Genomic DNA, 231,428 nt, shown 5'->3' on the forward strand with positions numbered 1-231,428 from the left:
ACTGTATATGGCTAAGTGCAAAATAAACATGTGCCTTAGACAATTTATACATACATATATACAAATGCCATCTGCTTCAAATTGTCATTTATTTTCCCAACCAGCTAGCTCTTTTTTGATAAAGTTATAATTATTCTTCCAGTCTGATCTACTTTTTTACAACTAGTACAATGTCCCTATTCATCATGGACACTTTTAGTCAATCATGAATAAATCTTTATGTGCATCCATTGAGTCATAGTATATAATGAGTAATATTTATAGTATAATGTGTGCCTATTATTGTCAATGAATCCTAAATTCATTTTCACCTTCCCTGTGTGCTATTTCTATACAGCAGTATCAGTGCTTATAGGCTCAATACTTATACGTTCAATACTGAATCAAGTCAAACGATAAGATTGTTTCTGAAAAGAATTCCTCTTTTATGATGTTCAAATTCCATACAAATCTTCTGCCATGTCTTTGAAGAAGGAATACACATGGAATAACTGTTGTCAGCTAGTAAGGTTGTATTGGGTGCAGTAACTGGCTATAATAACTACGTGTGTAGCTACTGTACTACTACAGGTATATAACCTTAATTCCACTAGGTTGCTTGTTAAATTACCCAATAGAGTTCATGATCGCATGAATACCAGTTTGGTTGGGTTGTAATATAAAAAAAGTAAGGCTTGGCTGTATGCAAGTTTAGCTGTACATGAATACACACACACACACACACACACACACACACACACACACACACACACACACACACACATACACTATAGCCAATCATGGCCCAGCACATACTCCTTTGATGAAGGGATGGGGATCAGATCATCTTCATTATCTCTGCTCCAGCCTGCCATATATACAATGAAGTCTTGTCACCCATGCCTTACCAATTTTGTAAAAGGGTCTGTTGAACATCTGCATTCTAGTATGTACAAGTTGAGCTGGATCCTGAAAAAAAAACAGCTAAAAATGAGAAGTGAATTTTTTCTCAAAAAAGTTAACATTTCAGCCAACCAGATGGTAAGTGGTAACAGCAAAGGTATCAACAACAGACATGCAGGAAAAGGCTGCAATGGACACTGTACTTTTATGATTTCCCTAAGGAAACATGTATGGCAAAAAATTTCATTGGCTGTACCAGACATTTGAATGAAAAAAATTTGAAATATTTTTAACAGGGCAAGCAGTGCTACAAATGAGCCGAATTTCAAGATCGTGTGTCTGTGAGTTATTAAACGTTTTGAGGATCCAGCTCAATGTGTACATACTATAGCCAATCCTGGGAGTGTTAGTTGGTGGTGAACAACTATACAAGAGGCAAAGATTATGCCATTATGTTACACTGAGACAGAAGTAGCCTCCACTTATATTGGTATCATCTTCCATGATTTTAGGTATCATCTTCCATGATTTTAGGTATCATAAAAATTTATACTTTCTCACAAAAAAATACTGACCAGAAACCAGCTTCACAATTCTTCAATGGCGCCTTGGCAGCCCAAAAGTGCCTTCAGTAGTACAAACTGAAACACTTCCAATAAGTTGCTGTGAATTAAATATATATATATATATATTCAGTGGAATTTTCTACTGCCTGATGCCTGGCAGACAAGCATAGCTCAGACTCCAGGCTCACTGTTAGACATCGCTTCAACCCAACTCTTAGTATACCATATATTATAGTACATAATTTATCATGAACTCACCTTTGTCCTCCATTTTTCTCTTTGCTGACAGCTCTACATATGGTAGTACTTGTTGGCTTCCCTACATTTGTAATGGTTATTTGGTTATGCAAAAAATCTCAGTGATAACTATAAGATAGCTGGCCAGTTATTCAGTTTACTCAGTAATGTTTCAGATGATCAAATATCGTATGTGTACAAATTTTTGAGTGATGTACTTTTGCAGATTTTGCTGTTGCTAGGTGTCTGCAAATTTTTCATCCTTGAAATTTAACAATCATCATGATTGGTTCATTGCCAAAAAACGAGTGAACATTGTCAAATTTATATAACTCATCAAAAATGTGACCGGATTTGTGAAAAGGGGTCTTCCACACACATCCAATTCTATGAATTCAGAAGACCATAACTATGTGCTCATGCAATGGATTAATGAGAAAATTTCTCCATCAACTAAGCTATGATGGTGCTCACTACTGACCAAATGTTAAGGCAATAGCATTTTCCAATCTGTAGTTATGAGTCATCAAAGTTGGTAAATTGGATGTGTGTGGAAGACCCCTTTTCGCAAATCCGGTCACAAATATGCATACCCAGCATTGCATGCAAACTTGCCTGAAACCAAAGTCAAACTATCAAAGCAACTGTCAAATTGTCACCCAGTACCTCTGTACGTACTAAGTGTCTATTGTCATGTTGCTGGTGTTTAAGACATTTATAGCACCTTCAAACAGCTTTTAAGACTTAACAGCCATCTGCAAAGGCCAAAATGGAAAATTTCAACAGTGAGACACAACTAAGAGGTGATTATATTTTCTGCTTCAAAAATAACAAGTGAATGTGCCCTCCCTAGCCACCCACAACTAAATCCGTTTGTGCGCCTCCCCTTGCCAGCTCCTGGATTTGTCCCTGAGAACAGTATAAGAAGTGCCTCTGCAATCAATACAGAGATATCATTTAAAAGGTATCGTACTTTGGGTACTCTTCACATGCTCAGCTTAACATTGATATCACACTATAATAGTAGGATTCTGCTTCACTTGGTACCTATCACTTTGGCTAGTATAAAGACAATCTGACAAATTGTACTACTAATTTTAAGGTATACACATAGCTTACATACTAGGTACAGCATAAAATTAGGCAAATGTTATTTAATTCAGCTAACCGGATAACTAATCTGCTCATTAACTGGTTATGATATTCTGTCCAGTTTCACAGCTCTATCTTCACCTCTTGTCATAATCTAAAATCAATGAGTGGGTGACCAGATTACTCGCCTGGCCTAGGATGCTGAATAAAAGCCATTTTGCGGGTAAGAAACCACGTGGATAGCCTAGACTTGACAAGCACGCTACAATTATAGGAATGCAGTACACCTGTTGTTGGCTTGTAACGCAATGGAATCCTGAACCTGTTGCCTCTGCCATTTTACTCCTACTCCTATGAACCTTATCCGCAATTAAGTCACACAGCAAAAATGGCAACAAGAGTGGGAGTATTTTGTACAGAGAGCCATGCGCCATTGGAAGGGATAACGTTTTGAGATATTCTATGTGAAGAAAGCATGAGAAAACTCTGGTGAGACTAATTTACTATCTTCTGATGTAGGGGCACACATTTTTGTGCCGTTCGAAACTTCCTAGGTCTTTCAAAAGCAGACCTAGCTAGCATGCCCCTACATAAGAAGAGAGTTAACAAGTCTCACCATGCAGAGTTTTCTCCTTGTTTCTTCATCACAAAGTAACCCCACTCTTGTTGCCATTTTTGTGTTGTGGACAATTAAGGCTTATTCCACCAGCTGCAGGAGTGCTAGCACATGTTAACAACAAGTGGTGTGAAACACACACACCCAGCTGGGCACACAGATCAGACTATATTTGTATTGCTGACAACAACAGAAAACACATATACACACACAAGTGCCAATACACACCCTAACACAAGTGAAAACACACACACAAACATAGACACGCGCGCGACACACACACACACAGAGGTGACCCGGCTATACTGTAGAGGATTGCGGCCGGCGGAATCTTTGCAATACAGGAAGTCAACAGAAACGTGACCTATCAAAGTTTGTGGTGACGCATTTCAAAAAGTTGATGGATTACGTTGTTCGGTTGGCGCTTTACGATTTTGTTGCAAACATTCCACATACCTCTGTAGTCTCGCGTGGCCAGACCGCTTTTTTCCGTATATTGAGTGGGGAAAAAGGGTCTGGTGCAACGATCAAATCTAATCTTTCGTCACAATCCCAAAGAGTTTTAGACCTGAACAGTGAACCGGGTGCTTCTGCCTGGCTGACAGCATTGCCTTTAACTGAGCAGGGATTCCACCTGATGAAGCAAGAATTTTGGGATGCCTTGCATCTTAGATACGGCTGGAAGCTCCTGAACATACCCAGTCACTGTGTTTGTGGGGTCCCATTTTCTGCGGATCATGCTATGATTTGCAGACATGGAGGCCTCACATTTGTTCGCCACAATGCTTTGCAAAACATCACTGCAGAGTGGCTTTCCAAGACATGTCATGGTGTGGCCCTTGAGCCACCTTTACAGCCACTTACTGGGGAGATCATTGCACCTAAGACTGCCAACCGTCAGGATGAGGCTAGGGCAGACATACATGCTAGGGGATTCTGGGGGCAGCGGCAAAGTGCCTTTTTTGACATAAGGGTGTTTCATCCTAATGCACCGAGCTACTGCAATACCAGTGTCCCCTCTTTGTATCGACGTCACGAGGCACAGAAGAAACGTGAGTATGGTGACCGTGTCAGAGAGGTTGAGCAGGCCTCCTTCACTCCCCTTGTGTTTGCGACCACTGGAGGTATGGGAAGGGAGACAATAGTTTTCTACTGTCGTTTGGCTGACCATCTATCTCGCCGTGGCTCTACTAGTTACAGTCAGACTCTGGCTTTTATCCGATGCACATTGTCTTTTTCTCTACTTCGGTCAGCTACAATGTGCATACGTGGAAGTAGGTCCATCTCGCATCGCTCCTCTGATGCCTCTCCTGAGATGGGCCGCATTGATGAGCACAGGGACTTTTAAACTTTTAGAAATCTGGTCCTTTTTATTCAGTTGTCCAGCACGTGTTTTCTTTGTGCTGGGGGTGGTAGGCAAGGGCAGTCCATCCAGCCCGGGAAAAAAAAAAAGAAAAAAAGAAAACTCCAATAGCTGTTTACTTCTGAGCCGTCCCCACATTCCGGGGACGCTAATTGAATAACATTGGTCACAAAGGAGTGCCATGACGTCAGTAAAACTATGAAGTATTTCTACACTCCTGCTCCGGTTGTGAGTCTTGTTACACGATGAGGATTAACTTTCAAGACGCTATAAAAGAGACATCGGAGCAAATTAAGATTCGTTTAAAGGATAAACAGATCTCTAGTTAACTTACTGACGTCATGGCACCTCCTTTGTGACCAATGTTATTCAATTAGCGTCCCCGGAATGTGGGGACGGCTCAGAAGTAAACAGCTATTGGAGTTGCACCAGACCCTTTTTTCCCCACCCAATATACGGAAAAAAGCGGTCTGGCCACGCGAGACTAATACCGTGTTTTTCAGGTTTCTTGCGAAAATCAAAGCATAAACGTGATCAAACACGTGATCTGTAATTCAAATATCTCGAACTTGCAAGGCATTTAAAGTGAATATTCGCACCTTTTGCCGATCATTGTACATGTTCAAGTATTGCTAGTATGCTGCAAGTTATGTAAGCCTTGCTAGTTCGAAGCATGGATCACGTGTTTGATCACGTTAATGCTTTGATTTTCGCCAGAAACCTGAAAAACACGGTACCTCTGTACACTGTACCACAAGCAAAGCAGGTGACGCCAACAGTGTTAAGAACTATCGTCCTATCTCATTGTTATCCATTGTATCAAAAGTTCTTGAAAGGTTAATCTTCAGTAAGATCATTACTCACATCAACAAATCCATTAGTCCATCTCAGTTTGGCTTCACAAAGGGTTGTTCCACACTTCAACAGATGTTAATTCTAACTGACTTCATCACTAACACTTCTTTGCAAACTGATGTTATCTACCTTGACATCAGCAAGGCCTTTGACACAGTATCACACGCGATTTTACTTCAAAAGCTATGGTCAATTGGAATAACAGGCCCATTATGGTCCTGGTTCAAGATCTACCTGACTAACCGTTATCAAAGAGTCTCTATTAACAATGTCTACTCTGACTTGTTACCAGTAGTTTCAGGTGTTCCACAGGGGAGCATCCTCGGTCCGTTATTGTTTCTAGTATATATCAATGATATGTCTGCATATATCCATCAATGCCAGCTTCTAAAGTTTGCAGACAATGCCAAATGTTTTAATCACATTAAATCGGTTTCTGACAAGGAAGACCTTCAAGATAACATTACTGCTCTTTTCGCCTGGTCACAGGACAATGACGTAAATTTCAATATAAAGAAATTTATTCACTTATCATTCAAACGCAAATTCCACACAACATACTCAATGTCTGATTCCATTATACCTCATGTAGATTCTCACAAGGATCTTGGCGTGATACTATCTGAAGATCTGAGCTGGGAGAAACATCATAAAACCATCATTGCCCGTGCTTACAGAACACTTGGTCTAATTCGACGGACATTTGTCTGCAATCATTCACCTACTACCTTGGTTAGATTGTACGTATCCTTGGTAAGATCACAATTACTTTACTGTACTCAGATCTGGCGACCACATTTGATGAAAGACATTGTTAACCTTGAGAGAATCCAACGCCGAGCCACTAAACACATCCTCAATGACTACACCAGCTGCTACAAAGATCGTCTAATTAACCTGAAGCTCCTTCCCCTCATATACATATTTGAACTGCAGGACATACTGTTTGCTATCAAGTCACTAAAGTCACCAACCTACCAGTTCAACATCAACAACTTTATCAGTTTCAACTCTTCTACTACTAGGGCTGGAGCAAGCAATAAACTCTTGATACCTCATCACCTTAACAACACAGCTCGACATTCTTATTTCCATCGGTTACCATCTTTGTGGAATGCCATGCCAATAATGGATATAAACACATCATATTTTACTCTCAAATCTAAGCTTAAATCATTCTTATGGAATCACTTTCTAATGAATTTTGACGAGAGCAACAACTGTACCTTTCACTTCCTTTGTCCTTGCAGAACCTGTCATCAATCCAGACCTCCAGTCACAAACTTCAAACATTTATAATTAATCAACATAACATTGTATAATTGTAGATAATTTTGTACTTAGGCAGGCTGATGGTGCAAGTTACCATCAGACCTTTGGTGTCACTTTTCACCATAAAGCATTAAATAAAAATAAATAAATAAAAAGCCTCGTCACCGCGCTCGTGATTAAGCTCACGTGAACGCTCACTCACAAAGAGCTGAGGACAAGGATGAGGTGCTTTGGAGTATTACTAGTTCTGGCTGGTTTGTGTTGTTTCACTAGTACTGAGGATTGCGATAAGAACGATATTGGTTGCCACCTTAAGAAATTTGAAAGTGAGTTACTATTACTGGCGCTCTATGCTAGTGATCGATACTTCGTTCTAATTCGGTGTACACTCTATTCTATAGTTTCGCAGTCCATTACACACTGAATATACGATAAGCTCAAGTGACTGGAACAGTACACCATTCACTGAAAACTATGTCACAGATAAACACGAAGGCGTACATGCATGTCACTACGTACCCAGACCGGGTAGTCGTCTCGCGTGGCCAGACCGCTGTCTAGCCTCCTCTTTCTTTGTGACGTCATTAATCGGTGAGAATGGGTCTGGTCTATTATTTATGGCCTGGTGAATTACTGTGACAAAGTTGGTGGATTCAAATGGTTTCATTGGCCAGCTGTACGTTGGCATGGTAGACCATAAACTTTACTGCAAAACTTTGAACAGGGTTGATACTGTAGCATTTTCTTGCAAGAGCAGCAAGAAACTATGGTAAATGTTTACCCACAAGCGCAACTTTGTCAACACTACTTCACCAGACCCTATTTTGCCTACCAGGAACTTGTAAGTGCCAAAGGTGTGACTTGCGACGTTTATGAGCTCCTGTGCTGACCAATGACATCACAAATTTACAAAGAAAAAGACGAGGTGAGATAGTGGCGAGACTAGTTGGGGTTTTGTAGGGGATTTCATGGATTTTTCACCTCAGGGATAGGGGTAATAAACAGAAGATTTGTAACTCTCGTTCACTTTTTCCTGCCCACACACACAAAGAAAAAGTAGTGGTCTGGCTACATGAGACTACATACATATTGTGACACCAGTTTATAGAGCAGAGGTTGGCCAAGTTTACATGATGGACAGCAGTTGAGTTGTTTTCCCAGCACAGTCAAAACTAAGTAGTATACGAAAATATAGCGAGAATAAACTGAACCAGGTCAATGGACAAGACGATTTTTTGGCAAAAATTAATAGTCAAAATTGAAATCAATTTTGACCAGCTTTGACTGCGGTCGCAGATTATAGTACAGTGCCTATTGGAGTGACACCTTGTTGGGTAGAGCAAATTATATTGTAGACACGTTATTGTATAAGAATTTTTTTAAATGCTATTGTGAGGAAATCTTAAAACTTTCGTGAAGAGTGATTTAAATATTCATATTGAGTCTGCTTAAAACACGTACGTTTTCCCCTCACAAAATGGCGTCTTCTTATAGGGTGCCACACCCTAGATCACACAGCACCTTTATACTAGTGGACATTTAATACTTCAGTAGTATAGCTGCTGGTGATGATGACTGTTGAGGGGGGCAGTGATGAGTATAAGGCTTGAGAGCGGACATGCGGTGAGATCAAGCCAACGTTCGTGTATACTACTCTGCTGCCATATTAACTTATCTCTGACTCTAACTGCACACACGTGATACATTACATCATAGCAATAATAACTACTAACAGTCACTATAACTATTTACAGTCAATTCCTGACATCCAAGGTCTCTAATTCATGTCAAGATCTGTTGTTCAGCCTTCTTCTTGGATGCTCGTTGAGGTTGGGTAAGCCTGACTTCTGTAGTGTCTGCGGCTGGACTCTCCACATCAGTTGGGACTAGCCGATCTGTACTCACTTCTGAAGTGTTATCTGTTTGTGTCTCAGTGGTGCACACTTCTAGAGGACACAACTTGGAGATGGGTCTGTTTGTTCTACTGTTTACAGTTCTGATGTGAGCAGCTCTCACCAAGCCATCACGTCCTACTATCAACTCTTCTACGACAGCAAGCCTCCAGTTGATTCAGGGTCCATCATCTTGAACCAAAACCACATCTCCAACAGTAACTCTCTGTTTGGTTGTACCATAGCCAGTAGTCTTCTTGTGGTACTCTCGCAAAGAGGTGAGGTATTCATCCCTCCACCTGGACTTGAAGTGTTGTAGTGTCAGTGCCTGTCGTTTAGCTAATCTTCTTACACTTGACTCGTCACCAAAGGTTGGATCGTCCACTTCATCATCTTCAACAAATTCATAGGGGAGAGAGGTTATTCTTCTGCCATAGAGCACGTGTGCTGGGGTCAAAGGATCCATATCATCACACTTTGATGGTGTGTATGTCAAGGGCCTATCATTAAGGACCGCTTCTACTTCCACAACTAGCGTTTCCAGCACTATCAATGAAACATTAGCTCTGCCCAGTGTTTTCTTCAACGCAGTCTTGGTTAACTCGATCAAGCGTTCCCACCAACCTCCGTACCAAGGTGCATGTTTCGGTATGAATTTCCACACTATTCCACGTTTACCTAATGACTCTGCTAGTCTCCTTGGTGACAGTAATTCTCTTAATTTCTCTGCTGCTGAGAGGTAAGTAGAACCATTATCCGATACAATAACCTGTGGCAGTGACTTTCTACTAGCAAATCTTCTAAGGGCTAAGAGGAAGGTATCAGTGGTGAGGTCCATCACGATCTCCAGGTGCACTCCTCTTGTTGTGGCACATGTAAATAGACAGATGTAGACTTTACTCTCCACGCCATTCATCTGTACATAAAGAGCACCCGTAAAGTCGATTCCAGTCACAGTAAACGGTGCCACATCACGCATCCTCATTTCTGGAAGTGGTGGGGAATCAGGGAGTGAATAAGGTCTTCCACAATGTCTCTTGCAGATAGTATAACCTCGTAAAAGTGACCTGACACGCTGTCTTACTTTACAGCGAATGAAGTCATCTTCATCAATAAAAAGATGAAGTTGTATCACAAGAGGTAGCCGTTTGGATGCTGATGAATGAGAACACATATTGGTAAACTCATTATAGTATACCTGTTGCTGGCTGTCTTTGACCCACTTCATCTTGGCTGCATGTAGCTCAACTGCTGTGAGTGGCCCAGTCTGCTTGGTATCCTTCAACTTCAGGTTGGCAACAAATCGTAACACAATGGCTGTAACTTTCACAACTCTTTCAAGGGTACTATAGTTATCCAAATCTATGATCTTGTGTAGACCATTACAGTGAGGTGAGGACATGGCTGGAACAAACCAGAGGAGGTACAACACGCACACCTGAGCACATATGTTTTGTACAGGGAAGTTATTTCGTGGGGTTATCAATGAAAAATACGTGCCAATCGAACTCTTCTTAATTCAAAGGTGCAGTCTACCCCATTCAACCCCAGTGGTTCAGTTTCGATATACACAGCCTATTGGAAGAACCGTCACGTGATGAGTAACTAACCGTACGAAATAAGGCCAAGCAACAAGTTGGGAAGAGAAAACCAGTGAAAGTCAACTGCACAAATGTCTAAGTAGCTTTGCAGTTCATCAAATCTTGTCTACGGATTGGTTTTCACGATTTAACCATTTGAAGAATGCAATTACTGCGAATTATTTTCAATAGTACTTAATTCGTGTCGTACCTCCTCTGGGAACAAACTCTGAAGTTGTTACTGCTGCTTGCAAGTGAAGCGTTGCTGCTGGTTGCCACACAGGCCAGTTATTGCAATTAGTTAGCCACTGTGGTCCATGATGCCAAAGTAGGGATGACTGCATCTGTACTGCGGTGATGCCCCGGTTAGTAAGTCTGCAGGGTTTTCTTCTGAGGGCAATACTTCCATGTCGCAGTAGAAGTAAGCTGACGGATTCTGTCACCCGATGTGATACAAATTGATGCAGTTTCTTCTCACTCTTTAGCCAATAAAGGACTATTTGGCTGTCGGACCACAAATGCACAGTTGACGGTGGTAAGCCTAATGCCTGGGAGATGAAGTAGCTTAGTCTGGCACCAGTAAGTGCACCCATGAGTTCTAGTTTGGACAGTGTCAATTGCTTCAGTGGTGCTACTCTTGCCTTGGACATTACAAAACTGGTGCTGGACTCATTACAAAGAAAGGCTACTGCACCGTAAGCCTTCATGCTGGCATCTGTGAACACGTGAAGCTGATGAGATGATTGGGCGTTCTCAATAAAATATTGTCTATCGATGGAAGTAGAAGTGGCTTCTCCTATCTCCTTGGTGATGGTCAACCACTGGTCTTCATCATCCTGCTGTAAAGGTTCATCCCATTGCAGTTGTTGTTGCCACAGATTCTGGATGAAATTCTGGCCTTAATGGTGACTGGAGATATTAATTCCAAAGGATCAAATATAGCAGATGATTCACGCAGGACCTCGCACTTTGTGACTAAGTTGTTGTGGTTAGATAAGGGGGGTCTTGGAGTCAAGGAGAGGGTGTCAGTTAGGACGTTCCATTTCATACCCAATACACTGACATCAGTAGAGTCAGCTGCTACCTTATCCTGTGAAGCCTTAGCTGTAAGCAATTCACTGTTGGACGACCAGCGTCTGAGATTGAACTTGGCCTCCTTCATGATATTCCATGAAGTTGTGTAGTACCTAATGACATCTTCTTCTGTATCACAGCCTGACATAATATTATCCACATACAGACTATAGAGCATGTCTTGTGCTATGGGGGAAGTGTAATGTGATAAGTGATGGTGAATAACTGAGTTCAAAATGAACGGTGAGCACATAGCACCAAACAGTACAACACAAAATCGATATACAACCAGCTCACTTTCTGGGTCTGAGGGATCGGACAGCCACAGAAATCTAGTAAAATCCCGATCATCTTCATGAAGGCGGATGTGTAAAAATGTCTTCTCAATATCGGTAGATATTGCAAACTTGTGAAGTCGGAATCGTAAGATGATTGAACTCAAATCTTGAAGATATGGGGCACCAACTTGAAGACAGTCGTTAAGACTGGGTGAGATGTTAGACTGGTGACAGCTACATTCATATACGATTCTGATTGGGGTGGTTGGCGAGTCCTTCTTAACCGCATGATGTGGGATGTAGTGGCATCTGGAAGTGACTGGTGGTAAGTTGATCTCTATGAACCCCCGTCTTTCTTGGTCATTAAGTTTTGTGTTGTATGCATTGAGCAAATCTGGTGACATTACGAGCCAGTGCTCGTTTGCACAATGTGTGATTGGTAGGCAAGGGAGGGTGGTTTAGCTTCCAGGGAAGCCGTGCCATATAGGAACCATCTGCCTGACGACTTATACAAGTACTCTGGTACTCAGTCATGAACGCCTTATCTGAGTCAACTGAGGTAGGTGAAGTAGCTGTGGATTCCACATTCCAAAATAGATTAGAGTCTTGCATAGATTGTGTGGAGATGTGAAGGACACTGGCTGCATAATTCTCAGACTGCTTGGTTGACGGTGTCAATGGTCCTTATAACAAGTAGCCAAGCTTTGATTTCATTGCTATGGGACCTTGTCCTCTGACTGTCTGATCCTCTACCACCTTCCAGTAATAATCAGCACCAATCAAGAGTGTGATATTGAATTGAAGGGGTCAGTGGAAAAGGGGACATGTGCCATTTTAAATTTTCCATTTTCTAAAAATTAGAATTGTCTGTTTTAGCCATATGGACAATCTTGTCACTAAGTAAACAACAGAATTTAAAAGTTCATGGCAGTCTCAAATTAGTTTTTAGCAAATACCATAATAATTCATTTGTGTCCCTAAAGTCTGTTTAATGCCCACTATGTGGTCACCCAAATTTTCAAATGGCACTTGTCCCCTTTTGTCGCTGACCCCTTCAATTGCTCTCCAGCTGTTAATGGGTTAGCAAGTTTGAGTCCCTTCAGGTAAGGTAGGTTGGCAATGGCGAAGCGTGAAGTGTTCTGTATGGGGGCTACAATGGCAGGTACCAAAAGAACAGATAGTGGCAGCTTGTCCCCTGTGATGGTTTCCAAGAAAATTGTAGCAACATTTAACCTCCTTACTAAACCAGTCAAAGATCCAAATGAGGCTAGACAGACGTCTTCTGTGTGATCAGGTTGTAACTGCAAGCTTCTAGCCAAGCCTTCTGTTAAAAACGATCTTTGGGACCTTCATCAAGGAGTATGTTGGCTTCAATTCCTGTGTTGTTAGCATAAACATTGGCAACAGCAGTTTTCAATAAACAAACATTGTCTCCAGCTACGTGTAGGGATGACGAAGCACTGGTAGGAATGGTGGTCATGCCTGCAGTTGTGGTTGGAGTGGCAACTGTGTCAGGTGTATTACTGCTGTTCTGGTGATCACTAGCATTGCTAGAGTTGTTACTTCCACCTTGTTGGTTGCATAGGCTGGTATGGTGCTTTCTAGAACACTTGAGGCATCGGTGTCTGGAAGTGCATTGTGACACTTTGTGTCGGGCAAGGTAGTTAAAGCACAAGTTGTGTTGACGAACTATCTCCAGCCTCTTCGATGGTTGAGGAACAACTTCACAGTCTATAGAGGCATGGGGGCCCTTGCAGTATATGCAGACTCTCTTCTTGAAGTCTCCTGCAGCTTGTTGAGTAGTGATCCTTCTGGTCCCAGCATGGAATGATGCTGTGGGTGTGTGAGATGGCGGGGAAGGCATGTTCAACACAGATTCAAACACACGGATTTCCTTAAGGACCGCATCTTGTTAACTCTGAAAGGTCCACTCACCATCAGTACGTTCTCTGGCAAGGTGTTTCCTAGTTCCACCAAGGTAGTTTCTCTAGAATTACTGATAGCAGCATGTCTGCATAGGAGTCAAATGGTTTGCCAAGCGAGGTGAGACTTCTGACATGTCCCTCAACAGAATCATGGAACAACTGTAAGCTTGCAAGTGTGTTAGAAGGCTTCAGTAAGTGTAATAGTGCTTGCATGTGTGTAGCAATCAGCTTGTGCGGCTGGCCAAACCTGTTCTTAAGTAGTGTCACTGACTGGTTGTAGCTTGTATGGGTCAATGGAAACCCAGCTACTACTCTGGAGGCATCCCCTTGCAGTTGCACATGAAGATAACTTAATTTCTGAACCTCTGAGAGAGTTGTACTAGAGTTTACAGTGGAGTCAAAACAGTCTGAGAATGATTGCCAGGTCAGGGGGTCTCCAGCAAATGTAGGGATACTCAGCTTTGGGAGACGACTTGTGGAGTGACTAGCTGTACTAACTACAGTAGCATGCTCACTCTGCTTCACTGCTAATTGGAATGCTAGCTGCTGCCTCTAATGTGGGACTGGTGTGACTGGTTGTGACACTGACTGTGTGTAGGGTACTTGAATCACTTGTGTTACTTACCACTGGTGGAGAATGCATAAGGGGGGTGCCATCAGCTGTGGAGGGTTGAGTTCTCTAAATGGTCTTCGGTACTGGTGGTGGCTCAGTAAATTCTGTGTGTACTGAGTTTAGCTTAACTTTCAGACGTGCAACACCATGAAGAATCTTAGTTCTGGTATCTTCAGCTTCCATTATCTCTTCTTCAAGCTCTGTCTCCTCTGTAATGAGAGGTGCAATCTTGGCGTCCAGTTGTTTTAAAATTGTTTGCTTCCGTTGTAACTGTTCGAGGATGAGTTCTATAGTTGAAACTGCTTCTTCAGTAATGTCTGCAGTAAGTAAGTCTTAGATTCCGGAAAGCAACTTCGTTGTGTGAGACCACAGCGGGAAGTCCAAAAATACTTCAGCTCATCCATCACTCCAATTAACGCCAACCCTATTACAAAACAGCACAACTACACTTGGAACACACGAGTGCTTGCCTTCTGGGGTACCGTTAGAGACTGCCACAGTGCAACGACATTTAGGTGATGGGTTACAATGGAAGAAGGCATACACAACGTGTGAGACTGGATGATGGATGAATCAGGATCGTTGGCATCCAAACTGCAGTAGACTGTTCACAGCACCAAATGTTGAGGGGGGCGGTAATGAGTATAAAGCTCGAGAACGGACATGCGGTGAGATCAAGCCAATGCTCGTGGATACTACTACTCTGCCGCCATATTAACTTTTCTCTGACTCTAACTGCACACACGTGATACATTACATCATAACAATAATAACTACTAACAGTCACTATAATTAATTACAGTCAATTCCTGACAATGACCTCCCTTGTTTCCTTGCTTTGATCATTACTCAAATATAAATTTCTCATACATACAAAACTTATGTTACATAAATGTTACATATGGCTGAAAACATAAAATTTTAATGTCTCATAGCTTCATCTTTACCAATTAGTGTGGGAAGATTATCATTCCTGACACACTAGCGAATAGACCTAGAGTAATTATTTGTGTGAATATGTCTGCAAAATTATGCCTTTTCCAATAGCGGTAAGTGGATTTCTCAATAGACCATTGTACAGCTGGTGTAATATGCCATAATACCATAATATCAATGGCCATGGCAGCACTATCAAAATAATTCAGGTGGCATTAGAAAGAAAATTAAAAGAGCTTCATATATCATACTGTACGGTAATACTGTATATTAAAGATCATGGGGTTTTGGGTTTCTTTCTCTTCAAAATCACCTAAACAACAGCCCTGTTTTCCTTCAAACAGTTTGGTAGTATTGGTTAAGTGTAACCACCTGAGCCCAAAAATGCCTTTAGAGCGATCCAGAATCTATCCAACAAGTTTTTTTTCTACTAACTGACTAAATAACTAGCTGATGCCTTCAGATAAGTGTAACTCAACAATGCATAAGGCTACAGGCTTGATTTTTGCACTGCTCAACATTGCTTTGTCCCAATATACTGTAGATATACAGACAAGTACCCGGAATTAGAGTCATCTCACATAAGCCCATTGACTTCTATACAGACGCATTTGCCAGATCCCCCTTTGCAAATGCAAGATAGTAAAGTGTGCCACTCACAACGCGTTTCTGTAGAATGTCAGTGTTTATTTTAGTTGTAGGTAAACCTTCCTGACGAAAGGGGTGGTTAATAATTAGCAGCAAGGCCTGGTTTGTGGGTGTGTCTCTTGATGCGACTAGCCGAAGCAGAGGCACTATTATTGGAGAATATGCATGGAAACTCAATTCTTAATGTTTTAGGAAGTAGTCACAAGAGGAGAACTAGTCTTCTATGTGATAAAATACTTCCAGTAACAACAAGAGGGGTCCAGATAAAATGGCACTAAATGGACTTTTCTTCCTATAGTACATTATATGGGAAAGAGTTATATATCTTCCCTATAATACTTGTGGGATGGTGCACTATATTCAAATATTATTTCTTCCCCTTATATATAGGAAAGATTTAGTGCTAAGGTGCACTAAATATTCCCTACAGTATAGTAGGCAAAATATTATTCAAAGAAGAACTAAATATATCCTACATAATTGTAGGTACAAAATATTTCTGTGTCACTGTTAACACTTTATCTTGTCCTTTAGCTACATGTAGTTGACATGTCTGGCAAAGGAAGGTACTGGTATGTAACAACAGAGACAGGCTGAGGCAGAACAACAGGTGGTGTAGTGCTCCAACTCTGACCAGTGTACAAGTAAGAGTGGAACGGTAAAATTGTTGTCTGTGAATGCAGCAGGGGCGTATCATGCAGATGGATTAGTAGCTGGAGTTAATATATCTTTCATGTTGGACACACTGGAGAGCATCGGTTAGCCTGTTGCGATCTGATATATGGGAAAGAATTTCTTCAGACCAAGCTTTGCTAGCATAAGCAACCAATTATCAACATATAGATTACGGAGTGCTGTAACTTTGGAAGCGAACGTCGCACAGATCTCCGACTTGGACCAAAAATAATGTTGTAGGCTCTTCTTACTACGTGTAGTTTTGTAGGCGCCTAGCATATTTTGTTTAGAAACCAGGGGTGTTTCATTGCAAATTGAGATTTGCCTATTATCATCAGGCGAAACGTAATATTGTCACTGCAATCAGTATACTGTATCAATTATCATCAGTTACCAGTTCAGCACTCTATATCTTGCTTACAGTGAGTGATAAAATTATTCAAAAATATCCTCATATTCTGTATGCATTCTAAAGCTTTTATCTGTAATTTGAAAGCATTAGCACCAATTACCAAGTAAGCGTCATGTTTCAAGTGAAACTGTTACATATGCACATACACACTACATACATTTAATGGGTACAACAGTTCCCTGAACTTGACTAGCTACCATTTCAGCTGCAATTTAATAATGTTAGTGTAGTACAGTGCTCATGAGCCCATTGCTTGCACACACACATAGCTAGGATTCGCTCCATATTTTGTTCATACAAATCAAACATCACTACTTTTTCAGCAAACGGTGAATTGTTCTAGCAGCACTTGAAGTAGATTTAAACAAAGGCTGGATCTTTTATGGATTGAGAGCAGTTCTGTGGTATTGCTACTCTACTACTTTACCTCGTAACTGCTGGATTGTGGTAATGCAAATCAAAAGAATTAATCGGCTGTCGGCTGGTAACTGCAGTGACTCTCTACTAGATTATTCTTCGCCCATTAAATTAATATGCATCCACCCACCATGTTACTTATGTCATGCAGGTACTTCTACTATCTTTTTCTTTGGCTGGTAGCTAACAAGCTTGTTTCTTTTGCAGATCTCTCCATCCGAGAAGTACAACCAGCTTTTGGCTCCTACTGTGGTTGTTTCCACTAAAATATTGCTCTTCTCAGGTTGATTCAAGTTAGGGCTGGGACGAACCTTCGAATGCTTCATGGGTTCGAAGGTTAAATAAACTTCAAATTATAAAAGTATCCTTTGAAGTTTTGTAATGCACTCATAGTCTACGAAATAAACGTGGTTATCTTTATTGCAACTGCTTATTCCTCTTGCGTGATCAATGTTCGTCTCTTCGCAATCAATCTTCGTGTGCCATGCCCACTTTTAAACCATCGCAGTTCAGCTTGCTACCATAGTTGCAGCCTTAAAACACCTTATAAAGTGATAGATAATGTATGGAAAACGTACTTTTAGCCATTTCTCGGTGTTTACCTGTGCATGATTGCAGTATAGCGGACACGCCCATTTGCAATTGATCAATTGCATCATTCACTACTGCTGCTATGCACTTTCCAAATGCTTACAAACTTATTAAATAGGTTTAGAAAGATAAGGCCTAAGAAGGATGTGCATAAATATAAGAAAACCTACAACTTGAAAGCTAACACCGAAGCTTCGAAGCTTCGAATGTTCGAATATTTTACAAGCAAATATTCAAAGGTAAATTTCAATATTCGTCCCAGCCCTAATTCAACTATGGCTGGGGTCCAGGATTACTGCCATGCCTCACTACTAGGGCTGAGCAATACTGCCATTTTAGTATCACGATCGATACTAAAGCCACTATTCACGATACTGAATAGTTCACAATACTTAAAGATAAGTCAATCATAGCTGGTGCTACATAGTGTATTGCTCATTATTCCTGCAGGAGGTCTTTAATGATAACATCAAACTAGCCACTATCATCTTTGTTTACAGTAACAGTTATTGTAACATATGCTTTGAGGTTATGTTATGATGTTCACACCTCTTTGCAGGGGTAACCAGGTTAAGACTTACAAGGATTCTTAGCCTAGTACTGCATAACAAATAGATTTTTAATGACAATAATGTACACACAATAGTTAATAATAAAATATCATGATATTGATACTTTTAAAATATCACGATATATCGCTAAAACAATAATATTGCTCAGCCCTACTCTATACCCTTCCAAAATTCCATCTTGCAGTGTCATTCTTGACACAACACAGTCAGGTGCAGTACTAAATCCATTCCTACTACCCTCCACGACTTTATAGGTGGAGCTAACTTGCTTTTCTGTCCGTATCATTTGATTCTTTGAAGGATTGGTGACTATCAGTGCCAATGAGGATCTGATTCGAGGCTTCCCACGTGGCCTTCTTTCTGTTTGTTCAAACCATCTAAACTTTCGTCTCTATAAGGTCGCTTCACAGTATCAGCCCACGTACTTCACCTATAGGGACAAAAAGGAGACATATACATAGAAAAAGAATGGAAAATAACCTAGATTCACCTTGCTTTGTCTAGGCAAGATATCTGAATTCCGAGATATTATCGTAAACTAGGGGTGTGCGATAACATAATTTTTTAATATCACGATAATGTACCTTATTATCACGATAACTTTTTATGCATATAAATATAAATTTAATACTTATATGTCTATACATTTATCATTGTGCGACTTGTCTGCTAACTAAACAATAAATTATACCTAAAGCATTTTGTGAGAGTTTTCCCTGGCCACTTGTAGTTTACAGTAATATCCGGAATTTATCATTGTCACGATAATGGGATTTTCACGATTTCGATTATCACGATAATGAGTTTTCGCGATAATCAATTTATCACGATTATCGCACAGCACTACCGTAAACACAACTGGTTTTATTTTTTAAAGTTTTGTGACGATAATAGGCGACTGACGATAATTGGTTGTTTATGCTACAATGGAATGGTTCCTAGTTAGTAGGAGTAGAAGGTAGCTCCACTGAAGTATTGGTCATGGCTTCCTGCATTGTCAGCCTTGCTGGGATCACAGTAATTTTCTTGTTGCAAGGCCACTTCAACTTGGTTAATTGTTTCATGGGTGAAAATTTCAAGAGTATAGGCTCAGTAGGTTGGCATATAAATAAATATTAACAAAAACCAGGACAAAAGGAGTACAAAAATACCCTAAACACAAGTGGGGGGTGGTGATGGTGGTCTCAATGAAGCGGCCAGCTTGTTTGCAGCCATGTTGTACTTTTTAATGAGGTTTTGAAGCCACCACTAAGGGAAATAGAAGTTATAGCTGCTGCATTCATTCTGGATAGCCGGAATACCTACTGTACCTAGTTGAGGAGGCAAGGTGTTGATCACAGTTGCTAATGCTATGGTTGTGCCCAATTAAGTGAGATGAATAACCAGCATTACTGTTTACCAATAAGAATTATTAACCCAACATTGGTAAATGTTACACTGCACAAGGACATGAGAGTGACAAGGCTAGAACTAGTCCAGGACCTTGATTGTGTTGCTGGAATGAGAGAAACAAATGAAGATGATGAACCAACCACCTCAGTGTCTACTGAGATAGAAGAGCTACTGTGGACCCTGATGGACAAACACTTGACAACAGGCAACAGGACTAGCTATACAGACTTTTGCTTGGATTCTCAGATGTGTTCTCTCTCACAAGCAAATACATGGAAGAACTAACAGATTGCAGCATACCGTTCCAACAACCACAGAATACCATGTCAGTAGATGGCTCCCCAGCGAGGAGCCATCTACTGACATTTTAACTTGTGTTTGGGCGACAAGCAAGGATCCCTTTGGATGTAATATACAAGACCCCGTACCAGAACCAGAAATTGCTCCACAGTAAATAGTACAACTGTGGGAATCTCTGGAAAAGTCATATTAGCTAGCTAGGCAGGACCTGAAAATAGCTGTTGGTAGGCAGAAAGAAAAGTATGATGGCAAGGCACATGATGAACCCGATAAAGTTAGTGACAAGGTGTGGCTGCATAGCACAGTAATACTGAGAGGGAGAGCTAAGAAGCTACACTGTCCATGGAGTGGACCATTCACGTAATCAAATGCACATCTGGTGCAGTTTACCAGGTGCAAGATAGTAGAGCTAGGAGATGTAGGCACGATCATATATTTTGCATTGCACTACACTAGGTTCTACTCTTCTTACAACAGGATACAAATTGTGCCACATAAATACAATAAACCACTTACGATTTTATGGAATTTAATGCCCAAACACACTACAGTTTCTACATTAAGGCAGGAAAAATTTAGTTCCTGGGTCAATACAGTTCCTACATTACTTTATGGAAGATTTAGTGCTTGTGGCACTAATCTTCCCTATAGTAGTGTAGGAGCCAAAGCCCTTTTAGTGCCATTTTGTACGGAACCGCCCCAGTTCTTTTTGCTGACAATGCAAGATGGTAATTGGCTGTAGCACAATATGGTTTCCCTGTAGCTGTGGCGGTAGCTATTATACTTATCACCCATATTTCCATAATGATTGCAGAGACACTTCTTGTACTGTCCTTTTTTTGTATTGTGTAACAGATGGAACATACGAATCGTATTGGCTTATCAGTAATTTTAATTTTTGGCATGCACCTTCAGATGTAAACTTAATTTTATGGCATGCCTGATGCATTCTTTCTTTTGATGCAGTATGCATAAAGAAGGCTGAAAGTCTGTTGTAAAGTTCTGTACAATTGAGATACTCTATTAGAGCGGTCATTTCACTGTGTAATATAGCACATAATTAATTGCCAGTAACAGTTTGGCTATCTCCATCCTAAAATTAATGTTGCAAAGTACTAAAGTATGTAGCTAAGCTATGTGTGTCCAGCTTGCAAATCGATATACTCTAATGAAGTAGTCACTTACTTTAATATAGCAGTCACTTACTTTAATATAGCAGTCGGTATTGTTACGTATGTATTATTTCTTGAATATAGTGTGGTGGCTACATACTGTATATGCTTTGCTGGGTTGACACGTTGGTACATGTACTTAGTTGTATGTGACAATATTATTAAATGAATTAATACAATTATTAATGTTAGATAAAACTAAAAACTTAGGACTACACAGTCACACTCACTGGGTCCTTTTGCTAAAACGATTGAAACACAATAAAGCAGTCACCTGCATTAAAAATTAATACTCTAATAGAGCAGTCAAGAATGTTTGTTAACTATCCCACCAGGGATCCACATTGATGGCCTGTGAATTAACGAGCTATAGCTGTCATAGATTAGGTATATAGACTAACTAAGTCATCAATATTGAAAGTTAGCTACTCTATAAACATTTTAAAACATTCAACTGTCTATTAAACACATTAAATTATTGATAAAAACTGAGATCCACAAACTACTCTAGTTAACTGACAGTGCCTATAATAGGCTTCGAGATAAGAAGTCATATGATGCAGCACTACATGTTTGTCAAGTTCATTCGACTCCAAGAGTTGTCCCCATGACTACTCATATTGTCCTTATTCTCCTCATTGGACCACAACACCTACACTTACTGCAGCTACCATAATATACCCATTATGTGACTTTTTCCTGAGGTTGTAGGTATAAATTCCCACATCTTGTATAAGTGTCAGTTAATATAATGGTTTAAATTTTATGGCTTCAACTTTCAATGTTGATCTAGTCTATATACCTAATCTATGACAGCTATAGCCCATCAATTCACAGGTCATCAATGTGGGTTCCTGTTGGGATAGTTTACAAAGCATTCTTGACTGCTCTATTAGAGTATTTTATGCTGGTGACTGCTCTATTAGGGTGTTCTGAGTGAAACAATGCTGCAAACAAGCATTGTGCTGTAAAATCCAACTTATCCAATTTGTATATTGCATGATCACTTTTATCCAAGGGTTGTTCCTGTTTCCATCCCATTCCTTTTTTCCTTGAATTTTAGCAGTTTGTGACTTTGTGTAACAGCACTCAGGGAACTTGCCAGCACAACAGGCAAAGTGCAGTACATTTGTCTATATACAGTGTTGTACGACCAATTGCAAGTTTGTCAAAAAAATTTGTCCTGACACCATAAGCCCTGCTACTTTTGCCCTGTAGTTTGGGTAGGGAAAGAGGTATGCCATATATGAACATTGCATTTTGTTTTGTGTAACACTGCATAAAATTTCATTGTAAGCCTACTCAGCAAGTCAAGTCTCTTGGCTTCCTGATGCAATATCTAGATTGAGGTTTATTTACATCTTTGTTATATTTCATGTAGCTGAATTATTTAAAAGGTTAGATGATAAAACTGAGGAAATAAAAAAGGACCTGAATAAAACACTAGGTTGCCAAGTCAGTGATACACTAGAAAAGAATACTCAACTGTTTGCTGACTTGCGTCCGGCATTGGAACAAATAACTGCAACATGCTTATCTGAAAATAATGGACGAAAATGTAATGTAGGAGACATTAACTGCACTGAGATCAACTTGTTGGATAAAAAAGTTGATTGTATAAAATGTGTGGATGGTGCACTGACACCTGATACTGATAACGGGACTAAGGATTATTGTTCTCATAATGTGTCTGTAAAGACAGCACATCTTAATATTACTGTGCACCACAAAGACGAGGGACTATCTTTCACAACTATAAATGGTGCAATTTCAGGGTTTTCAGCAAACACAACTCATAATGTTCAGGGTAATCAAGATTGTAAATGTTCGCAGGCATTTTATACCCACACAAACTTCGGTAATTTTCCCATCACTGCCCCTATCAGCAATAGACTGTTGCTTTGTAGCAATGATGCCTGTAATCTTACAAAATGGTTCTGCCTTGCAACTGAAAAAGAAAATGAGGGAATTTGTGATGTGCCCATTGCTACTTGTGATCTAAAAATTGGCACAATTCCAGCGTGTTCACTGAATGGTCCCTTACAAAATGAAACGGAAGTACAGTTTACAAACACTTGTACATCAGAAGAAAGTCCAGGTATTGTGTGCAAATTTTTATTGCACTTTGACCGAAACTCAGTCATCAACAAAGGTAGGAATGTCTATTTTAATATTGAATGGAGCAAGAACCTTAATATTACAGACTTTAGTTGCATTGGTGCAGAACATTGTCATGATATCTCCTCTATTTGCATTTTTGAACTTGAAAACAAAATATATCGATATAATTTTTTTACTTGTGAATTAAATAAAACAAAGAAACCAAATTTAACTGCAAGTCCAACTCCAAGTCCAAGTCCAACTCTTACTCCGGATGATAATGCAAAGCCAACCACATGGCTGATACTAATCATAGTGATTTTGGCTATTGTGTTCCTTTTGTATGTAGGATACCAAAACTATCAAAAGGTGAGTTTTCATGTGTAGTTGTAAACATGATGTCTAGTGTCCTTGTACACAATGTACAATAGCTTCTCAGCTGAATGACTAAGATGACTTGATCTCCATGCAGCAAAATGCAATCAAATTAGCATTAAACCAGTATGGGTAAGGTAGGGACTAAATTGGTACTTCAGGGGTTAATTTCTCTTGTTTAATCCTTACACCCGCATAATCCAGATAACTGGGTTTATATACTTAATGATATGCACAAAGTTTTATGATATGCACAAAATTTTGTACCTTTTGAAGTGCCTATTTACATCATTCTACTTGTGATGTAACAAGGATTAAAATGATACTTAGGGTGTTACCCTAGTGCTAAACGGTGAGGTTAAAATCAGCCGTATAAGTAATTTTTCAGTAAGGAAACTTGCAACCCTTTACATACCTTTATAAAGTGTTCCATAACTCAATGGTGGTTGCTCCTATCATCTTGTAACAAATTTCATTTGATTCACCATTAAACTTCCCATCCATATACAGTACGTGAATAAACCCACAATTGAAATTAAACACATTGCTAGAATTTTGAAACACGAAGACGTGACTCACTGTTGTTCATCACTTCATAGCTGTAGTTACAGTGTTCGTTTAACCTTCTCCAAGTAGCCCAGTCAATAGACTGTTAATCAATGTGTTGTAAGCTATAAGATTTAAGTTACCCCACCTAGTGTCACCATGTGTGCCCATATTCTGTAGACATGTATTTCCCAAAAATTCTCTGGGTTTAAGGGATGTTTAGCCTGTTACAACAACCTACATACAATAAAGTGATACCTGAAGCTAGCGTAGAATCAGTTTGCTTACTTCAAGTGTTGGAAGCATGGTGCATGATTTTATTCTTATGCAATGGACCATGAAGCCACCAACATGCTGCTGTAAATTAACACCTTCGCACTGCAAGCAAAAAAGAAATGAAAGTCCATGAGATGCATGTATTGTACTTGCACCTTTTGGGCTGAAGTGATATCTATCTGTGAAAAGGCTTTAGCTATGATCAACTTACACTTGTGTGAAGGCATTATTCAGTATTAGAAAATGCTATGCATAGTATATTTTGATCTTTGGCAGATAATGAGGTCTTTAAAAACCATGAAGAAAATCTGCTAGTAGGTTTCTAAAATGGTTAGAAACCTGCTGGCAGGTGTCTAACTAACTTAGTTAGAAACCTGCTAGCAGATAGACCTCAGCATTGCAAATCTCACTTTTGATCATTGATTTGCTATGCATGCTCTGCAAAGCATATACAGGCTAAGAGCCCATATACCAACAGAGCTTGACCTACTCCATTCCTTTTATAAGCACACCTATGCCAATTCGATTATGGGAGCTAGACTATAACGTTGTAGGTACATTTGCTATCATAAGCGGAGAATTCCAGAAATATAATGGAGTTCTATTTAATGCCCGTCAGTGTTCAAGCCTGTTTAATATGTACTTTAAGGGGACTCCCTATTAAAAGAACTAAATAGGTAAGCTTTCTTGTAGAATGTTTATTTGTTTCTTGTAAAAAGTTATGTAGGTGTGAAATCGTGTATATACTGGCTTAGTCACAGAAGGCCTAGCGCCAGACCAAGTATTATTAACCATTGACAACAATGTTACCACTTACTTTAAACCCTTGGTAGTGCTGGCTTTAACTTTATTGTCACAGTAGCTATCACTCTTTGTTTGATCCACCAGCTAACAGAAGCGTATATAGGCTAGTTACAAGCGTTAATTCGAAAACACGTTCAATCTTCTCTACTGGCCATGGTCGCATGACTTGTTTTCACACTGTGACGATTTTGAAATGACATATAACTCAATCCCACAATGGTTCCACCTACATAGCGATATATATAACGTCCGCATTTTCTAAGTTGGTTAGGAACCTAGACCGAGGCTCTTTGTGGTTTCTAAAACATGAAGAGCCAAGGGCGTGTTTCCTAACCGACTTAGAAAATGCGGGCTATGCAAACAGTTTGTCATTCAGTAAAAAAATCCAGTAAATAAAATTGTAGCAACTTCATGGGTCACACTGAAGGCAATTTTTGGTCTGATGATATATACGTAGCCAATACTACCAAGGCACTGTGAATGTATTGTGAGGCTGGTTTATATGTTTAACAACTTTAAGAAGGCCTCTTAAGCTACCATAGGTAGTGTATCCTTCGAGTTGAAAAGGGGGCATTACCTGTACTTACGTGAACGAAAATGAAGGACAGCCTTGAGACTTTCTCTATACAATTTGCACATGAAAACATGATAGATACACTGTAAAACCAGGAGCTTATAGGAGCGTGAAACTAATACAGGACTTCTATAGTGAAAAATTGCCTTATTTGGAACACCACAATCCACAGGCCACCTGTTGGTGGTTTTGTTACATAAGCAATTAGTAAGAAGCATATGCAATGCAGCAGTTCTTTATATTGATAACTATAGCGATGAGAGACAGCGATGGAATTATAGTATGTGAGACAGCAACAAGAGGAGAAGTGTTGCTAACCAACCTAACAAACGGGCTAAAACTGTTGATCGACGACTTGTACTGCTCATCTCGTGCTGCACAGCTACTAGTGAATTTGTTTAATAAGTGTAACAATGACAGAAACCCACTAAGCAGGCATGTAGGGTGGCCTGTGTGGTTGGTGAGGCTTCAACACTATTAGTGGTGTTCCATATAAGGTAATTTTGAATTTCAGCACTGTCACCACACAACCTCATGGATTTCACACTCCTTTATGCCTTTGGCACTTATGAGCTCCTGGTAAAACAGTTGAGAAGATAACTTCTGTGTGTAATTTGCAGTTTAAAGTGGTAGATAGCTACGCTTCCTTAGCAGTGCATAGCAATGTAATTACCGAATTACAAAATAATTCATGAATTATGAAATATGGTAAATTACAGCATTTACAAATCTAATTATCTGGCTGAACTAATAATAACAGTAGCATGAATCAAGACACACGGTAGTGTGTTGTGCGGCCCAAGAAGCCGGCGCGCCACACCGTGAGTATATTAACAGAAAGAAAGAAAACGCTATTTTCACACCTATGTAGCTCTGTGATCCCTAATCCGATTGGAACCACATTTGCTACAAAAGTGCCGGCTAGTTAGGGGAGTCTACATGCCAAATTTGAAAAAAAAATTGCTCCAGCTGTTTCCGAGATACGAGCGAACAAAATTTCGTTTTTAATTTCTTTTTTTTTTTCTTCACCTTCATTTCGCACATTTTGCAAAATCCGCCATAAAACATGAATGCGTGCTCGGATTGGGCTGAAATTTGGCACACTTAAAGGGCCCATTAAGGCGGATCGCCGTACCAACTTTGGTAGGAATCCGATGAACATTCACAGAGTTATGACCAATTATTTGCTTAAAATAAGGTCGAAGGTCTGTCACGCCTACAGGGTAAGCCCCTTTGAGGAATGAGTTGAAAATTGATATGTAGATGGAGTAACCATTGTAGGAGTGCCTTTTTGTGGTTTGAAAGGAATCGAGATAAAGACCATGGAGATATGACACAAAACCCTACCTGTGTCAAAATTACACGATTGATTTTTATGAATAAAAAACTATTAGTTTTGTCTACCAGGCAAACCACTTAGAGCAACGAGCTGAAAATCAGTATGTAGCTGGAATAATCATCATAGAAAGTCCTTGAAGTAGTACAGAAGAATCGGAGTACAAAACACTGAGCTATGATTCGAAATGCAACTACGTGTAGCAAATGCGAGATTGATATACTCTAATAGAACAATCACCCTAATAAAGCATTCAGCTATGTTTATAACTTACTCCATTATAGAGTTATATTACATTGTAAGTTATTCTGTGGGGAATTTAGCTACAAACAGTTAATCTGATAGACACTTCAGCTACAAGCAAGTCACCCTGTAGAGAGTTCATCTAGAAACAAATCACCCTGTAGAGAGATCAGCTGGAAGAAGTCACCTTGTAGAGAGTTCAGCTACAAAGAAACCCATCATGTAGAGAGTTCAGCTGCAAACAAATCACCCTATAGAGAGTTCAGCTACGAACAGATCACCCTGTAGAGAATTCAGCTACAAACAAATCACCCTATATAGAGATCAGCTAGAAGAAGTTACCTTGTAGAGATAGTTCAGCTACAAAGAAACTACCATGTAGAGAATTCAGCTGCAAACAAATCACCCTGTACAGAGTTAAGCTACGAACAGATCACCCTGTAGAGAGTTCAGCTAGAAACAAGTCATCCTGTATAGAGTTCAGTTACAAAGAAACCACCATGTAGAGAGTTCAGCTACGAAAATATCACCCTATGGAGAGTTCAGCTAGAAGAAGTCACCTTGTAGAGAGAATCCTGTAGAGAGCTCATCTACAAGCAAATCACCCTGTATAGAGTTCAGCTACATTTCAAGTTACCCAGTAGAGAGATCAGCTGCAAACAAGTTATCCATAGGGAATAATTGACATGTAATAACTGTATATATTGTATGTATAATTTGTACATTTACTGATAAAATGTGAAGTATTTAAAATCTGCTTCATCTTTTTCCTGTGGTAAAGAAAAAAAGATAGGTTTAAAAAGCCCCAAAGCTGGCCTATGGCCAGCTTTGGGGTATACAAATGCAAAAAGAAGTGAAATCTAATCCAAAACAGCCAAGCTGTAACAAAAAGAGTGCGGCCCTCAGAAAGGCTATGATGAAAAAATATGTGAAATCCAAGGTGGCGGCCAAGAAATGGCTGTGATGGTAGGTTAATGGTAAAAATTTTAATAACGACAATTCAGGTGATTTTGGTGCCGCTTGGTCTTGGCACAAAATTCACCTGAATTGTCATTATTAAAATTTTTACCATTAACCTACCGTCACAGCCATTTCTTGGCCGTCACCTTGGATTTCACATCTTTTTTCACCATAGCCTTTCTGAGGGCCGCACTCTTTTTTACAACTTGGCTGTTTTGGATTAGATATATATACATGGTTGATTAAAGTGCCTATTTAGTTAGAATGGGATAGTATTAATTGCACGGGCTCCTGGTTTTTAGAAGTACATAGCATATTATTAACTTGTTCTCTTTTTTTTGTAAATAATCATAAACACAAGCACATTAAAGTATCTGATCAAGCTGAAGTTTGGCACACTTAAAGCAGTAATACCAGTGCCGTTTATCATGCAAATCTGATGAACATTCACGGAGTTATGGCTAATTATTCAATCTTCTGTCATGCCTACAGGGTAAACCCACTTCAAGGAATGAGTTTAAAATTTGTTTGTATAGGTTAATTATCGTAGGTGTGCCTTTTAGTGGTTTGAAACAAATAGAGGTGAACATCATGACAGGCCTTAATTTAAGTGTTTAGCTGCTTAGGACAAATGTCCCTTCATGTTAGCAGTTGTAAGGACATTAGACCAAGTTGTACGGACATAGGTAAGCATAAAAGGGGTGGTTTCATGAAACATGTCCAGCTAAGGGGTCTGGGGGCATGCTCTCCCAGAAATTTATTGAGAAATACCTATCACCAGTTAGAATCTGGAAGCAAACAATCAACTTTAATGAAGAAAAATACAGCTATCACATCTATTATCATTAACTGTATCTGAGATCACATTTAAATGGAAAATTGTGGTAGTACTTTTACGTTACTAAGTGGAGTGTAACACATGCTACTATCTGCATATATACATTACATTACTTCAATATCAAAACATACGGTAGTGCCACACAGTAGTGTGTTGTGTGGCCTAAGAAGCTGGCACGCTATATTAACAGGAAGAAAGAAAACGCAATTTTCACACCTATGTAGCTCTGTGATCCCTTATTTGATTGGGACCAAATTTGCTTCAGAAGTGCTGGTCAAGTAGGGGAGTCTACATACCAAATTGAAGAAATTTCTCCAGACATTTCCAAGATACAAGTGACCAAAATTTCATTTTATTTTCTTCATTTTTTACTTCTTCAATTCACATACTTTGCAAAATCCACCATAAAACACGAATGCGTTCCCCAATCGGGATGAAATTTGGTGCACGTAAAGGGCTCATTACAGCGAATCTCAGTACCAAGTTTGGTAGAATCTGATGAACATTCATGAATTATTTACATAAAATAAGGTCAAACTCCTGTCACGCCCACATGGTAAACCCCTTGAAGGAATGAGCTGAAAATTGCTTATTAGATGGAGTAACTGTTCCGACAGTCATTACCAGACAACAATTTCCAATTGAGTGCACCACTAAATTGAGTGTTTACAAGGAAGATCGAGCCCAACCTAATAGATTACTGATACTCCTTTACTAAAGCCACCATATTAATTTCACACACGTGACTAATCTAATTATTTAAACGGCGCACGCAATATTCACTACACACTCCCCCAGGTTGAACACCTTGGGGCCAACTATACAACTAAATACAACAATAAAATGATGCAATAGTCAACTGTTCCTACAACGCTGTTCTCCGGCTATGGCAGCTTGCCTGCGTGACCTTGTTACTTGTGGAGTTGAATCTGAAGTTGAACTGTTAGTTTGTCCACTGTCTCTTGATCTGGTAAGTGTATCATCAGGTGAAGCTTCCTGTCACACCTCAATCGGAAATAGGTGCTTGACACTCCTTCGTAACAACTTGTTGTTCCTTTGAGATTCTGGAACTCTGACGATAGCTGCTCTAACATTACCATTCTTGCCTGTCAAAAGCTTGTTGATAATACCCAACTTCCAGAATGACCGTCTACATGTGTCACTCTTCACAATTACAACATTGCCTATTTGGATTAATGGTTTACCATGCTTCTTGCATTTAAGTTGTGATTCTCCCTGAGATTGAGGAGGTAGTCTCGCCTCCACTGGTTCAAGAATTGGTTCAACAGATGTCGGTGATGTTTCAGCTTTATTGACGATCTCAAAGTGTTCATTGTTCACTGCAGTAGTTAATCTCCTTCCATTAATAAGATGCGAAGGACATAAGCTTCCCTTAATTCTGTCTTGATCATCCAACAAGTAAGTTAGAGGACGAGAATTAATGATGCCTTCAATCTCTATTAACAAAGTACCAAGCTGGTCGTAAGTTACATGGCTTTTTCCTATACTCTTCTTCAGGCTACGTTTGACACTTCTCACAAGTCGCTCATAAAACCCACCCCATCAAGGAGCTCTCTCAACAATAAACTTCCAGGCAACCTTTGTAGTGCTCAAATAATCATTGACTTTCTGTGACTGAGCAATTTTCAAAATCTCTTTCGACAAGCTTTGGAAGGTTTTAGCATTATCAGAAACCAAAGTTATAGGTAAGCCCCTTCGGCCTACAAACCTGTGAAAGGAAAGAAGAAATGAGTCTACTGACATGTCTGGCATTAATTCCAAGTGAATCGCTCTAGTTGAACAGCAGGTAAACAAACAGACATATGCTTTCTCTGAACTGGATTTGGATTTCACAAATATTGGACCCGCAAAATCAATGCCTGTGTGACAGAATGGGGGGTCTTCAGATGTACGAAAATCTGGTAGGTCTGGTGGAACTGAGGAAGAATACAATGTTCCTTCTAATTTGTTCAACATTTAACAAGGCATTGTTGATTCTTCCTTGGCACCGAAGCAAACCATGATCATCGATGAACAGTCCAAACTGGCTAACTCGTAGAGGAGCCACATGGTTTTCATTTGTTTGACTGTATGTTAATTCAACACCGAATGACTCAGATTGCACTGACCTTATCCAGAGTTCTTCAGCCGCTTTCACATCGGTTGCAGTAATGAAAGGTGAAGTCTGAGCAGTTTCGCTGTATTGGCCCTGTCGTCTCGATAGGTTTACAAATCTTTGCACATATACTGTTACACGCAACAATTTATTAAGAGAACTGAACCTAGTATAATCAATTATTGTGTGCACACATACCTTAAGCCCATTGGAACTCAGCAAACATGAATAGTACACATTGGATACTAGATTACTTCAGCTTCAGTGATTTCATCAGGTGGAAAGGCGTCGGCCCTTGGCCATTGTTGCTCCGGTTTTCTCAGGAAATCTGGGCCATTCCACCACAAGAAACAGTTTGCAAGTTTGGTCCCACTTATTTCCCTAGAAGGGATGTCAGCTGGGTTCAGATTGCCTGGACAAAACTGCCACTTCTCATGATCAGAGAGATTACATATTTCAACAACATGATGGTTGATGTACTGCTTCCAGGGCTTCACAGTTTGTATCCGATGCAAGGCTGTCATAGAATCAATCCAGTAAAATGTGATGAAGTTCTCAGATAAGGAAGTAACAATGCTGACCATAAGATGACTAAGAATAACTGCACCCATCAACTCCAGACGAGGAATGGCCAACCTCTTCAGAGGTGACACACAGGTCTTACAAGCCACTAAGGAAGGACACCTCAACCCTCCATCACTGTAAGCACATCTTAAGTAAACGACAGCTGCAAAAGCATGTTTAGAGGCATCACAGAATCTGTGTAATTGAACTGATCTAGTAGGACTTCTGAAACTGAAAACATGTACCTACATAGATCTTATTAATGTTACTTATCTCAGACATTATGGCTGTCCATTTCAGTAACAACTCAACTGAAAGTTGTGTGTCCTAATCTAGCTTGTCTTGACACAAAGACTGAAAAAGAATCTTGAGCTGTATCACAAATGGACTGACGAATCCCAACGGGTCAAATATCTTGGCTGTTAACCTTAAAATCACTCCCTTAGTCACTGACTCAGAACTTACATGGGATGCCAAGTGAGTCAAATCAAACCTGAAGGTATCAGTAGTGTGGTCCCATATCACTCCAAGAATTCTGGAGGGTTGATTCATTGTTGCAACACAGTGACCAGTGACTGTTCCAGCATAGCTTCATCATCTTCTACGTTTGGTCCCAACAAATGAAGTCCCCTTTGATCTTCCAATGGCATAATAAAGTGTTCAATTTGCTTCTTCAATTCGGGAGAATTGGATTTCCACTTTCTCAAATTCATTCCTCCTGCAGCCATAACTTCTCTGGATTTCTTGAATAATTCCGTAGCCTCATTGATGTCAGAAGCTCCTGTCACTAGATCATCTACATAGAAAGATTTCTTGAGTCGTTTTGTTAATTCAGGAAGCTCTGATTGGTATTTATCAATGTGGTGCATAAGCACCTCCCCCAGGATGGCTGGTGAAGGTCGCAACCCAAAAACTAATTGTGTGAATCATAAGTGTAATAGTTCATAAGGTGACTTCAGTGGATCCTCAGCCCACTAAAAGCACAGAAAATCTCTATCCTTGTCATCAACAGCTACCATCAAAAAGCCTTTTCAATGTCGATAGTAATCGCAATCTTGTGCCAACGAAATCGAACTAAAATGTCAAACAATTTTGGAATATGGTTTGGGCCAGTCTCTAAACAGTCGTTTAAGGACGGTTCATTGTTGAAAGCTCTGGCAGAGCCATTATAGACAATACGCAACTTGGTAGTCTGACTAGCTTGACAAAACACACCATGGTGAGGTAAATAATGTACATTTTGGTGAGTCATACCTGGTCGACCTGGCTCAACTACCTCAACCACACCACAATCTAATTGATCCTTGATGATCTTGTTATACTCGAGTAGCAAGTCTGGAGTATGTTGTAACCTGCGTAGTAAGTCTCTGAGTCGACTTTCACATAGAGTAAGGTGATCAGGAATTTCAGCATGGTCATCCTTCCAAGGAAGGCTAATACTGTAACGATTATCATTAAATGAAATGGAGGGTACAAACGAAGTAGAAATCATTGATTTCACTGGCATGTCTACAATACCAAGGGACTCCAATTCCCAGAAATCATACAAGGAGTTGTGCAGTACATCATTCCTGTTATCACAAATTGTACTAGTAGAGGCTCCCGAGATCACTACATTCATGTGGTTAAAAGGACCGACATACTGTGAGTCAATGGGTCCTGATAAAAGCCACCCTAGTTTACTATTGACTGCTGCCAAACCTCCCTCCTCTCTTACAACCTCTCCTGTCACAATGCTCCAGTAAAAGTTGGAACCAATCAAAATGTCGATCTCTCCCTTAGGCTTAGCACACTGATTTGCCAATGGAAGGTCACAGAGTTGGGGATGATTGTCTATCTTGATAGCAGAAGGAAGTGGTGAACAGATAGCTGGAGAAGTCAACGCAGATATAGAAACTGTTTCATCTTGATCTAGTCCTCTTAGATAGAGTTTTACCACAGCACAAGATTGAGTCTTATACCCATTGTTTCCAAAAGTGTTCAATGAAGCTTCTCAATTCTAGTTTGCCTCAGACCCAGTTTGGTTTGCAACTTCTCAGTTACATACGATGATACGACAGCTGACTGCCACTATCAAACAATATACGCACACATACCGATGCATCACCAGGATTAGCCGAGGCCAAGGCATAGGCGGTCTGCAAGAGCACAGTCTGTTGGTTCTTTGCAACGCTAGCAGAACTGGTGGAGATGGTTCCTTCACTTTGTCCATTATTCACATTCCCAGCACCAGATTGGTGAACAACTCCACTATTGGGTCTGTCTTGTATTGCCTGATTCTTTTGCACGCTCACATATGGACTGGTGATGCTTTCTTCCACAGTTCTGACAGGTTCTGGTGGAGCTACACTCTCTTGACTTGTGACTGGTTTTAAGGCAGTTAAAACATCTCCCTGGTCATAACAATATTGACTTGCGTTCTTGTGGGGATTTAACCTTTGGACAGGAGGCAGAGTAGTGCGGGTCATTACAGTAGGCACACTTAACTGCAGAGTTGCTTAGCAATAGAGCAGAAGCTGATGGAGGCAACGAAGGAGGTGGCTTAGGATTTTGGACCACAGGATTTTACAAGATCAGCAGACTCTGTTGCTTTGACTTCCTTCTTCAACACTCCCATCAGCTCATCAATCTCCCACACTTCCTTGGTTGTGTCACAAATGAAACTCTGACGTAGTTCTGGAGGTAATTTAGTCATTACAATAGGTACTAGTAAACTGCCATATTGATCTGATTTAATTCCCAATGCTTCAAGCCCTCTAATGTGAACAGTTACCTTATCATAAACAAATCTCATGGAGGACAATTTTTCAATAGTACAAGTAGTTAATTTGATTAGCTCTTCCATATGTGCATTTATTATGTGCTTGAGTTTGCCAAAATGCTCTTGTAACAATTGTACAGCAGTTACATAATTGTCTTCATTCAGAGTTAGCCCTTGGATAGTTCAGTGAGCGGTGCTCTCAAGTAGGGTACTTAAGTAGTTGAACTTATCCACCACAGCTATGGCATTGTTATCATGCACAGCAGAGTTGTGAGAATCCCAGAATACACTCCAGGTAGTGATGTCCCCACGAACTTTCTGCTAAGTGAGCTTAAGTAGTCGAGGTTTCACAGCTACAGCTTCTTCTGACATTAAGGGCCTTGTTGGGGATCCATGTGAATTCTCTCTTTTGAGAGCCTCGTCTATCTTCCGCTTTGCCCCAATTATCTTAGTGGTTATTGATTCCGTGTCTTCTATCTCGTGCTCTACATCTTCCTCAGGACACAAGGCCACGATTTCACCATCAAGATTACTGAATACCTCCATTTTCCATCGAGCTGCTCAGAAATTATCCTTAATCGATCTGTTTCTGGTTCCTCAGGTTCAACTAGTGTATCGATTTCCTTGATTAGTTTAGTCAGAACACCCCGATGACCTCAACGAATTAGTCTCACTCTCTCTAGCTTCTTCTGCTCTTCTTCGGTGGCCATACAACAGTCTGGTGACGGATATATCGAGCAACTAAAGAAGACAAAACAAACAATGGCGTCAACAATTGGATCACTCCACCTTATTGGGTACCGTTCATGGTAAAGAGAAGGGTGTACCGCACCACGGTACCAGGTAATTCGCTTCTGGTTAGAAAATCACTCAGCACGTGTAGGTGGATCAGTAGAATCGGGCCCCACGTTGGGCGCCAGATGTTCCGACGGTCGTTACCAAACGACAATTTCCAATTGAGTGGACCACTAAATTGAGTGTTTACAAGGAGGATTGAGCCCAGCCTAATAGATTACTGATACACCTTTACTAAAGCCACCATGTTAACTTCACACACGTGACTAATCTGTAATTATTTAAACGGTGTACGCAATATTCACTACAGTAACCATCGTAGGAGTGCCTCTTTGTGGTTTGAAAGGAATCCAGATAAAGGCCATCGAGATATGACAAAGCTCAACCTGTGTCACAATTACACGATTGAGTTTTATGAATAAAAAAATTATTAGTTTTCATGCCTACCAAGCAACTGCTTAGAGCAATGAGCTGAAAATTGGTATGTAGCTGGAATAATCATCATAGAAAATCCTTGCAGTAGTACAGAACAATCAGAGTACAAACCACTTAGTTAGTGAAGTACATGTGGCAAAAGTGAGATCGAGATGCTCTAATAGAACAGTCACCCTAATAGAGCATTCAACTACCAGGATACTCTAACAGAACAGTCACCATGCAGCTACAAATAAATCACTCTAGCAATTCAGACCATTGCAAGTCACTATGTAGGAAGATTAACTTGAAACCAATTCACCCTGTAGAATTCAGCCACAAACAAATCACATTGTATAGAGTTCAGCTACAAGCAATTAAGTCACGCTGTATAGAGAGCTCAGCTAGAAACAAGTCACCCTGTAGAGAGATCAGCTAAAATCAAGTTACTCTGTAGAATTCAGCTACCACCACCCAGTGGCGTAGCTAGACTTTCAGTGATGGTAGGGCCTAGGTAGGGCACACCTTCGCATCGAGTCCGCCCATGCAATTATAAATACACGACATACAAATCTATCTCACTGTGGACTCTTACACATTTATATGGAAATCTTATTAAAATGCATGGTTGTGCGCTAGCTAAATATACTGCTATACTACTGTTTCTGCAGCTAATTGACACTAAAATTTACACTATTGCTCAATCAGCATGCAATTTTACCTAATTTCTCTTTCCAAAGCTCTCACGGATTAAGTTTTGATCCAACTTTTAATTGGCTAGCAACATGTCACACATCAGCACTGCAGTGTTGGAAATCCGCTAAACCATAGCGGGCATTAAAGGAATGTGTAGTAGCATATGCCGCATCACCTTGACAATCTCCTTAGTATCATAGGTCCAATCTCCAATCACTATTAGCATCACAGGTCCAATCTCTAATCACTATTAGCATCACTATCAGCTCACTATTTACAACCTTTTGCAGTGGGCATTAAAAGGAATACTTCATTTATTAAACCTCTTACACGTCTTCTATCAAGAACACCTCACTCAACACCTGTCATAGAGTGATATGTTATCACCTTGACTTGATATACATCATGATGTGTTAAATCCTCATTTTACTTACACCTTCCCTCCAACTTGCCCACATTTAAACTAGTGATCAAGATAGTGGGAATTAAATAGAATTTTATTATTTTTTTGTTTGTTGATGTTAGTAATATCGAAATAACAAGGAATTGTACCTGCAGCGATGATTTTTATATAAAAAGCTGCATGTTAGTGTTGTGAGAAATCGTCGCTCGTCAAATCACGTGACTTACAACTTTTACTGACGGTGTGGCCTGGAAAGCTGATGGTGGGGCACAGGCCCCAGTGGGCCCCAGTGTAGCTATGCCACTGCCACCACCCTATAGAGACCAGCTACAAACAAGTCACACTGTAGAGAGATCAACTATAAAAAGTTACCCTGTAGAGACATCGGCTAGAAATAAGTCACCCTATAAAAGGATCAGCTAGAACCAAGTCACCATATGTGACCGGATTTCACATAACAAGGCTTCCACACACACAAAATCAAACTTATGTTTTTACCAGAAATGGATTGCTGGCCTAATACACTATCATATTCCACACTGTACTTCCTTCAGGACTGGCAAGTCTGGTTTCTGTGGCAGCTTTCTTCCGACCCTGTCAAAGCCACGAGTGGGAGATTGATGCCATTGAATGGCCATGGCTTTGTGATAATGGTGTGTAGTGAGCTGGGACTTCACAGAGAGCTCGCCAATAGTGTTCTCAGTCAATTTGGAGTGATTTGAGGGCCATGGAGAGCCCAAACTTGGCCTCTGGATTCCAACTGTCCACTTGCTTCATTTTATACCCCTATATTAAGCCCACCCACCACCCCCCACCCTCCCACCCTATTACTACCACTTGTGATATTATTACCCGCTCGAGAAAAGCTGCCCAAAACAGGGCAAATTTTGGGTATCAGAAATGTATACACCCACTCAGTGATAGCTATTAAATAGATGCATACTTAGTGCAAATTTTGTTTGCACAGCTGTAGGCACTGGGAAGTTATTACACAATGATTACTTAAAATCGCCATATCTCCTAACGAAGCTTTGTGTGTCGAAGCCAGGTTTTGTCAAATTCAGTCACATATAGAGAATTCAGCTAGAAACAAATCACCCCGTGGAGATCAGCTAGAAGAAGTCACCTTGTAGAGAGTTCAGCTACAAAGAAACCACCCTGTAGAGAGTTCAGCTGCAAACAAATCACCCTGTAGAGAGTTCAGCTATGAACAGATCACCGTGTAGAGAGTTCAGCTAGATACAAGTCATCCTGTAGAGAGATCAGCTAAAATAAAACTACCCTGTAGAGATAAGTTACAAACAATTAACCCTGTAGACTACAAACAAGTCACCCTGTAAAAGAGTTCAGCTACAAACAAATCACATTGCAGTGAGTTCAGCTACCAACAAATCACCCTGTAGAGAGTTTAACTAGAAACAAGTTACTCTATAGAGAGATCAACTAGAAACAAGTTACCCTGTAGAGAGTAAATCACCCTGTAACAAATCACCCTGTAGAGAGATAAGCTAGAAGAAGTCACTTTGTATAGAGTTCAGCAACAAAGAAGCCACCCTGTAGAGAGTTCAGCTACAAACAGGTTACTTCAAGAGATTTCTGCTGCAAGCCAGCCAACCTGTAGGTAGTGATGTCAAAACCCTCGAAAATTGTAGAATTTTTTGCATAGTAAGAGTGGCACAATGGTTGAACATCCTGTAGACAGGTTAGGCAGTAGGAGCATTGGTTTAATAGTGTTGACTTAGTAAAGATGGTGCTCTTCTCAGAGCAGAAAAGCATTTGGTTAAGCTACAATGTAAGTTCTTTCTATACAAAACATATGGGATATGTTTTCTATGTGGAGAAGTGGTCAGCTTGTTTTTGTTTTGTGCCATGGCTAACAATGGTGCTCAATAGAGGTGTTTGGAGAACCACCTACTTGTTATTTAATGGGTACTAGCTATTACAAAAGCAAATGTAGCAAACTATATCAATCTGCAGTATTTTTCATGGTTTACAAGGTGCTGTAACTAAAAATTGAGACTTTTAAAAATCATGTGACCTCACAACTGTAGGAGAGTTTGTGTGAGGGATCATAGGAAAAAGTAAGGAAACAAGGGAGTTCACCTACACCTGCAGATGTACTAGTGGACTTACGTAGGGATTGAATGTCTATAGTATATCCGCAGGTGTATGTAGGTGACCTCCTTACATTTTTCTATGATCCCTAAAATTCTTAATTATTCCTTATATGCACTTGTTTGTTTCCTTTTTTGTAATTTGTAATATTGTGACTGGTGAATCCATGCATAATGCATCAAAAGAAAGGATGAGGTAATGTTTTCTACTGAATGTTGGGGTGCGCATTCAAGCAATAACATTACCTCTGGCGCCATCCTTTCTTTTGATGCAGTATGTGTGGGCTCACCAGTCATAATGATGTTACAAAAAAGTAAACAATCAAGTATATAAGGAAACTTAGGAATTTCAAGTTCGATGAAAAAAGTAGGGAAACAAGGAAGGGTCCCCTGCAAATATACTAGTGGACATTTAATCCCTAATTCACTCCCAAGTTTCCCTACTTTTTCTCTATGATCTCGAAAGTCCTATTTTTCATACTTGTTATTTGTATTGGAATAGAGGATAATATATAGGGGGGTTGGCTTATAGAAGACTCTGGGGACATGCCCCCTCCCACCAACTCAAACATTGAACCTGAGAGTGATTTTAACAGCTACTGTTAATATTTGTGACCGTTTCAGCAAAACCAAGTTAACTTCTTGAGATCCGGACCCCACTTATCCAGATTCTTGGTAGTGATGTGCGATATATCGAAAAAATATCGATTTCGCGATAATTTTGTCGATATCGTTATCGTATCGATTTTCGATACTGCTTTAGCAGATTTCGACATTTATCGAAGGTAATATTTTTCGATAAATCTACAGCATTTAGTGTGTGATTGCGCAATCACGCTAGAAATGAAAGTTGGTTCTGTACTATCTAGCCACTTTAAAAACTTGTCTGCCAGTTTTCTAGGCTTATTATTAGTTTTATGCAATAGTTTGTGTGCAAATTGCATATTTATAAATATCGGCCGCCCACGCAATTACACCACCCACACAATTAAAAATTATCGAAAATCGTATCGAAATTTCGATATTTACCCCAATATCGTATCGATATAATATTGAAATAAAAATCCTGATATCGCACACCACTAATTCTTGGTTAACCAAACTACAGAAATGACTGCTCTACTAGAGTAGTGACTGTTACATTAAGGTAGCTGAGAATACTGATATTTTAAAGATTTTCTTCGTGTTTTAAGGTTATTTATACACAGTTTCAAAGATGCGGACTTTTCAGACTAAGGACCACTCCTGGTCCTAAGGGGTTCAGATAACTGAGGTTCCATATTGTATGCCTTGATGATCCCCAGTTTAACATTACTCACTACATATTTGTTGATATTGCATTATATATTTTAGATTAATGATTGTGTTAATGGTGTTGAGAGTACACCTCCTGCTAGTAGAGATAGAGGTAGGGGAAGGATTAAAGCAAAATATGGACCAATTCCAATGGAAGAAGTTGTCACACGTCATGATGACTAGCAGCATCCATTACATGACAGTCAGAAATTTGCACTGCTGATCAATAGACACTTTTTGCACTATATATGTTTCTTACATTGTATATTCATAGCCATGTATGTTTATCATTCATCATGTACATACAGTATAGATGCACTTGAGAATCATTCATGAATATTTAGTTAAGCATTATAAATTTCCTGAATGTGTGCGGTTTTGCTAGAATTAATGTGCTGCACTATATTGCTAAATATATGATGTGCATGGACTCAGTGATTATAGGAACTAGTATTTTGTGGCTTTTTAACCCTTGAATGTTGGATATACGTGTTACCAATATAACTATTAAAATTGCGATACTGTGAACTGTATTGCAACTATATATTCACAAAATGCTGCACACTTTAGTGACACACAGAATGATGCATGCATGGTGTACGAAGTGAAGTGATTATCTCTTATTGTAACTGGATGTTAAATTTGTGATGAGTTCACAAATATAAATAGTTCAGGTAAGACAGGACTGGTATTGGAGGCCCTTTCATATAAAGAAGTTGGGAAACATACCTGGAGGGCATAGTCCAGCATGTCTAGCTTAATGCTTGTAGACATGGATTGTGCCTTTTATACTGATTGAGGAGTTTCTACACTAGTTTTTGCATTCAGCAGAAGATTCTGACTACTCACAGATCCCTGATTGGAAAGCAATGTTTTACAGTATGGAATTTCAAGTTTCATTAGGAATTACAAAAGCAAAAAGTAGTGAAACAAGGGAGGTTGTAGATATACTAGTGGACATTTAACCCCTATACTTCAGTCTATACCCATAACTGAATTAGGGATGAAATTTATATCTGTAGATTTAAGTGATCTCCCACGTTTCATTACTATGATCCCTATAGTATGTACAAGTTCTCAAAAGCACAACTTATGGATTTAATTACGCTGGTTCTTGAGATTTGTAGTATATACTGCTTGGCTATTTTACATTCAAGATTATTTTGTGACCAATCATAATTATACATTTCCTATGTGGAAGCCATAAAGGTGCATGGTATGTTATGGCCATTTCCCAAGGAGCCAAACCATACTTGTCTGCTCTTGGCAAAGTTCACTGTCACCACTAATCTGGTTGGCTTTTTCTTGATGGGGATCAATGAGATATCACACTACACTTAACTGAAATGCAGTGGATTGGGTGAATTTAAGCCTGCATATCTATGGCCAGTCATCATTAGGCCATCCCATTATGTTTGTTTTAACTAGTGTAAAACTGCTTCTTTTTTAAATTAAAATAATTGCTGAAAAATGAAAGAAATGTTAAACAAGAGTCAAACAAGCCAGCTTGTTAAACACAAAAATCCACTGCACTTTTCTTTTTCTCATTTACTTGTACATAATATAATTGAACTTGAAATCCCTAACTTTACTTGTTTGCTTTTTTGTAATGTAATACAATTGGTAACCTACACATACACTGTGAAAAAAGAGGAATATAAGATGGTATATCTAATGGCTTAAACTATACAAATAATCTCAGTATAGCCTTGCATTATACTAACTATCTTATACTTTAGTATAAACCCCATCTTATATTATGGGAAACAGATTATACTTTAGTTTAATACACATTCTTTGTATGGCTTTGTTTACTTAACAAATGTGATAACTTTTTAGCTTCACCATCAGATCTCATTATTGTCTCATTTTTAGCTTCACCATCTCATGTGACTTAAGATTTTTTTACTGTACCAAAGTCATGATGATTTTACAATAAGTAGCTACACTTCTGTTAATCACTGTAGCTAGTTAACTAGCTTCAGTTTGTTGTGATAATTTCATACGCACACATTTTCATACGGTAAAGCATATAATACCAGTAAAATTAATTATTCAAATCTAAGAGTCATACAAATCTAGATTTTCTTGCACAGTTAGCACACCTGCAAAAGTTCGTAGTAATGCTTGTTTAAAATTGAAGGGGTCAGTGGTGTGCGCATGCGTATCAGATGCAATTAAGTCGCCATCTTTGTCACTATTGTTGTATCAGAGGTTGTAAATGTGAGTGATACGAGGGCGTATCTCGCGGAGAGAGTGCGCGCGATCGGCGCCATCGTCCAATGAGCCACGATGATAGTTATGGACCACAACTGTACATCCCTGCTGAAGTGGCGAAGTGGCGCGGCCAAGTGGACAATTCCTTCGATGGCAGCAATCAAAAACAGCTCTAGATGAGTAAGTATTAGACTAAAATGATAGCTCGTACGATAGGTTTAGCCGTATTGAATTGTTTATTGTGTATTGTATGACAATGGCCTGCAAATGATTCAACTTTGGTGTTGCTGTGTACGTAGTTATTACATGTTTTATATCCTGTTATCTCAGATGACGAGTGGACACAGTTCATCAGCCATCAACAGTAAGAGTATGCATGGTCTGCTCTTACGATTTTGTATATTATCTTTTCAGAGGTACAGTTTCTTGTCGAACCTCTTAGTTCTACAGGCTGTCTGTATGACATCTGCAGTATTAGTTTCTTTCAATGACAGCTGCTTCCTTTAAAGAATCTGGTAGTGACCATATGTGGACAGTTTGGTTCTTTTTTCACGGAGTTGTTCAACGTCATCTAATTACTTACAGCTGTAAGTGCATTAAGCCTGATTGTGTTTTTATTCATTTTCTTTTCAATAGGGTAGGAATTACAGACTTGGTCTCAGTTCTAGGAGATTCTTCTTATTGCTAACATCTGTAAGTAAGTACACTGAGAGTGTCCAACATACAATTTATATTTACCTTCGTTTAGGTTTGTGGAAACTGGTCTCATTTCTTCATGTTTTTCATCAACAGCTGACGGCTGCTACCTCGTCTGGCACTGTAAATGAGTTGAGTGCTTTCAAGAACCTGTTCCGTCTTGTTTGTCCTTATTTCACTGACCATGCTCGTATTGCTAACAAAAGTAAGTTCACTGAGAGTATGCAAATTATATTATATTTAGTCTTGTTTCAGTTGTACTTAGTGATTACAAGATTCTTGGACTTGGTTATGAGTGTATCAGATGCTTCTTGTGAGCTTACGTAACACGTTAGCCCAACAAAGTCACATACTAAGTGGCTGTTTTATGTCTGGTTAGACTCACTGATAACACCTGTAAGTACACCAAATAATCCAGAATATGAATTATGTTTGCCTCTGTTTAGGGTTGTGAGACCTGGTCTTATCAGACTTGTCTTAGATGTACATGGATTGTCGGTCTCAGTTTTAAAAGATTGTTACAAACTGTAAGTATAATGATTGTTCAGTATACGCATTATATTTACCGTCTTTAATAGAGTTGTGGGACCTAGCCGCCGTTCTACTTGGTAATACTAGGTTTCCAGACAAGGGCGTGGTTTTATGAGATTCTTATTGTTACAAACTGTAAGTCCAACGATTATCCAGAATACACATTATATTTACCATCTTTGTATTAGAGCTGTGGGACAGTTCTACCAGACGACTAACAGATTGTCACAGAGTTCTACATAGTGATGATAATACAGGTAATTTGTAATGGAATTTGTGAATTGTATTTACTGTCTTACCTGCTGCAGTTGGATAAAGACTGATAAATGACAAAATTGATTTGATACTGTCATGGCCAGCCAAGGAGACATTGATTTACTAGCTGTACCTATTGTGGTTTTAGCATATTTACAGAATTAAATTCATTACAAATATAATTATAGAAATTATTTAATTAAGGTAGCCACAGATTATAGGAAAGTAAAAAAGTACAGTAGTATAGTAGCCAATATATGGCTGAAATAGGCTTAGTATAGTCTGATAATACACTGCACTATACTAGTGATTTAATCTCTAATATATGACTCTTAAATGTATTCAATAAGCTTGTTATAGTAAAGTCCTAATCTAATAATATATGCTGTACTATTTCATTCCAATACTAACATAATAAGACTGTTATATACCTTATTATTCTGAGCTTTTTTCACAGTGATACTGCATCAAAAGGAAAAATAGTTCCAGACATTATTAAATATCACAAAAGCAACTATCATAACTATTAAGTACTGAAAGCAATGTTACAACTAAAACTACAATAACTACTTGTTCACAAGCAACAAAACCTACAGAACAAGCAACTATATATGTGACTCAATTTGACAAAACAAGGCTTCAACGTACAAAACTTCGTTAGGAGATATGGCAATCATTGTGTGATAACTTCCCAGTGCCTACAGCTGTGCAAACAAAATTTGCACCAATTATTCATCTATTTACTAGCTATCAGTGAGTGGGTGTATTAATTTCTGATACCCAAAATTTGCCCTGTTTTTGGGCAGCTTTTTTCGAGTGGATTATAATATCACAGGTGGCACTGAGTAATAGGGTGGGGGGTGGTGGGTGGGCTTAATGTAGGGGTATAAAATGAAGTAAGAAGACGAATGGATTCCAGAGGCCAAGTTTGGGCCCTCCATGGCCCCCCATGGCCCTAAAATCTCTCCAAATTGACTGAGAACACTATTGGCGAGCTCTCTGTGAAGTCCCAGCTCGCCACACACCATTATCACAAAGCCATGGCCATTTAATGGTGCCAATCTCCCACTCGTGGCTTTGACAGGGTCGGAAGAAAGCTGCTAAAGAAACCAGACTTGCCAGTCCTGAAGGGAGTACAGTGTGGAATATGATAGTGTGTTAGACCAGCAATCCATTTCTGGTAAAAGCGTAAGTTTTATTTTGTGTGTGTGGAAGCCTTGTTATATGAAATCCGGTCACATGTTATTATCTAATCAAAAACAGCCAAGCTGTAAAAAAAGGAGTGCGGCCCTTGAAAAGGCTATAGTGAAAAAAGATGTGAAATCCAAGGTGGCGGCCAAGAAATGGCTGTGATGGTAGGTTAATGGTAAAAATTTTAATAATGACAATTCAGGTGAATTTGGTGCCGCTTGGTCAATTGGAACAAAATTCACCTGAATTGTCGTTATTAAAATTTTTACCATTAACCTACCATCACAGCCATTTCTTGGCCGCCACCTTGGATTTCACATCTTTTTTCACCATAGCCTTTTCAAGGGCCGCACTCCTTTTTTTACAGCTTGGCTGTTTTTGATTAGATTTCACTTCTTTTTGTATTTGTATACCCCAAAGCCAGCCTATGGCCAGCTTTGGGGCTTTTTAACCTATATAATTTTCTTTACCACAGGAAGAAGAAAAAGATGAAGCAGATTTTATAAATACTTTAATTCATTCTGATTTTATCAGTAAATGTACAAATTATATATATATAATGCAAATATCAAGAGTTCATTATATTATGAACTCTTGCATATATTTATTACATGTCAATTAATCTCCACAGGATAATTTGCAGCTGATCTCTCTACTGGGTGACTTGAAATGTAGCTGAACTCTCTACAGGGTGATCTGCTTGTACGTAGATGAACTCTTTACAGGATTCTCTCTACAGGGTGACTTGACTCTAGCTGAACTCTCTGCAGGGTTATCTGTTTGTAGTTGAATTCTCTACGGGGTGATTTCTTTGTAGCTGAACTCTCTACAAGGTAACTTCTTCTAGCTGAACTCTCTACAGGGTGACTTGGTTCTATCTGATCTCTCTACAGGGTGATCTGTTCATAGCTGAACTTTCTACAGGGTGATTTGTTTGCAGCTGAACTCTCTGCATGGTAGTTTCTTTGTAGCTGAACTCTCTACAATGTGACTTCTTCTAGCTGAACTCTCTACAGGGTGACTTGTTTCTAGCTGAACTCTCTACAGGTGATTTGTTTGCAGCTGAACTCTCTACATGGTGGTTTCTTTGTAGCTGAACTCTCTACAAAGTAACTTCTTCTAGCTGATACTTTTACAGGGCATATTTGTTTGTAGCTGAGTTCTCTACAGGGTGATTTGTTTGCCGCTGAACTCTACATGGGAGTTTCATTGTAGCTGAACTCTCTACAGTGTGACTTCTTCTAGCTGAACTCTCTACAGGGTGACTTGTTTCTAGCTGATCTCTCTACAGGTGATTTGTTTGCAGCTGAACTCTCTACATGATGGTTTCTTTGTAGCTGAACTCTCTACAAGGTAACTTCTTCTAGCTGATCTTTCTACAGGGTGATTTGTTTGTAGCTGGATTCTCTACAGGGTGATTTATTTGCAGCTGAACTCTCTACAAGGTGACTTCTTCTAGCTGAACTCTCTACAGAGTGATTGATTTTTTTTTGCAGCTGAACTCTCTACATGGTGGTTGCTTTGTAGCTGAACTCTCTAAAAGGTGACTTCTTCTAGCTGAACTCTCTACAGGGTGATCTTTTCATAGCTGAATTCTCTACAGGATGATTTGTTTGCAGTTGAACTCTCTACATGATGATTTCTTTGTAGCTGAACTCTCTACAGGGTGATTTGTTTGTAGCTGAACTCCCTACAAGGTAACTTCTTCTAGCTAATCTTTCTACAGGCGATTTGTTTGTACATGAGTTCTCTACAGGGTGTTTGTTTGCAGCTGAACTCTCTACATGGTAGTTTCTTTGTAGCTGAGCTCTCTCCGATGTGACTTCTTCTAGCTGAACTCTCTACAGGGTGACTTGTCTGTAGCTGATCTCTCTACAGGGTGACTTGTTTCTAGCTGAACTCTCTACAGATTATTTGTTTGCAGCTGAACTCTCTACATGGTGGTTTCTTTGTAGCTGAATTCTCTACAAGGTAACTTCTTCTAGCTGATCCTCCAGGGTGATTTGTTTGTAGCTGAATTCTCTACAAGGTAACTTCTTCTAGCTGATCCTCCAGGGTGATTTGTTTGTAGCTGAATTCTCTACAAGGTGATTTATTTGCAGCTGAACTCTCTACAAGGTGACTTCTTCTAGCTGAACTCTCTACAGAGTGATTGATTTTTTTACAGCTGAACTCTCTACGTGGTGATTTGTTTGTAGCTGAACTCTCTACAGGGTGATCTGTTCGTAGCTGAACTCCCTACAAGGTAACTCTTCTAGCTGATCTTTCTACATGGAGTATTTGTTTGTAGCTGAGTTCTCTACAGGGTGATTTGTTTGCAGCTGAACTCTCTACATGGTAGTTTCTTTGTTGCTGAACTCTCTACAATGTGACTTCTTCTAGCTGATCTCTCTACAAGATGACTTGTTTCTAACTGAACTCTCTACAGTGTGATTTGTTTGTAGCTGAACTCTCTACAGGGTGATTTGTTTGTAGCTGAACTTTCTACAGGGTGATCTGTTCGTAGCTGAACTCCCTACAAGGTAACTTCATCTAGCTGATCTGTCTACAAGATGACTTGTTTCTAACTGAACTCTCTACAGTGTGATCTGTTCATAGCGGAACTTTCTACTGGGTGATTTGTTTGCAGCTGAACTCTTTGCATGATTGTTTCTTTGTAACTGAACTCTCTACAAGGTAACTTCTTCTAGCTGATCTCTCTACAGGGCAATTTGTTTGAGCTGAACTCTCTACATGATGGTTTCTTTGTAGCTGAACTCTCTATTAGGTACCTTCTTCTGGCTGATCTGACTACAGGGTGACTTGTTTGTAGCTGAATTCCCTACAGAATAACTTGCAATGTAATATAATTGAGTAAATTATAAATGCAGCTGAATGCTTTATTAGGGTGACTGTTCTATAAGAGTATCTCGATCTCGCATTTGTTACACGTAGTTGTCTTTCGAATCATAACTCAGTGGTTTGTAATCCAATTCTTCTGTACTACTGCAAGGACTTTCTATGATGATTATTCCAGCTACATACTGATTTTCAGCTCGTTGCTCTAAGCGGTTTGCCTGGTAGGCATGAAAACTAATAGTTTTTTATTCATAAAAATCGATCGCGTAATTTTGACACAGGTCGGGTTTTGTGTCATATCTCCATGGTCTTTATCCCGATTCCTTTCAAACCACAAAAAGGCACTCCTACGATGGTTGCTCCATCTACATATCAATTTTCAACTGATTCTTCAAAGGAGTTTACCCTGTAGGCGTGACAGACCTTCGACCTTATTTTACGCAAATAATCGGCCATAACTCTGTGAATGTTCATCGCATTCCTACCAAAGGTGGTACACAGATCCGCCCTAATGAGCCCTTTAAGTGTGCCAAATTTCAGCCCGATCCGAGCACGCATTCGTGTTTTATGGCGGATTTTGCGAAGTGTGCGAAATGAAGAAGTAGAAGTAGCGACCTCGGACCAATTTTAATTATTGCATATTTTACATTTTTTACATTACAGGTGTGTAAAGAAATTATTGAGGATACCAGATCTGAAAACAGATTTTCAATATTTTATTTCATTGTCTTTTTATGGCTAGTAATGTCTGCCAGTGTAAGGCTTTTTTTGTACACAGTTTCTCCATAGGGAAAATGGCATCACTACTGGCACCAAATTTTCTACAACTCATAACTTCAGTAAACGTGAGAATTTTTCCACCAAATTTGGTCCCAATAATGTAAACATGTATAGAAACAAATTGCACACTTAACTAGCCACACCCACTTTAGGTTTCACAGAATTTGTCAAATTCATAACTAGAACACACTAAAATCACATACACTATATACAAAAACGAAGATAAAAAACTTAATCCACAAATTCCAAATCACCTTGTTCAATGTCCAAAAGCAAGTTTAATGACAGAACTTGGTTTTCGTTGTCATATTGGACATTATACCAGTCATCTGTACCAGGGACAACATCTAGAATCATTCCAGAGTACCATTGCTCTTCTCCATCAACCATCCATCTGTGCTTAATTCTTTGGCCGATTAGTCCTTCTTGGTCTTCACTAGAAGGTGGCAAAAAAAGTTTGTGCAGGTTGCTGCAAACTTCTTCTACAGACAGCTTTTTTTTATTCTTCGAGAGGTGGAATATACTTTTATCTGCAGGGCATTGCTCCAAAACTTTCTGTCTGAAATCCAATTGAACTTTCAAAGCATGCAAATTGCTAGTTTTCGATTTTAGTTTTGCAAGACCATCCACTACATGCTGTTCATTCTGCCATAACCCAAACTTCGTGACTGCCTTGGTAAGGTTTTCTTTCTCTCGTACCTTCTTTTCTCGCATACGGAGCAAAGAAGCCTGTTTTGCCTGTAGAAGTTTAGCACGGTCTTCAATCAGCTTCTTTCTCCGAACTTGATACTGTCGCTTTAAACCGGAGGAACTACTTCTTGCTTTGTGTAGCAACTCACAGCGCTCAGCAGGAGATTTATCATTCAACCAACTAGCAGTTTTGTTGTTGCAGAACAAGATCAAAGCTTCTAGTGATAAAATGGATGCATTTGGTTTTTCCCTGAGGAAGCGATCCAGTTGTGCAAAATCCCTCTCACTGATAGTGTTGGTCTTCGGAACAGACTTTTTTTCTGCAACCAAAGATACATTTGTAGCATCATATTTCCCATCAGGTAGATGCTCACCAACAAGTCGAGTCAATAAAGATGAAAATGCACCAAACAACACAGTAAGAATCTCCTCTACAATATTATCATACTCATTTGGTGCAAATAAGCATTCATAGATTGCATCAACAGTTGGAGGGAAATCTTCAAAGACAATGGCATTACCAGAAACCACAGTGGAAGCATCAATAGCCCACTTATCTAAGCAAGACAATAAATTCTTAAATCGTCCATTCATATCAAGGATAGATATATCTTTGTCTTCTAGTACCCTCCAAAGGGGTCCAGTGATCACTTTATTGATTATCCCCAATGCTTTGCACCCAGCTAAATGCTCAGGAACTGCCAAGTCTGCAGAAACAGCCTTGAGTAGCTGATTTGGAGTTTGCCACACATTCTTAAAAAAATCATTGACTAATGGAGCAATGAAGAAAAGAGCACCAGCATCATAGAAGACAATGTTGAAGCGATCTCCTCGAAATGTTGCTAATGGATTATGAGGTACACCATTTTGCTTCAAATAAGCGGTGAAGTGTTGGTATACACCGCTTTTCTCGCAGCCATGTCTGCTAAGAGCCTTACAAGCCGTTCGAATTAATCGAACAATTCCAGGTTCTGTTTTGCGAGCTAAAACATGTCTTGATGGGACTTCATCAAAGTAAGCATTTTCCCATTCAAGCAAAGTGGATAATACAGTCAGCCATGCCAACTGTTAGGTGCATTCCACAAAAAAAATTGTTCAAAGATGACAAATTCAGCTGTTCTTCCTCAGAGAGAGCATCCCATCCAGCTACAACTGATGGCAAGATTTCCTGCCTGTAGTCTTCTAGCAAACCATTGAACTTCTTTTCAACTATATGCCAATCAGACATTGTATTCTTAATATTTGCCAATATTTTATCACCTATTCCATCACCTGCAACAGCTTCAATATCTGCAAGGATCATTTGTAGTGATTTGAGGGTCAGATCAGCAGATCCAGTAAGCATTTCACATAAGCCCAAAGAATATGAGCTTTCTGGTAATGAAACTTGAAATCCGCCATAGTGTTGCCCAAATTTAGAAGTTCCATCATTGTGAAGCGTCAAATCCTTTGTTCTATAACTGTTCTGCAAGCTGTTGGCACGCAAGTCCCTTCATTTCAGATGTCATCTCAATCAAGGTACTTGGCTTTTATAGGTTTTCAACATTCATACCAGCAATATGTTGCAATACAGATCTAATCACTTTCTCAACATTCTGTGTGCTCACATTTAAACTCATTAGCTCCATGCAGCACTGTCGGACAATGTCAAGATACAACTGTTTATGTTTTTTTGTCTTCAATGTTTGTGATTCAAATTCTGTCAAACGTTCTTGAAGTTGATCTCTTTCATTTCTAACAATTTCTACCTCACACATCAAATCCTCTATTCTTTTTTCCAGCAACTCCATGCGTGCATCAAAGCAATTTTCCAATTTCAATAGCTGAGAATCCTTTTCTATAATAACATTCTCCTGCTTCTTATTCAACCGACTAAGAGCAACCCGATTCTTTTCACTTGCTCTTTGAGCTGTAGCTAAGCAACTGAAGTCCGTGGTTTTCTTTAGACAATGCAGAAACTTCAGATTTAAATTCTTTGATTTTTTCATCCTTGCGTTTTAATTTCTTGTTGACATTTTTTACACAGAGCTTTGGCTTTGCACTTACAACCTTTTGCTGTACTTCTGCACTAACACTACTTGGTTGTGTATGTTCTACTGCAGGTATACTCTGCTGTGCAAAAAAAGGCTCCTGAAATAGTAGGACAATCTGGTCACTATGTTTGTTACGTGAGAGCTCTGAGCGTTTCTTGTTCAGTCTGAATACAAGTGATTTAATAGCCATCAGTGTTAATGGTAATACATCATCAACCATCAATGTCAGCCACTCATAAAAGCAATTCCATGAAAAATTACAGTTAACTCGAAATGCATTTAGTTCAAAAACCACTCCTTTAGTAATCGAAGATATCGGTAAGGCTGGTAAAATGTGGTTAACAATGCCTTGAGCAGAGATTCCAACTCGCTCACAGTTTTCACCAAGGTAAGGCAGTGACAAGGCCATCTCCAACCAACAATTAACACTATCAATTCTACACAATAGACACATAATCATAATAATATGACCCCACAACTACAATACTGGCATTCCACGAAATTCCGCTAAAAATAAGCTACCGAAAACTGACCTAAAACAATCAATATCGAGGCTACTTCACGAGACAAAGTGTTACCTACACGAATTCTACACTACACCATATTTAGCTCACCTAAATCAACGTAAAAGAGTGTGTTTCACCTCAAAATGTGTCCAGAATCGAACGCAGCACCTTCACTTTGCCCAGGGAAGTCTCAAACAACTCTGAAAACCATCAGCAAATTCACCCGCACTCAAACAAGGTCGGTGCCATAATTGCAATACAAATATCCGTACGAACTTTTTTCTACAGAAAGTATGCGGACCTAAAAATGTTCCGTACTGTTTCTCCGGAAATGCTTAATCCCAGTACACCAAACTTCAGCGCTATAATGCATCGTTATTATAGATTGTTTGCTGAATGAGGGAGAGAATAAGGCTTCCCTGTTTTAAAGATACGAAGAAAACATTGCAGGTAGTGGAAATTTTGGCCAGTCTAAGGTCGCTAGTAGAAGAAAAAAACGAAGAAATTAAAACGAAATTTTGTTCGCTCGTATCTCGGAAATGGCTGGAGCGATTTTCTTCAAATTTGGTGTGTAGACTTCCCTAGCTGGCCGGCACGTCTGTAACAAATTTGGTTCCAATCGGATAAGGGATCACAGAGCTACATAGGTGTGAAAATTGCGTTTTCTTTCTTCCTGTTAATATACTCACGGGTGGCACGCCGGCTTCTTGGGCCGCACGACACACTACCGTGTGTCTTGATTATTATTATAATACTTGCAGGACTCTGAAAGAGTATACGTGCAATATAGTATGTAGTTAAGTTAAACAGTTAAGTAGTTAATTAAGTATAAAAAGAATTATAAATTATAATTTGTTTAAGAAATCAGTAGCAGATCTACGGAATGCTTCAAAGGAATCCAAATTAACAACTGAGTCAGGTGAACTATTCCACAATCTGACAGTAGCTGGGAAGAAACTGAATTTGTGTATATCAATTCTTGAAAAAGGTGTTTGATATCTTCTATTGTGCCCTCTAGTAACAGTGTCGATGAGAGATATCTCATAGGGTAGTTCTAGTGCGACAGAACCTTGCAATATCTTATAAAACATCATCAGTCTACCTACTTGTCTTCTAACCTCCAAGCATATAACTAAAATATCTGTGACAAACACTAACTACAAAACTTAACCATAGCCTATGCCATCCTGGACACGAGTGAATAGTACCAAAGAACTATTCTTGTATCATACAGTATGTTAGTACTGTATATGGAGGTTTCACTATCTCACAAAACAGAAACCACTCTCACATGGTGCCACTGTGAAAAAAGAGGGATATAAGATGGTATTTCCAGTGGCTTATTGAATACAAAAAAGTTTGGTATAACCTGTATTATACTAACAATCCCACATAAGGCTTTAGTTAATGTGTTAAACATACTGAAACCATATATGTGATGGTATAGTGTGGGCATTATATCAGCTTCAAGTATTGTGGTAATTAAACTGAAACCATACATGCAATAGTATAGTATGTATTATACTAAAGTATAAGATGAGTATAATACAGGATTTATATTAAGGCTTATTTGTATTCAATAAGCCACTGGAAATACCATATTATATCCCACCTTTTTCACAGTGTGCATTGACAGTATTGGTCAAGCCCAAAAGTACCTTCAATGCGATCTGACATGCTTCCTACTAAACTTTCTTTTAAAAATTATTCAGTGGAATTTTCTATTGAATGACTGGCTTCCCAAGGTCCTTCTCATAGTGTTATTTGTTTGTAACACTGTAATGGGCTGAACACAGCTGAAAATGAAGCCCTGTGCACTTTGCTTTCAGTAAGTGATAGGTGGGGTGCACGTTTAAATTAAAACAATAAGCCTGTGAGAATAAGTAAAAAGTACACGGAAAAATTAGGGATTTAAATACGTTTGGGATCAAAGTATATAGTAAAACAAGGGAGGTTGCCTACACTTGAAGATATACTATATAATGGATATTTAATCTGTGCTTGCATTCTATACACTGAATTAGAGATTAAATGTCTACTAGTATTATCTTCAGGTGTAGGTGACCTCCCTTGTTTCACTACTTTGATTCCTGATTGACCTTATTTTTCCTAGTAATTGTTATATTTCCACAGAGTATTTGACAAACATTGCACAGTGGCCCCTCTGCAGTCAATCCAGTTACTATAAAAAGTACAGACACGAATCTTAGAGAAGCTGAACAGTACAAAGATGCTTGAATCAGGAAAGAAAATCCATACATCAAAAAAGGCATCCTGGTGAGCCATCCAGAAACCCCTTGCCTTAACATCGGCATGAGCACCATCCTAAACATTGGCAGTACAGTGGGAAAAATTCTCACCATTCAAAGGTTGCAAGCAAGGTTAAATAGCACAAACTTCACTGCAGTGAGGTCACGAATTTCGTTGTGACGGATAGTTGGAAACCCTCCAGTTGGACATATCATTGCATAATCAACAGTAAATATCTTTCCACAATGACAATGATGAGGAACATTTGGCAAAGACCAGTCATATCTCTGTATAAACTCTCTCATTATGGCATAAATAGCCCCTTATTTAACTGGAAGAAGAAGAAGAAGAAGCAGTTCCTCACAGGTTTTATCAGCAGTTCTGTTAGGACCCCTACTCTTTTTGCTTTATATCAATAAGCAAAATATCCTATACGATTACACTTTATGCTGATGATGTCATCATCTATAGATATAGATATATATATTAATTCTAATAAAGATGTACTTAAATTGCAAGAAGATCTGGTAAAATTAACTCATGCATCAGTGGGCCAAAGATTGGCTAATGCGCTTTAATTTATCAAAATGTGAACATTTAACTATACTAGTCAACAAACAGCTACCTATTTTATCAAACTACATCGTTAACAATTGTGTTAGTAATAAAGTTAACTCTAGTAATTACCTTGGTGTCACAATAATTTATTACAGACAATCTCAGTTAGAGTAAACACACCTCTATTATTACAAACAAGGCACATTTGGTTTGTGGGTTTTTTATAAAGAAATTTAAAGCAATGTTTCACTACTGTGAAATCAAAGGCTTATCTAGATTTTGTCAGACCTATAGTCGAGTATGCTTCAGTTATCTGGTCCCCACATACGAACTCTGATACAATAAATACTTTAGCATTGGTACAGAAAAAAAGGCCCAATTTGTTTTTAATGACTTCTCATCTTATTCAAGTGTTACAGCCATGCTTCAGGAGCTGGAATGGAACTGACTACAAGACAGAACAATTCAGTCCAGATTGATCATGTTCTACAAAATCCTTAATAATTTTAGTGGAAGTTGACTTCAACTCTCATTTGTTCCCTTCTGAAACACCGACTAGAGGAAATCAATCAAACATAATTGTAAAGGACTATATACGTTAAAGGTCAGTCTGTGTGAAAGAGACATCTTCCTGTTTTGTGGATACTGACAGTCACTACAGTACAGCTGATTGTATATTAGAGACCAAGTAGAATTGACTGCTTTATTAGAGTATCTGATCTAAATTGCCAATCACGAAAAGTCCATGTAGGTATATAAAAAGTATATGGGCAATGACACAAAACTGCTAATCAAATTTTCATTGGCCTGTAAGGCCAGGCAAAGTTTATTTACAGTTTATCATCAAAGGTTTCTCAGAAAAAGCATGATCAATGCCATTTTTTGTTTTTCATTACAAAAATTGAAATGTGGTACACTTCAGAAGCCATTGCTGAGTTTCATTTCAGTAAAAATGATAAAAGTTATGCCACTGCCATGTAGTTACATATTGCATTGTGTGCATGCAATGCGGCATCACTGCTACTTGACTGTTTGTGATATATATATTTCACAGTTTCTTAAAAGTCTGGTAGCTACTAGCTATAAGCCTAAATACATGGCATGTAGTGTTGTTCCAGTATCACCTAGTTATTACAGTTCTAGTTCCAGTTTTGGAACCATAATCTTTAAAATTACAGGTTCTGGAACCATAGCCTTTAGAATTAAAGTTTTAGTTCCAGTTCAGGAACCATGACGTTCAGAATTTTCTTCAATTTCTAAAACAACACTTATTTTAACTAAAGTATTACCAAAATCCCATAATGAATTATGGACACTCACCGTTAAGTTGTGTATGTTAGTCTTGCCAGGTTTAATTGTTTCATGTATGCAGCTAACTATAACACTAACACTATATAGGGTGGTACTAAAAGACCTGTAGCTAATTAAACACTGAACCAGACATAACAATGTGACTGAGCCAGCATTGCATTTGGCATTCTCTTCTGATACCATAGCTAATCAGTTGTTTCAAGCAGTGTTTTAGCACACTGATGCATACATGGTTGTAATACATACAGCTGTTATACACTACATTAAGTGCTTTTGTCTGCAGATAAATTTTAGTCTTGTAAGAGCATAAAATCTCATTGGCAAAAGCTGTATGGTTACGACCAATTCCAGTTCCAGTATTAGTTCCAGTACTTGATAAATTTTCTTTATAGTTCTAGTTCCAGTTTTGAGGATATCAAAATTATAGTTCTAGTTCCAGTTCCAGTCTTAAGGAAAGCAAAATTATTGTTCCAGTTCTAGAACTGGAACTGGAATAAAAACTGCTGGAACTGGAATTATTTTAGTTCCAGTACTGAGAACTGGAACAACACTAATGGCATGGCACTTTACTCAAGACTAGACCGTCTGTGCGATACATGTATAGGTGGAGATACAAACATCATAGACATACCTATAGGTGAGGTATTCTAGAATAATACTTATTCATGTAAGAAAGGTATAGCTAAAATTAATGTCTTACAGTCTGCCTGACTCAGCTACGCTCAACTGTTTTATTAGATAGAGTATTTGACTGATGTATTAGAGAGTATCTCACTCTTACAAAGTGAAATAGCTAAGAAGCCAAAATTTTGTGTGAGCTTCACCTGTGTATAATCAAGACACACGGTAGTGCAGGACCGGAGGAGGGAAAATTGGGTTGGTCAGGCCATTGTATATGTTGAAATTGCTACTATATACATGGTGTTGCCAATGAGAGGAGTTGCTGCACAGTGTGCAAAGCATGAGCATTCTAGGGGGGTCTGGGGACATGCCCCCACAGGAAATATTTGAAAATTAGACACTCAAATATGCATATTTCACTGCTAGTTAGAAATATAAATCTCAAGCCTATCTGCTCTTCAGACTTTCTATATCATGTATAATAGGTAGGTAATTGTAGACCTGACGTACAGGGGACACAGCATGAAATTTGCTATATATGGCTCAGCTATAGTATACAGTCAGTAGCAATTATAGAAGTTCAATGGGGTCTGGGGGTGCAACCCCCAGGAGCTGCAGAATTTTTGGAATTTACAGGCTTGAAAATGCCTTGAAATAATTAATTGATGCTAAATTTTAAAGTAAAACTATAGCTAGCAATTTACAACTTTCCCCCATCAGCATGGCAGAACAATGTTGATTAATTAGTTATGTTTGTAGTATTTACGACTAGGCAGCTAACTGCACACAGTGAATTCACACAGCTACAATAAAAAGGACAGCTACAAAAATGCAGTATACTAGACCGTCTACTATATAGTCTGGCGGCGCCTGCCCCTTCGCATAGAGTAAGGGTCTGGTATGCTTAGTATCACCGAGTTGTTCTGGAGGAATTTAATTTGAATGTAATGACGTAACGAAAATGGTCTTAACGGAAGTGCCTCACCCAAAACTGTGGCAGTGATATTGAACTTTCTTCACCTTTACACAGGCGAAAGTGGATTGATTGGTCTGCTTTTATAGAATACACATGTCTCCCTACCTAGGAAATCAGAGCTTAACCCGGGTTTTTCGCGCATCAAACAAGGCGAAAAGCCCTTCCCGAAATAACACTTTCTTCTCTTTGTTCTTTATTAGCTAACTCCTAGTTTGTTTCAGTACTGTTAGGCGAGCTGTTAGGGCATTTGATTCATTCTTTTGACGTAACATAAACAAAAATGCGTTGATTAAACGCGGAGCGTTCTGATTGGTTGCACCAGTTTTTGGTAATCCGGTACAACTCTACTATACTAAGCATACCAGACCCTTACTCTATGCGAAGGGGCAGGCACCGCCAGACTATCTACTATACTGGTTTGTATGCAATGAAGTGAACGGATCATCACATAAATATACTTGTGGATAATCACGAGATAATAATAATCTATTAAATCCAAAACAGCCAAGCTGTAAAAAAAGTGTGCGGCCCTCAGAAAGGCTATGGTGAAAAAAGATGTGAAATCCAAGGTGGCGGCCAAGAAATGGCTGTGATGGTAGGTTAATGGTAAAAATTTTAATAATGACAATTCAGGTAAATTTTGTGAAGCAGCACAAAAATTCACCTGAATTGTCGTTATTAAAATTTTTACCATTAACCTACCATCACAGCCATTTCTTGGCCGCCACCTTGGATTTCACATCTTTTTTCACCATAGCCTTTCTGAGGGCCGCACACTTTTTTTACAGCTTGGCTGTTTTGGATTAGATTTCATTTCTTTTTGTATTTGTATACCCCAAAGCCGGCCTATGGCCAGCTTTGGGACTTTTTTAACCTATGTTTTTTTTCTTTACTACAGGAAGAAGAAAAGATGAAGTAGATGTACTTTAAATATTTTATCAGTAAATGTACAAATTATATATATGTGGCCGGATTTGCGAAAAGGGGTCTTCCACACACATCCAATTTACGAACTTTGGCAGTTCATAATGTCAGATAGGAAAATAGTATTGCCTTGAAATTTGGACAGTGATGAGTAACAACATAGGTTAATACATGAACAAAATTTCAGGTTAGTGTCTTCTTTGAGAACAAAGGTATGGTCATTCAAGTTCATAGAATTGGATGTGTGTGGAAGACCCTTTTTCGTAAATCCGGTCACATATAATACATATGTGACCGGATTTGCGAAAAGGGGCCTTCCACACATCCAATTTGCCAACTTTGACAATTGATAACTTCAGATTGGAAAGAGCTATTGCCTTGAAATTTGGGCAGTGGTGATTTCTTTGCAGCTGAACTCTCTACATGATGGTTTCTTTGTAGCTGAACTCTCTACAAGGTAACTTCTTCTAGCTGATCTCTCTACAGGGTAATTTGTTTGTAGCTGAATTCTCTACAAGGTGACTTCTTCTAGCTGATCTCTCTACAGGGTGATTTGTTTGTAGCTAAATTCTGTACAGGTGATTTGTTTGCAGCTGAGCTCTTTACAGAATGGTTACTTTGTAGCTGAACTCTCTAAAAGGTAACTTCATCTAACTGATCTTTCTACAGGGTGATTTGTTTGATTTCTTCTAGCTGATCTCTCTACAGGGAGATTTGTTTGTAGCTGAACTCTCTACAGGGTGATTTGTTTGTAGCTGAATTCTGTATAGGTGATTTGTTTGCAGCTGAGCTCTTTACAGAATGGTTTCTTTGTAGCTGAACTCTCTAAAAGGTAACTTCTTCTAACTGATCTTTCTACAGGGTGATTTGTTTGTAGCTGAACTATCTACAAGGTAATATCTTCTAGCTGATCTTTCTACAGGGTGATTTGTTTGAAGTTGAATTCTGTACAGGTGATTTGTTTGCAGCTGAGCTATTTACAGAATGGTTTCTTTGTAGCTGAACTCTCTACAAGGTAATTTCTTCTAGCTGATCTCTCTACAGGGAGATTTGTTTGTAGCTGAACTCTCTACAAGGTAACTTTTCTAGCTGATGTCTCTACAAGGTGGCTAGTTTGTAGCTGAACTCTCTACATGGTGGCCCGTTTCTTTGTAACTGAACTTTCTACAAGGTGACTTCTTCTAGCTGATCTTTCAATAGGATGATTTGTTTGTAGCTTCACTGTCTACAAGGTAACTTCTTCTAGCTGATCTCTCTACAGGGAGATTTGTTTGTAGCTGAACTATCTACAAGGTAACTTCTTCTAGCTGATCTCTCTACAGGGTGGTTTGTTCGTAGCTGAATTCTGTACAGGTGATTTGTTTGCAGCTGAGCTCTTTACAAAATGGTTTCTTTGTAGCTGAACTCTCTACAAGGTAACTTCTTCTAACTGATCTTTCTACAGGGCAATTTGTTTGTGGCAGAATTTTATACAGGGTGATTTCTTTGCAGCTGAACTCTCTACATGGTGGTTTCTTTGTAGCTGAACTCTCTACAAGGTAACTTCTTCTAGCTGATCTCTCTACAGGGTGGTTTCTTTGTAGCTGAACTATCTACAAGGTAACTTCTTCTAACTGATCTTTCTACAGGGCAATTTGCTTGTGGCAGAATTTTATACAGGGTAATTTCTTTGCAGCTGAACTCTCTACATGGTGGTTTCTTTGTAGCTGAACTCTCTACAAAGTAATTTCTTCTAGCTGATCTCTCTACAGGGTGATTTGTTTGTAGCTGAATTCTGTACAGGTGATTTGTTTGCAGCTGAGCTCTTTACAGAATGGTTTCTTTGTAGCTGAACTCTCTAAAAGGTAACTTCTTCTAACTGATCTTTCTACAGGGCAATTTGTTTGTGGCTGCATTTTCTACAGGGTGATTTCTTTGCAGCTGAACTCTCTACATGGTGGTTTCTTTGTAGCTGAACTCTCTACAAAGTAATTTCTTCTAGCTGATCTCTCTACAGGGTGATTTGTTTGTAGCTGAATTCTGTACAGGTGATTTGTTTGCAGCTGAGCTCTTTACAGAATGGTTTCTTTGTAGCTGAACTCTCTACAAGGTAACTTCTTCTAACTGATCTTTCTACAGGGCAATTTGTTTGTGGCAGAATTTTATACAGGGTGATTTCTTTGCAGCTGAACTCTCTACATGGTGGTTTCTTTGTAGCTGAACTCTCTACAAGGTAACTTCTTCTAGCTGATCTCTCTACAGGGTGGTTTCTTTGTAGCTGAACTATCTACAAGGTAACTTCTTCTAACTGATCTTTCTACAGGGCAATTTGCTTGTGGCAGAATTTTATACAGGGTAATTTCTTTGCAGCTGAACTCTCTACATGGTGGTTTCTTTGTAGCTGAACTCTCTACAAAGTAATTTCTTCTAGCTGATCTCTCTACAGGGTGATTTGTTTGTAGCTGAATTCTGTACAGGTGATTTGTTTGCAGCTGAGCTCTTTACAGAATGGTTTCTTTGTAGCTGAACTCTCTACAAGGTAACTTCTTCTAACTGATCTTTCTACAGGGCAATTTGTTCGTGGCAGAATTTTATACAGGGTGATTTCTTTGCAGCTGAACTCTCTACATGGTGGTTTCTTTATAGCTGAACTCTCTACAAGGTAACTTCTTCTAGCTGATCTCTCTACAGGGTGATTTGTTTGTAGCTGAACGATCTACAAGGTAACTTCTTCTAGCTGATCTCTCTACAGGGTGGTTTGTTTGTAGCTGAATTCTCTACAAGGTGACTTCTTCTAGCTGATCTCTCTACAGGGTGATTTGTTTGTAGCTGAATTCTGTACAGGTGATTTGTTTGCAGCTGAGCTCTTTACAGAATGGTTACTTTGTAGCTGAACTCTCTAAAAGGTAACTTCATCTAACTGATCTTTCTACAGGGTGATTTGTTTGTAGCTGAACTATCTACAAGGTAATATCTTCTAGCTGATCTCTCTACAGGGTGATTTGTTTGAAGCTGAATTCTGTACAGGTGATTTGTTTGCAGCTGAGCTCTTTACAGAATGGTTTCTTTGTAGCTGAACTCTCTAAAAGGTAACTTCTTCTAACTGATCTTTCTACAGGGTGATTTGTTTGTAGCTGAACTATCTACAAGGTAATATCTTCTAGCTGATCTCTCTACAGGGTGATTTGTTTGAAGCTGAATTCTGTACAGGTGATTTGTTTGCAGCTGAGCTCTTTACAGAATGGTTTCTTTGTAGCTGAACTCTCTACAAGGTAATTTCTTCTAGCTGATCTCTCTACAGGGAGATTTGTTTGTAGCTGAACTCTCTACAAGGTAACTTTTCTAGCTGATGTCTCTACAAGGTGGCTAGTTTGTAGCTGAACTCTCTACATGGTGGCCTGTTTCTTTGTAACTGAACTTTCTACAAGGTGACTTCTTCTAGCTGATCTTTCAATAGGATGATTTGTTTGTAGCTTCACTGTCTACAAGGTAACTTCTTCTAGCTGATCTCTCTACAGGGAGATTTGTTTGCAGCTGAACTATCTACAAGGTAACTTCTTCTAGCTGATCTCTCTACAGGGTGGTTTGTTTGTAGCTGAATTCTGTACAGGTGATTTGTTTGCAGCTGAGCTCTTTACAGAATGGTTTCTTTGTAGCTGAACTCTCTAAAAGGTAACTTCTTCTAACTGATCTTTCTACAGGGCAATTTGTTTGTAGCAGAATTTTATACAGGGTGATTTCTTTGCAGCTGAACTCTCTACTTGGTGGTTTCTTTGTAGCTGAACTATGTACAAGGTAATTTCTTCTAGCTGACCTCTCTACATGGTGATTTGTTTGTAGCTGAATTCTATATAGGTGATTTGTTTGCAGCTGAGCTCTTTAAATAATGGTTTCTTTGTAGCTGAACTCTCTCAAGATAACTTCTTCTAGCTGATGTCTTTACAGGGTCACTAGTTTGTAGCTGAATTCTCTACATGGTGGTTTCTTTGTAACTGAACTCTCTACAAGGTAACTTTTTCTAGCTCATCTTTCTACAGGGTGATTTATTTGTAGCTGAATTCTGTACAGGTGATTTGTCTGCAGCTGAGCTCTTTAAAGAATGGTTTCTTTGTAACTGAACTCTCTACAAGGTGACCTCTTCTAGCTGATCTTTCTACAGGGTGATTTGTTTGAAGCTGAACTCTCTACAAGGTAACTTCTTCTAGCTGATCTCTCTACAGGGAGATTTGTTTGTAGCTGAACTCTCTACATGATGGTTTCTATGTAGCTGAACTCTCTACAAGGTAACTTCTTCTAGCTAATCTCTCTACAGGGAGATTTGTTTGTAGCTGAACTCTCTACATGATGGTTTCGTTGTAGCTGAACTCTCTGCAAGGTAACTTCTTCTATTGATCTCTCCACAGGGCGATTTGTTTGTAGCTGAACTCTCTACATGGTGGTTTCTTTGTAGCTGAACTCTACAAGGTGATTTTTTTCTAGCTGAACTATCCCTTTCCATAGTTGCATGAACTCCCTACAAGGTAACTTCTTCTAGCTGATCTCTCTACAGGGTGACTTGTGTGTAGCTGATCTCTATACAAGTTTCTTGTTTCTAGCTGATCTCTTGAATTCTCTTCAGGGTGACTGCTCTATTAGGATGACTGCTCTATTAGAGTATCTCAATCTCGCACTTGCTGCACCAAGTTGGATTTCGTGTTATAACTCCGTGGCTTTAAGTCTGATTCTTCTACACCATTGATGAGCCTTTCTAAGATGATTACTCCATCTGTACAACGATTTTCAAAGCATTACCCCAAGCGGTTTATCAGGTAGGCGTGGCAAGCAGTCGTTTTTTTTATTAGCTAATCTCGATTGCATAATTGTTACACACTGTTGGTTTTTTCGTTGTATCTTCCTGTTTTTTAGCTCGATTACTTTCAAACCACAAAAGGGTTAAGTTCAATAGTTAACCTATTCACCCACTAATTTTCAGCTTCTTCCCATACGCGGTTTACCCTGTAGGCATGACAACATATTGGTGTTATTTTTCGTGAATAATCACTCATAACTCTTTGCCTGTTTATCGTATTCCAGCCAAAATTGGTACCGAGATGCACCTTTATACCCCCTTTCTGTGTGCCAAATTTCAAGGCAATCGGATATGGCGTTCGAGTTTTATAGCAGTTTTTGTAAGTGTGCGACAAGAAAAAGAAAAATAAGAAGAAAAAAAACGGAGAAACTGAGCCAATTTTTGAAGTCGCATATCTCGGGAACGCGCTAAGCAATTTCGCTCAAATTTGGAATGTGGAGTGCTGCAGTTGGAGGGCATGTCCACAGCAAAAATCGTCTTGTTTCATCAAGGAAGCACAGAGCTACGGAGGTGCGAAAATTGCGTTTTCTTTCTTCCTGTCAATATACTCACGGGTGTTACGCGCCGGCTTCTTGGGCCGCACGACACACTACCGTGTGTCTTGATAATAATCAATCACTATTCGAAAATAGCGCGATGTGGGGTGAGATTGAGTTTGCTCAGTATCTCGACAGGACGAGTGGGTAGTTGAAGAGGAGTGATTTCTACTCAAAATCTCATCCAGATGGCAATGTATGGGTGTACAGCTTCCTGCCGCGGAATGAGGCGCCTTGTTTGTCACTTCCAGCCCTCCGCCCAGTAAAAGAAGCCAAGAGTGACAAGCCAAGAAATGCTAATGATTATTATGAAGGTTGAATTGTGATGTAGCTAAGTATACTGGTTTAGAATCAAAGGCACTTGCCGTACACGTGATAAATGCCAACTGTCAGCACACGTGATATGTAGAACCCACAATCATTTCTGTACAAAATGATGCGAGTGCTGTGCTGTACTGTAAGGTAATTGGAAGTACTGTACGAGTAGCTTTGTGCTTTAATTAGGCCACTGAGAAACTATAGGTAACTATTCGTGCCATGCATTTTCAATAACATCTGTGAAATGTACGTGTAAATATGATCGTCCAGAGATTGCATGAAGTAGCTAGTATAGTTCGAACTGGTCAGCTAGTTGGTCCAACTCCAGATTATTGGTCCGGCTCAGGCCTGACCAACCGGACCGTCTCCTCCGGCCTTGTAGTGTGTCGTGCGGCCCAAGAAGCCGGCGCGCAACACCCGTGAGTATTGACAGAAAGAAAGAAAACGCAATTTTCGCACCTCCATAGCTCTGTGCTGCCTTGATGAAACAAGACGATTTTTGCTGTGTACACTCCCTCCACCTTCAGCACTCCACATTCCACATTAGAGCGAAATTGCTTCAAGCTTTCCCGAGATATGCGACTTCAAAAATTGGCTTAGTTTCTTGGTTTTTTTTCTTCCTCTTTTTGCACACTTACAAAAACGCGAACGCCATATCCGATTGCCTTGAAATTTGGCACACAGAAGGGGGGTATAAAGGCACATCTCTGTACCAACTTTGGCTAGGATACGATAAACAGGAAAAGAGTTATGAGCGATTATTCACGAAAAATAACACCAATATGTTGTCACGCCTACAGGGTAAACCGCGTATGGGAAGAAGCTGATAATCGGTGGGTGAATAGGTTAACTATTGTCGTATTGAACCTCAAACCTTTTGTGGTTTGAAAGAAATCGAGCTAAAAACCAGGAAGATACAACGAAAAAACCAACAGTGTGTAACAATTACGCAATCGAGATTAGCTAATAAAAACGCCTACCAGATAAACCTCTTGGGGTAATGCTTTGAAAATCGCTGTATAGTTGGAGTAATCATCTTAGAAAGGCTCTTCGATGGTGTAGGAAAATCAGACTTAAAGCCACGGAGTTATAACACGAAATCCAACTTGGTGCAGTGAGATCGAGATACTCTAATCATATTAGTAGAGCAGTCACCCAGAAGAGAATTCAAGAGATCAGCTAGAAACAAATAACCTGTATAGAGATCAGCTAGAAACAAGTCACCCTGTAGAGAGATCAGCTACAAACAATTTGTCTTAGATTGACTGACACTTAATACTGTTACTATTATTAGCTATTGTAATTACTGCACATGTGTGACTCTAATATATTAGGTTGGTATTAGGCGCGAACACGTGTTGTAGCTTGTAGTTTCGTCTCCTCTATCTGGGGCCAGAATCGGTCGTTCTACCCTATCAAACCACTATACATCACATTGGTGCTGTGACGAAACATCGAGATGGAAAACATCCAACGTCTCCGGACCAGACGACGCGCTACCAAATCCAGTGTGACTAAACTTCTAGGGAAAGTTGATGGCATCCTTTCCGCCGATCTTGAAGGCGTCAACTCACAATCGGTCAAGGAAGCAGCGAAGCTGATGGCCGATACTACACTTTGCCAACTCAAGGCTAAGCAAGGCCTGCTGGTCGAGCTGAACAATGCAATCGCCGAAAAGATTGATGACGAGACAGAGTTGGAAGAGGACATTTCGAAAGCTGATGCTTACCAATTTGATTTAGACAAGCGTATAGCCTTTCTCACCGAGTTTCTACGGAAAGCTAGCCAAGCGCCACCTGCTAAGCCTACTGATGCTCATACCATACTACCAACCTCACCGCCGCCCACGGACTCCTCAGCTGTGCATTCTGATACTCATCTCCCAGTGACAACTGATTCACTAACCTCATCGCCAGTTGTAAAGCCGACAGAGGATACCGTGAGTAAATCACCTATGCCATTAATAGTTGCAGACACACACCATAACGTCAGCCGACTCCCAAAACTGATCCTGCCTACCTTTAGTGGGGATCCAATTCAATGGCAGACGTTTTGGGATTCGTTTGACGCTGCTGTACACTCGAATGTTGGTCTTAATGATGTGCAAAAATTTAATTACTTGCGAGCACAACTACATGGGGATGCTGCTCGTGTTATTGCTGGGTTTACCCTCACTGAAAGGAATTACACACAATCACTTGAGTTGTTGAAGGATAGATTTGGGCAGCCATATAAGATTATCAATGCCCACATGGAGGCGTTACTCAACCTCACAAAGCCATCTAACAACTTGGCTAGTTTACAGGGCTTTCATGATACCATAGAAAGGCACATGAGGTCACTATCAGCACTTGGCAAGTCTCCTGAATCTTATGGTATGCTATTGACCTCATCCATACTTAGTAAACTACCTGTTGAAACCAAACAGCATATGGCACGTGAGCACTATGAGACAGAATGGTCCATTAAGGATGTGATGGCTGCCATTCGCAAGGAAGTCCAAATTTTTGAAATGAGTTATCAACATGGCGGTAAACCCGGCAATTACGACAGCTTCCCACCATCCACCAGTTCCTTCCACACAGCTACACACAAGGGCCACCACCATCGTGATGGTCAACAGAGGAAGGAACCTGTATGTGTCTTCTGTAAGGGAGGCCACAAGGCTGGTGTATGTAACAGTGTAACAGACCCTAAGGAGAGGTTATCAATTGTGAAGCGAGACAATTTGTGCTTCAACTGTCTTGCCAGGCACAAGGTGACACAATGCACCTCTAAGTTCACATGTAGAGAGTGCAAGAAGCGACACCACACCAGTCTTTGCCACGCCTTCCTTACAGAAACCACACAATCACAACCTGACCAACAGACCTCAGCATTACCCAATGCACAAGCACCTGCAACTGACAATGCTGCATTTACCACAATGACACCTGCTCCTCTCTCAGCATTATATACCAATGTATGCTTATTGAAGACAGCCATTGCTGAAGTGTCATCAGCAACCACCACTACAGAAGGCAACATTCTGTTTGATGAGGGAGCGCAGCGCTCTTTCATCACACAAGCACTGGCTGATGAACTGTGTCTTCATCCAACCCATCGTGAGACTATCTCAGTATCATCCTTTGGAGGGCAGGTGTCCTCGTCCAGAAGCCTTGAGGTAGCAACACTCTTTGTACACACCCTGAACTCTGCTCGTATCCCAATTTCGGTCCTCATTGTTCAGCAGTTGGCAGCCCCCATCCGAAACTCAGTGCGTACCCACCTGAGTGAAGTTCCATATCTGAAGGGCCTCACATTGGCTCATCCAGTAACCGGGGATGAGAACTTCCAAATCTCAATTCTCATTGGGGCTGACCACTACTGGCGTTTCGTGCAAGATGAGGTAATTCGGGGTGATGGTCCCACAGCAGTTCAATCACGACTAGGCTACCTATTGTCTGGCCCACTTCCCTTACCTCAACCCATTAATTCAACTAACTTACACATAGCTATACTATCGTGTACCACAGAAACCAGTGACCTATTCCAATTCTGGAATTCAGAGTCTGCAAGCTTGTCACCCACTGCAGACACTCCAGATAACAATGTGTTCCTCCAGCAATACATGAAAAGCCATATCACTATACGATCAGATGGTGCCTATAGCTTGCGCTTTCCCTGGAGAGAGGATCACCCTCCTCTCCCATCTAATTATTTTATCTGCTCGAAACGAACTAGGTCCCTAGCATATCGATTGTCCAAAACACCAGAGCTACTGAAAACATATGGAACCATCATTAAAGATCAAGAACAAAAAGGCTTCATAGAAAGAGTAGAGAGTGGCAGTCACACACATAATGTACACTACATTCCCCATCACCCAGTCAGAAAAGACTCTGCCACCACACCTATCCGAATAGTGTACGACTGCAGTTGCAAACAGTCTCGCAACAATCCTAGCCTTAATGACTGCCTTTCAGCAGGCCCCCCGTTCCTCACAGATCTTTGCACCATTCTTCTCCGTTTCCGGCTACATACAATTGCGCTTTCAGCTGACATCGAGAAAGCCTTTCTCCATGTGTATTTAGATGAATCAGACAGGGACAGTACACGTTTTTTATGGCTGTCAGATCCCACTGATGAGAACAGCCCCTTTGTGATCTATAGATTCCGAGTTGTGCTATTTGGAGCTACTAGTTCTCCTTTCATGCTGTATGCAGCACTTAGCTTCCACCTAATTCGGAATTCCTCAGCAATATCACAGGATCTACTTCACAATCTTTACGTAGACAATGTTGTGTCTGGTTGCCATAGTGTGGAAGCTGCACACAAATATTTCATTGAGTCTCGTTCAGTACTTGGTAGTGCAGGTTTCAACCTACGCTCCTGGTCCTCGAACTGTGATTGCCTTCAGCAGGTAGCATCACAGCACAAGGTTGCTGAACCAAGCAACCCAGTCAAAGTACTAGGAATGTACTGGAACACTGAGAGTGATATGCTCTATGTCTCCCCCAACCTAGACACAAAATTTCCACCTACAATGACTAAGCGAGAGGTTCTCAAGTGGTCATCAAGCATTTTTGATCCATTGGGACTACTATCACCTGTCACGATCTCCGCAAAGCTCTTCCTACAACAGCTATGGCAAGAGCATTTAGAGTGGGACACTACACTTGACCCCAATCTATGCACTCAATGGATCACCATTGCTGCGAACATTGCACAAGCCACAACTCTGTCCTTCTCCCGCAAGTACAATATTATTTTTCCAGTACCTCAGGGTGTTTCCACTAGTCTGCATGTGTTTGCTGACGCAAGCTTAAAGGCCTACGGCGCAGTTGCCTTTATCCAACAAGGGCAAGGACCAGCCTCAATACTGATGTCCAAGACTAGAGCTGCACCATTGAAGCAGCTAACCCTGCCCAAATTGGAATTAAATGCAGCTGTACTTGCGGCCAGGCTAGCTCACTTTATTATGAAATCCCTGACAATCAATGTGACTGTTCATTTGTGGTCAGATAGTCAGATAGTTCTGCATTGGATTAATAGCCAGAAAACATTGAAGCCATATGTAAGTCATAGGGTTGCTGAGATTCACTCTGTTTCCAATAGGTGGAAGTACTGTCCGTCTGCAGAAAATCCAGCAGATCTCCTAACAAGAGGGATAACCTTTCAACAGCTCAGCTCATCTACCATGTGGCTACAGGGACCACCATGGTTGTCATCTCAACAACGTTGGCCAGTCTGGGACCCTACAGGAGTGTTCCTATCACAATCAGAAATTGACTTAGAAGAAGCAGATCAAAGCTCGCACACCGAACAAGATGAAAGCAACCCATCAGTTACCCTCCTGAACATCATAGATATCAAGAGGTACAGTAGCTTAAAGAGATTGCTTGCAGTAACTGCCTATGTGTTGCGCTTTGTCAACAATACAAGACATCTCCTAACTGTCAGCACAAGGTATCTAACCCCAGCAGAGATGTCTACGGCAAACCTGAAGGTCCTTGAAGCTGTTCAACATGCAGAATTTCCCAGAGAGATCTCTAACTTGACTTCAAAATCTCGACGGCTCCCACTGGTAAGACAGCTCAGGCTATTCTTGGATCAGAACCAGCTGATTAGATGTGGTGGGCGCATCCACAATGCCCCACTTTCAGAGCTTACAAGGTTTCCCTACTTGCTGCCATCTAAACACCATTACACAAACCTTGTAATCATACAAGCACACATAACACAACGTCACGGTGGCGTGAACTCCACCCTGACGGTTATCCGGCAGCAGTACTGGATACCATCAGGAAGACAGCGCATCCGCTCACTGCTCCGGAAGTGTGTAATCTGCAGAAAGGTTTCATGCAGACCATATTCAGTGCCAGACCCTCCACCACTTGTGAAATGCCGAGTCAATATGGCTAATCCGTTCGAAGTCACCGGAGTGGATTTCACTGGTGCACTGTACGTCCGGAGCAGTGAAGGTGAATGCAAGGCCTACATTTGCCTCTTCACCTGCGCTGTTTCCAGAGCAATCCATCTGGAAATAGTTGTTGATCTAACTGTTGCGTGTTTCTTACAGGCATTCCGTCGCTTCGCCAGCAGAAGATCCCTGCCAAGATTAATGCTCTCTGACAATGCCTCCACATACTTGGCTGCGGCCGAGGAGCTCAAGAGCCTATTATCATCTGAGGAACTAGCTGAGAGTCTTTCAAGGAGAGGTGTTGATTGGCGTTTTATCCCCAAACGTGCCCCCTGGTTTGGGGGATTTTGGGAAAGACTCGTTGGGCTCACGAAGTCAGTTCTGAAGAAGATATTGGGCCGCAGTCATGTCACATTGGACAGTCTCCAGACCATAGTGGTGGAGGTAGAAGCTGTGCTGAACAACCGTCCGCTAACCCATGTTTCTGCTGATGTCAATGACATAGACCCCATAACACCATCCCACCTCCTATATGGCCGACCCATTATCTCCCTGCCTTATCAGAGAGTAGAAGATGATGAGATAGATGACCCAACATACGGTGATGATGCAGACATTAGGAAGAGGACTAAGGCTCAAGCACTGCTCTTCAAGCATTTTTGGACCAGATGGCAGAAGGAGTATCTGACCTCGCTTCGAGAATTCAATCGCTCAACAGGCAATAACACACAGATGATAGGAGTTGGTGATGTTGTCCTCATCCACGATGATGCTCCCCGGATTCAGTGGAGACTAGGTGTTGTTGAACATCTTAACAAGGGAAACGATGGATTTGCTCGTTCTGCAAATGTCAGGACATCCACTGGTCAGACAAATCGACCAATAACTAAGCTCTATCCTCTTGAGGTCACAGCAGCAGAGTTGCCACGATCAACACGTCAGGATAATGTTCAAAACAAACAGCCCACTGTAGAAGAGATGTCAAGACCAGTTCGTCAAGCAGCAATGAAGGGACGCCAGAGGGTACAGCAATGGACTGGTGCTCTTTGTGCCCCCCCGGAGGATGTCTTAGATTGACTGACACTTAATACTGTTACTATTATTAGCTATTGTAATTACTGCACATGTGTGACTCTAATATATTAGGTTGGTATTAGGCGCGAACACGTGTTGTAGCTTGTAGTTTCGTCTCCTCTATCTGGGGCCAGAATCGGTCGTTCTACCCTATCAAACCACTATACATCACACAATTCACTCTGTAGAGAGATCAGCTAGAAGAAGTTACCTTGTAGGGAGTTCATACAACTATGGAAAGGGATAGTCACCTTGTAGAGTTCAGCTACAAAGAAACTACCATGTAGAGAGTTCAACTACAAACAAATCACCCTGTAGAGAGATCAATAGAAGAAGTTACCTTGTAGAGAGTTCAGCTACAAAGAAACCATCATGTAGAGAGTTCAGCTGCAAACAAATCACCTGTAGAGAGTTCAGCTACAAACAAATCTCCCTGTGGAGAGATCAGCCAGAAGAAGTTTCCTTGTAGAGAGTTCAGCTACAAACAAATCACCCTGTAGAGAGATCAGCTAGAAGAAGTCACCTTGCAGAGAGTTCAGTTACAAAGAAACCATCATGTAGAAAGTTCAGCTACGAACTAGTGACCTTGTAGAGACATCAGCTAAAAGAAGTTACCTTATAGAGAGTTCAGCTACAAAGAAACCATCATGTAGAGAGTTCAGCTGCAAACAAATCACCTGTAGAGAGTTCAGCTACAAACAAATCTCCCTGTAGAGAGATCAGCTAGAAGAAGTTTCCTTGTAGAGAGTTCAGCTACAAACAAATCATCCTGTAGAAAGATCAGCTAGAAGAAGTTACCTTGTAGATTGTTCAGCTACAAACAATTCACCCTGTAGACAGAGCAGCAAGAAGAAGTCACCTTGTAGAGTGTTCAGTTACAAAGAAACCACCATGGAGAGTTCTGTAATAAATATATGTATTATATATATAATTTGTACATGTACTGATAAAATCAGAAATATTTAAAGTACATCTGCTTCATCTTTTCTTCTTCCTGTGGTAAAGAAAAAAAAGACAGGTTAAAAAAGTCCCAAAGCCGGCCATAGGCTGGCTTTGGGGTATACAAATACAAAAAGAAAAGAAATCTAATCCAAAACAGCCAAGCTGTAAAAAAAACAGTGCGGCCCTCAAAAAGGCTATGGTGACCAAGCGGCACAAAAATTCACCTGAATTGTTGTTATTAAAATTTTTACCATTAACCTACCACCACAGCCATTTCTTGGCCGCCACCTTGGATTTCACATCTTTTTTTCACCATAGCCTTTTTGAGGGCCGCACTGTTTTTTTTACAGCTTGGCTGTTTTGGATTAGATTATCTTTTCTTCTAAATCATATGCTAGCTTGGCTGTTTTGGATTAGATCATCTTTTCTTCTAAACCATATGCTAGCCTTATTTTTGTAGAAATGTGTAGACTATGTGATAAGAAATGAATAAAATAGCTAACATATGCAGGTGGTGACAATAGAAAACCTAATAATAGCATGGATGCAACACGTTATGATCAGCACAAGACCAGACTTTTGCAACTACCTCATCAGATTTCCTCTGAATCCTAGGGACATAAATAATTGGGCATAATTTGAGCATAATGGGTAAGTATTGAGCATATATTTAAGCATAACAGGTAAATTTTTGAGCAGTGCAGCATAGCATAATAGGTAAGATTATGAGCATAATCGGCGGGTCCCTATTGAATCCCCTAGGCCTAATCTTGTTAAAGTACTTTCATCAAACTATTCATTTCTAACTGCTTTCACATCACAACAAATGACACTTCCAGTTACTTCCTTGCTGTGCCACCCATTATCCCTATCTTCACTTTCAATAACTGGCTACAATTTATTGTTTTGTTGTGATTATAAATTTTGATTCAAATTCGATATTAATTTTATTCAAAAATTGTTTATATCTAGCTTTTACAATCCTGTATTAAATACATAAATATATATGTGACTGTCTCTGGGAAAACCGGTCTTATCGCCCATTTAAAAGTATCGAGAAACGTCGGTTTTAAATATTCTGTGTGTTGTAGCTGGCCAATGGTGGTAGCTACGCATACCAAATTTTCACACGTTTCACAACAATTTCTTACCTTCCTGATCATCCACTGAAGAAGTAGTCAACAGCTAAGTTTCCCGCCATTTTAGATAGTTTTTAAACCGAGGTTGTCTGTATCAGGCGAGCTCCAGAAGGGGTGGGAGGCGGGGGGCCTGGAAGGCGAGCAAGATGGTGTTCAAAAATTGAAAAGAGACGTGCTAGGATGAATTAGGCCAAGTTATAGGCCAAGTTATAGGCCAAGTTATAGGCCAAGTTATAGGCCAAGTTATAGGCCAAGTTATAGGCCAAGTTATAGGCCAAGTTATAGGCCAAGTTATAGGCCAAGTTATAGGCCAAGTTATAGGCCAAGTTATAGGCCAAGTTATAGGCCAAGTTATAGGCCAAGTTATAGGCCAAGTTATAGGCCAAGTTATAGGCCAAGTTATAGGCCAAGTTATAGGCCAAGTTATAGGCCAAGTTATAGGCCAAGTTATAGGCCATTCAGGGCTCAGAACTGGCTAAAATGAAAGGAAATTTACAGCACAGGTCATTGTCCAACACCACAGAGCTGTACGGCCACACACAGCCATCTCCTGGTCGGCCAGGGCTCCATCAAGACCCCAGACCACTCGTACGGCTCGCCACTGTGCTCTAGAAAAGCAGCCAGCAAAAGCAGACCACTTTACTCTGGTCGACTGTGGCAGTGAAACTTGATAGTGCATTCATTAAGCTTTGTGTTTGTGTGAAAAAATCAAACTTCCTGTCTTGGGCGATAAGAACGGTTTTCGTAGATCCAGTCACATATATCCAGTGTTCTTATTATTCATTATTGTGCTTTTCAGGTGTTAACAACACTCAGGTCAAAATACTCTAATAGAATAGTCACATCATATATGTAGTAGAGTACTATTAGGGATCATGGGATTTGCACTTTCTCATAAAGATATTGACCAGAAACCAGCCTCATAATACCTTCACAGAGCCTTGCCAGTATTGGTGAGGTAGTTAAAGTGTACTTCAGAAGAGCCACAAATGCCTCTGATAAGTTTCTAAGAAATTATTTAAACAGAACTTTCTGCTAAAAAATTAGCCTACCATCACAACCATTTCTTGGCCTCCACCTTGGATTTCACATCTTTTTTCACCATAGCCTTTTTGAGGGCCGCACTCTTTTTTTACAGCTTGGCTGTTTTGGATTAGATATATATATCGGAAGAACGTAACCTAAAGGTGAAGAAGAAACCAAAGCTGAACTATAACCCTAACACTACTTGTTGCGTCCCCTAAAGTCGACTACCTGTGGCAACTACTAGACGCATCCTCTAAAGCAGACATGCCAACTCTCATGCATTAGGCGTGAGTCTCACTCTTTGGCTAGTAATCTCACGCTCTCACACCTAACCCTCTGTTTCTCACTCTTTCAGCTTAGTTCTCACGCATTTCTCACGCCTTATCTGCTTCATAGTTTTTATCCTAGAACTGTTAAAGACTGGAATGAGTTGCCAATTAATATAATAGAATCAAGAAACTTGGATGAATTTATTTACATACTTAACCTTCACTACTGTAATTAATTATCAAATTGTATGTATGTATGTATTTGATTGCACTATTTGGGGTTTTCACCCCCTGGACAAACCAGCTGAGCTGACTGCCCAGTACCTAATCTTAAATCATAATTAGCCCTGTGCTTAAAATTGGACAGACCTGAGCTTATTTTTGTACTTTGAGCATGTAGCTAGCGACCTTTTTTTTTTTTTTGGTCTTCACTACCAAAAATCCTGGAGCTGCACTTGAGTCTAGTCCACATTGCTGGTAGTGTTTGAGGTCTCACTCCTAAAATTGTTCAGAGGTTGGCATCTTTGCCTAAAGTCGACTACTCGTGGCAACTACTAGACCGACGCGTCCCCTATGAAGTCGAAGAGAGAGAACAACAACTACAGTAGGAAGTCTGGATGCTTTTGAGCTTAATATTACGTAAGGGTTATGAAAGGTGGTGAAAAGAGTAAAAACCTAAAGTCAAATGCTTGGGGCAACTACTAGACGCGATAATAAAAACCTATCGATTCAGTAACCCGGGGCACTTCCTAATAATTAATTAATTAATGTCGCTTGCATGAGGTTTAAATAACTTGTAATAAGGCCAGGCAAACTTGAGTAATTGTTTCTCATCCCCGTCCACATCCCTTTTTACCCCACCGCCTCTAATTTCATTATTGCTGTTATCAATCATGTGTACACGTATTTTGAAGGCTGTATCAAGACACACGGTAGTGTGTCATGCGGCCCAAGAAGCCCGGCGGCGCACAACATCCGTGAGTATATTGACAGGAAGAAAGAAAATGCAATTTTCGCACCTTTGGCACCTCTTCTAAGGTTTGTAATGACGTTGCCATCGAACCACCTCTTCAATCTCTCAGTGGAGAAGTAATTACTCTCAGTCTGCCAACCAACAAATGATGCCAGAGCCGATATTCACGCTCGTGGATTTTGGGGGCGGCGGCAAAGTGCCTTTTTTGACATATTGTATAAAGGGTGTTTCATCCAATGCACAGAGCTACCGCAATACTTCTATTCCATCTGTATATAGACGTCATGAGCAACAGAAGAAGAGGGAGTATGGTAACCGTGTCCGTGAGGTGGAGTTAGCATCTTTCCGAGGGGTCGCCAACGTCTTGGGACTCTCGTACACTATCTGAGAAATCCAATTATAAATACATATAAATACATGAAATAATAGAGAAATACTTAAATATTGGGACTCTCGTACACAATTTAGTAGTATGCGTGGGCGTTGTCGACCCCCGCATCTTTCACTCTCGTAAAGTTTAGTTTTCTCAACAAATGGGGGTATGGGCAGGGAACCAGTCACTTTTTATCACCGTTTAGCCGAATTACTTTCCAAACGTAACACCATGACCTACAGCAGCACTCTTGCGTAGCTTCGTCGTTTGTTGTCCTTTTCTCTTTTAAGATCTGCAACTATGTGCATCCGGGGAAGCCGCGTTCCATCTCTTACAGATCATCTGATGCTTCCCCGGAACTGGGCCTTGTAAGTGGCCCTAGGGACTTTTAATTGTCTCCATTATTGTTGTTTCAGTTGTGTCCAGCACACATGCCTTTTGTGTTGGGGGTGCACGGTAGGCGGGAATAAAAAGTAACAATAAAAATATATATATATATAAATAAATAAATAAATAAATTTTTCACACCTCCGTAGCCCTGTGCCGCTTTGATGGAACAAGACGATTTTTGCTGTGGACACGCCCTCCAACTTCAGCACTCCACATTCCAAATTTGTGCGAAATCGCTTCAAGCGTTCCCGAGATATGCAAAAATTGGCGTTCTTTCTTCTTATTTTTCTTCCTCTTGTCGCACACTTACAAAAACTGCTATAAAACGCGAACGCCATATCCGATTGCCTTGAAATTTGGCACACAGAAGGGGGGGTATAATGGTGCATCTCGGTACCAACTTTGGCTGGAATACGATAAACAGGAAAAGATTTATGAGTGATTATTCACGAAAAATAACACCAATATGTTGTCACGCCTACAGGGTAAACCGCGTATGGGAAGAAGCTGAAAATTAGTGGGTGAATAGGTTACCTATTGAACCTCAAACCTTTTGTGGTTTGAAAGAAATCGAGCTAAACACCAGGAAGATACAACGAAAAAACCAACAGTGTGTAACAATTACGCAATCGAGATTAGCTAATAAAAAACGACTACTTGTCACGCCTACCAGAAAAACCGCTTGGAGTAATGCTTTGAAAATCACTGTACAGATGGAGTAATCATCTTGGAAAGGCTCTTCAATGGTGTAGAAGAATCAGACTTAAAGCCACGGAGTTATAACACGAAATCCAACTTGGTGTAGCAAGTGCGAGATCGAGATACTCTAATAGAGCAGTCACCCTAATAGAGCAGTCACCCTGAAAAGAATTCAAGAGATCAGCTAGAAACAAGTAACCTGTATAGAGATCAGCTACAAACAAGTCACCTTGTAGAGAGATCAGCTACAAACAATCCACCCTGTAGAAAGATCAGCTAGAAGAAGTTACCTTGTAGGGAGTTCAACTACGGAAAGAGATAGTTCAGCTAGAAGAAATCGCCTTGTAGAGTTCAGCTACAAAGAAACCACCATGTAGAGAGTTCAGCTACAAACAAATCACCCTGTAGAGAGATCAGCTAGAAGAAGTTACCTTGTAGAGAGTTCAGCTACAAAGAAACCATCATGTAGAGAGTTCAGCTACAAACAAATCGCCCTGTAGAGAGATCAGCTCGAAGAAATCACCTTGTAGAGAGTTCAGCTACAAAGAAACCATCATGTAGAGAGTTCAACTACAAACTAGTGACCTTGTAGAGACATCAGCTAGTAGAAGTTACCTTGTAGAGAGTTCAGTTACAAAGAAACCACCATGTAGAGAATTCAGCTACAAACTAGTGACCCTGTAGAGACATCAGCTAGAAGAAGTCACCTTGTAGAAAATTCAGCTACAAACAAATCGCCCTGTAGAGAGATCAGCTAGAAGAAGTTTTATTATTATTATTATTAGCGCTTTACAGTGACCAGCACTGAAGGTCTGACAGCAACATGTGCTGCAGCCTTAGGATTACCTAACCTACAAGGACTTAGACCTAGTGACTTGACTTACTGACTGAATAAGGTGTAGCAGAAAAGGGGCCAAAGTAAGGAAAAAATCCCTCCAACCCCAGGATTCGAACTGCATGCAGGTCACCCAATGTCTAGTCGGGGCCACACTCAGTCTTCCTCCAGGAGGGATGGATTTTCTTCCTTAAACCTAATGTATTTATTATTAGCGCTTTAAATAGAGTTCAGCTACAAAGAAACCACCATGTAGAGAGTTCAGCTACAAACTAGTGACCTTGTAGAGACATCAGCTAGTAGAAGTTACCTTGTAGAGAGTTCAGTTACAAAGAAACCACCATGTAGAGAATTCAGCTACAAACTAGTGACCCTGTAGAGACGTCAGCTAGAAGAAGTCACCTTGTAGAAAATTCAGCTACAAAGAAACCATTCTGTAAAGAGCTCAGCTGCAAACAAATCACCTATACAGAATTCAGCTACAAACAAATCACCCTGTAGAGAGATCAGCTAGAAGAAGTTACCTTGTAGAGAGTTCAGCTACAAAGAAACCATCATGTAGAGAGTTCAGCTGCAAACAAATCACCTGTAGAGAGTTCAGCTACAAACAAATCTCCCTGTAGAGAGATCAGCTAGAAGAAGTTTCCTCAGCTACAAACAAATCACCCTGTAGAAAGGTCAGCTAGAAGAAGTAACCTTGTAGAGAGTTCAGTTACAAAGAAACCACCATGTAGAGAGTTCAGCTACAAACTAGTGACCTTGTAGAGACATCAGCTAGTAGAAGTTACCTTGTAGAGAGTTCAGCTACAAACAATTCACCCTGTTCAGAGATCAGTTAGAAGAAGTTTTCTTGTAGAGAGTTCAGCTACGAACAGACCACCCTGTAGAAAGATCAGCTAGAAGAAGTTACCTTGTAGAGAGTTCAGTTACAAAGAAACCACCATGTAGAGAATTCAGCTACAAACTAGTGATCCTGTAGAGACATCAGCTAGAAGAAGTTACCTTATAGAAAATTCAGCTACAAAGAAACCATTCTGTAAAGAGCTCAGCTGCAAACAAATCACCTATAAAGAATTCAGCTACAAACAAATCACCCTGTAGAGAGATCAGCTAGAAGAAATTACCTTGTATATAGTTCAGCTGCAAACAAATCACCCTGTAGAGAGATCAGCTAGAAGAAGTTACCTAGTAGATAGTTCAGCTACAAACAAATCACCCTGTAGAAAGATCAGCTAGAAGAAGTCACTTTGTAGAGAGTTCAGCTACAAAGAAACCATCATGTAGAGAGTTTAGCCACGAACAAATCACCTGTAGAGAGTTCAGCTACAAACAAATTACAGAGATCAGCTAGAAGAAGTTACCTTGTAGAGAGTTCAGCTACAAACAAATCACCCTGTAGAGAGATCAGCTAGAAGAAGTCACCTTGTAGAGAGTTCAGTTACAAAGAAACCACCATGTAGAGAGTTCAGCTGCAAACAAACCACCCTGTAGAGAGTTCAGCTAGAAACAATTTACCCCAGGCCCGTAGCCAGGGGGGGTTCGGGGGGTTCTGAAGAACTGCCCTCTTGGAAAAAAGGTCCACAATTTCAGTAAAAGGTCCACAATTTTAGCAAAAAGGTCCACAATTTTAGTATACAAGTCCAAATTTTCAGGAGCAAAAGTCCATTAGCTACAGTTTACTAGATACCACTATAATAAGAAGCTAAAATAAGTGCTCCGAGTAACTCATTCAGTGCTTGCATTAAATGCAATGCAAGATCGAGATACTCTAATAGAGCAGTCAACCACTCTAATAGAACAATCACTCTAATAGAACAGTCACAATTACATTTTCTTTTAAAAGCTACTTAATTTACATGTAGATTGTCTAAACCGAGCTTTCATTAAAATATAAGATTTTGGTGGACAAGCCCCTCCATGCAGACCCCACGAATAGCATCCATGCTTCAATTCCATGCAATGTGTAAATTTCATTGTTTAAGACACCCTTTGTTCTGCTACACTGCCCCTGTTGATCATGGCAGAGTGCTCAATCTTTCCCATTCTTATTCATTGTGACATTCCAATATATTATATTTAGACACATGCATGTGCAGATGGTATAATTACAGTAGCTGTAGAGATATTTTTCCAGATATCATTCATACAGCTGGTCTTCAGCTTACCTAAAAAGATTGTTATTTTTATTATTATTATTTATTATTAGCACTCTACAGTATTGACTGAAATGCCACTAAATTCAACCTTTTAGTATCTGTTTTCAAAAAATTTTCTGGGGGGGGCATGCCCCCAGACCCCCCTAGATTGGGTGTGCTTCGCACACCCAGTCTCAGTACCTTTATTAATCATCATGCAAGTAAAGGTCCACTTTTGGTCAAAAAGAACCCCCCTTTCAAAATTCCTGGCTACGGGCCTGTACCCTGTAGAGAGATCAGCTAGAAACAGTGATCCTGTAGAGAGATCAGCTAAAAGAAGTTACCTCATACAGAGTTCAGCTGCAAACAAATCACCCTGTAGAAAGATCAGCTAGAAAAAGTTACCTTGTAGATAGTTCAGCTACAAGCAAATCACCCTGTAGAGAGATCAGCTAGAAGGAGTTACCTTGTAGATCGTTCAGGTATAAACAATTCACCCTGTAGAGAGAGCAGCTAGAAGAAGTTACCTTGTAGAAAATTCAGCTACAAAGAAACCATTCTGTAAAGAGCTCAGCTGCAAACAAATCACCTGCACAGAATTCAGCTACAAATTAATAAATCACCCTGTAGAGAGATCAGCTAGAAGAAGTTACCTTGTAGATAGTTCAGCTACAAACAAATCACCCTGTAGAGAGATCAGCTAGAAGAAGTTACCTTGTAGACCGTTCAGGTACAAACAATTCACCCTGTAGAGAGAGCAGCTAGAAGAAGTCACCTTGTAGAGTGTTCAGTTACAAAGAAACAACCATGTAGAGTTCTGTAATAAATATATGTATTATATATATAATTTGTACATTTATTGATAAAATCAGAAATATTTAAAGTATTCATCTGCTTCATCTTTTCTTCTTCCTGTGGAAAAGAAAAAAAGATAGGTTTAAAAAACCCCAAAGCTGGCCATAGGTCGGCTTTATGGGGTGCCATTTGTGCCAAAATAGTACAAAAATACCTTATTTATAAATTATAACCATACTTTATAAATCAATACACTACTTTATAAAGTATAGACATATACTTTATAAATCATACACATACTTTATAAATCATAGATATATACTTTATAAATCATACTTGTACTTTACAAATCATGCATATACTTTATAAATCATACATATACTTTATAAATCATACACGTAGTTTGTAAATTATTAACATACTTTATAAACATGATTTATTAATCATTTAGTATTTCGTACTTTGTAAACGAACAATCACGAACACATGATATTATCGTTTGGTAATGATTGCCAATAATCGATAAAGTAATTTTGCGCACGTGTAGAATAAATCCTCGCACGTGCAGCTTTTAAATCGGGATGGCGGATGGTCGTACTCCGGGTAGCACAAGCTTTGGAACAAGCGCTTTGCACGACTGGATCCAGCGTCCGACAGTCGGCCTCAGCCATAGTTGCGTCCGATGCTTCCACAGCCACTTTCTCTCAGGAACCGCTTACTTCGTCAACAAGGTATTTAACCAAGTTGCCAGTAAGCTAGATGTGTTACTTTCGAGATTGCCTGCTGAGGCAGGTTAATTAGTAGCCCAAATTGGGCTGAATGGAACAGAACTGTTATTCATTATTGTCAATTTCTCCGCGAAGAACATATACAGTAGTATACGCACATGCAGTTTATATTATATGTAGCTAGCTGTTCAGTATGATCAGTTTAACTGAGCATGCACAGTAACAAATAAGTAGTGAATACTGTGGCAAATAGTGAACGTCACTAAGAATTTCCAGTGACGTTCACTATTTGCCACAGTATTCACTATAGAGTAAAGTATCAATTATCGGACAATATGATGTTCGGACAGCTGCCACTCACTTCCTGGAAATCCTGCAGCTTAGGTTATTGTACCGAAAGGTAGGCTACAATAAGCAATAATTATCTTCCAACAATCAGCTTTGTGTGATTAAAAGCTTAAGAGTTACAGCCAATAGTATGCTTAGTCCGATAAAATCTATGCTCGGATAAAACTATCAGTTGTCGGACTTTGATTTTCACTACCAGTAAATAATGTCCAATTTATTTCAAATTTGTATGCAATATACCTGTACTTATTAGCTATTAATGGCCAAAAAATGATTTCGCTATCTTTAGCATAGAGGGAGTACGAGCCTCCCAATTTTTAGCGGTATTGTCGGACGCCCTCCGCTTTAATTTAGCCATGCCCACCAACAGAGTTTGTATGCTTTTGCAACAAATGCACCAGTGCTAAACCACAGAAGAAGGTAAATAAATATCTTTCAAGAGTAGAGGTGTGCTTTAAAGTTGATATTCAGGATATTTCCATTGGAACGCAGTATTTTTAGCTCCTAAATGAAGTAGGTGCGCGCAAGGTGGAAAAATGAAGTTATGCAAAACCACCTTCTGACCATCTACATATGCTAGTCTTGGTGTCCTATCACAAATACTGTCACGAAAATTGAAAGGCTTTTCTTTCTCTACCTTATATGGGTGAAACAAAAACGACGAAAATGTTGCTTTGTGCATCCATAGAAGGTAGAAAATGGAGCATCTTTTCATTTCTAGGTGGTATTCGCGATTGAGGCACCAAGACTAACAAATGTGGTTGGTCAGAAAGTTGTGCCTCGTAATTTCATTTTTCCACCTAGCGTGCATCTCCTTCATTTAGGAGCCAAAATACTGCGTTCCAATAGAAATATCCTGAACATCAACTTTAAAACACACCTCTACTCTTGAAAGATATTTATTTACCTTCTTCTGTGGTTTAGCACTGGTGCATTTGTTGCAAAAAGCATGAACTCTGTTGGTGGGCATGGCTAAATTAAAGCGGAGGGCGTCCGACAATACCGCTAAAAATTGGGAGGCTCGTACTCCCTCTATGCTAAAGATAGCGAAATCATTTTTTGGCCATTAATAGCTAATGAGTACAGGTATATTGCATACAAATTTGAAATAAATTGGACATTGTTTACTGGTAGTAAAAATCAAAGTCCGACAACTGATAGTTTTATCCGAGCATAGATTTTATCGGACTAAGCATACTATTGGCTGTAACTCTTAAGCTTTTAATCATGCAAAGCTGATTATTGGAGGATAATTATTGTTTGGTGTAGCCTACCTTTTGGTACAATAACCAAAGCTGCAGGATTCCCAGGAAGTGAATGGCAGCTGTCCGAACATCATATTGTCCGATAATTGATACTTTACTCTACTTGTTGTGTGCCCGGATTAAAAAAGGAAATTACGGTAGCTATCATAATTATATAACAAAATAGTAAATACAAAACAGGCAGGAGCTGGCAAGGGAAGGGGCACAGACAGGCTAAGTTGTAAGTGGTTGTGGAGAGCCAGATTCTCTACTTCAGTGCATGCTGCATTTTTGAAACAGTAAATAATCACCTCTTAGTAGGCATTCCAGTATCCGAGATTTTTTAATTAAAAAATTCTCCGTATATTCCCCAATAGAACCCTGGCACAAAACAACAACTCGTGTTTAACTTGGGATTGCTCCGTCATCCGAGCTCCAATGAGGATGAAAATCGCTGTGGGGTTTGTCCACACGATGATCATCATGAAAATCTTAGTTTTATAGTGCACGTTACATATAAGTAAGTTTTGTGTTGTTTTTTAATCTTTTCAAGCCATGCAATGTATGTAGAATACTTTAAAACTTTTAAAAACATACTGTTGGGTGGAAGGTAGTCACTGGTGCTTACTTTAAAGTGCGTAGTTACTTCGCTTGGGTTAGCGATTTTCAGCTCCAGAGCAATTTTCTGATGGCTGTGTCATCAGCTCAAAAGTATAAACCACTTCAAAGTCGGCATAACAATGCCATAATTGAAATCACAACTCCACCTTAGGTATTGTTGCATCATTGTGGTACCTCCACTTTAGTTGTTTACCTTTATAAGTTGTTAACTTGATGTTTTTACTTACTTGAGATAGCCACTTGCCTATGGGTATACACCATTGTATTGAGAAGTGTGCAGTGGGTGAGACATATTTGCTCACCACAAAGCATACAAAGATCACTGAGATTCGATACGGTCTGAAGTTACTTTCATTACATGTACAAACTTGCAGCTAGAAGCAACTGCAGTTTCAAGATAGTCCAGATTGCTAGATGGCTTCCTGATTCAATTGTGCCATTTTTCCCTTTAAAATGTATGGGGAGCCCAGGAGAAAAAATGTACCTTTTTTCAGTTTTTAAGCACTGTGCATGCCAAAGTAGCTAATTCCAACCCAACAAACTATATATTTCTGAGATCAGCAATCAATACTCTATCTATTGAGCATATAAAAATCCTATTTTTCCAAAATTTAAAAACCGGGCTGGAATGCCTACTCTTAGTAGTGTCTCACTGTAGATTTTTGCCATTTTGGCCTTTTCAGATGGTTGTGAAGTGTAAAAACTGTTTTAAAGGTTCTGAATGTCTCAAACAACAGCAATACGATACTTACTTTTAGAGGCGCTTAATACGTACGAAGGTGTTGGGTGAAATTTTCACAGCTAGTGTGACTGGTTCGCTTCAGTTTCATGAAATTGCTAGTTTCTTTGCCTGACAAAGTTTAGTAGCTATTTTAATCAGAAATATGGTTGACTCCTAGCTCCACAAGGTAAGGGAGGGGGTAGTACTTCGGGAGTTGGCATATTAGGTTCCCTAGTGTAATAGGATACCACACTGTCTAGGGTGGATCTAATGTAGGATTTTTAGGTAGGGCACACTGATAAAACCACTCTGCTAATTGCAAAGCATGAGATTTAAAACGGGTCTAAATTCCTTCTAGAAAAGTTTCCTAACTTCCTGTTATTGCTTGACTGATATTTAGTAATTGCTATCTTAATTGGATTTTGACTGTTCTAATAGGGTATTTGGGCAGGAAAACTCCAGCCCTCCTAATTAATTAAAGTGTATTTGCAAATGAAACAGTATAAACTGTGAAGCCTGGCCAGTGGTCAGTGACTATTTAATAGTTATACCATGGCCAAGAGGGATTTGCCTGATATATATATGCCCAAGCCCGAGGGCCACAGGCCCAAGGGCACGGGCATATATATCAGGCAAATCCAGAGTGGCCATGGTATAAGTAATATATACCACTCTGGCATGCTCACCTAATAGGTGAAGGAAGACAAACCTGCATTCACCACATTACTTTTATACAGAGGTTTGCAAAAATCGATTGTGGGTTTAAATTGTGGGCACAAAAAAGAAATGATTGTGGGTTTCACTGGTTGTAGTGATACCATTTTAAACCAAATAATCACTTTGTGGATGAATAAAGTTACCTAAGGTGCTAAAATAAACACTTAGACATATAGGTTGTGAATGTTTGAGGCATCTTTTCGTACAGTTGAAAGTACTCTGTTGAAAAACAATCCACATTGCAAAAATGATTATTTAGTGATGCTTAGTAACTGAACTATGCAATGCTGACTCACTCATTTCTTTTTACTTCACAACAATGCCCCTGACTAAATCAACATGTTTAATTCAAACCCACAATGCAAAACTTTAAGCAGCTCTAATTCAAACCCACAATGCAAAACTTTAAGCATCTCTATATAAATAATCAAAGGGAACTGATGCTTTGTAGCTGCCTCAGCATCAAAGGCAGTTGTGGTCAGGGCTATATCATGATATTGCCCTAACCACAGGGCAATATCTAGATATTGCCCTGTGGTCAGGGAAATATGTGATATATAACCCTGTGATTTCCTTTGATCTGAGGTGTCAAAGTGGTATATATGCATATGTAGCACTCTGCGTGGGCAGTTCAAAGGCACCACAAGTGCTATAATTCGTATATAGCACTGCTGCACTAACCGCAGCAAGTGCATTATAACTTATAATGCACTGACCGCAGTGCAATATATTTATATTGCACTGGCTGCAGTTTTATGCTACATTGCACAAGTGCCGGCAGCTAAGGCCGCTACGACACCTCACCTAATAGGTGGCAAGACACTACACTCTTTACTCAAATTCTTATATAGCCTAACATGTAAAATTCGATTGTGGGACCATACAGGGAACGTCACTACTACGTTATACATGCGATCTAAAAGCAGCCAATTGCAATCAAAGAGGCAAACACGGCAGGTAAAACTCAATTTACATATATATATATAAATGTAGTTACATACCTTACTAGTTTGATCGAAGCTTCCACCTTAACTAATTGCTTTTTAAAATAATATTGTTCTAATTGATACTCACCATAACAATCGATTGTGGTGTTGCCATATGACTGTATGTTCAAGACCATGCTTGATACGTAATATAATGTTGTTAGTTTTAGAGCGCCACAATCGATATCGGCTTTCTACCTTATAAAGAAATGTAGCTGCAGCGTTAGATCTTTCCACCTATTAGGTGAGTGGTACATAGCAGTTATACAATGTGCACTTGTGCTCTGCCTGTATAAATGCACTCGCCTTCAGGCCTAACGGCTCTCAGGCTTGTGTGTTTATATCAGGCAGAGCACTCGTGCCCGTTGTATAACTATATAATATATTCTAGTACTCACTTTATATCCCATTCTGCTCTAATATAGCGTCTTGTAATTAGACAACTTTTCCAAGGTTACAGTCACTTAATGTCAGCTTTATTGACTTAGATCTGTTTCCAGCATTGAGATAGCCTTTTATAAAATCTTGTGTAGCATTGACATAAACGTGAGTTGTTTTATACACTGTGTAATGATATACTTATACTTAACAGGGAACCAGAGAAGGGCTTATTGATAGTGCTGTTATAAAGCATGTGATTCAGCAGCATCAGTTACGTACAATAAAATCTTCAAATGACGATGGGGATGTTCAAAGGATCAATATCAGATCACAAGTGTACTCTGATGCCCTGTGACATTTTTCAAGATGTTTAATGTAGAGAAATTACTGAAAGTGCACTTTCATAAGAGCAGTTGATCTGGGAATCCTTTTTCATGATGTCATGGCTGCTGTTAACAACACTTAATTACTATACTATTGGAAAAAATGCTTTCAACATCTTGAACTACATGGATATGCCAGAGAAGTTAAATTTAACAGAAATACTCTACATTTTTTGATGGTGTTCAGTACATAAAATTGTACACAGTGTTATGACATTTATACATAGTACAATATCAATTATAGGTGACATGTATTACAGTTGATTTGTAAGTGTTGTCCTAGTACTTGTATACATTGCTCGTAAAATTGTTTTCCAAAATCTGTACACCTTGTTCCAGGGTTAATTGCATTAAGCTCATTAACAACCTGCTGGCATGGTATGAATTTATTTGTTGGAATCTCTACAAGGTCTATCTCTTCTGGCATCAAATCTTGTAGTCTGCTTGGTAATCCAGATGACTCTTGAGGCATGACACTGCACTCAGTGGCCAGTAAACCATCTACGTACAATTGCATGGGAGTCATGTTGCCCTCAGTTGACAGAGAGTGGGAGTTCCACCCACCTTGAAAGTCAGCTAATGCTTTGTTTATCTGAGGAATAAACACAAAATGCACACAAAACAAATCTACTTCATTTAAAGGGTCCAGCAGGCCTTCTGCCTCCAGTGCAGTAAAAACAGTAATGAAGGAGCTTGACACACATCGAGTTATGTCACGCCACATCCTTTCAATTCTCTCATTATGAACAGAACTTCCTGTGATAACAGATGAGGGATTATTAGATGATGACAACATGTATTCCCAGACTCGCACATTTTCACCACCATGATCTGAGCGGATACACAGTGGCATACCAAACACGGAAGTTCCCTCCAAGAATGCTTCAAGGACTATATCTGCACAATTATTATTGCTACACTTGACAAATGTGACACAGCGAGAAAATCCATCGATACCAGCATGGATGATTAAGTGCCACCTTATCATTTTGTGATTGGCATCTATGTGCCATACTGAATTAGGATGCGGTGCACAATATATCCGCCGATTTACCACAGAACTCCGCCTTTCAGCAGTTTTCTCATGATCCACCCTATGAATAGCTGCACGAAGCACTTCCCTGGTAACCTTAATGCCTCTGTTCATAAGTATACCTTTAACTATTACCTCTCCAGCATTAGGGTTAGTACACTTGACATCCCTAAGTAACTCATCCAACCGGTTAGGTATCTTACCTCTAATGTATATGCTCGATCTCTATGATATTATGTTCCTTGTCAAAGCTTTACAACAGCCATCTTCTCAATTTAACATATACAACTACATATCATTTAGCTCTTCCAACACCAGGTCTTCGTCTACTAACAAACTAAATCATGTCCGCACTAATAGTAACTATGCCAGAAACTTTTACTTTAATAGAATTCCCAGGATATGGAACCAATTACCTTGCATTGACATCAACCAGTCCCTACCAGTCATCAAAGCTACTATTCAGAACTATTTATGGCAACACTTCACCACAAATTTCTCTCCTGACAATCCCTGCACCTATCATTACTGCTGTAGATGCAGCAAGTGCTATGATTCTGGACTGACAATTAACTTTACTACATAAGTTTAATTAACTCCCGGCTGCCAGCACAGGTTGCTGGCAGACCATCAATGCAACTTTTTCTTCATCTATACCCACCTACACATGTATAATTGTAATTGTATGTTGCATTGTAAAGCATTAATAATAATAATAATAAATAACAACTGTGACTCTGTTATATCTGTGTAGGCGTTCGAGTCAATGTTAAACTCCTCCAGTCTACGATATAGTGTACTACGAGAAATCCCAAGAATGCTAGCAATTTTCGTCCATGAGTAGTCTAATCCTTTTAAAAACAGAATATCATCCTTGCTGATCTCAATAGATGGTCTTCCAGCACTAGTGCCCATGGTGCTGATCTCGGACAGGAGATCCTCTGAGCTTGCCGCCATCTCAGTGGACTATATATCTTACATTTGTTGTCACGAGAGCTGTGATAATAATTATATAACGGTACAGCGTTCTAATAGATCTTGGGCAACAATAACAAATGACATTACGTGCACTAGATTTCGACCAATCAAAAGTGCCGACACTGAGTCACGTGCATTAAAAACCTTAGACAGGTTCTTATTGATTGCAGGGGCGGATCCAGGGTCTGGAAAGAGGGGGGGCACCTTGCTGAAAAAAAGTTGAAGAGCAAAAAAAAAAAAAAAAAAAAAAAAAAAGGTCACAACAATAATAGCTAGTTATCCTTTACCAAATATATTATATCACGTATGTTATGTAAAATAAAATCCTATTTATAGCTTCCTAAGTAAGCTACACTTCCCCATGAACACTGTGACTGCTTTATTAGAGTGATTGGTGATTGACTGCTCTATTAGAGTATCTCGATCTTGTATACATTTTTTTAAGGGAGGGGGGGCACGTGCCCCCCGTGCCCCCCCCTGGATCCGCCCCTGGATTGTTTGTATGCATTTGCAGGGGGCGTAGGCAGGATTTCCAAAAGGGGGGTTCTAGTTTGGAAAGAGGGGGGGCACCTTTCTGAAAAACAGTTGAAGACCAAAAAAAACTTGCTGAAAACCAGTTGAAGACCAAAAAAAAAAAAAAAAAAAAAGGTCACGACAATAATAGCTAGTTATCCTTACCAACTATATCACGTCTGTTATGTAAAATAAAATCCTATTTATAGCTTCATAGGTAAGCTACACTGCCTCATGAACATTGTGACTGCTTTATTAGAGTAATTGACTGCTCTATTAGAGTATCTCTTAACTCTGAAAAGGGGGTTCGTCCGAACCCTTTGAACCCCCCCTGGCTACGCCCCTGATTTGCTGACAAGAATCCGCACTTAACGTTAGTTACTTCACTAGTTGGCAATTTAGAAAGTGAGCTACTACTTCACGGAAAATAGTTCTATAATTTACAGTGGAACCTGTCTCGGATAGCCACATGAACAGAAAGACCAATTTCAGATCCCTTTCTAAAAATACCAATTCTAGCTTAGGCCACTCCAAACAAATTCCATTTCCCGCCTGCATGGTCATTCATTATTGCTGTCAACTGAACATTTAGTTGTCTTTTGTTTTGCTTGTTTTTACTGTTCAGATCAGGTTCTTAGTTTAAACATTTCTACAGTATTCTTACCTGTAAGTAGTTATTACGTAAAATAATCGGAATGTGTAAATAAAATAAGTAGAAATATCTAATGAACCTCCCACCCATATGCATTTTTGAGGTCAATGAAATCTTATGCTAATCAACCATATTAGGACAAGGCCATGTGACTTAGGTTTGAATATTACATAATCATTATATAACATGCAGGTCTTATTTAATTATGTTTCAATTTATAATGCTAATAGCCAAACAAAAATTTTGATACCTACTACCCACAATACTATACATCATGCATGTCCTTGCCAGCATGCAGCACATATATTAACCTACATACATCTATACTAAATGGTTTGGGAATAAATATATCATAACCAACATGCTAAACCACCCTTAACAACAAAAAATGTGACCAGATTTTACAAAACCGATCCAAATCGCACATCAGGCAAAAATCAAACTAACCCCTCCAGTGGATAGCTACACTATCGTACTAGTAGTTTTGACACTCAGTACTACTCAAGGCTGGTTTCAACAGACATCTTTTCTGGGGGATATGTAGAGCTCAAATGGTGGTTTTAGGCCTTGTGAAGGACCTGGCTTGGCAAGAATCAGTGGTTTACTGGTGGACAACCTGACAATGTTGGCCTGACATTTTTTCTGTGCATTTTGCTTCATATCAACCACTAAGGAGCCATCACAGTCCTGTAATCTCGTCTCTGGACTCCAATCGTGGTCTGCCTCCATTTTGAGGTCTAACCCTTGCCCACGCCACCACCCCTTTGTGAGCACTCATGATACTACTTTGCTCATCCAACAACTCAGATTTTCTATTTTATTTGGTGGGAAACTCTACAAGCAGCTACATGTACTGGGAGTGGTCTGAAAGGTAAGAGATTGATGCTTCTTTAGTGTAAATTTCATACATGTGCTCGCTATCCTTGGAGAGTTATGCTGGCTTGAATTCTTTAAAACCGTTAATCTCGAAACTTCTAATGTGTGATTTGGATCGTTTTTCCAAAATCCAGTCACAAATTATCTTTTGTATCAGATTATAACAATAATTAAGATCAGAATAATAGCATAAAATCAAAAGGTAACACCTAGTCAACAAACATCATGTGTCTATGGAACACCAAACCCCATACTATTGGCTATGCCATAGGTGACATTATAGGCAAAATCCTCATAATCTTTGAACTGCCTGGGAATACTGATCTCGTTGCTACAAGTGTTTGCCCTTGCATATGGTATATCATTATGAAATCTAAGCGATGGCTTAGGGTCAAACCCCATTGGTGGTTCTTCAGCCATTCCAGTAGCAAATATCATGATCAACTTCAATGAAACCTGGAAAGTATTCTTCATTAGAGTTTGTGAATCAGTCACCTCAAGTATTTGTTTGCCATCTATTCAGTAGAAATAATCAATATACAAAATTAATATTTTCATTATGTGTAGAGATAGCAGGGATCATTGCAAAGATTATCTATCACCCAAAGCACGGTACCGGTCAAATGCAGTGTTGTCTCACGAGAGTGCAAGTGATTAAAAAACTTGCTAATTAAAGGGTGTGGCAGCTGTTTTGCTCATGAGTATTCATCCCAAACAAAACAGGATGAATACTCGTGAGCAAAACAGCTACCACGCCCTTTAATTAGCTAGTTTTTTAATCACTCGCACTCGACGTTGCATTTGAGCGGTACTGTACAAATTTATTAGTCATTTTATTACAGTTACATAAATATTATGTATATATGAGAAACATTTCAGATCACACTGAAGGCATACTTGGGATTGAACCAATACTGCCAAGTCATCCCAAGTCATCATGAAAGAATAAGTGCTGGTTTCTGGTTGATACATATGTTTTGGCAAACTTACCACAGCCTGGTTCACACTATGTATTTTAAAAAGTTAGAAATGCATGCTAGCATGCTATCAGATAGCATTAGTGGGTAATGAAAATTAACTGTAGAACATTCGTGATTACTCCCTAATAAACAAGCTGCCAAATAAGTTTACAGCAATATAGTGGAAGCTCCCTTATTGGGGACAATTGGAAACAGTGGAACCAGAAACAGAAATCGTTATATAGAGTAAAAACCTCACTTGGTGGTCACCTCTTAAGGCCGCCTTTTAATAAAGACCACCTCAGTACAAAGACCACATTGTAATTAGGTTCTAAGACATACTTGATGATCTAATTGATTCAGACCCACTTCATGGTTACCTTTTATAAAGACCAGCCTTTACTGTACATGGTAACATTTGATAAGCTTTAAATATGCATTTCAATAGTCATAGAAAGGGGTCAATGTCATCTAACACACTTTGGTCCACATCTTAGTCAAGTCATCTGGCTATCTGTATCGCTTAAGTTTGTACAGAATGCATACAAGTGAAGTGTAGCTAGTATACACTGTTAACCTACTGTACCAAAGGTCAAAGGTCTCATAAGGACATAACTAGCCTTTTAGCTGACCTATAGCTGTTTTAATAAAATCATGAAATACATTGTTTGGAACTTAGCTATTACATTGTTACAGTAGTCTTTGTAAAGAGGGTAGTCCTATAAAAAGTGACCATAAAGTACTCTTATTTATGGGGTCATTAAGTATGCCTTAGCCATCTTTGAGAATGTGGTCTTTGTACATAGATGGTCTTTTTAAGAAGGTGGTCTTAAAGAGGTGGCCACTATACAAACATTTTACTCTATATGATTTAACCATTTCCAGTTTCCATTTCCACTGTTTCCAATTGCCCCTTATCCAGACCTCTGACCTCGAAACAACCCAAATTAGTCATGTGGCTTGTAGTCTATTGACCATAATGATGTTTCGTTTAGATGAAAGCACAAGGAAGGAGCCAAAGGTTGCTTTTTACCTGTTTGGTGCCTTGTTGATTCTACTAATAACTAAGACTTGGTTGCTAGGTGATAATACATTTTTTACAGCCCAGGGGAGTGACCATAAATGCTCTGTAGTGACTTCCTCCTCTGCCACTAAACTGCATAGCACTAACTGACAGCAATAACAATGTACCATTACTTGTCAGTTGCTTTTACATAATAGCATGCAATTCTTAGTTATGGACATTTCTGAGATATGGACAGTAGTATGTACCAGACCACCTGGATAAGAGAGGTTCCACTGTAGAGTGGTCACATGTCTAAGCATTAGAAAAGTTTACATAATTTTCCTTTGATGTCTGAGGTTACTAAATCAAATAGAAACCTGTGGAGGGGTTACTAAATAGATAGTAACCTGTGGTCTCACCAGTGGTTGTTTACTACATTCATCAAATGAAAATTGGCAAAGCCAATACAAAATGTCCTTATCAAGTAGTTAGTAGAAAGACAATTGTCTTTCTACTAACTACTTGATACTGGCACTATAGTCATGCAGTGGTTATGAATGTCACACTAGTGTAGTGGCATTGACACGATTAACCCAACTCAAGGATAAATCCCAATGCTAGCAAGCAAAGTTTACTGCTTTTCCTCTAACTCTTTCTTAACCTATATATGCCATGGACCTTATGCACAATGCCATCATAATTGACAAAATGGCTGTGTTTAGTGTGGGCACTTCGTATGTAATCACTAAAATGAGCTTTGTTTGCGGATTTCACTACATGGAACTATTGGATACTAAGGTAAGAGGCTAGTTAGCGTGATGTGGTGATGCGAAATAGTCCCACCAGACAAAACCAGACTTAAGTTTTGGTATTGATGCAAAACCATGTGCATTTGTCTTGTAAGTAAGCATATATGGCTCACCTTGCCCCTCACTGCATTATGTAAACATTAACATAGCGAACTGCCATCTCTCCCAATCCCCTCTGTACAAAAGTGTCTATACTATTGGCCACCATTTTGCACTTTGATGTCATTGTGGATAAAGTCCATTTAGAAACTGGAGTATGATGTGGATGAGGCTATGTACTACTTAATTACCAAGGCCACAGACCAAGGTAATTACCATAATTGTGGGTAGCCAAGCCCACATCACCTGAGGGACTTTTAAGTACTTTCCACTAACTATTTAGTAACCCTGCCACAGGTTTCTATTGCATTTAGTAACCTAAGAAAATATTGCATAAAATTTTCTAGAACAGATTGTATACAGTACTACCACACTGTATATTACAGGTTCAATTAGTCAGTAAATCCACAAATTGAATTTATCACCAACAAGATTGCAGGTGAAAAACATGATAATAAGATGCAGCAGATCTTGTAAACTCTTAATGTTATTTAATGTTATAAGGCCAATGTGACAACTTCAATATAAAAGGGTGACAAAGTGATAAATTCAATTGCCAAAACCTGTATAACCATGGCCAGAAGAAGCATTATGCAAAACTGTACACTTCTAATTAATCTCAATATATCCCAACCAACTATTAAACAGCCTTTCTCTTCAAACTGTATACCTTGCACATCTCGAGTATAGTATACCCAGTGCATTAATGCAGCTTCCTCCTCATTCCTGATGTTTGAACCAGATGAAGATAGTTGAGGAGCAAACATATCATACAGTGTGTCTGATGTAAGAGGTAACTGTCTATAATGAACAAACAACTGTCGCAATACTTCTGAGTTATTTCGTGCCAATTCCCCTAGTCCGTAATCATTAAGGCCAGCAATCATTTGATCCATTTCTGCCTTTATAGAGAATACCGTCTGCATAGCTAATGCACTGACTATATCATCCCGATCATTAATGGTCATCATGGTAGTTGGCTGACGAACTCCACAGTCATACCGAAAGTCGTAGTCATCTGAATCAAGCAATGTAATAAATGAATCCTCATCAGGTGCATTTAAAAGCTACATATAAAAAAAAATAAGCAAACACAATATATTATAATAACAGTGAATATTAGTTCACAAGTACTATGCATGCACTATAGAACTTTAAAGTACCCCTATTATTATTGCACATGTACAGTTTAAGCACTGTTATTATTTACTATATTTTATCAATTTTAAATGTACCCCAAGTGGCTAAAAATAAATAGAGGGGCAAGCTAAAATCTACCAAATGTATGTTTACATTAACAACTAACATATGCTACAGTGGAAACTCTTTATAATGGACACTTTGGGACCCAGAAGTTTAGGCCTAGTTAGCTGTAATATAGAGGTTTTCCTCTTTCAGAGGTAAAAATGTATTGACCAGACCAGTTGGGAGCAAAATTTTTGTCCTTATCATAGGATTTTTTTATTGTGTCCTTAATTCAGGGAATTTCATAAGAGAGGTTCCACTGTATACAGTTTAGCATGCAAAGCAATTAAATCAGTTAACACATTTGTTTGTTCATTACTTGATTACTAGACAAATATAGGTATACTGATAAATTAATTCACAAAAAAGTTTATTTACACACCTCGGTTAATTTGGATTTCATCTTTGGATCAACCACATCTTGAACTCTGACTTGAACCTTTTCAATTCCAAACACAATGTAATCGGCAATAAAATCAGCAAAAAAGCCAGGAGAAGGACCACCGTTCAGCAAAGATGATCCTATTATTTGACCAACATATCTGAAGGTTTGCTTTGATAATTCTAAAATATTATGTATAGGAACTCGTGCCGTTTCTTCTCCACAAAACAGCATGTTGTTGTTGGATATTTCTCCAAGTAGTAAACGAAAAAATTCTCTAAGGGGACCACCTGCATCAACAGCAGGTTCACCTAAGAATGTCACACGTAAATGTTTAGAGACTGGAATTCCTCGCTTGAAGTACTGCAAAGAATCCTCCATAATATGTCTTCTGCGGACCTTGAGTCTGAACACATCATCTTTATCATCTGATAGCACTTCACTTCCATGTTTCTTCAGTAGTACTTCAACTGAATGATAATCAATGCTGTAATACAACCAACAAGGAAAAAAACAACAGAGTTTAAAAGTATTATTATCAAACAAATTGTAACATATATACAAAACCTTGCTGCTTGCACTCACAATGTCGTTTCGGGTGGTGTTAACAAGGAATACTCTGGAGATATTGGGCTGAAAATCAACTCCTCATCACTTGATAAAAGGTTTACATAATTGCTACAGTTAAATCAGGAAGTAACAAAGGCCAATAACTCTATCTACTCTTACTTATACAATCCATCAGTGTTCTTTTCATCTGTCTTCTGGATGATGTCCTGACTCACTCCACTTTGAGCTGGTGGATTAGTATTCGAGGGTCCCGGTACCATGCTTTCATCAACCATTTCAACTTCTGTGGTAGATTTTCTCCCACTTAATTGGACAGGACCAACAGGGAACTGGTCATCATCGTCTGAAGACTCATTATTATTAAGCTACATAACGTTACCGTCAAGCTTTATATTACATGCAATTGAAAGTTCAAACCATAGTGATTAGGCCTGATGCTGAAACTTGTATAATTATACAAAGACCTATAGATACAAACTTAAAATACCTACACAAGTAATACAATAACAGAGTGGTCTATGCCCTAAGCCAACACTTGTAAAACAATTAACCTGTTTACATTAGAATTAAAACAAAAATGAAACTACAGTATGAGCAAAAGGAAGCAAGCAAATGAGTCAAGCTACATCACAACAAACAGCTTTATTTAAATTCATTAATACTTTGTAAATTCTAATTTACAAACGCGATCAGCTCAGATAATATACAAACTGAATACAATGATTTTAAATTACCGGTAAACTCTGTCTTCGGCTACCCATTACAGGAATAGGGGCATCATGGATATCACCTCCTAATTCATCATTGCTACTGTCATCTTCCTAAGTATGTGGATACAACATTATGCTTGCTACAATATGGCTGCAAACATTACTAATCATACAGTATATACAGTATGGTAGTACTGTATATTAGGGATCATGCAATTTTGGGCTTTTTTGCCCAAAATTATCACCTTTAAAAACCAGCCTCAAATTTCCTTCATAACAGCTTGGCAGTATTGGTTAGACATGCATAGCCAAGCCCAAAATTACCTTCAGAGCGACCCCAAACCCTTCCAACAAGTTTCTATGAAATTTAAAAAAAAAATTATTTAACAGAATTTTATTCTGACTGATCATGACTAACTAACTAACGAACCAACTAACTAACTAACTAACTGATGCCTTCAGCCAAGCATGGATAAGGCTACGGGCTTGATTTTTTCACTGTTCAACGTCACTTCATCCCCAGGCGTGCCTTTTCGCCAACCACAGTACGTAAAACGCATGTATCATGGACTTACCTTTGTCCTCCTTTGTGTTCCTGTTCTTTCATATCAAAACTACATATTGGCATTTGTAAAATAAAAGGTCAACAATAAAAATTTTACATAACATTGAATTTACCATCAATTCTTAGAAATTACACCTTAAAACAATCTAAAATGTAATAAAACACAATTTGTGAGCCTTAACCTGGTATTATTAAAGGCTCATTGAAAAACTTTATCGACAGCCATATGTTCCCTTTCCCAATACAAGATACATGTATTTTAGATCAATTTTATACAAACTGCAAAATATCAAGCACTAGCACTCAAAATCTCTGCAGCATACTAGACATCAAAAGAAAGCTCTTGAACTGCTCTACACAATTCCACGTGTAACTATATTGTAATGTTACCATAGCGACAGTTATTCACTGTTGATAATTACAACACAAAATGCGCTCCATACAAAACTCCATAGAAAAAAGTTACTTGGGTAGGCAAATCTTGAAATTTCAACTTGTTAATCTCAACCAAATTAGTTAAAGGGACAATACTCCAAGCCATACAAGTACTATTTTCACATTCCGTAAATATGTTCATGACATGATAATCTGTTGTGCTTTATTACATCACGCCACGAAATGGCAAACTTGTAGTGATCTCTAATGGGATGAATTGTAAACAAAGCGATTGTAATAGTATAAATTTGTACTGTTTTACTCGTAAGGTATATCCCTACAGTTCACATAGTTGTTTGGTAGTGAATAGAACTGCTCTGTACAGCCACTTCCGCCAGGCTGTTGCCGGAATGCGTAAAAATGTAAATTAAACTAACATTTCGGTATGTTTGCTGACAATGCAAGGTGTCAATATGCAATAGCGTGATATGGCTTCCCTCTGGCTGTGTCATGCTTTTTGCTTGTATTTTCTGTGACTGGATCCATTGCAGAGAATTTTCTTGTACCGTTCTTCGTTTGTAATGCTGTGTAACGAGCATAACATAACTACAAACGAAGCGTACTGGCCACCTCACTTTTCAGTGTGTAATTGATTATTAGGGCGCACGTTCAGACGCAAAATTATTTTATGGAATGCCTGGCGTCAGTCTTTCTTTTAATGTGGTACACGTGGATTCAGTAGTCATAATTGTGCTATAAAAAGTAAACAAACAACTAGAAGGAAAACCAGGGATCAGATGTCCACTAGTATATCTCCAGGTATAGGCAACCTCCCTTGTTTCACAACTTTTTAGCTGTTCACTTGTTTCCCTGCTTTTTTGTTCTTTGATCCCTTATCCAGCTTAAAATTCCTAATTTTTCCTTCTACTTGTTAATAAACATCCCAATACATAAATGAAACATACGCTCAAGTCCAAGTCTTCCTGGGCTAAGATGTAGATAGTGCCAGCCTGCCCAGCAAGGCGAGCCACTTGCTGGGCTGTCCATTTAAACGATGAACTTTGTGCAGGTATTGCTAAGCATTTTGTGCCTCCTCCGGTAGGTTGAAGATACTGGAATTGAAAATATGCATTGTTTTTCATCGGGGCCTTAAATATTGAACAAATTTCAGTGGCAACTTCTTCCTCACTCATTTCAGAAGTCATGTGTAATTTTCCAATAAGTCCACACTTGGCCAAGTATGATCTGTAGCTACCTCTAGGAAAAGCAAAATTACCTCCACCTGTCCTTGGAGGTAAGCAAACCACATCCCGATCCCATTGTTTGATTACTTTTGGCTTCTTGGATTTAGCATTTTCTCTAGTTCCTTTCCGTTTAAGAAAAGAAGGAAGGATGTGAACAGCACTGTACTCCCTAACGAAAAAAACATTGATCATAACATTTACCAATCTCAGCACTTATCTATAGCATTTTGTGGAAGTTCAAACACTATCACAGAAAGCATTTCGGAGCCATTAAATAATTTTAAGATTTCAAGTGAGTAGATAGTTCCCAGAGCCTGTATTCCGATCATTAATCCTGAAGAGTAGCAATGACATTTTGAACTTACAAGTGAAGTGAGTCCACTCTACATGGATACATGGAATATTAGCAATGCTCTATTTTTGCAAAGACCACTAACTTTGACACTCTAATCTAAGAGTTCATCCGTATATGTTTATGTACATTACAACATTTTACAACCCACAGTTAAATCACTTTTATATACCACCTATTGTTTTTGCACAAACTATTGATTGATCTATACTTAAGACTTAGGTATCTAAGTATGGAAGACAGGTATTAGTGGACAAAACAGCTGACCTGTAAGCATTTACTATGTACTTCTGTGTGGCTATATATTACAGTTGAAGGATTACTGGACAACTTGCTTGCCAAGAATGAAATACACTGCAGAAGCTCCCATTACAATACATAATATCACATTAACCCATATAATGGATTTATATTTCTTGTAACTACATATAGGGATAGGGTGGGGGTATGGTCTTACATGGTAGCTAATTAGCCACTAACATGAACAACCCACCCCCAAAGTTGTTGTGGTTGTTTACTCCTCTGTTCTGTGGTCAAATGCTATGCTTTTTATGATTTTCCTCTAATGCTGCAATGAAATTTAGCACTGTAAACTCAGCATAACAGGTAACCAAATGGCAAAATATGGTAGCTGAAGGGATGGAATTGCAATACATCCTGTCTAGATCAAAAATCAAAAGCTTTTGTACACTTGACTTCTACTTTAAAAAATGTCACTGACCAACTTCTCAATCACATCACAATTGAATACAGTCAACCTCAGGTTGCTTGCGAATGCATTTGCCCAAACACACGAGCTGCTTCCTTACAATCAAGCTCCTTGTTTACACAACTACATTATTCGCCTCCTTAGATTGCTAGACAATGCCAGGGATACACTGAGCGGGAAGGTAGTCAACACATTTAAGCACTGTACATGCATATAAGTATTCATATGATTATTTTGAATATCACCGATGTGTGCATTCACAAGGAACCAGAAATTGACTGCATCAATTGTTGTCTTGATTTTACAATTAACTACCAACAATATTTGTCCCATTACAATTCCTTGGTTGGTTGAATTAACATTCCCCTTTGACCAAGGACAAAGATTATACTTATATATACAGTACAGGTGGATACACTGATTGGAATAGCCGCCATCATCTTCAGTGCAAGCATCTGTAGTTCTAACATCTATAAAATTTCTTCTGGTAGGGGGAGCAGAGAATTATGGGGTGCCATTTGTGCCAAAATAGTACAAAAACACCTTATTTATAAACTATAACCATACTTTATAAATCAATACACTACTTTATAAAGTATAGACATATACTTTATAAATCATACACATACTTTATAAATCACAGACATATACTTTATAAATCATACTTATACTTTACAAATCATGCATATACTTTACAAATCATGCATATACTTTATAAACCATACACGTAATTTGTAAACTATTAACATACTTTATAAACATGATTTATTAGGCATTTAGTATTTCCAAAAACACATGATATTATCGTTTGGTAATGATTGTCAATAATCGATACCTTTGTGCACGTGTAGAATAAACCCTCGCACGTGCAACCGAAAGCAGGATGGTGGATGTCGTACCGGGTTATCACAAGCTTTGGAACAAGCGTTTTTAACATTTGCTGGGGCAATAGCACAGAACCAAGTACAAAACGTACGGATCTAGCATACAACAGTGTAGCTTCCTCCGTAAGCATCCATGATGTGATGCCACCAGTTGTCTTGGCTCCGGCTCCTCAAAGCGAGACTTGAACATCTCAACAAGGCATCTAGCTACGTTATTGCCTGTGGTGTAGTATTGATGTTTAATTTCAACTCAAATAAACGAAGCATTGGCTGACTTTCAAGGTGGCTGGAACTCTGCGGTCAACTGAGGGTGACATGACTCCCATGCAACTGTACCTAGATGATTTACAGGCCACCGAGTGCAGTATCATGCCTCAAAAAGTAATCTGGATTAACAAGCAGACTACAAGATTGTTGGCATGGTTTTTAATCCAGAGGAGACGGACCTTGTAGAGATTGTTGGCATGGTTTTTTGTATGTCCTTTTAGCCACCAATACAACTGCACTGTAAGAAAAATGCAAACAGGTTGTTAATGAGCTTATTACCCTGGAACAGGTTGTACAGATTTTGAAAACAATTTTATGAGCAATGTAAATACTAGGACAACACTAATTTTACAAATCAACAGTAACACATGTCACCTATAATTGATATTGTATTATAGCTATGTCGTAACAATGTGTACAATTTTATATACTTAACACCTAATTTCTATTAAGAAATGTAACTTGTCTTAGAGTATTTCTGTTAAACTTCTCCATACCCCTGTGAGTTGAAAATGTTGAAAGCATTTTTCCAACAGTACAGTAAGTGTCATTAGCAACAGCCATGACATCATGTAATAGGATTCCCAGATCAACTACTTCTTGTCTTATGAAGCACGCTTTCAATAATTTCTCTACATCAAACACCTTCTTTGAAAAATGTCACAGGGCATCAGAATATACTTGTGATCTTCTGATATTGATCCTCTGAACATCCTCATTGTTTGAAAATTTTATTGAACGTAACTGATGTTGCTGAATCACATGCTTTATAACAGCACTATCAATAGGCCCTTCTCTGGTTCCCTGATAAGCATATCATTGTATCGGTAGCTATAGAGGTGGCAGCAGTGGTACTGGTGAAAAAGGCGCAAATGGTAACATAGAGGTTGCATTGGTATTGGAGATTGTGGTATTTGTGATGGGGATTGTGTTGATGCAGAGTAAGTTTCCACAGGACTGTTCACTTCAATATCCCCTTGATCACCCTACATGAAGAATTAATTATGTAATTAGTCTGCAAATTAAATTATATGTGTACACCTCTACCCCTCTTCAGTGGTGTAGTGAAGGTCAGCTTGTGCCCGTATATAAATAATATTGTGCCCAAGTGGCTAGAGAAGCGAGCCACCTGCTGTGGAGTCCATTAAAAGATGAGCTTTGCGATGGTATAGTTAATGATTTTGCACCAGCACCTGTCACTTGCAGGTACAGAAATGAAAAATTGGAATCATTTTGCATTGTTCCTTGAAAAATTGACCAAATTTCACATTCAACATCATTGTCCATCATCTCTGATGTGAGGTGTAGCTTATACCAATTAGACCATTGTTTGCCAAAATAAAGCATAAAGAGGTAAAAGCATATTAATAATGTATTCAAGTTTGGCTCAGGCTAGTTGTAGACAGTACGTGCATACTCCAAACTACTAATAATGTATGTTACTACTTAGGGCCATTGCAGAAAGACTTGAAAAGTAGTCAAATGTTTGTGTACAAGAACTCCACAATCAGCCATGCCAAAATGGTCCATATCTTCTATTGCAAACTGCGATGGCCCTTGCCCAAAGCTCATCGAAAATTATCTATTTGGATACTCTACTACATCTTTCATAAGAGAACAGCTATTGATTTTTAAAAATATTTTCAATTCCGAGTCAATATGTTAGCCACAAGGTCACATTCTTTGACTTTGAACCTAGTGCCATTAACTATTAACGCATTTAGGCCACACACTCTTTTTTTGTGGTTGCACCAATGTTATGGAACTCTACACTATTGGCAGTTTTGTCTCAGCTAACTGCAGGAAGTTTTACGTATAGGCTTAAGTATTTAGTTTGTAATTGTGTGGTCATTTGTGTGATTGTTAAATATAGCTAATCAGCGTAAGTAGTTTAATTTTGTTTTGTATTTGTGTCTAATAATAATAATTACATAATTGTACCTAATACTGTAGTTTCCTTTTTTCTTGGGCACATCATCTGTGCTGATTGCCCAGTAACAGGGATGTATCGAGGGGGTTTCAGGAAACCCCTTTGGATTTTACACAGTACTTGAAAAATAAAAGAAATTGAAACTTCAGGTTTCCAGAATGTGGAATCTATCATGGAACAGGACTTTTACATAGTTAAATAATAGTTTCTAACATGATGGCAACACCTGCAGCATTGTTCTGAATTATGATTTTGGTGAAAAGATTGAGATACTCTAATAAAGCAGTCAGATAATATAAACTACTCTAATGTAACAGTCACTTAGCTGTAGGGGAAACCCTTTTCAAAATTACTGCGTACGCCCCTGCAGTAATCATAAACAGATAAACTGTATGTGTGTATGTATGTTCTGTGTTGGGGACCACCTTGTACAGGCTAGCCTTTTGTGTTAGCTACCCTTCTTCAGAGAAATAGAGCACGCTTCTTTTACCCCTACTACTGGGGAATGGGAAAAGAAGCCATAGTTTTCTATAGATGTTTGGCTGACCTACTGTTTCATTGAGATTCAACTGCATACAGCTGTACTCTGGCCTGCACACTGTCCTTTTCTCTGTTGCCCTCAACAACAGTGTGTATCAGTGGTAGTAGGTCCATCTTGCTACGATCTGCTAACATCTCTCCAGAGATGGGCCACTGTGATGAAAACAGGGACTACTGAGTCCAACCTTCTGTCTCTTAGTTGTCCAGCACATGCCAACTAGTGCTGGGGATGGTGGCAAGGGCAGTCCATCTAGCCCAGAAATAACAATAAAAAACAATAATACTATAAGCAAGAGTTAACTCTTGCTATAAGTAACACTTTATATTCCATTCACCCCAATTCGGGTTAGTTAATTAACTTGCCTCAAGCAGGCAACTTCGAAAGTAGCTAACACATGTAACAACTTGGTTAAATACCTTGTTGAAGAAGCAATAAGAGCCGGAGAGAAAGTGGTTGTCACGAGCAACTCAGCATGGCCGAGTGAGGTGGCTGACCTCAGAGCCGAGATCGACTGTTGGACCATGGATCCAGTCTGTGGTACACATTGCTGTGACGTAGTTGGTTCTGCGCTATATAGCCCCAGTGAATGGTAAAAACACTTGTTCCAAAACTTGTGTGACCCGGTAAGACCCGCTTTAAAAGCTGCACGTGCGAAGTACACGTGCGCAAAATTTACTTTATCGATTACTGACAATCGTTACCAAATGATAATATCGTGTGTTCGTGATTGCTTATTGAAATGCTAAATGCATAATAAATCATGCTTATAAAGTATGTTAATAATTTACAAATTACGTGTATGGTTTATAAAGTATATGTATGATTTATAAAATATATGCATGATTTGTAAAGTATAAGTAGAGTAAAGTATCAATTATCGGACAATATGATGTTCGGACAGCTGCCATTCACTTCCTGGGAATCCAGCAGCTTTGGTTATTGTACCAAAAGGTAGGCTACAATAAGCAATAATTATCCTCCAATAATCAGCTTTGCATGATTAAAAGTTTAAGAGTTACAGCCAATAGTATGCTTAGTCCGATAAAATCTATGCTCGGATAAAACTATCAGTTGTCGGACTTTGATTTTTACTACCAGTAAACAATGTCCAATTTATTTCAAATTTGTATGCAATATACCTGTACTCATTAGCTATTAATGACCAAAAAATGGTTTCGTTATCTTTAGCATAGAGGGAGTACGAGCCCCCCAATTTTTAGCGGTATTGTCGGACTCCCTCCGCTTTAATTTAGCCATGCCCACCAACAGAGTTCATGCTTTTTGCAACAAATGCACCAGTGCTAAACCACAGAAGAAGGTAAATAAATATCTTTCAAGAGTAGAGGTGTGTTTTAAAGTTGATATTCAGGATATTTCTATTGGAACGCAGTATTTTTGGCTCCTAAATTAAGGAGATGCACGCTAGGTGGAAAAATGAAATTACGAGGCACAACTTTCTGACCAACCACATTTGTTAGTCTTGGTGCCTCAGTCGCGAATACCACCTAGAAATGAAAAGATATTCCATTTTCTACCTTCTATGGATGCACAAAGCAACATTTTCGTCCTTTTTGTTTCACCCATATAAGATAGAGAAAGAAAAGCCTTTCAATTTTCGTGACAGTATTTGTGATAGGACACCAAGACTAGCATATGTAGGTGGTCAGAAGGTGGTTTTGCATAACTTCATTTTTCCACCTTGCGCGCATCTCCTTCATTTAGGAGTCAAAAATACTGCGTTCCAATAGAAATATCCTGAATATCAACTTTAAAGCACACCTCTACTCTTGAGAGATATTTATTTACCTTTTTCTGTGGTTTAGCAATGGTGCATTTGTTACAAAAGCATACAAACTCTGTTGGTGGGCATGATTAAATTAAAGCGGAGGGAGTCCGACAATATCGCTAAAAATTGGGGGGCTCGTACTCCCTCTATGCTAAAGATAACGAAACCATTTTTTGGCCATTAATAGCTAATGAGTACAGGTATATTGCATACAAATTTGAAATAAATTGGACATTGTTTACTGGTAGTAAAAATCAAAGTCCGACAACTGATAGTTTTATCCGAGCATAGATTTTATCGGACTAAGCATACTATTGGCTGTAACTCTTAAGCTTTTAATCACACAAAGCTGATTGTTGGAGGATAATTATTGCTTATTGTAGCCTACTTTTTGGTACAATAACCTAAGCTGCAGGATTTCCAGGAAGTGGGTGGCAGCTGTCCGAACATCATATTGTCCGATAATTGATACTTTACTCTATGATTTATAAAGTATATGTCTATGATTTATAAAGTATGTGTATGATTTATAAAGTATATGTCTATACTTTATAAAGTAGCGTATTGATTTATAAAGTATGGTTATAGTTTATAAATAAGGTGTTTTTGTACTATTTTGGCACAAATGGCACCCCATATATTTTACAAACCATCATCACGAGTGACTTAGTTTGGTTATTGTTGCATTTTATAAATCACTGTCGTACTTTATAAATTTAACACATACTTTACAAATCACATGTACAATTTACTTTTGTAAACTGTGACTAATACTATGATATATAAATCAATAGTGTAATTTAGTAGCCATATGTTGTTGTTTAGTATCAATAGTTAGAATTCATATCAATATTGCTTAGATGTGCATCAAATGGAAAGCATTTGTGGCATGTGATCCAGCACAGGATTCGGCAAACTTAGTACAAGCTTTGGTAGCTGTTGTGAGCACTTGCACTAATGAGAACAACCCGGCAAAGTGGAGTATCACCATTACCAATGCCCCTGTCATCGTCGTGGGTAACTCCCCTGCCAGTAATTCCACTAATTATGCCACTCTTGCTGGCTACTCTTACACGGTGTAGGATTTGGGCTCAAGCCAGTCAGTGACAACAGTGGCATAATTGGTGACAACAGTGGCATAGTTGGTGGAACCACTGGCAGGGGCATTGGTAATGGTGATATACTCCACTTCGCTGGGTTGCTCTCATTAGTGCAAGTGCTCACAACAGCTGCCAAAGCTTGTACTAAGTTTGCCGAATCCTGTACTGGATCACATGCCACAAATGCTTTACATTTGATACACATCTAAGCAATATTGATATGAATTCTAACTATTGATACTAAACAACAACATATGGCTACTAAATTACACTATTGATTTATATATCATAGTATTAGTTTACAAAAGTAAATTGTACATGTGATTTGTAAAGTATGTGTTAAATTTATAAAGTAGGACAATGATTTATAAAATACAACAATAACCAAACTAAAGTCACTCGTGATGATGCATGGTTTGTAAAATATACTTATGATTTATTAATCTGTCATGTGCAATTTATAAATCATAATGATGATTTATAAATTATAAATGTATGGTTAATAAATTATGTTATTGATTTATAAATCATGTGTATGATTTATAAACTATACACATGATTTATAAAGTAGTACATTGATATATAAATTAATATTATAATTTATAAATCAGTGTTTATACTTTACAAATAAGTGTTATAGTTTACAAATCACATGTATAATTTATATATATCAATGTTATAGTTTATAAAGTATGTCAATGATTTATAAATCAGGTATACGGTTTATAAATCATGCATATGGTTTATAAATCATGCATATGATTTATAAAGTATATGTTCATGATTTATAAAGTAGTGCATTGATTTATAAAGTATGTTTATAGTTTATAAATAAGGCATTTTTGTACAATTTTGGTACAGACGGCACCCCATAAGTAGGTAAGCTATTCCAATCATTGGTGATCCTATTAATAAAGTAATTTGATCTACACAACAATCTTGACCGTTCCTTAAACAACTTGAATTGATGCCCCCTGCAGGGGCGGATCCAGGGGGGGGGGGGGGGGGGGGGCTTTGGGGGCTGAAGCCCCCCCCCTTCATATTTAGGCTTTACTTGATCAATATGCTGAGTATTATAATGAAATTTTGTCTTAGCATAATTATATGATCACTAATAATACAAATACTCATAAAACCACCTTATAAACATCTTTCCAAGGTATTATCAGTGGATTTATGCTAACGTTTATGCAACAAGGACTCGAATCAGCATTGGAGGTGTACAAGATCGAGATACTCTAATAGAGCAGTCAGCTAACTACTCTAATAGAACATTCACTGGAAACATGTAGTTGGTTCTGTTATGGAATTTTTCCAAATCTGCCTGCACCTATGCATACAATGAAGTGCATTGGTTTGTTTAAAGGGCTTCATTCATCTACTTGTGTAGTTAATATGTATGGCAATACTTAATTCAGGTACACAATTTCCATTGAAAATGTTCTCAGATTCAATCTTGTATTGTTCAAATTTCAAAATTTTCCGCCTTCAACATTATTATTCTAACATGCACCTATTCAGTGTTGTGCAGTTGTGAGAGGGGTGCATCATGTACTTGGTTGTCTGTACCTACCCAAACTTTTCCTTAGCAAAATGCTTCAGAGAGCCATACCTATAATCTAAAGGCAGTATATAAAATATCTACAGGCAGAAAATATTATGAATTTTACGTGGAAATGTCTCCAAATTGCAGTATTTTAGCATCTATTTTTCAAAATTTTCCTGGGGGGGTATGCCCCCAGACCCCCCTAGTTCTAGCATGCTTTGCACACTTCTACCCAAGAGATTAGTACCTTGAGTTAGCCCCCCCCTTTTATAAATCCTAGATCCGCCCCTGCCCTGGTGGTAGTATTTGAGAAAGTATATAAATTTGTAAAATCTGTGTTGAAGTAGTTATTAAGAATTTTATAAAGGAAAATTAGGTCATCTCTCAGACGTCTGTGTTGGAGTGATGGTAATGATAATAATATCAACCTCTCAGAATAGGATTTATCCTGTAGTTGTGGGAGAAGACGGGTAGCTCTTCGTTTGCACCTTCTCTATCTTTCTCTGATCAAGAGTGTAATGATTGAGGTCCCCAAATAGCATTGTTATATTCTAAGATGGGACGAACTAACGTACTGAACAATTGTGTTAGCATGATAGGGTCAAGATAATCAAAAGATTTTTTAATCAATCCAAGTACTCGGTTAGCTTTGGTGGTGACTTGAACAGTGTGGTCATGAAATTTTAGTTGGCTGTCAAAAAGAATACCAAGGTCACTGTGTGATGTATCGAGTTCAATTATAGTGTTCCATTGAGATGGTAAGGGCCATGGTGGTGAGCTGGGCCAAAGTGAAAATGCTTGCATTTGGAAACATTAAATTTCAATTGCCACTGTTGTGACCATCTGTGGAGTAGATCCAAGTCATTCTGTAACATGATGTAGTCATCTTTATTTCTAATGACATGAAAAATTTTCATGTCATCAGCAAACATTAGAACAGGGCTTGACACAATTGATGGTATCTCATTCACAAACATTGTAAATAGTAGAGGCCCCAGCACAGAGCCTTGGGGCACACCACTAGTAACTGGTATGGAACAAGACTGATGACCATTTAGTACAACTCGTTGTTTTCTATTAGACAAAAAGCTTTCAATCCATTTCAAGATATTACCATGAATACCAAATGATGTTAATTTTTGTAATAAACGTTGGTGCGGAACAGTGTCAAAGGCATTTTGAAAGTCCAAATAGATTACATCAATAGATTAGAAACAAGTAATCAAGTTTGCCTGGCCTAATTAACTATTGCGATCCCTAGTTGTTGTTGATAAAGTTGCAATAGTAAACAAATCTGATGTATCTAGATTGAAATGGCTGTGTCATAGCTGGTAACATTATCATAACAAGACCTGGTAGTCAAATTGAAGTTAATGACGTTCACCAGGATGTTTTTACAGCATGTGTAGCCATAGCTACCTATAATATGTAATTGCTGATGGCAAAGTTTTCAAATGTTATTATTATTAATCGAGTAACATGATGTATAAGATTATCCACCATATGGTAGCCTTAAAACTACCAAACTAATAGTATGTTAGTTACAATCATGGAATTACTAGAGGCCATTATTTCAAACTTATATTGTTCCTTTTACACGGACTGATGCATACAAAGTTAGTTTTTTCCCAGCTACCATTATGTCATGGAACGAATTACCTAATGAAATAGTTAACGCTACTTCAATTGACACTTTTGTTGACTTACTTAGTGATTTTAATTTTGATCAACTTTTTGTACTTATAATTGCATTTTATATACTCGCTTGCGAGGTTTCACAATCATAATAATAATACTTTTCACAACCTGCATATGAAGCAGGTCTAAATTAAGTTTGCTCCTCCCAGCTGCACTCTTCCGGGGGTCTCTTCATCCTCATTTAGAGGATGATTGGTTGGAGGGTTGCTTGGTCAAGAGGACAATTCCTTTGATGATCATTGCAATGAGAGTCCCAGAAGCCAGATTTGTGTTACTGATGGTGAGGAGGTCTTGCAGGATGTTTGTAGTGAACTGGTAGTTAAAGAAGCCTCTGATTCCAAGTTAGAAGATAATGATTGTGACAGTAGTGATTCTCTTTCTGCTGATTGTAGTGTTTGTTTTGCTGTTCCTGTTACAAACAGGTTTTCTTCACTTGCTATGGAGGAGGTTTCTCAGAATCCTCAATACTTAGAGCCTCTGGACCCAGTTCATTTGGTGCCTTCTCCACAGCTTCAGGGAACTATTGGGAAGAAAAAGGGTGCCGGACAAGCTGCTTCATCAGGGTTACCTAATGCACCTATCAATGTAATGCCCGACTACCACTAATACGGGCTGAGGGTGGGGAAAGGTCGGGGATGGTGGGGAAATTGATCGCTAAATTTCCCCGACGTAGTGGGGATTTGTCTTCACTACAGAAATTCACTCAGACAGCAAAGGTATGTGCTTTGAGTTTAGGAAGGAGTGTCTCAAGTGCTAGCTTTTTTTTTTTTTTTGAGCCAGCAGCAATGGCGGATCCAGCATTTTTTTCAATTAATGACATAAAATAAAACAGTACATAATGAACAAAAAAAAATTATCTTACATATGGGCCTCAGCGACCTGTACAGCAATTGGTGCCTCAGCAATGGGACAGTGCAAACTGGACCTGGCACCGCGAATGCACATAATTGCAGACCTCAACAAAGAGAAGCTTAATTTACATCTCAGCCATCCCATCACTATTCCATAAGAAATTAAAGACTGTGCTTTGCACTCAAAAAGTTGGCCAATCTCTTATAAAACTGAGTAGCAGCATCACCCATTCCACCAGTAGTAGTAAAAATTAAGGGAGTAGCTAAATGAGGCATTCTCTACTTTATGAACCCGTTGTTGGTATTCACGTCTCTTTTCCTTGTCATGACGTCGGTATGCAGAGTGTATGGGGTTGATTTGAGGGTGCACTAGGGTGCTAGCTATTACGTTCATACTAGAATCCACTCGCACTAACTCATCACTAGACCAACACCACACAACCGTACAAATCCCCTCCTAGCCCCAGTATTCCCGGGGTTTGCAGGTCGAGACTTGGTCAGGGTTTGCATCGCCAGTACTCCCCCAGTAGGTGGGGAATTGTAATTTTCAGTTTTGCAAATCCCCACCTTCCCCCACCTCAGCCTGTATTAGTGGTAGTCGGGGATTACATTGATAGGTGCATAATATGGCCATTTACCCTGCTTCTGTGGTGTTACATGAGAGGGCTGCTCCTCCATCCTTGGCTCAGTATAGAGCATTTACAGTGAAACCAGATTCCAGTTTACCTTTAACAACACCTTCACCTCCCAAACCTCGTTCATCGAGAGCCAGCGCCGGTCCAATCAACTAGCTCAATGGAGACCACGTCCTGACTTTTCTCCATCTGTTTCTACCATCTTTCTGCCCAACACTGCTATCGTCCTAACTACCTTCAGCAGCGAGCAGAATCTATTTGGATGCTATCTTTCACTCATTCTAGCAATGCATTCAGTGACTATCCCCACCACACCCCTCCCTGCTGCACTATTCCCTTTCCCTACCGCTTCTGGTAGACTGTGTTAATGTAGTGTACTATTGTTTGCATATTATGTTTACTTAAGTTCACGTGATGTAGTGTTTACATTGTTAGCCGTACACGCGCTAGCGCTTGATGCGGTAGGCCCGACCACAGATTGATTGAAGTGTGCCACACCCAAGTGCCACAGTATAGCAGGATTATTTTTGCTGCCAACGAGCGTCGAATTCTGGGTCGTTTAGTATTCTCACTAGTAGATATAACCAGTAAGAAGGAGAAAACGTGCATCGCGGCAACTCAGCGGTCAGCGGCATGATGGTACTGAATATCGGCATTCAAATGAAAACGGAGAGTCTGTTATTAGTAATTGGCCTACTGTGCAGTGTTGTCATCAAATCTCTTGCGGAACCCGATGAACTAAAAAGCGAGCCTGAACCGTCTCTGATTGCGCTCCAGGGGGTTCCGGTCAAAATTTCTCCGATTCTGGATCCAGTTAATAAAAGATTGGATATATTAGAAGGTTAGTGAATGTAAACACCTGCATGGGTCGACACCAGTTTCCAGTGTTGGGCAAGTTACTTTGTAAAAGTAACTAGTTACATATTACATATTACTTGCAACTGAACTATTTAGTTACAGTTACATATTACCCATAAAATAAAGTAACTGTAATAATATTACATATTATATTACTTTGTGTCCACAGCCTTAAGTTGTCACGTGTGAAACTACCACTTTATCACGTGACATGATTGCGTTGTTGGACAATATGCAAATTTTGGTTATAAGTAAGAAGCTGGTGAATAAGCTTCATTCAGTAGGCCTCGTTACTTCGTTGTGGCTAGGCGTTACTCAGAGGATAACTAACGAGATTAGTAACTTCGTTACTTGTAGTAATAATATTACGTAATATTAGACTCGTTACAGTAACTATATTACTTATGTAACGCGTTACATTTGTAAGTAAAGTAGCTTGCGTTATATTACCTGTTTTTATAGCGTATTTCGTTATATTACTTTGTTACCACAAAAGTAATAATATTACGTAACGCGTTACATAAGTAACGCGTTACTCCCAACACTGCCAGTTTCCTTACGCACCAGCTATAGAGTGGTTGTGGTAATTCAAGGACTTACCGGCCCGGGCCAGCTAGCGGCAACTCGGGGGGGTGTCACGTAGCTAGGTACTAGCATAGATATTATATACTACGTACTATCTATGGTACTAGTCTCGCGTTGCCAGACCCTATTTTTCCGCACGACGCTTATCGATTGGAAATTATAAGCGCCTACTCCGAAAACACTTTCTTTCGGAGCAGGCGCTTATAATTTCCAATCGATACCTTACGCAAGGAAATTTTGTCGTCAAAAAAATTTGACGAATTCAGACTTCAGCAGATTTGACGAATAAAATGTTGACGAAAATGAAGAAATTGTACAGAAAACCTGTACTTTTAAGGGCGCTTATAAACATTTGACGAATTTAAATTTGACGAATTAAACTGATTTGTCAAATTTTTTTGACGTCAAAATTTCCTTGCATACGGTAACTTTCTTTCGGAGCAGGCGCTTATAATTTCCAATCGATAAGCACCGTGCGGAGAAATAGGGTCTGGCAACGCGACACTAGCTGTAGGTTTTTTTTTTGTTTTTTTTTTGGGAGATATAAAGAAAATAAGATTAGAACATACAAATAAACAGTTAAACAATTAAATCAAAAACTGAGTCTCTGATTGCACCAAGGCCACAGGAGCACTTTTGATGAAATGACCTTGTGAAGATTGCGCTCCTCTAATGCACTGGATTGCTGAACGCAGCAAACAGACAATAAACTCGCCAATCTCTTGTAAAATACACTGGCTTCATGGCCCATTCCTCCGGAAGCAGAGAACACTAGAGGGGTAAAAGAACAGTGTTCCACTTCACGGATTCGTAACTCATAAGCTCTCTTCTTTGTTATTTCGTGTTTCCTGTAACATGACTGAAGGGTGGTTCCACTGTTGGATGGTGCAAGTGGGTTAAAAACTCTGACGTCCGTATACCATTTTTCATAACGACTACCCCAAAATCCATTCATGGCAATGTCCAAGCATGCGCCATCCTGAGTGTTGGCAGTCTTCTGTTGAAACTGCCAATACTAGCTGTAGGTGGGTGGCCGCAGTCAGTCTTGACCTTCCAAAATTTTGCTTTGACCTGTGACTAAGAAAGAGCCTTTTTCAATCTTTGACTTTTTGATTGTGGGCTGGAAATTTTACCTGGCCTTGACCATTGACTTGGCACGAATATGGTACCTTTGACTTAGACTTTGGCCATGATCACAGATCTAACTACAGTGAGTGCCTGTATGCCACCCCCTTGCTACTGCCTAATGCCTCTAATAGCTATACTCTAATACTGTGACCCTGATATATTTCACACTATACGCCAGTACTTGTAGGGAAAGGCGTACTGAAAAATAAATAGCTAGCTATGTACACGTGGTATAGTGGTTTGATTCCTGCTGTAGGCAAATTTTTCTTGTTTTTATCCTACTTTTAGGAACATGTTGAAAGGCTTCGACTGCTCTATTAGCATTCTATTAAAGTATATCAATCTTTTTCACTGTTTTTGGCTCCACTCCAAGTAGGATAATTTTGGCAATATATCATTACCCCCCTCAGCAGACCAAAAAGGGCTTCAGCCTCCCCCCCTTTCCACCACCTATACAACAGGGTACCACAGGAGCCTTGGCAGAAGCACAAGTGTCATCTGCATTGTCAAGACCATTGTCGTTATGAATTTGGTTGCCACAAGTCATTATATAAATACAATGCACAAGTCATTATATAAACATAATGACGATAATACTGTAACTCTTTACTTTTGCACCCATCATAGTTAGACATAAATGCAAATATCTGTTGTAAATGATTCCAGATTTTAGGATTAGTAATATTTGATGGATTTCTAATTGGGTTTCTCAGTTAGTGTATGAGAGTTCTAAATTGTTGGAAACTTCTTAGATTATTCTCAGCTGGGGTGTCTGAAAATATTCTTGTTGAAAAGGATTCACCAAGGTTTTGTTGAGTACATGGAGTATGCTGGCGTACATGTATTAAAGGCTTAAGCATTCAGTAGAATCTGGGATTGTATCCCTAAAGCTGTAGAGTTTTACATACTTTAAAAATAGCTTAATTAAAGCCAACAAATAGGCAACTGCTTATACTTCAACTGTTGGAGGCATTGCATAATGTTTTAAATTTTAGGCACACTTGCCAAAGCATTGCTCTTGGGATACTAACTAATCTCTTGGTTAGCATATAGGGAAATTTGTGAATTACGCATATTTACAGATTTTTCATGTGTCACAAAAATTTACAACACTGGACGTATAAAACTTGGCAGTCAATAGACAAAATGTGAAAAAGCAGCTCTGTCAGACACTCTTATATATTAAAGAAGGTTTAGAATCGGTTGCTAATAATTTTAAAAGCTTTCTAGCAAGATATTTAGTGAGAAAAGTTACTAAGATGTGTGTTTTGCTCGTGCCCATGCCTGATATGGACATTGACACAACAGCCTTACTGTTAAAGCTTCGGAGCTCAAACTCTCGACACAACATTGCTGTGAACTGGTTGACAACAAGACGTGTTCAATTACAAAATCGGGCCGCTTGTTCAGTAGAAACCTTTACTTCAATTTCGCCATTGGAATTGTATGGTGATATAGAGGTCGAGATTACCACTACACAAGCAACCGGATTTTGTAATTGAACATGACTCGTTGTTAACCAGTTCACAGCAATGTTGTGTCAGGAGTTTAAGCTCTGAAGCTTTAACAGTAAGGCTGTTATGCCAATGTCTGTATCAGGCACAGGCACGAGCAAAATTGCCCTCTTAATGAATTTTCTCTCTAAATATCTCACTAGAAAGCTTTCAAAAACATTAGCAACCAATTCTGAACATTTGTTAATACATGAGAGTACTTCATAGGGCTGCTTTTTCATGTTTTGTCCAGTAGCCTCGTGAATTTATACGTCCAGTTTTGGTCGGTTTTATTTATGCTCCATATACTTCGAGTATGCACTAATCACAACTTCCCTTGTTGCATTGTATATTGGTATGTAAGTCAAGAAATCTTATTACTATTGACACTGTGATGTTATATGCGCCAGTGGTAGGACTATACATAGCCTATATACTCACTTAAATATTACACATGTGTTTTTTTGTTAATCGGACAAGTGAATGTGTTACAGTATATAGTACCTTGATGTATTATTTTGAAACACATCAAGCGATTAGCCAATAGAATTAGTGTTACACTTGTTTGTCTAGGTCTCTTGACAAAAATCTGTAATACTAATTAGATTGGCTAAAATAGTGTGGTATGTTTAGTAAATGTCCGACTTGATAACTAGTGTTACCATAGTGATAGAAGTCCCATAGCATAGCAACAATATGGTTGCTTGGAAATTATGGTCGCTTGGCAATGGTTGCTAGGTAACTGTTGCTAAGGTAAACATCATTGAAACCATAGCAATGGTTGCTAGGCAATGCAACAGCTGCTAAGTGTGATTAGCCTTTTGCTGTAGTTATTTTTGAATTTCTGTTGCCTAGAAACAGTTGCTATGGTTGTCAGATTAATTTGCAATAGGACAGATGGCTGTGGTATTCGGGAGTAATAGTTCTCGCATTGTAAACAGGAAGGAAATAGTGCTTGGCTTCGCCTCACACTATTTTACTCCTTCCTGTTTACAATGCTCGCACTATTAATCCCGAATACCACAACCATCCATCCATCCTATTATTATTATTATTAAGTTTAATATGCAAACCTCCATTAAGGAGTATGACGCATATATCTTATATCTTACAAAATTATTCAAGAGTTTCTGATCAAGTTCATCACAATACTTGCTTGAGACACTGCATCGCTAAAATCTGTTCTGTAGCTATTTTGATCTTGATATTATATGGCTTGATATGATGGAGTTGGTCTAAATTAGGAAGCTTCTCTTAGAACTATTTTACCATTCTTAATCCGATACAATTTATCCTGCTTGTTGAGCTCACTTAGCCAGGCATGTAGTTGTTTGTTCCGTATATGCTCTTGTGGGGTTAAGTCAGGTGTTATAAATACTTTAGTGACATAAGTCGGGTGCTCCTTCTTACGCAAGTTCAACCTGTTGTGGAGAATTTTAAACTTTTCCTCTCTTGTTGACAAAGTAACTTTCGTGAGTCTGGGCCTTCCAGTCTGTTTACCAATCCGTGTTACATTACTGATGTGAGCATTAACTCCAATGTATTTGTTAAACAAGGATGTGACATTCTGAGTATCTTCGCTCTTCCGAATACTGGCTTCCGCTGATGTGGATTCTGGAAGGTTGTGCACAATCAAATTCAGTTTCCGTTTCTCCCGTTCCTTTTCTTCAGATATGATTGCTGCAGTCATTGATGCTATTGATTCAACAGTTACCTCATTGGTATGGATCACTTGTTCAGATGGCTCAGTGTTTTCTACTACAGCGGTATCAGGCTCTTGTTCACTGTAACTAACTAAATTATTTACTTTCTCTGTCAAGTCCTCAAATCTGTTTAATAAATCCATTTGCACAGAGTTCAGCTTAGTTTCTATTACATCACAAACTTCCTTAGTGTTGTCATAAGCCATTAGGGCATTGGGCAATTTGTAAAAACAATGAGAACAGAAAAATACAATATTGTTTGGTAAATCAGAAAGAGCGCCATATTTCCCAACACTTAAATTAATGCAAACTCTGTGCTGCCACTTTCTGCACCAAACGCACTCAAAAGCATCACCAGTTATTAACTTGTTACAGGTGATACATGTGTCGCTCTCCTCTTTATCCAATGAGAACGCTGGTGAAGTCGAATTTCCACTAGATGGCTTGACTCCCCTGATTTTTGGCATGGTAAATAGTTTCTCTATATGTTACAATGAACAGCAATACTTGTATGCCTGTAGAACCTAGAGAAAGGGCGTTTCAGCGGAGACAAATATTCAGTACTCCAACTCCCGTGTCATACAGATGGATTCGTATTACATATACATTCAACCGTCTCATTCACAACTAACCCTTGCTCATCCAAACAAGTACATACTGCAATCCTAATATATTTGCAGGAGCTTTTGTCACATTTAACTGTGTATGGGACTCCAACACTTAGTTTTCTTCCTGTACACTGGATATATATACAGTAAATTAAAATGGATAGCAACTTTGGTAATAAGGCCACATATGTGTAGAGTGGTCACCTATATGCTATAGACCTCAAACAAGGCTAGTAAAACCATGCACCTAAACTTGACCACAAAATAATAGTGACCACTATATCAAGACACACGGTAGTGTGTCATGTGGCCCAAGAAGCCGGCGCGCCACACCGTGAGTATATTAACAGGAAGAAAGTAAATGCGATTTGCACACATTTGTAACTCCGTGATTCCTTATCTGATTGAAACCAAAGTTGCTACAGAAGTGCCGGCTAGGTAGGGGAGTCCACATTCCAAATTTGAAGAAAATCGCTCCGGCAATTTCCGAGATACTAGCAGCCAAAGTTTGGGTTTTTCTTCTACTTCTTTTCACACACTTTGCAAAATCCGCCATAAAACAGGAACATGCTCCAATCAGACTGAAATTTGGCACACTTAAAGGGTGTATTAAGGCGAATTTCAGTACCAAGTTTGGTAGGAATCCGATGAATATTCACAGAGTTATGACCGATTATTCGCATAAAATAAGGTCGAAGGTCTGTCACGCCCACAGGGTAAACCGCTTGAAGGAATGAGCTGAAAATTGCTATGTAGATGGAGTAACTATCATAGGAGTGCCTTTTTGTGGTTTGAAAGGAATCCAGTTAAAGGCCATCGAGATATGACACAAAACCCAACCTGTGTCACAATTACGCGATCGATTTTTATGAATAAAAAACTATTAGTTTTCATGCCTACCAGGCAAACCGCTTAGAGCAGTGAGCTGAAAATCAGTGTGTAGCTGGAATAATTATCATAGTAAGTCCTTGCAGTAGTACAGAAGAATCGGAATACAAACCACTAAGTATGATTCCAAAGCCAACTACATGTAGCATATGCGAGATCCAGATGCTCTAATAGAACAGTCACCCTAATAGAGCATTCAGCTACGTTTATAACTTACTCCATTATAGAATTATATTACATTGCAAGTTATTCTGTAGGGAGTTCAGCTACAACAGTTAATCTTATAGACAATTCAGCTACAAGCAAGTCACTCTGTAGAGAGTTCAGCTACAAATATGTTGTTGTAGAGATTCAGAACATTATATAAGTCACACTGAAGAAAATTCAGCTATAAACAAGTCACCTTGTAGAGAGTTCAGCTACAACCAGTCACTCTGTAGAGAATTCAGCTACAAACAAATCACTGCATAGAGGGTTCACTGAGCTACAAAAAAAAGCTACCCAGTAGAGAGTTCATCTAGATCAGCTACAAACAAGTTACTTTATGCAATGTTCAGCTACAAGTAAGTCACTCTGTAGAGAGTTCAGTTACAAACAAGTCACCCATGTACGTAGCTGGAGAGTTCAAAAAAACCACTCTGTAAAGCGTTCAGCTATACAAACATGTTATAACTCTATAGAGAAAGTTATACTTCTATAGAGAGATCAGCTAGAAACAATTAGTCATCCAGTAGAGAGATCAGCTAGAAGACATCACCTTATACAGAGTTCAGTTACAAAGAAACCACCATGTAGAGAGTTCAGCTGCAAACAAATCACCCTGTAGAGAGTTCAGCTATGAACAGTTCGCCCTGTAGAGAGTTCAGCTAGAAAAAATCATCCTTTAGAGAGATCAGCTAGAAGGATCACCTTGTAGAGAGTTCAACTACAAACAAATCACCCTGCAGATAGTTCAGCTACAAACAAGTCACCCTGTAGAGAGATCAGTTAGAAGAAGTTACCTTGTACAGAGTTCAGCTACAAAGAAACCATCATATAAAGAGTTCAGCTGCAAACAAATCACCCTGTAGAGAGTTCAGCTACGAACAGATCACCCTGTAGAGAGATCAGCTAGAAGAAATCACCTTGTAGAGAGTTCAGCTACAAAGAAACCACCATGTAGAGAGTTCAGCTGCAAACAAATCATCTGTAGAGAGTTCAGCAAGAAACAGGTTCACCCTGTAGAGAGATCAGCTAGAAACAAGTCACCCCATAGAGAGAGTAGCTACAAAGAAACTATCCTGTAGAAAGTTCAATTACAAACAGATAACCCTATAGAGAGTTCAGCTAGAAACAAGTCACCATGTAAAGAGATCAGCTAGAAAAAAGTCACCCTGTAGAGAGATCAGCTAGAAACAAGTCACCCTGTAGAGAGATCAGCTACAAAAGAAACCATCCTGTAGAGAGTTCAATTGCAAACAGAAAACCCTATAGAGAGTTCAGCTATATAGAAACAAGTCACCGTGTAGAGAGATCAGCTAGAAACAAGTCACCCTGTAGAGAGATCAGCTACAAAGAAACCAGAGTTCAGCTACAATCAAGTTACACTATAGAGAGATCAGATCATCTTGTAGAGAGTTCAGTTGCAAATAAATCACCCTGTAGAGAATTCAACCACCCTGTAGAGAGTTCAGCTAGAACAAGTCACCTTATAGAGAGTTCAGCTACAAAGAAATCACCCTGTAGAGAATTCAGCTAGAAACAAATCATCCTGTAGAGAGTTCAGCTAGAAACAAATCACCCTGAAAAGAGTTCAGCTACAAACAACGAGAGTTTCAGCTACAGTTCAGTTATGTAAGAAGTCGCCTTATTAACTACAGTATGTGATAATCATCATTCAATGTTATATTTTATCAGACAAAAACTGTACACACAATTACTTCTTTGTTCCACAATTCCTGCAGTAAAGAAAGAAAAGAAAGAAAAAAAAATTAAAGCCAAGGTGAAAAAAGATGTGAAATCCAAGGTGGCATCCAAGAAGTGGCTGTGATGGTAGGTTAATGGCAAAAATTTTAATTACAACAATTCAGGTGAATTTGGTGCCGAATCCTAGTGGAGGAGGTAACACAAATTCACCTGAATTGTTATAATTAAAATTTTTTCCATTAACCTACCATCACAGCCATTTCTTGGCCACCACCTTGGATTTCACATCTTTTTTCACCTTGGCTTTTAGGGGGGGCTGCACTCTTTTTTACAGCTTGGCTGTTTTGGTTTAGATAATTATTAACTCTTTGTTGGTCCTTTCAACATCAAACAACTCTTGCTTTATCATGGTGGATCTCTTATCGGCAAGTTCCAGTTTGTATGGTCAAAAGTGTAATCATAAGTTGTAGTAATAAACTTTGAAATTACCACAACATTTTTAAGATCCTGCATGCACATCCATGTTCTCATATTGAAAAATGAAATGAATAGCTAAACTACAGATTGTACCTGGAGGTATAGTGAAAACTCACTACACTGGCAGTGGTAGGGGGGGCACCATGGGCGGATCTAGAGTTTGGAAAGAGGGGTGCACTTTGCTGAAACGTTGAAGAGTAGAAAAAAAAGTGTCACAGCAATAATGGTTGTCCTTTGCCAAAATTAATGTATTATACTACAAGTACACAGAAGAAGTTTGAGTTTTCAACTAGAGTAGGGACCATAGTACATCGATAAAAAGTACTGAAACAAGTTGGAGTAGTGCACAATATTAAATCACAGTAAAACAATAAGAAGTGTTATATCCCTACTGTGCATTTCCATTATGGTATCTTGAGCACAGTAGGGATATAGCACTTCTTATTGTTTTACTGTGATTTAATATCGTGCACTAGTCCAGTTTGTTTCAGTACTTTTTATCAATGTGCTATATGGTCCCTACTCTAGTTGAAAATTCCAAACTTTTCCGTGTACTTGTTTGTTAACTTTAATAATTATTATGACTGGTGAACCCACGCATACCGCATCTGAAAAGGCGCCGTGCGCCCCAATTATCATCCGAAAAGTGAAGTATCCACTATGCTTCATTGTCAGCTATGTTCAATACGTTTTGCAGCATTTCAAATCAAGAACTGTTCAAAAGCACCTCTGCAATCCATGCATACCAAAAGAAAGAAATGGTGCTGTGCCCCAGTTATATCAATTATTGTCTGAAAAGTGAAGTATCCATAATGCTTCATTGTCGGCTTGTTCAACCCATTACACAGCAGTTTTTTAATTTATTATTATTATTATTAGCAACACTTTACAGTGACCTGTACTGAAGGTCTGACAGCAACATGTGCTGCAGCCTTAGGATTACCTAACCTAATTTCAAGGACTTAGACTTATTGACTTGACTTGGTGACTTGACTTAATGACTGAAAAAGTGTAACAGAAAAGGGGCGAAAGTAAGGTAAAAATCCCTCCAACCCCAGCTATGTTCAACCTGTTACACAGCAATACGAATCAAGAACTGTTTGAAAAGCACCTCTGCTATAATAATAGCCACTATGAAATATACACACAATTTTTGTTATGAAGGGAAGCCATCATGTGCTACAGCCAAATCGATACTTTTTGCTGTCAGCAAAGATGAATGGGACACAAAGGAGGACACTGGGTAAGTCCATAAAGAATGCACTGTACGTACTGCGGTATGCCAAAAGGCACCTGTCGGGTCGAAGCGACATTGAACAGTGAAAAAATCAAGCCCGTAGCCTTAGCCGTTATCGAATTACGCTTGTCTGAAGGCATCAGTCAATCAGTTACTCAGTCAGTCAGTTACTCAGTCAGTCAGCTACTCAGTCAGTCAGCAGAAAATTCCATTAAATATTTTTTTTTTAAATTCTGTAGCAACTTGTTGAAAATGTTTGGGGTCGATCTGAAAACACTTGTTTGGGCTTACTTTTACCTAACCACTACTGCCTCATCATTGTCAGGGAAAATTGAGGCTGCTGTTTGGGTGATGTTATCCTGTGGGCCACGCCTACTCCTTTGTGGTCCCTACTATACGGTCCTATCGTACTGTATGATAAAGTATATAAAGATTCTTAGCTTCATAGTTAAGCTACACTGTACTGCTTCATGACACCAATCCCCACCTCTTCCTGACCTGGGGTAGGTGGGGCTTGACAATGATAGGTGCATTACTCAGTCAGTCAGTTACTCAGTCAGTAGAAAATTCCAAACACTGTGACTGCTTTATTAGAGTGATTTAGAGTATCTAGATCTTGTATGCAATTTTTTAAAGGAAGGGAGGGAGGGGAATGCCCTCTCCCCCCCCCAGATCCGCCACTGGGCACAGCATAAATGTTGGAGTTTGGCTTTAACACATCAAAACACAGATCAAATATTTTTAGGATTCTAATTTTAATGTTTATGTACAATTATTTGCAATTGTCATCACTGTTAAAAATTAAACTGCTACTTTGTTTGTGTAGCTAAATTGGATACTGAACAGAAAAGACTTGATGGTGTGATACTTCAGCTGCTGCCACTACTAGAACAAGTTTATAACATCTGTTTATCTGACAGTTTCTTTGGAAAGGGAAAATGTGATGTTGGAGACATCAGGTGCACTGAGATAAATCTGTTGGACAACACATTCAATTGTTTAGAGTGTGTAAATGGTACAGATGTACCTGTTACTGATGATGGATCCTTGGACCACTGTACTCATTTTGTTTCCTTGGAGAAGGCGGGTATTGAGATAAGAGTAGAGCAGGATGAACTAGAGTTTCATACTGTTAATGGCACCTTAGAAGGTATTTCACCAAAACTCAGTCATTCTGTGGAAGGTATTCCAAACTGTAACTGCTCATGGGCATTTTACAACTACACGAGCCTCAGTAACACCCAAAAAATTTCAAATTTGAATAGACTGTTGAAGTGTAGTACTGGTAACTGTAATGATACAAAAGGATGGCTCTGCCTTGCTGATAGTGACCAAGTAGGAAAATGTTATAACCCTACAGCACCTTGTCATATACAGCATGGTGTGATCCCAACTTGCTCTCTTCCTGAAGAGGTTGAACTGAAGCTTCAGGTGGAAACGAATTGCAGCAAGAATTTAAACCTTACATCTGATGGTACTATTGATAATTGTGAATTTGAATGGAACCTTGATCCAAGAGAATTGCATTGGAGAGACAAATTGTTTATAATAGAGTGGAAGAATGAAAATAAAAACAAAATTCAAAATTTTAAATGCAAAAGTGGTGATGGTAAAGAGTTTACATGCTCTACTGGTAATGATATTTTCTCCTGCAAAAAGCAAAATACAGCTGCAGTTTACAAGTATGATTTCTCCACTTGTCGGCTAATTAATCCTAACAATGAAATTACTTCAAAGCCTCCAGGACCTGACAACTCCTCAGAACCAGATTCAGGCAGTGGTGCAACAACTTGGCTTGTTTTAATTATTGTTATTATTCTGGTTGTGTTCTTGTCCTATGTGGTATATCAAAACTATCAAAAGGTATGCTTTGTTGTGTAAATGTTGCAATCCTTGCCATAACCAATCTAGGTAATGTAGTTATATTGAGAGGTAGATCCGATTAATAATGTGCAAAACATTGCTAATGTTTATAGCACTACATACCATAAATGTTGTAGCATTCAGATCCTCGTAAATATTTTAAAGCTGTTTTATAGCTGTACACACATATATCTTGCCCGTTTGGCAAGTTGAGTTGTTACCATGTATGTAGTGGCTACAGTTTGGGCATCAGCAGTCAAACATCTCTTAATAAAATTAATTACAGTTGAAAAATTTCATATATTATATTCTTTATAGTAATGCATCTTTGGTCAATGCATGCAGTGTATGCGCTATTGGAGTATCTTTCAGTTTGAACATAATAGGCTAGCAAAAGCATCAAGCATGAATCATGCCAGCGTATTACAATTATTTTCAAGATACATGTATTATAATGTGGAATGTATGTGTGCCTAAAAGAGGCAATAGTGAAAACACACTCATTTTATTACTACAGTTCAAATACAAACTTGTACAACATTTACTGTTTCTTGATGGCATGGTTACCTGTATTGATAACTGAGGTATTCTAGTAGAGCAGTCACTTACTCTAATACTACAGTCAAGAAATAGTGATACACTCTAATAAAACAGTCTTCATGATCTTGAGCATATCAATCTTGATTTGGAGCACTGCTCGAAGGCATAATAGGACCATTATTGGTACCCAGCCAGCCTGTTACATGTATTAATTTATCTAAGTACAACTACGTAGTTACATGAAGTCTCCAAGAACATACCATTGTACTATACCAGCATTCATAATAAATTTTATTCATAGCAGCTTGTCCATTGTGCATATAACTATAGAATGCATGTTTTCCATTTAACATGCATGCTTCATGCATTCTCTCTTCAAAGTGTGAATCGTGTACTACACTTGTGTATTAATGACACCTTGTGACCAAACAAAGTGTCCAGGTGTTCTGATTTTCCAAGTCAATTTGCATGCTGAGGAATGCTTTGGGACCATTACCTTATATATGCAGGTGTCCTTTAAGTGTCCTGATTAACAGGCTCCACTGTATATCGTTCTGAAATGCATACATGATCAGCCACAGGTATATGGTGGTAGCAGCAGCAGCAGCAGCAGCAATCACTATAACAAACAGTGCATAATGGTTCTACCATAGTACCATCTCTAGAGGTATAATTATTATCTATGATTGTACCTCTAATCCTTGTAGGGCAAAGTACAATGTATACACATAGCTGCAACCACCATTGTTGCAAGCATTGCATGTGATTGATGTACAATAATTATTGCATTTGCATGTATAGAAACTTGTCTCATAATTTCAGATCAGCGATTGTGTTAATGGAATCGAGAGTGGAGGAAGGCCACCCCCTACCAGTAGGGGTAGAGGTAGGGGAAGAATAAAAGGAAAATATGGACCAATTCCAATGGAGGAAGTTGTCACACGTCACGATGAGTAACATACCATATACAACTGTTAAGAATTACTAATAATTATTTGCAACGTTTATGTTAGTTCAATGACATTATATACCCTTTATGTATTGCAGCTGCTTTCTATGTTGCATACATGTATTTTTTTGTTACATGTGCAGAGCATCTTTTTAATAATTGGTTTATAATGTAGTTAGTAGTCTATGTGTTTAAAGTATATGTATACGTATATAATGTCAGGCTAGCTGTGCCTGCATAATATGGCTCTTCCATGCAACTTCAGTGCATGCATGTATTTCTTGTCTATATAGCTACTATGAGGCTGGTCAACACTATGGACCTTGATTAGTTCATAGAATATGCATTTATCTCAGTCTTCAGTGAACTTCATCACTCTCCCATTCAGTATAGCTAGCTACATACAGGTACTATAGTTTCCATGTATATATCTACAAACATTATGATACCGCTACTGACCTTGACTGCTTTATTTCAGCTGGTGGGTGCTGTATCACCATTTAGATACAACTAGCTAAGTACATTTGATATAACCTTATGTTGTCTTTCAGTTCCTAGCTGAGGTAGCTAGCTATGTAGAGCAGCTAGCGATAGAATTGTTCACTTTTTGATAAAAGCACCAAACTTGGTGCAATATTTGCCTGGTTCAATATACTATTTCATATTAGATATGGTGCCATTAAAATTACCAATCATAGTATGCTCAAAGAACCTAACAAATAAAACCAATAAGAAAATAGTGCTCAATATATGGGCATCTGCTGTATAGACAAGCAAAGGATGGTCATATCCAAAAGCTGATCAATGGAGGTGTCCATCCAGGTAGTATACCTTAATCAACTTCCACAGAAAATTTGGTGCTTTTATCACAAAGCACAAAGTGAACAATTTCATCAAAATTTGTTGCTTAGCTGTTCTACTAATGTAAGATGTCTGTCTTATATATAGCTCTGCATGCATCGAGAGTCATGCAGTATTCCACAGAAGTATAGCTATACTAGGGCTGAGCGATAGTGAAATTTTCACTGTCCGAACGATATCAAGACACTGTTCACGATAGACGATAGTAAAACGATAGTGATAATTCACTTATTTCCTATTAGTTGCCTTCAAAGAGAGTTGTGAGGAGGGATGTACCCATGCATGTATTTTACATAAGATATTATACACCCTTTTAGGCTGATTCTTGTTCCAAAAAGTTATTATTTTACAGTATTTTGCAGATATTTCTTCGTATTTTACTTGTTAATTACTGTCCGATAGTAAATTTTCAAGCGATATAGGCGATACCGATAGTGATACTATCCCGATATTCCGATATGCACATACTATCCCCCAGCCCTAAGCTATACATGGCAAAGATTCAGTTGTTTGGTGCAAATTGAATAATTTTGGAGTCAGATTGTCAATGGTCCGCACAGTCTTGTATAAGCCAGTTGCACCTCTGCACTATGTTACTATGCACTCACTAGCTAGACTACATAGCTTTAGTGCCTGGGTGGATTTAGGGTTTGGAAAGAAATTAAAGCTAAGGAGGAAAAGGGAATTGAGTACTGTATACTACATAATTGTTTGTGCAAGGATAACTCACAGGTCACATGAGTTTGACCATATACTATATTATGACCAAATCATGGCACACAAAGAAGAACTAATGCTCAGTATAGCATCAAAATTGACATAATAATTATACTGGTAGTGTTTAGTATACGTATTCCGGATACCTCTTTGCTTGAATGCGCGAAATTTTTAGGGCGTAGTCTTGTCAATGGCTTCTCAACGAGGTAAGATTCATTTTAGTGATAGTGTTCGTGTTACAGTGGTTTAGAGATAACTGATTGTGTTAGTGTTGTGGTGCGTGCTTAGATAATCTTGTTTCTAGAAGTGATTAACTTACTATCATTCAATATCGATTGAATTGCCATAGTAATTCTATTCATTGATACAGTGCTCTGAGAAAGTCGTAAACTTTGTAGCTCGCTGTTGTTGACAATTCCCTAATAACTTTGCGAGCCTGGTTTCTATATGGTGCCCACTTAGAAGCGAATTAACTTTATATCATAAATAGCGAACTATTATGATAAGGTCGTCTTATAATTATGTTGACTTTGATACGGTCTTTTTCGTAGGAGCACTAGGAATAGAAAGCACCACTACTATCAAGAAACCTGGTCATAACGCCAAGTACAGTCCTCGACACAACCAACCGTCTATTAACGCGGTCAAGTCGGATGTAAGAACCTTTTTCGCTACAAGTGGCAGCAGTGAAGGTGACAACGAAATGAGCAGTTCAAGTGATGCTACGGTAGCAGTGACTATGCGCGGCAGTTTGGCTGCCTACCAACCGGTAGATGCTAAGAAGAGACTAAGCAAGATTCCTGTTCCAGGTGCCTTAGGGCCACCCAAAACTTTGGGACTTCACAGAGCTAATTCCCTGGGTAGTAGATCTGCCCCATCCTCAGGGAGCACAACTCCAGTACCCCCTGAACACAACAAAGTTGTGTACAGGAATAAGGCTAGTGGGCAAGGTAGGGTTAAAGAGGATACATCTACCTACCGACACTCAATGAATGAGCAGAACTTTAGGAGTTTACCGTCTTCAACATCTACTTCTCCTGCTAACAAACGCAAAAGTGGAGCCTTGTCATCAAATTCTTCATCAAATTCTCTGACTTCTGGTTCAGGAGCAGCAAGGCCACATTCTAATGTTGGAACCAAGAAGGCTCATAATGGACGGGTTCCAATTTCCAAGACAAGTTCTGCTTCAACTCCAGAAGAAGTGAAAAAAGCATTTGAGAAGGATAGACAAGCTGAGATCTTCTCCAAGCCTTCAGGAAACAGACAAACCTATGGTATGCAGAAAAGTTCTTCTACATCTTCTCGGTCACAGAGCCAGAGTAGTTCAAGATCAGTAAGTCCTAATGAGCCAAGTTCATACACTTTTATTCGTAGATCAACTATGCCTAGCAAACGCCCACAAACAAAACAAGTTTCAAAAGAGACCAGTGCATTAGCACGACTAGCGTCAAGAATTACGCAGTGGGCCCAGAGGTCTCAAAATGATCCAGAGCCTCGTACCAATATTAAACGGCCACAGACCAACAAGCCATCTACAAGGACTCAAGAAATACCTGCAAGAAAGACTCCATCTCCATATGACAGGACCAGCAAGTCTAATGTCCCTGTGAGAAGATCTTCATTCAAACTCAAAGGTAGCAGAGGCAGTATTAGTTCAACTGGTTCTGTTAGTCCTATTGACATACGTACTGATGATACCACTTCATACCAGCACTCTGACAGGGACACGGAGAGTCCATTGTTTGACACAGAGACTCCCATGGCACCAACTAGTCCTTTATCAATAGAAACACCAGTAAGAGGTGATGAAGCAAGCAGCTTTGAGTCTAGTACAGCATATGTTGAAACAAGTAGTAGTAGCATGAACAGTAATACTGCTACACCTATTGTAACTAAGAGAACTCCTAAGGAAGGTGGCAGTAATCGCCATTCACCATACTATATAAGAATGGCTGGAACTTCTAACAAGACTTCTGAGTTGGGTCAACTTATAGGTGAATTGAATTTAGAGGAAATTGAAGGAGCTGTGTCAATGGAGGCAGACGAATACAGACGGATGGCTCAGGAGGTAAAAGCCCTAAAAACTGTACTACTAAAATTAAAGAGAGAACTACAGGCTGATGTAAGTTGATGGTCTATAGGTATATTTTGTTTACTGACAGTGTGTTTTACAGCATCAAGGTATTAGCCCAGTATCAAGTACTGCTGGGGGGAAAGTGGTAAGTGGAATGCTATTTAATTTTTGTGTTGGCTTCTGAAATACCATCTGTGCACATGAGTGCATTCATGTAGTGAATGATTTGTGCATTCCTTGTACAAATTGTTGTAACTGTGGCCACTTAGTTATGATACTGAAACCTCAGTTGACTTCATGACTGTTAATGTGTATAACATAATCAAAAAGCAAATTATCACTTGTACAGTGATGTGTATGTCTTTAGCTACTACTAGTCAGTAGTGTTGTATGGGTAGGTCTGGCTAGTTTTGGGATGGTTACATGTTTTAGTGATGGTCTATGTCCTCTGTGTTTGTACACAGGTAAGGGCTCGACGATTATCACCTACACCACCAGACTTGACAGCTAAGGTTGATCACCTCACACAGGTGTGTAGTGTAGTGAAGAGTAGTGCAACTTAGCGTGCAACTCCCTCTGTGTGTGTGTGTGTGTGTGTGTGTGTGTGTGTGTGTGTGTGTGTGTGTGTGTGTGCATGCGTGTGTGTTTGTGTATCGTGTGTGTGTATGCATTCCCTACTCTGTATGCCTCTCATCTGCATGGTGCATGTCTTTTCCAGGAAGTAGTCTTAACTATTCATTTTATTCATTCACAACACTATATTTATCTTGTATACCTGATCTTCACATGTTAAGAAGCTAGGAAACCCTCCATTACTTCCTACCACTGACATACTTGTAACTATAGTGAATCTTCCTTTTAGCAACAGTTCCTATGGTAAACAGAACCCCCACTGTGATGTGAATACTATCAGTGTCTTCAGATGCCATCTGAGCTTCTCAGATTTCTCATAGACTTACAATTTACTTTGCCATAACAACTTTTTAAAGTTTTCATTTGTTGTTTTTTGTAGGAAAAACGTCAACTCAACAGCAAACTTGAGAAGGCACAGAAGGACCTGTCATCTCGTGATACCAAGGTTGAAGAGCTAGAGAAACAATTGAAGGGCCAGCAAGAAGAAACTAAGCAGCTGAAAGAGAAGTTATCTTCCTTGGAGAAGCACAGAGAATATCTCCTGGACAAAGTAGAGAGACTACATGCTGATAAGCACAAGCTAGAATACAGGCTATCTATGGTAGAAAATGATCCAGTAAGTTTCATATAATGTTCATGTACCAGTAAAGTATGTGTCATACTCTATTTAATGCACATCCTGAAACAGATATGTCAAGCATATTATTTCTCATACATTCAGTTTTAACACTGATTTTTTTGACTGACTTTAATAGCATGTTGTTTGATGTTTTACTAAAGCTGTAGACTTGCCAACTGAACTACAGCATACTGTGTATAGTGTATAGTTTGCTGTGAATAAAGATAAATTGAAAATATACATATCTGGTGAACAAACACTCTTCCCTTTATTGATCAATGCTAACTATTGTGTGGTTCTTCAATAGAATATTATTTATTCAGTACAATAACAAACAGATAGTATAATGAAAAGAAAACAGTACTACACAAACTACACAATCATCCGTCTATGTGTTTATATGTGTACAAATTTTGGATGTGATATTGTTGCAGTCAGTATCACTGGCACGCAATAAATCCTAAAATGTTTTAGTACAGAATGAACAAGATGAGCACACAAGTCATAATTAAATGTGAAATGCTAATAAATATTCTTGTTACAGGTATTTGCTTTACTAATGTTTTACATATAGTGTAGCGTCACAATGCAAAATCGTGCACCTTTTCATGAAGGCATGAAGCTTTCCACATACATGTAAGTAGTACTCCTTATGACATAATTTTTTTATATATAGTGCCATCGCAGATTTGACCTTTGGTGACTTTTATGGCCATTTTTGTCCAGAAATTTCATAATTTTTGTCTTTATCTCCCTGAGGCATTAATTAACTCGCTAAAACATGGTACCAACAATATAAAGTTCTTTTTGAACAAAACAACTTAGTTTGATTTGAAGTTAATAGGTGATTTTATTCCAAAGTTATGATCATTTATATTTATATTACCCATGGATTTTGAGATAATTTACCTCTCCATGGGTAATTTACATCCCAAGGGCAGGTAAACTCAGAGAATTTTGGAGACGATAAAAATAATCATAACTTCAAAATGGAATTACCTATTAACTACCAAGTTGTTTCATTCAACAAGATCTTTACTTTGGTACCATGTTTTAGTATGTCAAGTAATGCCTCAGGGAGATAAAGACAGAAATTATCAAATTTCTGGGCAAAAAAGGCCGTAAAGGTCACCAAAGGTCAAATCTACGATGGCACTATATCAAAAATACATGTCATGAGGAATACTATTTATGTGGAAAGTTTCATGCTTTTATGAAAAAGATTTGGCTAATTTTGGGGCTACGACTAATAGGTTTTGCTCTATAATAGCACTTGGTTAAAAAATGTGCATGTTTTGGAATTTTTAGATGGTTATCAAGTAGTGCTGCACATCACTATTCGAAAATAAATGTTCATGGTGGGGAGGAGGGCTTTTTGGACTAGACATTAGAATGATGATATATTGTATGGCCATATGTTACTGGTCAGAGTGTATAACTATTCAACCTACAGTGTAACAATTGGTATTTGTAGGAGTGTTGCAGCCAGGGTTTTGTGTCTACTGAGTCTGTACAGTGTATCTTGTTTTTTGTAGGATATTGGTGAGGTATTATCTGATCTTGAAATCAGTGACGATGAAGAAATGGAACATTTAAAACATCTTCAGTCTGAGTCATATGATATGGTGAGTGTGTAATCATCTGTTAAGCTATGTGTGTGTTGGGTCTGCTGTTAGTGACTAGTGAAATATTTAGCAAGCAGAATCTTCTATGGCTTTGTTAAAACTCTCTATTGTAAACTCTTGGTATTAGCAGTCTGTGTTATTTGCTTGTGCTCATAATAATAATAATAATGTAGTAGAATGGTAGACCATCAATTTTGCAGAGGCACGCGAGTGGTTTGTGCATAATTCCAGCATATTCCATCAATTGGTGCTTAGAGAAATTACTGTACACAATCTGTAATAGAGTTAGGCTTTGGTCATTTAAAAAATGTCCTTGCTACCCAATGGTAGTCTTTTTACAAGTGACCTTTCTGTAATGCTCAGCTGATGGTCAGGAAGTTTATTTAGAACCTGTAGGCTTCGCTGTGTGCATACAACATGTTGAAATCACTTTCCCTAGTAGTCAAAGCATAATAACCATTCTGATTTATTCTTGGCTATGTGAGTGTGTGTAGCTGTTGCGTGGCCTCTCTGTGTGAGACCTGGACTATCCTGCTGTGGGTTACTAGTCCTGTCCCAGGAGTATTTTTCTGAGTGGTAGGTACATAGGTATCCTGGTGCTGGTTCACTGGGTGGCAGTAGCTGTCAGTTACTGGAGGCTTTGCTTGTGTTTTGTGTCAGTTATCACCCATGTGTTGAAAATACTTGTTTTATGATTTTGAACATAGTCTGCACTTCTTAAATAAGTCGATGTTCTCTTTTTACGTGCTAGTCCATATGCATGCATGTGGTTTGGTTTAGGGCTGTAGTGTTATTGTGTTTGGTTCTGTATCATAGTGGAAGTGTCTTAGCAGTATCTAGTATGAAATAGTCTGAAGTGACATGAAATCAACACATAGTTTGAGTGAGTGAATCTGGAGTTTCATCTTGCTTTTGAAGTATCAGATTGTTTTGGTTTAAAACAGTACCATTCTATTGACCATGATACTGAAATAGAAGATTGCTTTTAACATGTTTATAATGTTCCCTGACCTATTTATTTGTGTTTATGAATAACTTTATCATCAACACCTTTGTGGTATTGTCATGCATTATATTGTTAACACTTCTTCTAGTATTGTACAGATTTAGAAGCATCATTTTTAAAAAGTAAATTGGGTCAACACAGGTTGCTCTTATGATACAGGTTTGTTTGTGTCACGGAGTTGTTCATAAAGAAGCTGTTGGTGTAAAGCCTTGTAGTGGTTGAGCTAGCATGGCTGTGTACATTCCAGCCAATCAGTGATAATAAGTTGTTGATTTGGATAAATTGTGGTTACATTATGACCTTGTGAAAGTGTTGTTACAAGTCCCTGTATAAGGATGGAGTGTTAGACAAAGGCACAATGGTGTAATATTAGTGCTTCACTGTAACTGTGTGGTTGTGGAAGCTTTAGTAAAGCATGTCTGTCTAGTAGCTCTACTTGTTTAGGTAGTGTACTGTAACAGGTAGGAGTGTGGTATGTGATTCCTGCTAAAATTTCTCTAGCATGTTTGTCACTACCTCATTGTTAACCACAAATATTTATTTGTGGTTATCACCTGTGGTAGGTCATTAACTGTGTGTCACACATGAGTAACAGCATCTACTGCTTGGCATTACAATTGAATAAAAAAGATTTGGCCCAAATGCTCCATACTTTTACTAAAGTTGAACTCGTATGTCATAACTGTGACAAAGTACCATGTGTAATTGCACAACCTAACAATTGGCAAACAATGTTAGGAATTGGTGTAGTTATTTGAAATCCTTTGTAGAATACTTTATACAGGTGTTAGGATAAGATCACATGACAAGTAACAAACCTCCTCTGTGGTTGAAACCTTTTATCACACATAAAATGAATTGAAGTCTATTTGCCCTGTTGTGTCGGGAGTATGGAAAACCCGGATCAGCCAGAACAACCCGGATCAGCCGGAACAGTGTTATTTTTGCAATTGGATCACATGCAAGTACTATAGTATACCACAGATTATAAAGATTCCATTGACGAATATACAAAATTTGTCAACTACAATATTATCCTTACTTGTAACAAATCTAAAGGATTCACCACGAAGAACATGGGAGTAAGCAATAATTCGGATACGCGTAAAATCATTAATCTTAGAACAATATTTCTCAGCCACAACTTTATCTTACCATTCCTAGTATACAATCGCTACTATCCCAAGACATAGTTTGCTACACTTATACAAGCTAGCTAGCCTACTCATGGTCAGTGACCGAATTTATTAGAGTCAGGCTTACTGGTACAAGGAATACAAACGCATTGTACAACAGTGCCATGTGGCAAGTTAGCATAGTACTAGCTAGAAGTTGGTTTTTAAATCCTTTAGTTAAGGGTATGGAGTGTAGCTGAGATAGTTAGGTTGTTTTAGGATGCATTTACATGCATCCCAATTAATGCTCGCTCTCCTGTTGATTTATCGTGTACCCTGTAAAGTTGTTACATGAAGTAAGGATTATATAGAGCACATTAGCATACAAATTTTGTTTATTCCACGATGGAGTATTTATAATCTGTGGCATGCTAGTGTTTGCACGTGATTCCAATTGCAAAAATAACACTGTTCCGGCTGATCCGACATTCCGGGTTTTCATACTCCCCTGTTGTGTCCATAAAAGAAAGATTCTTTACTGTAAACGAGGAGACATTTCTTGTAGAACTGTGAAGCATTTTTGCAAGTGTAGTTTTTCACTGATTTGATATCATTAGACATTGTAGACTTACAGTTGAAGTTGTAATGTCTCAGTACTTGCAGCACAGGGTATTTTTGTCCCACTCTTTACATGTTACTATATAGGTGATATACTGGGATAGGCATGTGAGTTGATTATATACCATATAGCATACTACATAATCATGTACCACAAAATTTACTTCCTTTATTTGGTTGCGGTGCTGTAGTACATTAAATAGTAGATGTGAGTAATAATTTGTGTAAACCAATCTACCTTTTGAACTAGAAGTAAAGCAGAATGACCAATAACTGAGTGTACCTGATTGATCTCACATTGTGTTAACTGATGTTGCCCCATCCAAAATGTTAATGCTCTTTCCTGTCTAATCTTATGTTAATGCTATGGAGGACAAATATGTTAGTTTGGTAGTAGTCTCATTTGTAGGCTAGCTATGTACATGTGGACTGTCTGGTAACCTTCTGTTGGCCCTGGTAGAGCTAGCTATGAATAATGTGCACACTATGTATGAGAACTGACTGTTTAGTGTACTTCAATTCTGTGTCATGTTGTATTAACATTGTACACTGGTGTTATAAAATGGAGTAGACAATTGTCAGGTGCTTATCCATCGCACGGGTGTGTGTGTGTGGGTGTGTGGGTGTGTGTGTGTGCATGTATGTGTGTGCATTGCTGTTGTCTTGTTGAGCAAGAAACTCTACTCACATTGCTCTAGTCTATCCATCTGTAGGGAGGTGTCAACAAATGCCCAACTGTCCTTGTTGCATTATTGAGGTTGTGGTGGAACATAGCCTCTCTCTATAAAACTTGGCCTGCAGATTAATAGTCCTGCTGCAGGAGGATTTACCTGCACAAGATTTGAGTGGTATACAGGCACTCATTCACTGAGCAGCAATAGCTGTGTTTTGCATTGCTTTGTGGGTGTGGGTGTGTGTGCATGCACGCATATGTGTGTGCGCATGCATGTATGCGTGCTCATGCATGTATGCGTGCTCATGCATGTATGCGTGCTCATGCATGTGTGTGGGTGTGTGTGCATGCATGTGTATGTATGCGTGTGTGTGTGCGTGCGTGCGTGCGTGTGTGTGTGCTGTAGGTAACATGAAAGAAGTAACAATTCACTCATCACAATCTATCACAATAGTGAACCTTCTATTGAGCAGGGACATGTGAATATAGTAAGGTCACCTGTCCAAACTGGCCATTGTAAAGTCTGCACAAATGTGTACAAAATGGTCTGCCTAATGGAGCCACCTGTTTAAGTTTAGTTCAGGACAGTTTGGCCCCAAGGCAAATTATTGTTGTATTGTCATCAAATTATATGTGGTATTTTAATATATACACCTTGGGACCAAAAGACACCTTGGGACTAATATGTAACAATGATGATGCTACCATTTCTCCGATACAGAGTGATGGGTGTGTGGAGGAGAACTCTGATCCTGAAAGTCAAGCTGCCATGACTGGAAGTTTACAATGAATTAACATGTGAAAATTGAAATAATTCTGTTTTATACTGTAAACAAATTGTATATTGTACATAGACTTATTTTACAATAGTTCTGCACTATTCAATGTAAGTGCAGAGCAAAGTGTAATTGTAAAGGAATTATGTACGTATTTTGAACTAATATATTTGTAAGTAAGATACAAAGTATTACGTAAAATAGTTTTCTTTGTATTTTCTATTCTGTCATGTTTGGTTGTACATATGTACACAACATTTAATTAACTGCTCAATTAGGCTAATTAAAAGACATGTACAGGTATATTTGCAGTGTAGCATGTTAATGTGGCCACTAAAATGAGGACACTTGGTAATGGTCCCAAAGTACCTTAAATAATTAATAAATTGTTATGTGCATTGGATAATAATGACTGTTCTATTGGAATAGTTAATCAAAATAATGTGCTTTCCATGAACTCTTAATATATGTTGAGAAGTTGGTGCAAGTTTGATGAAAGTTACCAGAAGCAATGTTGATATATAATTTTTGTACTGTATAAAGGTCAGAGCTATTACCAACTGATTCTGACATGCACATTTTTTAGTCTGACAAGATCAGGCTGTGGTTATGACAACAGTACTAATGTGTACCTATAGTATTTTGTAGCACTGTATGTTTACAAGCAATTATCACACATGTACATACAGCTCCTCAGAGACACCCTGAAAAGCTCATACCTTGATAACCATGCCAACTGGCCATTACCAGTGTATACATTTAAATCCTGACACCTCATGTACTTTGGCATAGTCCTAAGGTGCCTGCTGGAATGTAGAGAGTCACCATAACCATTATTATGTACACCTTGTATATCAAGCAAAGAAATTATAATTACACTGTAAGTATAATGGATTCTTGAACTTGAATAGATATATGATAAGTGTAACTACAAGCTTATTATATTTCGATAGTAGTCATAAAAATTTATGCAACAAAATTATTGAGATAGGTATAGATAATGTATTGAGATAGGAGACAATGTATAATATTTTCCATTGCACAGTTGTTTCACTCTTAAAATTATATAACTAAAATTTGATTGGCATGCAATTTTACCAAAAAAAGTTAGTGGCGTGTTGATTAATTAATATAGGCTACTTCTGCTGACACAGTATCACCGTTTATGCTATTTTACTGTATTATACAGGTGAAATGTGACTGTTCTATTAGGGTAGTTGACTGCTCCATTATAGTATTTTGATATGAACCTTTTTCTTTTTTCCCCTGGCTAGATGGACTGCCCTTGTCGCCACCCCCAGCACTTGGTGTATGAACCTTTGATACCTTTGCAAATCAATGGAAACTCAATTTTAATTGCCTGACCAATTGATGGAACCCTTAACCCCCTGAATCTTCCCCTACCATTACAATTGGTACAACTAGACAAATCATTACGTGACATGTGAAAAAGGCAACATATTGCTAGACAGCCTAAAGCTGTTACAGGTACAATGATGCGGCAAAGTGTCAAGTAGATTCATTAAAGATACGAAAAGTGAGGTATCAAACTGGGATATCTGGAAAAGAATGAATGGATGCTCTATTAGAGAATTTCACTACAAGTGACTGTTCTATTAGAGAGTAACAATCTTAGGAGCTATCTCTATTGCAGTTTCCACCAACTGTTCCATTAGGAGTATATCGATCTATTTTCATGGAATGTAGCTCCACAGTTTGAAATATCCCCTACTAAATATGCTAGCATTATGTTGGCATAGCACTCCAGCCTAGTATGCTTTATTATAAGTAGCTAAGCAAACAAAAATACATCAATATTATTTATGATATTTAATTTGATCACATAATATTATACTTACAACTAGCTACCACAATATTCAACTACATTAATACATGTATGGTACAATCTCTGATATAGACAACACATCTACTAAATATATCCTAGCAAGTGCACCATTCATTATGAAACACATTATCATTAGCCGAACAAAATGATCATGGTGTTTCTTTGACGTACCCACCATTGGGTGTACAAACCCTTCATAACAGATATATACAATTCCTGTTAATAACATAGTTATCACAATCCATACTATAGCTCCTAAGATACTTCCTATAATAACAATTCCACCTGCACATACAGCAATTGGAGAAGAAATGAAATCTTTCTTTAGTACCCATATGACCATATTAAACACCACTGATATTGTTAAATAACCAACCACAGTCCAACTGATGTCCCCAATGATATGAGACCACAATATGCTTGATAGATGTTCATAAGAAACTCTGAAATATACAGAATCATTCACAATATACTGAGCAATAGTATCACAAGATATACTCCAAGATGATCTATCACAATAAAGAGAAAGAAGACTAACAAAAGCTGCAATGTTAGTGTGATGATCAGTATCACTCCATTGGTTGAGTAGCTCTAATGTAAAAACTCCTCTCAAAGAATATTTTTCTAACAGGTCAGTATCATAAGGACCATCTACCTTGTGAAGGCTAACAATAACATGACCGTTATTGCTGTTGTTATAACTGGCTATATCAACTCTTATGCATATTTTAAATCCACCAGGAAAAGCAAAGAATTCACTACTGTACCATTGTTTTTTAGCCTTCATTGTTAATCCAAAGTTTGACATCTTTAGGATAACTGGTGCTACCTGATCACCATGAAATGACAATTGGCTGGACCAGGATAGTCTCAAAGACCATGGTGTTGGATTTGGGGTACCTAACTTGTTTGTAAACTCCTCTAAAAACTGCCACAATTCTCTGTGCATGTAGTTTGCTTTTTGTCCCTGCATAAAATGCCATGAACCTACCAATACAAGGATCAATGCCATAAGAGTTACAAGAAGAATTACAAACAGTAATAGACAATTTTTGCATTGATGGGTACACGCTCTCATAGTGGAAGTGACTCTTTCTAGATGTTGCGGGGTGAGTACTTGTGATGATTCTTGTTGTGGTTGTCAACTCCTATGAATAATAATATTAGGGTGAATACATGCATGTACACACATTAACTAGATGTACGTTTCCTGTGAGAGCATGCACCCCCCAATACTTCCTGAGAGCATGGCTTTCCCCTACCCCTCCACTTTTAAGAACTGTTCTCTGCCCCAGCAATAATCTTTAGTTCAAAATTAGAGTATTCGCTACACACTGATTGTTTTATTAGAAAATATCAATCTTGTGCAATGCACTGAGTGTTGCATCACCACACTTTTATTATCTCACAGAATTTTTTTCATGGAATTACCTAAAGGGAAATAGGAGGCTGAAAGCCGCTGAATGCAAATATCACTGGATATACAGGCAATTGGGTGCTTCACTAGTGTATTAATATAAGTTGAGTAAATGAGTAGTATATGATAGCTAAACAGGAAAGTTTTATGCATACAATTACAATCAGTCAATGGGCACAAATTCCACGCAAGTTTACAAACAGCAAAACATGTTTCCTATAACTGGGTGTGGCTTCATGGATACTTACAAACTTCAGTACACCTTGCTAAAAAATTAGTGTGGCTCCACATATGCCACACATTTCCAATAAGTGGGCATGGCTCCGTATAAGACTGCAGACAGCAATGGACAAGGATTCATTCATGCCTACAGACTGCAATACACCCATTGATAAATGAGCTAGTCTCCAAATATGTGTACAGACAGTAACACATAATCCTGCCTGGACTGTATGTAGCCTGACCTGACTAGACTATTAACATGTCCACATTGTCAAACTGATTAATCCATTTCACATTTGATCCAATCCAGATCAGATCCCTGGACAAAATGTGACCCAGGTGATAAGACCAGTTTTCCCAGACTAGGTCACAGTATAGTAGTGATGATGCAAATGCTTTTTTTGTTTGGTGGGGACAAAGAGAAAAAAAAGCAGTCTGGTCACATGAGACTAAGGCTGCATCTGAATACTTAGCTGGTAGGGCTGTGCGATAATGGTAAAACCTATATCTTGCAATTGACTATAGAGACAATCATCTTATCTCAATAAACGATATTATCTTAATAATAATGTGACATAGGACTGTTTTGTAAACACAGTTTTACATATGTACTTGTTGACATAAAGTCAAGTAATTTTATGACTTCCCCAACTTGTTTGACACCTTTCCACAAGTTTTTCCATTTTACAAAGAGTTGCTATTATGTTGATAAGCAAATTTGTTATCTTATTTACAATAAGTGATTTAGGTATCTAGATCTTAATTATCTCCCAGCTCTATTAGCTAATGTACATGCATGTGTGAAAGCATATGCAGTATATAAAAAGGAACCTGTTAATCAGGACTCTTGAAAATGAGGACACCTGGACACTTTGTAAGGCCAAGTAAACTTATCTCATCCTCAATGCGGGCAGGAGGGGAGGGTGAAGATTTTTATATTTGTTTTTATCAATCAAATACCTGAATTAGACAGCTCACATATTTTCATCTAATTTATTTAGTCAAAGAAAATAGCATCAGTCAAAAATTTAAGCGGTGCCCTGAATACATACAAGATGATGTACATGCATACATACACAAAACAAAATAACAATTACATTGCACAATAGCTAACAGTTTTAGCATCACCATAGTGTTCTAGGCAATCTGTTCCAAATGGCCACGTCCCTATGTTTACCAAAATTATTTCTCACACTGGGAACATGCCATCTATGTAATTAAGTTTCTACCAGAGCAACCAACAGCATAAGAAAATTTCCATGTAAATGGTTACGAGGTGATCTTGTTGACTATATATCCTGAAAACCTGCAGCCTTCAGTCAGAGATAATTTGAAGGAGTCAATGATCATTTTGTGGCACTTACAGTATGAGCTCCTGACGACGAGTACAAGTAGAATTTCATGATGACCAAACAGAACTACAGTAATCTGGACCCAGTAAAGTATAAGCTTAATATAGCAACTGAAGTACTCCAGGCTTAACGTGATTAACAGTAAAAAATTTCCAACAAAGGACATAATTCACGTGAGCTTGCCAAGTGAGATGTTGATTGAAATATACTCCTAAATACTTAGTAGTACAGACCTGCTTTAAAATAGATGTCAATGTAAGATTCTTTCCACCAGTTCTCTGACACAAGCAACTTGTTAACAACCAGCTCAGTAGAGACATTCGCTACATCAGTTTGAATAGTATGCTTAACCACAGAAAGGTCACTATAGCAACTCAGTATGATCTGCAAACATAATACAATGCAACTTTCTTAGTTCACTCTAACCTCTAGAAATGAAATATAACTTGAAATGCGACTTTCTTAGCTACTAGTTGCTAACTAGAAAAGTTGCTTAATGGCTGCATTCAGTCATCAGTAGTACAAAAAGTTGCTGATGAGGTAAGGAAAACAATGATGCATGCGAGCAGAAATGAGAAACTAATAATTAAGTTTATGCGGCCTATAGTGGTCCCAAAGTACCCCTTAGCATGTAAACTGACTTGGACACCTTGAGTCAGTCCCAAGGTCAGGTCACCCGTATCAACTATTCAAAAGTATCAAGAAGTGTCGGTTTTACATAATTGTGTTGTATAGCTTTCTGCTATACCAGTTGACTCTCATGGCTTTTATTTGAATAAGGAGAATTTAGAGATGCTCTTTGTCTTAGGTATGGTTGGGCCTTGCCTAGTGTACCTGGTAAGCGTCATTGCGGAAAGCCATTCTTGGTGGAGTATTCTATGATTTGTTCTGCAGGTGGCTTTCCAACCATCATCATAATGAGGTGAGAGATCTCACTGCGCAGCTTCTCACTGAGGTGTGTTCCTTTGCAACCTTTGAGTGGGAAAACTTTTACTCATCAAAGTGCAAATGTGACAACTTGCTACACACTGGTGTAGTGTTTAAAGTCGTTACACACTTTCTGTAACAACTTTAAACAGGCTGTAGGACCAGGTGTCCTACAGACCTTCAGCACTTGTGCTGTAAAGCCTTAATAAATAAATTTTAAAAAATAAATAAATAAAAATGTGGAGGATTTTGCTAGGGTTGATTTAAAAGCACAGGGTTTTTGGTCTCGACAACAGAACCATCCGGGAATGGAATTCACTGCCACTATACAATTAATTGAACCGAACACTTTAGCTACATTTTCAGACTTGATTGTACAGCACTTATAATTGTTTGGGCTTAATCAGCTTTGCTGTCTGCCCTTCCCCCCCAAATAATAAATAAAATATAACAGGATGCCTTTTTTGATACAAGGGTGTTCTATCTGAATGCATCCAGCAATTGAGCTTCTTCCCTGTCTGCTGTGTATTGAAAGCATGAAGCAAATAAGAAGAGGGAGTATGCTGAGAGAAGTGAAGTATGCTGTTTTCACCCCCCTGATTTTTTGTGCCTCTGGTGGGATGGCTCATGAAGCCACTATTTTTTATAAGAGACTTGCAGAGCAGCTCAGTATTAAATGAGAGGAACATTGTTCAGTGGTTATGGATTGGTTGAGATGTTGTTTGTCATTTGTGCTACTTTGCAGTGTGATTTTATGTATTCAACATTTCAAGGCAGCCGGTCATCCAGTAAAAGATGATGTTTCCCTTACAGTAGCTGAGGGAGTCCTGCAGCTGGACTTTGACTAATTGATTTTGTTTTTGTTCTTATCATTAATCATCATTTCTTTAAAAAATTAATTAACTGGGGCAGAGTCTTGCCCAAGGTTCTGATTTTCTCACCAAACTGGCGCCATGCAAACATATACATTCCTACTAAAGTACGCACATAGGGTAGTTATAACATATTAGCTAACCTTTGAAGAGTATAGAACCGAGAGTCGGGCTCGCCGAGAGTAGAACCACGAAAGCGTGCCGCGAGTGACTGAAGTCGCGCTTAGTTGTTAGGCGCAATCTGTGAATTTGCGCAGTTTATAAATTGCGCTGCGCATTTTGTGAATTCATAAAATGCGCAACAATTTTTGCGCAGTTTGTGAACTATACCGTAAGAGCTGCGCATTTTATGAACTGGGTACCGCTGTTACGTTCTTGGCCGATTCAAGTACGTATCACAGGGAGGAATGACAGGCTTCTCATTTTACCCCCTTTATACTAGCTGAAGGAACATGGATAAACTGAACCGGCTGAAGACGCATTCTACCCGACTATCTCTCCCTCCAAGGTTCCTTTGCGTACTCTGCAGCTGGCCTGGATAAGGTGCACTGTCTTTCTCTCTCAGTATTGCCGCTACGTATACTACAGCATTTGTGGTAGGCTAAGCCATTCGTTTTGATCAGCTGATATTGGTGGGCACAGTCCAGCCTGCATGTTTTACTTTTCCTAGCAGTTGTCCAGCACATGCAAGTACTGCACAAGCAATGAAATGAATATCAGCACATAAGGTTTGGTACATTGTAACCCAAGTCCAACATCATATCTTTAATGTCCAGCCTTAAATGGTACACGTAGTTAGTTTCACTCTCACATTATTCCATGCATTCAGATGTAACACAACACGTGGTTAGCTACATAATGTCACCTCTGTGTGATACAGTTATTAGTGCAAACATATAGTGTTTGGAATCAGGTATGCTATGTTACACATATAGCTAAGTATGCTCCAATACTTGAGTTATAAAGGTACAGCTCCATTTGATGAACAGCAAGACCCAGAAAAGTTGCATTCATTTTCATCTTGCCTGGCTATAGCCACATGTCTTCCTAAACACAGTTCATGGTACCCCCATGAGCAACTATTGCACCTGACCTATGGAATCCATACATTAATTTGTATGCATAACTAGACCTCACCATGTCAGTTGTATCATCATTCAAACTAATCATTCCACAAGATTGACAATAGTCATCCAATGATTCTAAATAAACAAACATTATAATTCATGTGACACAGTCATCATAACTCGTCGGTATAATACAACAGATGATGAAAAGAAATTTGCTGGTTCACAAAGAAATCCAACTATTCATCAAGAAGGTTATTTAAGCTAATATAGATACATTTTACCATAACATGAACAAACACGTACATGTTTACTTAATGGTACAAATGACACAATGTGATGATGTATATCGAACTGATTGCTGAAGCAATTAATAGGTGTATAATTATAATAATTTTGAGGGAAGCCATTACATGGTGCTAGCTACCACAAATCAACACCTTCCACTGTCAGCAAAGATACATAAAGGAAGACTCAAGTAGGTCCATGGTGTTCTCATTATACGTACTGCAGTATGCCAAATTAAGGTACCAAGCAACGTTGAACGGTGAAGACATCAAGCCCGTAGCAGGGGGTCTGTTCCAGGTAGTTGTAAAGCTGAGTACCGTGTGCAAAATACACACATGGTCTTACTAGGGGGTCTGGAGGCATGCCCCTACAGATTCCTTCTGAGATCACTTACTGACTGCTCTATTAGAACAAATGACTGTTCTATTAGAATGTCGTAATCTTTTTGCAAACTAATATATCAGAAAATTGATAGGTGGGCTCCATAAATTGATAGGTCGATGGGGACCAGAAAGGTTTGGTCTCTTGCAAAAATATCAGCTAAAATCCAGCCTGACTTGTCCTTCACAACTTGGCATTATTATAAACTTGGGAACCGAACTACTTGTTCAGTACAGAATATTGGTATCACCCATCTCCACAACGTATGACTAGTGGCTATAAATTTTTGTGATGCTTGAGAATATGATAGCATACATAATTCACTATACTTCCATATCTCTGCTAGTATTTTCTTGTAGTCTACATGTCCATTTTCAGTTGAATACACACGTTCTACTAAGTCATAAAATCTCTTAACTGTTGCAACTAAATGATGGTCATTCTCATTCTGTAATTTATGAAGGACAGGCACAAAGTTTCTTACCCTTTGTTTGTTCCAACTTCAGCTCTGGGTAGTTTAACAAAACAAACTTCTTTGTTGTAGTAATGAAAGGCAGGGCTAATTAGAGCATAACTTCTTTCCACTCCATTCAAAACGGTCTGATATCAAACATGATCTTCTGCACCTTCTCCTCCGTTACTGTTTTGTTTTGATTTTTGGAGGTATGGTTGGGACCAAGATATCTTCTCTACAGAACCTTTCGAATAGCCGGTTCTCTGCAACCCTCTTTTGACCTCGCTTTTGACGTACCTCACAAACTCATAGCCGGTGAAACTCCACACCTCGCATACATTGCCCCGAGGAAATCTCGTGATCCAACACTTGGAATGACAGAAAGTCGGAAACCGATACAACAGGCTGTACGTGTCGCATCTCGCCTTGCCATATGGCAGCGCGACACCTGCATAAATTGTTACGCATTTTATGAATTCACAAAATGCGCAGCGCAATTTATAAACTGCGCAAATTCACAGATTGCGCCCAACAGCAGCACAGAGCTACGGAGGTACAAAAATTGCGTTTTCTTTCTTCCTGCCAATATACTCACGGGTGTTGCGCGCCGGCTTCTTGGGCGGGTATCACTCTTTTCACCCTATTTTTTTTTTTCACCCTATTTCATAACCCTACAGAACTTTGACAAAAAATGGTGAACCAAAAAGGCGAAAAAAAAAGTGCAGTATAGAAGGGGGATCGAACCCAGGATCCCAGTGTGCTACCGATTATGCTACCGCTGCTAGCTTCCTTGATTCTCTTCTTTTGTATCTTATAAATGTGACTAACGAAGAACCTAACCCTAAAGGTGAAGAAGAAACCAAAGCTGAACTCTAACCCTAACGCTAAGCTACTGGACGCTTCCCCTAAAGTCTACTACTCGCGGAAACTACTGGACGCATCCCCTAAAGTCGACTACTCGCGGCAACTACTAGATGCGTGCCCTAAAGTCGAAGAGAGAGAGCAACAACTACAGTAGGAAGTCTGGATGCTTTTGAGCTTAATATTACGTAAGGGCAGTGTTGCCAGATGATTTGCTCCAAATGTTCTTGTGAAAAAATAAATTTGTTCATAAAAAGTTCATAAATCCATAGTCACTTTCCGAAAACTAGCCTACACATTATAAATAGGTGGATCTCTGGGTTAGTAGGGCACTGAAGAGCAAAAAAAAAAAAAAAAAAGGTTACCACCTAAAATTGCCAAAAGTTCATAAAAAGTTCACAGATTACTCCAGGTTCATAAAAAAGTTCATAGATTATTTCAGGTTCACAAACCAGCCAAAAGTTCATAAAAAGTTCATAGATTATATTATTTCAGGTTCATAAACAAGACAAAAAGTTCATAAATCCATGAACTTTATTCACAGCATGGCAACACTGGTAAGGGTTATGAAAGGTGGTGAAAAGAGTAAAACCCCTTCTTGGGCCACACGACACACTACCGTGTGTCTTGATAAACTCTTCTTCCGGTATTGTACGGATTTAGAAGCATCATTTTAAAAAGTAAATACAGGTTGCTCTTATCATATACTATCTATGCTCTTATGATACAGGTTTGTTTGTGTCATGGAGTTGTTCATAAAGAAGCTGTAGGTGTAAAACCTTTTAGTGGGTAAGGTAACATGGTTTGTGTACATTCCAGCCAATCAGTGATAGCTAATCAGTTGTTGATTTGGATAAATTGTGGTTACATTATGACCTTGTGAATGTGTTGTTGAAAATGCCGGCCTGTGGTGACAAAGACACAATAGCGTAGTTTTTGTGCTTCACTGTAACTGTGTGGCTGTGGAAGCTTTAGTAAACCATGTCTGTCTAGCTCTACTTGTTTAGGTAGTGTATTATAACAGGTAGGAGTGTGGTGTGTGATTCCTACTAAAATTTCATTAGCATGTTTGTCACTACCTCATTGTTAACCACAAAATTAATATTTATTTGTGGTTATCAGGTAGGTCATTAATAACTGCATGTGTGTCACACATGAGTAACAGCATCTACTGCTTGGCATTACAATTGAATAAAAAAGATTTGGCCCAAATGCTCCGAAGTTGAACTCGTATGTCATAACTATGACAAAGTGCCATGTGTAATTACACAACCTAACAATGATATTTGAAATTGGTAGTGTTATTTGAAATCCTTTGTAGAATACTTTATACAGGTGTTAGGGTAAGATCACATGACAAGTAACAAACTTCCTCTGGGGTTGAAACCTTTTTATCACACATGAAATGAATTGAAGTCTTTTGTCCTGTTGTGTCCATGAAAGAAAGGTTCTTTATTGTAAACAAGGAGACGTTTCTTGCAGAACTGTGAAGCATTTGCAAGTGTAGTTTTTCATCAACCAAAACTAATTTATCAGTAGACATTGTAGACTTACAATTGAAGTTGTAATGTCTTAGTACTTGCACAGTACTTGCAGCACATTGCAGGGTATTTTTGTCCCACTCTTACATGCTACTATATAGGTATACAGTGGAACCCCTCTAAGACAGACACTATTGGGAAAATGAAATATGTCCTTTATTTGAGGGGTTTATAAAATTTAAAATATATAGTCAGTTTTAATGCACGAGACTAGACCAAGTGTTGGAGCAAGATGGGTTATGGTACATTGGTTACTTACAGTGTGTGGCCTCTACTACACTATCCAGACAATTAGGCACCACAAAAATTTTATACATGTTCCCATAAAGACTTGTCCAGTTTACTCCATATTTGATCAGTTCTCAAGATAGTTGGCTATACAGATTATGTAGTTTATCCTGTAGTGCAGTTTATTCTTAAAGTGTACCAGCTACTATTTTCAGAAGACCCGAGTAAAAACATTAATAGCAGTATTTGTATATACATTCATATGGCTTCTAGTAACTTTGGTGCTTTGTCTCGCACTTTGTAGAATAGGCAATACAGAGACAGTACTTTCTGAATTAAATGATGTGGTTTGATTGATAGTTGTAACTGGCAATGAACCTTTCTTACTTGTGTCCACGATTGGCGAGGTGGTGTACTATAGTGCTTGCCATATCTGGGAATTGTGCAGTGTCCGGTTTACGAAATAGAGAGGTGTCCGCTATTGAGGGAGCATTAATACACACAGGTATTGGAAGTTGTATTTGGGACTTTATTAATTGCGTTATAAAGAGGCTGTCTGCCATTCGGGGGTGTCTGTTAAGAGGGGTTCCACTGTAGCTTGTATTGGGATAGGGATGTGAGCTGATTATATGCCATATAGCATACTACATAATCATGTACCACAAAATTTACTTCCTTTATTTGGTTGCGGTGCTGTAGTACACTAAATAGTAGACTGTGAGTAATAATTTGTGTAAACCAATCTGCCTTTTGAACTAGAAGTAAAGCAGAATAAGGTGTTGACCAATAACTGAGTATACCTGATTGATATCACATTGTATTAACTGATGTTGCCCCATCCAAAATGTTAGTACTCTTTTCTGTCTGATCTTATGTTAATGCTATGGAGAACATACATGTTAGTTTGGTACTATTTGTAGGCTAGCTATGTACATGTAGATGTTAACCACTGTCTGGTAACTTTTCTGTAGTTTTTGTTGGCACTGCAAGTTTTTTGGTAGAGCTAGCTATGAATAATGTGCACACTATGTATGAGAACTGACTGTTTAGTGTACTTCAGTTCTGTGTCATGTTTTATTAACATTGTACACTGGTGTTATATAATGGAGTAGACAATTGTCAGGTACTTATCCATCACATGGGTGTGTGGGTGGGTGCATTGCTGTTGTTTTGTTGAGCAAGAAACTCTACTCACATTGCTCTAGTCTATCCATCCGTACAATTGGAGGTGTCAGCAAATGCCCAACTGTCCTTGTCACATTATTGAGGTTGTGGTGGAACATCGGCCTCTCTCCATGAAACTTGGCCTACAGGTTAATAGTCCTGCTGCAGGAGGATTTACTTGCACAAGATTTGAGTGCTTGAGTGGTGTACAGGCACTCATTCACTGAGCAGCAATAGCTGTGTTTTGCATTGCTTTGTGTGTGTGTGTGGGTGTGTGTGTGTGTGTGTGCGCGTGCATGTGTGTATGTATGTGTGTGTGTGCATCCGCGTGTGTGTGTGCTGTAGGTAACATGAAAGAACTAACAATTTACTCGATCACAATCCATCACAATAATGAACCTTCTATTGAGAGTATTGCAGGGACACATGTGAATGTTCTATTAGAGTACTATTACCAATGTAGTGTTTACACAACGTTAGGTCACCTGTCCTAACTGGCCATTGTAAAAGTCTATAAACGTGTACAAAATGACCTGCCTAATGTAGCCACCTGTTTAAGTTTAGCCCAGGACAGTTTGGTCCCAAGGCAAATTATTTCATTGTATTGTCATCAAATTATATGTGGTATTTTAATATATACACCTTAGGACTAAGAACTTTTATATGTAACGATGATGATGCTACCCTTTCTCCCATACAGAGTGATGGGTGTATGGAGGAGAACTCTGATCCTGAAAGTCAAGCTGCCATGACTGGGAGTTTACAATGAATTAACATTTTTATGTGAAAATCGAAATAATTCTGTTTTATATTGTACATAGACTTATTTTTACAATAGTTCTGCTCTATCACTTGTGTTTACAATGTAAGTGCAGAGCAAAGTATAATTGTAAAGGAATATGTACGTATTTTGAACAACTAATATATTTGTAAGTAAGATACTTTGTATGTAATATAATCACTGTATTACGTAAAATAATTCTCTTAGTACAGTGTACTTGTATTTTCAATTCTGTCATGTTTGGTTGTATCTGTGTACACAACATTAAATTGACTGTTCAATTAGGGTAAAAGGCATGTACAGGTTGTAGCAGAACGTGTTAATGTGGCCACTAAAATGATGACAACTCGACACTTGGTAACGGTTACTTTCCACGTAATTAGGACACCTTATAATAATTAAGGTCCCAAAGTGCCCTGAATTAGGGGACAGTGGAAATTGAAAACTGGAACTGAAAAACTGAAACTGAAAAACTAAAATTGTTCAAAACTTCATATTACCAGGTACCTCTTAACAAAGACCACCCGTATAATAAGACCGCCTCTAAAAATAAGACCACCTCAAAAATAAGACCACCTCATTATAGTAGTTATGTCAAGTAGGTTCAGCTAAGGTGTACTCATAATATAATAAAGTATCGATCAATCAGAAAGTTAAAATGACAGCTGCAGGGTTGGATATAATATCTTACCGTGCCAAGACCTAAAGTCCATGGTCATGTCACAAATGAAAATGGAGCAATTGCATGCATAATTTACTCCACTGATACTGGATTTGATAATGGATTTCTCATGAATTGTGCATGATTTAGGAGTTGCATAGTTACAAAATCAACATTAATGATCTTGGACTTTGTGTCTTGATAATTGTTAGGCACTTGTAGACGAAGACGCCTATCACGAGTGTCTAACTATTACCAAGACACAAAGTCCAAGATCATTAATTTAACTATGCAACTCTTAAATCATGCACAATTCATGAGAAATCCATTATCAAATCCAGTGTCAGCAGAGTAAATTATGCATGCAATTACCCCTTTTTCATTGTGACATGACCATGGATTTGTCTTGGCATGGTAAGACAGTGTATCCTTATGTACAACCCTGCAGCTGTCATTTTAACTCTTTAAGTACTGTCTGATTGATTGATACTTTATTACATTATGAGTGCACCTTATAGTCTTTTTGTTGGACCTTACTTGACATAACTACTATAATGAGGTGGTCTTAGTAGAGGCGGTCTTATTATACGGGTGGTCTTATTACAGAGGTGGTCTTTGTTAAGTGGTACCTGTTAATATGAAGTTTTGACCAATTTTAGTTTTTTGGTTTCAGTTTCAGTTTTTCAGTTTCAGTTTTCAGTTTCAGTTTTCAATTTCCATTGTTTCCAATGTCCCCTGAATTAGAGTAATAAATATATAATTATATTATGTGCATTGGATAATAATGACTGTTTTATTGGAATATTTAATCAAAATAATGTACTGCCATGAACTCTTAATACATGTTGTAAGTTTGATGAAAGTTACCAGAAACAGTTTTGATATAATTATAATTTTTGAAAGGTTGGAGCTATTACCAACTGATTCTGGCATGTACATTATTATCCTAGCCTGACAAGATCAGGTGTAGCTATTATGACAACAGTACTAATGTGTACTATAGTACTTGTAGTAGTGCCACTGTATGTTTACAAACAGTTATCACACATACAACTCAGAGACACCCTGAAAAGCTCACACCCTGAAAAGCTCACACCTTGATAACCATGCCACCTGGTTATTAATTACCAGTGTATATACATATATATTTAAATCCTGACACCTCATGTACTTTGGCATAGTCCTAAGGTGCCTGCTGGAATGTAGAGTGTGACCATAGTCCATTATTATCCATACACATTGTGTAACAAGCAAAGAAATTATAGTTAGACTGTAAGTATAATGCAATTAATGGATTCCTGAACTTGAATAGATATCTATAAGCTTGACATATTCTAGTAGTCATAAAATTTATGCAACAAAATTATTGAGATAGGTTGAGCTGAAGTTAGATAATACTAAGACAATGTATAATATTTTTCATTGCAGTTGTTTCACTCTTAAAGTGTGACTGTTCTATTAGGGTAGTTGACTGCTCTATTAAAGTTTTTTAATATGAACATTTTTCTGTCTTTTTCCCCCCAGGCTAGATGGACTGCCCTTGCCACCATCCCTGATGTTGATATGAACCTTTGATATCTTTGCAAATCAATGGAAAATCAATTTTAATTTCCTGACCAGTTTATGGAAACCTCAATCTGCCCCTGCCTTTACAATTGGTACAACTAGACAAATCATTATGTGACATGTGAAAAAGGCAACATATTGCTAGACAGCCTGAAGCTGTTACAGGTACAATAATGTGACAAAGTGTCAAGTAGATTCATTAAAGATAATTATGAAGTTGTGAGGTATCAAACTGAGATATCTGGAAAAGCTATGAGACAGGTTCAGTCAGACAGAGTTACATGATAATGAGTCGAATATGCTCAAATTTTGCCCAAACTACTTTCAAGAATTTCCCAAAATTTTAATTTATATATTTTATGCTTGGATTATGCAATATTTTCTTGAAGTATTTAAAAGAGTGGATGCTCTATTAGAGTATTTCACTACAAAGTGACTGTTCTATTAGAGAGTATAAATCTTTTGGGGGCTATCTCTATTGCCATTTCTACTGACTGCTCTATTTGGAGTATATCAATATATTTTCATGGAATTTAGCACCTAATATATGTGCTAGCATTATGCTGGAATAGCACTCCAGCCTAATATGCTTTCATTATGCTGGCATATTTGACACAGGCCTAATAGACGTAAAGTAGCTAAGCAAACAAAAATATATTAATTTATGATATTTAATTTAATCACATATACTTACAACTACCACAATATTCAATTACACTACTACACGTATGGTACAATCGCTGATATAGACAACACATCTACTAAATATATTGTAGCAAGTGCACTATTGATTATGAAACACATTATCATTAACCAAACAAAATGGTCATGGTGTTTCTTTGATGTACCCAACAGTTGGTGTTCAAATCCTTCATAACAGATATATGCAACTCCTGTTATAATAACATAGTTATCACAATCCATACTATAGCTCCTGAGATACTTCCTATAATAACAATTCCACCTGCACATACATCAATTGGAGAAGAAATGAAATCTTTCTTTAGTACCCATATGACCATATTAAATACCACTGATATTATCAAATAACCAACTAATTTCCCCAATAATATGAGGCCAAAATATGCTTAGTAGATGTTAATAAGAACTCTGAAATGTACAGAATCATTCACAACATACTGAGCAATAGTATCATGAGATATACTCCAAGATGATCTATCAGAATAAAGAGAAGGAAAAGCTGTGATGTTGGTATGATGATCAGTATCACTCCATTGGTTGAGTAGCTCTAATGTAAAAACTCCTCTCAAAGAATATTTTTCTAACAGGTCAGCACCATAGGAACCATCTACTTTGTGCAGGCTAACAATAATATGACCATTATTGCTGTTGTTATAACTGGCTGTATCAACTCTTATACATATTTTAAATCCACCAGGAAAAGCAAAGAATTCACTACTGTACCATTGTTTTTTAGCCTTCATTTTTTAGCCTTCATTTTTAATCCAAAGTTTGACATCTTTAGGATAACTGGAGCTACCTGATCATCATGAAATGGAAATGGGCTGGACCAAGATAGTCTCAAAGGCCATGGTGTTGGATTTGGGGTACCTAACTTGTTTGTAAACTCCTCTAAAAAACTGCCACAATTCTCTGTGCATGTAGTTTGTTTGTTGGCCCTGCATAAAATACCATGAACCTACCAATACAAGAATCAGTGCCATAAGAGTTACAAGCAGTAAGCATTGATGGGTACATGTTTTCATAGTGGATGTAACTTGTTCTAGATGCTGTGGTGAGCACTCGTGATGATCCTTGTTGTAGTTGTCAACCCCTATGAATAATAATTGTTAGGGTGAATGCATGCATGTACACACATTAATTAGATGTATGTTGTTGTTATAATACAGACTCATAGTAAGGTGCACAGCCAAGGAAAGAGCACACAGCAATTGGCCACTACATGGTTACTTTTGCAGGTAGGACAAGTTTCATAACAACTGAATTTCACAAACATTTTGTAATGTTTGCACAATATCCTTGACATACACATGCAGTCAATTTGTTGAAACTTTTGCTCAATTGTAGGAATGTTTACAATAATCCAGGGGTGAAGAAATAGGGGGGAGAAGAGGGGGATACTGCCCCCTAACTTTGAAAAGTAGAAGGGCAGTGCCTCCTCACTATTGCCAGGTGATCATGAAGTATGGGTCACCTCCAGCAGAGAGCCAGTGAGAGGGAGAGTTGTGACAGCAGCAGATACTCCAAGAAGCTACAGTATCTAGTCAACGCCCCTTCAGGGACAATCAGAAGGAATCAACAACATCTCCCAGAAAGTGATAACCCTGCAGTGTCCAGCAGTAGTCCTGAAGACATTAACAGTCCACTGCCACTCAACAACTCTGAACTTAATTGAGTCGTAACTTTAATTGGAATGTCTTGTACACGCTTTGACTGTTGAATGAATCATTGATCACATTGTCTAATGTCACAGATTTCACATCTTTTATCACCATAGCCTTTTGGGGTGCACTCTTTTTTTACAGCTTGGCTGTTTTGAATTAGATATATGCATGTATATAAGTTTCTCCTGGGTATTAACTAATTGTCCGATTATAGAATTCATGCATATTAAATTTTTATACCTACAGCATGTCAACTAGCTAAGCAGTTATATTTTAATTGCTGTGCTAGTGTGTACACATAGCAAGAGTTCATATTATAGGAACTTTTGTACACTGCTAGGAAGTTATTGTACATACATCCATGATTAAGATGGAATCCCTCACAAAGCAAAATGACACCCTGAAAACTGCACCTTCATAATCAGGTCACTCATTTGTGACAAGTGGTCCATTTGCATCAGTCTACCTACATCTAGATCACATCAAGATGAAATACTCAAATTTCATTGGCTGCTTACAGGTATCTAAATCCTGTACATCCCTTGTTTTCATCTCAATAGATCCCCGGGCCGTAGCACCTTCACTTTGCTTGGGCACCACAGTGTAGGGCCTTTGGGTTATTAAATTCTGTACAACCCAAACCCTGGACATCTCAACAATAGATAGAATACTTCAGCATAGTCTTAAGTAGCTAGTGCTGAAACGATTGTTTGGAAGTTCCACTATTTGGTTCGTTACATTCATATTGATAACTTCTACTTTAGAAGAAATAGCTACATGTACTAGGCTTTACCTTACTACCCAACAAAACTTTCAGTGCTTATTCATGCTTAGAGAATAATTTGAATTAATAATCAATCATTTTGTTCACAACCATTCAAATAGTAAAAATTGCTATATATTCATTTCAGCACTATTCTCAAGGTGTTGGAATGTAGAGAGTGTTACTGTCAGTAATCCATACATCTTATATAGCCAAGCAAAGTATTAACTAAGTAATTAATGGATTTCTTAATGATGTACAAGAAGTCTACATATGAGTTTGGTGTCTTCAGCAGCCATAAAAGTTTAATTATTTGGAAAGCAATTCATGTTAACTGCTGCCTAACATGAATGAGACAATGCATAATTTTCCACTGCATTTGTTTCACTTTAATTTAGGGGATGATTTTAAATGTGACATGCAGCCTATATGATTTTTGAGTGTATGTACTGACACATGTGGCCAATATTATGTGCATTTAATAATGAGGTGTAGATACAGTGAAGCAGTAGCTTAAACATACATAGAAAAACAATGATTAGTATTGTTTAAAATGTAATTCAGTACATACAGTTATATCACTACTTTTAATTTGTTTACAATCACACTAAATATAGGATAATCTCTGATTTAGACAACAAATCCACTACATATATCCTAGCAAGCACACTATTGATTATGAAATACATATTCATTAGGTAAATAAAGTCTTTATGGTGGTTCTTTGACCTGCCCAATACTGGAAACACAAATCCTTCATGAAATACAATCATCCATGGAGTCAATAACATCATTATCACAATCCATACTATACCTCCTAAAACACCTCCTATAATAACAATGCCACAAACACAAAAGGAAATTGAAAAAGAAATGGAATCCTTCCTCAATAGGCGTTTGCATACACTAAACACCATTGCCATTGCAATATAACCAACAACAGTCCAACCAATGTCCCCAATAAAATGAGACCACAATATGCTTGATAGATGATCATAGGAAACCCTGAAGTAAACAGAATCATTCACAACATATTGAAGAATAATATCACTAGGTATATTCCAAGATATATCACAAGAAAGAGAAGGAAGACTAACACAAGTGCAAGCTGATTTGTTGGTGTGATGATTGGTATCATTCCATTGGTTAAGTAGCTCTAATGTAAAAACTCCTCCCAAAGAATATTTTTCTTTCAGGTCAGCATCATATGGACCATCTACCTTGTGAAGGCCAACAATAACATGACCATCATTGCTGTTGTTATGATTCGCAACATCAATTTTTATGCATGACTTAAAACCACCAGCAAAAGCAAAGAATTTGTTGCTAATCCATGTTTTTGTAGTCTTTACTGTTGCACTAAAGTTTGACATCTTTAGAATAACTGGAGCAATCTGTTCATCATGAAATGACAATTGGTTGGAACGAGACAATTTTAAAGGCCATGGTGTTGGATTTGGGGCATCCATCTTGTTTGTAAGATACTCTAAAGAATGCCACAATTCTTGATGTATGTAGTTTGTTTGTTTCCCCTGCATAAAATACCAACTACCTGCTACTACAAACAAAATTGCCACGATGAGAACTAGTTGTAATAGAAATAATTTACATTGTCTTTCCTTCGAAGGGTACATATTATACTCATAATGGAAGTCACTCTTTTTAGAATGTTGCAGTGTGTACTCATGATGATTTTGGTAGCAGCTGTCAGCTCCTGTGTAAGTTGATTATTTGATTTGAACACATCTTTATATGCACATCAATTGCTATACAACAGGAAATTTTGTCAGAGTGACAAATCACATCAGCTTAGGTGAATTAAAGTTTGACAAAAACCACAAAATCAAAGATCTAAACACTTGGTATTTATCAATGTATTTGCTGAACGAAATCAACTATTTCATCAAATTCATTAACACTCTTTTTCATCAAAATTTCCTCTTGTGGTACAGTAGTTGTCAACATAACATATAGTATAGCGGCACAACCCAAAAATTGTGCACTTTTTCATAAAGCCATGAAACTTTCCACATAAATAGTACTCCTCAATACATGTATTTTCAGATATAGTGCCATCGCTGATTTGACCTTTGGTGACCTTTACTGCCATTTTTGTACAGAAAATTGATCATTTTTGTCTTTAACTCCCTAAGGCAGTAATTAACTTGTTAAAACATGGCACCACACAAAAGGTCTTGCTGATAGAAACAACTTGGTTTTTATTTGAAGTCAATAGGTGATTTCATTCTTAAGTTATGAGTATTTCATTAGCTGCAAAATTTGATAAATTTATGCATAATTATCTGCTCACAGGTAATTCACACCTCAACAGCAGGTAAATTTATCAAATTTTGCAGCTAGTAAAAATGATCATAACTTTGTAGTGAAATCATCTGTTGACTTCAAATAAAAACCAAGTTGTTTCTATCAGTGAGATCTTTATTTTGGTATCATGTTTTAACATGTTAATTACTGCCTCAGGGAGTTAAATACAAAAATGATCAATTTTGTGTACAAAAATGGCCGTAAAGGTCACCAATGGTCAAATCAGCGATGGCACTATATCTAAAAATACATGTCATGAGGAGTACTATTTATGTGGAATGTTTCGTGGTTTTATGAAAAAGCACACAATATTGCCAATTTTGTGGGCTACGCCGTTATACTAATACTATATTATGCAAAGACTGTGTATAGTCTTACTATATATATTAAAGGGGCAGTACGCCAAGCCATACAAGTGCCGAAACCATACAAGTGCAACAATCATTTGATGCTGTTTTACGTAATTACTGAGCAATTGTGGTTTTGGAAATGAACAACAATTCTCACTTCCATACAGCCTGCTACAATGACTTGGAATCATTTTGCTGTGAAACAACATATCTAGACAGGTTATTTAAGCCAATAAAAGATTAGCAGAAGATTGTAAACGGTGTGAATGCTTGAAGGTAATGCAACGGCAAGAAGCGCTTGGAAATGTAGCCACAAGAACAGCAGCGCCAGCCCATTGTAGACTGTTAATTAACTCAACAGGCTTGTTTACTACAAGTTCTTGTCAGTGCAACAATCGTGATAACATTACAAGCTTGTACCAGCTGCTAGAGCCTGGCTGAAGTGGCTGTTTGCAATCCGCATGGGGCGAGGCTTTATGGAGCAGTCTTTATTCACTACCAAACAATGATGTGAACTGCAGGGGATATACCTTACGAGTAAAACAGTACAAGTTTATGCCATTACCATAGCTTTGTTTACAATTATCCCATTAGAAGATCACTACAAGTTCGCCATTTCGTGACGTGATGTAATAAAACGCAACAAATTATCACGTCATGAACATATTTTACGGGATGTGAAATTAGCACTTGTATAGCTTGACGTACTGTCCCTTTAATACAACATCAATATCGTTTCCTGTACAAAAACTCCAATAGCAGCTTATATCGAGTTCTTTTACTTGTACATTTGACATATGCATCTGATTGGCTAAAATTTTTTTAGTTGTTTTACCAATTAGGCATGTCCGACTTGACAACTACTGCTACCATAACCAATACCTGTTACCTAGCAACAACATCGTTGCCTAGCCTAGCAACCACTACTGATTTTAGAAATGATTTTGACACCATAGCAACAGTTGCTAAGCAACCACTAAAAACTATGTAACTAGGTCAGATTTACATTTTGTTGCCTAGCAACTTTGTCCATGGCAGAATTTTTTACAGGGTGACTTGTTTGTAGCTGAACTCTCTCCTGGATGACCTGTTCCTAGCTGCAGGGTGAATTGTTAGTTGAACTATCTACAGGGTGACTTGAAATGTAGCTGAATTCTCTGCAGGGTGACTTGTTTGTGGCTAAACACTCTAAATTGTTCGATAACTTGCTGAATGTTCTAATAGGTTGACTCTTAATTGCTTACACTGAGAACTATATTATTTGAAGTGCGCCATGAAGTGAAGGTTGAATCTAATCTGCAACCTCTGAATGATGAAACTTTTCAATGTAAAAACTGCCAATATTCAAGATGGTGCATGCTTAGACATTTCAATGAGTGGCTTTTGGGGTGGCCGTTAAGAAAAAAATCTACACAGATAACAGTCTTTAACATGCTTGCCCTATCCAACAGTGGATTCAACCCTATAGGAAATATGAATTAACAAAGAAGAAGGCTTATGAATCATGAATCCAGGGGGTGGAACACAGTTCTTTCACTCCATTGGTGTTCTCTGTTACCGGAGGAATGAGTGATGAAGCCATTATATTTTAAAAGCGTCTAGCCAGCTTAATATCTAGAACCATAATTATGCTGCTATACTGGGTTGGATGAGATTTCAATCATCAATTTGTTTATTTTGCTCAGCCATACAATGCATCAGAGGGGCTTACTCTTCACAAGGCCATTACTGTACATAAAAGTTCTTTTGTGGACTTGGTGCAATCAGAAACTCAGTTTTCTAACTATTATAATTACAGTGTATACCTAATTTCGTTTGTCTGTTTACTGATGATAGCCACACATCATAAAAAAAACTTTGGCCACTTATATATCGTAAATGGCTATGGAAATTTCCTTCAAATTTTGCATGTGGACTCACTTACCTGGTGAGCATCTCTACAGCAAAATTGGCTCCAATTGGTAAAGATCACAGAGCTACACATGCATGAAGTTCATGTTTTCTTTCCTCCTGTCAATATACCCATGGTGTGGTGTGCTGGTTTCTTGGACTGCATGGTAGTGTACCTTGATTATATGTACAAAAAGAAATTGGAATTTCCAGCTAGAGTAGGAACCATAAAAAGTGCTGAAATATACTGGAGGAGTGGATGATATTTAATCACAGTAAAACAATAAGAAGTTATATGCACGATATTAAATCTAATCAAAAACAGCCAAGCTGTAAAAAAAGGTGCGGCCGCGGCACAAAATTCACCTGAATTGTCGTTATTAAAATTTTTGCCATTAACCTACCATCACAGCCATTTCTTGGCCGCCACCTCGGATTTCACATCTTTTTTCACCTTAGCCTTTTTAGGGGCCGCACCTTTTTTACAGCTTGGCTGTTTTTGATTAGATATCACTTCTTTTTGTATTTGTATACCCCAAAGCTGGCCATAGGCTGGCTTTGGGGCTTTTTTAACCTATCCTATTTCTTTACCTCTACAGGATGATTTGTTTGCATCTGAACTCTCTACAGGGCGATTTGTTTGTAGAAGAACTCTCTACAGGAAAGTTTCTTTGTCACTGAACTCTCTACAAGGTGACTTGTTTCTAGCTGGCTCTCTACAAGATGACTTCCTCTAGCTGATTTCTGACTTGTATCTAGCTGAACTATCTACAGGATGATCTGTTTGTAACTGAAATCTCTACAGGGTGATTTGTTTGTAGCTGAACTCTCTACAGGGTGATTTGTTTGTAGCTGAACTCTCTACAGGGTGATTTGTTTGTAGCTGATCTCTCTAGAGAGTGATTTGTTTGTAGCTGATCTCTCTACAGGGTGATTTGGTTGTAGCTGATCTCTCTACAGGGTGATTTGGTTGTAGCTGATCTCTCTACAGTGGGTGATTTGTTTGTAACTGAAATCTCTACAGGTTGATTTGTTTGTAGCTGAAGTCTCTACACGGTGTTTTGTTTGTAGCTGATCTCTCTACAGGGTAATTTGTTTGTAGCTGAACTCACTGCAAGATGATTTGTTTGTAGCTGATCTCTCTACAGGGTGATGTGTTTGTAGCTTAACTCTCTACAAGGTGATTTGTTTGTAGCTGAACTCTCTACAGGGTGATTTGTTTGTAGCTGAACTCTCTACAGGGTGATTTGTTTGTAGCTGAACTCTCTACAGGGTGATTTGCTTGTAGCTGATCTCTCTACAGGGTGATTTGTTTGTAGCTGATCTCTCTACAGGGTGATTTAGTTGTAGCTGATCTCTCTACAGTGGGTGATTTGTTTGTAGCTGAAGTCTCTACACGGTGTTTTGTTTGTAGCTGATCTCTTTACAGGGTGATTTGCTTGTAACCGAATTCCCTATATTGTGTCTAGTTTCTAGCTGATCTCTCTACAGGTTGATTTATTTGTAGCTGAACTCTCTACAGGGTGATTGGTTTGTAGCTGAACTCTCTACAGGATTGTTTCTTTGTCACTGAACTCTCTACAAGGTGACTTGCTTCTAGCTGATCTCTGTAGACAGTGACTTCTTCTAGCTGATCTCTCTACAAGGTGACTTGTATAGCTGAACTCTCTACAGGGTGATCTGTTCATAGCTGAACTCTCTACAGGTTGATTTGTTTGTAGCTGAAATCTCTTGTTTCAAACTGATTTCACTGTAGGGTAACTTGTTTGTAGCTGAACTCTCTACAGGATGGTTTCTTTGTAGCTGAACTCTCTACAGAGTGATTTTTTTTGTAGCTGAACTCTATATAGGGTGATTTGTATGTACCTGAACTTTCTACAGGGTGATTTGTTTATAGCTGAACACTCTGCAGGGTGATTTGTTTGTAGTTGATCTCTCTACAGGATTTCTTTGCAGCTGAGATCTCTAAAGGGCAACTTCTTCTAACTGAGCTCTCTCTTGTTTCTAGCTGTTCTCTCTACAGAGTAACTTGTTTGTATAGCTGAACTCTTTGCAGGTGGTTTTTTGGTTGCTGAATTCTCTACACTGTGACTTGTTTGTAGCAAAATTCTCTACAGAGTGACTTGTATGTAGCTGAATTCTCTACAGAGTGACTTATTTGTAGCTGAACATCGTATAAACTATAAAGTGACTTGTCTGTAGCTGAAATCTCTACAGGGTTACTTGTTTGCAGCTGGTCTCTATAGGTTAACTTGTTTGTATAGATGAACTCTCTACAGGGTAGTTTCTTTGTAGCTGAACTCTCTCCACAGTGACTTGTTTGTAGCTGAACTCTCTAGAGAGTGAAGCCAAACTCTCCACAGGGTGCATGACTTGTTTATAGCTGAACTCTCTTCAGTGTGACTTGTAATGTTCTGATTCTTCTGAATCACTACAGCGATATATCTGTAACTGAACTCTCTATAGGGTGACTTGCTTCTTGCTGAACTGTCTATAAGATTAACTGTTTGCAGCTGAACTCCCTATAGAATAACTTGCAATGTAATAGAATTCTATAATGGAGTAAATAAATTAGCTGAATGCTCTATTGGGGTGATTGTTCTATTAGAGTATCTCGATCTCGCATATGTTACACGTAGTTGGCTTTGGAATCATAACTCAGTGGTTTGTAATCCGATTCTTCTGTACTACTGCAAGGACTTTCTATGATGATTATTCCAGCTACATACTGATTTTCAGCTCATTGCTCTAAGCGGTTTACCTGGTAGGCGTGAAAACTAATAGTTTTTTTATTCATAAAAGTCGATCGCGTAATTGTGACACAGGTTGGGTTTTGTGTCATATCTCGATGGCCTTTAACTGGATTCCTTTCAAACCACAAAAAGGCACTCCTACGATAGTTACTCCATCTACATAGCAATTTTCAGCTCATTCCTTCAAGCGGTTTACCTTGTGAGCGTGACAGACCTTCGACCTTATTTTACGTAAATAATCGGTCATAACTCAGTGAATGTTCATCGGATTCCTACCAATCTTGGTACTGAGATTCGCCTTAATGAGCCCTTTAAGTGTTCCAAATTTCAGCCCGATTGGAGCACGAATTTGTGTTTTATGGCGGATTTTGCAAAGTGTGCGAAAAGAAGAAAAAGAAAAAAACGAAGAAAAAAAACCCTAACTTTGGCTGATCGTATCTCGGAAATGGATGGAGCGATTTTCTTCAAATTTGGAATGTGGACTCCCCTACCTAGCCGGCACTTCTGTAGCAACTTTGGTTGCAATCGGATAAGGAATCACAGAGCTACAAAGGTGTCAAAATCGCGTTTACTTTCTTCCTGTAAATATACTCACGGTGTGGCGCGCCGGCTTCTTGGGCCGCACGACACACTACCGTGTGTCTTGATCACAGTAAAGCAGTAATTTATATTGTTTTAATATTGTGCTTGCTTCAGTGCTTTTATTGATGTGCTATGGTCCCTACTCTATAATACTTCATAATGTTTTACTGTGATTTAATATCATGCACTATTCCAGCTTGTTTCAGCACTTTTTATTGATGTGCTATGGTCAGTGGCGTATCTACACCCGGGCCTACCCGGGACTGGGCCCTGGTTAATTTGACTTGTGTCCTGGTAATGCTTTTCGCCATCAGTGTTGAATCACAAAACATTAATGATTGTAAAGAATACTTACGCAACGCTGATCCACGTCAAATCAAGCTTTTCTTTCCAGAGGAGAAACGGCGATCTTGAATTGGTTTCGATTGTGGTATTACCAATGTAAGACACCTAATAGAAAGATCACGTGACTACCAACTGCAGCATTGTGACAAGGACTGAATGAATGTTTCATAGTGTGGAGAATAGCGCCCATTCAAGATTAAGTCAATTTCAAAATTCAGATGTGAACAGAAGCGAGCAAGTTTTGATACATGCACCCCGTATGGCTGTGTGATGCCTTGGTAGATGCCGGATAGCTAGCTACTGACTAGTCCAAAGGTATGGAGTACTTGTTTAGTCAATGTTTTCATTTATTCTATTTGTAGGTTGACTACTTTAGTCCACAGTTTTCACGTGATCGTATAAGCGCCTGGTGCTTTAAATCCAAGTCTCGAGTATTATGCATTGCTGTATTGTATGTGTGAAGAAGACGATAGTAGTCAACATTTGTGTCTAGTGATATTAGTTATTTTGCATGCAGTTAGTGTAGGTATAGCACATAGATAGTGATGCACAGCACATTTTAGATGTTACATTGATGTCCATATGAAGATGTGTATGTGGCTGAGTGGCTTGCCCACCCAGTGCCCGGGTGAAGTAAGAAGTCTAGATACGCCACTGGCTATGGTCCCTACTCTATAATACTTCATAATATTTTACTGTGATTTAATATTGTGCACAATTCCAGCTTGTTTCAGCACTTTTTATTGATGTGCTATGGTCCCTACTCTAGTTGAAAATTCCAATTTTTTTTCTTGTGAAATAAAATTGTTATGACTGGTGAACCCACGCATACTGCATCAAAAGAAAGAAATGGTACCACACACTCCAGGTGCAATTATCGTCTGAAAAGTGAAGTATCCATTACACTTCATTGTCAGCTATGTTCAACCTGTTACACAGCATTACGAATCAAGAACTATTTGAAAAGCACCTCTGCGATCAGCTACTTTGAAAAGTATGGACGATTTTCATTACGAAGGGAAGCCATCACGTGCTACCTCCAAATCGTCACCTTTTGCTGTCAGCAAAGATGAATGGAACACAAAGGAGGACACTGGTAAGTCCTGCATTGTACATACTGTGGTATACCAAAAGGCACATGTCCGGCTAAAGTGACGTCAAACAGTGAAAAAATCAAGCCAGTAGCCTTAGCTTATATACGCTTGCCTGAAGACATTGGTCAGTCAGTTACTTAGTCAGTCAGTTAGTCAGTAGAAAATTCTGTTTAATAATTTCTATAGCAACTTGTTGAAAGCATTTCGGGTCAATGTGAAGGCTTGGAGTTTTACCTAACCAATACTGCCTCATCATCATCAGAGAAAAGTGATGTGGCTAATGTTTTTTCATGGGCCATGCCCAATTCTTAGTGGTCCCTACTATACAGTACTATCATACTGAATGACATAGTGTTGAGATGATTGAATTTAATCTTATCAATGGCATATGTTTGATAATCATTGATCTATGTACATATCAGTGAAGTTCACTTTTCACCATGAATGGATAGTTACACCAATACACTACACATATACACCACAGCCATACCACTGAATTGCTTAGGCTGCTTTTCACAAGTGGATTTCTAGAGATGTGTGTAGCCTAAGGTGGTCATACTCCTTATTTTCACTGTGCTATATCAAGACACACGGTAGTGTGTCGTGCTGCTAAGAAAGTTGGCATGCCACACTGTGAGTATAATATAGAGGAAGAAACAAAATACAATTTTAATGCATACATAGCTTTGTGCTCCCTTTTCAAATTGGAGTCATATTTATACTGCAAACGCATGCCAACTTCAGCACGCAACATACCAAATTTACAAAAGATTGCCTAATATAATCGTGAAATATGTGCCTTCAAAATTTGGCTTAATTTTTTTGTTTCTTTCCCTTCATTTAGAACTTGGGGGGCTTAAATTATTCTTTTCACACACTTTACAAAAACTATTATAATGTGCAAATGCAAAGTTTGATTTTCTGGAGTTTCAGTACAATCTAAGAATGTATTGCGTGTACCAAGTTTGGTGCAAATACGTATGGTAAAAGTATGGATGCTTATTTGCATTAAAAAGGTTGACTTGTTGTCATACCTACAAGGTAAAGCGCTTAAGGGAATAACTTAAAAATCGGTATGCATATAGGTTAACCATCATAGCTCAAAACTTTTGTGGTTTAAAAGAAATCACACTGATAGTATAGAATTACAAGCAAAAACTAAACAAATGTAAATCACGGGGTAGAAATACTGTAATAGAACAGTCACCACAGGGTAAAAGGTGCATGAAAAACGTCGAAAAAACTTACCAGCATTCGAACCAGGGGCCTACATAATCATGAAAAATCCAGATACTCTAATAGAACAGTCACTGCAAAATAAAAATCCTAATAGACAAGTAACGAGACAAATAGTACAGTCATGCATATCTATCTTGGAAGAATAAACCACTACTGCAAATAAATACAAGCATATCAAGACACACGGTAGTGTGTCGTGCAGCCTAAGAAGCCGGCGTGCCACCCGTGAGTATATTAACAGGAAGAAAGAAAACGCAATTTTCACACCTATGTAGCTCTGTGATCCCTTATCCGATTGGAACCAAATTTGCTAGAGAGGTGCCGGCCAGCTAAAGGAGTCTACACACCAAATTTGAAGAAAATTGCTCCAGCCATTTCCGAGATACGAGTGAACAAAATTTCGTTTTAATTTCTTCGTTTTTTTTCTTCTACTTCTTCATTTCGCACACTTCGCAAAATCCGCCATAAAACACGAATGCGTACTCGGATAGGACTGAAATTTGGCACACTTAAAGGGCTCATTAAGGCGGATCTCTGTACCAACTTTGGTAGGAATCCGATGAACATTCACGGAGTTATGACCAATTATTTGCGTAAAATAAGGTCGAAGGTCTGTCACGCCTACAGGGTAAACCCCTTGGAGGAATCAGTTGAAAATTGATATGTAGATGGGGTAACCATCGTAGGAGTGCCTTTTGTGTGGTTTGAAAGGAATCGGGATAAAGACCATGGAGATATGACACAAAACCCAACCTGTGTCAAAATTACGCGATCGATTTTTATAAATAATAAAACTATTAGTTTTCGTGTCTACCAGGCAAACCGCTTAGAGCAACGAGCTGAAAATCAGTATGTAGCTGGAATAATCATCATAGAAAGTACTTGCAGTAGTACAGAAGAATCGGATTACATACAAATCACTGAGTTATGATTAGAAAGACAACTACGTGTAACAAATGCGAGATCGAGATACTCTAATAGAACAGTCACCCTAATAAAGCATTCAGCTGCATTTATAATTTGCTCAATTATATTACAATGCAAGTTATTCTGTAGGGAATTCAGCTACAAACAAGTCACCCTGTAGTCAGATCAGCCAGAAGGAGGTACCTAATAGAGAGTTCAGCTACAAAGAAACCATCATGTAGAGAGTTCAGCTCAAACAAATTGCCCTGTAGAGAGATCAGCTAGAAGAAGTTACCTTGTAGAGAGTTCAGTTACAAAGAAACAATCATGCAAAGAGTTCAGCTGCAAACAAATCACCCAGTAGAAAGTTCCGCTATGAACAGATCACACTGTAGAGAGTTCAGTTAGAAGCAAGTCATGTTGTAGAGAGATCAGCTAGAAGAAGTAACCTTGTAGAGAGTTCAGCTACAAAGAAACCACCATGTAAGAGAGTTCAGCTGCAAACAAATCACCTGTAGAGAGTTCAGCTAGGAACAAGTCACCCTGTACAGAGATCAGCTAGAAACAAGTCACCCTGTAGAGAATTTAGCTACAAACAAATCACCCTGTAGAAAGATCAGCTAGAAGAAGTTACCTTGTAGAGAGTTCAGCTACAAACAAATCACCCTGTAGAGAGTTCAGCTAGAAACAAGTCACCCTGTAGAGAGTTCATATAGAAACAAGTCACCCTGTATCAGCTAGAAGAAGTCACCTTATAGAGAGTTCAGCTACAAAGAAACCATCATGTAGAGAGTTCAGCTGCAAACAAATCACCCTGTAGAGACCTCAGCTACAAACAAACATGCCCTGTAAAAAGATCAGCTAGAAGAAGTTACCTTGTAGAGAGTTCAGCTACAAAGAAACAACCATGTAGAGAGTTCAGCTGCAAACAAATCACCCAGTAGAAAGTTCAGCTATGAACAGATCACCCTGTTGAGAGTTCAGTTAGAAACAAGTCATCCTGTAGAGAGATCAGCTAAAAGTATCACCTTGTAGAGAGTTCAGCTACACACAAATCACCTGTAGAGAGTTCAGCTACAAACAAATCACCCTGTAGAGAGATCAGCTAGAAGAAGTCACTTTGTAGAGAGTTCAGCTATAAAGAAACAACCATGTAGAGAGTTCAGCTGCAAACAAATACCCTGTAGAGAGTTCAGCTAGAAACAAGTCACCCTGTAGAGAGATCAGCTAGAAACAAGTCACCCTGTAGAGAGTTCAGCTAGAAGAAGGTACATTGTAGAGAGTTCAGCTACAAAGAAACTACCATGTAGAGAGTTCAGCTGCAAACAAATCATCCTGTAGAGAACTCAGCTACAAACAAATCGCCCTGTAGAAAGATTAGCTAGAAGAAGTTACCTTGTAGGGAGTTCAGCTACGAACAGATCACCCTGTAGAGAGTTCAGATACAAACAAATCACCCTGTAGAGAGTTCAGTTACAAAGAAACCACCATGTAGAGAGTTCAGCTGCAAAAACATCAATCACTATGTAGAGAGTTCAGCTAGAAGAAGGCATTTTGTAGAGAGTTCAGCTGCAAATAAATCACCCTGTAGAGAATTCAGCTACAAACAATTTAAATCACCCTGTAGAAAGATCACCTAGAAGAAGTTACCTTGTAGAGAGTTCAACTACAAAGAAACCACCATGTAGAGAGTTCAGCTGCAAACAAATCACCCTGTAGAGAGTTCAGCTAGAAACAAGTCACCCTGTAGAGAGTTCAGCTAGAAGAAGTCACATTGTAGAGAGTTCAGCTACAAAGAAACTACTATGTAGAGAGTTCAGCTGCAAACAAACACCCTGTAGATAACTCAGCTACAAACAAATCGCCCTGTAGAAAGATCAGCTAGAAGAAGTTACCTTGTAGGGATTTCAGCTACAAACAAATCACCCTGTAGAGAGTTCAGCTACAAAGAAAGCACCATGTAGAGAGTTCAGCTGCAAACAAATCATCCTGTAGAGAGGTCAACTATGAAAAAATCACCCTGTAGAGAATTCAGCTAGAAGAAGTCACCTTTTAGAGAGTTCAGCTACAAAGCAACCACCATGTAGAGAGTTCAGCTGCAAAAAAAAATCAATCACTCTGTAGAGAGTTCAGCTAGAAGAAGTCACCTTTTAGAGAGTTCAGCTACAAAGAAACCACCATGTAGAGAGTTCAGCTGCAAACAAATCACCTGTATAGAGTTCAGCTAGAAACAAGTCACCCTGTAGAGAGATCAGCTAGAAACAAGTCACCCTGTAGAGAGTTCAGCTAGAAGAAGTCACATTGTAGAGAGTTCAGCTACAATGAAACTCCCATGTAGAGAGTTCAGCTACAAACAAATCACCCTGTAGAGAACTCAGCTACAAACAAATATGCCCTGTAAAAAGATCAGCTAGAAGAAGTTACCTTGTAGAGAGTTCAGCTACAAATAAACCACCATGTAGAGAGTTCAGCTGCAAACAAATCACCTGTAGAGAGTTCAGCTAGAAACAAGTCACTCTGTGGAGAGATCAGCTAGAAACAAGTCACCCTGTAGAGAGTTCAGCTAGAAGAAGTCACATTGTAGAGAGTTCAGCTACAAAGAAACTACCATGTAGAGAGTTCAGCTGCAAACAAATCACCCAGTAGAAAGTTCAGCTATGAACAGATCACCCTGTTGAGAGTTCAGTTAGAAACAAGTCATCCTGTAGAGAGATCAGCTAGAAGTATCACCTTGTAGAGAGTTCAGCTACAAACAAGTCATCCTGTAGAGAGATCAGCTAGAAGAAGTTACCTTGTAGAGAGTTCAGCTACAAAGAAACCATTCTGTAAAGAGCTCAGCAGCAAAAAAATCACCTGTACAGAATTCAGCTACAAATAAATCACCCTGTAAAGAGTTCAGCTAGAAACAAGTCACCCTGTAGAGAGATCAGCTAGAAACAAGTCACCCTGTAGAGAGTTCAGCTAGAAGAAGTCACATTGTAGAGAGTTCAGCTACAAAGAAACTACCATGTAGAGAGTTCAGCTGCAAACAAATCACCCTGTAGAGAACTCACAAATCTCCCTGTAGACAGATCAGCTAGAAGAAGTTACCTTGTAGAGAGTTCAACTGCAAACAAATCACCCTGTAGAGAATTCAACTACAAACAGATAACCCTGCAGAGGGTTCAGCTAGAGTCAAGTCACCCTGTAGAGAGAATCCTGTAAAGAGTTCATCTACGTAAAGCAGATCACCCTGTAGAGAGTTCAGCTACATTTCAAGTCACCCAGTAGAGGGATCAGCTGCAAATTACCCTGTGGGGATTAATTGACATGTAATAAATATATGCAAGGGTTCATAATATAAAAAAAGAGGAGAGTGTCCTACTTCAGTATAGCCTGTATAAACGTGTATCTCAAAGTAACACAGTAAAACTTTGATTACTTTAGGATATCATGTCAACATATAAAGTGTTAAGGAGTGTTGACACTGTCATCAGTAGGCTGCTTATTGAAGCTATAACTACAACAGTCATTGAAACTTAATGCTGAGTACATGCCTGACCAACTAGCGCATTGAAAGTGACTATAGGTATTACATCATAACTTTGAGATTCACGTTTGTACAGGCTATACTGCAGTAGGACACTCTCCTCTCTTTTTATAATTATTATGAACTCTTGATATATGCATTATATATATAATTTGTACATTTACTGATAAAATCAGAATGAGTTAAAGTATTTATAAAATCTACTTCATCTTTTTTTGTTTCCTGTGGTAAAGAAAAATATATAGGTTTAAAAACCCCAAAGCTGGCCATAGGCCGGCTTTGGAGTATACAAATACAAAAATAAGTGAAATCTAATCAAAAACAGCCAAGCTGTAAAAAAAGGAGTGCGGCCCTTGAAAAGGCTATGGTGAAAAAAGATGTGAAATCCAAGGTGGCGGCCAAGAAATGGCTGTGATGGTAGGTTAATGGTTAAAATTTTAATAACGACAATTCAGGTGAATTTTGTGCCAATTGACCAAGCGGCATCAAATTCACCTGAATTGTCGTTATTAAAATTTTTACCATCACAGCCATTTCTTGGCCGCCACCTTGGATTTCACATCTTTTTTCACCATAGCCTTTTCAAGGGCCGCACTCCTTTTTTTACAGCTTGGCTGTTTTTGATTAGATATAAAATACAACTTTATATGTATAGCCATAGCCATGAACAAGCAAGCACAAATTTAAAGAGCATTTATCAGTATTAGCTACATAATTGGTTATATTGCATAAGATTTTTTAGTTTTGGTATTGGATCTATAGGTGTGTATTTTCTGTATTGAGAACAATGATATGCATAAAAACAAGCCTCAAAGCCAGTTTATGGTTGGCTTTGTGGTATTCAAAATCCAAAAGAAGTGAAATCCATGCAAAACAGCCAAACTGTATAAAAGGGGTGGTCTTCAAAAGCCTGGGTGAAAAAAGGGTGAAATCCAAGGTGGAAACCATGAAATGGCTGCATGCAATGATGTTAACAATAATACATTTTAATAATGGTTTAATAATGTACAAAACCATTATTATCATTGTATAATAATAATGCGGCTTTACAGCACAAGTGCTGAAGGTCTGTAGGACACCTGGTCCTACAGCCTGCTCAAAGACTTTAGCTACTTAAGGTGTGTTTGAAAAGTTGTGATGGAGATGTTTTTGACTAAGAGACTAAACAGCCTTTTTAGACTGATATTTGTTCCCAAATATTATTTTTACAAGTGTATTTGCATATTTTTAAAGGTTAATTACTGTCCGATACGAGGTCCGATAGTAATTTTTCAAACGATAGGCAATACACGATAGTGATACCATCCTGATATTCCAATATGTTCATACTATCCCCCAGCCCTACTGCGCTCTTTTTATATTTATACAGCTTGGCTGTTTTTGCATGGATATATATCAAACGGTACGGTTGTACCGTTTAAGTAGGGATCGTGGTTAATGTTTCGCGTGCCGCCCAAAATTCTGCCTTTAAAAATCATCCTACAGACATTGTATGCGGCGAAAACCACCTTTACGGAATAGTACTAGTCCATATAATACATACAACAGCAATAAATACAACAAAACACTTACAGGTGTCCAGATATAAAATTTAAAAAAATCGTCAAAAACTCCAACTTTAGTATCACTGCCTCACTCACTGACCACAGTCGCAAGCCTAGAGCGCAAACAAAGCAGCGCACGGTCACCATTTTACGCTACAACAAACTCACCGGTGGGATGTGCCTTTTACCATTAATAATTTTTTAATTAGCTATTCAAACACACACACAAAATTGCATATAGTTCATCCTTTTGGGGTTCCGACGAGGTACGCCCTGCACGCTTTGTCTTTTCTTTTATCTTCAATCAGGCTGCTTGTCTTCTTCTTCATCCAACGAAACCATATCGAGGCGTTAATTTTCCATATCAACACTCAGTTTCTTTAAGCAGCATAATAGACGCCACAAAATTATTTAAGGTGCTTAGAGTACGCTACTGTACGGAGGAAGATCACGCCCATTCTTTATCCTACGTATCGATCTATCGATCGAGACCACGCTCCTTTTACGCTAGCTGTATTTGTGACCACACACCTTCAAGTTGGTAGGCTGATTCGAGATGCTCTAGTCTAATAATCGATCGAAACCACGATGAACACACCCTTTTTGAGCAAGCACATACATTTTGCAGGCTGACTCTAGATACTCTAATACAGCAGTCACCCTAATAGAACAGTCACACGTTTATAGCTAGCTGTATGCTTTAGCAAAAACTAAACAAACTAGTATATTAAAAATTATGAACTTCATAGTTTAATTTTTAATATACTAGTATATAATACAGCTATACCAATAAGGAGTGTGGTCATCATGTTCAAGTAAATAGATTGTTAAGAGGTATGGTCTCCATGGTCATTTGTTATCAAGATTGTCAGTTGGCATGGTCTCAAATCTATCATGAAGTACAGTGTCAATACGGAAATTAAATTAACACCTGGATATGGTTTTGGTGCATGAAAAAGACACACACACATAGATTCAATAATTCCAAAATTAAATGACTCACAATGACAATAATGATCAGCCACTGGCAGGCAAACAAAAATTCAAGTTTGGGTGATTTCATATCAGTGCTTTTTTGTTTTAATGCTGTATTTTATGTTAGATGAACTAATATTATTCCGTAAAGGTGATTTAAATTTCATCGCATAAGAGGAATGATGTTTAAAGGCAGAATTTTAGGTGGCACATGTCATTATAGGGGGATCCCAGTACAACTGTACTGTTTGATAATGGGCAGAACATAGCTGAAAATGAACATGTGTAATTGATAGTTGGGGTCATGCATGCAGCAGTTAATGTGTCTGGCACCATTCTTTACTTAATAATTATTATGCAAGTTTTAATTTAAAAAAAAACTATAAGGAAAAAATAAAAAAATTACATTTGAATAAATAAAAAGAATGAAAAAAGGTATGTAGAAGCTTCAGCTGCAACTATACTAGTGAACATTAAATCACATGGCTGTTCTGTAAAGTAAACTAGCTATACTTAGTAATTATTTATTTATAGTTAGATTTTCTTTGTAATTGTCTTGTCACATGGGCAACATCAGCAGTGCTGCCAGCCCAGTATAAAATAAATAAATAAATATACTTGCTAAATTCATGCTCCTATAAATGATAGAAAAAAGCTTCTGCTACAGGAGATTGTCATTCATGCCCATCACATTTCCAAGTAATTTGAATATCACTGATCAGTGGATCAGTTGAGGAAATGGTAGTCATGTGCAACTATGCATATGGTCATTACAGATGCAGCAACATTTGTTAAAGATGTGCCTGGCATCTGCATTTAATAACCAGAGTCTATGATATATAAAATATCAATCAAGTGTTACTCTAAATTAAAGTTAAGCTCAAACAGGTTCCTTGTAAAAATGTTCAAAGATTCTCCAGAATTCTAATTACAGCCTGCATACACATTTACCTGAGTCAAAATGGTCTGTTAATATACCAGAGCTTGAAAGTGAGTTGTTCATCTGGCTAGCTAATTCCTGTGTGGCCTGAGTACCATATATTTCCATTATCTTTAGCATGGTATAAAATCCTCTAGTGTGTCCAGCCTTGAGGGGACCTGATATGTGCCTCAATAGTTTCTGCACTTTCTGTGATGATGTAGTAAGTGCACTAATCTCCTCTTCATCATCTGATTTGATGATTTTTTCTGTCACAAAGTGTGGTAGAAGGTTACGGATATCTGTAAGAGTATCACACAATTTTGAGTAATGTTGCGTAAAAACTTTTTCTTCTGTTAACTGGTGACTATCCATCAAGATCTTCTGCCTATAAAATAATTACCACGTACATAAATACATACAAAAGACATTTTTGTGACCACATGAAGCATTGCAACTATAGTTGAAACAAAAATTAAAGCCAAATTTGTAGAGGTTCCGATCTACTGCTTCTAAACTGCTGTAACTTACACACCATACCATATAATCCTATAAAACTATATATCAAATTACTTGATATAGAACAAGGAATTCGATTTTCAAGTACACAAGAGCAACCACAAAGTCATTATAATTATAACTTTAAAATGCAAAATTCGATCTAAGTGAAACCAAACGTGAAATTTCAAAACTTTACAGGCTAGCATTGTTTATAATAAAACAACAAACATCGCTAACCTGTTTGAATATCTTTAAGTCTGGTTTTCCAGCATTTTAGCAAGTGTGCATGTGCATACAGGCACGAGGTCACTGTTTCAAGGTGTACAAAAGTAGCAACATGCCACTCCAACCTATATAATCCCTCTCCTTACTGTTCCTCTTTGTTAGTGTCATTATCATTTCGAAGAATGGTCTATCATGCTTATTATCGACATTCTGAAAGTACACGATTGAATCATCTAAGCATGTGATAGTGCGCTAGAGACCGGTTATCCCTGTTCCCGTTCACTTAAGGATGTGTTTGCTACTGGATAAGCACAGGGGCTACTAAAACACTCGACTAAAATTACAGAATGTTTAGAATGTGATGCTATGGGCGTTTACATATCAAAACTGTCATATGGCAGTTGTGGCAGTGAGAGGGTTAATATTAACTTTTGTTACTGTGACCATAATGATTTAAACAATGTGTTAGGGTATTGCTATACCACCATATGGTTAAAACAACTAATCACATAGTGATTTAGTATTAGCCACAATAGTAGGAGAACAATTAACCCCAAATCACATGGCTTGTTTCTGTAATTGCACTGAAAAGTAGCCAATAAAATAACAGAATCACAGAAGCCCTTTTAAGTGCAACAAGAAAGTGATATGGTGATTAGCCAACCAAATAAACTGACAATAGAAGCCTTTTAAGTACAACATATGTTGATATTTTGAGTAGCTAAACAGAATTGCAGATATGTGAAGCCTTTTAAGTGCAACAACTAATGATGTAACAATAAACCAATCAGTTTAAGAAGCCTTTTAAGTGCTGGAAGAATCACCTGTTAGAAGTTAATGGCCGTATAGAACTGGATAGATGTGTACTACAAACCACGAAGAGTGATCAATGCACTATGTGATTAATACATTTTCGTGCAATTATGGAATAATTGTACTCGTAGCAGCCAAAATTGCACTCAAATGCTCAAATGTGTGTGATTACGTACCTATACAAATCACAGTGTTAAGCTTTATCTGCAGGTAGCATTTTAATGCTATTAAAACACTAGCAATTAAAGTGAAAGAATGGCTTTAAAAGTATATGGATCTCACATCATTTTCAGTGCTAGTCCACACTGATATATAATATTCTAGACATGCATAAGGAAAAACTGATTAAGAATTTTAAGTTTGATTAGGGATCATCAAAAAGTAGGGAAACAAGGGAGGTCACCTACACCTGCAGATATACTAGTGAACATTTAATCCCTAATTCAGTCTATACCAATCCCTGACTCAGTCTATATCCATGACTGAATTAGGGAGGATTAATGTCCCTTGTTTCAATTTCCTAATTGAACTTAAAATTCCAAATTTTTCCTTGTAATTATTATCCATGCAAAACAGCCAAGCTGTATAAAAGGGTGCGACTTTCAAAAAAGCTTGGGTGAAAAAGGTTGTGAAATCAAACGTGGTGGCCATGAAATGGCTGCAATGATGTGGATTATTTTAATAATGGCTTTATGCATTAATAAAATTTATTACCATCGACATCATTGCAGCTATTTCATGGCCGCCACCTTTGATTTTACAACTTTCTTCACCCAGGCTTTTCCCCTTTTTATACACCTTGACTGTTTTTGCGTGGATTTCACTTCTTTTTGTATTTTAAATATATACCCAAAGCCAACCATAAACTGGCTCTGAGGTTTGTTTTTACACAAATCATTGTTCTTATTTAAATGAAGATGATATAAGAAACTACTGCTCCACCAATACAGAAAAATACCTACCGATCCAATACTAAAGCCAATTTATACTGCAGGGGCAGCTCCAGGGGGGTTTCTGAGATCAGATCGAGATCAAGACACTCGGTAGTGTGTCGTGCGGCCCAAGAAGCCGGCGCGTAACACCCGTGAGTATATTGACAGGAAGAAAGAAAACGCAATTTTTGCACCTCCGTAGCTCTGTGCAACAAGACGATTTTTGCTGTGGACATGCCCCCCCAACTACAGCACTCCACATTCCAAATTTGAGCGAAATCGCTTCGCGCGTTCCCGAGATATGCGACTTCACAAATTGGCTCAGTTTCTTCGTTTTTTTTTCTTCTTATTTTTCTTTTTCTTGTCGCACACTTACAAAAACTGCTATAAAACTCGAATGCCATATCTGATTGCCTTGAAATTTGGCACACAGAAGGGGGATATAAGGGCGCATCTCTATACCAACATTGGCTGGAATACGATAAACAGGCAAAGAGTTATGAGCGATTATTCACGAAAAATAACACCAATATGTTGTCACGCCTACAGGGTAAACCGCGTATGGGAAGAAGCTGAAAATCGGTGGGTGAATAGGTTAACTATTGAACCTCAAACCTTTTGTGGTTTGAAAGAAATCGAGCAAAAAAACAGGAAGATACAACAAAAAAACCAACAGTGTGTAACAATTACGCAATTGAGATTAGCTAATAAAAAAAAATGACTGCTTGCCACGCCTACCAGATAAAGCGCTTGGGGTAATGCTTTGAAAATCGTTGTACAGATGGAGTAATCATCTTAGAAAGGCTCATCAATGGTGTAGAAGAATCAGACTTAAAGCCACGGAGTTATAACACGAAATCCAACTTGGTGCAGCAAGTGCGAGATCGAGATACTCTAATAGAGCAGTCATCCTAATAGAGCAGTCACCCTGAAGAGAATTCAAGAGATCAGTTAGAAATAAGAAACCTGTATAGAGATCAGCTACACACAAGTCACCCTGTAGAGAGATCAGCTAGAAGAAGTTACCTTGTAGGGAGTTCATGCAACTGTGGAAAGAGATAGTTCAGCTAGAAAAAATTACCTTGTAGAGTTCAGCTACAAAGAAACCACCATGTAGAGAGTTCAGCTACAAACAAATCGCCCTGTGGAGAGATCAATAGAAGAAGTTACCTTGCAGAGAGTTCAGCTACAAAGAAACCATCATGTAGAGAGTTCAGCTACAAACAAATCTCCCTGTAGAGAGATTAGCTAGAAGAAGTTACCTTGTAGAGAGTTCAGCTACAAAGAAACCATCATGTAGAGAGTTCAGCTACAAACAAATCTCCCTATAGAGAGATCAGCTAGAAGAAGTTACCTTGTAGAGAGTTCAGCTTCAAACAAATCACCCTGTAGAAAGATCAGCTAGAAGAGGTCACCTTGTAGAGAGTTCAGTTACAAAGAAACCACCATGTAGAGAGCTCAGCTACAAACTAGTGACCTTGTAGAGACATCAGCTAGAAGAAGTTACTTTGTAGAGAGTTCAGCTACAAAGAAACCATTCTTTAAAGAGCTCAGCTGCAAACAAATCACCTGTACAGAATTCAGCTACAAATAAATCACCCTGTAGAAAGATGAGCTAGAAAAAGTTACTTTGTAGAGAGTTCAGTTACAAAGAAACCACCATGTAGAGAATTCAGCTACAAACTAGTGACCCTGTAAAGACATCAGCTAGAAGAAGTTACCTTGAGAGAGTTCAGCTACAAAGAAACCATCATTTAGAGAGTTCAGTTTCAAACAAATCACCTGTAGAGAGTTCAACTACAAACAAATATCCCTGTAGAGAGATCAGCTAGAAGAAGTTATCTTGTAGATAGTTCAGCTGCAAGCAAATCACCCTGTAGAGAAATCAGCTAAAAGAAGTTAACTTGTAGAGAGTTCAGCTACAAAGAAACCATCATTTAGAGAGTTCAGTTTCAAACAAATTACCTGTAGAGAGTTCAGCTACAAACAAATATCCCTGTAGAGAGATCAGCTAGAATAAGTTACCTTGTAGAGAGTTCAGCTACAAACAAATCACCCTGTAGAAAGATCAGCTAGAAGAAGTCACCTTGTAGAAAGTTCAGTTACAAAGAAACCACCATGTAGAGAGTTCAGCTACAAACTAGTCACCTTGTAGAGACATCAGCTAGAAAAGTTACCTTGTAGAGAGTTCAGCTACAAAGAAACCATTCTGTTTAGAGCTCAGCTGCAAACAAATCACCTGTACAGAATTCAGCTACAAACAAATCACCCTGTAGAGAGATCAGCTAGAAGAAATTACCTTGTACATAGTTCAGCTACAAAGAAACCACCAAATAGAGAGTTCAGCTGCAAAGAAATCACCCTGTAGAAAATTCAGCCACAAACAAATTGCCCTGTAGAAAGATCAGTTAGAAGAAGTTACCTTTTAGAGAGTTCAGCTACAAAGAAACCATTCTGTAAAGAGCTCAGCTGCAAACAAATCACCTGTACAGAATTCAGCTACAAACAAATCACCCTGTAGAGAGATCAGCTAGAAGAAGTTACCTTGTAGATCGTTCAGCTACAAACAAATCACACTGTAGAGAGATCAGCTAGAAGAAGTTACCTTGTAGATCGTTCAGCTACAAAAAAATCACCCTGTAGAGAGATCAGCTAGAAGAAATTACTTTGTAGAGAGTTCAGCTACAAAGAAACCACCATGTAGAGAGTTCAGCTGCAAAGAAATCACCCTGTATAAAATTCTGCCACAAACAAATTGCCCTGTAGAAAGATCAGTTAGAAGAAGTTACCTTGTAGATAGTTCAGCTACAAACAGATCTCCCTGTAGAGAGATCAGCTAGAAGAAATTACCTTGTAGACAGGTCAGCTACAAAGAAACCATTCTGTAAAGAGCTCAGCTGCAAACAAATCACCTGTACAGAATTCAGCTACAAACAAAATCACCCTGTAGAGAGATCAGCTAGAAGAAGTTACCTTGTAGAGAGTTCAGCTACAAAGAAACCACCATGTAGAGAGTTCAACTGCAAAGAAATCACCCTGTATAAAATTCTGACACGAAGAAATTGCCCTGTAGAAAGATCAGTTAGAAGAAGTTACCTTGTAGAGAGTTCAGCTACAAAGAAACAAATCACCTGTACAGAATTCAGCTACAAACAAATCACCCTGTAGAGAGATCAGCTAGAAGAAATTACTTTGTAGAGAGTTCAGCTACAAAGAAACCACCATGTAGAGAGATCAGCTACAAAGAAACCACCATGTAGAGAGTTCAGCTGCAAAGAAATCACCACTGCCCAAATTTCAAGGCAATAGCTCTTTCCAATCTGAAGTTATCAATTGTCAAAGTTGGCAAATTGTGTGTGGAAGGCCCCTTTTCGCAAATCCAGTCACATATGTATTATATATATAATTTGTACATTTACTGATAAAATATTTAAAGTACATCTACTTCATCTTTTCTTCTTCCTGTAGTAAAGAAAAAAAAACATAGGTTAAAAAATTCCCAAAGCTGGCCATAGGCCGGCTTTGGGGTATACAAATACAAAAAGAAATGAAATCTAATCCAAAACAGCCAAGCTGTAAAAAAAGTGTGCGGCCCTCAGAAAGGCTATGGTGAAAAAAGATGTGAAATCCAAGGTGGCGGCCAAGAAATGGCTGTGATGGTAGGTTAATGGTAAAAATTTTAATAACGACAATTCAGGTGAATTTTTGTGCCGCTTCACAAAATTTACCTGAATTGTCATTATTAAAATTTTTACCATTAACCTACCATCACAGCCATTTCTTGGCCGCCACCTTGGATTTCACATCTTTTTTCACCATAGCCTTTCTGAGGGCCGCACACTTTTTTTACAGCTTGGCTGTTTTGGATTAGATACTCTATTAGAGCAGTCAATCACTCTATTAAAGTAGCTAGTCACAGTATTCAGAGCAGCAGTGTAACAAGTTATGTAGCTATAAGGATTTTTATGTACTTTATCGGTGATAATTATATACAGTAATATATATATATACCACTTTCACACCTCACTGCTTTAATTTATTCATGGCTAGTATAGTAAGTACTTGAAAGCACACTTAAGCTTCAATATGAGCTGTTCAGCTCACATTTGGGCTTCCTGTGTTTAATTGCGACCCACAATTGAAGCGATCTACATGCTTGTGTTGATACACTTACGTTTGGCCTCTCAGAAGTGCCTCGTCATTGCTCTTATGACATTATCCACTATCGAAATTCACATGGTCCCATATAAATACACTTGCAAAGCATTCCTGCAGTTTCCCACGCTTGCAGGTGGGTCATCCAAGTGGATATATTAGTTGTAACATGGGCACTTGTGATTTTCCTGAAATATATGCACTAACACTCGGGCTGCACCCTCGTACTTGTGCATATATTTCAGGCAAATCACTTGTGCCCATGTTACAACTACTACATATGTAGTGCCTGTATTTATTTTCAATAGTGTTTTATAACAAAGTAAATTCCTTCCAAATTAGGATCACTATTTTCTATTAAGATTTTGCAGTGACTGTTCTATTAATGTATCTCGATTTTTCATGCAAAACATCATAAGCAATGGCAGATCCAGGATGGGATATTTGGGGCAAATCACTCCCCCCCTCCCCTCATGGTGGAGCCAGCCATACTTCTGATTAAAATAGCTAACTACTAAACTTTATGTCAGTCCAAGATCAGTTTATAAACTCGTGAAAATATGCACATTTTAGTAGCATTTATTACAAATCCACTTGAAACCAAAGCGAACCAAAACCAAAATAGCTCTGAAATTGTCACCCAGCACCTTCGTACGTACTAAGCGCCTCTAAAAATAATTATCATGTTGCTATTGTTTGAGACATTCAGAGCCTTTAAACAGCTTTTAAGACTTCACAACCACCTGAAAAGATCAAAATGGCAAAAATCAAAAGGGAGACAGTAATAAGAGGTGATTATTTGCTGCTTCAAAAATGCAGCAACTAACAAGAGAATCTGACTCTCCCCAACCATCTACAACTTGGCCTGTTTGTGCCCCTCCCCTTGCCAGCTCCTGGATCCGCCCCTGATAAGTTGCAGTTGCTCAATTTTTACAAAGCAAATCCTACACCTTTTATGCCAGAATACAATTTACAGCCTGTTGTTACATAACCCAATAAAATGGCTGTAATATTGGCTTTGACTTGATGGAATACTACAGAAGTTGCAATAGTATAATTATTGTATTACAGAGTTATTTGATTAATTTTGCATGCTCTAATAGAGCGCACATTTTCTTGAGGATTTCTAATAGAACACACATAGAAGGTTCTAGATTTTCCATTGGTAGATCTAGGAAATTATGAACTTTTACTATTGAGTAGATTTTAGCTAGAATTTTCATTTATAAAGTAGAATAAAGTGCGGTGATCAACCGTGATAGCAGTGGCTCAGTGGTTAAGGATTTGGGTGTTCAATATGGATGTCCCTGCATGGTTTGAATGCTGGTAAGGTTTTTCCCCAACATTTGTCATGTACCATTTTTATCCCATGGTGACTGTTCTATTAGAGTGTTTTGACCCGGTGATTACCTTATAACTCTACAGCTGTCAATACAATTTCTTTTAAACCACAAAAGGTTTGAGCTATGATGGTTGACCTATACGCATGCCAATTTTTAAGTTATTACCATAAGCAGTTTACCCTGTAGGCGTGACAACAAGCTGGCCTTTTTTAACGCAAATAATCGTCTATAGCTCTATGACTATTACTATTACTCTGATTTCCATCAAATTTGGTATGTAATTATGCCACAGTATGTTCTTAAAGTGCACAAAAGCTCAAGAAAATTGAGGTAGGCATTTGCATTTTATAATGCTTTATGTAAAGTGTGCGAAAAAAATAATCTAAGCCCCCCCACCCCCCCGAGCCCCCTAAACGGAAAACAAAACAAAGAAATTAAGTTGAATTTTGAAAGCTTATATTGAAGGACATTTGAAGTATAAAAACGATTTCAATTTGAGAAGGAAGCATGGAGGCACGTATGCGTGAAAATCACATTTTGTTTCTTCCTGTAAATATACCCACGGTATGGCGTGATGGCTTTCTTGGCCTCACGACACACTGCCATGCGTTTTGATGACTGTTAGAAGAAAGAATGGCACCAGGCCTATTGTTTTTGTCTGAACATGTGCCCCAACTGAGGGGTCCGCAACTCAGAAAAATCCTGTACGAGATTTCAAATCTTTGCAATTTGGCAAGATTTCAAGTAATTTATAGCAAGATTTCAAGATTTCAGAGCATCTATAATCTTAGTTATCCGGAATAGTAGTCTCACGTGATAGGTAGTATACGGAAATATGCAGAATCCTTTCTTGAGTTCTCTGCAAACTGGTGGGGTTGTTGCACGTAGCATACGTGATGCTGCAAATACGGAAGTATATAGGAAATATACAGAACTTTTCAGAGATTAAAGATTTCAAAATCAGAGATTTCAACAAGATTTCATAGAGGGCTATATGAGATTTCAAAGGAGTTGCGGACCCCCATCACCAACTATCAATTGAAATAGCAAAGTGGCCATTACTCTTCATTTTCAGCGCATCACACAGTGTTACAAATAAAGAACACTACGAGAAGGACCTCTGCAATCAATCCAGTCATATGGACAATTTCTGTTACAATGTAGGGAAGCCATCATGCAGTGCTACCACAAATTGACACCTTGTGTTGTCAGCCAATATAAATGGCACAAAAAGGAGGACATAGTTAAGTCCATGAAGCATGTACTGTATGTACCGCAGTATGCCAAAAGGCACCTGTCAAGCTGAGAATTGTTGAACAATGAACAACATCGTCAAACAATAAAAAATCAAGCCCATAGCATTAGTTGTTATCAAGTTGTGTTTTTCTGAAGGCATTGGTCATGTAGTTAGTCAATCAGTCAGTCAGTAGAAAATTCAGTCAATAAAATTTTTTTTATATGTATCAGCCTAATGGAAGCATTTCAGATCATATTGAAGGCATTTTTGGGTTATACCTACCTAACCAATAATGCCAAGGTGCCATGAAGGCATTATGAGGCTGGATTCTGGTCAACATTTTTGACCGATTAATATGTGTACAAAATAGGTTGACTAGGTGTGTTATGCTGAAAACAAAGTGCCTGTTATCTACACAGATGCAGTGGCGGATCTAGAAATTTTCAAAGGGGAAGTTTCACGTTTAGGAAGTTTTCAATAACTGTGATCCCAGACTGAGAAGTGTATAGCTACAGTCCAGCTGGGGTGAATGTTAGCTCAGTCTTTGATAGCTCAGTGGCCTATAGCTATAGCAATGAATCCACTCCACAATATTGTTTCACAGTTGAATCTTACCAATCCAGGCCTTCGCAGAAAGTTTTGAAGCAAAACAACACCTGTACTTATTAAAACGATAATTATTTTAGAACTTAACATGCTTAAACGCCATAATGGCATTTTTAGTGATTTCAAAGATAATAGTATAAAGTTTTGCTGGTAGAAGAAGTCCCAATATAATGTACTATGTATAACTCCAGGTGATTTTATCACCCACATGAATCGTAAATAAATTTGTGGCACGTGCACTATTTTTCAAAGGGGGTTTCAATTGAAACCATTGCAACCCCACCACTAAGATGAGTTATACTCCCTTGTGTGGTTCAAAAGGTTTAAATAAATTGTTTTGTAGCCATTGCGCCTGTACAACAAACACAATTTGCCAGTAATACTAAAATGTATGTCATGATTTGTATCACACGTTATACCTACACACGTATATGTAAGGTAGAAGTTATTCGTACAGTAGAATTAAGCAAGAGTTGATTTTTTGAGGTTATGTAATCAAATTATTAAATACCAGTTCAAGGTGAAAGTTATGCACTTATCAACATTAAGCCCCATGCTATCCCAGTATGGGCTATATATGTGACCGGATTTGCGAAAAGGGGTTTTCTACACATATCCAATTTACCAACTTTAACGATTAATAACTTCAGATAGAAAAATGCTATTGACTTGAAATTTGGTCAGTAGTGAGCACCAACATAGCTTAATGGATGGTGAAAATTTCAGGCTTATATGTTAGCTGAACACTAAGTTATGGTCTACCAAGTTCATAGAATTGGATGTGTGTGGAAGACTCTTTTTCACAAATCCGGTCACATATGTGGGGGGACTTGACAACATGCAAGAGCTAAAGCCCTACTACTGGGGAATAAAGTACATCTAATCCCGACCAGAGTTGACAGGTGATTTTAGCCCATACTATGGATTACAGATATGTAATAGATTAATTTTTCATTGTAGTACTGTTACTGTGTTTCCAGAACAACCCTCCTCAATGTCTTATAGTTGACAACTAATATGTGAGGATCAGTGTCATTTTAAAACTAAACTTTGATCCTATTTTGTGCTGTTTGTTTGTAAAGTGTAAGGTTGAACTTTTATGTTTACATTCAAGGAATACCTCTGTGAATGAAAGGTTGTATCATTCACAGCTTACTATGAAACACAGTGGATGAAATCTTCAGTTGGATGCCTGTGCCAATTTCAATAGCCAGTCAGAATTAAGATTTAGTTAAATACTAGCTAGTGTATATGTGACCATCTCAGCAAAAACCCAACTTGTTTGCACGAGCATGCATATTGAGAAAATCAAATTTTAAAAATAATTCGTAAAATTACGCAGGCTACAAAAAAAAATATGCAAGTTTTTATTGGGCCAGTACTCGAAGAAGGGAGACTCACAGCAATTAAAAACCATCTTATTCGCCTGCTCATGGAGAGTTCGAAAAGCTTTGTTTCATTTTTCTAGCTCCAATGGTATTCGTGTCATGTGAGTTTGTTTACAATGTGGTAAACGTAAACAAGATTGTCATAGTTTCTTCTACCAAATTGCTTTCATATCCATATACGCAAGTATCTACAGGGCTAATACTATACCTTAGCTGATGCACTGCTCCATGGTGAATGTTTTAAGCCAAATTGCAATGTTGTAGACTAATCCAAACAGAAGTTATGGCGGCGAATGTAAGCGTCTGTAGTTTATTCTCAGTATAGTCACTATACAAATTGATTATCTTGCTCTTCCTACTGTCTAGCGCTATAATTCCAAAACTACACACCACAGAAGGCTGAAACTTTGGTAGTCCGTTCCTTGGACACTGCAGATGTTGCTGAGTGAATTTAAGAAAAAATTAATTGTGCGAACAAGTCGGGAGATGGTCACATACGTATAGCACGTGTGTTGTTGACTTTGTTCACAGCTTGTTAACACTGTTCAGTGTGCTTTACTTAAACGCTGATTATTACCTGTGAGTTACATTAACACTTGTGCCATTGTATGAAAATGACTAGTAACATATTATGTGGAAAGCACTGTGTGGGTGGTGATTGAGAAGAAAAATTGTAGCCTACCACTTAGTCTAACTGCTTGCCTTCTGAGGCTCATCAGCACTTGATGAGATGTGTCCCCTTGCAATTTGCCACTGCTCTCAGCAGACTACAAAGACAATCCAAGCACAAGCAACTACACTATACAGAATTAATAATTGTTGACTTTATGTCAGCTACAGTGATGTACAGACAAGTGGACCAACACCTGGAGCAACTGTACTAAATCTGAGTAACATGTTTGTTGTTTCAGTATTGTTTTCACTAACAAGTAAACATAATTAAGGACAAGTGCTACCCACATCACTTGATTCAACATTACTTGAATGAACAATATCACTAATCAGCTGCCCGTATCACACGTTAATTATGTGATGTCCAATTTTGTTTCGTAAACTATAATGTCTATGAACTAACTGTCGAATTGCCACCTGCTCTAAAAATAATTATTATGTTGCAAGCCAGTCATAGCCTTTCTAACTTCTTTCAAGGCTTCACAACTTCACAATCATCTGCAGATTCCAAAAAGGCAATAGTAAATTTTTTGCTTCAATAATACAACAACTAGCTAGCAAGAAAATCTGTTCTCCTCAACCACCTACAACTTTGCCTGTTTGTGCCCCATCCCTTGCCAGCTCCTTGATCCCCCTACAAAATCTGGGAGCTCTGGATGCCTTCTTTGGAATGCATTAAATAAAAGAAAAAATCTTTTTTATTTTCCAAAAACGTGCAGCCTCAGTTTGAGGACTAACATATGTAGTTTTTTTCCCTGGACATCATATAACAACAGAATACATCTAATTCCAGACAATATACTACCTATGAACCATAGCTGTCTTCGTATTTGCAGTGGTCACAGAAGGTGACACTCAATTGTCTAGCTGAATAATCATACTTGTTGAAGCATGATAAATTATGACCTTAACACTCATTGTAAGAATTTCAGGGGCTTTACTGAAGGGAATGTTTCAGTAGCTACAGTTTTACTTAAGTTGGTGCTATGTAAGTGATTTAGCTAGCCACACCAGTCTAGCACTGACCCAACAACCATTTTAACTAGCTAGTACACAAAAAATTTTGGAATTTTCAACTAGAGTGGGGAACTTGATAAAAATACTGAAACAAGTTGGAGTAGTCCATGATAATAAATCACAGTAAAACAATAGGAAGTGTTATATCCCTACTGTGCTCAAGATACCATAACGGAAATGCACAGTATATATAACACTTCTTATTGTTTTAATATCGTGGTCTACTCCAACTTGCTTCAGTACTTTTTATCAATGTGCCTACTATATTTTTTGTGTACTTGTTTACTATTATTTTTGTAAATAATTATTATGACTGGTGAACCCTTGCATACCACATCTGAAATGGTACCTCACGCCCCAGTTAGCACGTGTGTAGATTCTAATAGATTCGATATTGTCAAGCACGTGTTACATGGTGTCAGAAAATGGACAAACTTACGCCGCCTGAAGCATTGAACTTAGATGGGAACATTGCCAACAATTGGAGACATTGGAAGCAGCAATTTAAGATATTTTCCTTGACCAGCGGACTCAGTGGAAAGGACGTGAAGATTCAAACCGCCACATTCCTCCACGTGGTAAGAACGGAAGCACTTGAGATTTACAATACCATTACTTGGGAGACTGACAATGATAAAAGCAAGGTAGACAAAATAACAGAGAAGTTCAATGAATATTGTAACCCCGTAAAACATCACTTGGGAAAGGCACAAATTTAACACACGAAATCAACAAACCCGAGAAACTATTGACCAATATGTGACAGACTTAAAAACAAATGCACAGACATGCAAATTTGCCAATCTGAAAGACAGTTTAATTCGTGACCGCATTGTATGCGGAATTATTTGTGACAGAACTCGTGCAAGATTGCTCAAAGACAGTGAGTTAACCTTACAAAAAGCACTGGACATTTGTAGAGCTAATGAGGCAACAACAAGCCAACTCAAAACCCTCAGCTCAGGTGCCACTAAAAAAGAACCAGTGGATCAAGAAGTCCTTGCTGTCCAAAAGTGACACACAGCTGAATTACGAAGAAGCCAGTGTGACAAATGTGGTACTTAACCCCAACGCTACCAGAAATGTCCTGAACCACGAAGAAACCAATGTAAAAAATGTGGTACTCAACACCAATGCTACCAGAATTGTCCAGCCTATGGCATGGAATGCTACAACTGTGGGTGAAAGAACCATTTTTCCAGTTTGCCGAAGTTGCTCCCTTACAATGCAGCACTGCAAAGTTCACAGTGTTGCACATAATGGATGTGACCCCTCTGACGACCTCTTTATAGGCATGGTACAATGTACAACCACTAACACACCAGATTGGAAAGTGTCAATTCTAGTAAACCATCAAAGAACCTCCTTCAAAATCGACACAGGCGCGCAGTGTAATGTGATTTTCAAGAGCCGATACCACCAACTCAGTTCATTGCCACTTTAACAACCACACGCAAGACTTGTTGCATTTGGTGGTGAACGCTTGAATGCGTGGGGTAGAGTTACCATGAAATGTGAGCACAAAGGAAATATTCATGCTGTCAACTTTGAAGTTATCAACCAAGAAATCCCAAACATCTTAGGTTTGCAGACATGTGTAGAAATGAACCTAGTGCAACGTCTGGATGCCATCAACAACAATGATACTGATTTCCTGGACTTCTGCAGTGATGTATTTAAAGGATTGGGTTGCATAAATAACACTAAATATCACATTAAAGTAGACAAAACTTACCAACCAGTTGTTCACCCACCTAGACAAGTACCAGTCACTTTGCAACCCAAGATTCGAGCAGAATTAACCCGAATGGAAGAGCTAGAAGTAATTGAAAAGGTTGAAGAACCCACAGACTGGGTAAATAGCGTGGTCACTATTGTCAAACCTAATGGTAGTCTAAGAATTTGCATAGACCTACGTGATCTAAACAAAGCCATAAAATGTGAACCTTACCCAATGAGCACAATCGAAGAAATTGTCACTAGAATGCTGAATGCCAAAGTATTTTCAGTTCTAGATGCTAGCTCTGGGTTTTGGCAAGTGATTTTAGACTCATCCAGTGCCAAGATGTGCACATTTAACACAGCTTTTGGACGTTACATGTTTAAGCGCCTCCCCTTTGGACTATTATCATCCCAAGATATTTTTCAACGGATCATGTCAGACATGTTTCGGGACATTGACGAAGTTGAAGTTGTTGATGACCTACTCATATGGAGAGAAACTGATGAGCAGCATGACAAACGTTTACAAAATTTTTTGGAAAGAGTGAGACAGCGAAATCTCAAGCTAAATAAGAGCAAATGCCAACTAAAACTGAATGAAATTAGCTGCATCGGACACATCCTCAGTAAAGATGGCCTAAAGCCTGACCCGAAGAAAACCAGAACTGTGATTGACATGCCTTTCCCTGAAAACAGAGAGGCACTACAAAGATTTCTAGATATGTTAACCTATTTAGGTAAATTCATTCCAAATCTATCTCATGTAGCTTCACCACTTCATGCCCTTCTGGAGAAGGATGTAGAATGGTGGTGGCAAGCTGAACAAAAGAAGAGTTTAACACTGTTGAAAGAGTTGATAACCAAAGCTCCTGTCCTCAAATATTTCAATCCCAAACGACCTGTTAAACTATTTGTTGATGCCAGTTCAAAAGGTTTGGGAGCTGTTTTGTTACAAGATAATCATCCCATCGCCTATGCATCTAAAGCTCTGACAACATGTCAACAAAACTATGCACAAATTGAGAAAGAAATGCTTGCCATCGTATTTGATTTCACGACTACGTATATGGGATGTCTGTCATTGAGGTAGAGACAGATCACAAGCCCTTGGAATCCATCTTAAGAAAGCCACTTTACCAAACTCCTGCCAGGCTTCAAAAGATGATTATGTCAACACAGAAGTACCCAATCGATCTAGTATACCATCCTGGAAAGCAACTAGTAATTGCAGATAGTCTGTCAAGAGCATACATGCCAGAATCAACCAACAGTTGCACCTCATTTGAATTTGAGGTAAATATACTCACTACAATACCTATTTCAGATGATAAACTATGCCAATTGCAATCAGAGACTGATTCTGACTCAGTTTTACAACACTTGATGCAGCTGTGTACAGATGGATGGCCAAATGACAGATCAAAAGTCCCGGCCCAATGTTTGCCATTTTGGACATTCCATGACCAAGTATCTTTTAATGATGGAGTCTTTAATAATGGAGTCCTTTTCAAAGGTGAAAAGATAATCATTCCTAAGGCAATGCAACCAGAAATACTCAAGTTAATTCATAGCTCCCATTTGGGCATAGCAAAGTGCAAAAGACGAGCCAGAGATGTCTTGTACTGGCCAGGAATGTCATCACAAATTGAAAACATCATCTCACCTTGTGCTACCTGTTCCACACACCAAAAACGCAACTCGAAATAACCTTTGCTCCCACACAGTGTACCAGATCATCCATGGGAATAGGTCGGTGCTGACATTTTTGAGATACAAAAGAAGCAATTTCTTGTTTTGGTAGACCACTACTCTGGATATGTTGAAGTAGACCAACTTACTAGCATGACAGCCAATCAAGTTGTAAGTCACAGTTTTCCCGACATGGAATACCTGATGTCCTGATTACAGATAATGGACCACAATTCTCTAGTCATAAATTTCAATGCTTTACCCAACAATATCAGTTTAACCATCGCACCTCCAGCCCATATCACCCCCAATCAAATGGTATGGCTGAGAAGGCTGTGTAAACCGACAAGAGACTAATGAGAAAGCTGCACATGATGGAAAAGATTTACAATTAGCATTGTTAGAGTACTGAAACACTCCGTGATCTGATACCATAGGTTCACCTGTCCAACGCCTAATGGGAAGGTGGACAAAAACACTTGTACCCACTACAGGCACTCTATTACAGCTGAAAACAATTGATCCAACTGTAGTACAGAAAGAACTCACCCAACGTCGGCAACAGCAAAAAATTTACTATGACCAACATACGAAGCCATTAAAACAACTCAAAACTGGCGATTCAATATTTGTGTCAGCAAAAGATGGCAAATGGAAACCAGCCAAGGTTACCGGCATAAATGAAAATGGTCCTCGCTCTTACAATATTGTAACACCTCAAGGACAACACTACCGAAGGAACAGGAAAGATTTGAGAAACTTGGCATCCCCTGTTAATAACAACACTAGTGTTGATGATTTCTTAGATGACCAAGAATATGATTGTGATACAAGTGAATCAGAGGTCGAATCCCCTAGAGCCTATGAACCCCAGCCACCTGCCGCACTGGCTACAATACTGTGACGCTCACAAAGAACTATCAAGACCCCAGTGCGGTATGCTGACCAATTTTCATAACTGAAGTTCTATGCATACACTGCACAACTTATCACTTTTGTTTAATTCGAGCACTGTAATTATATTTTAGCAATTGTACAATTAACCACACTCCTTTTTGAAATGCAATTATCAATTTCATGCGCCCCCGGGGAGGGTGGGGGAATACAGGGGATTTGACAGATCGTGGTGTCAAATTCCCCACTATAGCTACTGGGGCAAAACCGGCTGTCAAATCCCCACTATGTCCCCACCCCCTAGTAGGGGATATGACAGCACCTCAAGGATGACTAAGCGCATATTTCATGCATGTGACTAGTAATAAACCTGGTATACACCTGTAGCTATTAAAATTATAGTGAGTGCGATTTTATTGTTTAGAAATGCAACTACCGAAAATTGGTCAGTGATTGGACAACTGTCAATTGCCCCCTGCAGGGGTGGGGACAAGAAGCAATGTCAAATCCCCACTTGGGGCATGGGGACGTCCGGGGGTGGAGGGTGGGGCATGAAATTGACAAGTGCATAACATGGAAGATGCAACATATTATGTAGAGTCACGTGATTGTACTATCACTACTGGAAGAGTTCTCATGAAAACCTAATGAAAGCAATTTTGAAAACGTAACCCTCTGAAAATGTTGAAACCCCTCTGAAAATGTTGAAAACCCTCTGAAAAGTCAAAAGGCCAAGAATTTTCATTACATTTTCACATACTAAACCTATGAAAATCCATTGAAACTTTGCCAATGAATACTGCCGGGAGTCCATAAAACTATTTTTCATAGTATTTTCATTGATTGGATATTCATTGATTGGATATTCATTGATTTGTCCAATGAAAATACTATGAAAATAAAGTCATTGGGGACACCAATGAAATTTTGACTTTTCATAGGTTTCTTTGAAAATTTCATTGGATTTTCAAGGCCAAATTGTCCAGTAGTGTATATGTTGCACGTGTGTAGTTTCTAATATATTCCATATTGTCGAGCACATGTTACACGCTGCAATCAAAGTAGCCACTATGAAAAATACGGACGATTTCTGTTACGAAGGGAAGCCATCACGTGCTATCGCCAAATTGACACTTTTCTCTGTCACTTTTCTCTGTCACATATCAAAACTCGTGTCAAATTAACCCATACATTACAATTTTCCGTAAAATATTATGTGTAAAATCAATGTACAGCAGCCTATGTAGGTAAGTTAGTTTTTTAAGTTACATTATTCATCATAACTCTGGTTCTGAAGGCGGCATCAAAATTATTCGGCCGTTATTACACACGCATAACACTCCTCTATCCAATGGTAACAAAATGTATTCGAAGCTAAAGTGTTTACAGCTTGCAAATTTACAACAAACAATGGTAAGTAGCAACTTACGCAATTCAAAATCCATTGGAGAGCAAATCACGAATTTCGCGTTCTAGTTAAATAGCGGCATCACACCATCACCATGGTGATTACAAATTTTGTTCAGCCAGAATCAGATAGAGCAATTCATAAGGAGTTGAATAATATCAAGTTTTATGGTATTTGATCGTGTCTAGTGCTTGCAATTATTGGATATACAAAATGATGTAAAATTTATGGAGTTTGTATTGGAGAAATTGAAAAAGTGATCCATCCATCCTGAGACCTTGAAAATTCGGTCTATTTCATGATCTAAGGGCAGAAAACAAACAAAGGACACTGGTAATGTACAATGTTGCTGATAAAATGATTACTGGCTGTAAATTTGATTTTGCCATTTTGACTTTACAAATCCCAATAGCATGTTTCAGACCTCTCAACTCTCACGATTTGGTCGTGAGACACACGATTTCAGCTTTGATGTCACGACCGCTTGCTGATCTCACGATTTCTCACGATTTTCAACAAAATTTCATGTAATTAGAAATAGCGGGGCACCTCTGTTTTTTAGCTGGAATTTTTGGCGGTTTTCTGTGTTTTTGACTGTGTCACAAGTGAATATGCTGCCAAACAGTTTTAAATTCAAAGGTGAAAACCTTTGGAAATAGACTCAGCACACATTTAAGGTGAGAAATAAGGTGAAATCCTACCATTGGTGTTATTACAAATGTTCATTGCTTAGTTTCAGTTGTTGTGAGGTCACTGGTGAGGTGCATTGTCCGGAGAATCTGTGCTGAACACCGAATCCACTGCTGGATACTGATTACTCAAGAAATGAGAGGTGATTTTGATGACGAATTATTGCTGAGCATCATAAGTTGAAAGAATTACGTCATGTGATCTAACGATAGTAGGTTCTTATTGTAGAGTAGGCTACACTGTAGCATAGAGATATTATAAGCTACGGTAAACAGCAGTACTGCACTCACATAGCTAGCTAGTTGTGCCTTTTTAACATTTTTTTGTTAAAACAAATGTATGTGCATGAGCCCCATCATAAAGATGGTAGGCATGGGGGTGGGTGGCTGGCTTTCTCACAACCAGATCTGCTTCCAGGTTGAGAGGTCTGATGTTTTGATATGAGCAAAGATGAATGTAACACAAAGGAGGACACTGGTAAGTCCAAGGAGAATGCATTGCACGTACTGCAGTATGTCAGAAGGCACCTCTCGGGCCGAAGTGACGTTGAACAGTGAAAAATCAAGCCGTAGCATTAGCCATTATTGAGTTATGCTTGTCTGAAGGCATCACTAAGTCAGTCACAAGAAAATTTCATTAAATAATTAATAGGGTCTATCCTATTGTCTATTTATTGATATCTATCCTAATAAATGGGTCCCTGACTCAAAATCCTTAGTATCCCGGTGTGGACCCTATCTCTAAACAAGGGGGTGTCACTCAGGCTCTTGCTGTAGGTCGATCTGCGACCACGGTCAAACTCGAAGTCAACGGTCAAGACCACAAAATAGCTATTACAGTGAGTCAAGGGTCAAGACGATACAGAAAGTTCGAAACCCACAATCAAAAACTATATGTAGCTAGAGTAGCTCACCTAATATCGGACGGGCTCCAATATCGGACGCCATTTCTCCTAAACTACAATGAACATTCAAACATTCTGCACATCTCCAAGTAGGCCAATGCTTCATCAACTTGTGTACCAAGTTTCAGATCTCTCGGGTTCTTGGTCTCGGTACAGCAGTCTTTTGAAGACAAGTCCGAATTATACGGAAAATCGGAAAAAAACGCTCAATTCAAGGACAGCCATTGTTTGCAGATCACACTTGCATTAAATCAAAAATTGCATACCTTCAGATTGTAGGGCTACTCATTTGCTTTCTAAATATGTATGGTTTATTTCATTTAAAGTATTGTACTGTTGAGTTATAGACCAAAGAAAAGAGGCTGTCACTGGAGCAATAATCGCCCTAACTCAAAATTGTAATCAATGCTTTGAAAATATTTTAAAGTGGATAATTGCATACAATTAATCATTTACAAGTTGTCAAACAACTTTTCTAATAAATTCACTGTCCCCCAGACTTAAAGTATTACAGGAATACCAAAACCCTCTAATAGAGCAGTCAAATACCCTAATATAACAGTCACCAATCTTTTGCAAACAGGTGGTGTAAATCAATTCTACATAATGCTGATATACTTAAAATGTGGTTCTATGTATATTTTGTTTTAGAATTTTAGGATTTCAGCTGAAATGATTGACTTTTTATGTTAGAGTGTTTGACAGCTATATTACATATTTTGCTATTTCTGCAGTCAAGTCTGCAGTATTTTATGTCTTTATAGTGTTGGATTTGCAGGAACTAGTGTTTAACAACTTTCAGTACATAATCGAAAACAATCATCCACCTTGTATGCATTTTCAAACTATTTTTTTCTGATTTTGAGCAAAAATAGCTATGGCGATTATTGCTCTAGTAACAGCCTCTTTTCTTTGGTCTATAACTCATCAGTACAATACTTTAAATGAAATAAGCCATACATATTTAGAAAGTACATGAATAGCCCTACAATCTGAATGTATGCGACTTTTGATTTAATGCAAGTGTGATCTGCAAACAATGGCTGTCCTTGAATTGAGCGTTTTTTCCGATTTTACGTATTATTCGGACTGGTCTTCAAAAGGTTGCTGTACCGCGACCAACAAACCGAGAGATCTGAAACTTGGTACACAAGTTTATGAAGCATTGGCCTACCTGGAGATGTGCAGAATGTTTGAATATTTACTGTAGTTTAGGAGAAATAGCGTCCGATATTGGAGCCCGTCCGATATCAGGTGAGTTCCTCTATTATCAAGTTTACGGGATTATACGTAACTCACAAGAAGTAAAGATCTCCTAGAAGATGTTGTAAAGCTCCAACAGGCATTTCGCCGTATTTTTTTTCTTCAAAAAATTGACAATAACTTATTACAATTACAAACAACTATTACATTTCGCCGTAATTATAATGATTTTTCTCTCCCAGCTGCTGGTAGCACGCACTAAGAAAATATTATACTAGGTTACAAGCACAGGTGCGTATAGGAAACTAGAGAAATAAGTGGAGGTCAAAAGTTCGACAAGATACGCTCAAGTCACAGGTCAAAGACGATAAACGCTGCAAGTCAAGGGTCAAGGTGAAATTTCCGGTCAAGACTTTGACCGCGGTCGCAGATCTACCTACAGCGTGAGCCCGGCGACGTGACACCCCCTTACTAAACTGTCACATTTTTGAGAGCTTTATCGTTGTTCTCTGAAAGTTGAAGGGGCGGAGTGTGGCGCGAGACCTTAGTGAGTTAGACCACTTTGTTCAAGTTAGAACATGCAGAGGCTTATCGGGATTTTCTGTTAAAAATGCGCGACAAAGCTATGGGCGGGGCAGAGAAAACAGTGAGGCAAGTAAGCTTCCATTCAAATCGTCGTCATACAAGCATACGTGCGGTAGTTAACATATAAATAATAGCTTACCTCTGAAGAGTAAGCCAACCTTTGTAAAGGCGCAGGGAACTTGGTTGCGGTAGATCACGTACTTTGATCAGCGCCCGCACTGATTTTAAATAACGCCCATTATTACTATCCACAGTGACGTCACGAGCACAAGATGGCTGCGTTATTTGGGGTACTAATGTACAGGCGCCTATAGAGAAATTGTTTTGATCAATGATATTGACAACATAGCTATCTTATTTATAATAATAGCCTCTTCTTATCTTCAGGGGCGCTGGCAAGGGGAGGGGCACAAACAGGTTAAGTTGTAAGTGGTTGGGGAGAGCCAGATTCTCTAGTTCAGTGCTGCATTTTTGAAGCAGCAAATAATCACCTCTTAGTGTCTCACTGTTTCAGATGGTTGTGAAGTCTTATAAGTTGTTTAAAAGGCTCCGAATGTCTCAAACAGCAACAAGATAATTATTTTAGAGGCGCTTAATACGCACGAAGGTGCTGGCTGATAATTTCACAGCTAGTTTGACTTTGGTTTCAGGTAAATAAGTATATTTTTATGAGTTTCTTGGTCTGACATACAGTTTAGTAGCTATTTTAATCAGAAGTATGGCTGGCTCCTCCACATGCTGAAGGGGGAGGGGGGCATTTGCCCCAAATGCCCCATCCTGGATCCGCCATTGATCTTTATATATAACTTTTTTCAAAATTTAGTTGGATTGTTGCAAAAAAATATCTATTAGCTACAACCATCAAGGCTAAACTGAAGAAATTTATGTGGAATCATTTTGTGGATCACTTCAACAATGACAATCACTGTACCTACCATTTTCCTTGTCCATGCAGCAAATGTCATGATCTCCCACCAACATCAAACTTTCAGACATTTTAGTTAAGTTGTAAATTAATAGTTACTATATTTGTGTTTTGGGCTGCAAGCACCAGTTGCTTGCAGACCCTTGGCATATTTGCCATAAGGCAATAATAAATAAATAAAAATCACATGAACATCAGATTTAATGCAGCTAGGTAGATTAGTTCCCTTGTGAAGTTGAGGAACATAAAGAACTGTTTGCTATGACAATTTACTTTTAAATTTTCTGAGGTAAGTACAAAGATCTACATTTGGCAGCATTTAGACCCTAGTAGCAACATATCAAAAGTATTAACAGTAGCTAGTAGATTCATTGATTCATTTGTATAATAGTAAGAGCAGATCCACACACACAACAAAGTCTATAGCTAGCTATAGTGTAGATCGTTGTGATTCAGCAAATGTAGTAATAATTGCAACAGCAGCAAAACCCTTAGCCTATTATATCAAAATTAATATCAAAGAATTCACAGAAACTGTATAGCTAACTCATAACTAATCTCCAGACAATACAGTGACTGCTGCTTCTATTAGTGAAATACATTACATATATAAGTACAAATTTTTAATATAAGTACAAGCTGCTCTGTGTTCTATAGTCAAGAATTCATGGTAGACTGTCAAGGTTCCCAGACTGTTGCAGCATATTCAAGTTGCGGACAAAGAATACTGTTATATGCTAACTTCTTTGTATGGAGAGAAGCACATGAAATGTTTCATTTGGGGTTTTGTCAGCTTTGGCTTTTATATAGTTGATATGAGTGCTCCTGACTGGATAGTGATACCCAAATACTTGCAGCTGTCAACTTGAGACAGGGAGTGTTGTTCACATAGTAGGTACTAGAAATGGCATAGAGCTTTCTTAGAATTATACTGACACACTGTAACATTATATTTGAGTTTTATTTGCCATATATATTGAGGCCCATTCCACAAGGGAATTGATATCACGCAGGGTAACATCTTCTGTGCATATGATATGTCTATATAATAGCAAACACTATCTTATTGTGGAGCGTTTAATGCATTGTGGTATAAGTCATCAGTTTACAACATGGGACCTATAGGATTGTGTCTTGTGGGACTCTAGATGTGACTGGGATAAGAGAGAAGATATTAGAGCCAGTTGGAGTGAAGCCACCATAACTCCCTTTGTACTTGATGCTTTAGTTATTTGTAATGCTCAAGGTTTACAGGAGAATGAAAGGTTATTAAACAACCTGTTACGTTTCCTCAATAGTTTTCTTAATTCAGCTGTAATCCATGGTGGTGTGCAATGCTTCCAAGAGATTTTTTTAGGTATGTGGAGGTCAATGAGTTTGGTGAGTGTTTACTGTGGAATCGTAACCATAGGGAGTTTGTATCAATTTGTTGCAAGTCAACCCTACCTGAATACATTCCCTGTTTGCCTAAAGCAAATGTGCTGTTTGTTTTGTTTTAATGCACTGCATGAGTTTCAAGCTAATGTGTACAGAGCAACACACTGAAGGGAGCGGCTCACAAATATGAGATCATCCCTGGCTTTAGTGATCATGATATTGTGTAATCCCACTGTTTGTGTACTGTAACTATAAATTGTAACCTTTAAGATAGATAAATAAAATATGACGTACAAAATTATTCACAATGAAATTGATGTCCCATTTGAGTTGTACACCCACTTTGCACCATATACAAAAATAAGAAATTATCACCCATATAATCTCTATAACTAGTGTCATCATCCAAGACCACATACCAGTTTCTTTTTTCCCAGCCACAAGTTTGCTATGGAATAATTTACCCCACTTAGCTGAAGATTCTAAGCATTTAAATTGATAATTAATTACTTATTAAATTGTGATATTTTTTTTTGTTATTTTGTCTGTACGCTTATATTTAAAGTTGCACATAATTAAAAACAAAGCACAACTAAACATACAATGGCAACCAAGCAACAAAATGAATTAGCTACTCTGAACAGAAAAATTGGTACAACAGATTTCTAAATGTGATCTGGCCAACTGAGCCTCATGACAACATTCCATGAAAGGCTTGGACCTATGACAGTTGTATCTGTTTCCTCACACCCAGTGAGCCTTTAGCTTGTTTATGCAAAACTATACGCAATTGTTGCATTCTCGTAAGTTTCTGTCATCATTTTCTCCTGATACGTAGCTACAACCTTCACCATGGCCAGTATATTTTTATACAACTGATCTAGTCTAAAGAGCTTGGGGCAGGGGATGGGCTGCACATGGTTAATGCTAACAAAATTTGCATTTGTGTTTGAAGTACTGTTTGTATATTGTGCTTTTTATTTAATATGTAACTGAATTTTAAACTATCCAAAACAGTTATAGTGAAGTTAGAACTCGAATAGCAAAGTGCCAGTGGAGGGGACAGAGTGAAGGGAGTTTTGGGATAAAAAATTAAAATTTTTGATTGACCTTAAATGTAGACAACATCAGTGGCTGAGATTTTTGTGGCTAAATATGATAACTGTATGTGGGCTGACACGAGTGACAACGATTGTATCATACAGTAATTTTTCTGAGTAGGAAAACAGTGACATATTAGCATTAGAAAATGTTGACACATCCATAGCACATGTGTGGCTGCAAAATGATGTTAAACAAACACAGGATATGACACAGTACATGCATATGTTTTGTACAACAAGAAAGTGGAAGTTGTCACTGTAAAATAATCTACAAGTTTTAAACATAAATTGTGATGATCCAATGCCACCGCCTTGATGATATCATTAATACAGAAAGTAGGAATGTATGCAGATGTTGTTGTTCCTAGCAGTTATGTCTATACCCATCATGGGTTTTTAAATGGAATTGTACAGTGAGACATGTACACGTGCACCTTGACTATAATTTAGGTTATAGGTACCATAATTATCAACCAACTGGGGTGAACTGCAGACATGCATGGAATGTACATGTAAATAACTTCTCAAGTTGAGATGATCAAGTGGGCATGGAATAATTAATAACTTTACAACATACAAGCAGTAAGAACCATTACAGTAAAGAGTTAGTCAAGGACAATTATTGCCTAAAAGTGCTAATTTAGTCTCTACTTTAGCCCCACACAATTAGCAATAAAGCAGCTATAAATTCAGTTGCATTTTAACGGAAATGTGCATTGACACCATGACTATATCTTGTGTTCATCAATCTACAATGAATACCATCTGGGATGTGTTATCCTTGAAATGTAGACAACATCTCATCCAGCAAGATAAGAGGGTACAAGCAAATGCTGTACCAGAGTAACTTTAAGGGAATATTAGGAATCATTACAATAGAAAGGGCTTAGACAAAAAGGATGATCACCTGCTACTTTAGCTACTATAAACAGTTAGTTACCGAACTGAGATACTTTCTACTTAAGATATGCAAGTTACAACTCCCACCTTCCTGTTGTACAAAACATATACACGTAATTGTGATCTAACCTGTGGTCCTTTTGCAGCCACACAAATGCGTAATTGCCTAATGCTGACATGGACACTATAGTGTAGTGTATTAGCATTAGGAAATGTTGACAACTGTTTTCCTATTCAGATGAATTAGGATGCAATCATCTGTCACTTATGTCAGTTCACGTACAGTTAGTCTTACCAAATGTATCCACAAAATAGAAGGCTTTAAGGGATACAACACTTCTCACATGTGCACAATTAGCATACAAATATAAAATGGGATGGTAGCTGATGATTAAAGACGACAGCTACAAATAACTGATGACAACTTCTAACCTACTTCACTAACACACTTGAAGATTTTAATGGTACATGAAATTTGGTAAGGAATTAAATGTGGCCGAGTCATTCTGACTTGCCAAGTTATATAACTTGTCAAATCATAGCTTGTCTTATGAGTATAATTATGGTGCAACATAAAACTGTCAGCTAATAGGTGTTGCATAGCACAGTAATGTGGGCAAAGTTTCAAGTGGATTTTAAGGTACTGAAACTTACGTACAAGATATCGAACTTGGATATCTAGAAAGGCCAATTTTGTTAAATCAGGTTACAAATTTCCTCTAAGATTCCAACTAAACAGGAAAAAACATGATGATATCAATTAGCATTTCCAATGCTTCATTCAACAATGATATAATAACTATGTAATATACACATAATAGATGATGGTGGAAACCATACAACATATCAACCCAAACTATAAAATGCAGTGACTAGTAGAGTAATTCACAGTCTGATGTGTATCAGTTATAGAGAAGTTGAGTGAAAATGCAAAGGTATTCACATACGTGTATATAATGGCATGTATTTTATCATAAATCTTTTAGATTGATCCTTTTATCTGCTACTGTTCTGTTAGCAGCAATATGCTATATTACACCAGTTGAATCACAATTCTGCAATTCATTAGATAGATATCACAGTTTTGTGTGCCCCTCTGGCCATGCCATATCTAATGTGTATGGATATCATGATGATGGAAAAGAAGACAGGGTCTATTGCTACAATTGTGAAAACACTCAAGGAAGTGGTTCCAGTTGCTATAGAACAGGCTATGTGAATCATTATGATTGTCCTGTGGCTGTGCTGTGCAAGCCAAACCATTTCTTTGCTGGGGTAAGGAGCGTTCATAGCAATGATAAAGAAGATCGACGTTTCGATTTTCAATGTTGTTCAAGTGGTGGTAAGTGCACTACAAATAACTGCAAGCTTGTTGGGCCAGTGAATGACTTTGATGGATACATGAGCTACAGACCGAATGCCGGCAAAGTAATTGTTGGTGCTTTCAGCTGGCATCGCAGCAGCAAAGAGTGAGAAACCTACATGGTGTCTGTATAATGTATACCATAAACAAGGCACATGCATTGAAAACACTGACACTTCATTAATTGTGCAAATTCATCCCCCAGTTTAAATACCACAGGTGTGAATAACTCAGCCTTCATGAGCACATTGATTTTATCACTGAAGACAAGTATAATAATAAATAGCTACATAAGCTAAAATGGCATGCTACAGTGAATTTTAGATTTACATTTCTTGTATATTAAACTAAAATGATGCTTAATATGGATTATGCATATGGATTTCTTACAAATCCATTCTCCATGATAAACACCTCAAAGGCTTTAACATACATTAAATTACAATATTATTGCTGTTAAATGATATATGTAATGTTAAAGAGGAACATGTTAGTAGTTCACAATACCTATATAGTGACTGCTCTGTTAATACACACAACTGATAAACTGTACATGCAGCACATATCTAAATATCTATAGTAGTTTATGCTGTTATTGTGTTTGTTACTTGTAGGGATCGCCAGTGGTGGTACCAGGAATGTGAACTGCAAGACTGCTGATAAAGCTGATTTGAAGGAAGCTGGCTACTCATAAACAGTTTTAGATAATCTCTCTGTGTTCATCTGTTTTACTTTTGTATATGTAGTCAAAAGCTTTATATAAAATATAATGTGCTAATATCTATTTTAGTGGTCAAACCTTTTGGGTGTAGGTGGTAACAAGCACAAAAAGATAAAAGGGTCCTAAAATGCTAAGCAAACAGTATAAAATGTAATTTGGGCAGTGTTAAAATTACTTGCGATTGGCTAAACTCTCTACATTGTAAGTTGTGACATAACTAAACTCTGCACAGGGTGACTTGTAATGTAGCTGAACTTTCTACAGGGTTACTTGCAAGTCTCTACATGGTAACTTGTATTATAACTAAACTCTCTAAAGGGTGAGGGAGACTTGTAGCATATAATAGATATACATAGCTGAACTCTCTTCAAGGAGACTTGTAATGTAACTGAACTCTCCACTCAATGACTGATTTCTATACAAGGTGACTTGCTATGTAGCTGAACTCTATACATGGCAATAGTAACCTATAGGTTACTATTGCCATGTATAGAGTTAACTGAACTCCCTGCAGGGTGACTTGTAATGTAGCTGAACTTTCTATGGGTGACTTGTTTGTTACGCAAGTTTCTGGAGGCTGACTTGTAACATAATATGTAGCTGAACTCACTGCAGGGTGACTTGTAAAGTAGTTACACAATGACTCGTTTGTTTCTGAGATCCCTACAGGATGACTTGACATTATCATATCATGTGTATATGGAATGGTGGTAGTTTTCATTACATTTGTGTCAAGAACGTTAAAAGTTATTTTTATTCACTGTAGGAGTGGATACAGGGCTCAACAAGGGGGTGCACCATGACAAGTGTAGTAGGTAGCAATGTAAAGCAGGGAGTCTGGGGGTCCACTCTCCAGAAGCTATTGTGTATTTTGCATGTTTGAGGACTGATATTTTTATGTAGAGTAGTTTTATGCCAATATCTAATCATAACAATAATTCATACATTCTATATAAGTGGTCTACATTAATCACAAGCTGTATGCAGGGATCAGTGATATTCATATGTTCAGCTATAAATCTAGAGTAAATTGACATACAAAAGACCAAATGAATCCAATTTGCAAAAAAAATTTCTAGCAGGCTACATAGCTAAGTGTGTCAATTGGTTGGTTGGTGTTGCAGATGTAAGTTTCACAATCAGTGGAGGATTCGAGTGTTACAATAAAACAATGTCCATTTGGCTCCACTTGGCATACTTAGAGATAATAAGTCACTCTCTAGGGTTCCTATGGATACAAATACATGAAAATAGCAAGAAGAAAATATCCTGACCGCCTGGCAGACTCCTGTAAACATTTGAGCGTTAATCGGATGGCTGCAGCTGCCAGGTCCAGCCATGGATTTTTTCTTCTTTCTCCTACTTTTCAAACATTCTTAGTGAAGTTAATATGTGACTGAATTTGACAAAACAAGGCTTCGACGCACAAAGCTTTGTTACGAGATATGGCGATTGTTTAAGGAATCATTGTGTAATAACTTTCCAGTGCCTACAGCTGTGCAAACAAAATTTGCACCAATTGTTCATCTGTTCACTAGCTATCACTGAGTGGGTGTATACATTTCTGATACCCAAACTTTGCCCTGTTTTGAGCAGCTTTTTTCGAGCGGGTAATAATATCACAGATGGTAGTACTAAGGGTTGGAGGGTGGGGGTGGACGGTGGTCTTAATATACGGGTATAAAATGGAGTAAGAAGACGATTTGAGTCCAGAGGCCAAGTTTGGGCTCTCCATGGCCCTCCATGGCCCTCCATGGCCCTCAAATTACTCCAAATTGACTGAGAACACTATTGGCGAGCTCTCTGTGAAGTCCCAGCTCACTACACACCATTATCACAAAGCCATGGCCATTTAATGGTGCCAATCTCACACTCGTGGCTTTGACAGGGTCGGAAGAAAGCTGCTACAGAAACCAGACTTGTCAGTGCTGAAGGAAGTACAGTGTGAAATATGATAGTGTATTAGGCCAGCAATCCATTTCTGGTAAAATCGTAAGTTTGATTTTGTGTGTGTGGAAGCCTTGTTATATGAAATCCGGTCACATATAAACATCTTAGGCCTTCTGGTATACAGGCTCTGCCTTTACCAAGTACTTTAATAATAACACAATGGTGATTGTTCTATTAGAGTATTTGACTGTTATATTACAGTATCTTGATCAAGATGTGATCTTGTGCATAGAATTATACTACAGATTTTTTTTTAGAGTGGAGGCATGTTCACCCTATGTCTCCATCTGGATCCATCATTGCACTGCTACACCTATAGCAAATCAAAGAGTGTGTTATGCATCAAACCTTGATGAAATTCTATTCCAACTGACATTATTAGAAGAAAACATGCACACTTACCTTACAACTCCTGTGACAGTGATGTTCATACTAATTGCTGACTGACTGTGTTTCTAAACCACCAACAAAATGGTTCCCAGATGATCACACTTAAGAAAGGAAGATGTGGTGGTGGACATTATGTAGAGACTGAAATATCAGTGTAGTGTATAGGTAGGTACTGTGAGTAGGGATCCCCTAAAAGTGGTGGTGTTCCTGCCTTTAAAAGGTCATCATAGAAATATCTTGGCATAATCTTGCTTGACAAAAATGTATCTTAAATGAAGAACAATAAAATTGTTACAGAATAACTAGTAGTGAATTTTAAAATAATTTCCTAATTTGTTCACTACAGAAAATCACATGGTGACCAATAATCAGCTACACTTACAACGATGTAGATAACAAGGCACAACCACCATGCCTGTTGATAATATGTATGTCATGTTCACTCAAGATTAGGAGGGAGCTTAAAATACTTTGAAGACTCAGTATAGCAGGCATGTATGATAATTCTAATGGAACTGTCATTAGTCTTTCATACGTGAATTTCTAGCTCTCAGTCTGCTGTAAACAACAAGTAATCAAACTAGTGCATTAAAAAAGAAGATGTTTAATTAAGTTGAGTTCTGTCCTTACAACCGGGGCAGACCTATATAAGGGGATCATGGTCTAAAATTGCCACGCTAACTAAAACTTTATACTTCAACAGAACAGATATTATGCTAATTATAATTATTGAATGTGTGAACAAAACAACAAAAGTTGCTGGTACTAGTCGAATGTCTAATTTGAGCACATAGAATTGAACAGCATATAATACCCATCTCTACCCTCATCACAAGTTGTTTATTATAAGCCCCAATGCCAATGAAACACTTGCAGGCATGCAAAGTTCCTAGAGAGGTTTTAATTTGATAGGGTATGGTATTGTTTATACTGTTGTAAAAGCGGATGTTAAGAAACTCTGCCAAATGTTCAGTATTTTATCTCTTAACTGGCTTGAAATCGAGATGCAGTATTTAAATCAATTTAGCTGCTATGTAGAATATATATATATGTGCTTATGTGTCTGCAGATATATGTAGCTCTTGGCTGGTCAGCAGCATGTATGGTTTATTGGTATGGTCAGCATTTGTATGCAAAAGTTCAGCCTTTAAATTAGCTGCTGTATTTATTATATAAAGCCATATAAACATCTGCTGTTGTATAACTATATAAGTTTTATGTGATTTAACTGTTTTGTACTGATACTACACAGTTTGTTGTTCTGTTTTTGTAGGTGATACCCCTATAGGCTTTGCCTTTTGTGCTTGCCTTACCCTTCTGTGGTTAAATAAATAAAACAAATTATTAAAAAGCTATATGTAGCTATGTGACTTTATGCATGCTTTTATGTAGTGATCTTATCGCCATCACGCACAATGAAATTGCATCTGGGCTTGATTGTATTCCCAAAGTATTTTACCACACTGATGAGCATGATTTTAATATCTAAACACTTTAAATTAGCAGTACTTAATGTTGAAAAGGTATCATAGTATGGCAGTACTGTACTTTAGCAATCGAGAATATTACCCAAAAACCAGCCACACTTTTCCTTCATAACAGCTTGACAGTGTAGGTTAGGCATGCATAACTAAGCCCATAAATATTTTCATGATAGTCCCAAACCCAAGTTTCTACCAAATTTTAAATAATTTTCTGTTTATAATTGACTGACTGACCAGCTGACTGACTGATGCCTCCAGCCAAATACAACTTGACTATGAATAAAGCTACAGGTTTGATTTCTTCACTGTTTGACATTCACTTCAGCCTGAAATGTACCTTTTCATTAACCACAGCAGCTACAATACATGTATCATGTACCTATCTTTGTCCTCCTTTGTGTCCCATTTCTTCCTCTGATACCATGTAGATGCTAGCTCATGACATGATTTGTGAATGGATTTATTGCAGAGGCACTTCTTGTACTTGTAACACTGTATAACAGGTGGAACATAACTTAGCTGGAACTCAAACAAAATGGCCACTTTGCAGTTGATAGTTGGTGGTGCGTGTTCAACCATAACTTCTAAAATGACTGGATTGTTTGCAGTGGCACTTCTCATACTGTTCTTCATTTGTAAAGCTGTATAACTAACAGGTGGAACATGCTGGTAAAAAAAAAAAAACGGAATGGCAACTTCACATTTCAGTAATTGGGGTGCATGTTTAATCATGTCATTCATGTGATCAATGTGTCTGGCACCATTCTTTCCTTTGATGCAGTATGGGATGGTGCTGTAAAAAGTAAGTGCAAGGAAGTTTTACATTTGAGCAGGGATCACAGATAAAAAAGCAATGAAATAAGGGAGGTCATCTACACCTGCAGCTATATATATATATATACTATACTAGTTAACATTTAATGTAGCATTACAATTAAATTTTATAGAATGATAGTATACAGACTGTAGGTGAAACAATAATTTGGTTAATATTATAAGAACACTTGTTATGTAAGTGATAACTGTCAAATGCCATCAGTTAGCACCATCTAATGTTCACAAAGAAAAGTGGGAGTTGTCATTGCGTTTGTGTCGAGATTAAAAATTACTTCAGTAATTCACTGCCATACTGGACTTATAGTAAAGAGTGTGATAAAGCCTTTATTAAAATAGGTTGTAGTGTAAACTAAAACAACACTAGACTCTATAGATGTGACTGCATGGGATAGGAGGACGATAGAGCCAGTTGGAGTGAAGCTGCCATACCTCCCTTTGTGCTTGATGCTTTAGTTATTTGTAATGCTCAAGGTTTACAGGAGAATGAAAGGTTTTTAAACAACCTGTTACAATTCCTCATTAGTTTTCTTGTAATCCATGGTGGTGTGCAATGCTTCCAAGAGATATTTTAGGTATGTGGAGGTCAATGAGTTTGGTGAGTGTTTACTGTGGAATCTTAACCATAGGGAGTTTGTATCAATTTGTTGCAAGTCAACTCTACCTGAAATGTGCTTATACCAAGTTTAATACATTCCCAATTTGCCTTATTGTAAAGCAAAAATGTGCTGTTTGTTTTGTTTTAATGTTCTAGGTTTCATGCTAGTGTGTACAGAGCAACACACTGAAGGGAACGGCTCTCAAATTTGATATCATCCTTGCATGGCTTTAGTGATCATGATATTGTGCACATGTAATCTCACTGTTTGTGTACTGTAACTATAAATTGTAGCCTTTAAGATAGATAAATAAAATATGACGTACAAAATTATTGAGTTTCACAATGAAATTGATGTTGTACACCCACTTTGCATCATATACAAAAACAAGAAATTATCATCTGTTTAATATCTATAACTAGTGTCATCATCCAAGACCACACACCAGTTTCTTTTTTCCCAGCCATAAGTTTACTATGGAATAATTTACCCCACTTAGCTGAAGATTCTAAGCATTTAAATTGATAATTATGTACTTACTTATTAAATTGTGATTATTATTTTTTGTTATTTTGTCTGTACACTTATATTTGAAGTTGTACATAATTAAAACAAAGCACAACTAAACATACAATGGCAACCAAGCAACAAAATGAATTAGCTACTCTGAACAGAAAAATTGGTACAACAAATTTCTAAATGTGATTTGGCCAACTGAGCTCATGACAACATTCCATGAAAGACTTGGACCATGTGTGGTTATGACAGTTGTATCTGTTTCCTCACACCCAGCGAGCCCTTAGCTTGTTTATGGAAAACTATGCGCAATTGTTGCATCCTCGTAAGTTTCTGTCATCATCTGATCAGTGACTAAGAAAAAATTCCTTAAGGCTTTTTTTGTGGCTAAATTTGATAACTGTATGTGGGCTGACATGAGTGATAACAATTGTATCATACAGCAATTCTTCTGAATAGGAAAACAGTGACATATCAGCATTAGGAAATGTTGACACATCCATAGCACATGTATGGCTGCAAAAGGTGTTAGACTAACACAAGATATGACACATACAGTACATGCATATGTTTTGTACAGCAAGAAAGTGGAAGTTGTGACTTCAAAATTATCGTTTTGACAAGTAGATTAAACATTTTAAAAATTGTGATGATCCAGTACCACCTTGATAACATCATATAATGCAGAATGTATGCAGATGTTGTTGCTGTTCCTAGCAGTTATTTTTCAATGGAACTGTACAATGATACATGTACCATGACTTTATATAGGTACTGTATTTATCTATCTACGTACAATGAATACCATCTGGGGGAACTGTGCATGCCATGGAATGTACATGTTAACTACTTCTCAAGCTGAGTGGGCATATAACAGTAAGGATCATTACAGTAAAGAGTCTAAACAAGGGCAATCATGCCTAAAAGTGCTAATTTAGTTTCTACTTTAGCCCCACATAATTAGCAATAAAACAGCTATAAATTCAGTTGTATAATTTAATGGAAATGTACATTGAGACACATGCACCATGACTATATCTTGTGTTCATCCATCTACAATGAATATCATCTGGGATGTGTCATGCTAGAAATGTAGGCAACATCACATCCAGCAAGATAAGAGGGTACAAGCAAATGCTGTAACAGAGTAACTTTAAGGGAATATTAGAAGCTAGTAGGAATCATTACAATAGGGCTTAAACAAAAGGATCATCATCTGCTACTTTAGCTACTGTAATCAGTTAGTAAGATACTTTCTACTTAAGATATGATGTAATTTAAGTTACAACTCCCACCTTCCTGTTGTACAAAACATATTATACATGTATATGTGATCTAACCTGTGATCCTTTTGCAGCCACACAAATGTGTCAACATTTCCTAAATGCTGATTTGAACACTAGTGTATGAAATGTTAAAATTGTTTTCCTATTCAAAAGAATTAGGATGCTATCATCTGTCACTTATGTCAGTTTGTGTCAGTTATGTTTGTGTACAGTTAGTCTTACCAAATGTATCCACAAAATAGAAGGCTTTAAGGGATACAACACTTCTCACATGTGCACAATTAACATGCAAATATAAAATGGGATGGTAGCTGATGATTAAAGACAACTGCTGCAAATAACTGATGACAATTTCTACTTCACTAATATACGCTTACAGATTTTAATGGCACACGAACTTGGCAAGGAATTAAATGTGGCCCAGTCTGATAAAGCTTTCTGACTTGCTAAATTATATAACTTGTCAAATCATAACTTGTCTTGTGAATATAATTATGGTGGCAACATAAAATTGTCAGCTAATAGGTGTTGCATAGCACAGTAATGTGGGCAAAGTTTCAAGTGGATTTTACGGTATTGAAACTTACAAGATATCAAACTTGGATATCTTGAAAGACCAATTTTGTTAAACCAAGTTACAAATTTCCTCTAAGATTCCAACTAAACATGATGATATCAATTAGCATTTCCAGCGCTTCATTCAACAATGATATAATAACTATGTAATATACACATAAAAGATGGTGGAAACCATACAACATATCAACCCAAACTATAAAATGCAGTGACTAGTAGAGTAATTCACAGTCTGATGTGTATCAGTTATAGAGAAGTTGAGTGAAAATGCAAAGGTATTCACATACGTGTATATAATGGCATGTATTTTATCATAAACCTTTTAGATTGATCCTTTTATCTGCTACTGTTCTGTTAGCAGCAATATGCTATATTACACCAGTTGAATCACAATTCTGCAATTCATTAGATAGATATCACAGTTTTGTGTGCCCCTCTGGCCATGCCATATCTAATGTGTATGGATATCATGATGATGGAAAAGAAGACAGGGTCTATTGCTACAATTGTGAAAACACTCAAGGAAGTGGTTCCAGTTGCTATAGAACGGGCTATGTGAATCATTATGATTGTCCTGTGGCTGTGCTGTGCAAGCCAAACCATTTCTTTGCTGGGGTAAGGAGCGTTCATAGCAATGATAAAGAAGATCGACGTTTCGATTTTCAATGTTGCTCAAGTGGTGGTAAGTGCACTACAAATAACTGCAAGCTTGTTGGGCCAGTGAATGACTTTGATGGATACATGAGCTACAGACCGAATGCCGGCAAAGTAATTGTTGGTGCTTTCAGTTGGCATCGCAGCAGCAAAGAGTGAGAAACCTACATGGTGTCTGTATAATATATACCATAAACAAGGCACTGACACTTCATTAATTGTGCAAATGCATCCCCCAGTTTAAATATCACAGGTGTGAATAACTCAGCCTTCGTGAGTACATTGATTTTATCACTGAAGACAAGTATAATAATAAATAGCTACATAAGCTAAAATGGCATGCTACAGTGAATTTTAGATTTACATTTCTTGTATATTAAACTAAAGTGATGCTTAATATGGATTATGCATATGGATTTCTTACAAATCCATTCTCCATGATAAACACCTCAAAGACTTTAACATACTTTAAATTACAATATTATTGCTGTTAAATGATATATGTAATGTTAAAGAGGAACATGTTAGTAGTTCACAATACCTATATAGTGACTGCTCTGTTAATACACACAACTGATAAACTGTACATGCAGCACATATCTAAGTATCTATAGTAGTTTATACTGTTATTGTGTTTGTTACTTGTAGGGATCGCCAGTGGTGGTACCAGGAATGTGAACTGCAAGACTGCTGATAAAGCTGATTTGAAGGAAGCTGGCTACTCATAAACAGTTTTAGATAATCTCTCTGTGTTCATCTGTTTTACTTTTATATATGTAGTCAAAAGCTTTATATAAAATATAATGTGCTAATATCTATTTTAGTGGTCAAACCTTTTGGGTGTAGGTGGTAACAAGCACAAAAAGATAAAAGGGTCCTAAAATGCTAAGCAAACAGTATAAAATGTAATTTGGGCAGTGTAAAAAATCACTTGCGATTGGCTAAACTCTCTACATTGTAAGTTGTAACATAACTAAACTCTGCACAGGGTGACTTGTAATGTAGCTGAACTTTCTACAGGGTTACTTGCAAGTCTCTACATGGTAACTTGTATTATAACTAAACTCTCTAAAGGGTGAGGGAGACTTGTAGCACATAATAGATATACATAGCTGAACTCTCTTCAAGGAGACTTGTAATGTAACTGAACTCTCCACTCGATGACTGATTTCTATACAAGGTGACTTGCTATGTAGCTGAACTCTATACATGGCAATAGTAACTTATAGGTTACTATTGCCATGTATAGAGTTAACTGAACTCCCTGCAGGGTGACTTGTAATGTAGCTGAACTTTCTATGGGTGACTTGTTTGTTATGCAAGTTTCTGGAGGCTGACTTGTAACATAATATGTAGCTGAACTCACTGCAGGGTGACTTGTAAAGTAGTTACACAATGACTCGTTTGTTTCTGAGATCCCTACAGGATGACTTGACATTATCATATCATGTGTATATGGAATGGTGGTAGTTTTCATTACATTTGTGTCAAGAACTTTAAAAGTTATTTTTATTCACTGTAGGAGTGGATACAGGGCTCAACAAGGGGGTGCACCATGACAAGTGTAGTAGGTAGCAATGTAAAGCAGGGAGTCTGGGGGTCCACTCTCCAGAAGCTATTGTGTATTTTGCATGTTTGAGGACTGATATTTTTATGTAGAGTAGTTTTATGCCAATATCTAATCATAACAATAATTCATACATTCTATATAAGTGGTCTACATTAATCACAAGCTGTATGCAGGGATCAGTGATAGTCATATGTTCAGCTATAAGTCTAAAGTAAATTGACATACAAAAGACCAAATGAATCCAATTTGCAAAAAAACATTTCTAGCAGGCTACATAGAGCTAAGTGTGTCAATTGGTTGGTTGGTGTTGCAGATGTAAGTTTCACAATCAGTGGAGGATTCGAGTGTTACAATAAAACAATGTCCATTTGGCTCCACTTGGCGTACTTAGAGATAATAAGTCACTCTCTATGGTTCCTACTGGATACAAATACATGAAAATAGCAAGAAGAAAATATCCTGACCGCCTGGCAGACTCCTGTAAACATTTGAGCGTTAATCGGATGGCTGCAGCTGCCAGGTCCAGCCATGGATTTTTTCTTCTTTCTCCTACTTTTCAAACATACTTAGTGAAGTTAATATAAACATCTTAGGCCTTTATAAGGCCTTCTGGTATACAGGCTCTGCCTTTACCAAGTACTTTAATAATAACACAATGGTGATTGTTCTATTAGAGTATTTGACTGTTATATTACAGTATCTTGATCAAGATATGATCTTGTGCATAGAATTATACTACAGATTGTTTTCAGAGTGGAGGCATGTGCACCCTGTGTCCCCTTCTGGATCTTTCACTGCACTATTACACCTATAGCAATTCTAATAGTATGTTATACATCAAACCTTGATGAAATTCTATTCCAACTGGCATTATTAGAAGAAAACATACACACTTACCTTACAACTCCTGTGACAGTGATGTTCATACTAATTGCTGACTAACTGTGTTTCTAAGCCACCAACAAAATGGTTCCCAGATGATCACACTTAAGAAAGGAAGATGTGGTGGTGGACATTATGTATAGAGACTGAAATATCAGTGTAGTGAATAGGTAGGTACTGTGAGTAAGGATCCCTTAAAAGTGGTGGTGTTCCTGCCTTTAAAAGGCCATCATAGAAATATCTTGGCATAATCTTGCTTGACAAAAATGTATCTTAAATGAAGAACAATAAAATTGTTACAGAATAACTATATAGCAGTGAATTTTAAAATAATTTCCTAATTTGTTCACTACAGAAAATCACATGGTGACCAATAATCAGCTACACTTACAAGGATGCAGATAACAAGGCACAACCATCATGCCTGTTGTATGTCATGTTCACTGAAGATTAGGAGGGAGCTTAAAATACTTTGAAGACTCAGTATAGCAGGCATGTATGATAATTCTAATGGAACTGTCATTAGTCTTTCATACGTGAATTTCTAGCTCTCAGTCTGCTGTAACAACAAGTAATCAAACTAGTGCATTAAAATGAAGATGTTTAATTAAGTTGAGTTCTGTCCTTACAAGGAGTGGATCTATACGGGGATCACGGTCTAAAACTGCCATGCTAACTAAAACTTTATACTTCAACCGAACAGATATTATGCTAATTACAATTATTGAATTTGTGAACAAAACAACCGAAGTTGCTGGTACTAATCGAATGTCTAATTTGAGTATATAGAATTGAACAGCATATAACACCCATCTCTCTACTCTCATGACAAATTGTTTATTATAAGCCCCAATACCTATGAAACACTTGCAGGCATGCAAAGTTCCTAGGGAGGTTTTAATTTGATCTATAGAGTATGGTATTGTTTGTACTGTTGTAAAAGCGGATGTTAAGAAACTCTGCCAAATGTTCAGTATTTTATCTCTTAACTGGCTTGAAATCAAGATACAATATGTGACCGGGCCTGCGAAAACAGGGCATGTGGGCACAAACTACATCCTATCACTCTACAGCTCATATCTCAGTGCTGGAAACATATATTTCCATTCTGTAACTTGCATTATTATGCCAATTAAATACTTACTAAGAGCTGAAAATTGCAATGTCATAGCATAATGGTACAAAATGTTATGTGTGATGAAAGTGTGAAAAAGTAGGTAAAAATCATGTGCCCACATGCCCTATTATCGCAGGCCCGGTCACATATTTAAATCAATTTAGCTGCCATGTAGAATATATATATGCTTATGTGTCTATATATGCTTATGCTTATAATAAGGAGTGTGATTAAGCCTTTATTTAGAAAAAAGTATAGGAAAAAACATTTTAGTTTTAGGTGGAGTATAGTATACAAAAAGTAATTTATGCTTACTAAAATAGGTTTTAGTTTTAGTTTAGTATATATGATTGATTGATTGATTATAACTTTACAGTACTGCATACAGGTATAGAATAAGGGATGTACAATTAATAAAATCTTTAGGGTACAGTACTGATGGTCCGCTATAGTATGTTCACGTTGAGCTGAATCCTGAAAAACAGCTAAAAATTAAAAGTGGATTTTTTCTCAACAGAGTTAACATTTCAGCCAACCAGATGATTATTGGTAACAGCAAAGGTTTCAACAACAGACATGTACGGTTTGGCTCCATTACAAGTTCGGGAAAGGGCTGTAATGGACACTGTACTTATATGGCTTCCCCATAGGAAATGTATTGTGAAACTCTAGATTGGCCATAAATATTATGTCAAACATTTGAACAAAAAGATTTCAAAATATGTTTAGCGGATCAAGCAGTACTACAAATGAGCCAAATTTCAAGATCATGTGTAATTGCATCCATGAGTTATTAAGTGTTTTTGAGGATTCAGCTCAACGTGAACGTACTATAGCTCAAGGCTACCGGCCATTAAAAATCAAAAATTTACTTACTTACTTATAGTACACTTATTATAAGTAATTTATGCTTACTAATAAAATAGGTTTTAGGTAACTAAAACAACACTAGACTCTATAGATGTGACTGTATGGGATAGGAGAGAAGATAAAGCCAGTTGGAGTGAAGCCACCATACGTCCTTTCTACTTGATCCTTTAGTTATTCAAGGTTTACAGGAAAATGAAAGGATTTTAAACAACCTGTTACAATTCCTCATTAGTTTTCTTAATTCAGTTGTAATCCATGGTGGTGTGCAATGCTTCCAAGAGATTTTTTAGGTATGTGGAGGTCAATGAATTTGGTGAGTGTTTACTGTAGAATCTTAACCATAGAGAGTTTGTATCAATTTGTTGCAAGTCAACTCTACCTGAAATGTGCTTATACCAAGTTTAATACATTTCCAATTTGCCTCGTTGTAAAACAGAATGTGCTATTTGTTTTGTTTTAATGTTGTAGATTTCAAGCTAGTGTGTACAGAGCAACACACTGAAGGGAGAAGCTCACAAATTTGAGATCATCAGGCCCTGGCTTTAGTGATCATGATATTGTGCACAAGTAATCCCATGGCTAATGTACTGTAACTATAAGTTGTAACCTTTAAAATAGATGAACAAAATATGATGTACAAAATTATTCACAATGAAATTGATGTCCCTTTGTGTCGTACACCCACTTTGCATCATATCATATACAAAAAAAGAAATTATCACCCTTTTAATCTCTAACTAGTGTCATCATCTAAGACCACATACCAGTTTCTTTTTTCCCAGCCACAAGTTTGCTATGGAATAATTTACCCCACTTAGCTGAAGATTATAAATATTTAAATTGATAATTAATTACTTATTGAACTGTGATTATTATTTTTGTTGTTTTGTTTGTATGCTTATCTTCATTTTCTTTTGAAGTTGTACGTAACAAAAAACAAAAAAACAAAACAAAGCACAACTAAGCATACAAGTAACAAAGTGAATTATCACAAAAATTGGTACAACAGATTTCTAAATGTGATTTGGCCAACTGAGCTCATGACAACATTCAATGAAAGACTTAGACCATGTGTGGTTATGACAGTTGTATCTGCTTCCTCACACCCGGCGAGTCCCTATGCTTGTTGCTGATGCAAAACTATTAGTACTTGTTGCATCCTCATAAGTTTCTATCATCTGTAGATCCATCTACTGTATCTTGGGAAGTTTTCTCCTGATACAACCTTCACCATGGCCAGTGGCTTAAATACATATTTTTGTACAACCAACCTAGTCTAAAGAGCAGAGCTTGGGGTGGGAGATGGGCTGCACATGGTTAACACTAAACAAAATCTAATTGCATTTGTGTTTGAAGTACTGTTTGTATGTTGTGCTTTTTATTTAATATATAACTGAATTTTTTACCCAAACAGTTATAGTGAAGTTAGGACTTGTATGGCAAAGTGCCAGTGGAGGGGACAGAGTGAAGGGAGTTTTGAGACAAAACATTAAAATTGTGTGCAAGCAGCTGATTGAATGGTTTTAAACCCTATAAATGTAGATAACATCTGATTCAGTGGCTGAGAAAAAAATTCCTTAAGGCTTCTTTTTGTGGCTAAATATGATAACTGTATGTGGGCTGACATGAGTGACAACGATTGTATCACACAGCAATTCTTCTGAATAGGAAAACAGTGACATGTCAGCATTAGAAAATATTAACACATCCATAGTGCATGTGTGGCTGCAAAAGGATGTAAGGATGTTACAGGATATGACACTCTCAGTACATGCATATGTTTTGTACAAGAAAGTAGAGGTTGTGACCTCAAATAATCTACAATAGATTGAACATTTAAAAATTGTGATGATCCAATACCACCTTGATGACATCATATAATTCAGGAAGTAGAAATCTATTCAAATGTTGTTTTTTCTAGCAGTTATATCTATGTAGTACGTACCCATCACAGGTTTTTCAATGCCAGGAATTGTACAATGAGACACTTGCACCATAACTATAATAGGTACTGTATTTATCTACAATGTATACCATATGGAGTGAACTGCATGTGCACAAGTTGAAATGATTAAGTGGGCATGGAATAATAACTTTACAACTTACAAGCAGTAAGAAGCATTACAGTAAAAAGCCTGCAGGGACAATCTTTCATTATCTTTGCCTAAAAGAGTAAATTTAGTTTCTTTATAATTAGCAATAAACCAGCAATAAATCAGTTGTATTTTATTAATGGAAATGTACGTTGAGACACATGCATGATTATATTTTGTGTTCATCAATCTACAATGAATATCATGTATGTACTATGAAGTGTAGGCAACATCTCATCCAGCAAGATAAGAGGGTACAATAAAATGCTACTCTTTTACAGCTTGGCTGTTTTTGAGTGGATAAACTTTACAAGTGTAAAGGAATATTAGAAGCTAGTAGGAGTCATTACAATAAAAAAAGCTTAAACAATAAGGATGATCATGTCACCTGCTACTTTAGCTACTGTAGTCACAGTTAGTTACTAACTGTTTTAGGTATGCATATGATGTAATTTAAGTTATAACTCAACAACTCCCACTATCTTGTTGTACAAAGCATGTACATGTATAGATGTGATCTAACCTGGAGTCCTTTTGCTGCCACACAACAGTTCCTAATGCTGATATGTACGTTAGTGTATATATTAGCATTAGGAAATGTTGACAACTGTTTTCCTGTTCAGAAGAATTAGGATGTAATCATTTGTCACTTATGTCAGTCCACGTACAGTTAGTGTTACCATATTTAGCCACAAAATAGAAGGCTTTAAGGGATGTTTCTCACATGTGCACAATTAGCTTGCAAATATACTGTATAAGATGGGATGGTAGCTGATGCTTAAAGACAACAGCTGCAAATAGCTGATGACAACTTCTAACCTACACTTGCATGCAGATTTTTAATGGCATGTGAACTTGGCAAGGAATTACTGTACTAAACGTGACCTGGTCTGACAATTGCTTTCCAGTTTGCATCACCTGCCAAATTATAATATATTTGTTAAATCATAACTTGTCTTGTGAATATATGGTGGCAACATAAAACTGTCAGCTAATAGCTGGTGCAATGTACAGTAATGCCAAGTAGATTTTGCATTGAAACTTACAAGTTGTCAAACTTGGATATCTTGAAAGGCTAATTCTGGTCACAAATTTCCTCTAAGATTCCAAATAAAGAGGAAGAGACATAATGATAAAATTAATATTGAGGGTATCAATTAGCACTTCCAATGCTTCATTCAACAATGATATAACATCTAATGTAATATACACATAATAGATGGTGGAAGCCATATGACATATTAGCACAAAGTATAAAATGCAATGACTGGTAGTGTGATTCACAGTCTGATGTGTATCATTTATAGAGAAGTTCAGTGAAAATGCGAAGGTATCTATATATGCATATATGATGGCATGTATATTATCTTAAGCCTTGCAGATTCATCCTTTTATCTGCTACTGTTATGTTAGCAGCAATATGCTATATTGCACCAGTAGAATCACAATTCTGCAATTCATTAAATAAGTATCACAGTTTTGTGTGTCCCTCTGGCTATGCCATATCTAATGTGTATGGATATCATGACAATGGAAAAGAAGACAGGGTCTATTGCTACAGTTGTGAAAACACTAATGGAAATAGTTCCAGTTGCTATAGAACAGGCTATGTGAATCATTATGATTGTCCTGTGGCTGTGCTGTGCAAGCCAAACCATTTCTTTGCTGGGGTAAGGAGCATTCATAACAATGATAAACAGGATCGACGTTTTGATTTTCAATGTTGCTCAAGTGGTGGTAAGTGCACTACAAATAACTGCAAGCTTGTTGGGCCAGTGAACGAATTTGATAGATACATGAGCTATGTATCGAATGACAAAGTGATTGTTGGTGCTTTCAGCTGGCATCGCAACAGCAAAGAGTGAGAAACCTACATGGTGTCTGTATGTGACTATGTGTATACTATAAACAAAGCACATAATTTATATTGAAAGCACTGACACTTCATTAATTGTGCAAATTCCATCCCTCAGTTTAAATACCGCAAGTGTGGATAACTCAGCCTTTATGAGTACATTTATTTTATCACTGAAGACAAGTATATATGAATAGATAGTTACATAAACTAAAATAACATGCTACAGTGAATTTTAGATTTACACTTCTTGTATAATAAACTAAGATGATGGATTATGCATATGGATTTCTTACAAATCCATTCTCCATGATAAACACCTCAAAGGCTTTAACATACAATATCATTGCTGTTACATGATGTATGTAATGTTAAAGAGGAACATGTTAGTAGTTCACAATACCTATATAGTGACTGCTCTGTTAATAAGCTTAATACACACAACTGATCCTGTATATGCAAAACATGTCTAAATATCTATAGTAGTTTATACTGTTATTGTGTTTGTTATTTGTAGGGATCGCCAGTGGTGGTACCAGGAATGTGAACTGCAAGACTGCTGACAAAGCTGATGTGAAGGAAGCTGGCTACTCATAAACAGTTTTACATATTATCTCTCTGTGTTCATCTGTTTTACTTTTGTATATGTAGTCAAAAACTTTATATAACATTTAATGTGCTAACATCTGTTTTAATGGACAAACTTCTTGAGTGTGGGTGGAGACAAGCACAAAGGAAATAGTCTGTCCAGGGTCCTATAATGCTAAAATGAACAGTGTAAAATGTAATTTGGGCAGTGTTAAATTATATTTGTCATGTAATAGAAACACATGCTTGAAACATAGCTAAACTCTCTACAGGGTGACTTATGTAGCTGAATTTTCTACAGGGCTACTTGGAATTTGGCTGAACTCTCTACATTGTAACTTGCAACATAACTAAATTCTCTAAAGGTAGAGAGATTGTAGCTGAACTCTCTACAGGGTGACTTGTTATAGTGTGGCTTGAAACTTAGCTAAACTCTGTGCAGGGTGGCTTGTAATGGGTGACTTATTATGTAGCTGAACTCTCTACAGGGCAACCAGTAACCTAACTGAACTCTCTGCAAGGTGACTTGTAATGTAGCTGAACTATCTACAAGATGACTTGTTTGTTTCTGAGATCCCTACAGGATGACTTGTTATGTATGCCCCTGATCTTTGACTTGTAAAATACAGTAACTGAACTCTCCATAGGGTGACTTGTTTGTAACTGAATTCTCTACGAGTGACTTGTTTGTAGCAGAAATCTCTGCAGGGTGACTTGTAAAGTAGTTACAAAATGACCTGTTTGTGTATGGGATGACTTGACACCATCTAATCATGCATGTGCATGTATATGGAATAGTGGTAGTTTTCATTACATTTGTGTTAAGGTTAAGAGTTACTTTAGTAATTCACTGCAGGAGTGGATGCAGGGTTCGACAAGGAGGTGCACCATGACAAGTGTAGTATAGGTAGCAATGTAAAGCAGGGAGTCTGGGGGTCCACTCTCCAGAAGCAGTTATGTATTTTGCAGGACTGGTATTTTTGAAGTAGAATAGTTTTATGCACAATATATAATCATAACAATAATTCATACTTTCTAAGTGGTATAATATTAATCGCAAGCTGCATGTATGTAGGGATCAGTGATAGTCACAAGTTCAGCTATAAGCCTAGAGACTGAAACATAAAATAGAATTAGCTGATGTGAATTTAATTTGTGAATGTTGTCATAATGTTTGGTTATCAATCATTTATAACAATACAATATTCAGACAAACTGATCATGAAAGTAATCCAGTACAAAATGTGTTAGCACAATAGTTAGCATGGTAGTTTTAGGAAATTTTGATTACTGTTTTGTAGCTCCACAAAATGTTCATACATGCACCCATACATGCAGTATGGAGAGTGTCTGGTGTATTTCTTATAGGCTCAGGGAAATGCATGTGTATTCAACTAGGCTGAGCATTCTATTAGTGTGTGTAGTATATAAGTCAGGGGCGGATCCAAGGGAGGGGGGGGTCTTTGGGGGCAGAAGCCCCCCCCCCCCCCTTCATATTTAGGCTTTACTTGATCAATATGCTGAGCATTATAATGAAATTTTGTCTTAGCATAATTATATGATCACTAATAATACAAATACTCATAAAACCACCTTATAAACATCTTTCCAAGGTATTATCAGTGGATTTACGCTAAAGTTTATGCAACAAGGACCCGGATCAGCATTGGAGGTGTACAAGATCGAGATACTCTAATAGAGCAGTCAGCTAACTACTCTAATAGAACATTCACTGGAAACATGTAGTTGGTTCTGTTATGGAATTTTTCCAAATCTGCCTGCACCTATACATACAATGAAGTGCATTGGTCTGTTTAAAGGGCTTCATTCATCTACTTGTGTAGTTAATATGTATGGCAATACTTAATTCAGGTACACAATTACCATTGAAAATGCTCTCAAATTCAATCTTGTATTGTTCAAATTTCAAAATTTTCCACTTTCAACATTATTATTTTAAAATGCACCTATTCTTGGTTGTCTGTACCTACCCAAACTTTTCCATTAGCAAAATGCTTCAGAGAGCCATACCTATAATCTAAAGGCAGTATATAAAATATCTACAGGCAGAAAATATTAGGGATTTTATGTGGAAATGTCTCCAAATTGCAGTATTTTAGCATCAATTTTTCAAACTTTTCCTGGGGGGGCATGCCCCCATACCCCCCTAGTTCACCTCTACCCAAGAGATTAGTACCTTGACTTAGCCCCCCCCTTTTATAAATCCTAGATCCGCCCCTGTAAGTACTGTGAGTAGGGATCCCCTAAAACAAGTGGTGGTGTTCCTGCCTTTGAAAGGTCATCATAGAAATATCTTGGCATAATCTTGCTTGACAAATTTGTTACAGAATAACAAATAGTGAATTTTATAATAATTGCCTAATCTGTTCACTACAGAAAACCACATGGTGACAATAATCCAGCTACACTTTTAATAATGCAGATACTGTAACAAGGCACAACCACCATGCCTGTTGATAATATGTATCAGGGGCGATGGATCAGGCCAAAGAGTGAGGGGGCCAGGCCAGCTGTTACAGTAAAGTTGAAGACCAAAAAAAAGAAAAGAAGGTAACTACCTACTGACAATAGCTACCCTCCACCAACTATATCTCCTTATGTATAACTATACACATACGTAGCTAAATAGCTTGCTACACTGCTTCTCTGAATATTGTGACTGCTCTATTAGAGTATCTAGATCCTGACTGTTCTATTAGAGTATCTCGATCTTTTCTTGCAAAACCATAAAAGTGGGGGGAGGGGGAACCCCCCCCCCCCCCCCCCCTCCTCCCGTCTCCACCGCAATTTGAAAATGAAGATGCTTGATCCTATAAGGGGATCATGGTCTAAAACTGCCACACTAACTAAAACTTTATGCTTCAACATAAGTTACAGAACAGTGAGTCTATCTTTAGATATGTGCTAATTATAATTATTGAACAAAACAACTGAAGTTGCTGGTACTAGTCGAATGTCTAATTTGAGTACATAGAATTATAGAATTGAACAGCATATAATACCCATCTTCCTACTCTCATGACAAGTTGTTTATTATAAGCCCCAATACCTATGAAACACTTGCAGGCATGCAAAATTCCTAGAGGGGTTTTAATTTGATAGGGTATGGTATTGTGTATACTATTATAAAAATGGATGTTAAGAAACTCTGACCAATGTTTAGTATTTTATCTCTTAACTGGCTTTAAATCAAGATACAGTAGTGTATTTTAAATCAATTTAGCTATACTATGTGGAATATATGTATATTATATATATATGCATGCTTATACGTATACTGTGCAATAATGTATCTGCGGATATATGTAGCTCCTAGCTGGTCAGCAGCATGCATGGTTTGTTGGTATGGTCAGCATTTGTATTCAAAAGTTTAGCCTCGCATGACCAGTCACAAATGCCATCAGTTAGTACCATCTAATGTCCACAAGAAAAGTGGCAGTTGTCATTGCATTTGTGTCAAGGTTAAAGGTTACTTCAGTAATTCACTGCCATACCGGACTTATAGTAATGAGTGTGTTATACATCAAGCCTTTATTTAGAGTGGAATGATGGAGGAAGAAAACAGTGGGATAATTTCTTCTGGTTCAGGAATAAGCCAAGACAAAGTAACACCAGGTTATCAAAATGACATTCATCTTCCAGGTTTTTTAGTCTACCTGTCCTTGGGATTTAAGTTGACTGCCACTTTGATTGCTATTCCTATGGCTAGTTGGGTTTTTGCTACCATCAAGAGTACAAAGAGTTTGCACAAGCCTCATAATATCTTTGTTGCAAACTTGATGATTACCGATACACTGCTGTCATTGTTTAGCTTTTTGACAACTGGTAGTATGAGTATTGCATCTTTATTTGGAATGGAAAATCTGATTAGTTGTAAGGTATTGTGGCTGCCATTGCTGCCCGCATGCTTGACCAATATACTATAATTATTTAGTCATATCAGTTGAAAAGGTGATAGCTATAGCATCTCCTTTCAAGCATAGAAAGATTTACAACATCACATGCTGTCCGCAACATAATAATCATGTCATGGTTATTAGCTGTGTTACGTTGGGCTCTTGTGGTATTTTTTGGGGAAATGGGTATATCAAAGTAGCAAGTTATGGCATTTGTGTACTTACTGAAATAACTTTCATTACATCTGTAATTACTTACTTTATCCCAATCATGATACCATCAATGCTTACACTAATTCTCAACATTTACTTAACCATCAAAGCATACCAGATAAGAAAGGAGGTTCAGAAGGAATCCAGCTTGTTAGGAGGTAGTAATAGTCAGGTTCAATCATTACAGCAGAAGCATGCTAACATAAGGAAGCATATGAAGCCGGTGATAACATTACTGGTAATTATCTTGGGTAGTGTATTCATTGGGTTTTTCTTTGTAGTTAGGGACCCGCCGATTATGCTCATTATTTTACCTATTATGCTATGCTGCACTGCTCAAAATTTTTCCTATTATGCTTAAATTAATGCTCAATATTTACTTATTATGCTCAATATTTATACCTCAGTTCCCATGTTTTTCTAGTAAATTTGCACTTTATGGGAAAACAGTAAGTTTCTGAAGCACAGACTCTGAATCCTTGCTTGTCAAAATGCATGTCACAGAAAAGATCGATATACTCTAATAGAACAGTCAGATGTCTGATTATTCTCTGACTGTTCTATTAGAGTATATCGATCTTTTTCTGTGATACGTATTTGGTAAGCAAGAATTTATGGTAATGCACAAGTGTTCTGCCTATTGTGCTAGCATTATGCTCAATGCTTTTAAGCACCTATTATGCTCATTAATATGCCAGCATAATCGGCGGGTCCCTATTTGATCCGTGTATTTTGGGGCCAATTATAAGTCTAATATTACAAACGGTAAAGTAAATAGGCGCTTCGCGCGCACAGCGCGCGAAGCGCCTATTTACTTTACCGTTTGGTCATTAGGACATTAGGCAATTGGAATTCGCAAATTCCAATTGCATAAGTTTCAATGCTCAAAGTTTAAGAATTTATAAACACTGCTGACCTGGTTTGTTAACACGTCGAGGCGTTAATTTCCTCTGTTCCTGACATGGCAAATAATTAAAAATTTAGCGTTCATTCAGTACGCACGTGATGTAGTGGTACCAGGCTCTGTCCAGAACTCAAGTCTACCCCCAAGGAGTGGTCAGCACACAGAGAAAACTGCTCAAACGGACTAAAGGTAAGTAGGATAGGTAGATACACACGTTGAGATTATATTGTTTTGAAAGGCTAGTGTGGTACCAGACTACTTTCTCTAAATAAAATTCACCAGTTGGCGTGACTATGGTAGTCTAGCGTAGACCAGACAGAATTTTTTCTTAGTGTGTGAGTGCGGAATAAGTGGCCAATCAGCACCCACCATAGAGCTGGTGAAACGTTACACAGAAATTCTATGGGAAGTGTACTAGATCACTTATTCCCCACCCACACACAAAAGAAGAAAGTCGGTCTGATCTTAGCTATATTGATGTTGAAATGGGCTCCTTCACCCCATTGGTATTTTCTACTTTTCGGGGGAATGGGAGGTGCGGCTAGTATTGCTTACAAGAGGTTAGCATTTCTGCCTGCTGCTTAGAAAGACCAGTAGTGTAGTGTCCTGGATTAGATGCTCCACCAGTTTTTCTTTACTGTAACCCTGCCAGTCCAGTTACTATCGCAGCACTTGACCTTGCAATGTGTGAGGGTCAGGTGCATGCTTCCATCACATGTACTTCAATTGCTGTTTCTTGTTTATTTACTTGTTATATTTCAAAAAAAAAAAAATCACGCTAAAAAATAAATCCAGTAGTATTGGCTACCAGCTTTTTTAAAAATGTGGATTGTGGAGTAGAAAGAGCAATAAATGCATTGTATACAAACTGGTTAAACCTCTACCTTACCCCATCACCATTGTATGGCATGCATATGGGTTTAAGTCTCCACAAAGGACTCGACTGTATCGTTATTAGAAGTAGACAGCATGCCTATACTACCTACTGTCAAGGAGGTGTCACTCTAATGTATCCTGTATTGTACGATCTTCATCCTTTAAACAAGGGATTTTTGGCATAGGACAGTACAAGCATCATTTCAAGTAGCACTTTTACATTCAATAATTGTAACGTGATCTTGGAAACCTACCTTTTTGGTTTATTTTCTGTTTAATAGCTTAAATGAGGTATTGGGTGCTTATCTATCTTGTGTTAAAATTTTAGTTTAATATCCTGAGACGTGGCTGGTTTACTGTCCGGTACATTACAAACTAGTGCATTAAGGTTTGTGAGTGATTAAGGGTGACAAGTGGTGTTTACTAATAATTCCATACATGGTCTGATATAATCACTGAAGCTCCTAGGAAAAAGAAGCTTTGGGTGGGAAACTTTACAGCACGAAAGTTTAATAGTTCCTTTTATCCAAACAAATTGTTGAAATTTTCATTTAAGTTTTTGTTTTTGCTGTATGTAGAAGTCAAGGGTCAAGGTACACTCTTGGTAGGAAATCCAACTTTTGTGGATCGTCAACCACCCTGAGATCATAAGGCAGGCAATGTACTAAATAGCCTAAATATTTCTTTTCAAGGTTAACCCTTAAATCTGCTTTTCGAAAATGCATGTTTACACAATATGGACTCGCATGGTGACACTAGGTGAGATAACTTAAATCTTACAGCCTACAAACACACATAGATTTAAAAAGTGTGTCCACTGGGCTACTTGGAGTAGCACTGTAACTACAGTGGCTTACTTATTATGAAGTGATGAACATCGACAAGTCAAGTCTCCGTGTTTCATAATTCTTGCCACATGCTTACTTTTGATTGTGGGATTACTCACGTAAATCATATATTGCCTGATACAAAAGTTCACGACAAGTCCAATGGAAGTCACTGCAAGGTGATAGGAGCAACTACCATCGAGTCATCGACCATTTTATAGAGGTATGTAATAAAAAGTTTGCATGTTCCCTACCAAAAAGTTATTTTCATGGCCTCACGTTGTAACATTAGGGTAAAACTCTAGGTATCATTTTAATCCTTGTTCCATCACAAGTAGAATAATGTAAATCGCATAGCCATAGAATGGATGCTTCAAAAGTTACAGCGCTCTATGCAAGGCATGCGTATTTATTAAGTTTAAATCCAGTTTTCTTGATTATGCAGGTTTAAGGGTTAAGTGTTGCTAAAGGTAAATTTTTCACAAATACTACCCAAATGTATTACTCTCTATGGGAGGTCTAAATATTTCAAGGATAAAATTTTTGCTGATAACCCCCCAACACTGCACAATCAGCAAAAAAAGTTTCCCCTCGAAATATTTAGGCTATACGGTATATGCAGTGTAATGCACTTGATTTTTTTTTTGTAGCCAGATGATAGAGTGCTGGTATCACATACCCGAGAAAAATTCTAAGTGTAAGTTTAACTGTTAAATGAAAGTATGAATATACTCATTTGATAGTTCTCCACACTACATAATGCCCTTGACTTCTCTAGTACTCTAGATCGTTTGTGTCACAAATTCTATTTGTATATTGTATCATTGTCAAGTTTCATGGTAGTGAATTATTCTTCCCTAAGATTGGCCATGCATTGTGACATGTTTAGTGCATGCTTGTAAGTTTAAAGTTCACTCTCAGTGTGCTCCAGTACAAGTCCGTCCCGTCCAGTTATTTAATGAGCTTTATCCACAATTACATCATAGCACAAAAATGGCAATAAGAGTGGGGATTGTTTGTACAGATAGCCATTAGAAGGGATAACTTTTGAGATTTTCCTCGTTAAGAAAGTGAGAGAAATCTCTGGTAAGACTTGTTTGTTAACTATCTTTCTATGTAGAAGCATGCACAGTTGCTCTTCTCGAACACTCCAGATCTGGTTTTGAAAATAAAACCAGAGCTAGGTAGGTATCTAAAAGTGTGAAAATGCATTCCCCAACAGAGTTTTCTCCTGCTTTCTTCATGGGAACCATCTCAAAAGCTTATCCCTTCCAATGGCTCTGTACAAAGTACCCCCACTTGTAATTGTGAATGAAACTCTTTTGGGACCTTTGAAATGTAGCCCACCTAACTGTGCTAGTGATGACGTGATATAACAGGAAGAGTAAACTTAATGCTAGATGGAACGTTATGCACAGAAGTATCTTCTAAACTGTTTTATAGTTTAACTATCATGTTTTTTTCTCGCCAATCCTCTCAACAAAGCCTCAAAGCTGCTCTTCATTTTCATTTACGTTAGTAAAGGACATACCCACTTTCAACTCAAAGGGATAAGCTATTCCTGGAAGTCTACAAGGCCTGCACCAATGTTTTTCAGTTATTAAATGCCTGTAAAACTTGAAGAGAAAGTAAATCAAAAAGTCTAAAGAGAATCGTGTCACCCATGTTTCAGCTTGCCAGAAAGAAATCACCTCAAAGCAAAGTTTACTCGTAACTGTTTATTACAAACTTCATTTCGCTTTTCTTACGTACAAGCTGCTTTCATCATTTAACGATTTTGCTCACGTAGGTGTGTATGGACCAACATAGATAAGTAGATAGGCATGCACACACACACACAGTGACCCACACACACTGCACACACACACACACTGCACTACACACACACACATGCACACTACACACACACCACCACCCACACACATACACATGCTACACACTACACAGAGACACGCACACACACACACACACTAATACACACATACTGCACTACACACAGAAACACACACACACTGCATACACAAATACACACATACACACGTACTACACAAATACACACTACACACACATGCTACGCACTACAAAGAGACACACAGACACACACTGCACTACATACAGGTGCACACACTACACACACACACACACACACACACACACACACACACTGCACTCACCACACACATACTACACACACACGTACACATGCATGTGCTTTCTCCATTTTCCGTTTTGTTATATCATGTTCAACTCTAACTTTGTAGGTGTGCTATAAGAATCTGGAGATGTATGTGTTATAGAGAAGACACCAAGGAACAAGATGGTCGATTCGAACCATGCTAGACACAGTATAGTGTTTCTCAATGTAAGCTACATTCTGTTCTGTGTTGCTGCTTATTATCATGTGTACTGCAGGTCATCAATACTCTTGAGAACTGTTTCCTAATACTGCTAAAGGATATTGTGACAAACTTGACTTTTCTCGTGTAATGTGTGCTATGAAATAGTGTTGTATAGTTCATTCAGAGCTTTGTTAAGAATTCCAATTTATACTTACGGTTTGTTACTGGGGTTTTGCATAATACGGAGCTACACCGTTCAAACTCTTGATAATGTACCCAATGATGACACTACTACCTAAGATGACACTACTAGCTACTGTACACCATGTAGGGTGATATAAGGGTGTTGGAGTAGGTGGGGCACCACTTTTGGCTGAATTATGCAAAAAAAAATTGCAAACTCAATCTTGATGAAACAAAAGGTAGAAACATGCGACACTTGGTGTTTATTTATAATGGTAATTCAGGTTAACTTTTTCCGTATTGAGTGCCTCTAAATAATCATTGTTGTGTTTAGCTTTGTTTATGTGTCTCTGTAGCTACCTTGGAAACAGTCTTAAACTGTATTATGAAGGTGCTTATTGATCAGTGTATTAGGTCCCTATTACCTCTGAGATAGGATAACCTCCTTGTAACAGTAAAATATCAACAAACTTGCAATTGGTTGGTCCCAAAGTGTCTGTTAAATTAATATAATATTAATTATATAGAGGTTATACTGTAATGTCACTATTGCTGCCAAACATGACACCACTAGTTACACACTGTAGAATGATAATGTCACTATATAGTTAGCCAACATGACACTATTATAGTTGCACACTGTAGTGTGATGATGTCACTATAACAATAGTTACCTAACATGACACTACTAGCTATGCACTGTTTGGTAATAATGTCACTACATGACACTACTACTTACACACTGTAGGGTGATAATGTCACTACATGACACTACTAGTTACACACTGTAGGGTGATAATGTCACTACAAGACACTACTAGTTACACACTGTAGCATAACACTACTAGTTACACACTGCAGGGTGATGATGTCACTACAAGGCACTACTAGTTACACACTGTAGCATAACACTACTAGTTACACACTGTAGGGTGATAATGTCACTACATGACACTACTACCTACACACTGAAGGGTGATGATGTCACTACAAGACACTACTAGCTACACACTGTAGCATGACACTACTAGTTACACACTGGAGGGTGATGATGTCACTACAAGACACTACTAGTTACACACTGTAGCATAACACTACTAGTTACACACTGCAGGGTGATGATGTCACTACAAGACACTACTAGTTACACACTGTAGCATAACACTACTAGTTACACACTGTAGGGTGATAATGTCACTACATGACACTACTACCTACACACTGAAGGGTGATGATGTCACTACAAGACACTACTAGTTACACACTGTAGCATAACACTACTAGTTACACACTGCAGGGTGATGATGTCACTACAAGACACTAGTTACACACTGTAGCATAACACTACTAGTTACACACTGTAGGGTGATAATGTCACTACATGACACTACTACCTACACACTGAAGGGTGATGTTGTCACTACAAGACACTACTAGCTACACACTGTAGCATGACACTACTAGTTACACACTGTAGGGTGATAATGTCACTACAAGACACTACTAGCTACACACTGTAGCATATATGACACTACTAGTTACACACTGTAGCATGACACTACTAGTTACACATTGTAGGATGATAATGTCACTACAAGACACTACTAGCTACACACTGTAACATAACACTACTAGTTACACACTGTAGGGTGATGATGTCACTACATGACACTACTAGTTACAAACTGTAGGGTGATGATGTCACTACAAGACACTACTAGCTACACACTGTAGCATAACACTACTAGTTACACACTGTAGGGTGATGATGTCACTACATGACACTACTAGTTACAAACTGTAGGGTGATGATGTCACTACATGACACTAATAATTACACACTGTAGGGTGATCATTTCACTATACTATAGTTACCCAACATGACACTACTAGCTACACGCTGTAGAGTGATGATGTCAATACATGGCACTACTAGCTACACACTGTAGGGTGATGATGTCACTATAACAATAGTTACCCAACATGACACTACTAGTTATTGTACACACTGTAGGGTGATGATGTTACTACATGAAGCTACTAGTTACACACTGTAGGGTGATAATGTCACTACATGATGCTACTCAGTAGTTACACACTGTAGTGCGATGCATAGGATGTCACTACATGACACTACTAGTTACACACTGTAGAGTGATAATGTCACTACATGACACTACTAGTTACAAACTGTAGGGTGATGATGTAACTACACAACACTACTAGTTACACACTGTAGAGTGACGATGTCACTATACTATAGTTACCCAACATGACACTACTAGCTACACAATGTAGGGTGATAATCTCACAGCATGGCAATACAGCTAATACTAGTTACACACTGTATGGTGATGTAATGTCCCAACATGCCACAATAACTAGTGTCATATATGTTGGGTACGTAACTATATAGTGACATCATCACCCTACAGTGTGTAGCAAGTAGTGTGTTGTAGTGACATCATCACCCTACAGTGTGTAACTATTAGTGTCATGTAGTGACATCGTCACCCTACAGTGTGTAACTAGTAGTGTCATGCTACAGTGTGTAGCTAGTAGTGTCTTGTAGTGACATCATCACCCTACAATACAGTGTGTAAGTAGTAGTGTCATGTAGTGACACTATCACCCTACAGTGTGTAACTAGTAGTGTCATGTAGTGGCATCATCACCCTACAATGTGTAACTAGTAATGTCATGTAGTGGCATCATCACCCTACAGTGTGTAACTAGTAGTGTCATGC

The 231,428-nt window shown here is 38.3% G+C and overlaps 7 protein-coding genes and 5 long non-coding RNA genes across 20 annotated transcripts; 9 read left to right on the forward strand and 3 right to left on the reverse strand.

Annotated features, from left to right (window-relative positions):
- Positions 1-7,055: 7,055 nt before the first annotated feature.
- Positions 7,056-40,927, forward strand: LOC136239388 (uncharacterized). Its single transcript, XM_066030123.1, has 3 exons — positions 7,056-7,209; positions 22,742-23,829; positions 40,629-40,927. The coding sequence occupies exons 1-3, from the start codon at positions 7,104-7,106 to the stop codon at positions 40,752-40,754; spliced, it is 1,320 nt and encodes a 439-aa protein (XP_065886195.1). The 5' UTR covers positions 7,056-7,103; the 3' UTR covers positions 40,755-40,927.
- Positions 40,928-42,649: 1,722 nt separating this feature from the next.
- Positions 42,650-44,452, forward strand: LOC136238637 (uncharacterized). Of its 5 annotated transcripts, none has more exons than XR_010693112.1 (10): positions 42,650-42,968; positions 43,119-43,152; positions 43,203-43,375; positions 43,425-43,485; positions 43,537-43,689; positions 43,740-43,880; positions 43,931-44,011; positions 44,063-44,150; positions 44,204-44,272; positions 44,324-44,452. It is a non-coding gene; the product is annotated as an uncharacterized lncRNA (long non-coding RNA). The 5 variants fall into 5 exon arrangements; XR_010693111.1 differs by having other exon boundaries at positions 43,425-43,481; XR_010693114.1 differs by having other exon boundaries at positions 42,651-42,968; positions 43,581-43,689.
- A 21,637-nt stretch (positions 44,453-66,089) lies between these two features.
- LOC136237644 (uncharacterized) lies at positions 66,090-87,283 on the forward strand. Its single transcript, XM_066027861.1, has 2 exons — positions 66,090-71,555; positions 87,140-87,283. Exons 1-2 carry the CDS (start codon positions 66,090-66,092, stop codon positions 87,281-87,283), a joined length of 5,610 nt encoding a protein of 1,869 aa, XP_065883933.1.
- A 4,311-nt stretch (positions 87,284-91,594) lies between these two features.
- LOC136237645 (uncharacterized) lies at positions 91,595-104,144 on the reverse strand. Its single transcript, XM_066027862.1, has 8 exons — positions 104,047-104,144; positions 99,049-99,496; positions 97,168-97,254; positions 96,593-96,798; positions 96,449-96,541; positions 95,864-96,350; positions 94,907-95,303; positions 91,595-91,878 (listed from the first exon to the last, which is right to left on the reverse strand). The coding sequence occupies exons 1-8, from the start codon at positions 104,142-104,144 to the stop codon at positions 91,595-91,597; spliced, it is 2,100 nt and encodes a 699-aa protein (XP_065883934.1).
- Positions 104,145-112,108: 7,964 nt separating this feature from the next.
- Positions 112,109-126,101, forward strand: LOC136238421 (uncharacterized). Its single transcript, XM_066028874.1, has 3 exons — positions 112,109-112,467; positions 123,335-124,371; positions 125,734-126,101. Exons 1-3 carry the CDS (start codon positions 112,260-112,262, stop codon positions 125,866-125,868), a joined length of 1,380 nt encoding a protein of 459 aa, XP_065884946.1. The 5' UTR covers positions 112,109-112,259; the 3' UTR covers positions 125,869-126,101.
- A 1,483-nt stretch (positions 126,102-127,584) lies between these two features.
- Positions 127,585-149,984, forward strand: LOC136237600 (uncharacterized). 5 transcript variants are annotated; one of them, XM_066027807.1, is made up of 7 exons: positions 127,585-127,644; positions 127,990-129,560; positions 129,613-129,657; positions 129,977-130,042; positions 130,525-130,761; positions 132,300-132,389; positions 136,523-136,738. In XM_066027807.1, the coding sequence occupies exons 1-7, from the start codon at positions 127,629-127,631 to the stop codon at positions 136,589-136,591; spliced, it is 2,094 nt and encodes a 697-aa protein (XP_065883879.1). In that variant the 5' UTR covers positions 127,585-127,628; the 3' UTR covers positions 136,592-136,738. The 5 variants fall into 5 exon arrangements, 4 of the variants coding, with proteins under 4 accessions (XP_065883879.1, XP_065883880.1, XP_065883878.1 ...); XM_066027808.1 differs by having other exon boundaries at positions 127,631-127,714; XR_010692578.1 differs by lacking the exon at positions 127,585-127,644 and adding an exon at positions 136,208-136,289 and having other exon boundaries at positions 127,813-129,560.
- LOC136237606 (uncharacterized) lies at positions 144,249-145,594 on the reverse strand. Its single transcript, XR_010692582.1, has 3 exons — positions 145,434-145,594; positions 144,351-144,415; positions 144,249-144,306 (listed from the first exon to the last, which is right to left on the reverse strand). It is a non-coding gene; the product is annotated as an uncharacterized lncRNA (long non-coding RNA).
- A 5,920-nt stretch (positions 149,985-155,904) lies between the features above and the next one.
- LOC136237601 (uncharacterized) lies at positions 155,905-195,998 on the reverse strand. Its single transcript, XM_066027809.1, has 3 exons — positions 195,909-195,998; positions 173,818-174,173; positions 155,905-157,048 (listed from the first exon to the last, which is right to left on the reverse strand). Exons 2-3 carry the CDS (start codon positions 174,158-174,160, stop codon positions 155,937-155,939), a joined length of 1,455 nt encoding a protein of 484 aa, XP_065883881.1. The 5' UTR covers positions 174,161-174,173; positions 195,909-195,998; the 3' UTR covers positions 155,905-155,936.
- Positions 195,999-200,891: 4,893 nt separating this feature from the next.
- Positions 200,892-202,215, forward strand: LOC136238790 (dermatopontin-like). Its single transcript, XM_066029388.1, has 3 exons — positions 200,892-201,009; positions 201,061-201,543; positions 202,052-202,215. Exons 1-3 carry the CDS (start codon positions 201,002-201,004, stop codon positions 202,095-202,097), a joined length of 537 nt encoding a protein of 178 aa, XP_065885460.1. The 5' UTR covers positions 200,892-201,001; the 3' UTR covers positions 202,098-202,215.
- Positions 202,216-209,924: 7,709 nt separating this feature from the next.
- On the forward strand, positions 209,925-211,252 carry LOC136239000 (uncharacterized). Its single transcript, XR_010693307.1, has 3 exons — positions 209,925-210,068; positions 210,120-210,602; positions 211,096-211,252. It is a non-coding gene; the product is annotated as an uncharacterized lncRNA (long non-coding RNA).
- A 7,018-nt stretch (positions 211,253-218,270) lies between these two features.
- LOC136239462 (uncharacterized) lies at positions 218,271-219,620 on the forward strand. Its single transcript, XR_010693475.1, has 3 exons — positions 218,271-218,309; positions 218,361-218,840; positions 219,352-219,620. It is a non-coding gene; the product is annotated as an uncharacterized lncRNA (long non-coding RNA).
- A 4,741-nt stretch (positions 219,621-224,361) lies between these two features.
- On the forward strand, positions 224,362-228,713 carry LOC136238803 (uncharacterized). The gene is made up of 4 exons (XR_010693200.1): positions 224,362-224,645; positions 226,810-226,856; positions 228,421-228,521; positions 228,572-228,713. It is a non-coding gene; the product is annotated as an uncharacterized lncRNA (long non-coding RNA).
- Positions 228,714-231,428: the final 2,715 nt, after the last annotated feature.

The sequence above is a fragment of the Dysidea avara genome, chromosome 11, assembly GCF_963678975.1.
Source record: "Dysidea avara chromosome 11, odDysAvar1.4, whole genome shotgun sequence".
NCBI classification, from domain to species: domain Eukaryota; kingdom Metazoa; phylum Porifera; class Demospongiae; order Dictyoceratida; family Dysideidae; genus Dysidea; species Dysidea avara.

Excerpts from the sequence above, each read along its gene's own strand:
- LOC136237644 (XM_066027861.1), top strand. The coding sequence starts at position 66,090 with ATGGAAAACATCCAACGTCTCCGGACCAGACGACGCGCTACCAAATCC. Across the intron at positions 71,556-87,139 it reads CAATGAAGGGACGCCAGAGG|GGAACCAGAGAAGGGCTTAT; the intron begins GTACAGCAATGG and ends TATACTTAACAG.
- LOC136238790 (XM_066029388.1), top strand. Across the intron at positions 201,544-202,051 it reads TGGCATCGCAGCAGCAAAGA|GGATCGCCAGTGGTGGTACC; the intron begins GTGAGAAACCTA and ends TGTTACTTGTAG.
- LOC136238421 (XM_066028874.1), top strand. The coding sequence starts at position 112,260 with ATGATGGTACTGAATATCGGCATTCAAATGAAAACGGAGAGTCTGTTA. Across the intron at positions 112,468-123,334 it reads AAGATTGGATATATTAGAAG|CTAAATTGGATACTGAACAG; the intron begins GTTAGTGAATGT and ends TTGTTTGTGTAG. Across the intron at positions 124,372-125,733 it reads TATATCAAAACTATCAAAAG|ATCAGCGATTGTGTTAATGG; the intron begins GTATGCTTTGTT and ends TCATAATTTCAG.
- LOC136237645 (XM_066027862.1), bottom strand. The coding sequence starts at position 104,144 with ATGTTAGCAGATCGTAGCAAGATGGACCTACTACCACTGATACACACT. Across the intron at positions 99,497-104,046 it reads GTGCAGGCCAGAGTACAGCT|GGAGTACAGTGCTGTTCACA; the intron begins GTATGCAGTTGA and ends TTTTTTCGTTAG. Across the intron at positions 95,304-95,863 it reads TGAAATCCAAATTAACCGAG|CTTTTAAATGCACCTGATGA; the intron begins GTGTGTAAATAA and ends TTTTATATGTAG.
- LOC136237600 (XM_066027806.1), top strand. The coding sequence starts at position 127,938 with ATGATAAGGTCGTCTTATAATTATGTTGACTTTGATACGGTCTTTTTC. Across the intron at positions 129,658-129,976 it reads GTACTGCTGGGGGGAAAGTG|GTAAGGGCTCGACGATTATC; the intron begins GTAAGTGGAATG and ends GTTTGTACACAG. Across the intron at positions 130,762-132,299 it reads CTATGGTAGAAAATGATCCA|GATATTGGTGAGGTATTATC; the intron begins GTAAGTTTCATA and ends TGTTTTTTGTAG.
- LOC136237601 (XM_066027809.1), bottom strand. The coding sequence starts at position 174,160 with ATGGATAGTCACCAGTTAACAGAAGAAAAAGTTTTTACGCAACATTAC. Across the intron at positions 157,049-173,817 it reads AACAGACCATTTTGACTCAG|GAGCTGACAGCTGCTACCAA; the intron begins GTAAATGTGTAT and ends CAACTTACACAG.
- LOC136239388 (XM_066030123.1), top strand. The coding sequence starts at position 7,104 with ATGAGGTGCTTTGGAGTATTACTAGTTCTGGCTGGTTTGTGTTGTTTC. Across the intron at positions 7,210-22,741 it reads CCACCTTAAGAAATTTGAAA|CTGAATTATTTAAAAGGTTA; the intron begins GTGAGTTACTAT and ends TATTTCATGTAG. Across the intron at positions 23,830-40,628 it reads GATACCAAAACTATCAAAAG|ATTAATGATTGTGTTAATGG; the intron begins GTGAGTTTTCAT and ends TATATATTTTAG.